This window comes from Pseudophryne corroboree, chromosome 5 (assembly GCF_028390025.1).
Source record: "Pseudophryne corroboree isolate aPseCor3 chromosome 5, aPseCor3.hap2, whole genome shotgun sequence".
Taxonomy (NCBI): domain Eukaryota; kingdom Metazoa; phylum Chordata; class Amphibia; order Anura; family Myobatrachidae; genus Pseudophryne; species Pseudophryne corroboree.
Window position 1 is genome coordinate 266,896,599 of NC_086448.1, and position 288,358 is coordinate 267,184,956.

Here is a 288,358-nt window from a genome sequence, read left to right on the forward strand (position 1 = left end):
ATATATTCCCCATTCAGAATAGCATTATCAATCCTATTCCATATTGTGAACCGTTTATTATTAATAGTATATTTTATATTTGTCTCAGATTGCAATTTGATGTGAAAGCAGAAAGTTTCATTATAGATTAATTATTTACATCCCGTATAATATATCATTCCTGCCCATCATTCTTTAAATTAACCCCTCCCACGTAAGGGAAATCCACTTTGGTTAAATCCCTTTTGTGAATATTTACATGTAACAATATTTAACAAAGAATCTAACTTATGCTGTTTTTAAGACTAATCTTGGGGGATTATGGTACATCTATGTAAACAATATGTATGTATCGAGCACTGCTATAACCAATGGAACGCAGGTGTATTTCCGGTTATACCACATGACCAGTCAAAATCCGGGAGCGGATCCACATTTTGGAACGCAGGTTCCACGCATGCGCACTACGGACTGATGCGCCAACCTTCCTCGGCGCACCATCCCGCTGCATATCACTGTGGTCCTGTAAACAACAGACCGCAATGATATATACTACTCTAAATCCCACACACAGAGAGCGGATATCCGCCATGCGTTCCACAGTCTGTGGAACGCAATACGAGATTTTTAAAAAATGCGGGAGAATATACCGGATACCCGCCGGAAATGTGCGTTCCACGGCTCGTGGAACGCAACGCTACCAAAATTAAATGTATTCTCTACATATAAAATTTAAGTAATAGAGGATATATCCAATTAGCTATTATAGTTATTTATATTAGGACCATCTATATTCATTTTAAACATATATAGTATGCAACTCATTTTTAATGAACGCCGCCCACACAGGAAGTGACCTAATAGGGTTTGGGTATTTAAACACTAGATTTCAGCCTCCTCCTCACATACCTTGAAAAAGACCAGACATACGGTCGAAACGCGTTGGTGAGGAGCTGAAAGAACACAGGGATTGACTTTTGGGACTGATACCTTGCTATCCAGTGGTGAGGAACCCGGGTATATTATTCCCTCCCACGGCCGGTAAATCCATCTGGTATCTAACCCAGAGATCTTTCCTTTTTATGTACATTTGCTTTTTAATGGAATAAAAATTTTTGGAATTGTTTTTACCACAAGGACTTCTATATAATATTAACTTTTTGGTATTACTGTGAATTTCGCCTGCTTTGGGAAAAAGAAACCGTTATGGGCTTTGAATGACCCCACTGATGTAAGCAAACAAGTGAGCATTTCGTATTAACCATTATGATGTCACTGAAATATGAGATCTGATTACCAGAGATAAAGATACCTTTATGTGTACTTCAATAGCTGCTTATATGTAAGCTTACATGTGAGCAATCCTTATAATTTTAGTTTCACGGAAAAGGTGGTCCTTTAAATTTATCTTGCTACACAATCCCATATACCTAAGGGTTGTCCCATACAGACTATCTCCACTTTGAGAATTCTCTCCAGTAACCACTTTTCTTCTACTTCATTTTCTGTGACTCCACCTCGGAAATCACGAGGAAAGATCAGAAGAAACCCAGCCCGATGAAAGATACCTTGATGGGTTTATCCACACTCTCCTTGGGGTAAGATCACACGTGAGCATCCCCTTCATTTCTGATATTTACAATAGCGACGGGAAAAGAAACCTCTATGAGTGTTTTCTCCGAGGCTTTATGTAAGAAAATTGTGAGCACACAACTGACTGCTTACCACAAGGGTGATCCCATAAGACGTGTAGGATCTGAACACCACCCATAGGGAGGAAGATTATAGACTCTCCCATCGATATTGATACATTCAATTGAACAAGAATTAGAACTGAGACCACCCTCTCCTTTTCTTTTTCTTTCTTTGGTGTTTCCCTTCCTATGATCTGAATTGACGGAGACGGCTGGTAAGCCCTGCTTCAGTAGAAGAATACATCGGGAAGACAATCCGGATATATACAAGAACTTTCTTTCCACCCTATAACCCCTTCTGTATATGTAGCGCTACTGAGTGTGTGTACCAAAAATTCCCCTTCATGTTCACTGAGAATGTTAAATTCGCCCTTCTATACCCAGCTAAATTGAGGGTCTTCACTGATGGAAGGACCCTTACTTTTGATACTCCTGACCAAGCTAGAGATCACCTAAAGATTCCGTTGCACGGTGCTTCTAAAAATCCACCTCCAAATGGATGAATTAATGGTTTACCATCTTGACTATTTACGCTTTACTCTGGTCTCCCGACAAAATAATATTTTCTTACCCCCTTTGTGAAGAAGGGGTTGATTTATTGTTAATAAGCTGTTGGAATCATTACAATACTTGCATGCTCGCTATTTTTATGATGTATTATAGTTTATCCAAGTGTTATTTTTGGTGCTTTTTACCCTTTCTCTCTTCTCTTCTTCCTTCTCCTCTTCTCCTGAATCGCCTGTGGCCCCTCTCTATTTTCTCTTTGCAGTTACCATCCTCAACCTACATTCAGAATGCCGGTCTCACTCGCTGGGATGTGACGGGCACCCTAATCAAAGATACACTATTTACATTTTCTTTTGGTAAGTGTGGAATTGGATGACAGCCCATGCTGACTTTTCTAATTTAGCCCCCCAACTATCATCGACGTCTATTCGGTTTTTATCATGGAATGTAGCGGGATTGAATTCCGTATGCAAACGACGACGGGTATTATCCCATCTCAAACGATTAGCCCCTGATATCACTTTATTACAGGAGACGCATTGGCTGCGTAGTCCCCATGCAACCCTTAAAGCAACATGGATTCAGGAATGTGTCTCGGCCTCTTTTGATAAAAAGAAACGTGGTGTGGCGATTTTATTTAGTAAACATCTTCAATATACTATAGATAATGTAGTAGCTGACAGGGAAGGGCGGTTTTTGTTGATACATCTTTCAATTCATGGTGAGAAATTTACTATTTTAAATATATACGCTCCTAACACGTCTAGTTTAACCTTTTATAAAAAAATATCAAATCTTCTCATGAAATATGATACCCCTAATCTGATAATTGGGGGTGATTTTAATTGCTTACATAACCCCCTATTGGATCACTCCGCCCATACCTCCCCCACTCTTTCAAATCATGCAAACGGGGTTGATTTTCTCTGTTCCAACCATGATGTGGTTGATCAATGGAGACTGCATAATCCTTCTTGCAAGGATTTCACGTTCCATTCTAAGGTACACGATGTATTTACCAGAATAGACTATATACTGGTAGCGGATACTCTATTCCAGCGAATCAGTAATACTATAATAGATCCTATCATTATATCGGATCATGCCCCTATACTATTCGACTTAACTAGACATACTCCCTGGCATTCCTCACGCCTTTGGCGCTTCCCCTCCTTTCTCTCCCAGAACGACGATTTTCAATTATATTTGAAAACTAAGTGGAGGGATTATGTAGACGATAACTTAGAACATTGGAATGATCCTGTTTTATTTTGGGAGGCCTCAAAGGCGGTGATGAGAGGGCATGTGATCTCATACATAGCCAAACGTAACCGAACCCACAGGGAGACATTACTTTCTTTAAAAAATAGACTGAAGGAAGCTTACCGCTACTATTTGCGATTTTCAACAACAGATAATAAATCTAATTATCTACATCATAAACAAATTTTGGAATCTTTCCTTTTAAAAGAGGCTCAAATCAAAATAGATTACTCTAAAAATACTTATTACCGCTGGGGAGGTAAATCGGGGAAAATCTTAGCTTACATGGCAAGTCGACAACGGAGGAAACAATTCATTATGAAAATCCTAGATCCAAATTCTAATGTAATGGCTGCCAAACCTGCTGACATTAACAATATATTTCATTCATACTTTACTTCTCTTTATGAGGATTCTTCAGTCGATCCCCTGTTATCAGACTCCTTTCTTAAGGAAGCCAATTTACCATATCTAACAGCTCAGCAGAAAGAATTCCTTTCTGGTGATATAACAGAGGAAGATATTAGGTTTGCCATTGATAACCTACATCTTAACAAGTCACCAGGTCCTGACGGATTTAATGGGAACTATTATAAGATACTAAAAGACGATATTATTCCTTCCCTGACCCATGTCTTTAAACAGATTCAGGAGGGAAAACTTAAATATCCTACATTTAATGATTCCTACACTATATTATTATTGAAACCTAATAAAAATCCTGACTTAGTAGCCTCATATAGACCCATTACTCTCCTAAATCAGGATTACAAAATTCTTTCTAAGATTCTGGCTTCTCACTTGCAAATAATTCTTCCTTCTCTCCTGACATCCCACCAAGCTGGATTTACTCATGGCAGGAACATGGTTCGCAATGTTCGCTTGGCAATAGCGGCTTTATATTCTTCAACAATTCAAGATCACTCCACTAATATATTGTTGAGTTTAGATGCCGAAAAGGCTTTTGATAAAGTTTTATGGCCACATTTGTATGCTATATTACAACAACGAGGGTTTGATTCCTCCTTTATTAATTTACTCAAATATCTATATAGCTCCCCCAAGACAAAATTATTAATCAATGGTCTTTTAGGTGATCCTATTCAAATGTTCAGGGGAACTCGACAGGGATGCCCCTTATCCCCCTTACTTTTCAATCTTGCGTTAGATCCTTTGTTAAGAGTTCTCCAATCCTGGCTCCTTTTCCGAGGTATGTCCTATGACAATACAGAAATCAAGATAGCCGCCTTTGCTGATGACCTTCTCCTTTTCATTTCTAATCCACACGAATGTTTAATGCCCCTTCTCTCTAAACTAGAAGAATTTGGTAAGATATCAGGTTTTACTATAAATCACTCTAAATCTACCATCATGGCCCTAAGCACTTCTTTTCGTAGAAATACATTACCAGTTGGCGATCTGAAATGGGCAGACACTTTCATCTCTTACTTAGGGATTCGCCTTCCTAGAAATATTTATGATTTATATACCATTAATATTAAAAGTACTATTGATACAGTCCTTAAAGAATTGGACGGATGGCAGCACTTACGGTTATCCTTTCTGGGAAGAGCCAACCTTATAAAAATGATTACCTTCCCGAAACTGCTGTATCCTATTCAGGTTCTACCACTTGTGTTTACCAAGATGGATCTTAAACGAATTGATGCAGCTTTTCGACAATTTATTTGGAAAAAAACAAAACCTCGCCTTAGTCTTCGATTGTTACAAAGAACTAAATTAGAAGGAGGTATTAATTTTCCAAATATGGAAATCTATAATTATGCTGCTGTATGCAGGCATATTAAGGATTGGATTTCACATTCTGAATTATATTCCAATTATTTAGTAGAAAAATCCTTTCTTACCAATATAGACTTGGTTTGTTTTTTACACCTCCATAAATCTGACATCCCAACAGGAGTATTAGACAACCCTCTCTTAATGTCAGCATGGTCAGTTTGGCATACGATCCGCAATAAATGGAGACTTAGCACCTCATACTCATTGTTTCTTCCTTGGCTTGGCAATGTGAACTTTCAACACGGTTTGGCCTCTGCTCCCTTTACTTTGTGGGCCCAACAAGGGCTTACCACAATTTATCAGCTTACTGATACAACCATACAACGTACTCTCACTTTTTCTCAGGCTCAATCTAAATTCTCCTTTTTAAAAATTCACAACTTAGCCTTTTTGCAAGCACAGCATTACGTTTCTAAGATGACCTCTTATTTTTCTCCCATGGACTGGAAGAACCAGTTGGATATCGCCTTTCGATCTATAGCTAACACTAGAGGAACTATTTCAAGGTTCTACAAAATATTGCGGACACCGTATTATGAAGGCCATTACGATACAGGCATTACTAGATGGCAGAGACACTTTCCTGATCTTAGTGAAGCAATCATTCTAAAAGCACTTTTATATTCTAACCGTACCCTTCCAACCATTATGTACCAGGAAATGTTCTTCAAAATTTTTTATAGGGGATACCTATCACCTTCTCGGTGTCAGTTGGTGGGGATGTCTTCCACTTCGGCATGTCCAAAATGTACTCGACCTGAGGCTACCCTTTTTCACTGCCTATGGGATTGTACTTACATTAAAAAATTCTGGCTTCAAATAAAACAATTCGCCACTACAGATTTGGTTAATTTTCTACCATTGTCTCCTGAATGGGCCGTTTTTGGCATATTGACGACCACCTCTAGAATATCTCCAGGTTGTCGGAAGCTGTGGCAAAAAAGTGTATTTTACAACAATGGATACATCCATCTCCTCCTTCCTTACAAATGTTTAAAGATAAACTCTTTCACGTGTTCAAAATGGATTGGATGGAGACTTCATTACATAAAGAACAACGCATAGAGAAATTTTTTGAGGTATGGGAATCTTTTATTGATACTTTGAGCATTTCAACAAAAACTCAGATTCATAATTGCTTTCGTACAACTCTATGGTATGAAACTGCAGTATGTCTATCCGAACCCCCCATCCGATTGAGTTAACATCACTCTCCATTTCCTCCTCCCCCCCCTTTTTTTCTTCTCACGGGGCTACAGGCGATCCCTTCCCTCCTCTTTTTACACCATATATCTGTTCATTCTTCGCTTCTTACTCTTCTATACTTTTTTCTTTCTTCTTTCTCTCCACTCTTTATCCTTGGAAGATTAAATTCTCTTTCACTCTTCTTTCCTAATCGATTATATAATGTTTTGATAATGTACAAACTTTATATTCTGGGCACAACAGTTTGTGTTACTATCATTTTCTATTGTATTGTTCTCTTAAGTATTATTCCACTCAATGCTCTGTTGACATTGTATTGAAGATGTTTAAAAGGAAAAAGTGAAAATAAAAACATTTTTGAAAAAAAAAATAATAATATTCAAATAAGGGAGCATGGGGGTAGTGGCACGCACCAACACAGCAGGTTGGCGGCCTAACCTTTAACAAAATGGCCGAGGCCAAAAAAGTATGCGACATGAAGACAAACCTGTGTCAGGAATGGGGGGAAGGGAGAGTGGAGAGAGAGAGAGAGAGAGAGGGGAAGAGAGAGGGACAAGAAAAAAAAAAGAAAAAAAAGGGAGGTTGAGGAGGGTGGTGGGGGGGGGGGGGTTTGAGAAGGAAGGGGAGAGGGCATCAAAGGGGGCAGTGAAGCAGCAGAATGTGGTCCGTACAATAGGCTACGTAACAATGGACCAAACCACAAAACGACCAGTCAACTTTTGACCAGGAACCTAAAGGCCACAGTTAGAAACGTAATGGGTGAAGCATCCGCAGGACCATCATACAGAGTGCCTGAGATAAACCAAGGGGTCCACGGAGCAGGGACCAAGTCAACCCGCTCCGAGGGGGCCCTCAGTGTTCAAAAAATCTGTTATCAGTGGCTATATAACATTAACAGCATTATATTAAGTCAACAAAGAGAAAAAGAGAAAAAAATAAAAAAACAAAACACATCCACAAGGAGGTCTTGAAAATAAAGGACGGACAGTCTAGTCCAAGGGGGGCTTCCAGCAGGTAGTTGTAATGGCACAATGAAAACAATGGAAGAGGAGAGGGTGGGAGATCAGGGGGGAGCATCATCTTCGTCCCCATGACGAGACACTCTCGTCCAGTCCGGCTGGGGTGGACGGGGTCGTTGTGATTTAGGAGAAGCTGATGGGTCTACAGAAGAGGACAATGATTCTGGGAGAAAGCCAAGCTTGTGAAGCAGTTCCTGCCCTTGTGGCATGGTTTTAATTGCATAATTGGTGCCTTTAAGAGAGACTGTAGTTGGAAGGGGAATCCCCAGCGATATCGGATCTAGTGCTGGCGTAGAAGCCTAGTGATCGGCTGGAGGTCCCGCAGCTTCTGGATGGTCGAGGGCGCCAGGTCTTGGTAAATCTGCAACTGCATGCGTCGGAAGACTATGTCAGAGCAGTCCCGGACGGAGGCAATTATCTTTTCTTTCGAGCGGTAATAATGGAGACGGGCTATAATGTCCCGGGCAGGTTGGGATGTTGACGGTTTGGCCCGCAAGGCCCTGTGTGCTCTATCAAAGAGGCAATCCTCATCAGACAAATCCGGGACCAAATGCTGGAAAAGGTCTTTCAAGAAGGAGGGCAACGTGGAGCTCTGAACTGATTCCGCCACATTACGTATCCGCAAATTATTGCGACCGGACCGGTTCTCTTGGTCTTCTTGGCGCTCCCTCAGGGTCTCCATTTCAGCGTGAAGCCTTGAGAGCTCGTGGTCCAGACGCAGTTGCGAGCGGCATAAATCATCGGTCTTAGTCTCCAAGGCATCTGTATGATTTCCAAGCGAGGCAATCTCTGATTTGAAGTCCAGGACCGCCTTGGACAGTTCCTGTTTGAAGGCTGTTTGCACCCCCTCCAAGAGGCCAGACATCACTGCCTGTATTTGAGGGTCAATACCCAACTCCGAAGATCGCGGGGATGAAGGAGTCTCCGGAGAGTGTGCCAGGCTCTGGGAACCCTTAGTCTTGCCGCCAAAAAATTTGTGGGTGCTTGGGGAGCCTTCTTGTTCCTTTGTGACATAATGAAAGCGGGTGGGGGAGAGGTCTATCCTCTCTGGTAAAGATGTAAAATAAAGGGGAAAGGAACAGGGAGGTAAAGAGTAGTAGTTGACACAGGAGAGCTATGAGGCGGCCAGGCCGACCATGGGGTGCTATTCATCCAGATATCATCGTGGCCATGAGGAGTACCACGGCCAGGACGTGGAGATGGCTAAGACGAGAAGAGTATATCGCTGCTGTAGCGGCTGTAATACAGAATTGCAGCTGCCGCGTCTACTTTCCGACGCACCCCTGTAGTAAAGTGTATCGGGGATCCTCAGGACTCGCCCAGTAGGGGGCAGGAGGTAGTGGGCCCCAGTCATAGACCAGCCAAAGACCGGGGTACCCCGCAGCAACCTCCGGGGACAAGGATCCTTCAATCACTGCCCCCACCGAGCGACACCCAGGTCCCCTGTGAGTCACGAAGGCGTCTGCAGTTCCGGTCTCCGAGAGGTAGGGGTCAGCAACCAGGGGGCTCTCCACTGGATGCAGGAGTGTGTAGTGGATCCAGGCACCACACCTGCAGCCACCAGGATCATGTCAGGCAGCAGACAGGCATATCCAGCATGAGTTCTGTGATTCCAAGATAGCCGCTGCAGCTTACAGGAGATGGTCCCCTCACAGATGCACTCCGCTCTGGTGTCCCCCCCTGGCAGGAGTCCCAGCTGATGGAGCCCTCAAGGGGTCAGGGAGGCTGCCAGGCGGTGGAGGGATGTCGGGGGAAGATCCACAGCCCCGCTGTGCGCGATCGAGAGGCGCCCGCCTCCCGGAGCTCAGGAAGCGGGTAAGCGCTGCACTCTAGTCCCCGGACCCTCGGCGCGCCTAGGCCGCAACCCGCAGGGACTGAACAAGCAGTCCCCCGGATCCGCGATCGTCAGCGGCCAGCACAGGGGATGTCCAGGTATAGCGGGGGAGCACGGGGGATGATATGCAGGGCTGTTAGTACCTATAGGGGGCTTTTAAACAGGGTTGGAGTCAGAGCCCTGTTCAGATGCGTCCTCTCCCTATTACCGCTAGGCCACACCCCCGACTGCGGGATTATCCTTACACATACTGTGGAGAAATATATTGATGTGGTTACACTCAGTTTAAATAGTTGCAACATAGTAAGCTGATATTGCAAGTGTATCCACCTTGTATAAATATAAGAAGTGCTACTATTGTCTTTATGATTACTGAAAGAGAGTAATAAGCAAAAGGAATATTAAGTATATGTGGTTTTAAATGTAATTTTATGGTGATCTTAATTGTTTAATAAATACTCTTTGTTACTGGACAGCGCTTTCATAATTTATTTATCCCAGGAACAGAAGCCAGCTTCATGTACGTCGAGGTCCTCAGCATGACGGTGGACCGCGTGGCCTGGAGGTAGGGCCGGTGGGAGTGAGGAGCAGACGATTCAGCCACGTCTGGGTGTCGTCTGACCTGGACCTTTGGGTACAGGATATTGTGTCCGAGGGGTACAGGCTGGAGTTTCAAGATCTCCCACCTCACCGATTCTTCAAATCAGGCTTGCCAGTTTTGCTGGCAGACAGGGCTGTCCTACAGGAAGCCATTCAAAAGTTGGAAGAGTCACAGGTCATTGTACCAGTTCCTCCTCATCTGCAAAACAAAGGTTACTATTCAAACCTTTTTGTGGTACCAAAACCGGATGGTTAGGTCAGGCCCATTCTGAACTCCCTTTCTGAGGGAGTTCAAGATCAAAATGGAGTCCCTGAGGGCGGTGATATCAGGTCTGGAGGAAGGGGAATTCCTGGTATCCCTAGATATCAAGGATGCATACCTCCACATTCCGATTTGGCCATCGCATCAGGCTTTTCTCCGATTCACACTGTTAGACAGTCGTTTTCAGTTCCAGGCACTGCCATTCGGCCTCTCCACGACACCGAGGGTGTTCACCAAGGTGATGGCGGAGATGATGGTTCTCCTCCGCAGACAGTGGGTGACTATAATCCCATATCTGGACGATCTGCTAATACAGGCATCGTCCAAGGAGAAGCTGTTGCAGTCCATTGTTCTCACGACTCGTTTGCTGAGGGAACACAGTTGGATCGTGAATCTTCCAAAGTCACATTTGGAGCCGACCAGGAGGTTGTCTTTTCTGGGAATGATCCTCGACACAGAAGTGCAGAGGTTGATTTTTCCGGAGGAGAAAGCGTTGGTGATATAAACAATGGTCCGGGATGTCCTGAAGCCGGCCCAGGTTTCGGTCCATCAGAGCATTCGCCTTCTGGGGAAGAAGGTTGCTTCTTACGATGGAAGGTTTCATGCTCGGTCCTTCCAACTGGATCTCCTGGACAAGTGGTCGGGATCTCATCTACACATGCACCAGAGAATACGTCTGTCACCGAAAGCCAGGATCTCACTCCTCTGGTGGCTGCAAATACCTTACCTTCTGGAGGGACGCAGGTTCGGGATTCAGGACTGGACCCTTCTAACCAAGGATGCAAGTCTCCGGGGCTGGGGCGCAGTCTCTCAGGGGGAAACCTTCCAAGGAAGGTGGTCATGTCTGGAATCCGGCCTGCCAATAAACATTTTGGAACTAAGAGCCGTCTACAACGGTCTTCTTCAGGAGGCCCATCTTCTGCAAGATCGAGCCATTCAAGTGCAGTCAGACAATGTAACAACAGTGGCTTACATAAACCGACAGGGCGGAACGAAGAGCAGAGCTGCAATGTCAGAGGTAACAAGAATGATCCTCTGGGCGGAAAAACACGCTTTGGCGCTGTCAGCAATCTTCATTCTGGGTGTAGACAACTGGGAAGCGGATTTCCTCAGCAGACACGATCTCCATCCAGGGGAGTGGGGACTCCATCTGGAGGTGTTCGCGGAGGTAACAGATCTTTCAAATATATCAAGGGTCTTAACAAAGTTCAGGAGGGAAACATTCTTCAAAGGAAAAGAAGTATTAGAACTCGAGGGCATACATTGAGACTGGAGGGGGGGAGGTTCAGGGGAAATTTACGGAAAAATTACTTCACAGAAAGGGTAGTGGATAAGTGGAATATCCTCCCATCAGAGGTGGTAGAGGCTAAGACTGTAGGGCAATTTAAACATGCTTGGGACAGGCATATGAATATCCTTACAAAGAATTAAGTTTAAAAAGGGTTGAGATTGCCTAAAGGATAAAATAAAAAAGGGGCAGACTAGATGGGCCAAGTGGTTCTTATCTGCCGTCAAATTCTATGTTTCTATGTTATGTTTCTATCTTTGGGGTGTACCTCAAATAGACATGATGGCCTCTTGTCTCAACAAGAAGCTTCGGCGGTATTGTTCCAGGTCGAGGGACCCACAAGCCGTGGTGGTGGATGCCCTAGTGACTCCGTGGGTGTTCCAGTCGGTGTACGCGTTTCCTCTACTTCCACTCATTCCAAGAGTTCTGAAACTCATAAGGAGAACAAAAGTTCAGGCAATCCTCATTGCTCTAGACTGGCCAAGAAGGGCTTGGTACGCGGATCTTCTGGATCTACTGCTGGCAGCAGCAGGGGCCATTCGCTTATCAAGACTTACCGCGGCTACATTTGACGGCGTGGAGGTTGAATGCCAGATATTAGCTCGGAAGGGCATTCTGAACTAGATTATTCCTACCCTGATACAGGCTAGGAAAGGAGTAACATCTAAACATTAGCATTGTATTTGGAAAAAATATGTATCTAGGTGTGAGTCCAAGAAGTTTCCTATGGTGGAGTTTCAACTGGGACGGTTTCTCCTCTTCCTGCAAGCAGGTGTGGATATGGGCCTAAGGTTGGGATCCGTAAAGGTCCAGATTTCGGCCCTATCCATTTTCTTCCAAAAATAATTGGCTTTCCTCCGTGAGGTTCAGGCTTTTCTGAAAGGGGTTCTGCACATCCAGCCTCCCTTTGTGCCACCTACGGCGCCCTGGGATCTTAACGTGGTGTTACAGTTCCTCCAATCGGATTGGTTTGAGCCTCTACCAGAGGTTGAGGTCAAGTTTCTCACATGGAAGGCTGTCACTTTGTTGGCCTTAGCTTCTGCTAGACGTGTGTCGGAGTTGGGGGCTTCGTCTTGTAAGAGCCCCTACTTGATCTTCCATGAAGATAGAGCTGAGCTCCAGACACGTCAGCAGTTCCTTCCGAAGGTTGTGCCGGCATTTCATATCAACCAACCTATTGGGGTGCCAGTTGCTACTGACTCCTCTGTTTGTCCTGTATGATCCCTAGAAAATTGGGTGTCCAGCTTCTAAGCAGACTATCTCTCGCTGGATTAGGTTCACTATCCAGCATGCGTATTCTACGGCTGGATTACCGTGTCCTACATCAGTTAAGGTCTACTCTACTCGTAAGGTGGGTTCTTCTTGGGCGGCTTCCCGGGGTGTCTCGGCTTTACAGCTTTGCCAAGCGGCTACTTGGTCGCGGTCGAACACGTTTGCAAAGTTCTACAAGTTCGATACCTTGGCCACTGAGGACCTAAAGTTTGGTCAATCAGTTCTGCAGGAGCCTCCGCGCTCTTCCTCCGGGTCTGGGAGCTTTGGTACATCCCCATGGTAGTAATGTGGACCCCAGCATCCTCTAGGATGTAAGAGAAAATAGGATTTTAATTACCTACTGGTAAATATTTTTCTCGTAGTCCGTAGAGGATGCTGGGCGCACGCCCAGCGCTTTGTGATCCTGCAGTGGTTACTTAGTTCAGTACTGCTTTGTTTTTGGTTAAGTACTGTTTTGTTACTTTGTTAAGTAATATTGTTCAGCCGTTGCTGCTGTTTCAAGCTGCTTAGCTTGATTTCCCTTGTATGTGTGAGCTGGTTTGAATCTTGCCACTATCTGTGTAAAATCCTTCTCTTGAAGTTGTCCGTCTCCTCGGGCACAGTTTATAGACTGATTCTGGTAGGAGGGGCATAGAGGGAGGAGCCAGCCCACACTCTCAAACTCTTAAAGTGCCGGTGGCTCCTAGTGGACCCGTCTATACCCCATTGTACGAATGTGGACCCCAGCATCCTCTATGGACTACGAGAAAAGGATTTAGCGGTAGGTAATTAAAATCCTATTTTCCCTATCTATACATTTCTCCATCTCTATCTTTACGTTCATCTATCTACACATTCCTTTCTATGTAAACATTTCTGTAACTATACTGTACATCTCTATCTATACATTTGCCTATCTCTCTATACATTTTTCTATCTATATATTTCTCTTTCTCTCTGCCTCTAAATGACTCTGACTATACATTTCTCTATCTCTGTCTATGTATATTTTTATCTATACATTTATCAGTATGCGGTTAAAATACCACCCGCTATGATCCCGGCTGTCTCAATACTGACGCCAGAAATCCAACAGTGGCACTATACTGCCACTGGAATACCGGCGAAATAGGTGTTTCCCCTCTATGGGTGTCCACGACACCCATAGAGGGAGAACAGTACCTGTGCAAGCGAAGCTCGCCACCAAGCCCACAATGAACCTCATTGTGCTCACACCCCAGCCGGCATTCCTGCGCACGGGATACTGATGTCGGTATACTGACATTTGGCATACCGAGCACTGGCATCCCATACCAATCCCCATTTATCTATATAGTTCTCTTAATCTCTACCTATACATTTTCTATCTATACATTTTCTACCTACACACTTTTCTATCTATCTATCTATCTATCTATCTATCTATCTATCTATCTATCTATCTATCTATTTCTTCATTTCTCTACCTGTTCCTTTCTATACTTGTCTCTATCTCTCTATCTTTACATTTCTATATCTCTTTCTACATTTGACCATTTATACATTTTTCTATGCTATGAGTGCCAACCATGATCTTGAGCTTACAGAACCCAAGAGCAGAATGCTTCACCTATAACAAGCCCCTTTCCCGGAACTACAATCGTTCACTGGTACTTGGCTGCTGTCAGGACTTGAACTCTAAGTAGTGTAAGCTCAAGATCACAGACACATATAATTAAAGAGATCAGGACACCTAAGAGACTACTAAAACTATATAGAAAACAGCATGCCAGATCTCTAGTCTCTATGTATACATTTGTATCTATATACATTTGTCTATCTTTCTAACTGTACATTTCTCTGACGACCTAGTGGATGCTGGGAACTCCATAAGGACCATGGGGAACAGACGGGCTCCGCAGGAGACTGGGCACTCTTAAAAGAAAGATTAGGTACTATATCTGGTGTGCACTGGCTCCTCCCTCTATGCCCCTCCTCCAGAACTCAGTTAGAATCTGTGCCCGGCCAGAGCTGGATGCACTTAGTGGGCTCTCCTGAGCTCACTAGAAAAGAAAGTATTTGTTAGGTTTTTTATTTTCAGTGAGATCTGCTGGCAACAGACTCACTGCTACGAGGGACTGAGGGGGGAGAAGCAAACCTACCTGCTTGCAGCTAGCTTGTGCTTCTAAGGCTACTGGACACCATTAGCTCCAGAGGGATCGAACACAGGGCCCGACCTCGATCGTCCGTTCCCGGAGCCGCGCCGCCGTCCCCCTTGCAGAGCCAGAAGACGGAAGATAAAGATGAAAAACGGCGGCTGAAGACTCCTGTCTTCATTAAGGTAGCGCACAGCACTGCAGCTGTGCGCCATTGCTCCCATAGCACACCACACACTCCGGTCACTGTTGGGTGCAGGGCGCTGGGGGGGGCGCCCTGGGCAGCAATTAATTTACCTTTTGGCACAAATAGCACATAATACAGTGTATAACACTGTATATGTGCAAAACCCCCCGCCATTAACATTATAAAAAGCGGGAGAAGCCCGCCGCTGAAGGGGCGGGGCTATCTTCCTCAGCACAGCCAGCGCCATTTTCTCTTCACAGCTCCGCTGGAAGGACGCTCCCCAGGCTCTCCCCTGCAGTATCCAGTACAACAAGGGTAAAAAAGAGAGGGGGGGCACATAAATTTAGGCGCAAATTGGTCTTAATAAGCAGCTATTGGGAAAAATCACTCAGTATAGTGAAAATCCCTGTGTTATATAGCGCTGTGGTGTGTGCTGGCATACTCTCTCTCTGTCTCCCCAAAGGACTTTGTGGGGTCCTGTCCTCAGTCAGACCATTCCCTGTGTGTGTGCGGTGTGTCGGTACGGCTGTGTCGACATGTTTGATGTGGAGGGCTACGTGGAGGCGGAGCAGGAGCCGATAAGTGTGATGTCGCCCCCTACGGGGCCGACACCGGAGTGGATGGATATGTGGAAGGTATTAACCGACAGTGTCAACTCTTTACATAAAAGGTTTGATGACGTAACAGCCTTGGGACAGCCGGCATTTCAGCCCGCGCCTGCCCAGGCGTCTCAGAGGCCATCAGGGGCTCAAAAACGCCCGCTAGCTCAGATGGCAGACACAGATGTCGACACGGAGTCTGACTCCAGTGTAGACGAGGATGAGACAAATGTACAGTCCACAAGGGCCATCCGATGCATGATTACGGCAATGAAAAATGTGTTGCACATTTCTGACATTAACCCGGTTACCACTAAAAAGGGTATTATGTTTGGGGAGAAAAAGCAGCCAGTGACTTTTCCCCCATCTGATGAATTAAATGAATTGTGTGAAGAAGCGTGGTGTTCCCCTGATAAGAAACTAGTGATTTCTAAGAGGTTACTGATGGCGTACCCTTTCCCGCCAACGGATAGGTTACGCTGGGAGACATCCCTTAGGGTGGACAAGGCGCTCACACGATTATCTAAAAGGGTGGCACTGCCGTCTCAGGATACGGCCGCCCTAAAGGAGCCTGCAGATAGAAAACAGGAGGCTATCCTGAAGTCTGTATATACACACTCAGGTACTATACTGAGACCTGCTATTGCTTCAGCATGGATGTGTAGTGCTGCAGCAGCATGGTCTGATACCCTGTCAGACAACATTGATACCCTCGACAGGGATGCTATTTTGCTAACCATAGAGCATATAAAGGACGTTGTCTTGTATATGAGGGATGCACAGAGGGACATTTGCCGGCTGGCATCTAGAATTAATGCAATGTCCATTTCTGCCAGGAGAGTATTATGGACTCGGCAGTGGACAGGTGATGCTGATTCTAAAAGGCACATGGAGGTTTTGCCTTATAAGGGTGAGGAATTGTTTGGGGACGGTCTCTCGGACCTCGTATCCACAGCAACAGCTGGGAAGTTGACTTTTTTACCTCAGGTTTCCTCACAGCCTAAGAAAGCACCGTATTATCAAGTACAGTCCTTTCAGCCTCAGAAAGGCAAGCGGGTCAGAGGCGCATCCTTTCTGCCCAGAGGCAGGGGTAGAGGGAAAAAGCTGCACCAGACAGCCAGTTCCCAGGAACAAAAATCCTCCCCTGCTTCCACTAAGTCCACCGCATGACGCTGGGGCTCCACAGGTGGAGCCAGGTGCGGTGGGGGCGCGTCTCCGGAACTTCAGCGACCAGTGGGTTCACTCACAGGTGGATCTCTGGGTTCTACAAGTGGTATCTCAGGGATACATGCTGGAGTTCGAGGCGACTCCCCCTCGCCGTTACCTCAAATCAGCCTTGCCAGCGGCTCCCAGGGAAAGGGAGGTAGTGCTGGCGGCTATTCACAAGCTGTACCTTCAGCAGGTGATAATCAAGGTTCCCCTCCTTCAACAGGGACAGGGTTACTATTCCACAATGTTTGTGGTACCGAAACCAGACGGTTCGGTGAGACCCATTCTAAATTTGAAATCCTTGAACACTTATGTAAGGAAGTTCAAGTTCAAAATGGAATCGCTCAGGGCGGTTATTGCAAGCCTGGAAGAGGGGGATTTTATGGTGTCGCTGGACATCAAGGATGCTTATCTGCATGTCCCCATTTACCCACCTCACCAGGAGTACCTCAGGTTTGTGGTACAGGACTGTCATTACCAATTCCAGACGTTGCCGTTTGGTCTGTCACGGCACCGAGGGTATTTACCAAGGTAATGGCTGAAATGATGATACTCCTTCGGAAGAAGGGAGTTATAATTATCCCGTACTTGGACGATCTCCTTATAAATGCGAGGTCCAAGGAGCAGTTGTTAGTCAACGTAGCACTATCTCGGGAAGTGCTGCGACAGCACGGCTGGATTCTGAATATCCCAAAGTCGCAGCTGATTCCTGCGACGCGTCTGCTCTTCCTGGGCATGATTCTGGACACAGAACAGAAGAAGTTGTTTCTCCCGGTGGAGAAGGCCCAGGAATTGTCATCTCTGGTCAGGGACCTCCTGAAACCAAAACAGGTGTCGGTGCATCACTGCACGCGAGTCCTGGGAAAGATGGTAGCTTCTTACGAAGCAATTCCCTTCGGCAGGTTCCATGCAAGGATCTTTCAGTGGGATCTGTTAGACAAGTGGTCCGGATCGCATCTTCAGATGCATCGGCTGATCACCCTGTCCCCGAGGGCCAGGGTGTCTCTGCTGTGGTGGCTGCAGAAGGCTCATCTTCTCGAGGGCCGCAGATTCGGCATACAGGACTGGGTCCTGGTGACCACGGATGCAAGCCTCCGAGGTTGGGGGGCAGTCACTCAGGGAAGGAACTTCCAAGGACTGTGGTCAAGTCAGGAGACTTCCCTTCACATAAATATTCTGGAACTAAGGGCCATTTACAACGCCCTGAGTCAAGCAGAACCCCTGCTTCAAAACCAACCGGTGCGGATTCAGTCAGACAACATCACGGCGGTCGCCCATGTAAACCGACAGGGCGGCACAAGAAGCAGGATGGCGATGGCAGAAGCCACAAGGATTCTCCGATGGGCGGAGAATCACGTGCTAGCACTGTCAGCAGTGTTAATTCCGGGAGTGGACAACTGGGAAGCAGACTTCCTCAGCAGGCACGACCTCCACCCGGGAGAGTGGGGACTTCATCCAGAAGTCTTCACGCTGATTGTAAATCGTTGGGAACGGCCACAGGTAGACATGATGGCGTCCCGTCTCAACAAAAAGCTAAAAAAATATTGCGCCAGGTCAAGGGACCCTCAGGCGATAGCTGTGGACGCACTAGTGACACTGTGGGTGTACCAGTCGGTTTATGTGTTCCCTCCTCTTCCTCTCATACCCAAGGTACTGAGGATTGTAAGAAAGAGAGGAGTAAGAACTATACTCATCGTTCCGGATTGGCCAAGAAGAACTTGGTACCCAGAACTACAAGAAATTATCTCAGAGGACCCATGGCCTCTGCCTCTCAGACAGGACCTGTTACAGCAGGGGCCCTGTCTGTTCCAAGACTTACCGCGGCTACGTTTGACGGCATGGCGGTTGAACGCCGGATCCTAACGGAAAAGGGCATTCCGGATGAAGTGATTCCTACGCTGATAAAGGCTAGGAAAGACGTGACAGCACAACATTATCACCGTATATGGCGAAAATATGTTGCTTGGTTTGAGGCCTGGAAGGACCCTACAGAAGAATTCCAGCTGGGTCGATTCCTGCACTTCCTACAGTCAGGAGTGACTATGGGCCTAAAATTAGGATCCATAAAGGTCCAGATTTCGGCCCTATCTATTTTCTTTCAAAAAGAACTGGCTTCACTGCCTGAAGTTCAGACATTTGTTAAGGGAGTGCTGCATATTCAGCCCCCTTTTGTGCCTCCAGTGGCACCTTGGGATCTTAACGTTGTGTTGGATTTCCTGAAATCCCACTGGTTTGAGCCACTTAAGACCGTGGAGCTAAAATATCTCACGTGGAAAGTGGTCATGCTATTGGCCTTAGCTTCGGCTAGGCGTGTGTCAGAATTGGCGGCTTTGTCGTGTAAAAGCCCTTATCTGATCTTCCATATGGACAGGGCAGAATTGAGGACTCGTCCCCAATTTCTCCCTAAGGTGGTATCAGCGTTTCATTTGAACCAACCTATTGTGGTGCCTGCGGCTACTAGGGACTTGGAGGACTCCAAGTTACTAGATGTAGTCAGGGCTTTGAAAATATATATAGCCAGGACGGCTGGAGTCAGGAAAACTGACTCGCTGTTTATCCTGCATGCGCCCAACAAGCTGGGTGCTCCTGCTTCAAAGCAAACTATTGCGCGCTGGATCTGTAGCACGATTCAGCAAGCTCATTCTGCGGCAGGATTGCCGCATCCTAAATCAGTAAAAGCCCATTCCACAAGGAAGGTGGGCTCTTCTTGGTCTCGGCTTTACAGCTTTGCCGAGCTGCTACTTGGTTGGGTTCAAACACATTTGCTAAGTTCTACAAGTTTGATACCCTGGCTGAGGAGGACCTTGCCTTTGCTCATTCGGTGCTGCAGAGTCATTCGCACTCTCCCGCCCGTTTGGGAGCTTTGGTATAATCCCCATGGTCCTTACGGAGTTCCCAGCATCCACTAGGACGTCAGAGAGAATAAGAATTTACTCACCGGTAATTCTATTTCTCGTAGTCCGTAGTGGATGCTGGGCGCCCGTCCCAAGTGCGGACTCTCTGCAATACATGTATATAGTTATTGCTTAACTAAAGGGTTATTGTTATGAGCCATCTGTTACTGAGGCTCAGTTGTTGTTCATACTGTTAACTGGGTATGGTTATCACGAGTTGTACAGTGTGATTGGTGTGGCTGGTATGAGTCTTACCCTGGATTCCAAATCCTTTCCTGGTAATGTCAGCTCTTCCGGGCACAGTTTCCCTAACTGAGGTCTGGAGGAGGGGCATAGAGGGAGGAGCCAGTGCACACCAGATATAGTACCTAATCTTTCTTTTAAGAGTGCCCAGTCTCCTGCGGAGCCTGTCTGTTCCCCATGGTCCTTATGGAGTTCCCAGCATCCACTACGGACTACGAGAAATAGAATTACCGGTGAGTAAATTCTTATTTTCTCCTCTGTGCTCATCTGGCTGCGTATTTCATCTCCTCCTTACTTTGCTGTCTGCATATCTCATCTACTCTGTGTTCTCTAGGACAGAGGTTCCCAAATGCGGTCCTCAACGCACCCCAACAGTCCATGATTTAGGTATATCTATGGCTCAGCACAGATGGTTAAATCAAATTGACTTAGGTGCTAATTAAGTCACCTGTGGCCAAGCATGGATACATTTAAAACCTGGAACGTTGGGGTGCCTTGAGGACCGCGTTTGGGAACCTCTGCTCTAGGATGTCTACATATCTCATCTCCTCATCTCCTCTGTTAATTTCTGTCATTCATCTCTGTGCTCTACTTTCATGCCTATCTTATCTTCTCTGTTCTCGGGTGTCTACATATCTCATCTACTGTGTGCTCTCCTTTCTGTGTATTTCATCTCCTCTGTTTATGGCAGTGCCATGTAGACATATAGACCCCATACACTCTCAGCCCCAATGTCTCCCTAAATATGTAAAAGTACAAAAATAGCATCAATTTGTGTAGAAAAAAAAAATACAATTTAATGCTTATTATTTATCGCCAACTGTGTGACCAGCTACGCAGCTGGTGACTGGTCATCGTCATGCTGTCATGATGATGGGCCTATTTTTATGTGGAGGCCTGGAGCTGTAGCTACATCCACCCCTTTGTTAATCTGGCCCTGGCTGTAGGGTAAGAGAGGAGGGCATTGTGTACAGAGCCTCGGCTCACTCACCACACTCAGCAGCTTCTGCAGCAAGCCATATTGACAGGAGCCCACTGTGATAAATGAAGAAGCTAGTAGTGCACCCATCCCAGCTGTTCCCAGCTGCCTTCTCATTCTGTCCATGGTGTGCTAAAGCAGCACCTGAATAAGAAACCTGTTATCCTGGAGGAACCCCCCAGCCACAGCCAGCCAAGTAAAAGCATGTAGCAGCATAAAATTAAAAAAGTGAGAATGGGCATAAATTCTATAAGGAGCAGGGATGGGGGTGATGTGCTTGAAGTATATAAGTGGTGGGCATTAGCTATATAAGGGCTGGAGGATGGTGTTGATGGGCCTCTTCAGATGGCGTTAGTTGCCAGGGACAAACTTTGGAATGCTTTGCAAGAGCAATTCCAACAATTAAACAGCTCACATAGAAACCTACTGTATGTGGCTGCTGCTGCGGTTGGACATGGTGGGACTGTGGAAGATATTAAGCGATAGCTGCTGTAGCCCCTCCTTCTTACATCCTGGGATCCTCAGGGTCGGATTTAGGGCCACATGCGGCTGAAAATGTTCAATGGCTTTTGAGAAGAGGAGGAGCTGTGGCCAGTGTTGTTTGGATGTGGCCATTGTCATGTGGGTGCATACACCCCTTTATTGATCAGCCTGCTGCAGCCTGGGACAATATGCTTCCGGCTGCAGTGTCTTTGTATTTACACTCCCAACGGTTAACCTACTGAATGCTGCAGCAGCCAAAGTTAGTCCAGGGCTGGGGCTCACTCATACACTTATAAAATACATTTACATGGCACCTAGCGCTGATAGTTAATTTTAAAATGGTGCAGCTCAATGGATTTTCTCTGACGTCCTAGTGGATGCTGGGAACTCCGTAAGGACCATGGGGAATAGCGGCTCCGCAGGAGACTGGGCACAACTAAAGAAAGCTTTAGGTCACCTGGTGTGCACTGGCTCCTCCCACTATGACCCTCCTCCAAGCCTCAGTTATATTTTGTGCCCGGCCGAGGTTGGATGCACACTACGGGCTCTCATGAGCTTCTAGAAAGAAAGTATAGAATTAGGTTTTTTATTTTCAGTGAGACCTGCTGGCAACAGGCTCACTGCAGCGAGGGACTAAGGGGAGAAGAAGCGAACCTGCCTGCTTGCAGCCAGCTTGGGCTTCTTAGGCTACTGGACACCATTAGCTCCAGAGGGATCGACCGCAGGCCCAGCCTTGGTGTTCGGTCCCGGAGCCGCGCCGCCGTCCCCCTTACAGAGCAAGAAGCAAGAAGAGGTCCGGAAAATCGGCGGCAGAAGACATCAGTCTTCACCAAGGTAGCGCACAGCACTGCAGCTGTGCGCCATTGCTCCTCATACACACTTCACACTCCGGTCACTGAGGGTGCAGGGCGCTTGGGGGGGGGGGGCGCCCTGAGCAGCAATAAAAACACCTTGGCTGGCAAAAATACCACAATATATAGCCCCAGAGGCTATATATGTGGTAAATACCCCTGCCAGAATCCAGAAAAAAGCGGGAGAAAAGTCCGCGAAAAAGGGGCGGAGCTATCTCCCTCAGACACACTGGCGCCATTTTCTCTTCACAGTGCAGCTGGAAGAAAGCTCCCCAGGCTCTCCCCTGTAGTTTTGAGGCTCAAAGGGTTAAAAAGAGAGGGGGGGGCACTAAATTTAGGCGCAATATTATATATACAAGCAGCTATTGGGGAAATTTCACTCAGTTATAGTGTTAATCCCCAGATTATATAGCGCTCTGGTGTGTGCTGGCATACTCTCTCTCTGTCTCCCCAAAGGGCTTTGTGGGGTCCTTTCCTCAGTCAGAGCATTCCCTGTGTGTGTGCGGTGTGTCGGTACAGCTGTGTCGACATGTTTAATGAGGAGGCTTATATGGTGACGGAGCAGATGCCGATAAATGTGATGTCGCCCCCTGTGGGGCCGACACCAGAGTGGATGGTTAGGTGAAAGGTATTAACCGACAGTGTCAACTCCTTACATAAAAGGGTGGATGACGTAACAGCTGTGGAACAGCCGGCTTCTCAGTCCGCGCCTGCCCAGGCGTCTCAAAGGCCATCAGGGGCTCAAAAACGCCCGCTCACTCAGATGGCAGACACAGATGTCGACACGGAGTCTGACTCCAGTGTCGACAAGGTTGAGACATATACACAATCCACTAGGAACATCCGTGACTTGATCCCGGCAATAAAAAAAAAAAAAAATGTGTTACACATTTCTGACATTAACCCTCTAAAAATGGGTTTTTATGTTGGGGAGAAAAAGCAGGCAGTGTTTTGTTCCCCCATCAGATGAATGAATGAAGTGTGTGAAAAGCGTGGGTTCCCCCCGATAAGAAACTGGTAATTTCTAAAAAGTTACTGATGGCGTACCCTTTCCCGCCGGAGGATAAGTAACGCTGGGAGATATCCCCTAGGGTGGATAAGGCGCTCACACGGTTGTCAAAAAAGGTGGCACTGCCGTTTTAGGAACGGCCACTTTGAAGGTACCTGTTGATAAAAAGCAGGAGGCTATCCTGAAGTCTGTATTTACACACTCAGGTACTAGACTGAGACCTGCAGATCGTGCTGCTGCAGCGTGGTCGGTGACCCTGTCAAACATGAGAACATATTAAAGACGTCGTCTTATATATGAGGGATGCACAGAGGGATATTTTGCCGGCTGGCATCCAAAATGAATGTAATGTCCATTCTGTCAGGAGGGTATTAGAGACCTGTCACTGGACAGGTGATGCTGACTTTAAAAGGCGCATAGAGATTCTGCCTTATAAGGGTGAGGAATTATTTGGGGATGGTCTCTGGGACCTCGTATCCACAGCAACAGCTGGGAAGAAATATTTTTACCTCAGGTTTCCTCACAGACTAGGAAAGCACTGTATTATCATCAGGTACAGTCCTTTCGGCTTCAGAAAAGCAAGCGGATCAAAGGCGCTTCCTTTCTGTACAGAGACATGGGAAGAGGGAAAAAGCTGCACCAGTCAGCCTGTTCCCAGAATCAAAATTCTTCTCTCGCTTCCTCTGAGTCCACAGCATGACGCGGGGGCTCCACAGGTGTAGCCAGGTACGGTGGGGGGCCGTCTCAAAAATGTCAGCGATCAGTGGGCTCGCTCACAGGTGGATCCCTGTTTCATTCAAGTAGTATTTCAGGGGTACAAGCTGGAATTCGAGATGTCTCCCCCCCGCCGTTTCCTCAAATATGCCTTGCCGACAACTCCCTCAGGCAGGGAGGCTGCGCTAGAGGCAATTAATAAGCTGTATTCCCAGCAGGTAATACTCAAGGTGCCCCTACTTCAACAAGGACGGGGTTACTATTCCACACGGTTTGGGGTACCGAAACCGCATGGTTCGGTGTGACCCATTTTATATTTAAAATCCTTGAACACATACATAAAAAAAAAAAAAAAATCAAGTTCAAGATGGAATCGCTCAGGGCGGTTATTGCAAGCCTGGACGAGGGGGATTACATGGGATCCCGGGACATCAAGGATGCTTACCTGCATGTCCCCATTTACCATCCTCGCCAGGAGTACCTCAGATTTGTGGTACAGGATTACCATTACCAAGTCCAGACACTGCCGTTTGGACTGTACATGGCACCGAGGGTGTTTACCAAGGTAATGGCCGAAATGATGATACTCCTTCAAAAAAAGGGAGTTTTAATTATCCCGTACTTGGACAATCTCCTTATAAGGGCAAGGTCCAAGGAGCAGTTGCTAGTCGGGGTAGCACTATTCTGGAAAGTGCTACAACAGCACGGTTGGATTCTAAACAGTCCAAAGTCACAGCTGGTTCCTACGACACGTCTACTGTTCCTGGGGATGGTTCTGGACACAGAACAGAAATAAGTGTTTCTCCCGGAGGAGAAAGCCAAGGAGCTGTCATCTCTAGTCAGAGACCTCCTGAAGCCAAAACAGGTATCGGTGCATCATTGCACGCGAGTCTTGGGAAAAATGGTAGCTTCCTACGAAGCAATCCCATTCGGCAGGTTCCATGCAAGAACTTTTCAGTGGGACCTGCTGGACAAGTGGTCCGGATCACATCTTCAGATGCATCGGCTGATAACCCTGTCTTCAAGGACCAGGGTATCTCTACTGTGGTGGCTGCAGAGTGCCCATCTTCAAGAGGGCCGCAGGTTCGACATACAGGACTAGGTCCTAGTGACCATGGATGCCAGCCTTTGAGGCTGGGGGGCAGTCACACAGGGAAGAAACTTCCAGGGACTTTGGTCAAGTCAGGTGACTTCCCTACACATAAATATTCTGGAACTGAGGGCCATTTACAATGCCCTGAGTCAGGCAAGGCCTCTGCTTCAAAACCAGCCGGTACTGATCCAAATCAGACAACATCACGGCAGTCGCCCATGTAAACCAACGGGGCGGCACAAGAAGCAGGATGGCGATGGCAGAAGCCACAAGGATTCTCCGATGGGCGGAAAATCATGTGTTAGCACTGTCAGCAGTGTTCATTCCCGGAGTGGACGACTGGGAAGCAGATCTTCTCAGCAGCCACGACCTCCACCCGGGAGAGTGGGGATTTCATCCAGAAGTCTTCCAAAGGATTGTACACCATTGGGAAAGGCCACAGGTGGACATGATGGCGTCCCGCCTCAACAAAAAGCTATAAAAGATATTGCGCCAGGTCAAGGGACCCTCAGGCGATAGCTGTGGACGCTCTGGTAACACCGTGGGTGTACCAGTCGGTTTTATGTGTTCCCCCCCTCTGCCTCTCATACAAAAGGTACTGAGAATAATAGGAAGGCGAGGAGTAAGAACGATACTCGTGGTTCCGGATTGGCCAAGAAGAGCTTGGTACCCAGAACTTCAAGAAATTAGATCAGAGGACCCATGGCCTCTGCCGCTCAGACAGGACCTGCGGCAGCAGGGGCCCTGTCTGTTCCAAGACTTACCGCGGCTACGTTTTGACGGCATGGCGGTTGAACGCCGGATCCTAAAGGAAAAGGGCATTCCGGAGGAAGTCATTCCTACGCTGATTCAAGCCAGGAAAGATGTAACTGCAAAACATTATCACCGCATATGGCGGAAATATGTTGCTTGGTGTGAGGCCAAAAAAGGCCCCAACAGAGGAATTTCAACTAGGTCGATTTCTGCATTTCCTACAAGCAGGAGTGTCTATGGGCCTAAAATTAGGCTCCATTAAGATACAGATCTCGGCTCTGTCAATTTTCTTCCAGAAAGAACTAGCTTCAGTACCTGAAGTTCAGACATTGTAAAAGGAGTGCTGCATATTCAGCCCCCGGTTGTGCCTCCAGTGGCACCTTGGGTTCTCAACGTGGTGTTGAGTTTCTTAAAATCACATTGGTGTGAGCCACTAAAAACCGTGGATCTAAAATATCTCACGCGGAAAGTGGTCATGTTATTGGCCTTGGCTTCGGCCAGGCGTGTATCAGAATTGGCGGCTTTGTCATATAAAAGTCCTTATCTGATTTTCCATATGGATAGGGCAGAATTGAGGACTCGTCCCCAGTTTCTCCCTAAGGTGGTATCAGCTTTTCACTTGAACCAACCTATTGTAGTGCCTACGGCTACTAGGGACTTGGAGGATTCCAAGTTACTGGACGTAGTCAGGGCCTTGAAAAATTATGTTTCCAGGACGGCTAGAGTCAGGAGAACTGACTCGCTGTTTATCCTGTATGCACCCAACAAACTGGGTGCTCCTGCTTCTAAGCAGACTATTGCTCGCTGGATTTGTAGCAAAATTCAGCTGGCGCATTCTGCGGCTGAACTACCGCAGCCAAAATCTGTAAAAGCCCATTCCACAAGAAAGGTGGGCTCATCTTGGGCAGCTGCCCGAGGGGTCTCGGCTTTCCAACTTTGCCGAGCTGCAACTTGGTCAGGGGCAAACACGTTTGCTAAATTCTACAAAATTGATACCCTGGCTGAGGAGGACCTGGAGTTCTCTCATTCGGTGCTGCAGAGTCATCCGCACTCTCCCGCCCGTTTGGGAGCTTTGGTATAATCCCCATGGTCCTTACGGAGTTCCCAGCATCCACTAGGACGTCAGAGAAAATGAGATTTTATTCACCGGTAAATCTATTTCTCGTAGTCCGTAGTGGATGCTGGGCGCCCATCCCAAGTGCGGATTGTCTGCAATACTTGTATATAGTTATTGCCTAACTAAAGGGTTATTGTTGAGCCATCTGTTGAGAGGCTCAGTTATATTCATACTGTTAACTGGGTATAGTATCACGAGTTATACGGTGTGATTGGTGTGGCTGGTATGAGTCTTACCCGGGATTCAAAATCCTTCCTTATTATGTCAGCTCGTCCGGGCACAGTGTCCTAACTGAGGCTTGGAGGAGGGTCATAGTGGGAGGAGCCAGTGCACACCAGGTGACCTAAAGCTTTCTTTAGTTGTGCCCAGTCTCCTGCGGAGCCGCTATTCCCCATGGTCCTTACGGAGTTCCCAGCATCCACTACGGACTACGAGAAATAGATTTACCGGTGAGTAAAATCTTATTTACTCCCTCAGTAACATGGCTGCCACCTTGGCCACATAGGCCTGATCCCTAGACACAGGCCCAAAAAGTGTTATTCAGGAAATCTTTTTTCTGCTATTCAGTTAATTATTCAGATGCCGCATACCCGGAAAGACAGGCAGATACTGCTATTCCCAGGGCTGCAGCAACCAGTCAGCATATGGCAGGATCCAGAAACAGTGCAAGAGCTAACATCAAGGTCCAGGAACTACAAAGGCCAGGTCAAGCAATGAATGCCACCAACCATCTGCCCTTATAGGAGCCCGGCTGCATCCACATTTCAGAGCAGAAGAACAGACTGTGAATGCACTTACCGGTAAGTGGAGGGTGTTTTAGTGGGACACTACCACTCACATTTGCATACTCCTAGATTCTTAATCACATTACATCAGCAAGGTCATCGGCACTCGCTCAAGGGGAACATAGAATTAGGGGTCTATGGAGAACGGGGTCCCTAAGAAATATCCTGATACCCATACCTCCCAACTGTCCCGATTTTTGCAGGACAGTCCCTTTTTTTTGGGGCAGTCCCGCTGTCCCACTCGCACGCCACAGTGTCTCGTTGTGGGGGGAGGCAGTTGGGAGGCTCTGTCACTCGCTGCCCTGCTTAGCAGAGCAGCGGTGAATAGATGTTGTGCACATAGGCACAGAGTCTATTCACGGAGACAAGAGGGAGTGAGGGCATGCCAGCAGCTGACAGAGCACTGGGCATGCCCCTATAGTCACGAGGAATGGGGACGTGACTCGCGATCACGGCTTTGCTGCGATGCCACACCCATTTTCTGAGGTCACGCCCCCTTTTTCTGGTCATGCTCGGCTACGCCGTGCAGGAGTCCCTCTTTCTGACGATGAAAAGTTGGGTGGTATGTGATACCTGCATCAGTGTAGGTCCCCTTAGAGTGACACTGCTTTAACTCTGGACATTCATGCTCATTTGAACAGACTGAATAGCATTGTGCCTGATCCGATAGTTTGTTCCTTTTAGTGAAAATTATCATAATTTTTATTCATTTCTTCATCTAGATTCATTTACACACATGCATATCTTATTTACATAGACACATCTCATATTTTTCCTCCCTGCCCCATCCCAATCCCATCTCTGCCGACAACCACACCATAACATACATACTTTAAGTTACCAGCTATATACACCACATAACAGATCAAGGTGAGCGCTAGACACTTCATATTCTATTACTCTATTCTGAAAAAGCAACACTTCCAGAAAGAATACATATGTTTGACCTGCAGATGGGATGCTGGCTTTTACTATACCGACAGCAGCATCCCATCTGTTGGAATCCCGGCAACGAGGCCGCGAGTCCCAACTCACCACGCTTTGGGTGCGGTGGCTCGCTTTGCTCACCACAGGTTACAGTCCCACTTGGTTGATGGCGTGGACCCACCAACCGAGTGGGAATACCGGACGGCTGGCAGTATTCCAGCCATCAGCATTTCACCGTCTGTCGGGATTCCGGCATTGGTTTTCTGACTGCCAGGATCCAGACAGCCGGTATATTAACTGCATCCCCTTCCAGACATTGAGAAAAGACTCTCTATAGAAACCCTAGAAAAAGATGCAAAATCTATAGAACGGTTTTTAAATAAACACATAGGAAAAAATCCATAGAGACGAACGCTAGAACCCAGTGAAGAGTTTTGTAAAAATATCTAGAAATGTACGATTGAAACATTCTGTCACAAACAAGCATGAGGTCTCATGCCCAATATAACGCCCCGCCACCCACATTCTTTCTATAGAAATATAAATATATATATATATATATATATATAGTCCCAGTCAAAAGTTTGGACACACTATCAAAAATAGTAGTACAGGGTGCTAGTCCCAGAATACAAGAATCATGGTTATTTAAAATAGTCACTGTGCATTAGAAGAGAACTTCTGAAAGTATCATCCAGGCTGGTGCATACTTATATTGGAACTATCCAGGGGCGTAGCCAGAACTTTGTGGGCCCCATAGCAACATTTTGAAGGGGCCCCATCTCAATGCTTCTAGAGAGACACTTCTCTGCAGCAGTTTGTTAATTTGATGCCCTATAATAGTGCGCTAGTTTATTTTCTGAACCATAGTAGAGCCTTATATAATGTTATGCCCCATAGTAGTGCACTAGTTTCTTTTATGAATCGCAGTAATGCTTAAGCTCACTCAATGTCACATTTCAGAGCTGCCAGTACACATTATGCCGCACAGTACCCCCAATTCACATTATGATATGTAGCACTCCCTGTTCATATTGTGCCTCATTACAGTGCCCCGGTTCATATTATATAACATTAAAATGCCCTCCGGTTCATTTTATACCACACTACAATGAGCAGGTCCAGGGGCATAACGCAGGCCCCAAGGAATAAGTTTGAAAGGACCCCTGCGTACCACCAAATGGCGAAAAAAATAGGATTTTAATTACCTACCGGTAAATCCTTTTCTCGTAGTCCATAGAGGATGCTGGGGTCCATATTAGTACCATGGGGTATAGACGGGTCCACTAGGAGCCACTGGCACTTTAAGAGTTTAAGAGTGTGGGCTGGCTCCTCCCTCTACGCCCCTTCTACCAGACTCAGTCTATAAACTGTGCCCGAGGAGATGGACATCTTCGAAAGAAGGATTTTACACAGATAGTGGCAAGATTCACACCAGCTCACACAACAAGGCAAACCAAGCTAACTAGCTTGAAACTCAGCAGCAGCTGAAACATTACTACACCAAGTAACAAGGCAGTAATTAACTAAGAACAAAGTTGTACTGAACTATATAACCCCTGCAGGATAACAAAGCGCTGGGCGGGCGCCCAGCATCCTCTACGGACTACGAGAAAAGGATTTACCGGTAGGTAATTAAATATCCTATTTTCTCTTATGTCCTAGAGGATGCTGGGGTCCATATTAGTACCATGGGGATGTACCAAAGCTCCCAGAACAGGAGGGAGAGCGCGGAGGCTCCTGCAGAACTGATTGACCAAACTTTAGGTCCTCAGCGGCCAAAGTATTGAACTTGTAGAACTTAGCAAACGTGTTCGACCCAGACCAAATAGCCGCTCGGCAAAGTTGTAAAGCCGAGACACCCCAGGCCGCCGCCCAGGAAGAACCCACCTTACGAGTAGAGTGAGCCTTAACAGATCTTGGACACAGCAAGCCTGAATACACATGCTGGATAGTGAACCTGATTCAGCGAGAGATAGTCTGCTTAGAAGCACGACACCCAATTTTCTTGGGATCATACAGGACAAACAGAGAGTCAGATTTTCTGTGACGAGCAGTCCTCTTCACATAGATCTTCAGAGCCCTTACAACATCAAAGGACTTTGATGAAATTGAGGAGTCAGTGGCAACTTTCACCACAATAGGGCGCCATAGGCGGCACAAAGGGTGGCTGGATGTGCAGAACCCCTTTCAAGAAAGTCTGAACCTCAGAAGGGAAGCCAGTTGTTTCTGGAAGAAAATGGATAGGGCCGAAATCTGGACCTTTACGGATCCCAACCTCAGGACCATATCCACACCTGCTTGCAGGAAGAGGAGAAACCGTCCTAGTTGAAACTCCACCGTAGGAAACTTCTTGGACTCACACCAAGATACATACTTTTTCCATATGCGATGGTAATGTTTAGACGTTACTCCTTTCCTAGCCTGTATCAGGGTAGGAATAACTTTGTTTGGAATGTCCTTCCAAGTTAATATCTGGCGTTCAACTTCCATGCCGTCAAACGTAGCCGCGGTAAGGCCTGATAAGCGAACGGCCCCTGCCGCAGTAGGTCCTCCCGAACAGGAAGAGGCCTCGGATCTTCCAGCAGAAGACCCAGAAGATCCGCGTACCAAGCCCATCTTGGCCAGTCTGGAGCAATGAGGATTGCCTGAATTCTTGATCTCTTTATGAGTTTTAGAACTCTTGGAATGAGTGGAAGTGGAGGAAACCACTTACACCGACTGGAACACCCACGGAGACACCAAGGCGTCCACTGCCACGTCTTGCGGGTCCCTTGACCTGGAGCAATACCTCCGAAGCTTCTTGTTGAGATGGGAGGCCATCATGTCTATTTGAGGTACTCCCCAAAGATCTGTCACCTCCTTGAACACCTCCGGATGGAGGCCCCAATCTCCTGGATGGAGATCGTGTCTGCTGAGGAAGTCCGCTTTCCAGTTGTCTACTCCCGGAATGAAGATTGCTGACAGCGCAAACGCGTGTTTTTCTGCCCAGAGGTGATTCTTGTTACCTCTGACATCGCAGCTCTGCTCTTCGTTCTGCCCTGTCGGTTTATGTAAGCCACCGTTGTTACATTTTCTGACTGCACTTGAATGGCTCTATTTCACAGAAGATGAGCCACTTGGAGAAGACCGCTGTAGATGGCTTAGTTCCAGAATGTTTATTGGAAGACTGGATTCCAGGCTTGACCACCTTTCTTGGAAGGTTTCCCCCTGAGTGACTGCGCCTTAGCCCCGGAGACTTGCATCCGTGGTTAGAAGGGTCCAGTCCTGAATCCCGAACCTGCGGCCCTCCAGAAGGTGAGGTATTTGCAGCCACCAGAGGAGTGAGATCCTGGCTTTCAGTGACAGACGTATTCTCTGGTGCATGTGTAGATGAGATCCTGACCACTTGTCCAGGAGATCCAATTGGAAGGACCGAGCATGAAACCTTCCGTACTGTAGAGCCTCATAAGAAGCAACCATCTTCCCCAGAAGGCGAATGCACTGATGAACCTATACCCAGGCTGGCTTCAGGAAGTCCCAGACCATTGTTTGAATCACCAACGCTTTCTCCTCTGGCAGAAACACCCTCTGCACTTCCATGTCTAGGATCATTCCCAGAAAAGACAATCTCCTTGTCGGTTCCAAATGTAATTTTGGAAGGTTCAGGATCCAACCATGTTCCCTGAGCAGATGAGTCGTGAGAACAATGGACTGCAACAGCGTCTCTCTGGACAATGCCTTTATAGGCAGATCATCCAGATATGGAACTATGTTCACCCCCTGTCTGCGGAGGAGAACCATCATCTCTGCCATCACCTTGGTGAACACCCTCGGTGCTATGGAGAGGCCGAATGGCAGTGCCTGAAATTGATAGTGACTGTCTAACAGTGCAAATCTGAGATAAGCTTGGTGCGGCAGCCAAATCGGGATGTGAAGGTACGTATCCTTGATATCCAGAGATACCAGAAACTCTCCCTCCTCCAGACCTGAGATCACTGCCCTGAGAGACTCCATTTTGAATTTGAAGACCTTCAGGTAAGGGTTCAGCGATTTCAAGTTCAAATTCGGTCTGACCGAACCATCCGGTTTCGGTACCACAAAAAGGTTTGAATAATAACCCTTGTTATGTATATGAGGTGGAAATGGAATAATGACCTGTGACTTTTCCAATTTTAGGATGGCTTCCTGTAGGATAGCCCTGTCTGTCAGCAAGGCTGGCAAGCCTGATTTGAAGAAACGGTGAGGCGGGAGATCTTGAAACTCCAGTCTGGGACACAATATCCTGTACCCAGGTATCCAGGCCGGACGACACTCAGACGCGTCTGAAGCGTCTGAGTCTCGCACCCACCAAACCGTCCTCCAGGCTGTGCGGTCCACCGTCATGTTGAGGATTTTGAGGAACCAGAAGCAGGTTTCTGGTCCCGGGAGCCTGCGGGAGCAGGCTTTTTGGATTTTGCACGACCCCCTCTAAAGAAGGTGGTAGAAGTCTTGGACTTTTTTGCCCTAGCGGTCCGAAAGGACTGCGATGCAGCTGAAGAAAAAGGTTTCTGCATAGTAGGCATAGCAGAGGGAAGGAAAGGTGACTTACCTGCGGTTGCCGTGGAAATCCACGCATCCAATGCTTCCCCAAATAGAGCCTGACCTGTGTAGGGTAGGCTCTCAACACTTCTCCTGGATTCCACGTCTGCAGACTGTTGGCATAGCCAGAGTCCCCTGTGAGCTGATACCGACATGGAAGATATCCGCGCAGTCAGCGTACCCAGGTTCTTCATGGATTCCAACAAGAACCCCACAGAATCCTGTATGTTACGTAGAAACAATTCAATGTCACTTCTATCCATTGTATCCAAATTCTCTAGTAATGTGCCTGACCACTTTACTATGGCTTTAGAAATCCATGCATAGGCAATAGTGGGCCTTAACGCCACTCTTGGAGCAGTGTAAATGGATTTGACCGTAGGGTCAATCTTACGATCAGCCGGTTCTTTTAATGCGATAGATGCAGGGACAGGTAAAACCACTGGAGACAGATGCGTCAACAATGGGTGGGTTTTTTCACATTTTTTCCTATCCTTCTTAGGGAAGGGAAAAGCAACCAGAACCCTCTCTTGGGGATCTGGAATTTTTTCTCCGGGTTTTCACAGGATTTTTCAAATATAGCGTTTAATTCTTTACACGCAGGGAAGGTGAGCGAGGCTTTCTTATTGTCAGTGAAGTAAGCCTCCTCAACCTGCTCAGGTGGCGTGTCAGTAATGTTTAACACATTTCTAATGGCCTCAATCATGAGCTGCACCCCCTTTGCAGGGGATGCTGCCCCCCTCAGCACATCCACATCACCGTCTGCAGTATCAGAATTGGTATCTGTGTCATCTTGCATAATTTGGGCAAGAGCACGTTTCTGTGGGAACATGCTAGGGGATTTTGAAGGAATAGGAACAGAACCTGACCAAACTGCCATAGATTTCTTTAACACCTGAGTTTCAGTCTCAGTATTTGCTACCCTAGTAGAGATCTGAGAGATCATCCCTTTAATAGAGGTTAACCACCCAGGCTCAATAACAGGGATCTGAGACAAGGCATTACATTCCTGTGTACATGGAATGGACTCCTCCTGAGAGGAAACATCCTCTGCAGCATATGACACAGAGTCCCTAGACATGGCTATGGAAGATAACAAACACCCCCACACACAGGGAAATGTCAGACACAGTTTCCTTCCAAGTATGCCACAGAGAAACACAGAGATTGAAGCCAACCCACACACAGTGCTATTTGAGGTAGAAATAACACAACTACCAGCGCTATCTGTGTACCTTAATAGACTACACAGACTTTACACAGCCTCCCCACCTTCTACAACACCCTGGTACCGCACAAGATAGCTGGAGTTGCTTGGAGGGACAGCTCTCCCTGTCAGCATCTCTGTATCAGGATCTGCAGGCAGGAAAATAGCGCTGAACGCTGCTGGGTTTGCTCTGAGGAGAAACTCCGCCCCCTGAACATGTTTCCACCATCTTCACACCGGCTCCCCGCTTGTCAGAGGGGCCGGTGACTCACTTGCCACCAGAATCTTCTGGCACTGTAAGGGGGTGGCGGCATGCTGCGGGAGTGAGCGGTCGCCTGGGGCGGCTAGCGATCATCACCCTCAGGAGCTAATGTCCTGTTAGCGGAGATAATGGCTCAGACCCCTCTTGGCGGACACTACTCCCTCCTTAGTCCCTCGAAGCAGGGAGGCTTTTGCCAGCAGCCTCCCTGTGCCTAAACTAACTCTTAGAAAATAATAAAACTAAAGATGCTCTAGGAGCTCCCCTAGCTGTGATCGGCTCCTCCGGGCACATTTTTTAAACTGAGTCTGGTAGGAGGGGCATTAAGGGAGGAGCCAGTGAGTACCTGCTTTCATCTGTGAAGAGCACAGGGTGCCAGTGGCGAATTTGCCAATCTTGGTGTTCTCTGGCAAATGCCAAACGTCCTGCACGGTGTTGGGCTGTAAGCACAACCCCCACCTGTGGACGTCGAGCCCTCATACCACCCTCATGGAGTCTGTTTCTGATCGTTTGAGTAGGCACATCCACAACAGCTAGAGGGCCACATGGTGAAGACACCTGCCCTGAGGTAACAGTATAAAAGAGTAAAGTGCAAACAGGGCACTCTGTAAAAAAAAACCCTAATGTTTGGTTTGGCAGGTATCTGGGTACCCCCAATATTTGGATCACACTGCCGCACATTTTCTGAGGTAACAATATAAAATATTTAAGTGCAAACATGACACTGTAAAATTCCACATAACGCAAAGGGTCTTCAACATGTGTCCCTCCAGCTGTTGTGGAACAACATTTACCAGCATGTGTTGCTATGTGTTTCCACAACAGCAAGAGGGCCACATGGTGAAGACACCTGCCCTGAGGTAACAGTATAAAAGAGTAAACTGCAAACAGGGCACTCTGTAAAAAAAAAAACTAATGTTTGGTTTGGCAGGTATCGGGGTACCCCCAATATTTGGATCACACTGCCGCACATTTTCTGAGGTAACAATATAAAAGGTAGCCCCAATATCTGGATCCCACTGCCCATTTTCTGAGGTAACAATATAAAAGTTTAAAGTGCCAACAGGGCACTCTGTAAAATCAAAATAATGTTTGGATTTGTAGGTATCAGGGTTGAGGATACAGTGCAAACAGAACCTTAAAACACAAACATTGTTTTATCACCCGCTGCTCTAAGGCAGTTGTCTATATACCCGATATTCTGAGGATTGCGGGATTTGTGTTGGGGGATTTGAGGGAGGCTCATAGTTGTATGGACCATATGGGTGCTGTGGGTAGGCTGTGTCTTGCTGTTGTGCTTGTGTGGTATTCCCTATGGTACGTGCAAACGTGCGTTCAAAAAATGTCATCTGCCTATCATGCATGGTCATTAACTGCCTCATAAAAGTTTGATGCATTTCTTTTTCTGACGCAAGAAATCTCTCAAGCCGTGCATCTTCCTGGGCATTGAGCTCACTATCCGCCTCACGCAGGTGATCCACGATAATGGACTTCATTGCTCTGACCGTTTGTTCTGTTTTGTTCAGTTTCTTTTTCCGCTGTGGAACGTTGTAGACTGTGAAGGGGATGAAACAGAATGTAAGCAAAAATATAAAAATAGCAGTGGTAGCATATACGTGTTTGTGGACTTCTCCCACCTGCACACTAGCTATACTCTGCAACATTACCATGATTCTATTAACAAATAGCAGTGGTAGCATATACGTGTTTGTGGCCTTCTCCCACCTGCACACTAGCTATACTCTGCAACATTACCATGCCTTTACATAGATTTTGTATAGGGACTGCTGCAACTGTATTTGTAATGGTAATACTTACTATTGGAGCGCAAAGTCGTGGTCTTGGGGGGTTGCGACGTCTCTGCCTGAGACTGTGGTACATCCTCAATAGTGGCACTGATGAAATCATCATTGACGGTCAAGTCTTCGAAACTGCTGTCCGATATAAGCAGCGGGGATGATGGGCTGCATTGTGAGCTGGGAAGGCTGTGCTGTGTTTCGTCACAGTCCTCGTCGACTGACATCTGGCGACTGGCAGAGCTGGAGGACGATAGTGCTATGGGATTTGTTATCGCAGTTTTGCCGAAGACACTATAGCATAGGTCATAATATGCCCATTCCATACGCCCAGCACCACTTTTCTTGCGGTTATGGTCATGTACTTTGGTGAATTGTCTGCGTAGTGCCTTCAATTTGTTAACGACTTGTTGCTGGGTTTTTTGGATGCCCCTTTCTGCCAGCATAAGGGATATGTTCTTGTAGACAATAGCATCCTTTACTGTTACAGTCACCTGCCTTCTAATTTCTTCCTCTCCCCGAATATTAAGCAGCTCTTTGATCTCTGTGTCTGACCAGGTATGGCTAGCCATGTTGATGTGCTGGAGCTTCTGCTGCTGTATAGTGTCTGTTTGTTTGGAAGCTGCTGCAATAAAAATATCTGTATGTACCCAGCGTGACTTCAGAGTGTTTTGTTTGCAAGCTGCCTCAATGCCAGCATGTGCCCAGCGTAGTGTTGTAGCTGCTGCAATAGATGTGCATCCGCGTTTGTTTGCTGCTGCGGTGCCTGCATGTGCCCAGCGTGTCTCCCAGGGATGACATCATCTTCCAGTGCCCCAGAAGCACCAATCAGCGTCTCAGAGCGTTACTCAGGTCTGAAAACACGTGTAATGACCGTTTCCACTGCACCGTTATCCGTGTCATTACCGTGTTCTACCCAGGTAAATAGCCGGGTAGGATTCCCGGGTCACTCAACCCGTGTTGACCCGTTTCCACCTACTAAAAACTAGAGATGAGCGGGTTCGGTTCCTCGGAATCCGAACCCGCCCGAACTTCAGGTTTTTTTACACGGGTCCGAGCGACTCGGATCTTCCCGCCTTGCTCGGTTAACCCGAGCGCGCCCGAACGTCATCATCACGCTGTCGGATTCTCGCGAGGCTCGGATTCTATCGCGAGACTCGGATTCTATATAAGGAGCCGCGCGTCGCCGCCATTTTCACACGTGCATTGAGATTGATAGGGAGAGGACGTGGCTGGCGTCCTCTCCGTTTAGAAATAGATAGGAGAGTGAGAGTGAGACACTTCATTTACTGGAGCTTAGGAGGAGTACTCAGAGAGTGCAGAATTTTGCTGATAGTAGTTAGTTAGTTATACTAGTGACTGACCAGTGAGACCACCAGTGCAGTTTTATTATTATTTAATATAATCCGTTCTCTGCCTGAAAAAAACGATACACAGTGACTCAGTCACATACCATATCTGTGCTCAGCCCAGTGTGCTGCATCATCTATGTATAATATCTGACTGTGCTCACACAGCTTAATTGTGGGGGAGACTGGGGAGCAGTTATAGGTTATAGCAGGAGCCAGGAGTACATATTAAACAGTGCACACTTTTGCTGCCAGAGTGCCACTGCCAGTGTGACTGACCAGTGACCTGACCACACTGACCACCAGTATATTGTGATTGTCTGCCTGAAAAAGTTAAACACTCGTCGTGTGACTTGTGTGGTGTTTTTTTATTCTATAAAAAACTCATTCTGCTGACAGACAGTGTCCAGCAGGTCCGTCATTATATAATATATACCTGTCCGGCTGCAGTAGTGATATATATATATTTTTTATATCATTATTTATCATCCAGTCTATACTAGCAGCAGACACAGTACGGTAGTTCACGGCTGTAGCTACCTCTGTGTCGGCACTCGGCAGTCCATCCATAATTGTATACCACCTACCCGTGGTTTTTTTTATTCTTTCTTCTTTATACATACTACATCTCATTATCATCCAGTCTATATTAACAGCAGACACAGTACAGAACGGTAGTCCACGGCTGTAGCTATCTCTGTGTCGGCACTCGGCAGTCCATCCATAATTGTATACCACCTACCCGTGGTTTTTTTTTTCTTTCTTCTTTATACATACTACATCTCATTATCAACCAGTCTATATTAGCAGCAGACACAGTACGGTAGTCCACGGCTGTAGCTACCTCTGTGTCGGCACTCGGCAGTCCATCCATAATTGTATACCACCTACCCGTGGTTTTTTTTTTCTTTCTTCTTTATACATACTACATCTCATTATCAACCAGTCTATATTAGCAGCAGACACAGTACGGTAGTCCACGGCTGTAGCTACCTCTGTGTCGGCACTCGGCAGTCCATCCATAATTGTATACCACCTACCCGTGGTTTTTTTTTTCTTTCTTCTTTATACATACTACATCTCATTATCAACCAGTCTATATTAGCAGCAGACACAGTACAGTACGGTAGTCCACGGCTGTAGCTACCTCTGTGTCGGCACTCGGCAGTCCATCCATAATTGTATACCACCTACCCGTGGTTTTTTTTTTCTTTCTTCTTTATACATACTACATCTCATTATCATCCAGTCTATATTAGCAGCAGACACAGTACAGTACGGTAGTCCACGGCTGTAGCTATCTCTGTGTCGGCACTCGGCAGTCCATCCATAATTGTATACCACCTACCCGTGTTTTTTTTTTCTTTCTTCTTTATACATACTACATCTCATTATCAACCAGTCTATATTAGCAGCAGACACAGTACAGTACGGTAGTCCACGGCTGTAGCTACCTCTGTGTCGGCACTCGGCAGTCCATCCATAATTGTATACCACCTACCCGTGGTTTTTTTTTTCTTTCTTCTTTATACATACTACATCTCATTATCAACCAGTCTATATTAGCAGCAGACACAGTACAGTACGGTAGTCCACGGCTGTAGCTACCTCTGTGTCGGCACTCGGCAGTCCATCCATAATTGTATACCACCTACCCGTGGTTTTTTTTTCTTTCTTCTTTATACATACTACATCTCATTATCATCCAGTCTATATTAGCAGCAGACACAGTACAGTACGGTAGTCCACGGCTGTAGCTATCTCTGTGTCGGCACTCGGCAGTCCATCCATAATTGTATACCACCTACCCGTGGTTTTTTTTTCTTTCTTTATACATACTACATCTCATTATCAACCAGTCTATATTAGCAGCAGACACAGTACGGTAGTCCACGGCTGTAGCTACCTCTGTGTCGGCACTCGGCAGTCCATCCATAATTGTATACCACCTACCCGTGGTTTTTTTTTTCTTTCTTCTTTATACATACTACATCTCATTATCAACCAGTCTATATTAGCAGCAGACACAGTACGGTAGTCCACGGCTGTAGCTACCTCTGTGTCGGCACTCGGCAGTCCATCCATAATTGTATACCACCTACCCGTGGTTTTTTTTTCTTTCTTCTTTATACATACTACATCTCATTATCAACCAGTCTATATTAGCAGCAGACACAGTACAGTACGGTAGTCCACGGCTGTAGCTACCACTGTGTCGGCACTCGGCAGTCCATCCATAATTGTATACCACCTACCCGTGGTTTTTTTTTCTTTCTTCTTTATACATACTACATCTCATTATCAACCAGTCTATATTAGCAGCAGACACAGTACAGTACGGTAGTCCACGGCTGTAGCTACCTCTGTGTCGGCACTCGGCAGTCCATCCATAATTGTATACCACCTACCCGTGGTTTTTTTTTTCTTTCTTCTTTATACATACTACATCTCATTATCATCCAGTCTATATTAGCAGCAGACACAGTACAGTACGGTAGTCCACGGCTGTAGCTATCTCTGTGTCGGCACTCGGCAGTCCATCCATAATTGTATACCACCTACCCGTGGTTTTTTTTTCTTTCTTCTTTATACATACTACATCTCATTATCATCCAGTCTATATTAGCAGCAGACACAGTACAGTACGGTAGTCCACGGCTGTAGCTATCTCTGTGTCGGCACTCGGCAGTCCATCCATAATTGTATACCACCTACCCGTGGTTTTTTTTTTCTTTCTTCTTTATACATACTACATCTCATTATCAACCAGTCTATATTAGCAGCAGACACAGTACAGTACGGTAGTCCACGGCTGTAGCTACCTCTGTGTCGGCACTCGGCAGTCCATCCATAATTGTATACCACCTAACCGTGGTTTTTTTTTTTTTTTCTTCTTTATACATACTACATCTCATTATCAACCAGTCTATATTAGCAGCAGACACAGTACGGTAGTTCACGGCTGTAGCTACCTCTGTGTCGGCACTCGGCAGTCCATCCATAATTGTATACTAGTATCCATCCATCTCCATTGTTTACCTGAGGTGCCTTTTAGTTGTGCCTATTAAAATATGGAGAACAAAAATGTTGAGGTTCCAAAATTAGGGAAAGATCAAGATCCACTTCCACCTCGTGCTGAAGCTGCTGCCACTAGTCATGGCCGAGACGATGAAATGCCAGCAACGTCATCTGCCAAGGCCGATGCCCAATGTCATAGTACAGAGCATGTCAAATCCAAAACACCAAATATCAGTAAAAAAAGGACTCCAAAACCTAAAATAAAATTGTCGGAGGAGAAGCGTAAACTTGCCAATATGCCATTTACCACACGGAGTGGCAAGGAACGGCTGAGGCCCTGGCCTATGTTCATGGCTAGTGGTTCAGCTTCACATGAGGATGGAAGCACTCAGCCTCTCGCTAGAAAACTGAAAAGACTCAAGCTGGCAATAGCACCGCAAAGAACTGTGCGTTCTTCGAAATCCCAAATCCACAAGGAGAGTCCAATTGTGTCGGTTGCGATGCCTGACCTTCCCAACACTGGACGTGAAGAGCATGCGCCTTCCACCATTTGCACGCCCCCTGCAAGTGCTGGAAGGAGCACCCGCAGTCCAGTTCCTGATAGTCAGATTGAAGATGTCAGTGTTGAAGTACACCAGGATGAGGAGGATATGGGTGTTGCTGGCGCTGGGGAGGAAATTGACCAGGAGGATTCTGATGGTGAGGTGGTTTGTTTAAGTCAGGCACCCGGGGAGACACCTGTTGTCCGTGGGAGGAATATGGCCACTGACATGCCTGGTGAAAATACCAAAAAAATCAGCTCTTCGGTGTGGAAGTATTTCAACAGAAATGCGGACAACAGGTGTCAAGCCGTGTGTTGCCTTTGTCAAGCTGTAATAAGTAGGGGTAAGGACGTTAACCACCTCGGAACATCCTCCCTTATACGTCACCTGCAGCGCATTCATAATAAGTCAGTGACAAGTTCAAAAACTTTGGGCGACAGCGGAAGCAGTCCACTGACCAGTAAATCCCTTCCTCTTGTAACCAAGCTCACGCAAACCACCCCACCAACTCCCTCAGTGTCAATTTCCTCCTTCCCCAGGAATGCCAATAGTCCTGCAGGCCATGTCACTGGCAATTCTGACGAGTCCTCTCCTGCCTGGGATTCCTCCGATGCATCCTTGCGTGTAACGCCTACTGCTGCTGGCGCTGCTGTTGTTGCTGCTGGGAGTCGATGGTCATCCCAGAGGGGAAGTCGTAAGCCCACTTGTACTGCTTCCAGTAAGCAATTGACTGTTCAACAGTCCTTTGCGAGGAAGATGAAATATCACAGCAGTCATCCTGCTGCAAAGCGGATAACTGAGGCCTTGACAACTATGTTGGTGTTAGACGTGCATCCGGTATCCGCCGTTAGTTCACAGGGAACTAGACAATTTATTGAGGCAGTGTGCCCCCGTTACCAAATACCATCTAGGTTCCACTTCTCTAGGCAGGCGATACCGAGAATGTACACGGACGTCAAAAAAAGACTCACCAGTGTCCTAAAAAATGCAGTTGTACCCAATGTCCACTTAACCACGGACATGTGGACAAGTGGAGCAGGGCAGGGTCAGGACTATATGACTGTGACAGCCCACTGGGTAGATGTATGGACTCCCGCCGCAAGATCAGTAGCGGCGGCACCAGTAGCAGCATCTCGCAAACGCCAACTCTTTCCTAGGCAGGCTACGCTTTGTATCACCGCTTTCCAGAATACGCACACAGCTGAAAACCTCTTACGGCAACTGAGGAAGATCATCGCGGAATGGCTTACCCCAATTGGACTCTCCTGTGGATTTGTGGCATCGGACAACGCCAGCAATATTGTGTGTGCATTAAATATGGGCAAATTCCAGCACGTCCCATGTTTTGCACATACCTTGAATTTGGTGGTGCAGAATTTTTTAAAAAACGACAGGGGCGTGCAAGAGATGCTGTCGGTGGCCAGAAGAATTGCGGGACACTTTCGGCGTACAGGCACCACGTACAGAAGACTGGAGCACCACCAAAAACTACTGAACCTGCCCTGCCATCATCTGAAGCAAGAAGTGGTAACGAGGTGGAATTCAACCCTCTATATGCTTCAGAGGTTGGAGGAGCAGCAAAAGGCCATTCAAGCCTATACAATTGAGCACGATATAGGAGGTGGAATGCACCTGTCTCAAGCGCAGTGGAGAATGATTTCAACGTTGTGCAAGGTTCTGATGCCCTTTGAACTTGCCACACGTGAAGTCAGTTCAGACACTGCCAGCCTGAGTCAGGTCATTCCCCTCATCAGGCTTTTGCAGAAGAAGCTGGAGACATTGAAGGAGGAGCTAACACGGAGCGATTCCGCTAGGCATGTGGGACTTGTGGATGGAGCCCTTAATTCGCTTAACAAGGATTCACGGGTGGTCAATCTGTTGAAATCAGAGCACTACATTTTGGCCACCGTGCTCGATCCTAGATTTAAAGCCTACCTTGGATCTCTCTTTCCGGCAGACACAAGTCTGCTGGGGTTGAAAGACCTGCTGGTGAGAAAATTGTCAAGTCAAGCGGAACGCGACCTGTCAACATCTCCTCCTTCACATTCTCCCGCAACTGGGGGTGCGAGGAAAAGGCTCAGAATTCCGAGCCCACCCGCTGGCGGTGATGCAGGGCAGTCTGGAGCGACTGCTGATGCTGACATCTGGTCCGGACTGAAGGACCTGACAACGATTACGGACATGTCGTCTACTGTCACTGCATATGATTCTCTCAACATTGAAAGAATGGTGGAGGATTATATGAGTGACCGCATCCAAGTAGGCACGTCACACAGTCCGTACTTATACTGGCAGGAAAAAGAGGCAATTTGGAGGCCCTTGCACAAACTGGCTTTATTCTACCTAAGTTGCCCTCCCACAAGTGTGTACTCCGAAAGAGTGTTTAGTGCCGCCGCTCACCTTGTCAGCAATCGGCGTACGAGGTTACATCCAGAAAATGTGGAGAAGATGATGTTCATTAAAATGAATTATAATCAATTCCTCCGCGGAGACATTGACCAGCAGCAATTGCCTCCACAAAGTACACAGGGAGCTGAGATGGTGGATTCCAGTGGGGACGAATTGATAATCTGTGAGGAGGGGGATGTACACAGTGATATATCGGAGGATGATGATGAGGTGGACATCTTGCCTCTGTAGAGCCAGTTTGTGCAAGGAGAGATTAATTGCTTCTTTTTTGGTGGGGGTCCAAACCAACCCGTCATATCAGTCACAGTCGTGTGGCAGACCCTGTCACTGAAATGATGGGTTGGTTAAAGTGTGCATGTCCTGTTTATACAACATAAGGGTGGGTGGGAGGGCCCAAGGACAATTCCATCTTGCACCTCTTTTTTCTTTAATTTTTCTTTGCGTCATGTGCTGTTTGGGGAGTGTTTTTTGGAAGGGCCATCCTGCGTGACACTGCAGTGCCACTCCTAGATGGGCCCGGTGTTTGTGTCGGCCACTAGGGTCGCTTATCTTACTCACACAGCTACCTCATTGCGCCTCTTTTTTTCTTTGCGTCATGTGCTGTTTGGGGAGTGTTTTTTGGAAGGGCCATCCTGCGTGACACTGCAGTGCCACTCCTAGATGGGCCCGGTGTTTGTGTCGGCCACTAGGGTCGCTTATCTTACTCACACAGCTACCTCATTGCGCCTCTTTTTTTCTTTGTGTCATGTGCTGTTTGGGGAGGGTTTTTTGGAAGGGACATCCTGCGTGACACTGCAGTGCCACTCCTAGATGGGCCCGGTGTTTGTGTCGGCCACTAGGGTCGCTTATCTTACTCACACAGCTACCTCATTGCGCCTCTTTTTTTCTTTGCGTCATGTGCTGTTTGGGGAGGGTTTTTTGGAAGGGCCATCCTGCGTGACACTGCAGTGCCACTCCTAGATGGGCCCGGTGTTTGTGTCGGCCACTAGGGTCGCTTATCTTACTCACACAGCTACCTCATTGCGCCTCTTTTTTTCTTTGTGTCATGTGCTGTTTGGGGAGGGTTTTTTGGAAGGGACATCCTGCGTGACACTGCAGTGCCACTCCTAGATGGGCCCGGTGTTTGTGTCGGCCACTAGGGTCGCTTATCTTACTCACACAGCTACCTCATTGCGCCTCTTTTTTTCTTTGCGTCATGTGCTGTTTGGGGAGGGTTTTTTGGAAGGGCCATCCTGCGTGACACTGCAGTGCCACTCCTAGATGGGCCCGGTGTTTGTGTCGGCCACTAGGGTCGCTTATCTTACTCACACAGCTACCTCATTGCGCCTCTTTTTTTCTTTGCGTCATGTGCTGTTTGGGGAGTGTTTTTTGGAAGGGCCATCCTGCGTGACACTGCAGTGCCACTCCTAGATGGGCCCGGTGTTTGTGTCGGCCACTAGGGTCGCTTATCTTACTCACACAGCTACCTCATTGCGCCTCTTTTTTTCTTTGCGTCATGTGCTGTTTGGGGAGGGTTTTTTGGAAGGGACATCCTGCGTGACACTGCAGTGCCACTCCTAGATGGGCCCGGTGTTTGTGTCGGCCACTAGGGTCGCTTATCTTACTCACACAGCTACCTCATTGCGCCTCTTTTTTTCTTTGCGTCATGTGCTGTTTGGGGAGGGTTTTTTGGAAGGGACATCCTGCGTGACACTGCAGTGCCACTCCTAGATGGGCCCGGTGTTTGTGTCGGCCACTAGGGTCGCTTATCTTACTCACACAGCTACCTCATTGCGCCTCTTTTTTTCTTTGCGTCATGTGCTGTTTGGGGAGGGTTTTTTGGAAGGGACATCCTGCGTGACACTGCAGTGCCACTCCTAGATGGGCCCGGTGTTTGTGTCGGCCACTAGGGTCGCTTATCTTACTCACACAGCTACCTCATTGCGCCTCTTTTTTTCTTTGCGTCATGTGCTGTTTGGGGAGGGTTTTTTGGAAGGGACATCCTGCGTGACACTGCAGTGCCACTCCTAGATGGGCCCGGTGTTTGTGTCGGCCACTAGGGTCGCTTATCTTACTCACACAGCTACCTCATTGCGCCTCTTTTTTTCTTTGCGTCATGTGCTGTTTGGGGAGGGTTTTTTGGAAGGGACATCCTGCGTGACACTGCAGTGCCACTCCTAGATGGGCCCGGTGTTTGTGTCGGCCACTAGGGTCGCTTATCTTACTCACACAGCTACCTCATTGCGCCTCTTTTTTTCTTTGCGTCATGTGCTGTTTGGGGAGGGTTTTTTGGAAGGGACATCCTGCGTGACACTGCAGTGCCACTCCTAGATGGGCCCGGTGTTTGTGTCGGCCACTAGGGTCGCTTATCTTACTCACACAGCTACCTCATTGCGCCTCTTTTTTTCTTTGCGTCATGTGCTGTTTGGGGAGGGTTTTTTGGAAGGGACATCCTGCGTGACACTGCAGTGCCACTCCTAGATGGGCCAGGTGTTTGTGTCGGCCACTAGGGTCGCTTAGCTTAGTCATCCAGCGACCTCGGTGCAAATTTTAGGACTAAAAATAATATTGTGAGGTGTGAGGTATTCAGAATAGACTGAAAATGAGTGGAAATGATGGTTTTTGAGGTTAATAATACTTTGGGATCAAAATGACCCCCAAATTCTATGATTTAAGCTGTTTTTTAGGTTTTTTGGAAAAAAACACCCGAATCCAAAACACACCCGAATCCGACAAAAAAAATTCGGTTAGGTTTTGCCAAAACGCGGTCGAACCCAAAACACGGCCGCGGAACCAAACCCAAAACCAAAACACAAAACCCGAAAAATTTCCGGCGCTCATCTCTACTAAAAACCCGTGTCGATGCGCGCCCCCGTGCAAAAACACGGGTAAAAACAGCTAGTGGAAAAGGGGTAATAGTAAACAAATCAGGATCTAGTGCCATCCACTGTCACTCCAATGTAGTTAAAAAAAATACAGATTTTCCAACATACAGTATCACTGTTTTAGTAGGAATTAGGTGAGTTTACACTGGTGGATGGCACATGTATCCCACTGAATTATGAACAGATATTACACATACATATTTACAGTACATTCTGTATACAGTATGTTAATTATATTTATTAATGTGGGTTCAATAGCTCTCTTTTCCTCCCAGGGAGTTTTTATCAATGAAGTAAAAGAACAATAATGTACGGCAGAGGTTCTCAAACTCGGTCCTCAATGTATACCTCCCAACTTTGTCGTATTTGGAGGAGGGACCCGAAAAGGGGCGTGGCTTCACGGAGGACCCACGATCATGAGCCACCCCCCCGTTTTCATCACTGAGGGGGCATGCCCAGCACTCTGTGAGCCGCTGGTATGCCCCCTCTCCCTCTGACTCCAGTGAATAGACGCTGTGTGCGCTGCTCTGCTAAGCAGGGCAGCGAGAGACAGTGCCTCTCAACTGCCCCCCCCCCCCACCACAGGACACTGCGGCCCACGGGTGGGACAGTCCCCAAAAAACGGGACTGTCCCGCAAAAATCGGGACAGTTGGGAGGAATGCTCAATGCACCCTTATAGTCCAGGTTTTAAGGATAATCATGCTTGGGCACAGGTGACCTACTGTAATTAGGACTTTAGTCCATTTGATTTAGCCAGTGGCGTCAAGAGGGGGGTGACACCAAAATGAGCCGCACACCCGCACCCCTAGTGGCGGAACTTGCGCTGGTCAATTGCAATACGATTCATTATGCTGCGGCTGCTGCTCTGTCAGCCAGCCGCCCGTGAGAGGAGTGGACCCTGGGTTAGGAGGACGGAGTCACAGAGGTCAGGAGGAGAGGCAATAGGGACCTCCCCTGTTACCACTCCCCGGCTCCTCCTCTCTGCCTCCTGAGTGCCAGCCGGGGACTAGATGTGCGCTGAGGCGGAGGCGGTGGTACGATCGCGGCTAAGTGAAGAACTGCCCTGCCTGCCTGCACAAATTAATCCAGCACATTGAGACGCTCTGTTGGTGGCTCACCAGCACTGTGAAAGTGATGAAGTGATGAAACTGAAGTGATGAGGACCTGGATGCACAAGTAAGTATCACTAGTATTGTAAATCTCCTCTTCTGCATCTGCTCTACCAGTGTAGCCACTGGAGGGAGTCCAGCTCTGTCCCGAGCCACAGCAGCAGATTGTGTTCCTGCTCACACTCACACACACATCCTGCAGCCCCCTGAGAGCCCAATAATATTTGTGAAGGTAAACATGGCCCCAGGGACCCCTGAAACCTGATGCCACCACAGACATCAGGTCTACCCCTCCCCACCCTGCTCCCCTTCCCACCTATTGTACTTCATAATGCCGCCAGATTCAAACATATTCTGGTGAGAACACTGTCATTATCACCCACAGCCTCTCCCCAGTCACCCACTACCTTTCCCCAGTTGCCCGCTGCCTCTCCCTATCATCCTTTGCCTCTCACCGTCACCACTCCGCTGTCACTGTCTGCCTTCCCCGTCACCCTATGCCTCTCGCTGTCTACCACTGTCAACCTATGTCACTGCCTGTCACCCTCTGCTTCCTAATTTCGCCTTCCCCTTGTCACCCACTGCCTCTTCCTTTCATCTCTACCTGTCACTACCTGCCTCTTCAGCACACACAGACTCTCTTGCTGTTACCCTCTGCCTCCCCATCTTCCTCTTCCTCTCAGCCACTAACTACCCAGTTGTAAGAGGGTGACGGTGCGGTGTAGGGCCTGCTGCTGTGCAGGTGTAGATTCACCACTTACCAGGCGTCGCACTCTCTCACCTTCAGGTACCAGAACCTTCGAACGGACCTGGAAATCTTCAGTTGGACCCGGACACAGCGATCCCCTCTCGGAGCTGACGACGGACGAACCGGGGAGAAAGTAACTAACTTAAGAGGGGTATCAACCCTTCTTCCACCGGAAAAGGGGATACCGCAGGGGATGGCGGAGACCTTCACCGATTGGGTGTAAGGTCATCACCGGCACAAAGCTTCAGCCACCCAAATTTCACACACTCGCACTCTCGCGCGTAGTGTGATAAAGGGGTTCTCACGCCCTTGTCTTTCCCGCTCGGGGAAAGACAAGGGACAGACGGACACAGATGTTACTCACCGTTGGTTCCACACTGCGGACTTCTTCTCCACTTACAGGTCCCTGTAAGGAGGCAAACAAACAACAGCTGTGCAGGGCCTAACTCTAACCTAGTGTAACACCACTACACTAACTATAACAGCAGAGCCCTCAAACTAGCTCCGTGTGTGTGCTGCAACAAACTAGACACAAACTTAACAAACTTGGCCCTGCACGGAAACAACACACATATCAAATCACAATCACAGTGCAAGCAACTACCACAGTGCTGTCCTTTTGATCACTTATATACCTTCTCTCTGGGGAGTGGGTGCCGTACAGCTCACCCACCTCCCAAACACTGGCTTACGTGGGGCTCAGGCCAAGCGGGCCTGCCTACATGTATCCACCGGGATGGCCTGGGCCTAGTGCCCAGCACCACACATATTCACCTGGGGGAACCACTTATTTACTGGGCCTAACGCTCCCTGACTGCACACAGGTCGGAGGCCTGACTTTATCCCACGGGCCTAGCACCGCCTAACTTGGTTCCATTGGATGACCTGGGCCTAATGCCCAGGGTCACCTTATAACCTTAAACTGCCAAAATGCACTAGGGCCTAATGCCTTCTAATGCCCCACAGGCCTATTGCCTGAACTGCCCCTCGGGCCTAATGCCCGTCTACTGTGCTAATAATGTGGCTTGGGCCTAACGCCCAAACCACCAAGTCAGGGGAGAGGGGGGTGACACTCCTACCTGCGCCACAGGCCTAGTGCCTGAACTGTGCCCCTGGGCCTAATGCCCGTCCCTGGTGGTCTAGGGAGGAAGGGGTGAGAGTAGCCTCACTGAAGCCTCACCTGCTCAGGGGGTCTCCGGCGCCCTCTTCTGCCGCTGACCCATTCTGGCCAGTGGCGTTGCCTCCTCTCTTCCGCGTTCAGCCGCCGCTGGACATCTTCTTCCAGAAGCCTGGCATCTTCCGGCCTCTTCAGCGGCCACCGGAGCTCTTCTCCCCGCGTCCGACGTCTTCTCCCTCCGTCCGGCTCTTCGCCGCTCTTCCACGCGGCCTCCTTCCTCTGCGCGGTCCTGGTGGTGACGTCCTCCTCTTCTGTGCTCCTTGTGATTGGCCGGCGCCCCGTGAGCCGTGATTGGCTCGCGGACGGCGCCGGGTTTGAAAAGACGCAAGCGGTGCTTCTCATTGGCGGCCAAAGTGGCGCCAAATTTGAAACGCCGCCGCGCCGCTGCCCGTCGATGCTTCTCGTCCGGTGCAGGGAACCGATACACTGTCCCTGCACCGGCCACCCGCCGCTGCTGCACACTGACAGGCGCTGGGGACAGACAAGCTGCCCCAGCGCTGCCCACAGCCAGAATCTGCACCTCTGATGTGCCCTGGGACACAGGGCACATCTCTACACAGTCACCCACTGCCTCTACCTGTCTGCAACTCCCATCATCCACTGACTCTCTGTCACCTTCTCCCTGTCACCCTCTACCTCTCTGTCACCTATTGACTCCTCAGTCACCACCTGCCACCTTCGGTACTATTGTGCAGCATAGCATGTATAAGGGGTACTACTGTGTGATGTAACGTGTATAAGTGACACCATGTGCAGTGTAATGTGAATAAGATAGTGCTCCTGCGTACTGTAATTTGAATTGGAAGTACAATTGTGTGGTCATGCCCCTTGCTTGGGAAACCAAGGATATAAAGGTACTGTATAATGTTAATTTTGTTAGCTGTTTTATGTCACTGTTATTTCCATTGCATTCAGTGATATACAGGAATTATGGGGATCAGTATGAGATCCCCGCGATTAAGAGGCCGACGCCAAGAACTCAACCGTGGGATCCCAGCGTCGAGCGCAGCATGTCCCCTCGCGAGCTCGCTGTGCTCACTGCGCTTCGGGACTTCCCCCTCAGGTGGTTACGTGGACCACCACCCAAGTGGGGAAACCAGCCGGTATTGCAGCGGGTGACGGGATTCTGCCATCGGTATATTGACAGCTGGAAACCTGTCTGACGGTCAATTGACTGCCTCCTGAATTATGACATTAATAAGGATTCCATGTGGTGTGGAGGAGGTCCATGGGGGGTTGACACCATGGGGTTTATTTACTAATATTCATGTTTTTGCCGTTTTGAAGGGTGTTTGATCTCGAATGGTATCGGGTGCATTTTACTGCAACTTTTTGTATCCTGATACGGTCATTCACTAAGCTGCCGAGTTTTGCACATTCATTTTTTCCGATGTCGATGTGATTCGTAATATCAGGCAGTGTTTTACGGGAGTGATGAGTAAAACACTGCCTGACAAAACACAAGGAATCCCGGCCGGATCTGTGAGATCCGTGCAGGGCTTCATTGTGTACCTTAAAAAGTTCATTAAAGTCTTAAAAAAGTTAGAAAAAATTGCGTGGGGTCCCCCCTCCTTAGCCGGTCCTGGTTGAAAAAATATGGGGGGAAAAATGACAGGGGTTCCCCCATATTTAATCAACCAGCACCGGGCTCTGCGCCTGGTCCTGGTTCCAAAAATACGGGGGACAAAAAGCGTAGGGGTTCCTCGTATTTTTGAAACCAGCACCGGGCTCCACTAGCTGGGGAGATAATGCCACAGCCGGGGGACACTTTGATATCGGTCCCTGCGGCCGTGCCATTAAAACCCCAACTAGTCACCCCTGGCCGGGGTACCCTGGAGGAGTGGGGACCCCTTCAATCAAGGGGTGTCCCCCCCCTCCAGCCACCCAAGGGCCAGGGGTGAAGCCCGGGGCTGTCCCCCCCATCCAAGGGCGGCGGATGGGGGGCTGATAGCCTTGTTTACAAAATGTGAATATTGTTTTTAGTAGCAGTACTACAAGTCCCAGCAAGCCTCCCGAAAGTAACCTCACCGCTGACCGCAAAGTTCCTACCATTGGCTACAATGGAGCGCATAGGCGCTACATTGTATCTGTGCCGTGTGCTGCCTGACAGACACTACAGGAGCACACAGCCAATCAGGAGAGTGCCACGACGTGGCACTCCCTGATTGGCTGAAGGGACCCTCTTTGACAGGAGTCAGGGGGGGTCCTGGCAGTCGGGGAAAGGGGTCCCATGTGTAAACATGGGGCCCCTTTCAGTGCGTGGTCGGGTTTCCGTTTTATTATTTTGCCAAGTACGTGGATTATACAAAGAACAGAAGGTACACTGGATTACGTGAGTATAATTTTTTTCACAGGTACCCCTAGGATTCTACATGGAGAAGAGGACCGAGCCTCGTGGGAACATAGGTAAGTATGTGTGTATGTTGGTGTGCATGTATGTAATAAAGTTGTACTGTCACGGTGTGTGTCCTGTTTTTATTGGGGTATTTTTTTAGTAGTAGTACTACAGGTACCAGCGGGCCCGGTTTTCCACCGCATGCTGGTACTTTTGGTTCTCCAAGTACCAGCTTGCGGGGAGGCTTGCTAGGACTTGTAGTACTGCTACTAAAAACAATATTCACATTTTGTAAACAAGGCTATCAGCCCCCCATCCGCCGCCCTTGGATGGGGGGGACAGCCTCGGGCTTCTCCCCTGGCCCTTGGGTGGCTGGAGGGGGGGGACCCCTTGATTGAAGGGGTCCCCACTCCTCCAGGGTACCCCGGCCAGGGATGACTAGTTGGGGTTTTAATGGCACGGCCGCAGGGACCGATATCAAAGTGTCCCCCGGCTGTGGCATTATCTCCCCAGCTAGTGGAGCCCGGTGCTGGTTTCAAAAATACGGGGGACCCCTACGCTTTTTGTCCCCCGTATTTTTGGAACCAGGACCAGGCGCAGAGCCCGGTGCTGGTTGATTAAATATGGGGGAACCCCTGTCATTTCCCCCCCCCCCATATTTTTTCAACCAGGACCGGCTCAAATAGCCCGAGGCTGGTTATGCTTAGGAGGGGGGACCCCACGCAATTTTTTATTCAGATTTTACACTAAACAGACCCTTTCCCATAGATAACCATGCACAGATATCACTGATCCGTGCATGGTTATCCAAACTCGACTGGAAAAAGCAGGTCTATTTTATTGCTGCTTTTTTTAACGAATCGAAAAAAAACAGACCCGCACTTGAGCACTCAGAAACTAACACCCAAATACGAATGAATAGTGAATGCCCGTATTCTATGAAATAACAGCCGCGTTTGACCGATGGTCTATTCATTCGTATTTCTGAACGTTGTCATTCAAACCATTACGAATAGTCCAAACACTGCCGAGATTGGTGCTTAGTGAATTCCCGGATTGGGACTTAGAAAAAAAAACACAAATCGGATTTTTAGTAAATACTGGCCCATGAGTTACCGCACCGGGTGACACCAACCCTAGTGACGCCTCTGGATTTAGCCACCTGTGCTCAGCCATGGATAGTCTTAAAACCTGGACCGTTAGGGTGCCTTGAGGACCGAGTTGGGAACCACTAATGTACGGTTTACAAATCACCACAATTTATCATCCTGCTGTTTAAAAAGTGAAATCTCAAACCACAAACGAAATGTGGTGGCATGCAAACCCTTACATCAGGGTTATTCAACATGCCAACCTCCAACTGCTATGGGACTACACATCCCAGCATGCCCTGCCAGTTTTAGCATGCCCTAATAGTAAAACTGTGACTGAACATGCTGGGATGTGTAGATTCACAGCAGCAGCTTGAGGGCTGCTTGTTGAATAGCATTACCCTATTTATCAATGTGCCCCCCATGAAGTGTTATTTTTCAATATCACTCACCGTGGTATTTTGAATGTGAGCTCATCTATTTAAGAGTATAAAACAGTGCGGGGATATGGGGTTGATAAATAACAAAAAGCCCTATTTAACCCTGTGGACGAAAATTTAAAGCAAAAAGCTTTTGACAAATAACACCATTAATATACCAGATATGAAACAGCCAATCACATTCACGATTGATTGATTGATTGATTGATTGATTGGTTGGTTGGTAGATAGATAGATAGATAGATTTAAAGATTTTAGAGGGAGTTGAGTGGGATAACGGGAGGCAAAAGTGCGTGCCTGAAATTATGGGGCGTGGCCTTTTGACTAGTGAATGTATCTTTGTGGGAAATGCTACACCCGCAAGCCACACACCAAACACCCCATTTTAGTCATAGTGGGGGTATGACCAGCACTCCGTGAGCTGCAGGTCATGCCCCCAGCCCCTCTCTTGTAAAATGAAGGTGCTTGCATGTGCACATGTATGAGAAGGGGCCCCCCAACCTCCCCCTGCAGTACAGCAAGACAGTGTCTGAAGAAATGGACTCTCCTGCCAAAATCATGAATGGTGGTAGGTATGCTTACAGAGCAAGTATGCACTTGCACTAATCAGAATGCTGGTGCTTGCAGTGTCTGTTAGTGTACTGTATGCTCAGGGCCGTCTTTTCATATGGGCTCAATGGGCACTTGCCCAAGGGCCCCAGGAGTTTTAGGGCCCTAGGCTTATAGCTGAGTGTCCCCTCTTTCCAGGGGTACCAGATTTTTGAAAATTGGCCCTGGGGAACCGGAGATATCCGATGTCAATGCAGTGGTCCCCATCCAAGCCTGTTAATTGCTCTTCCCAGCCAGATTTCTCGGGCTCTGTCTGACTTTTAAGAGTTTATCTGAGGGTATACACCAAAAGATGGGACTCTCCCCTTTTGGTGGATACTGGCAGCTTGTCTATACTGTGCCCAGAACCAGAGATATCAGCCTTCCAGCAGCTGGTCCCTGATTCAGCTCCACACGCCTGGTATGCAGTTTTATATTTTTGTTGGTGGATAGCTCTGACTTTTGAACTCTCATCCCCAGGTCCCCAGTACCTACTGAATGTTGGGACTCTATTTTTTTTTTTTTAATCCCATTCAAATCTAAGATATTTCTTTCCAGAAACTTGAGATATCTGCAGTCAAGCAAACTGCCCTCCCACCAGAAAATGATGAATATTAAGCCCACTCCACTATCCACACTTTTCCACGTATTAAACACCCCTTACCACCCTGGAAGTCATGTACCCGGGCCCCTTCCTTCAGCCCAATGCCCCCATCTACAGTTTAGTGTTCTCTCTCCCGCCCCATCTCCCACCATCTGTGCAGTAAAGGAGTAATTAGCAGAAATGACTGCTCCAGGTCCAAGATAGAGCACCCCCTACCGCCTGCGGGATGTCAAAGCTGCCGCTGATAGCACCCCCAACCCCTACCACTGCAGGATGGGTAGTGGCCTCAGTGCATTGCTGTGCCCAGGGGCCTATACTATACTGTCAACGGGAACAGGGATGCCGGCGGACGCTCTCCTCACCACTTCACAGCAGCAGGAAACCACCTTTAACAGGAGACATGGCGGCGCTATCCAGGACCGGGATACAGGCAATCAATGTGTAACTATTGCACAGCTCTCCCCCCTCTCTCCCTTTCTTATAGGAACAGGCTCACTCATTGCAGCAGCCGAGACGCCCTGCACTGCCCCAACTGTACAGAATGGCATTAGGGGGGTGGTCTTCAGTATGCCAAATGTCGGGATCCCGACACCCGGTATACCAACAGCTATTCTCCCTCGTGGGGGTCCACGACCCCCCTGGAGGGAGAATAAAATAGCGTGGTGTGCGTAGCGTGCCACCGTGCCCGCAGCGAGCCCGCAAGGGGCTCATTTGCGCTCACCACACTGTCGGTATGCCGGCGGTCGGGCTACCAGCGCCAGTATGCTGGTCGCCGGGAGCCCGGCCGCCGGCATACCATACTACACCTGCATTAGGGCTCTCTGTGCAGCACCAAGCAAAAGCAGTAGCAAGCTCCTCTCTATGCTTTTCAACGAGAGTGCAGCTCAGGTGTCTCTCTCATCCTGTATTCAATGTTAATACAGATACAGGACAGCAGAAGACCCTTTACTCCCACATACTCTGGTTCTTATTATTCTTTTATCCAGTCTCTCACAAGGTGCACTTTCAATATAAAGTGCAATACATATTACTGAGCATATATATATTTTCCCTATCATTTGTTGTACTATACCCTATTAGGAACTATGTTTAAGTGCAGTATATATCACTGAGCATACAAGTACTTTCCTTCTCATTTGTTATACCATATCTGATTAGGAATTACATTACTAAGAGTTTTTCCAGCAAAACATAAGGTATACTAACAATTATATGGAGGAATATATTTTTGACTAACAAATCTTATTTACAGGGATTATTATGCTCAGTCAAATTGGTACAATTACACTCTCCAGGTGCGATATTGATATGGGAATGGTTTGCTAATGAGGAGGGGATATAACTGAATCTCTTTTTGTCTGTTATATGCTTGTTCTCTTATGGTATGCACCCTATATATACTGTACATGTTTGTTTCTGCCAAGCAATGTGCTTTGTTGATATTTCAATCTCAGGTCTAATTTATCTATCTATAGTACAATTTGGTGCAGACATAAGTGAGATCATTATTTGAGAGAGGTAAACTTGTTACCATCTCTATCAGGGAATTGCCTCAATGAGGGGGCCTAATTCTGATAATAACATTCCATCACAGTGCAAATCAGATATGCAACATATCATTTTCTTGAAGTCTTGGATCATTTGCTGAGCTTGTCACCTAAAGGGGTACCTACGTCACCCACACGCCTGATTGGTGGAGGGTCACAGATACCTTACTTGAAACATTTATTGTAAAGAATTTAACATATCATTTTGTTAAAATTTTGGCTTATCTGCTGAGCTTGTCTCCTAAAGGGGTACCTGCATCACCCACACATTTGATTGGTGGTATGTCATAGATATCTTACCTGAAACATTTATTGTTTAGAATTTAACAACAAAGGGAGCACATACAAACTCCTACATTTGAAAACTTTTTTGTTTTTTTGAGAAAACTGTTTGAGGTGTTGAACAGAGCGTCCATTTTTCCCAACATATCCTATTGGTAGATCAATTGATGGGAATAATCTTCAGGTTAACCCTATTTTTTATATTTTCACTACTTTATCAGCAAAATTTTTGAATGAACACATATCCATTATACATCATATATAGTAGAGTCACATTAAGCCTAGTATTTTTTAATTAATTGTTAATAAAAGTTAATTTTTGACAAAATATATATACAAGTGTGCCCCAGAAAAGGCATATGTAGTCTCTTTCCCTTTTTTACGTCTCTGTAAAACAACCTTCTTTTGAATACTTGTCAGAACCACAGCTGTTTAATTTTTATCAATTCGGCCCTGGTTTGCCATGTGAAAAATGGGACAGTTTATGTCCAAAAAAAGGTCTCTAAACCGCAAACACTGTTGGAGGCCTTTTTTATTTTGATCTCTGATACTTTGTCTTTAGTAAATTGCATATATTACGTTCTACACAAAAAAATAGCAAAAAATACAGCAAAGTTACCATTCTCAATGGACTGGGCTCAACCATATATACACACACATATTTTAACTTGCCTAATATTAACTTTGAGTTACATTTTTCTTTTCTTTTTTTCTTTCTAATATTAGAGATGAGCGCCTGAAATTTTTCGGGTTTTGTGTTTTGGTTTTGGGTTCGGTTCCGCGGCCGTGTTTTGGGTTCGACCGCGTTTTGGCAAAACCTCACCGAATTTTTTTTGTCGGATTCGGGTGTGTTTTGGATTCGGGTGTTTTTTTCAAAAAACCCTAAAAAACAGCTTAAATCATAGAATTTGGGGGTCATTTTGATCCCATATTATTATTAACCTCAAAAACCATAATTTCCACTCATTTTCAGTCTATTCTGAATACCTCACACCTCACAATATTATTTTTAGTCCTAAAATTTGCACCGAGGTCGCTGGATGACTAAGCTAAGCGACCCTAGTGGCCGACACAAACACCTGGCCCATCTAGGAGTGGCACTGCAGTGTCACGCAGGATGTCCCTTCCAAAAAACCCTCCCCAAACAGCACATGACGCAAAGAAAAAAAGAGGCGCAATGAGGTAGCTGACTGTGTGAGTAAGATAAGCGACCCTAGTGGCCGACACAAACACCGGGCCCATTTAGGAGTGGCACTGCAGTGTCACGCAGGATGTCCCTTCCAAAAAACCCTCCCCAAACAGCACATGACGCAAAGAAAAAAAGAGGCGCAATGAGGTAGCTGACTGTGTGAGTAAGATAAGCGACCCTAGTGGCCGACACAAACACCGGGCCCATTTAGGAGTGGCACTGCAGTGTCACGCAGGATGTCCCTTCCAAAAAACCCTCCCCAAACAGCACATGACGCAAAGAAAAAAAGAGGCGCAATGAGGTAGCTGACTGTGTGAGTAAGATAAGCGACCCTAGTGGCCGACACAAACACCGGGCCCATTTAGGAGTGGCACTGCAGTGTCACGCAGGATGTCCCTTCCAAAAAACCCTCCCCAAACAGCACATGACGCAAAGAAAAAAAGAGGCGCAATGAGGTAGCTGACTGTGTGAGTAAGATAAGCGACCCTAGTGGCCGACACAAACACCGGGCCCATTTAGGAGTGGCACTGCAGTGTCACGCAGGATGTCCCTTCCAAAAAACCCTCCCCAATCAGCACATGACGCAAAGAAAAAAAGAGGCGCAATGAGGTAGCTGTGTGAGTAAGATTAGCGACCCTAGTGGCCGACACAAACACCGGGCCCATTTAGGAGTGGCACTGCAGTGTCACGCAGGATGTCCCTTCCAAAAAACCCTCCCCAATCAGCACATGACGCAAAGAAAAAAAGAGGCGCAATGAGGTAGCTGTGTGAGTAAGATTAGCGACCCTAGTGGCCGACACAAACACCGGGCCCATTTAGGAGTGGCACTGCAGTGTCACGCAGGATGTCCCTTCCAAAAAACCCTCCCCAATCAGCACATGACGCAAAGAAAAAAAGAGGCGCAATGAGGTAGCTGTGTGAGTAAGATTAGCGACCCTAGTGGCCGACACAAACACCGGGCCCATTTAGGAGTGGCACTGCAGTGTCACGCAGGATGTCCCTTCCAAAAAACCCTCCCCAATCAGCACATGACGCAAAGAAAAAAAGAGGCGCAATGAGGTAGCTGTGTGAGTAAGATTAGCGACCCTAGTGGCCGACACAAACACCGGGCCCATTTAGGAGTGGCACTGCAGTGTCACGCAGGATGGCCCTTCCAAAAAACCCTCCCCAAACAGCACATGACGCAAAGAAAAATAAAAGAAAAAAGAGGTGCAAGATGGAATTGTCCTTGGGCCCTCCCACCCACCCTTATGTTGTATAAACAGGACATGCACACTTTAACCAACCCATCATTTCAGTGACAGGGTCTGCCACACGACTGTGACTGAAATGACGGGATGGTTTGGACCCCCACCAAAAAAGAAGCAATTAATCTCTCCTTGCACAAACTGGCTCTACAGAGGCAAGATGTCCACCTCATCATCATCCTCCGATATATCACCGTGTACATCCCCCTCCTCACAGATTATCAATTCGTCCCCACTGGAATCCACCATCTCAGCTCCCTGTGTACTTTGTGGAGGCAATTGCTGCTGGTCAATGTCTCCGCGGAGGAATTGATTATAATTCATTTTAATGAACATCATCTTCTCCACATTTTCTGGATGTAACCTCGTACGCCGATTGCTGACAAGGTGAGCGGCGGCACTAAACACTCTTTCGGAGTACACACTTGTGGGAGGGCAACTTAGGTAGAATAAAGCCAGTTTGTGCAAGGGCCTCCAAATTGCCTCTTTTTCCTGCCAGTATAAGTACGGACTGTGTGACGTGCCTACTTGGATGCGGTCACTCATATAATCCTCCACCATTCTTTCAATGGGGAGAGAATCATATGCAGTGCCAGTAGACGACATGTCCGTATCCGTAATCGTTGTCAGGTCCTTCAGTCCGGACCAGATGTCAGCATCAGCAGTCGCTCCAGACTGCCCTGCATCACCGCCAGCGGGTGGGCTCGGAATTCTGAGCCTTTTCCTCGCACCCCCAGTTGCGGGAGAATGTGAAGGAGGAGATGTTGACAGGTCGCGTTCCGCTTGACTTGACAATTTTCTCACCAGCAGGTCTTTCAACCCCAGCAGACTTGTGTCTGCCGGAAAGAGAGATCCAAGGTAGGCTTTAAATCTAGGATCGAGCACGGTGGCCAAAATGTAGTGCTCTGATTTCAACAGATTGACCACCCGTGAATCCTTGTTAAGCGAATTAAGGGCTCCATCCACAAGTCCCACATGCCTAGCGGAATCGCTCCGTGTTAGCTCCTCCTTCAATGTCTCCAGCTTCTTCTGCAAAAGCCTGATGAGGGGAATGACCTGACTCAGGCTGGCAGTGTCTGAACTGACTTCACGTGTGGCAAGTTCAAAGGGCATCAGAACCTTGCACAACGTTGAAATCATTCTCCACTGCGCTTGAGACAGGTGCATTCCACCTCCTATATCGTGCTCAATTGTATAGGCTTGAATGGCCTTTTGCTGCTCCTCCAACCTCTGAAGCATATAGAGGGTTGAATTCCACCTCGTTACCACTTCTTGCTTCAGATGATGGCAGGGCAGGTTCAGTAGTTTTTGGTGGTGCTCCAGTCTTCTGTACGTGGTGCCTGTACGCCGAAAGTGTCCCGCAATTCTTCTGGCCACCGACAGCATCTCTTGCACGCCCCTGTCGTTTTTTAAATAATTCTGCACCACCAAATTCAAGGTATGTGCAAAACATGGGACGTGCTGGAATTTGCCCATATTTAATGCACACACAATATTGCTGGCGTTGTCCGATGCCACAAATCCACAGGAGAGTCCAATTGGGGTAAGCCATTCCGCGATGATCTTCCTCAGTTGCCGTAAGAGGTTTTCAGCTGTGTGCGTATTCTGGAAACCGGTGATACAAAGCGTAGCCTGCCTAGGAAAGAGTTGGCGTTTGCGAGATGCTGCTACTGGTGCCGCCGCTGCTGTTCTTGCGGCGGGAGTCCATACATCTACCCAGTGGGCTGTCACAGTCATATAGTCCTGACCCTGCCCTGCTCCACTTGTCCACATGTCCGTGGTTAAGTGGACATTGGGTACAGCTGCATTTTTTAGGACACTGGTGACTCTTTTTCTGAGGTCTGTGTAAATTTTCGGTATCGCCTGCCTAGAGAAATGGAACCTAGATGGTATTTGGTACCGGGGACACAGTACCTCCAACAAGTCTCTAGTTGGCTCTGCAGTAATGATGGATACCGGAACCACGGTTCTCACCACCCAGGATGCCAAGGCCTCAGTTATCCGCTTTGCAGTAGGATGACTGCTGTGATATTTCATCTTCCTCGCAAAGGACTGTTGGACAGTCAATTGCTTGGTGGAAGTAGTAAAAGTGGTCTTACGACTTCCCCTCTGGGATGACCATCGACTCCCAGCAGCAACAACAGCAGCGCCAGCAGCAGTAGGCGTTACACGCAAGGATGCATCGGAGGAATCCCAGGCAGGAGAGGAATCGTCAGAATTGCCAGTGACATGGCCTGCAGGACTATTGGCATTCCTGGGGAAGGAGGAAATTGACACTGAGGGAGTTGGTGGGGTGGTTTGCGTGAGCTTGGTTACAAGAGGAAGGGATTTACTGGTCAGTGGACTGCTTCCGCTGTCACCCAAAGTTTTTGAACTTGTCACTGACTTATTATGAATGCGCTGCAGGTGACGTATAAGGGAGGATGTTCCGAGGTGGTTAACGTCCTTACCCCTACTTATTACAGCTTGACAAAGGGAACACACGGCTTGACACCTGTTGTCCGCATTTCTGTTGAAATACCTCCACACCGAAGAGCTGATTTTTTTGGTATTTTCATCTGGTATGTCAACGGCCATATTCCTCCCACGGACAACAGGTGTCTCCCCGGGTGCCTGACTTAAACAAACCACCTCACCATCAGAATCCTCCTGGTCAATTTCCTCCCCAGCGCCAGCAACACCCATATCCTCCTCATCCTGGTGTACTTCAACACTGACATCTTCAATCTGACTATCAGGAACTGGACTGCGGGTGCTCCTTCCAGCACTTGCAGGGGGCGTGCAAATGGTGGAAGGCGCATGCTCTTCACGTCCAGTGTTGGGAAGGTCAGGCATCGCAACCGACACAATTGGACTCTCCTTGTGGATTTGGGATTTCGAAGAATGCACAGTTCTTTGCTGTGCTTTTGCCAGCTTGAGTCTTTTCATTTTTCTAGCGAGAGGCTGATTGCTTCCATCCTCATGTGAAGCTGAACCACTAGCCATGATCATAGGCCAGGGCCTCAGCCGTTCCTTGCCACTCCGTGTGGTAAATGGCATATTGGCAAGTTTACGCTTCTCCTCCGACAATTTTATTTTAGGTTTTGGAGTCCTTTTTTTACTGATATTTGGTGTTTTGGATTTGACATGCTCTGTACTATGACATTGGGCATCGGCCTTGGCAGACGACGTTGCTGGCATTTCATCGTCTCGGCCATGACTAGTGGCAGCAGCTTCAGCACGAGGTGGAAGTGGATCTTGATCTTTCCCTAATTTTGGAACCTCAACATTTTTGTTCTCCATATTTTAATAGGCACAACTAAAAGGCACCTCAGGTAAACAATGGAGATGGATGGATACTAGTATACAATTATGGACGGACTGCCGAGTGCCGACACAGAGGTAGCCACAGCCGTGAACTACCGTACTGTACTGTGTCTGCTGCTAATATAGACTGGTTGATAAAGAGATGTCGTAGTATGTATGTATAAAGAAGAAAGAAAAAAAAACCACGGTTAGGTGGTATACAATTATGGACGGACTGCCGAGTGCCGACACAGAGGTAGCCACAGCCGTGAACTACCGTACTGTACTGTGTCTGCTGCTAATATAGACTGGTTGATAAAGAGATGTCGTAGTATGTATGTATAAAGAAGAAAGAAAAAAAAACCACGGGTAGGTGGTATACAATTATGGACGGACTGCCGAGTGCCGACACAGAGGTAGCCACAGCCGTGAACTACCGTACTGTACTGTGTCTGCTGCTAATATAGACTGGTTGATAAAGAGATGTCGTAGTATGTATGTATAAAGAAGAAAGAAAAAAAAACCACGGTTAGGTGGTATACAATTATGGACGGACTGCCGAGTGCCGACACAGAGGTAGCCACAGCCGTGAACTACCGTACTGTACTGTGTCTGCTGCTAATATAGACTGGTTGATAAAGAGATGTCGTAGTATGTATGTATAAAGAAGAAAGAAAAAAAAACCACGGGTAGGTGGTATACAATTATGGACGGACTGCCGAGTGCCGACACAGAGGTAGCCACAGCCGTGAACTACCGTACTGTACTGTGTCTGCTGCTAATATAGACTGGTTGATAAAGAGATGTCGTAGTATGTATGTATAAAGAAGAAAGAAAAAAAAACCACGGTTAGGTGGTATACAATTATGGACGGACTGCCGAGTGCCGACACAGAGGTAGCCACAGCCGTGAACTACCGTACTGTACTGTGTCTGCTGCTAATATAGACTGGTTGATAAAGAGATGTCGTAGTATGTACGTATAAAGAAGAAAGAAAAAAAAAACCACGGTTAGGTGGTATACAATTATGGACGGACTGCCGAGTGCCGACACAGAGGTAGCCACAGCTGTGAACTACCGTACTGTACTGTGTCTGCTGCTAATATAGACTGGTTGATAAAGAGATGTCGTAGTATGTATGTATAAAGAAGAAAGAAAAAAAAACCACGGTTAGGTGGTATACAATTATGGACGGACTGCCGAGTGCCGACACAGAGGTAGCCACAGCCGTGAACTACCGTACTGTACTGTGTCTGCTGCTAATATAGACTGGTTGATAAAGAGATGTCGTAGTATGTATGTATAAAGAAGAAAGAAAAAAAAACCACGGTTAGGTGGTATACAATTATGGACGGACTGCCGAGTGCCGACACAGAGGTAGCTACAGCCGTGAACTACCGTACTGTGTCTGCTGCGACTGGATGATAAATAATGATATAAAAAAAATATATATATATCACTACTGCAGCCGGACAGGTATATATATTATATAATGACGGACCTGCTGGACACTGTCTGTCAGCAGAATGAGTTTTTTATAGAATAAAAAAAAAAACACCACACAAGTGAAGTCACACGACGAGTGTTTAACTTTTTCAGGCAATCACAATATAGTATACTACTAACTATACTGGTGGTCAGTGTGGTCAGGTCACTGGTCAGTCACACTGGCAGTGGCACTCCTGCAGCAAAAGTGTGCACTGTTTAATTTTAATATAATATGTACTCCTGGCTCCTGCTATAACCTATAACTGGCACTGCAGTGCTCCCCAGTCTCCCCCACAATTATAAGCTGTGTGAGCTGAGCACAGTCAGATATATAATATATACATAGATGATGCAGCACACTGGGCTGAGCAGTGCACACAGATATGGTATGTGACTGTCTTGTACTCCTGGCTCCTGCTATAACCTATAACTGGCACTGCAGTGCTCCCCAGTCTCCCCCACAATTATAAGCTGTGTGAGCTGAGCACAGTCAGATATATAATATATACATAGATGATGCAGCACACTGGGCTGAGCAGTGCACACAGATATGGTATGTGACTGAGTCACTGTGTGTATCGTTTTTTTCAGGCAGAGAACGGATATATTAAATAAAACTGCACTGTCTGGTGGTCACTGTGGTCAGTCACTAGTAAACTCTGCACTCTCTTCTACAGTACTCCTAAGCTCCAGTAAATCAGGTCAATCTCTCTCTCTCTCTCTCTCTCTCTCCTAATCTAAATCACTGTACTCCCTAACAGCTGCTCCCCGTCCCCAATCCTCCCCACAATTATAACTAAGTCACTCAGTCTTTACTCTTTTCTACTATAACGGAGAGGACGCCAGCCACGTCCTCTCCCTATCAATCTCAATGCACGTGTGAAAATGGCGGCGACGCGCGGCTCCTTATATAGAATCCGAGTCTCGCGAGAATCCGACAGCGTCATGATGACGTTCGGGCGCGCTCGGGTTAACCGAGCAAGGCGGGAAGATCCGAGTCGCTCGGACCCGTGAAAAAAAACATGAAGTTCGTGCGGGTTCGGATTCAGAGAAACCGAACCCGCTCATCTCTACTTTCTATATTGTATACCGTACATGTAAAAATGCTTTTCATGTTTTACCTGGCTACAGTTGTAGTTCCAGGGAAAACGGTATGACAGGACTGCTGCAGCATACTGTGTAACTAATAAATAATGACTACCAACAATTCCTATTCCCTACACAACAGCGCTTTTGGGCCTAACGACAATTATGAAGATATTTGTGTAAAAGCTTACAAAAAGACACAAATTAGTAAAAAAAAAAAAGGAAATGTGTGTGTGTGTGTGTGTGTGTGTGTGTGTGTGGTGGTGGTGGGGGGGGGGGGGGCTGAGGGGCGGAGGCTTTACTCAGTCTTTACTTACCTTGCTGGACATAATCTGTATCTCTGGGGCAGGCAGTGGTTGCTTGTAGTAACTGCAGCAGACTGGGGCAGAGCAGAGAACGCTGGGCTATGTGTCCATGGCGAATGGCGAATGGCTCTGTGATGTCATTCTGCATCATAAATAAGTCATGTGACCAGCCTAGTAGCTGAGCATCTCAACTGCCAAAGTTATTAAATGGTCTGGCTTGCCTTCATTTTAGTTGAGGCCCACTACCATAAGTAATTCACAACGTGAGAAAAAAGTTAAATGTCCGACAGGGTGCGAAATATTAAGGAGGGTATCAAATTAGTCCCGAATATGTTTAATTCTTTTTGTTTTTACGTTTTGCTCCAGCATTAGGGCTAATTGGATACCCCAGGGGCGGTAATTAGCTTTGGTAAATAAAATGCCCTACACATTTAAAAAAAGACATAAGCCAAAGTTTATTTACAGGTGCTTTGTATTACATAAGGTACAATTACAATGAAATTTATATACCCTGTTATGATATCAGCAAAGGAGTCAAAATAGCAGGTGATATGGCCAGACGAGTAACTTCTTATCATTCATGAATACAGCATTGATTTAACACCTAAAGCTGCCACACACATCTAGTTGGCTGGTTGGAATGAAAATCTAATAATGTATGAACACAATCTGCTCCTAAACACCTGAAAATTGATAAATTCGGCAGTTCAGACAAATCAAATGGATCTAATCAACTTGTCTGAATGACCGTTTTCTGGCGTTTGGGAGCGAATGAATGATTGTCTTTTAGATATTTGGGCAGCTTTACTCTACGTTTCTGCCTAAAGTGATTTCCCAATTCAATGTCATTCTGGCCTCAGATGATATTTTGCAGGAAGTTGTAAAACGTGCAATACTGTGTTTATAATTATATCATTTGATAGAGAAAAACGGAAGAACCCGCGCTGCTGTGTCTTGCTGAGACAATAAACTCAATAGAATAGATCTGTATATTTAAAATGTATGCATACATCAAAATTATATAAAACCACGTCACACATATCATTACTATAACTAAAGCTGGGTACACACTATGCGATATTTTAAACAATATCGCTCATTTTCAGCAATACTTGTTTGTAATATCGCCCAGTGTGTACACACTATGGGGGTAATTCAGACCTGATCGCTAAGGAGTGTTGTTTGCATCACTGCGATCAGGTAGTCGCTGCCTACGGGGGAGGGTATTTGCTGTGTGCAGGGGTGCGGTCGTATTTGTAGCAGAGCTGCACAAACATCAGTTTGTGCAGTCTCTGCTCAGCCCAGGACTTACTCCGCCGCTGTGATGATCGGGGCCGAAGCTGACGTCAGAAACCCTCCCTCCAAACGCCTGGTCCCTCCTGCGTTTTTCCAGACACTCCTCTAAAACAGTCAGTTGCCACCCACAAGCAGCCTCTTCCTGTCAATCACCTTGTGATCGCCTGTGCGATTGTTTTTTTCGCACCATCCCGTCACTATGCACTGATGCCCGGTGCAGTCTTCCGACGCGCCGGTTCATACGCGGTACAGACCTGATCGCCTGCTGTGCGAAAACGACTACCTATATTGTTAACGAGGTGCGCTCCAGTGGGTCTTTAATGATATTGTTGTCGTCTGTGAATGCAGGTCAGTTTTGGCTATGTTGGCCAAAACAGCATGTTAGGGCTGGTGGCAGGGTGACGTCACTGAACTATATCATTAGCGATATCGTTTAATGTGTACGCACTTTATCGACCGTAGGGATTGTAGGGAAAACACCAGGTGATATTGCTCATGGAGCATATCGCTTAGTGTGTACCCAGCTTTAGAGTTAGATTTTCTCTGAAGGAACTCATGTTAGAAATTTTTAGCTAAATTGGACACATTAGCCTAGAAGTTTCATATTATCCCAGCTACCAAACACTGGGCCTAATTCACACCTGATCACTGTTGTGCAAAATCACACAGCGGGCGATTATCGAATGACTGCGCATGCATATGGATCGTAATGTGCACGCGCGAGTCCAAACTGCGAAAAAACCTGCGTCTTTTTTGATCGCTAGGCGAACGCAGGCTGATTAACAGGAAGTGGATGTGGGGGAGGGAACTGGCCGTTTTCTGGGAGAGTCAGGAAAAACGCAGGGGTTCCCAAGCGTTTTCAGGGAGTGTTTGTGACGTCAGCTCCAGCCCAATCAGCCTGTTTTTATCGCACTGTAGGAGTAAGTCCTGGTATACGCACAGACTGGAAAACTCATTTGATGGTGAGTGAGTTTCGAATGGATTTGCAGCTGACCGGCGTTTGCAAAGCTTTTTGCACGGCGTACACAGACTTGCATGGGGCGGTTTTTCACTCTGTCTGGGCGGCGACTATCTGATCGTAAACCTCTGCAAATTCGCAGAGGAGCGATCAGGTCTGAATTAGGCCCACAGTCATCAGGATAGAAAACATAATATCAGTGATCAACCAACCAACCAACCAACCAACCAACCAACCAACCAACCAACCAACCAACCATCACCTATGGTCAACTTAAAAAAAACAAAAGGATTACAGACCAATGCATTTTATTTCCAATGTTTAACCTCTAAGTGGGATGATGATTATCTTATAAAAATACAAGATATCTGGAAGGGAAAATAACTTAATAAGTACAATTATCTCAAATGTACAAAGGGGGTAATTCAGACCTGATCGCTCGCTAGCAGTTTTTTGCAGCGCTGCGATCAGATAGTCGCCGCCTACAGGGGAGTGTATTTTAACTGTGCAAGCGTGCGAACGCATGTGCAGCCGAGTGGTACAACTAAACTTTGTGCAGTTTCTGAGTTGCCCAGAACTTACTCAGTCGCTGCGATCACATCAGCCTGTCTGGGGCCGGAATTGACGTCAGACACCCGCCCTGCAAACGCTTGGACACGCCTGTGTTTTTCCAAACACTCCCAGAAAACGGTCAGTTGCCACCCAGAAATGTCTTCTTCCTGTCAATCCCTTTGCGATCGGCTGTGCGAATGGATTCTTCGTAAAACCCATCGCACAGCAACGATCTGCTTTGTACCCATCCGACGTGCCTGCGCATTATGGTGCATACCCATGCGCAGTTCTGCCCTGATCGCAGCGTTGCAAAAAACATTAGCGAGCGATCAGGTCTGAATTACCCCCAAAGTCCAAAAGCTGCAGGGTCAATAAATTCTCTATTAAGAAAAAAAGCAGCCCTTGACAACATTTTATCTATCAATCTAACTATGGGGGTAATTCCAAGTTGATCGCAGCAGGAAATTTTATATATATATATCTCAAAGTAAAACTGTAATGTGGAATTATCATTTGTTCAAGGTGTATCTAGTTCAGGCCTGGCCAACCTGTGGCTCTAGATACAGCTGTTGTGAAACTACAAGTCCCAGCATGCCCTGCCACAGTTTTGCTATTAGGAAATGCTAAAACTGTGGAAGGACATGCTGAGATTTGTAGTTTCACAACAGCTGGAGAGCCACAGGTTGGCCAGGCCTGGTCTAGATGATCAGTGTATGTATCAGATACTAAGGAATGACAGGATTAGATGTTTTAGGGTTGACTAAATAGGATAAAGAAATGTAGTTACAGAGGCCCTCTGAGCAATCGGGCAATTAGAATTGTGCACAGCCATCCTATGATTAGTATTAAAGTGCTTTTGTACACATGACTGACACCTTACATGACTGATACATTACTAGCTTGGCCACACACCAACTGGACTTATCTACGCATATCTGGCCATTCAGTGGTTTGTCCGGATATCTGGGTCAGTGGGTCTTGGTCAGGGCAGTTGGTCAGTTACCATACACGTATGCCAAGCAGATTTCCAAATAGGTCTACAAACAATCCAACAAATTGTAATTGTTTTTATCCCATACCCTGAGCTATGGTTTACCAGTGTGGTATCAAAGTTCAGAGAGAGATAAAGTGGAGAGAACCAATTAGCTCGTAACTGCCATGTTACATGCTGTGTATGAAAAATGACAGGAGCTGATTGGTTGGCACTTTATCTCTGTCCAAGCTTTGATAGATATGCCCCAAAATCAGTATATGCATGTTCAAGATTACTATACAGCTATAAATCACCACAATTCATCAATATACAGCTTGGATGGTATGGCTGCCACAGTAAATTGAAATGGAGATATTTATTATTAATTCAGTTGAACACCTTTAAATGTCAGTACCTTTTATTTTTCATCACTTGTCTATAATGTTTGAAAACGAAAGGTGTGCGGGCGGCTTTACCAGAAACAGTGATGTTAGTTGGATTTAGAGTCTATGAATAAAAATGTTAACTTTGGTATTTACAAAAAATAATAATAATCAATAAATAAAATAAAAAATGCAACTTATAAGTAAAAGTTTAAGTATACATTTCTCTGGCTGGGTCCACAGGATAACATTGGGATATTGTCGAGCGACAGCGAAAATGGCACCAACACGGTCACAAGCTTTCTGGCCTCCCAGGATGCATTGGGGCCTCCACTATATAGTCCCGCCCACTGACTCAGTCAGATCAGTTTTTTGCTTGGTGCGGCAGGAAGCCGCATGGTCACAGGGCTGCTGTGAAAGCAGCCTCAAGTTTTCATTACTTTATTTTTTATAGACTTGCTATAATGTTTTTTAGAGCGACTTCTCTTAACAGCGTCTTAAACGCATATTAGAAAGAGTCGCTCCAACAACTCCCCACTGGGTCGCAACAACGCTTACCTCCGCGGTACAGTGCTGTCTCGACGGGCGTCTGTGTCGGATGTTCTAGCAGGTCCAGCAGACGTAACCAGGCTGTGGCCGGAGCATGGGGAGACGGTGAGTCTATGGACTTCCTCTTACTAGAGGGGTCAGGACACAGCTACACTGATTTGGTGGAGACTACAAACAGTGTGTTGATGCGCCCGCTACGCTCCGGGGATCATAGGCGCCAGGACTAGGTAGAGGCCGCGATCCTGGGAGTTTAAGTCAACAGGGGGTTTCAGACGCTCTCCTGGCCGCCCCTCCTCCGAGTTCATGGCCAGTTCCCGCGTGTCTCTCGTTTCATGAACTGAATGACCTCACTTCCGGCTCAGACGCTACCATGAGGGTACTCGGTCGCAGCTTAGACGCTGCGGTTGTGTACACTGGATATAAACCCGCCCAGACCGAGTCGCAGGCCTTTAGTGGCTGCATACACGTGGAGTCGCTCAGCGTCCGTGTCCGTTGGTGAGCGTCCGTGTCCGTTATCAGTTACCAAGAGCGGCAGTGTACACCAGTAGCGTCTGAATCCACTCAGCGTCTTACGAGCGTCTTTGCTTGGATATGGAAGTGTGGTGAGTCTCCCTGTATCCCGCTCTCTGGAGGCAGGGTATACAGTACTAAAAATTCCTTCTACTTTTTAGTATGCATTGTTAATTTTTAGTACCTATTGCATATGAGACCTGTATATTACTGTGTTTTCTGCATGTTACGTTGAAACTAGAACCAGTTAAAACAGAAGTACAATTTTCCTACTTATGTTTAAGTTATTATGGAGGTTGTATTCTCATATGACAATGTCTAATGCTTTAACATGTGACTGACTGCTAGTATGTGTGCTGACTTTTCTGTGTAATGTCAGTCCTGTTCTGACCCTCAAATCAGGTGCACTGTGGTCAGATTGATCTCACCTCTATATACTGACATATAGGTTGTGTTTCAGTCACAAAGTGTTGTCAAAGTCGAAAAATATCGTGATTCACAATGCCTTGTACTAACCCCAATGCACATGCCCGCTGCTCGTGCACGCACTCCCCCGTGCGTACGCATCCCCTCAGGTTGCGTAAGGGACGCTCCGACGTCGCCTGCGCATGGAGATGTGTATTTACGGCGGAGTTTGTGAGCGTCTAGCGAGCGACTCGATCGCAACATATTTAACCTAAATAGTGTGTTTTATAGATAGTATTCCCCTTAATAATGTCAGCAAGTATGTTTAGTGTAAATGGTTCGTGGACATGGGGATTCCTCTTTGCATGATATGAAGGGTCAGACAAAGGTTGAACGGTGGTGTTTAGTATCTAACTGAAGAGTATTTTAATAGTAACATTTCAGTGTTGGTTAGGAAGAGATTGTTCGCTCCTGCGTATAGTTATGTTTAAAAGTAGTTTCTAGACATTTACTATATTTGCGGTTCATTATCCATGCGGTGGGAATCCTGAGGATACCTCCCACCTGAGCAGTTGGAAGTAGACACAGCCCACCTGTTCGAATCCACCTATGACCTTTTGTTATAATGCAGAGACACATTCCTGTGTCCAATGAACAATGAGATTGTAGGGACCATTGTATCGTACTGTATGCTGTGTATATAAAGGCCACCATTGCTGGACCAGCACTCACTCCCTCTACAAAGGTTTTCACACTGAAGGCTGAGGGCTGGTCCAGGACGCGCTTGCGAATCACTCCCACGTGTGTAGCCATTTTGTTATTCTTTGTGTATGCCATTCGTTCTCATTGTGTTTGCTTTGTGTTTGCGATCGCTTCGCTATATTGTTCACATTTATTTCTTGTTATTCTGTTTAGATATTGATGTTAGGTCTGTAGTGTATAAGCTGTAACTGTTTTCCCCTTTTAAATACTAAAAGAATCTTCTACGAAGGTGTTGGAACCTTACCAGGTCTTGTGTGTTTCACCAGTTATTGTAAAGGGTTTCTGAGCGTCTCAATCGCTCAAACAGCTTTCATATTATCAAGGTCAATAAGCATTACATTGTGGTAATATTACAGTACTAAGGTTTACAGTATAAGCATACCCTTACAGTGTGTTGTTAACAAGGTTTACTGTGTGTCATTCAGTTAGCGTCAGCGCCGCTCGTGTCTCACTCTCACGGCACAGCGTCCGCTACGCCAACAGCGTAGCAGTACGGTACTCGGGCCGCCTATAGCGTGCTCGATACTAAGCGTAAGCCCGTGAGCGTACGTTCCGCTCGTGCGTAAGCCCACGGCTTAGCATCTGCTACGCTAAGTGCGTACCCTTACGGTACTCCGTGCGCCAATTGCGTACTAGTCCATAATAAGTATATAGCTTATGTTCAAAGGTAACTTTTGACTTTATCAATTGGGGGCATCGTCCGGGCCTCCTCATATCCGCAGTCAAGCGGAACCAGGCAGAATTTATCCATCAGCAAAGGGCGGGAAGGTAGTATCCCCTGTATCCGTGTTTATGGTTGGGGATACGGTAGTGCTGATCAGATAAGCATCTGCTCCGCTTGGTTTGTAGGGATGCTGGTGGGATCCGGAACCGAAAGGTAAGAACGTTAAGCTATTGTCTTTTAAAACTGTTTTAATTTCTGTTTTGCGCACATTACACACGCAACGCACCTGTATTTTCATTTGTGTACTTTCACATATCTACCTTTCCTGTTTGCCATTTGCATTGATAACGTGCTGAGAAAATTTGTTGCTATTTTAGTTAAAAGTAAAGAGTAATACTTAAGGGAGTAATTGTAAAGCACGCACACAGCCTGGCCTAGTTGTAAAGGTTGATACAGAGGAAACTGTGTGTAGTGTTTGGTAAGCGATTATAGTTAAACATCGTTTACATTTATAGAAGCGTGTTATTTGTATTACTGTGGAGTATCCGGCCTGTGTACACGTGTCTCTGACCGAGTGCGAGACAGTGTACGCAACGCAAAGGTCTACACACGTGGCGTAAATTACGCAACGTGCGTACAGATACGCCCACTAGATACAAATCACACGATAGCATTGTTTTAGTAATGCGAGACAGAAGCCACGAGATAATAGCACAAATTTGTTCAGTTTCCAAAATTTAGTTTAAAAAGATCCTCCTCCCGTTGCATTACCTCTGGGATTAGCCTGTGTTACCTGAATGAAAGAAATTTTCTGTACAGAAAAAAATCAAAGTATATATGAAGTGAAAGAGCGTGTGTATGCAAGTAAAGTTTTTTTGGTGTGAACCCTGAGAAAAATCGAGATCTCGTAGAAGGATACCCGTGAAGTGAACACGTGGTGGCGTGGGAGAAGGCCATCTCATGTTAACAGTGATTTAAGGTAAAAGGAGCAATTAGTGTTACAGCAGACCAGGAGGTCCGCGAAAGTCAGAAATCTGAAGACCCTGACTTAAGAAAGGTCAGAGGTAGTGAGCGCAACCCAGAGGAGTTGGCGCAGTACCCATATAGGCCCGTTTTGAGAATACGCTCCGGCTGAAGGTTTCGCAGCCTAAACAACCGATTCCGCTGGTCGTTCTGCGGATAAGTAATAGTTACTTATACGCATTGCGACTGTACTGCATGTAATTGTGTGCATTAGTTGGTTACCTTGATACCCATTACGCAATTTGCATACGCTTTGCGGGATCATAAACACTATGTGTACATTCTAACGTGATTTGTGTAGGGTTTTTTTATTTTAAGGGAGGTTCGCTGTTCACTCAGGAATTCTCCAGCAACTGATACTTACTGGGGAGGGTAGCATACTCCCACACGCCCCAGTACATAGAAGTTACATAGGGGCCCTGGGTTGAGTACGCCAGCGCTAAAGCAGTGTTTGGGTGTATTGGTCAACGTGGGCGAGAGTGAGTGAAGGCACTCGTTGAACTTTCACCGTCGCCTTACCTCGGGGAACTTGGTTTAATAAGGGCCAGTTGCTCAAGTAAGGGACGATCAACCAAGGTTCAGGTTGATTTAGTACCACGACCAGTTGGGTCGGCCAGGTATATAATGTGTGAAAAATATGGATCACACGCAGAGGTTTTATGCAATGAGTGGGAACGTATGACTGTGAACGATGGGGAGAAGTTTCCCAGGGTAGGCAGTTTTAATCCTGAGGTTTTGCAAAATTTAAGGAGAAGGATATGTCTGATAAAATCTCAAAAACAGAGGATCAGACACACAATCTGTTTACATTTATGACAACAGGAAAGTGAGATACAAAGGGAATTAGCTTACACAGCTTGTTCCCACCTTAGCAGGAACACATGGCAACTGGAGAAACAATGGCTACAGAGAATGGCATACTGGGAGATGATGATAATACTGCACTTAGTAACTGTATTAATAAGGATAGTAGTAAATGTAATAAGTGTAATAATGATAGAAGGAAAACTGATAAATGTACAAATTCTAACCCGTGCAAGTTGCACTCCATGTTAAACTCCCCTCAGGATTACAAGCAAGAAAGTGAGCCCAGCACGATGTCGGCACTTTTTCCAGCAGCCATCATACGAGACACCCAGGTGGGCACGACCCAATCGGTAAAGGCAGTAGTCAAGCCCCCTTACGGAGGGTCAGGTGAGGTCGTGTCCACAGGTAAGTACGGTATTGTATATTATACACAGACAAATGCACCTCATATTGTAGAGTCAACACAAGATGATGTAGCTGAACTTAATCCTGTCAGGGTGATTGCAGTCTCAAATGGACAGACTGACGCTCTGGGAATCACTCCCGCCAGGAACATTGCAATGCATTGCCCCTGGTCCCGGACAGAATTAAGGACAATTATGTCTGAATTTCCCGATCCCAGGAAAGATCTAGCCCCATGCCAAAGGTTCATTAGAGAACTAGGTAACGCCACTGAACCCACAAACAAGGATTGGCAGACCGTACTGCGGGCATGTTTGCCCTCCACTATTGACCCTTTGAAATTCATTTCTGATTGTAAGTTAGACGAAGAGAGACCTCTCACTGATGCATACAATCAGGAAAATGTTAAGCAGATCAACATGCAATTAGGAGTATACTTCCCAACTGTTGTCAAGTGGAACAAAATCTTCTCCATAAGACAAAAAGAAGGTGAAACTGCTTCTAATTATTTCAATCGAGCACTGCAAGTAATGGCTAGACACACTGGGATCGCAGACATTGAGGAAAATGTACATCATAGAGGAATAGCGGTTTATGTATTAATGGAAGGTTTAACAAAAGTGTGGAGAACAAGGGTACAGACCGCTCAACCTAACTGGAGAAGTATCTCGGTGGCTGCATTAAGAAAGTCCGCTGTTGGGCACGATCGGAACATCAGCAAATACAGGGAGTCACAGGGGGGTAAGCTGATGACAATAAGTAAGCTACCTCAGTCTAAGCCCCAGACCCCTGTTGGTAAGTCGAATATGATAAGATGTTATAGTTGCCAGAGGGACGGTCATTCTGCACGAGAGTGTAGGTTTAAAGACACATACAAGGTATATAAACCCCCTAGACAAAAACACAAGCAAAGTTATGACACACGTAATTATAATCAGGGATCACATATGAAGAATTTTGGGACGCACCTGTAATTTGCAGCCAGTAAAGTTGATCATTAGCCTTGATAGTAAGCCTGAGGTTACAGTCAATGTAATTGGGAGGTCAGTTCCTTGTAGACACAGGGACAGCCGGGTAAACTTTTGAAATTTATCTTTAAATGTTTCCTTCTCATCTATAACGTTCACCAGACAGCTCAAACGTCACATGACTACTTGGTCTTTTCAGAGGTCTACCCAACCCCAGTATATCTTACCAGCATCGTTGTGTCTGGCCAAACACAAAGGGTGGAGAGTGGAAATACTGGTGGGGGAGACTGCGCAGAGATACCAATGGACATGTTGGTGTAATAAGCCTAATGGTGAACGGAAATCCGACAATGTTTTTCTTTTCTAATTGTTCTCTCTCTTTTTGTTCTTTCATGTTTTACGGATGGTATGTCACACAAAAGTTAGACAAATGGTAATACCAGATTTATGCTCCTTACAGAAAGATCGCTGATTCGGAAAGAATATTGTATCACCGGAGTGTTCGTTCTGGGAAGACTGCGAGACAGCACCTTTTGAGATGACAACTGAGCAAGAAGAACAACAAAACTAGAGGACAAATTATCGTAACAAGTTTTTTTTTCTTTTTTCAATTGTTTTCTGTACCCCCATTACAACTTTCTCTTTCTCCTCCTGTAAGATGGACTCGCCCCAAGAGACTGCAGTCCGTGTTTTCCTGTTGACCCTGTTGTTGACCAGAGCAGTCTGTTTCGGTGAGAGTACCAGTGAGGTCGAGAAAGGATCTGGAATGGGTTCTGATGATCAGGATGGAGTCGTAGAAATCCAAGAGCAACACAATCACAGAGTAAAGGCGAGTATCAGAAAACGATCTGGTAGCCATGACATTAATAGACATTGTGAAGGATTGTTAGCTGAAGAGAATTGTATCTGTAGGAATTGTGAAAATATAGTTGAGGACGGGTGCATCCAGAGATGTCAGTCCAGTATTAATATCGATATGAACCGTCATCCATTGAGTGACTATCACTCATTAGTGGGTAAGGTTTTAAACCAAACGGAATGCTGGGTGTGCTCACAAGTACCTCAAGGTCATAGAAAGTCAGGACTAGTGCCATACTCTTTAACGATAGATGAGGTACTTGAATTAAGGGGTGGGAGACCGGTGGACAAGAAATTTAATATTTCTTTCCCTCCTAGTTTGAAGCTCCACCAATACCATGTAGATAGGTCCCTAATATGTTTTAACATTTCCAATTCCCGAAAGCCGGGAAATTGGGAAGTGACATGGAACAACCGAACCATGACATTCTCACACAGAGCCGATAGAATGCCCATCGACTCAGAGCTTATACGCCAAATAGCCAACAGTGGAAGATATTATACAGGTACACTCTAGGAAATAGGCCCATGCGAGTTGGAGAAGTATCACCAGGATACTGTGCGCATATCACACAACCTGATACGTGTACTAGACAGATGAGAGAGTTAGGGATAGGATTTTTCACCTGGAAGGTTTGTAATATGGTGATGTCATATTCTGTCCCATATGTCCTCCCTGATGATGCATATTTCATATGTGGGAGGAAGGCGTATAAGTGGTTTGCCCCAAACTCAGAGGGATTGTGTTACATTGGAAGAGTATTGCCAGAAGTAATGACCATTACCCATGAAAAGATGAAAGATGTTCACCACAATGCTCAAGCTCCTTACACTCACACCCATTACGAACACATTGTAAAAAGACACCTTATAGATAGGACAGAGCATGCAGCATGCATGGATATCACCCGTACCGCCAGAGGAGTTATAAATTTTAGGTATATTACCGCGCTAGCGAACCTGATAGACAATATCACCGAGATGTATGATGACACCTTTAGATATACTGGGAGAGAATTGCAAGCTTACAAAACGGAACTGATCCAGCACAGGATGGTTCTAAATTACCTCACAGCAGTGACAGGAGGGTATTGTGTCACCCTAGCAACTCAGTATGGAGTGAAGTGTTGTACGTACATCACAAACAGCACTGAGGACCCAACCGAGGTCATAGATCAAAAGATGGACGATATCTTGCAATTGAAGTGCAAATTCCGAAGGAGGCACAACCTTACCCTTGCCTCTGTGGGTAATGAACTAACCGGCTGGGTATCATGGTTGAACCCACGCAATTGGTTCTCAGGTTTAGGAGAATGGGCTCAAAATGTTATCGTTGCTGTAGGGAACTTCCTCTTATGTATCCTAGGAGTTGTCATAATGATTGGACTGATATTCAAATGTGTTAAAATTTTAATGAATTGCAAGCGTAGTACCAAATTGATGAGTTTGAGGAGCGAAGGCATTGTAACAACAACTAGTTTGTATTTATGACCCGTCAATCGAGACAATGTTGTGATAAAATGTGATTCCACGGTCCGTTTCTTTCACCCGTTTCTCCTTTGTTTTTCTCCAAGGTACAAAGACATCCACCTGGAAGAAGAATTTGATGACCCCTTATACAGACCACTGATGAACTGTGTCACAGACACCTAATGAGCTTTTAGAGACTGTAATTTTTTTATGGACACTTGTAGAGCTTTTCTTGCCACTTACAGCAAAGATACAGTAAAGAGACAAAACATCAGACAAGACATCAGACAAGATGTCAAGACACCCAAAGACGACCACATACATAATCATACGACTGCATTTATAATGCATGTTTCTTATCTTCATCTCTACTATCTTCAGGTAGTGACACACATAGTCGACAGGTAATATAGGCACATATATTAGCAATCACATATTCTCCCCCTTCATGTATCATCAACTAATGTGCACCCCCATTTGTTGGAACTAAAAGCCGAAAAGAGCTCGGTAGAGTTTGTTAGCCCATTTACAGACCCTTAATACGGGATGAGAAGGATTCAATGTATACTTCGCAATACCTCGAAGCTTGGTTTAGAACACGTACGGCACGATGATACATGACCCCTCAGACATGGATTTCATACACACATGCTTTTACTATCCCACTAGGTCATACATTTCCCACCTCCTCCTCTCCTCCCTACTCCCAATCATAATAAGGTATTTCATGATAACATATATATTTTTCTGCTTGAATTATTTAGAAAGTGGCAGTTATTGGTGACTGTCACAGTCGAAAAATATCATGATTCACAATGCCTTGTACTAACCCCAATGCACATGCCCGCTGCTCGTGCACCCACTCCCCCGTGCGTACACATCCCCTCAGGTTGCGTAAGGGACGCTCCGACGTCGCCTGCGCATGGAGATGTGTATTTACAGCGGTTTGTGAGCGTCTAGCGAGCGACTCGATCGCAACATATTTAACCTAAATAGTGTGTTTTATAGATAGTATTCCCCTTAATAATGTCAGCAAGTATGTTTAGTGTAAATGGTTCGTGGACATGGGGATTCCTCTTTGCATGATATGAAGGGTCAGACAAAGGTTGAACGGTGGTGTTTAGTATCTAACTGAAGAGTATTTTAATAGTAACATTTCAGTGTTGGTTAGGAAGAGATTGTTCGCTCCTGCGAATAGTTATGTTTAAAAGTAGTTTCTAGACATTTACTATATTTGCAGTTCATTATCCATGCGGCGGGAATCCTGAGGATACCTCCCACCTGAGCAGTTGGAAGTAGACACAGCCCACCTGTTCGAATTCACCTATGACCTTTTGTTATAATGCAGAGACACATTCCTGTGTCCAATGAACAATGAGATTGTAGGGACCATTGTATCGTACTGTATGCTGTGTATATAAAGGCCACCATTGCTGGACCAGCACTCACTCTCTCTACAAAGGTTTTCACACTGAAGGTTGAGGGCTGGTCCAGGACGCGCTTGCGAATCATTCCCACGTGTGTAAGTTTCTCTGAAGCCATTTTGTTATTCTTTGTGTATGCCATTCGTTCTCATTGTGTTTGCTTTGTGTTTGCGATCGCTTCGCTATATTGTTCACATTTATTTCTTGTTATTCTGTTTAGATATTGATGTTAGGTCTGTAGTGTATAAGCTGTAACTGTTTTCCCCTTTTTATACTAAAAGAATCTTCTACGAAGGTGTTGGAACCTTACCAGGTCTTGTGTGTTTCACCAGTTATTGTAAAGGGTTTCTGAGCGTCTCAATCGCTCAAACAGCTTTCATATTATCAAGGTCAATAAGCATTACATTGTGGTAATATTACAGTACTAAGGTTTACAGTATAAGCATACCCTTACAGTGTGTTGTTAACAAGGTTTACTGTGTGTCATTCAGTGAGCGTCAGCGCCGCTCGTGTCTCACTTATTGAAGTGTGGAATCTTATATAATATATATTTATTATATCATATATTGATTTATGCTTTATGTATCTTACATCTGCAAATATATTATAATAGGCTTACAAATTAGGTTGGCTCATAGCTAAAGGGGCAGAGATTAGCACTAGTCCAATCACACAGCAATGTACATTATATGAACATTCCTATACATATGCATGTGATTGGCTCATTTGGGTTTAGGAATTATATATCTACTTGTCCAAGAGATATGTCAAGGTAAAGTGTAATTATACTTTACAGAGATATATAATCCTGGCTCATTGACTATGTGGGTATGAATATAGCTACTGAAAACAATTACTGTCCAAGCAATACATCTGTGCACATGGTAAATATACTTTATGCAGGGATGTATCCTTCTGGCTCATTTGATATATCAATGCTCTATACCTTAGGGGTATAAATATATTGTCCAACTTTGCAGAGCCTTATATAATATATGCAGATTTGTATGATTTAGAGATTCCAAAAAATGAGTTTGAACCATGGAATAATAGCTCTATTTCAATAACACTTTATTCTAGGTATACAAAATACAAGATATGAAAAACACAATGATAATAAATCCTATAATTATTATTAACTGCAGTACATATTAAACAAACACAAACAATATTACAAACTTAAACAATTAACACACATACTGTACACTTGCAAGAATTATTGAGGGTTAAATGCATAGCTACCTTCTTCTGATGTTTTAGGATCCTTTCCTTGTCTCTTTCCCTCTGCACTAACTAAAGACTGCTCCAAACCCTGTCTTATATCCCAACTTTAACAATCCCAATTTACATATTCAAAGGTGTTGTAAAACATATCAGATAATTTGTTCAACAGTGACGAGCAGGGGGTGAATTCTGGAGTCATAGCGTCTGATATTTGTTTGTCTATCAAGGTTTTCCTTTGGTTATTTTGGAGTGTAAATACTGCTAGTGTTCATCAACATTTGAGACTTCGTTAATTCAATTGATCCTAGGAGTCATTGTCTCAAAGCAGAAGGCCGAATAACATACATTGCTCAGGATATGCAGATTCCTGATTGTAGTCTTAGGCACTTCCTTGCGCATGCCATTACCTGTGTGCCTTTGAAGTGACTAAATTGTCTAAACATTCAACTGATATATACTAGCCTATTTTATCTATTCCCTTACTACAAAATATATCCAGTATACTGTTCATTATGGTTACATCGCCTATTTATAATGAATTATATTTTGATTCAGACAACACCCATTGCCCTAATATTATATTGAGTGCGGACAATTACCTATATGTCAACAGTCGCCCCCTTGTGGCCATGAGAAATTATTTTGATTGGCCACACATTAAACTAGCGTAATTGCTTCCAAATACATTTCAAAATTTCTTCAAAACATAACTTTTGTTGTAACCATAATATATACCATAAGTGTAATAATAATAACCATTATGATTTTAAAAATCTCAAAAATTCTTAGCTTACCTAACCTTATTCTACTTTTACTTTTAACTAAAGCAGACAAGACTGAGGTTTTTATTCAGTATTCATGAGGAAAACTAATTTCTACAGACATTTGGAATACCATAGCCCAATTGTAGACCTTTTTTTCTGTATCTGGATCAGTACGTTTGGACATTTTTGCTGTTCTTGGCTGTAGCAATTTACTGGGAGAGTAATGTCATCTGCGTGGTTTGCTTGCCATTGGAGACGTATTACGTTTGCATCATGAAGGCAGTTGAAGTAGAATTCTTCATAGCAGCTGCTCCTTTGCTTGCCATTTCGCTGTTTGAGGCAGAGGGCTGTGTACGTCGAGTGCTGTGTCTTGAACATTCAGTACTTGTGACGACCCTCAGTAATGGTCTTTAGCCTTGTGCGTCCTTTAAATGTTTTTCCAATGCCGCAGTTGTGACAAGTGTCCATATTGCTTTTGCACAAACAGGTTGTGATTTTGAATAGAACAGGCATATATGAAACAGTTTTTTTTTTTTCTCTTTCTTTCTTTCTTTCTTTCTTTCTTTCTTTCTTTCTTTCTTTCTTTCTTTCTTTCCTTGTTAATAGTAGGTCTTAATTGTCTTCGGGCAATAGTACCACAAATGGCTGTGAGTAGTACACCTACTCTGTTCTGTATTTCCTCACTGAATAAATTACCATGCAGTCTTAAGTCTCCTTATTCTACCTTGAACCTATTTATACATCTCAATCTTAAATAACCCTATACCAGTTTAACCCATATAAAGGCGTTTTCTATCCTACCTATATTTGAACTAATAATTATTTAAAATGCTTTTGATGTGTATATAGTAACATCCTATCAATACAATAAATGAATACAATTTTGCTTCAAACAGATATTAAAGATCATTTAGGAATGGCTTTGACTAAATCTAATTCCATCCAGTATTAGATATTTAATTACTTTTGAAGCTTTTACGAAGGAAGCATAGGTAGTATCTACTGTATAAAAAAAAAACATAAAATATTTACAAGGTATATAATACAATGATATAATATATATATATATATATATATATATATCAGACAAATGTTTACATATATTTGATTAAGGTATATGAAGGGATGAGACAGTTCTGTATAATCACAGTGATGAGATGTGCTGTACACTGTTGTGGGAGTGTACATGTAGTAAGTAATGATTACTTGTGATGAAAGGGTTAATGAAAACCTTCCCCTTTCTTGTGAAACTGGAAAACTCCTTGAGGATTTGTCCATATATCAGTCTTTAGGGATGCTATGTAGATTTTGCTGGATAGCAGCGATGAAAGGGTTAATGAAGACCTTTTCCCTTGTAAATTGGAGTCTTTTTGGAGTCTTGCACCATTCTGTATACAGGTTGCCAGGATTACTATGAATCAAACAAAAATACATACAATGAATATCACAGATATAGCTTGCTATGCATTCTGTCCTATCTGCTGCATGTTATCAGGTACAGAATTTACAAATGTGTCTTTAAAGATTGAAGAACAAACAAACAAACAATTGTTTCTGGCCTGTGCCAATCTTTCCTGTCACATTGTGTGTCAATGACAGCACAATTGTCGCTGCAGATATGATGCTGGTTTAATTTGGAAACTGTGGCTGTTTGAACATCAAAGCAAACAATGGCTACATTGGATCTAACAAGTAAAGGAATGATACTACCGTATTCACTTGTGACCATACTCCCTTGTGACGTAGCCTGGGCCCAGACTGTCTTCAACCATAGCGTTTGCTGCTTGGCATGGCTCCTTAGTCTGGAAGAATCTTGGAGCTTCTGAAAAAACCTACTTTTGTGGGGAGAGAAACTTGTTAGACTTTGCCAAATATGTATTGCAGGTCCCAGGGCTTTCTGTCTTTCCACACCTGTAATAAAATGGTTATGGCACCAGGGCATAAAAACATTTTCATCCTGGTGATCCTTTTTGTCATTGTTAATTGGTGTGTGGTTTGCAGAATGACACTCTGCATGTGGTCTCTCTGAGAGCATGCAAACATTTGCACCATCACTAGATGTCTCTGAGTGTTGTGTGGGGGTTACAAAAGTTTGGGAACCTTGTTTGTAAACATGCATTCCTGAATTAATTTCATGGATTTCCCCTTTAAACATGTTTCCAGGTAAATACATTTCAAGGTTTGCAACTCTGGTTGCCATGGGAGTTTTCACCATGGTGAACTTCTCCACCCCTGTGTGCACTGTACTGCTGCTATCAGTGTTTAAATCTGCTGACAATTCACCTTTGCCTAAGGGCATAACAAATTCTTCATTTACATTGGGAACTCTGAGAGTGTATTCAGCAGAATACTCATAATCTGAGTTACAATAATCTTCCCCTTTAGTAGAAACAGTATAGGGGACATCTCCTATTGCTGCTACCTCCTTTACATTAATGTGCTGTCTGATGATAGACACATCCTGCACATTGCTACTTTCTTCCTTTACCAAAGAGGCTGTTCTGCTTGTGGTCTGTGTGACCATAGCAGACTCTGTGTGCTGCACATAGACAATGCTGTCCTGAGTCTCACCTACATCTACAATGTTCTCCCTTGTACTTTCTTTTATCTCCTCCTGAGAGGTCATGACAGTTTGCTTACAATCTGCCAGGCTTTTTGCTTCTGCCCCAAACTTTTTCTGTTTATTTTTCTGTTTAAGGGACTTAAATAATGAATGCATTTTTGCATTAATGGTCAGGCACGCCTTACGAAGACGTGAACCTGATTCTTCTTTACATTTCTGTTTGGCTTCTAAAGCCGCAGTTTTGCGCATTTTTCTTAATGCTACAGAAACCTTTTGCATTTTTAACATTGCAATCATTCACAATGCTAAATTTTTATATTCTTTGTTTTTAGTACCCACGGTATCCTCTCCTTAAGATTGACCGGTGTCTTAAGGTTAAACTCTAATACCTGGTACATTTATTTGGAAATACTCATTTCCACTGTGCACATTTTCTATTCTAGGCCTTTAAATTCTTTATTCTCATTTGTAACCTATTCCACTGTGATCTTGTACTTTGCCAGCAGGCTTATAGCCATTGGTGCTGCTTCCTAATAAATATTGTATTTAGTTTAAAATAGATACCAAATTATTCCATGGTCCCATCTGGGGTGCCAATTATTGAAGTGTGGAATCTTATATAATATATATTTATTATATCATATATTGATTTATGCTTTATGTATCTTACATCTGCAAATATATTATAATAGGCTTACAAATTAGGTTGGCTCATAGCTAAAGGGGCAGAGATTAGCACTAGTCCAATCACACAGCAATGTACATTATATGAACATTCCTATACATATGCATGTGATTGGCTCATTTGGGTTTAGGAATTATATATCTACTTGTCCAAGAGATATGTCAAGGTAAAGTGTAATTATACTTTACAGAGATATATAATCCTGGCTCATTGACTATGTGGGTATGAATATAGCTACTGAAAACAATTACTGTCCAAGCAATACATCTGTGCACATGGTAAATATACTTTATGCAGGGATGTATCCTTCTGGCTCATTTGATATATCAATGCTCTATACCTTAGGGGTATAAATATATTGTCCAACTTTGCAGAGCCTTATATAATATATGCAGATTTGTATGATTTAGAGATTCCAAAAAATGAGTTTGAACCATGGAATAATAGCTCTATTTCAATAACACTTTATTCTAGGTATACAAAATACAAGATATGAAAAACACAATGATAATAAATCCTATAATTATTATTAACTGCAGTACATATTAAACAAACACAAACAATATTACAAACTTAAACAATTAACACACATACTGTACACTTGCAAGAATTATTGAGGGTTAAATGCATAGCTACCTTCTTCTGATGTTTTAGGATCCTTTCCTTGTCTCTTTCCCTCTGCACTAACTAAAGACTGCTCCAAACCCTGTCTTATATCCCAACTTTAACAATCCCAATTTACATATTCAAAGGTGTTGTAAAACATATCAGATAATTTGTTCAACAGTGACGAGCAGGGGGTGAATTCTGGAGTCATAGCGTCTGATATTTGTTTGTCTATCAAGGTTTTCCTTTGGTTATTTTGGAGTGTAAATACTGCTAGTGTTCATCAACATTTGAGACTTCGTTAATTCAATTGATCCTAGGAGTCATTGTCTCAAAGCAGAAGGCCGAATAACATACATTGCTCAGGATATGCAGATTCCTGATTGTAGTCTTAGGCACTTCCTTGCGCATGCCATTACCTGTGTGCCTTTGAAGTGACTAAATTGTCTAAACATTCAACTGAATGCCTATTTTATCTATTCCCTTACTACAAAATATATCCAGTATACTGTTCATTATGGTTACATCGCCTATTTATAATGAATTATATTTTGATTCAGACAACACCCATTGCCCTAATATTATATTGAGTGCGGACAATTACCTATATGTCAACACACTCTCACGGCACAGCGTCCGCTACGCCAACAGCGTAGCAGTACGGTACTCGGGCCGCCTATAGCGTGCTCGATACTAAGCGTAAGCCCGTGAGCGTACGTGCGTCGCGCCCACGGCTTAGCGTCTGCCTCGCTAAGTGCGTACCCTTACGGTACTCCGTGCGCCGATTGCGTACTAGTCCATAATAAGTATATAGCTTATGTTCAAAGGTAACTTTTGACTTTATCAATGTGTAGTCGATAACAGGTTAATACCATGTCTATGAGCGGAAAAGTGATGAGGAGAATTTACCAAGCACTCCTATAACCCTAACATGCTTATCTTGTAAGTCAGGGGTAATTGATATGAATCAATTGGTCACTTATGAGGGTTTGTGTGCAAACTGTTTCGCTTTTCAGCGAAGTAAAAAACAGGAGTTAGTTCAACCTCCAGTAGAGCCACCATGGAATATGTTCGCAAAGACTCTGTCTTCAATAGCGGACAGGTTAGCTCCGGTAGCACCACCTCAAGGGTTAGGTTACACTATGAACCCATACATGCAGCTCCCTTCCTATGGTTTGGTTCCAGTAGCCTCTACAAGCAACCAAGGGGCAGGTAAGACTAAGACAGATACGTCTGTATGGCAGACTACACAAGATGATACATCGGATGATGATGCAGAAACAATAGATTCAACTCCGTATGATGATCAGTCGCAGAGCTTTAGTTCAGAAGATGTAGCTGAACTCATTAATGCAGTGAAGGCTGTGCTTTCTTTGGAAGAACCAGCCAAGACAGCGTTAAAAGCAAAAGTCAGTGAAAGCTGAATTTCCAGCGTCAGATGAGTTGACGGAAATGATGGATGAGTCTTGGGCAGCGCCCAGTAAAAAGTATAAGATTTCTAAGAGATGGGATTCTTATTATTTCCATTTCCTGCTGGGGATTGTTCGAAGAGAGAAGTTCCTCCAAAAGTAGATACACATGTTCTGCGACTCGTGCATAAATCTGCTTTACCACTGTCCTCTACCTCTTTGAATGATGTCACAGACAGAAGGGTAGAGAGCCTATTGAAAAATATTTTTTCTCTTGTAGGTGCAGTGGTAAGACCTGCTATGGCTTCGGCTTGGGTAGCAAAGGCAATGGGTGAATGGATAGAGGAACTAGAGAATGACATCCCCTGTCCTACTAGGGAGCAAGAGGATCGTTTTTGCCGTTTAAGACAATCTGCCAAGTATTTAGAAGAAGCAGCTATTGATGTAGGCACTGTTGCTTCTAAAGCTTCAGCCCTGGCAGTAGTCGCTCGCAGAGCAGTTTGGCTACGGACCTGGAAGGCAGATGCGGAGTCCAAGAAAGAATTGGAAGCATTGCCTTTTGTGGGTAATATATTATTTGGAAAACCTTTATCGGATATCCTAGAATCAGAGACTGAATCGAAAAAGGTCAGATTTCTGGCTGCCTATAACCCTAAGTCCAAGGGTTTAAAATTTTGCTCTTTTCGTTGGCAAAGTAAAGCGAAAGCTAAAGAGGAGCCTAAGCAACCCCAGTTTAAATCCAGGGGTAGGAAGCAGTGGGCTAGCAAGAAGCCAGCTTCCAAACCTGAACAGAAACCCTCGGCCTGAAGAGACGGGCCTCCGCCTGGAGGATTCCAGGGTTGGGGGCCGACTCCTGCAATTTGCACACATATGGCAACAGATGCCTGGGTGCAGAAGGTAGTATCTCAGGGGTATGGGTTCCCATTCAGGAGGCAGCCTCCTCAAAGATTTTTTTGCACCAGCCCGTCTCGTATAGAGTCGAAGGCCAATGCCCTGCAAGAAGCAGTCCAAAAATTACTGCAGTCAGGTGTGATTGTCCCAGTACCTCCATCACAAAAGGGACAGGGGTATTACTCCAATCTATTTCTAATCCAGAAACCAAATGGGTCATATCGACCAATTCTAAATCTAAAAATGTTGAACTACATATGGATCCCGAAGTTCCACATGGAGACGTTACGCTCCATAATGTTGGCTATGGAACTGGGAGACTACATGGTATCTCTGGATGTACGGGATGCTTACCTACATGTGCCTATAGCACTGTCACATCAGTGTTACCTCAGGTTTGCCATCCTCAAGGAACATTTCGAGTTCCAGGCTCTGCCTTTCGGGCTAGCTACAGCACCCAGGGTGTTTACCAAGATCATGGTGGTTATGGCAGCTTGTCTGCGCAAACAAGGGATAAGAATATTCCCATACCTAGACGACCTGTTAATCTTAGCACAGTCGCAAGATTTACTGTTGAGCCATCTCCAACAGACGATAGTTTGTTTAGAGACACGGGTGGCTCATAAATTGGGAGAAGTCGTCCCTGAATCCGTCACAGCGGATGGTTCATTTGGGGGCCATATTGGATTCAGACCTACAGAAAGTTCTCTTACCAGAGAAAAAAAATAGTCAAGGTGCAGGTCATGGCTTAGGAAGCGTTGCAAGCCCAGACAATGTCAGTCCATGCAGCAATGCGACTGTTGGGTCTGATGGTATCAACGTTCGACATGGTGGAATATGCGCAATTCCACTCCAGACCATTGCAGCATCTCATTTTGACCAAATGGAACGGAAATCATCAAACGATAAAGAAACAGATGATAAAGATTCCAGTAAATGTAAAAAGGTCTCTAGCGTGGTGGCTACAGACAGACCATTTAAACAAGGGGAGACCCTTTTGGATAAAAGAGTGGCAAGTCCTGACGACAGATGCCAGCCTGCAAGGCTGGGGGGCGGTACTCGGAAGCCTATGGTTCCAGGGAAAATGGACCGCAAGGGAAAGTCGCCTGCCGATAAATCTGTTAGAAATAAGAGCCATTTACTTGGCCCTAGTTCAGGCAACGGACAATCTACAAAGAAGACCAGTCCAGATCCGCTCAGACAATGCGACGGCAGTAGCATACCTCAATCATCAAGGAGGAACTCACAGCAGGAGTCTGATGGAGGAAGTAACTCCCATTCTAAAATGGGCGGAACTCCATCTCCCGGCATTGTCAGCAGTATTTGTCCCGGGTGTACTAAATTGGGAAGCGGATTTTCTCAGTCGGCACACCATTCAGGAAACCGAATGGGCACTACACCCAGAAGTGTTTCAGACACTGGTGAACAGATGGGGTCTACCAGAGATAGACCTTATGGCGTCTCGTCTAAACAACAAAGTTCCGAGGTACGGATCAAGAACAAGGGACCCAGGAGCGGTCCTGGTAGACGCACTGTCAGTAGAATGGAGGTTTCAGCTGGCATATCTGTTCCCTCCAATATCTCGGTTACCCAGAGTAGTGAGAAAGATAAAACAGGCAAAAGGAGCAATCATTCTAATAGCTCCAGCTTGGCCAAGAAGGCCTTGGTACACAGATCTGTTGAGAATGTCCGTGGAAGCACCGATACTGCTCCCTCAACGTCCAGATCTGTTAATGCAGGGTCCTTGTTGTCACAGTCATCTGGACCGTCTATCTTTGACGGCGTGGCTGCTGAAACCTCTATCTTAGAGGCTAAAGGATTTTCGAAACAAGTAATCCAAACCATGCTTAGAGCAAGAAAGCCTTCTTCGGCTTGTGTGCATCATAGAATATGGCAAGCCTATATTCATTGGTGTACTGGAAAAAATTACAATCCGAGATCTTTTAAAGTGGCTATGATTTTGGATTTCCTGCAGGCAGGATTGGATAAAGGGTTGAAAGTTGCTTCCTTGAGGGTGCAAGTCTCAGCGTTGACTGTATGGTTCCAGCAGAAGATTGCTGACCTACAGGATGTACGTACATTTTTCCAAGGAGTAGTACATATTCAACCTCCATTTGTTCCTCCTGCAGCTCCCTGGGATTTGAATTTGGTTCTTAAATTTCTCCAGGGTCCTCTGTTTGAACCACTTGAGAGAACAGATCTTAAGTGGTTAACGGTTAAAGTTCTTTTTTTACTGGCAATGGCGTCAGCCAGAAGAGTGTCAGATTTAGGAGCATTATCTTGTAAGTCTCCTTTCCTAAGTTTTTTTTCCAGACAGAGCAGTTCTCAGAACGAGATCAGGTTATCTTCCAAAGGTGGTATCAAAGTTTCACCTGAATGAAGAGATTGTAGTCCCAGCCTTTCAGGTATCTGGACTATCTGCGGGAGAAGCGTTGCTGGACGTGGTCCGGGCTTTAAAAATCTACATAGATCGTACTAATGCCATCAGGAAAACAGATTCTCTCTTCATCCTCTACGGATTCCATAGGAGAGGTTGGCCTGCTAGTAAACAGACGCTGGCGAGATGGCTCCGAATGGTAATATCAGAAGCTTATTCTCATGCAGATCTCCCTATTCCGGCTAATGTCTCTGCACACTCTACACGTAAGGTAGGTCCTTCTTGGGCAGCACAACAGGGTGCTTCAGCAGAACAGATATGTAGGGCAGCCACATGGTCTTCCATAAACACATTCATCAGACATTATGCCTTGGATACTTTTGCCTCTCATGACGCAGATTTCGGGCGAAAGGTCCTCCTGTGCAATCAGGAGCGTCCCCACCACTAAAATGGCTTTGGGAATCCCAATGTTATCCTGTGGATAATCCTGTGGACCCAGCCAGAGAAATGAACGTTATGGTAAGAACTTACCGTTGATAACGTGATTTCTCTTATGTCCACAGGTATCCACAGGGATCCCACCCTGACGCATCTGATTTAAGGATCTAGACAATCACTAAACCTCTTCCTTCTTGTATAGAAGGGTGTGCATGTGTGTTCTTATCGCCTGTACAGGTCTCTACCTAATGTTCCTGCCTAAAATCGCTGTGGAAAGAACTGATCTGACTGAGTCAGTGGGCGGGACTATATAGTGGAGGCCCCAATGCATCCTGGGAGGCCAGAAAGCTCGTGACCGTGTTGGTGCCATTTTCGCTGTCGCTTGACAATATCCCAATGTTATCCTGTGGATACCTGTGGACATAAGAGAAATCACGTTATCAACGGTAAGTTCTTACCATAACGTTCATTTTTAGCTTCTCTGTAATTTATAGTTGGAGAACCTCTTGATGAGGACAAAAGGAGATGTTCTCCATAGCAATCATTTATAAAATGTACTTAATAATGGTAGCTAGAAGCTGATTAATTGCTATGAGCGCTTGTCCTCTTAACAAGATTTGATACATTTCCCCCTTAGAGTAATGTTATCACCTATGGCTCTATAGGGGACCAATATCAAGACACAGAAATACATATCAGTGTCACTATGTACCAGCAAGAATCTGCCCAACTGCACAGTCATAATATGTCACTGACTGTCACGGATCATGATTAGCAGCATGCTCGGAGAGCCCCGCACTGCTTTAAAATCTATGGCTGCAGCCCTAGGGAAAGGGAGGGGTACTTATGTAAAACACTCATAGCATTACATTTACCATGTCCATACACCCCACATAGAGATGCTATGCTACAAAATACAAGCTGTAAATAGGAATTCTGCCTTGAGTTGTGTGTAATGCAGAGAAGAACTAGAGTACTTCTAAGAATGGGTTGGGGCTAAAATACCGGCGGCCAGAATACAGACCTCGGCATGCTGATATTCATAATCCCGACATAAGAAGGTAAGTATACATACCTTACCCCAATGGCCCCCTTACCAGGAGCCTAACGCTAACCCTTCCCTGTGGAGCTTAAACCTAACTCCCCCTCCCTGTAGCCTAAACTTAACCCTCCACCCCCCCCCCACCCACAGCCTAACCCTAACCTTCCCCAGGTGTGCCTAAACCTAATCCCCTCCCCGCAGGCTAAATCTTACCCTAGCCTCGCCCCCGGTTTACCTGTCAGAGTGCCCGGCGGTCGCTTGTTTAGGATCCCAGCAGTTGGGATTCCGGCGCTTGGCTTGTGACCCTGATCAGGATGCCGGTGTCGGCATTCCATATAGTGTCGGGATTCCGACTGCCGAGATCCTGACCACTAGGATCTTGACCGGACCTCCGAAGAATAGCTGGCTGAAAAATAATATAATCTAGGTAAATTGTTTTTCAACCAAAAAATATCTTCACGCAAAAATAATGAAATGTTTTTAAAGGTTCATTTAATTAAAACAATTTGGAAATTAGTGATCGTAGAATAAAACATATATACAAAAAAAAAAAGAAAGTCCCAACAAAAAACAACAACAAGATAACATTGTTCAATTTTATTTAAATAATTTCACATACAATATATAATTTACATAAGTAACCTCTGGGTTGGCATATTTGTAACGTCACTGTTCCTGTGTCCTGTGAAGCAACCATTTTACAAAATAGAACACTATTTCAGGGATAAGCTACAAAATGAGGTAGTAAATCATAGATATAATATAGTTAAAGGGTGTAATAGTAACTATGAACACAAATCAGAACAAGTAGGAATAGAAATAATTGTCTGCATATATGATAAATCCAAAACAAAAAAGGTAGGTAACAACCACTACCTATTATTTTTTGCCAATGGACATACAGTATCCCAATATCTCAGTCTTGACAAGATGTACACTAAAAAAAAAAAAAAATCATCTGGCATGTTTGATGTATAAATTCGCCATTTATTCCTAGTCCCTGGTTTTATTAATATTTAATGAGAAGCATTTAAAATGTAAAGAACGACATCATGATCACATGTAATGCTTACATGCACTCACTCAGCAGAAAAGGTCCATGGAAGCTCTACTGTATTAAACTGTAGCCAACTACAGTATGTATAATACAAATCCATTATGCTGTCATTTCTGACCAGCTATCTAGTTAGTAAACAAGGGATCTATGGGGGGTCATTCCGACCCGTTCGCACGCAGCGGTTCTTCGCTGCGGTGCGAACGGGTTGGAACTGCGCATGCGCGGCATGCACATTGCGCATGCACGTCGTTGCGCGCCGGGCAACGACGTGCACAGCGAAAAAAGAATACGCAGTGCCGATCGCAAGAAGATTGACAGCGGAGAGGTGTTCCGAGGCGGATACTCACCGTTGGATGCCGTTTTCGAGGCGTGGTTGTCCGAACGCAGGCGTGTCCAGGCAAACGGAGGGCGGATGTCTGATGTCAAAGCCGGGAGGAACGTTGCTGGATCCGTCGCACAGGGTAAGTAGCTCCAGGGTTACTCTTCCACTGCACAAAACTTTTTTAGCTAAGCAGGGCTGTACAAGCGATCGCAGCCCTGCTAAGCTAAAATACACTCCCCCATAGATTAGTTGATCGCACCAGCAGCAAAAAGTTGTTGGCTGCACTCAACTCTGAATGACCCCCTATGTTCAGTGGGTGGCTGCAGAGTTAAATTCAACGCCTAAAAAAACAATTCAGGATTTTAGCAAGTTTGGGATTTGTATAACAGATTACTGTACGAATTCTGATTTTCTTGTAAAAATTGAGAGCACAAGCTATTGTTTTCAGTATTTGGCATTGCAGTTAAAGTCTTTTCATACATGTTCATCATATATAGGGTTTAGATTTTGTGTTGTGCCTGGATATAGCAGGGTTCAGCAATCTTTTACAATTTTGTTGTGGTTAAAAATCAGTGTACCACTTCTATGTTTATATCATACTTACCTACTCTCCAGGATTCTGTGGGAGACCCCCGGTTTCCCGGGTAGTCCCCCGCAGCCCCAGAAGAGTGGGCACCCCTCTCGCATTCTGTCCACTTCCTAGGGAAGTCGGCAGAATGGGGAGCTAAATAGGGCGAAATAGCGGAACCTGCGGAGGGGACGGGGCTTAATGCTAATCGTGTCATTGAAGCTCTGCACCTATGCAAATATCGCCCAATAGCGGTATTTATTCTCCCAGTAGGCGGGGCCTAATGATGCCATTGGCTTGGCCCCACCCCCATTGTCGCCCACCTGCTTCTCTTCTCTGGGTATCTCCCGGAGAGGAGAAAAGAAATGTAGGTATGGTTTATATTATATATGTATGTTTATTAATAAGGAGACCAACAAATAAACATAGTGCAAGGTTTCTCATTGCCGAGCAGAAAGAAAATGTGAATTTGTACATACATTTTGGAACAAATTCAAGCAGATTCACATTTGTTAGATAAAGTTATTCTCTGTGATGAAACATGGATCTTCCAGTACAATCCTAAGACAACACGCCAGCCCATGCACTGGAAAACACCATCCTCACCAAGAATGAAGAACATGTGTCAAAGAAAATCCAAATTCAAAGCCATATTAATTGTTTTCTTTGATATCAAGGGTGTTATTTTGGCTGACTGGGTACCAGAAGGAGCAACAGTGAATCAACATCACTACAAAAATGTTCTAGCAACATTGCAGGAAATAATCAGAAGAAAGAGGTCAGAGTTGTGGGAAAATGGTGTCATCCTCCATTAGGACAATGTGCCAGCTCCCACAGCTCTGACTGTGAAGCATTTTTTGGCCTAGAAACAGATTGCAGTGCTAGAACACCCTCCATACTCGCCAGACCTAGCACTGTGTGACTTCTTTCTTTTCCGTAAAGTCAAATCTGTACTCAATGAAACCCGTTTAGCATCAGTTATTTAGGTATAGAAGAAAAGGACTACATCTTTAGGAGAGACTATGGGGCAGATGTATTAAGTCTGGAGAAGTGATAAAGCAGTGATAAGTGCAAGGTGATAACATACCAGCCAATCAGCTTGTAACTTTTAATTTACATATTGGAGCTGATTGGCTGGTACGTTATCACCATGCACTTATCACTGCTTTATCACTTCTCCAGGCTTAACACATCTGCCCCTATATTTATAATTTCATACCTCCCAACTTTCTTGTAGTGTAGAGTTCTTTGCATGCAGGTGTGTGTCCTGAAAAGGCGAGGCCTCACATAAAATGCCCTGTCCCCTGTTTTTGTCACACTGGAGGCATGACCAGTGCTTCGGGAGCTGCTGGGCATGCCCACAAGGGCATGGGACTCAGGGTCGACAGTGTCTAGGTCGACATCTATTGGTCGACAGTGGCTAGGTCGACACGGCCATTAGGTCGACATGAACAAGGTTGACATGAGTTTTTCATGTTTTTTGGTGTCGTTTTCTTCAGAAAATGACCGGGAACCCCAATTAATGCACCGTGTCCCCTTGCATGCCTTCCTTTGCTCGCCATGCTTCGGGCATGGTGCCTCGCTGCGCTCTGCACAGGTTACCGTTCCCAATCGTAGTCCACGTGGATCGTAAAGCATGAAAAAGTTCAAAGAAAGAAAAAAAATTACCTAATAGTCATGCCGACCTATTTCTAGTGTCGACCTAGTCACTGTCAACCAATAGGTGTTGACCTAATGGGTGTCGACCTAAGTGGTGTCGACCCAGAGTCCGGATACCATCTGAAATAACAATGACCGAAAAAAAAAGTTTGCAAGGGGTCTATTTTCTTTGGATAGCTATTAGTGTGGCTGAATGGCTAAGCAATTCCATCTACCTCTCCCTATTGTTACTGGCTCATTGACAAGCGTCACTAGATACACTTCTCATTCTTCAGTCCTTGAAAATAGATTTTACTAACAATATTTGCAATCATCTCATCTTTGACAAAGAGTTTCCTTGAAGCAGTATTTAAATTGATAAAACTGCTTGTTGACTACTGTGCCATGCGTACCTGTGTGCAGTATTATATTACTATAACGTATTCTACAAGAATTGTTAGAACATTCTGTGGACTGGACTTGGAAGCCTTGTACTCAGGTTCTGCATAGGAAGAACACATGATAGCGAGCATGAGGGGTATCACTTGTGCTCTGTAGTTAAGGGGTGCCTGAGTGGGATCAGCATGAAATACCTACAATCAAAAGCCTAACAGTCAAAATCCCGACAACAATTGATCAACGGTCAAAATTCCGACAAGGTCAAAATATCGACATGGACAAAATACCAACATTTAATATGTCGACAGGTCAAAAAGTTGACAAGCGGTTTTCATTGTTTTTATGGTATGTCGACATAGGTCAACACGGACACCGTATAAGTGTGCCGCGTCCCCTCGCATGGCTCGCTGCACTTGTCATGCTTCGGGCACGCTGCCTCTCTGTACTCGGCACACTATTATATTCCCCCTCCAGGTCCACTGGGATGGTATAGTATGAACAAGTCGGTTTCAATTACAAAATCATGACAAAATAGTGTCGACTTTTTGACCTGTCGACATTTTAAATGTCGGTATTATGACCTTGTCTGTATTTTGACCATGTTGGGATTTTGACCATCGGCCAATGGTTTCGGGATTTTGATTGTAGGTAAATTGACTGCATCCCGCCTGAGTCATATCATACTAAATTTATGTGGACACTGAGAATGTGGCATCACTGGGGATTGCGGTAATGTCTTCCATGCCCACACATCCCTAGTTACGCCCCAGAAAAATAAGATTTTACTCACCGGTAAATCTATTTCTCGTAGTCCGTAGTGGATGCTGGGACTCCGTAAGGACCATGGGGAATAGCGGCTCCGCAGGAGACTGGGCACAACTAAAGAAAGCTTTAGGACCACCTGGTGTGCACTGGCTCCTCCCTCTATGACCCTCCTCCAGACCTCAGTTAGGATACTGTGCCCGGAAGAGCTGACACAATAAGGAAGGATTTTGAATCCCGGGTAAGACTCATACCAGCCACACCAATCACACCGTATAACTCGTGATACTATACCCAGTTAACAGTATGAAATATAACTGAGCCTCTCAACGGATGGCTCAACAATAACCCCTTAGTTAACAATAACTATATACAAGTATTGCAGACAATCCGCACTTGGGATGGGCGCCCAGCATCCACTACGGACTACGAGAAATAGATTTACCGGTGAGTTAAATCTTATTTTCTCTGACGTCCTAAGTGGATGCTGGGACTCCGTAAGGACCATGGGGATTATACCAAAGCTCCCAAACGGGCGGGAGAGTGCGGATGACTCTGCAGCACCGAATGAGCAAACTCTAGGTCCTCCTCAGCCAGGGTATCAAACTTGTAAAATGTAGCAAATGTGTTTGACCCTGACCAAGTAGCTGCTCGGCAAAGTTGTAAATCCGAGACCCCTCGGGCAGCCGCCCAAGAAGAGCCCACATTCCTCGTGGAATGGGCTTTCCCTGATCTAGGATGCGGCAGTCCAGTTGCAAAATGTGCAAGCCGAATCGTACTACAAATCCAGCGAGCAATAGTCTGCTTTGAAGCAGGAGCACCCAGCTTGTTGGGTGCATACAGGATAAATAGCGAGTCAGTTTTTCTGACACTAGCTGTCCTGGAAACATAAATTTTCAGGGCCCTGACTACGTCCAACAACTTGGAATCCTCCAAGTCCTTAGTAGCCGCAGGCACTACAATAGGTTGGTTCAAATGAAAAGCTGATACCACCTTAGGGAGAAACTGGGGACGAGTCCTCAATTCTGCCCTATCCATTTGGAAAATCAGATAAGGGCTTTTATATGACAAAGCCGCCAATTCTGACACACGCCTGGCTGAAGCCAAGGCCAACAGCATGACCACTTTCCACGTGAGATATTTCAAATCCACGGTTTTTAGTAGCTCAAACCAATGTGACTTTAGGAAATCCAACACCACGTTGTGATCCCAAGGTGCCACTGGAGGCAGAAAAGGGGGCTGAATATGCAGCACTCCCTTAACAAATGTCTGAACATCAGGCAGTGAAGCCAGTTCTTTCTGGAAGAAAATCGACAGAGCCGAAATCTGGACCTTAATGGAACCCAATTTTAGGCCCATAGTCACCCCTGACTGTAGGAAGTGCAGAAAACGGCCCAACTGAAATTCCTCCGTTGGGCCTTCCTGGCCTCACACCACGCAACATATTTTCGCCATATGCGGTGATAATGGATTGCCTTCACTTCTTTCCTAGCTTTAATCAGCGTAGGGATGACTTCCTCCGGAATGCCCTTTTCCTTCAGGATCCGGCGTTCAACCGCCATGCCGTCAAACGCAACCGCGGTAAGTCTTGGAACAGACAGGGCCCCTGCTGCAGCAGGTCCTGTCTGAGCGGCAGAGGCCATGGGTCCTCTGATCATTTTTTTGAAGTTCTGGGTACCAAGCTCTTCTTGGCCAATCCGGAACCACGAGTATAGTTCTTACTCCTCTCCTTCTTATTATTCTCAGCACCTTTGGTATGAGAGGCAGAGGAGGGAACACATACACCGACTGGTACCCCCACGGTGTTACCAGAGCGTCCACAGCTATCGCCTGAGGGTCCCTTGACCTGGCGCAATATCTTTTTAGCTTTTTGTTGAGGCGGGACGCCATCATGTCCACCTGTGGCCTTTCCCAATGGTGTACAATCATTTTGAAGACTTCTGGATGAAGTCCCCACTCTCCCGGATGGAGGTCGTGCCTGCTGAGAAAGTCTGCTTCCCAGTTGTCCACTCCGGGAATGAACACTGCTGACAGTGCTAACACATGATTTTCCGCCCATCGGAAAATCCTTGTGGCTTCTACCATCGCCATCCTGCTTCTTGTGCTGCCCTGTTGGTTTACATGGGCGACCGCCGTGATGTTGTCTGACTGGATCAGCACCGGCTGGTGTTGAAGCAGGGGTCTAGCCTGACTTAGGGCATTGTGAATGGCCCTTAGTTCCAGAATATTTATGTGTAGGGAAGTCTCCTGACTCGACCATAGTCCTTGGAAGTTTCTTCCCTGTGTGACTGCCCCCCAGCCTCGAAGGCTGGCATCCGTGGTCACCAGGACCCAGTCCTGTATGCCGAATCTGCGGCCCTCTAGAAGATGAGCACTCTGCAGCCACCACAACAGCGACACCCTGGCCCTTGGAGACAGGGTTATCAGCCGATGCATCTGAAGATGCGACCCGGACCACTTGTCCAACAGATCCCACTGGAAGATCCTTGCATGGAACCTGCCGAATGGAATTTCTTCGTAAGAAGCTACCATCTTTCCCAGGACTCGCGTGCATTGATGCACCGACACCTGTATTTGTTTTAGGAGGTCTCTGACTAGAGATGACAACTCCTTGGCCTTCTCCTCCGGGAGAAACACTTTTTTCTGTTCTGTGTCCAGAATCATACCCAGGAACAGTAGACGCGTCGTAGGAACCAGCTGCGACTTTGGAATATTCAGAATCCAGCCGTGCTGTTGTAGCACTTCACGAGATAGTGCTACTCCGACCAACAACTACTCCCTGGACCTCGCCTTTATAAGGAGATCGTCCAAGTACGGGATAATTATAACTCCCTTTTTTCGAAGGAGTATCATCATTTCGGCCATTACCTTGGTAAATACCCTCGGTGTCGGGGACAGACCAACGGCAACGTCTGGAATTGGTAAGGACAGTCCTGTACCACAATTTTGAGGTACTCCTGGTGAGGAGGGTAAATGGGGACATGCAGGTAAGCATCCTTGATGTCTAGTGATACCATGTAATCCCCTTCGTCCAGGCTTGTAATAACCGCCCTGAGCGATTCCATTTTGAACTTGAACCTTCGTATATAAGTGTTCAAGGATTTCAATTTTAGAATGGGTCTCACCGAACCGTCTGGTTTCTGTACCACAACCATTGTGGAGTAGTAACCCCGGCCTTGTTGAAGGAGGGGTACCTTGATTATCACCTGCTGGAGTACAGCTTGTGAATTGCCGCCAGTACTACCTCCCCTCGAGGGCAGCAGGCAAGGCTGATTTGAGGTAACGGCGAGGGGGAGTCGCCTCGAACTCCAGCTTGTATCCCGGTGATACTACTTGCAGAACCCAGGGATCCACCTGTGAGCGAGCCCACTGGTCGCTGAAGTTCCCGAGATGCGCCCCCACCGCACCTGGCTCCACCTGTGGAGCCCCAGCATCATGCGGTGGACTCAGAGGAAGCAGGGGAAGATTTTTGATCCTGGGAACTGGCTGTCTGGTGCAGCTTTTTCCCTCTTCCCTTGTCTCTGTGCAGAAAGGAAGCGCCTTTGACCCGCTTGCTTTTCTGAAGCCGAAAGGACTGTACCTGATAATACGGTGCTTTCTTAGGTTGTGAGGAAACCTGAGGTAAAAAATTTTTCTTTCCCAGCTATTGCTGTGGATACGAGGTCCCAGAGACCATCCCCAAACAATTCCTCACCCTTATAAAGGCAGAATCTTCATGTGCCTTCTAAAGTCAGCATCGCCTGTCCACTGCCGGGTCCCTAATACCCTCCTGGCAGAATGGACATTGCATTAATGCTGGATGCCAGCCGACAAATATCCCTCTGTGCATCCCTCATATATAAGACGACGTCTTTAATATGCTCTATGGTTAGCAAAATAGCATCCCTGTCCTGACAAGGTAATAGACCACGCTGTAGCAGCACTATCCATGCTGAGGCAATTGCAGGTCTCAATATAGTACCTGAGTGTGTATATACAGACTTCAGGATAGCCTCCTGCTTTTTATCAGCAGGCTCCTTCAAAGTGGCTGTATCCTAAGACGGCAGTGCCACCTTTTTTGACAAACGTGTGAGCGCCTTATCCACCCTAGGGGATATCTCCCAATGTGACCTATCCTCTGGCGGGAAAGGGTACGCCATCAGTAACTTTTTAGAAATTACCAGTTTCTTATCGGGGGAACCCACGCTTCTTCACACACTTCATTCACTCCTCTGATGGGGGAACAAAACACTGGCTGCTTTTTCTCCCCAAACATAAAACCCCTTTTTTGTGGTACTTGGGTTAATGTCAGAAATGTGTAACACATTTTTCATTGCCGAGATCATGCAACGGATGTACCTAGTGGATTGTGTATGTGTCTCAACCTCGTCGACACTGGAGTCAGACTCCGTGTCAACATCTGTGTCTGCCATCTGAGGTAGCGGGTGTTTTTGAGCCCCTGATGGCCTTTGAGACGCCTGGGCAGGCGCGGGCTGAGAAGCCGGCTGTCCCACAGCTGTTACGTCATCCAGCCTTTTATGTAAGGAGTTGACACTGTCGGTTAATACCTTCCACCTATCCATCCACTCAGGTGTCGGCCCCGCAGGGGGTGACATCACATTTTCGGCATCTGCTCCGCCTCCACATAAGCCTCCTCATCAAACATGTCGACACAGCCGTACCGACACACCGCACACAGGGAATGCTCTGACTGAGGACAGGACCCCACAAAGCCCTTTGGGGAGACAGAGAGAGAGTATGCCAGCACACACCAGAGCGCTATATATACACAGGGATTAACACTGTAACTGAGTGATTTTCCCAATAGCTGCTTGTATACACAATTTTGCGCCTAAATTTAGTACCCCCCCTCTCTTTTTTACCCTATGTAGTCTGGAAACTGCAGGGGAGAGCCTGGGAGCGATCCATCCAGCGGAGCTGTGAGGGAAAATGGCGCCAGTGTGCTGAGGGAGATAGCCCCGCCCCTTTTTCGGCGGACTTCTCCCGCTTTTTTATGGATCTCTGGCAGGGGTATTTTTCACATATATAGCCTCTAGGACTATATATTGTGATTTTTTTTGCCAGCCAAGGTGTTAATATTGCTGCTCAGGGCGCCCCCCCCCAGCGCCCTGCACCCATCAGTGACCGGAGTGTGAGGTGTGCATGAGGAGCAATGGCGCACAGCTGCAGTGCTGTGCGCTACCTTGTTGAAGACCGAAGTCTTCTGCCGCCGATTTTCAGGACCATCTTCTTGCTTCTGGCTTTGTAAGGGGGACGGCGGTGCGGCTCCGGGACCGGACGATCGAGGTCGGGCCCTGTGTTCGATCCCTCTGGAGCTAATGGTGTCCAGTAGCCTAAGAAGCCCAAGCTAGCTGCAAGCAGGTAGGTTCGCTTCTTCTCCCCTTAGTCCCTCGTAGCAGTGAGTCTGTTGCCAGCAGATCTCACTGAAAATAAAAAACCTAAATTAAACTTTTTTCTAGGAGCTCAGGAGAGCCCCTAGTGTGCATCCAGCTCAGCCGGGCACAAGATTCTAACAGAGGTCTGGAGGAGGGTCATAGAGGGAGGAGCCAGTGCACACCAGGTGGTCCTAAAGCTTTCTTTAGTTGTGCCCAGTCTCCTGCGGAGCCGCTATTCCCCATGGTCCTTACGGAGTCCCAGCATCCACTTAGGACGTCAGAGAAATAAGTGTGTAATCTGCACCCCATAAACACTCTTTGCGCCCTTGCTCCTTCTATGAAGAGAAACCTAGTTTTTCCATATAAAATGTTGCTGACTTGTAAGTCATCACTAGTGTCTGAATGAGGGACATAGCCAGAAAAATTCACAGTGCTTTGAAGAATATGAATAACTTATGCCAGCATTCAGTGCAGCTTCTGTAACTTCCGCTGCAATGCTATTAGAGGTTCAGTCGATGTCCTTGAAGTATGCCTTAGGCTGGCTGTAGGTGCAGGCAGCAGATCTCACGCCCGATGTTCCAATGACAGTTACTTCCAGTGTACTTAGATTTATTGTTTATGTTAAGTGCTCTGATTGACTTTCTAGAATGATAATCTTGAGGTCTGGATAATCCAGATCTGTACAGTTTGGCTGATTGTCGATTGCTGTAGTTAGGGATATAATACATTGTGAATCAGCTCTTCCAGTTCCAGGGGATACACAAATCTCCATCCTGCAACACAGAGTAGTAATGAGAGACGCACACATGCATGCCATCCATGTACGGCAATGGCGCTTCAATCAGTCGTCGGCAGCAGTTAATCATCTGGTTGCTTGATACACTGGGCTCCTTATATAACCTGCTCAGGGATGCTCTGTCCTTGCATGCTTTGATCAGCTCTTGTTCTACTACTTTTAACCTGATAACAGTGGAGATAAAACGTTTCAGTTTTGGTTTCAACTATTCAGCTCATCTCTAAAAGTTCATTTAACAGCAAATGTGTGATATATACTCTTTTTAACTATTTCTAGTTGGCTGCAGTCATCTAAGAGCACCCTGATTATTCTCCAGCAAGACAAAAGCTATAAATGGCTCTCAGTCATTTGGGATGGTGGCACTCTGTACATAGCAGTATGTGAGCTGGCATATTCCAGCCAGTAAATGAGCAGTGATCACATAGCTGATCAGGATGAGGAGCCAAATGTTTATAGTGCCTGCTGGGTCTGATGTAGGTTTGGCCTTATTATATTGTGTAAAACTGCGTTTCTGTATGCACAAAGACTAATGAATCCTTGCATATGCAGATTCTTATGTCTATGAAGCCTTAGGCTTAGAGAGGAGTACCGGGGGAGAAGAGGAGCGTGCATGTATAGGCCAAGTACAGTAATGAGGTGTTCACGAGGTAGACCTAGCACAGACACATGTGCCCCTCTCAGGAAAAGAATCTCTTGGGGGTGCTTGAATCCTAGTGCAAAATAAGCACTTATTATGAGAATGAGTGGCAGCCACTTGTGATCAGCTGATTGCATCTGGACCCCTCCCACTTATAGTATATAATAATTAGTGTGGCTGCTATATTATATAAAGGTGCGACCATCTATTTGCATCACTTCATTGATATTTGCATTTGGACAGTTACAAACATTTCCAATTAATATTTTTAAAAGGGGAAAACAATAAATATTTGTACTTTTATTTTGTCATGTGACTATATTTAATTGCATTTTACCTGGTAAATCACACTTTCCAGATACTTCATTACAGTACTGTGTACAAATTGGGTAACGTGACCTTAGCAATTATTAATTGCACTGTTCAAGCCACAGCTCTACACTTTTGTTACTCCTGGAGTCACCCAAGCATATGCTACTGCTTTCTTGGGATGGGTATGGGTCCCTGACAGGATGCTGGTGGTCAGAATACCGATAGCAGCTTTCCAACAATCACAATTGCTAAACTTTTTGGAAGGTAAGCCAACCCTACTCCTTACCCTCCACCTAACCCTCCCCGCAGCCTAACTCTCCCCTCCCGCAGCCTAACCCTAACACTTCCTCCCTGCAGCCTAACCCTAACCCACCCTCCCCACAGTCTAACCCAAACCATCCCCTCCCCGCAGTCTAACCCAAACCATCCACTCCCCGCAGTCTAACCCAAACCATCCCCTCCCCGCAGTCTAACCAAACCATCCCCTCCCCGCAGTCTAACCCAAACCATCCTCTTCCCGCAGTCTAACTCTAACCCTCCCCGCAACCCAACCCTAACCCTCCTGCCCTGAAGCCTAATCCTAACCCACCCCCAAGTGCCTAATCACCCCTCCCCACAGTCTATAACCCTAACCCTCCCTGGCATACTTACAATTCTGGCTGTTGGGATACTCAGCAGTGTCGGGATTCCGGCACCAGTGTTCTGACTGCCAGCATCCTGAACTTTGGGATGCCAACTACATCTCGCTTTCTCCTGGCATAAACCTACTTCATATGTGTATATTCTATTTGCATACACATGGAATTGCCTTTAACTAAAATACATCCAACTCTACATTAGTTCCGTCGTGTTCAAGCAACAGGAACAGATAACACTGGGTTCCTGTAGCTGACACACACAGGAGCAGGAAGCTTGGAAACAGGTACTGAACCTCAGTAAAATAAGCAGCGGCGTAACAGGGCAGCAATGCGCCCTGTGCCGGCCCTGCCCCACTGAGTGCATGATGTTGCACAGAGGGTGTGGTACAGCCAGCAGCTCTAGAGGATGCTCCAAGTGGCTGCAGGTTGCGTGGCTGGAGCATTCAACACCCTGCTTGGTAAAGGAAGGGTTGCGGGTCAGCAACATTGCTGTCCCCAGGGACCTGTGCTAGTTATGCCCATGAAAATAAGTGTATTTTCTAATTAACTCATGCAAATACCACCCATTCAAAAATGAGTTGAACAATTCAAGTTTTCCGAGTGACCGCTAAACACCACTTACTCAGCTTTTCTTTTCAATTTCTCTCTTGCTTTTTGTGCATGAGTCAGAAGAAACCATTGCAGGGATGCAGGATCACTTACAGCCGAAATGCTGAAATGTCCCATTTCATGCAATCGTGGCACAAAATGATCACTGTATTCAGAGGCAACAAGGAAACAAGAGTATATTACAACACCAGACACAATACAGTTTCTTTTGTTAATTATATCTAGCAAAGGGAAGACTTCAATTCTTTTATGTGATTTTTTGCCCAATGTTTTGTCTGGCCAATTCAATTAATGCCCATTATTTTGTGGAACAATTTACCCCTTTCCGTGCGAAAAACACATGTATCCGGGATAAGTTCCCAATAACTGAATTACCCACAGTAATTTACCGCTGCTAATTGAATTTTCCACATAGTATGACAAAAGATTTGGGTATACATGGAATTACTTAATATCTAAGTGAAAATAAGTTAACACAACTTCCGGAGCATACAAACTTAAACATGACATATCTTTGCACATTCTAATGCACAGTTACTATTTTTGTGTTGCATTTAACAGAATAAATATAGATAAACATTAAGCTCTGCATGTGCATGAGTTTGGCACCCTTGCACAGATTTAATAAACAGTTTCCCCCCCCCCTTTTTTAAAGGCATTTAAACTTGACTGTCTCAATAGGCCAGGTGAAGAGAGTTACATAAACACTCTATCAGGATGTTATGCCTATATTGGTGTAGTGGTTAGTATTACTGCCTCAAAGCACTGAAATCATGAGTTCAATCCCTGATCAAGACCCTATTTGTGTGGCATTTGTATGTTATCCCTGTGTTTGCATGAGCTTCCTCCCGGTGCTCCAGTTTCCAGGCACACCCCAAAATACACAAATAAATATATATTCCAGGTGGCGCTTAAAAGTACAGAAAACAATTAGACATGTTAAAATTTAAAAAAAAAAGATTTTTGTTTATTATTGATAAAAAAAGAGATAATATAGCCCATTCATCGCCTCCGCTGCCAGACCGGATAAATTACTTGGGCGGTTGATATCACATTCATTCAACTACTCCGTATATATACGGTACGCCTCAGTCCCGCTATTTAGCGAGGTTCCAGACACCCTGTTACACATAAGTGTCTGCTCCAAATTATGACAGTCTAAGGTGCCTTATACGGAGTGCTGTTATCATTGTTTGGCACCTAAGGATTCTCCATGTACATGTGAGTGACTTTCATATAACTTTTATTTTACATAACAGCTAGCGCTGGAGTGCACATCTGTGTGATTAGATCATATCAATATATATTATACAGCAGAGTATGGCCATCAGTGTATAATGTTACAACCATTTATCTTATATCAGTATAGCCAGTATATGATCTAGTGAGCATCTATCAGGCTCCTAACTGTGGTGTGGATTTTATATTTGTTTTATTTTATATTGTTTACTCCCGGGAGTTTGTGTTATCAGTGTATACTACACTATATTATCTCTTTTTTATCAATAATAAACAAAAAAAAAATTATTTTATTTTTTATTTTAATTTAACATGTCTAATTGTTTTCTGTACTTTTAAGCGCCACCTGGAATATTTATTTGTGTTGTGTCTGTTTGTCTGGATTTGGCATCTCCAGCTCCGGGTGGCTGCTGATTTACAGAATTTTACACTTATTAATTATACACCACTCACCTTAGCGCCATAGACCATTTCCTTGCTTTTCACACCCCAAAATACACACTGTTAGGCTACCTGGCATCTGACACAAAATGATCTCTAGTTGTGTGTGCCCATGTTATAGGGGAAATATACTGCAAGCTCTATTGGGACAGGAACTGATGTGGAGGACTAAAAAGCATTGCATAGTACAGTAGGTGTGCACTATATAAATAAATGTTAATAAATTCTCCTACATACCTCCCAACTATCCCAAATTTTGCAGGACAGTCCCGTTTTTCTGGGATTGTCCCGCTGTTCCATCCGCAGGCCGCATTGTCTCGCGGTGGGGGAGCAGTTGGGAGGGTCTCTATCACTCGCTGCTAAGCTGTAGAGCAGCGGTGAATAGATGCTGTGCACACGAGCACAGCGTTTACTCACGGCAGTCAGAGGGACTTGGGGGCATGCGAGTAGCTCACAGAGTGCTGGGCATGCCCCCACAGTAACAGACACAGGGAGGCGTGGCTCACAATCGCGGAAATCCTGGAAGGCTATGCCCCTTTACTGAGGCCACCCCCCCTTTTCAGGCACGAGGGAGAGAGGAGCCAGCAGAACCCAAAGTGAGGGGGAGGATGAGAGACCCAGAATGAAGGGGAGGCTGTGAGACACAAAGTGAGGGAGAGTATGAGGGACACTAGGGAGGGGGTTCTGGAGTGACTGTAGGTTGGAGTGATGGGTCAGAAGGCTGGAAAGACAGAAGGCTGGAGAGACACAAGGGGCAGGAGGCTGGAGTGGATACATGAGACAGTAAGTGACACAGGGGTCATGAGTCTGGTTGAACCTTTGTTGTATGATGATGACACTGGTTTTAGTACCAGTGTGTGCGAGGGAGCACACACATACTGTCTCGCGGAATTTCCCTTCACAATCCCACAAGACTGCCTGTGCACGTAGGAGGTTCTCGGCGCCCGATGTTAATGAACAACTGAGCCGCCGGAGGGAGACTCTACCGATTCCAAACACACTGTGTGTGGGGGCCCCTGGACAGCCATGCCTGTAGCCCCTCCCTTAATCCAGACATGAGTAGAAGATAATTGTGGATATGCAGAGGAAAGCTTCAGATGAGAAGGTCAGTATTGAGAAGAACAATGCACTTCTGCACAGTTTGAAAAAGATATGTCAAAGGAGGTATATTCTAGTACTGACTGGTAAATTGCATAAACATTTGCATCTCCTATTTACAGTGTTCACATTTCAATTTATTAACTGTTAAATTCAGCAAGTAAAAGTGCAGGAATATGTAACATTTAAGGGGCAGATACAAAACCGAAAGCATGCCTGTTTTCAGAGCATATATCACATTTTTTATAGGACTATCTTTCACACCAAGTGTGCCCTGTTGATGATGATGCTTATCAAACTATAGGCATTGGGCAGTCCACCTGCAAAGATACATATGGCCAAAGATACGCAGTTAGTAATGCATCATGTATGTAATGCAAGGAGCACCTCTGACTTGTTGGAGCGCTTTACTCTGTCTCCCTTCTGTTTACATGTCGGGCACTGCTGATGTCGTACCACACACTGCAACCTCTGACCCAGATCACAAGTGTGCTACTACCAATGTGCAGCATCTCTGTGCATCTTCTCTGCCTGTACCCATAAAGAAGAGCTCCTAGGCATCTTGCTATATTGGTTAGTGTGCCACATATACCGAAGACTGTGCAACACAGTGCAGGCACCACAAACCCCACTATGTCACCGCCAATTCCAGGTAAAGAGTCCCTGCCACCACATACAAGTGTTTTACTCCATCTACGCACGCCACCGGCATTAACCCTGAAACTCCTGACTTGCTGTTATATGCGCATACCTACAGTGCATCCAGAAAGTATTCACAGCGCTTCACATTTTTTACATTTTGTTATGTTACATCCTTATTCCAAAATCGAATAAAATTCATTTTCCCCTCAAAATTCTACACACAATACCCCATAATGACAACGTAAAAAAAGTTTTTTTAGAATTTTGCAAATTTATTAAAAATAAAAAAACTGAGAAATCACATGTACATGAGTATTCACAGCTTTTGCCATGAAGCTCAAAATTGATCTCAGGTGCATCCTGTTTCCACTGATCATCCTTGAGACGTTCCTAAAGCCTAATTGGAGTCCACCTGTGGTAAATTCAGTTGATTGGACATGATTTGGAAAGGCACACACCTGTTTATATACAGTAGGTCCCACACTTTACAGTGCATGTCTGAGCGCAAACCAAGCATGGGGGTGTATTCAATATCTGTCGGAAACTGGCGTCTTGTCAGAAACCACGTGGATTATCGGATTAGCCGCGAGTTCCGTGGCCAAATCCGACAGCTTTTGGCCCCAGTTCCGACCATGTCAATCTGATGATGGGAGATGAGATGGGGTAGTTTCCTGTGTGCGGCCGGGGGCACCCCCCACTCCGATCGCTCACTGACTTTTGGAGGCAGCTTGCGGAGGCTGATGCTGGCCTAGGGAGGCCCTGCATTACGGTGATCAGTGCCGGTGCGCGGGTGGAAAGGGCACGGGGAATGAATAGGGGGATGGGGAGCACGTATTTACCAGCCCGGGGACTGATGTTCTGCCTCGCTGCTCTCCGTAGTCCGCTCCCTCCTGACAGTCCGCGACCTCGCCTGCATTTCTTCCGCCTGTTCCCCGCTGTCCCCATCTGTGCTTGGCATCCGGGTTACCTGCGATGCCTCGGTCTGTGGGAGCTTCTGGAGGTGTCCTCTTTGTGCGCTTCTTGGCTCCCGAGTAGCGATCTCCTCGCTCACGGATGTGGGAGTAACCAAATCCGACAGTCTGATTTGGCCGCTCATTGAATACTGAGGATCCGACAGGTACTGAATATACCCCATGAAGTCAAAGGAATCATCTATAGACCTCCCAGACAGGATTGTCTCGAGGCACAAATCTGGGGCAGGGTACAGAAAAATATCTGCTGCTTTAAAGGTCCTAATGAGTACAGTGGCCTCCATCATCTGTAAATGGAAGAAGTTCGGAACCACCAGGACTCTTCCTAGAGCTGGCCGGCCGTCTAAACTGAGTGATCGGGGAAGAAGGGCCCTAGTCAGTGATGTGACCAAGAACCCGATGGTCACTCTGTCAGAGCTACAGCATTCTTCTGTAGAGAGAGGAGAACCTTCCAGAAGGACAATCATCTCTGCAGCAATCCACCAATCAGGCCTGTATGGTAGAGTAGCCAGACGGAAGCCACTCCTTAATAAAAAACACATGGCAGCCCGCCTGAAGTTTGCCAAAATGCACCAGAAGGACTCTCCGACCATGACAAACAAAATTCTCTGGTCTGATAAGACAAAGATTGAACTCTTTGGCGTGAATGCCAGGCGTCATGTTTGGAGGAAACCAGGCACTGCTCATCACCAGGCCAATACCATCCCTACAGTGAAGCATGGTGGTGGCAGCATCATGCTGTGGGGATGTTTTTCAGCAACAGGAACTGGGAGACTAGTCAGGATAGAGGGAAAGATGAATGAAGCAACGTACAGAGACATCCTAGATGAAAACCTGCTCCAGAGCACTCTTGACGTCAGACTGGAGCGACAATTCATCTTTCAGCAGGACAACGACCCTATGCACACAGCCAAGATATCAAAGGAGTGGCTTCAGGACAACTCTGTGAATGTCCTTGAGTGGCCCAGACAGATCCCAGACTTGAATACGATTGAACATCTCTGGAGAGATCTGAAAATGGCTATGCACAGACGCTTCCCATCCAACATGATGGAGCTTGAGAGGTGCTGCAAAGAGGAATGGGTGAAACTGCCCAAAGATAGGTGTGCCAAGCTTGTGGCATCGTATTCAAAAAGACTTGAGGCTGTAATTGCTGCCAAAGGTGCATCAACAAAGTACTGAGCAAAGGCTGTGAATACTTATGTACATGTGATTTTTTTGTTTTTTATTTTTAAAAATTAGCAAAAAAAAAAAAAAAAACTTTTTTCACATTGTCATTATGGGGTATTGTGTGTAGAATTTTGAGGGGAAAAAAATAATTTATTCCAGTTTGGAATAAGGCTGTAACATAACAAAATGTGGAAAAAGTGAAGCGCTGTGAATACTTTCCAGATGCACTGTATGTTAACCCTGTGTTACCCTGCATCCTGTTATCTGCTGGTTAATAAACTAATAAGCCTGGTTAAGTTAAGTATTCTGCCATGTGGTCTTACCTCCATAACACACTGCTGACGCCTACCAATACCGTAGGTTCTGCCGATATGACTTGCTTGCAATTCTGCATCAGCCCCATAAGTCTGTATCCTGCGTTAATTTCTGTTGCTTTAGAGATTCAGTGAAACACGTAATATAAAGCTATACAAACCCCAGTGATGTCTGCGAAAAAACAAAAATTATGTGTATATAAAATCGATTGTCCATCACTCACCTTTCTAGAATCATCTGCAGGCCACGCAGGCTGCGCGGATGGATGGGCACTCTCCGGTTTACTACCTTAGTGCAGAAGGTGTCCAGAAGAGAGTAGTGCTCCTCCATAGTCAACATCGGCTGCAACTCCTCAATGTGCACTATTTCTAGGCCACCAAGAAGATGGCTGACCCGCTCCTGAAGCTGCAATAACTTTCTTTGAAGGTGGTAATAATGGGGCAATCTTTCAAAAAGCTTGTTCAAAAATAGAAGGAGACAAAAGAGGAATTTAAAGAATATGCTACATATATGACACATATATAAAGTATTCAGAGACAGCAAGAGGGGGCCAACTATTAACTGCTGTACAATTGCTGTACACAAATGGTGTGTAAAATGTACTATTGTTTTTTATGTTAATCGTCAGTGGGTTTACCTTACCAACTGAAGATTTGGGGTGTGTATACCTCCCAACATGACCCATTCCAGGTGGGACAAAATGCTCTCTTCCTGGACTTCCCTCTTAATCAGAGGCGTAGCCAGAACTTTGTGGGCCCCATAGCAACATTTTGAAGGGGCCCCCGTCCCAATGCTTCTAGAGAGACACTTCTCTGCAGCAGGTGGTAATTTTATGCCCTATAATAGTGCCCTAGTTTATTTTCTGAACCATAGTAGAGCCTTAATGTTATGCCCCATAGTAGTGCCCTAGTTTCTTTTATGAATCGCAGTAGTGCTTAAGTTCACCCTATGTCACATCTCAGAGCTGCCAGTACACATTATGTCACACAGTACCCACAATTCACATTATGATATATAGTGCTCCGAGTTCATATTGTGCCTCATTACAGTGCCCTGGTTCATATTATATAAAATTAAAATGCCCTCCAGTTCATTTTATGCCACACTACAATAAGCAGGTCCACGGACATACCTAGATATATTGCAGGCCCCAAGGAAAAACGTTTGAAAGGACCCCTACGTACCACCCAATGGTGAAAAATTTATATAACACATGTAACTTTGACAGGGAAGCTGGGCCCTCTCAGCTCTGGGCCTCATAGCAGCTGCACTGCCTGCACCTATGGTAGCTATGCCCTTGCTCTTAATACACAGGTAATTGCAATCATAAATTAAAAGGGAAGTCCAGGTTTTGTCCCTTCTGGAATGGGTTATGTTGGGAGATATGGATTGGGAATATTAAATTAAAACCAATGGTGTATATTAGATTTAAACTAATAAATACCTAATACATTAATAATGCCTGGGTACTTTTTCTAATTCCACCTAATTAAGAGACAACTATTTTATAAAAAGTTTCTTGTAGTGGAACAAAGACAACTTAACCTTAAAATACACATAGAAATATAAAACCTAATAAGCTAGTCACATGCAAGAATAGCAGCAGCCTCTGTACTGCTAACACACTGGGACAGGACTCAGGAGGACTATCTGTGTGTCTCTTTCTCTGGTCCCGAATGCCTAGATAACAGGTTACAAAGGACCTAGACACACAGGTGGGGAGGAGGAGAAGCTGGTATCCCTGGGTCATTTAGAGCTATCTTCCCCTCCTATCTATCCTCTGGTCGGGAAGCTCTGTTGCTAGCTCCTGAAACTTGATAAACCTGTGTGAGAGTTAGTGATGTCAGTGTGCTCTAACCGGGGAAGAAGGGGTGGGGGCTAGCGGCAGAGAGGGCCCCTGGTATCCCCTGCACTCCCCTCTTAATCTAGCTATGACTGTCTCCCCAGGTCATCCAGAATCCAATTCATATCACTTACCCTTACCTACAAAGCCCAGAGCACCAACCCATTGCTTATCTCAGCTCAAAATACTCTTCTTATTCTCTCTTAATTATACCTCTGACTGGTGCATCAGCTCCTCTCTAGTAACTTCCTCTTGCCCCTGCTACATGGCTTAACCTGTGCCACTACCCACCTATTGACTGTCCACTACACACCCAAACAGACTCACCCAGAGCCTTTAAAGGTCATAACACTTTCAGAAAAACCATCCCTTTCTTAGAGCTTATGCTACTCTAGTCTATACTACCCACACTAATGAGCATGCACAAATATCCCAATCTCCACCCTGCTCCACACTCGCTCCTCGTTTCAGCTGTATCCTCTACCAATTACAAAGTAAGCTCTCTCATAAGCAGACCCTCCCTACCTTTTGCTTCAGCTTTGTCTGCCTTATTTTATGCATGTCCTGATTCCCCACTGTCCAGCGCTGTGGATCACTGTGGTGCCTTACAAATCAATAATAATAATAAAAACTTTTATACTTCAATGAATATCTGTGCAGTCAATCTATAGAAGGGAATAGGCAATGAGCGGACAGTGTAGTAATACGGACACCAAGAACAAAGGATAGATAGATAGATAGATAGATAGATAGGTAGATAGGTAGATAGGTAGATAGATAGATAGATAGAAAAATAATAAAAAATATATTTTTTACAGGCTTATCTGTGTAATTAAAAAATGCCACTTCTATACAGTATGTCTGTGTAAGACTGGACCATGCTTCTTCTACAATATGGATATAAAATCACCCATTGTGTAGTATGCACAAAGTTAACTACTTTATGTAAACAATAATAAACTTATTACAAAAAAAAATATTTAAGGCCTATGTGGAAGAAATTTGCTATGCTTCAGAATAAAAACTGCTCCATTTGTGCCACTTGGACCCAAAACCAGAAATGAATCAATGGCCAGCTGAGTGACCCATGAGGTTACGCAGGCCGGCTGCCACAGCTCCTTCCAAGAGGCCAGGAAACCTCAGTCAGAAGACAGACATCCTGGCCTTGGAAGTCCCTCCGTTTTGTGAAACAGCTGGTGTCACCGCCCTCTTTTTGTCCAAACAGGTGCAGACTGTCAATCACTTGAAGTCTGCAGCTGTAGTGCGTCCGACGATGCAGGACCCGTACTGCACATGCACAAAGTACTGAACATCGGTACTTTGCATCTGGAGCAGGTCCCATGTGTAGCACTTCCACCCATGAAATAGGTTAGTCCCCCCAGAGGAGAACACTTTGATTGTCATCCCCACAGTTGGCAAAGGCTTTTATGTGAACATTACACTTAGTCTCAGAGCTGCTTCCTCTGGAGCAGGACGACGCTTTTAGTAGATACGAACTATCAGCACTCCCCCCTCTTTAATTACAGTGCACCCGGAAAGTATTCACAGCGCTTCACTCTTTCCACATTTTGTTATGTTAATAAATTTATTTTTTACCTTAAGTTTCTACATACAATACCCCATAATACCAATGTGAAAAAGTTTTTTGAGATTTTTGCTAATTTATAAAAAATAAAAAACTAAGACATCACATGTACATAAGTATTCACATTGTTGATACACCTTTGGCAGCAATTACAGCCTCAAGTCTCTTTGAATATGATGCCACAAGCTTGGCACACCTATCTTTGGGCAGTTTCACCCATTTCTCTTTGCAGCACCTCTGAAGCTCCATCATGTTGGATGGGAAGCGTCGGTGTACAGCCATTTTCAGATCTCTCCAGAGATGTTCAATCGTATTCAAGTCTGGGATCTGGCTGGGCCACTCAATGACATTCACAGAGTTGTCCTGAAGCCACTCCTTTGATATCTTGGCTGTGTGCCTAAGGTCGTTGTCCTGCTGAAAGATGAACCGTCGTCCCAGTCTGAGGTAAAGAGCGCTTTGGAGCAGGTTTTCATCCAGGATGTCTCTGTACACTGCTGCATTCATCTTTCCCTCTATCCTGACTAGTCTCCCAGTTCCTGTCGCTGAAAAACATCCCCACAGCATGATGCTGCCACCACCATGCTTCAATGTAGGGATGGTATTGGCCTGGTGATAAGCGGTGCCTGGTTTCCTCCAAACATAACGCCTGGCATTCACGCCAAAGAGTTCAATCTTTGTCTTATCAGACCACAGAATTTTGTTTCTCATGGTTTGAGAGTCCTTCAGGTGCATTTTGGCAAACTCCAGGCGGGCTGCCATGTGTTTTTTTCCGAAGGAGTGGCTTCCATCTGGCCACTCTACCATACAGGCCTTATTGGTGGATTGCTGCGGAGATGGTTGTCCTTCTGGAAGATTCTCCTATCTCCACAGAGGAATGCTGTAGCTCTGACAGAGTGACCATCGAGTACTTGGTCACCTCCCTGACTAGGGCCCTTCTTCCCTGATCACTCAGTTTAGACGGCCAGCCAGCTCTAGGAAGAGTCCTGGTGGTTTCAAACTTCTTCCATTTCCGGATGATGGAGGCCACTGTGCTCATTGCGACCTTCAAAGCAGCAGATATTTTTCTGTATCCATCCCCAGATTTGTTCCTCGAGACAATCCTGTCTCAAGGGCCCTACACATTTGCCGATCCGCCGCCGAGCTGCCCGACGGCGGATACGGCAGACAGGCGACCCGGCAAGGGGGGGGCAGTGACAGGGGGGAGTGAAGTTTCTTCACTGCCCCCGTCACCCGGCTCCGTAGAAGTGCAGGCAAATATGGACGAGATCGTCCATATTGGCCTGCATGCACAGCCGACAGGGCACCAGCGATTAACGAGCGCGGGGCCGCGCATCGTTCATCGCTGGTGCCTCCACACTCAGAGATATGAACGGTATCTCGTTCATTAATGAACGAGATCGTTCATATCTTTGAGTGATGTCGGCCAGTGTGTAGGGCCTATTAGAGGTCTACAGACAATTCCTTTGATTTCATTCCTGGTTTATGCTCAGACATGCACTGTCAAGTGTATGACCTTATATAGACAGGTGTGTGTCTTTCCAAATCATGTCCAATCAACTGAGTTAACCACAGGTGGACTCCAATTAAGCTGTAGGAACATCACTGATCAGGGGAAACAGGATGCACCTGAGCTCAATTTGGAGCTTCATGGCAAAGGCTGTGAATACTTATGTACATGAGATTTCTTAGTTTTTTATGTTTAATGAATTTGCAAAAATGTAAAAAAAAAAAACGTTTTTCATGTTGTCATTATGGGGTATTGTGTGCAGAATTTTAGGGAAAAATGAATTTATTCCATTTTGGAATAAGGCTGTAACATAACAAAATGTGGAAAAAGTGAAGTGCTGTGAATACTTTCCGGATGCACTGTATATTTATGTTTACAGTCAGATCTTTTGTTGCTTGAAAATTCAAGAAATGATGTACGGTATAGTTTATATATATATATATATATATATACATACATACACACACATACATACTGGGCATGATTCTGAGTCGTGCGCATCGCTGATCGCAATGTAGTTGAGTGATTATTTGCAACTATGTGTGCACACCTGCCTAATAAACCCTACAGTACATGGGTTACACTGAGTGTACACACAAAGGTGCTGTTTGGTTCGGATCAGACAGTATCAGAAAGTGATAAAGTAGCAGAAAAGTGATGGTCGTTTCTGGGTGGTGTCTAGTCGCGCATGGAAATGTGGTCTGTTCAATGGGTGTGTGTGTTACAACTGAAGGATCCTCTTCTTTGAATAGTCTGTATTCTCCAGGTTAAAACTTGTAGAACTCTCCAGCAGGTCTTCTAGCCTATAACAGCCATTTTTCCCTTAAGGCGCTATATGCCTACCGGTACTGGGATGCCACCAGGACTTACACCACTGGAGTAGTACAAGCTTAACTCAGAGTGACCTGAATCAATGCCGGTATAGAATAGGACACTAAAACTAAACTAAAAGATGAAGACTAGGAAATACAAGTCAAGAGAAAAAGACAACACTGCAGAGAGGAAGGAGATCAAAAGCATGAGAAGTATGTCTGGCGTGTTTAGAGTATGAATAAGGAAGAGGATTTTACTGAAGAGAAGGAGGATAAGCAATAGACACTTAAACACAGAACTCTCCCAAACTCTGGGCAGCTTTCGAGGGAGGGGAGTACATAAAGTACACAAACAGACAAAACACTAGAGAAAAAAGTTAGGCCAAACAACAAAGAGATAGAGCCACTGACAGAGGGGGTACTGAAAGTATACAGAAGAACTAGATAGCAGAGGTAATACAAGACTGTATAGCAAGAAGACGAGGAGTAATATTAGCAGAAATAACAAAAGCAACTAGACAGATTATGCAACGAACACAGAGTTGGATGGTGATAATTATTAGAGATGAGCAGGTTCAGATTTACCCGGATCTCATAACAGCATCTTATGGGCTCTCGGATGTCACGTGTTTTTGTTAGCCAATATGAAAAAATAAGATTTTACTTACCGATAAATCTATTTCTCGGAGTCCGTAGTGGATGCTGGGGTTCCTGAAAGGACCATGGGGAATAGCGGCTCCGCAGGAGACAGGGCACAAAAAGTAAAGCTTTTTCCGATCAGGTGGTGTGCACTGGCTCCTCCCCCTATGACCCTCCTCCAGACTCCAGTTAGGTACTGTGCCCGGACGAGCGTACACAATAAGGGAGGATTTTGAATCCCGGGTAAGACTCATACCAGCCACACCAATCACACCGTACAACTTGTGATCTAAACCCAGTTAACAGTATGATAACAGCGGAGCCTCTGAAAGATGGCTTCCTTCAACAATAACCCGAATTAGTTAACAATAACTATGTACAATTTATGCAGATAATCCGCACTTGGGATGGGCGCCCAGCATCCACTACGGACTCCGAGAAATAGATTTATCGGTAAGTAAAATCTTATTTTCTCTATCGTCCTAGTGGATGCTGGGGTTCCTGAAAGGACCATGGGGATTATACCAAAGCTCCCAAACGGGCGGGAGAGTGCGGATGACTCTGCAGCACCGAATGAGAGAACTCCAGGTCCTCCTTAGCCAGAGTATCAAATTTGTAAAATTTTACAAACGTGTTCTCCCCTGACCACGTAGCTGCTCGGCAAAGTTGTAATGCCGAGACCCCTCGGGCAGCCGCCCAAGATGAGCCCACCTTCCTTGTGGAGTGGGCCTTTACAGATTTAGGCTGTGGCAGGCCTGCCACAGAATGTGCAAGCTGGATTGTGCTACAGATCCAACGAGCAATCGTCTGCTTAGACGCCGGAGCACCCATCTTGTTGGGTGCATACAATATAAACAACGAGTCAGATTTTCTGACTCCAGCTGTCCTTGCAATATACATTTTTAATGCTCTGACAACGTCCAGTAACTTGGAGTCCTCCAAGTCACTTGTAGCCGCAGGCACTACAATAGGCTGGTTCAGATGAAATGCTGACACCACCTTAGGGAGAAAATGCGGACGAGTCCGCAGTTCTGCCCTGTCCGAATGGAAAATCAGATATGGGCTTTTGTAAGATAAAGCTGCCAATTCTGACACTCTCCTGGCAGAAGCCAGGGCTATAAGCATGGTCACTTTCCATGTGAGATATTTCAAATCTACCTTTTTTTAGTGGTTCAAACCAATGAGATTTTAGGAAATCCAAAACCACATTGAGATCCCACGGTGCCACTGGAGGCACCACAGGAGGCTGTATATGCAGCACTCCCTTAACAAAGGTCTGGACTTCAGGGACTGAAGCCAATTCTTTTTGAAAGAAAATCGACAGGGCCGAAATTTGAACCTTAAGAGATCCCAATTTGAGACCCATTGACAATCCTGATTGCAGGAAATGTAGGAATCGACCCAGTTGAAATTCCTCCGTCGGAGCACTCCGATCTTCGCACCACGCAACATATTTTCGCCAAATTCGGTGATAATGTTGCACGGTTACTTCCTTCCTTGCTTTAATCAAAGTAGGAATGACTTCTTCCGGCATGCCTTTTTCCTTTAGGATCCGGCGTTCAACCGCCATGCCGTCAAACGCAGCCGCGGTAAGTCTTGAAACAGACAGGGACCCTGCTGAAGCAAGTCCCTCCTTAGAGGTAGAGGCCACGGATCTTCCGTGATCATCTCTTGAAGTTCCGGGTACCAAGTCCTTCTTGGCCAATCCGGAACCACTAGTATCGTTCTTACGCCTCTTTGCCGTATAATTCTCAATACTTTTGGTATGAGAGGCAGAGGAGGAAACACATACACCGACTGGTACACCCAAGGCGTTACCAGCGCGTCCACAGCTATTGCCTGCGGATCTCTTGACCTGGCGCAATACCTGTCCAGTTTTTTGTTGAGGCGAGACGCCATCATGTCCACCATTGGTCTTTCCCAACGGGTTACCAGCATGTGGAAGACTTCTGGATGAAGTCCCCACTCTCCCGGGTGAAGATCGTGTCTGCTGAGGAAGTCTGCTTCCCAGTTGTCCACTCCCGGGATGAACACTGCTGACAGTGCTATCACATGATTCTCTGCCCAGCGAAGAATCCTTGCAGCTTCTGCCATTGCACTCCTGCTTCTTGTGCCGCCCTGTCTGTTCACATGGGCGACTGCCGTGATGTTGTCCGACTGGATCAACACCGGTTTTCCCTGAAGCAGAGGTTCTGCCTGGCTTAGAGCATTGTATATTGCTCTTAGTTCCAGAATGTTTATGTGAAGAGACGTTTCCAGGCTCGTCCATACTCCCTGGAAGTTTCTTCCTTGTGTGACTGCTCCCCAGCCTCTCAGGCTGGCGTCCGTGGTCACCAGGATCCAATCCTGTATGCCGAATCTGCGGCCCTCCAATAGATGAGCACTCTGCAACCACCACAGAAGAGACACCCTTGTCCTTGGAGACAGGGTTATCCGCAGGTGCATCTGAAGATGCGACCCTGACCATTTGTTCAACAGATCCCTTTGGAAAATTCTTGCGTGGAATCTGCCGAATGGAATTGCTTCGTAAGAAGCCACCATTTTTCCCAGGACTCTTGTGCATTGATGTACAGACACCTTTCCTGGTTTTAGGAGGTTCCTGACAAGCTCGGATAACTCCTTGGCTTTTTCCTCCGGGAGAAAAACCTTTTTCTGAACCGTGTCCAGAATCATCCCTAGGAACAGCAGACGAGTTGTCGGCATTAACTGGGATTTTGGAATATTCAGAATCCACCCGTGCTGTTTTAGCACTTCCTGAGACAGTGCTAATCCCATCTCTAGCTGTTCTCTGGACCTCGCCCTTATTAGGAGATCGTCCAAGTATGGGATAATTAATACGCCTTTTCTTCGAAGAAGAATCATCATCTCGGCCATTACCTTTGTAAAGATCCGAGGTGCCGTGGACAATCCGAACGGCAGCGTCTGAAACTGATAGTGACAGTTTTGTACAACGAACCTGAGGTACCCCTGGTGTGAGGGGTAAATTGGAACGTGGAGATACGCATCCTTGATGTCCAAGGATACCATAAAGTCCCCCTCTTCCAGGTTCGCTATCACTGCTCTGAGTGACTCCATTTTGAACTTGAACTTCTTTATGTACAGGTTCAAGGACTTCAGATTTAGAATAGGCCTTACCGAGCCATCCGGCTTCGGTACCACAAAAAGAGTGGAATAATACCCCTTCCCTTGTTGCAGAAGAGGTACCTTGACTATCACCTGCTGAGAGTACAGCTTGTGAATGGCTTCCAACACCGTCTCCCTTTCGGAGGGGGACGTTGGTAAAGCAGACTTCAGGAAACGGCGAGGTGGATCTGTCTCTAATTCCAACCTGTATCCCTGAGATATTATCTGCAGGATCCAGGGATCTACTTGCGAGTGAGCCCACTGCGCGCTGTAATTTTTGAGACGACCCCCCACGGTCCCCGAGTCCGCTTGAGAAGCCCCAGCGTCATGCTGAGGCTTTTGTAGAAGCCGGGGAGGGCTTCTGATCCTGGGAAGGAGCTGCGTGTTGCTGTCTCTTCCCTCGACCTTTGCCTCGTGGCAGATATGAATAGCCCTTTGCTCTCTTATTTTTAAAGGAACGAAAGGGCTGCGGTTGAAAAGTCGGTGCCTTTTTCTGTTGGGGAGTGACTTGAGGTAGAAAGGTGGATTTCCCGGCTGTAGCCGTGGCCACCAAATCTGATAGACCGACTCCAAATAACTCCTCCCCTTTATACGGCAAAACTTCCATATGCCGTTTTGAATCCGCATCGCCTGTCCACTGTCGCGTCCATAAAGCTCTTCTGGCCGAAATGGACATAGCACTTACCCGTGATGCCAGTGTGCATATATCCCTCTGTGCATCACGCATATAAAGAAATGCATCCTTTATTTGTTCTAACGACAGTAAAATATTGTCCCTGTCCAGGGTATCAATATTTTCAATCAGGGATTCTGACCAAACTACCCCCGCACTGCCCATCCAGGCAGTCGCTACAGCTGGTCGTAGTATAACACCTGCATGTGTGTATATACTTTTTTGGATATTTTCCATCCTCCTATCTGATGGATCTTTAAGTGCGGCCGTCTCAGGAGAGGGTAACGCCACTTGTTTAGATAAGCGTGTTAGCGCCTTGTCCACCCTAGGAGGTGTTTCCCAGCGCTCCCTAACCTCTGGCGGGAAAGGGTATAATGCCAATAATTTCTTTGAAATTATCAGCTTTTTATCAGGGGCAACCCACGCTTCATTACACACGTCATTTAGTTCTTCTGATTCAGGAAAAACTATAGGTAGTTTTTTCATACCCCACATAATACCCTGTTTAGTGGTACCTGTAGTATCAGCTAAATGTAACGCCTCCTTCATTGCCAAAATCATATAACGTGTGGCCCTACTGGAAAATACGGTTGATTCGTCACCGTCACCACTGGAGTCATCGCCTGTGTCTGGGTCTGTGTCGACCGACTGAGGCAAAGGGCGTTTCACAGCCCCTGACGGTGTTTGAGTCGCCTGGACAGGCACTAATTGATTGTCCGGCCGTCTCATGTCGTCAAACGACTGCTTTAGCGTGTTGACACTATCCCGTAGTTCCATAAATAAAGGCATCCATTCTGGTGTCGACTCCCTAGGGGGTGACATCCTCATATTTGGCAATTGCTCCGCCTCCACACCAATATCGTCCTCATACATGTCGACACACACGTACCGACACACAGCAGACACACAGGGAATGCTCCTAACGAAGACAGGACCCACTAGCCCTTTGGGGAGACAGAGGGAGAGTTTGCCAGCACACACCAAAAGCGCTATATATATATCAGGGATAGCCTTATAATAAGTGCTCCCTTATAGCTGCTTTGTTATATCAAAATATCGCCATAAATGTGCCCCCCCCTCTCTGTTTTACCCTGTTTCTGTAGTGCAGTGCAGGGGAGAGACTTGGGAGCCGTCCTGACCAGCGGAGCTGTGAGAGGAAATGGCGCCGTGTGCTGAGGAGATAGGCCCCGCCCCTTTTCCGGCGGGCTCGTCTCCCGCTATTTAGAAAAATTAGGCAGGGGTTAAATATCTCCATATAGCCTCTAGGGCTATATGTGAGGTATTTTTAGCCTTTATAGGTACTCATTTGCCTCCCAGGGCGCCCCCCTCCCAGCGCCCTGCACCCTCAGTGACTGCCGTGTGAAGTGTGCTGAGAGGAAAATGGCGCACAGCTGCAGTGCTGTGCGCTACCTTTAGAAGACTGCAGGAGTCTTCAGCCGCCGATTCTGGACCTCTTCTGATTTCAGCATCTGCAAGGGGGCCGGCGGCGTGGCTCCGGTGACCATCCAGGCTGTACCTGTGATCGTCCCTCTGGAGCTTGATGTCCAGTAGCCAAGAAACCAATCCATCCTGCACGCAGGTGAGTTGACTCCTTCTCCCCTCAGTCCCTCGCTGCAGTGATCCTGTTGCCAGCAGGAATCACTGTAAAATAAAAAACCTAGCTAAACTTTCTCTAAGCAGCTCTTTAGGAGAGCCACCTAGATTGCACCCTTCTCGGCCGGGCACAAAAATCTAACTGGAGTCTGGAGGAGGGTCATAGGGGGAGGAGCCAGTGCACACCACCTGATCGGAAAAAGCTTTACTTTTTGTGCCCTGTCTCCTGCGGAGCCGCTATTCCCCATGGTCCTTTCAGGAACCCCAGCATCCACTAGGACGATAGAGAAATCTGGATAAATACGAACTTACGTTAATTCTGGTGTTAAGAACCAAGTAAATCCGAACCTGCACATCTCTAATAATTATGTAACTGGCACGGAGTTGGACACAGGATTACTGCTGAGTTGGATGCTGATAATTATGCAAATGACACTCTCCTAATTACCAACTCTCTGCAGCTGTGCTGCTACATGTCCATCAGCCTCCTGACTTTCACAAGAGACAAAGGCTGGAGTTAGGTAATAAAGCATTCCAAACCGGAGTGCTGCTACACATAGTAGCCAGCTTCCAGATTACTAGGAAACGGACAGAAACACAAACAGAAATGAGCCACAGCAGCGACTCATAACAGTGTGTTATTGCAAGCGACTGCATTCCCAAATGCACAGCTGCGAGCATTGGAGATCGTGGCCAGATGCAGAAACTGCACCTGCCATAGGCCTGTGTAATGGTGCCTATACACTTGTGAGATAATCGTTACTAACCTTCGATTTCGACCGCCTCTGTGAGAGAAATCGGGGGATTGTATGCACATTCTAGGTACCTTTCGACGTGATGCGCAGTCACGCCGGTCGAATCTCGCGTCTCAAGATAGTATGTGCTGCACTTAATTTTTATCGAGTCGCAGTGCGATCATGTGTCTTTAAAACCACATGCTATATATCGCACTGCAATGTGCGATGGGCACCCGCTGGGAGCGGCCAGAAGCCGCTCCCACTCGGCGGTGACGTGCCCATCACGTGATTACCATGCGATCTATCGCATGATCGCATGGTAATCACTTTGGCAGTTCAGGTGCGATTTCATCGCACCTAAACCAGCGGTGCGATGCCCCCCGATGTCGCGTTGCGGGGCATCGCACAAGTGTACTATAAGTTTTGATGCGGTGACCAATGGTGACTTATAAGGATACACCAATCGTTATTACAATGTGCACGTGCACTAAAAGTGGGTGTCTCAGTCCTTGCACATTCAGCAAAACAGATGTACATGAAAGAAGGAGTCTGTAGCAGCATTTGCATAAACTCGCTGACAGGCGACCCCCCAATACACACTGTTGCATGCGACTCAGAATCAGGCCCACTGTGGGTTAAGAATTTTGATGTACTGTAGAAGCACTCAATAAGAACCCAAAATGGTAACATATCTTTAAATATAGATATATTTTTGATGTTCTCAACAAACTTATGCTTTACAGCACAGCACAGTAGAAGATCATAAACCCTTATACACAAATATTCTAGGTCTGGCATTTACTGCATATGTACTGTGTGTCATCCACATGGAACCTGAAGCCCGTCCAGAGAAGACATTGTATGTGGTCAATCCAATTAACCGTAATGATATCGTAGGAGCAAATCATTGCAGCAGACGCACTTTAGCACGGATCGAACTCGCTCAAAAGTGCTTGCTGCCCCATATAGAGTAGCGAGCAATTTTGTGCGAATTTAGACAGAATCCAGGCTGTGAAGGAAGAGAGATCAGGTGCTGTTACTGACGTTTAAACGAAGCAGCAACAGCACTTCGCACCCTTGACAGCTAATTGGATTGACCCCAATGCCTGAGTTCCTAGTACATTAGTGCTGATACAATTTCCGAAATGCTAGCCTTGATTGTATAGTGCATCTCCACTTGCGTATCAGAGACTTTGGGGCTGATGCAAAGTTGACGTATTCCTGTTTGTGGAGTGTAGCACAAGATCCAAAACAACTACAGTAGATGCATAGAATCATATATATTCCAATCACATCTGCACTGACTGGAGAAGCATAACTGGTTTGTTTCAGGAGAAGGTGTAGTCAACATTGTCAAATGCCGCAATGATATCTCATTCTTTACATCTTCTCTTGTTGAGCTTTCTCTGGGTACCACCTCTATGCTATCTAAATGTACCGCTCTTCTCAGTCCTCCCTTATTTCACCTGTCAGTCATCTCCTCCTGGATGGCACATTGCTTCCTGAAGCTCAATATTTCTAAAACTGCTCTCAACATCTTTCCCCAGTCAAGATCCCTCCTCTGCTGTCCTCTCCCTCTCAATTGGCAAAGTCTTTCTTCATTCCCTAAATCCGATGTCAAAGTATTACCCATGACTGTGCCCTCCCCCCTCCCCATACAGTCCCTTTTTACAAACCTGTCATTTCCACCTTCATAATATTTCCAGAATAAAACTCTTATTCATTCACTTGTTTCTCACCTCGATTACTGTAATCTGCTCCTCCCTGACCTTACTAAATTCCACTTCACACCTCAAGTCTAACTTTAACTCTACTGCCTGCCTCATTTTCCTCCCATTTCTCTACCTAGTCTCACTCTTCCTTTTCTCCTTAACCTCACCTCTCCTATTCCCCCAGCTAATGATTTCCTTACACACTCTCTCCAGCAGTCTTCACTCTGCTAATGATTACTGTCTCACCTCTTCCCTTATAACCACTTACCACTCCTGTATTCAGGATATCTCCCAGGCTACTCCTAACTCCTGGAATGCCCTCCTTGCAACATTGGACTTTCATTCAGCCTCCCAATCTTCAAGCATGCCCTTATTACTCATCATTTTTAATTCTAGTTTACCAACCTTCCGCCTAAATTTGTAGTCTCTGCCCTGTGTCCATAAATAGCTCCTGCCATCATGTTAGGGCACTACAAAGGGATAGATAGTAACAATATTCTATGTGATAAGATCACATACAAATATTAATATATAAGATATCTGTTAGAGACCACTGACCAAGAGAAGGTCCTCAGCTTGATTTAGCAATATGTTTAGCTTTTGCCCTATTTGTAAACATTAACTTGCAGGTTAATATACAGACTTCTCTATAAAACAACAAAAGGAAACAATTCAATAATGTGGATGACTCAGAGATAATGTATTCTCATGGACAAATAGATATATTTTTTAGAGCATCCGGTGAAATTAAAGCATAATGAATGCACTTTGAAGAGAAACACGTCAGTATTAAATATACCAGCACAGACTGAACGTTATTGCTAAAGTCTCCTGTATGTAATAAAACTAAGCTCTTTCCCACAATACGCTTATAAATCAAACACTAAAACATTTCAGCACCACATCACAGGCATCCGTTTTCTACTCTGTTAGCTACAGTATTTGAAGCAGTTTTCCTTTCATCCTGTACAGGAAGGCATTAAACGGATTATTCAGGGACTATCAGAACACACAGAAGGTATGCTGCTGCACTGAATCATGGGTGGTAAATGGGAAGGCTGGGCAGGCAAGCAGTAAACAGCATTGTTTGAAGCAGCTATTAGAGTTTATTCATGTGCACCATGAACATAGGAAAACACATATACACACACACACACACACACACACACACAAGATATTGGTGCTCTGGGTAACAGGTCATTCTTACAGCTTGGCTGATATTGAGATATGGACTTGACAATAATTTACCCTTAACGTCACTGAGGCAGGATTATAGTCATTTGTATGGCTTTTTGGGGGGTGATTGTAGATGTGTTCGATGTTGGTGCCAGAGCCATCTTGCCAATAAATTGACTTCTTGTGCATTTTCCTGCTACAGAGATTTATTAGGACATATTTAACAGCAACTTGCTGACTATCATATGGGCCTTTAAATAATGGCGGTATTGGTTGTAGAGTTCTAAGCACGGTGTCTTAGTCTACTTTTTACGGAGGAACTCCCTCAGGTACACAATTATTTTCTTTCCTCTGCAATCTCGCTGCTATTTATTCTACTCATTTCAGACATTGTCATTGCATATATTATTTATTGACACCTCTAAAAGCAGTTGCTGAATATATATATTTTTCTCCTGTTATGTAATTATGATACAATACTGAGTTTCTTCTCACTTATATCAATTCGATTACTGCATGACCAGGAGACACACATATACAACTACCATTTTTGGGGTGTAGTTGGGATTCCTGGGCTCAGTATACCAATATCCAGGATCCTGAACGCAAATATCCTGGGGTGGTTAGGGTTAAGCTGCGGGAGGGAGGGTTATGTTTAGGCTGCGAGAAGGGAGAGTAAGAGTCAGGCTGTGGGCAAGGGAGGTTAAGGTTAGGCTGCGGGGAGGGAGGGTTAGGTTTAGGGCTGCAGGAAGGGAGGGTTAGGGGAGGGAGAGGATTATGGTTAGCTGCCTCCTGCGCCCATTGGGATTTTGAACAGTCAGAATGCCAGTGTCAGTATTCTGACCGCCGGCATCCAGACTGCTGGTATACCATACTCAACCCCCATTTATACCGGTGATCGCTCAATTAAAAATCAGTATTCTTGCTGACTATGAGGGGCTAGTTATATACTGTAAATGTGAATCATACACGATTATTCCATTATCCATGAATTTATCATCACCTTAGGACATATGAATTACAGTTGATATTTGTCTGATATTACAACAAAATCTGCTACTTGTATTCTTATACTGGGATTATTTATTAGGAACAACCAATTTCCTGCCTTTTAAACACCATTTATTCTAGGTTTTGATCACTATATTGGGGAAATCCAGTATAATCATTACTGTATTTAAACAGTGATGCTGGATTACTGCTCTAAATAAATCTGTTTGGTGTTGATTATTTTCCCGATATACCATGATAATTAATATCCACATATTGTGATCTTATTTTATCATAGCACTGAAATACTGTTGTTAGATTACTACCTAAATAACTTTGTTTAGTGTTGATTACCTTCTAACAATACTGTAATACCATACTTCCCAATATTGGTGGTTCAAGGAGCAGTACCCTATGCAACCATGACTGGAAAGGGGGTGGAGCCTCAGGGAAAGAGGCGGAGCTTTGTGGCACCACTGTTCCTGTCGTTGTGGGGGCATGTTCAGTACTCTCAGAGATGCTGGGCTGCCCCAAAGCTCTCCCGGCACTGTAAATGGATGCGTGACTTCTATTCACATGCGCCTTACCCGCTACAGCAGTGGTGTGTGTGCCCTCCCCCAAAGTAATTGGCACTATCAGAGCAATTCATTTGTTGCTCTGATTGGGCGCCCTTTGATTTATACGTGACACATACAGTGTCTAATCCCGTCTAAAATCCTGGTTGGGGTACCAAAACCACAGACTTTACACACATAAATGTCACCACCCGCTGCTAACTGGCGTCTAAACGGAGCAACAATTGAATTGTGCCGGTTTGCACCCCCTAGTGGTAGCCATGGATGAAAACAACTGCATCGCCCCTTTAAGAGTACATGGTATCCAAATCGTATGCCATCATATATTGTGAAAAATGTAAATGGTAAATGTGCCCTCAAGGTTAAGTTACTCATGCTTCAAAATTTTCACTTGATTAAAAGTACTAGTTTATTCCAAAGTGAGTATTTCAGGCAGTGTATCACTTTCTTCAAGGCCCTATAACTAGAAAAGTGGAAGAAAATCAGAGAAAAAGATTCTAATATCTCAACAAGTGTTAGAATAAATTAGAATGCTTAATAGCTATTCAAAAGGTGGCGCCTCATTCCAGTTTGGCTCTGCACAATCTATCTGCATATATCCAGCACCTTCTGGAGGGAATGGAATGAACTCCAGAGTACACCCTGCCCAATGTAGTGGGGTTGCCGAAAGATTAGAGGCTTTTGTAAAGAGGTCTACAACCTCATTAGCTCTATCATGGGGATTAAAATGTCACTCGGTCTCTATTACTCACTACTCCCACCAACAAACTCAGCATACAGCCAAACTACTAAGGTATATACACAATGCACTTTGATCTTATTGTTAGGGCTACCATTTAGAATAAAGTACTAACATTATATATCATTACCCCAATAAATTCCACAGCACCTGTTCTAATTGGATCACCTATGTGGTAGCCTTTAGATCTAGATTTTGCAGTTTTGGGTCCACTTCTTCCGCGTTTTAACTAGCCCTACTACCCAATTCCTGACACACTGACTGGTATCATAATTTATAAAACAGGGGTCTAACAAATAACATTAAGAAAATAATATTGAACAGTTTTCTATAAAACCTATACAAATTATATAGCTATGCAGCATGTCATTTTCTGCTTGCACTTATTTATGCACATTCTTTCCCATCGCTCAACCCAATACTTAGCTGAAAAAACTGATAAACGTTATAATAACAAAACAAATTCTACGAGTAGATTTCATTTGGCTCTGTCATAAACCTTCTTGATAGTACTTGATGGGTTCCTATCTGCTATGCCTTTAAACAATGCACAGACAAGGGTGCTCTAATTGTATATGGTTGATAGATCTACATTAAAAAGGTCTACAGTCAATAGGTCGACCCCAAATGTTCAACATGCATTAGGTCGACAGGTTCAAAATTGCTGACACGCATATGGTCAACACAAGTTTTTGTTTTTTAAATCACTTTTTTCAACTATTTCATCCTTTACCATCCACGTTGACTACAATTGGGAATAGTAACCTGTGCCAAGCGCAGCGGTAGCAAAGCGAGGCACCTTGCCTGAAGCGTGGCGAGTGAAGCGGAATACTAATGGGGTTTTCTTGTTGGGTAAAAAGTAGGAGGGGAAAAACACCCCCAAAAATATATAATGTCGACATTTTGACACTGTTGACCTTTGTCATGTTGACCATTTGGGATTGACTTATTGACTGTAGACCTTTTTAACGTAGCTCTTTTGAACCATACCTGCTCTAATCTCATTCAGAAGTAAAATCGCTGTATCCTATATACAGTATGTGTGAGACGGCAGGAATATTCTGCAAATTTGCCTAAGCTGGGCAGCTCAACAGAATTTGCAACACTAAACATTACTTGAGGCTGACATTAATTGCGGTGGCCATTTTCCTGGCAGTTTGCACAGTAGGGGAAATCACTAAGGAAATTGCTGCAGCAACATTTTCCCAGAGACCTGCACCTCTTCTTGTAGACTCTAGCACTGCAGTAGAGTCTACTAGCGCTTACACACTGCGGCCAGCAAGAGAGGGGGGGGCCTGACGGAGACTGCACACGAGCATCCTCCTCTATTATTCCGCCCCTGCTAGTATGTGTGTGATTTTCTAAGATATTATACACTTCTTTTATTCATGTCTGAATAAGCAAGTTCCTAGAACCATAAACAAGCACTTTCAATTGTGCTTGTTTATGTGGGATCTCCTGTGCCATCTCATTACTGTTTATTTATAAAGTGCAGACATGAGACAGGGTGCGTAGGGCCATGCTAATGCGATCTAATAATCTAGAGGTGCTGTGTGTTGTTATTCCCTTAATTATTTACTTAATTTCTAAGCAATCTGACTATTTTAGAAATTAAGCAAACATCGCTCCATGTGTAGTTGTGCCAGCAACAGCGATGCGCTGCCCTGCGCGTTTCTTTCGCCGGGTATAGATTGGGCATACATGTATGCCCAATCTAGTGAGATCGCTCACTTCGCCAGGTGAAGTGAGCTTTGTTTGTTTGTTTTGTTTTCCTCCATCGCTCAGCACACAGCGCACACATTGCGCTGTGTGCCGAGCTTGAGAGATGTGTGCTGAGCATTCTATGCTAGATGACTCAGCACACATCTCCGGGACAAATCTGCCCGTGTGTACGGGGCTTTACGGTGCACTAGATCATTGATATGCAGCAGGACTGAGACGTAGAGGTCAGTAAATCAATGCAATTGTGAGTGTTGAAATGACTTCACATGCATTCCTCTATTGTGATGAGCTCCTGCATCCACAAACAAACACAGTGCATTTTAGGGCACAGTCTTTGTGGGGGAGCGACAAACAGCTCAAAGCAAAAGCTTCTATAATAAAATTAATGGGCATATATGTAAATTTTCTGTGGGTTGGTTACTGCTACAGCAGTCCAGTTAGGAGAAAGAGCCGCACAAGCAGGCAGTCAGCAATGACATGACACGTCACAAACTGAATCACCATTCTCAGCTACTAGAAAAATAGAGCACAGTTCTCGTTGCCATTTTACTTCTTCATTGTGACTGTGTATATCTTTATCCCTTAATAGGAAAACATTTCAAGCAGGAATGTAATAAAATTATCATTATATTACATAGCACTTTACAGAAAATATTGAATCAATTACATCAGTCCAGGCCCCACTGGAATTTTAAGTCAGAGGGGTACATTTACTAAAGCTTTCTTTACCACACTGTGTCCATTTTGCCAGCAGCCAATTTGCCTACTAGTATGTATTTTGAATCAGGGAGAAAAAGGTAACCCATAAAAAAACACAGGGAGAATAAATGTGTGACAGTGTCTGTATATATGAAAGACTGTTTCTAAAAATGAAAATAATAAAATGACTATAATAATATCATATCTGAATAAGATCACCTTCTTGGGCCAACATATCATTGGGGTTACTACATATCACTGTGGCATTCTGGTTCCTTAAAAAAAGCGGTTTGTAATAGATTGCGTTTGATCTAAAAAAATTTTTTCAAATTGATGGATACCAAATAACCACGTGATGCCCTAATACCACTTCTGCTCTATGGAATCCTGGAAAGCATCCTGGAAAGTCCAAACTATTTTTCTTAGAATCAGTGGATTTTATCTATAGTTGGCCAATGGATGTAAATTGAAATAAAAAAAATAATAAAAATAGTAATAACAAAATTATTTATTTCAGATTTTTTTTAAATGTATTTTTGTTGTATTTGGTTTATTGTAGGAAAAATGTAAAAGTATTGGTATTCTCACAAGTTATAAATACTTTTACAAATACTAGGCAAACGAATGTCAAACTTTCTGCTTTAAAACAGACATTTTAGCCAAAAGGCTCTCATGTTGTGTATCTTACCTAATGGAAATAATAAAGAATCATATAAATTGGCATATCTCTCCCAGGGTTGCTTTGACAAGTTTGAGAAGGTGCGGGTCCATGAAAAATAAGAATTTACTTACCGATAATTCTATTTCTCGGAGTCCGTAGTGGATGCTGGGGTTCCTGAAAGGACCATGGGGAATAGCGGCTCCGCAGGAGACAGGGCACAAAAAGTAAAGCTTTAGGATCAGGTGGTGTGCACTGGCTCCTCCCCCTATGACCCTCCTCCAAGCCAGTTAGGTACTGTGCCCGGACGAGCGTACACAATAAGGGAGGAATTTTGAATCCCGGGTAAGACTCATACTAGCCACACCAATCACACCGTACAACTTGTGATCTAAACCCAGTTAACAGTATGATAACAGCGGAGCCTCTGAAAAGATGGCTCACAACAATAATAACCCGATTTTTGTAACTATGTACAAGTATTGCAGATAATCCGCACTTGGGATGGGCGCCCAGCATCCACTACGGACTCCGAGAAATAGAATTATCGGTAAGTAAATTCTTATTTTCTCTATCGTCCTAGTGGATGCTGGGGTTCCTGAAAGGACCATGGGGATTATACCAAAGCTCCCAAACGGGCGGGAGAGTGCGGATGACTCTGCAGCACCGAATGAGAGAACTCCAGGTCCTCTTTTGCCAGGATATCAAATTTGTAGAATTTTACAAACGTGTTCTCCCCTGACCACGTAGCTGCTCGGCAGCGTTGTAATGCCGAGACCTCTCGGGCAGCCGCCCAAGATGAGCCCACCTTCCTTGTGGAATGGGCCTTAACCGATTTAGACTGTGGCAGGCCTGCCTCAGAATGTGCAAGTTGAATTGTGGTACAAATCCAACGAGCAATCGACTGCTTAGAAGCAGGCGCACCCAACTTGTTGGGTGCATACAGTATAAACAGCGAGTCAGATTTTCTGACTCCAGCTGTCCTGGAATATATTTTCAGGGCCCTGACAACTTCTAGCAACTTGGAGTCCTCCAAGTCCCTAGTAGGTGCAAGGCACCACAATAAGCTGGTTCAGGTGAAACACTGACACCACCTTAGGGAGAGAACTGGGGACGAGTCCGCAGCTCTGCCCTGTCCGAATGGACAAACAGATATGGGCTTTTTTGAGAAAAAACCACCAATTTGACACTCGCCTGGTCCAGGCCAGGGCCAAGAGCATGATCACTTTTTATGTGAGATGCTGCAAATCCACATATTTGACTGGTTTTAAACCAATGTGATTTGAGAAATCCCAGAACTACGTTGAGATCCCACAGTGCCACTGGAGGCACAAAAAAGGGGTTTGTATATGCAATACTCCCTTGACAAACTTCTGGACTTCAGGAACTGAAGCCAATTTTTTCTGGAAGAAAATTTACAGGGCCGAATTTGAACCTTAATGGACCCCAATTTGAGGCCCATAGACACTCCTGTTTGCAGGAAATGCAGGAAACGACCGAGTTGAAATTTCTTTGTGGGGCCTTCCTGGCCTCACACCACGCAACAAATTTTCGCCACACGTGGTGATAATGTTGTGCGGTCACCTCCTTTCTGGCTTTGACCAGGGTAGGAATGACCTCTTCCGGAATGCCTTTTTTCCCTTAGGATCCGGCTTTCCATCGCCATGCCGACAAACGCAGCTGCGGTAAGTCTTGGAACAGACATGGTACTTGCTGAAGCAAGTCCCTTCTTAGCGGCAGAGGCCATAAGACCTCTGTAAGCATCTCTTGAAGTTCCGGGTACCAAGTCCTTCTTGGCCAATCCGGAGCCATGAGTATAGTTCTTACTCCTCTACGTCTTATAATTCTCAGCACCTTAGGTATGAGAAGCAGAGGAGGGAACACATACACCGACTGGTACACCCACGGTGTTACCAGAACGTCCACATCTATTGCCTGAGGGTCTCTTGACCTGGCGCAATACCTGTCCCGTTTTTTGTTCAGACGGGACGCCATCATGTCCACCTTTGGTATTTCCCAACGGTTTACAATCATGTGGAAAAAACTTCTCAATGAAGTTTCCACTCTCCCGGGTGGAGGTCGTGCTGAGGAAGTCTGCTTCCCAGTTTCCATTCCCGGGATGAAAAACTGCTGACAGTGTTATCACATGATTTTCCGCCCAGCGAAAAGTCCTTGCAGTTTCTGCCATTGCCCTCCTGCTTCTTGTGTCGCCCTGTCTGTTTACGTGGGCGACTGCCGTGATGTTTTTCCCACTGGATCAATACCGGCTGACCTTGAAGCAGAGGTCTTGCTAAGCTTAGAGCATTATAAATTTACCCTTAGCTCCAGTATATTTATGTGGAGAAAAGTCTCCATACTTGATCACACTCCCTGGAAATTTTTCCCTTGTGTGACTGCTCCCCAGCCTCTCAGGCTGGGCTCCGTGGTTACCAGCATCCAATCCTGAATGCCGAATCTGCGGCCCTCTAGAAGATGAGCACTCTATAACCACCACAGGAGAGACACCCTTGTCCTTGGATATTGGGTTATCCGCTGATGCATCTGAAGATGCGATCCGGACCATTTGTCCAGCAGATCCCACTGAAAAGTTCTTACGTGAAATCTGCCGAATGGAATTGCTTCGTAGGAAGCCACCATTTTTACCAGGACCCTTGTGCAATGATGCACTGTTTTTAGGAGGTTCCTGACTTGCTCGGATAACTCCCTGGCTTTCTCTTCCGGGAGAAACACCTTTTTCTGGACTGTGTCCAGAATCATCCCTAGGCACAGCAGACGTGTCGTCGGGATCAGCTGCGATTTTGGAATATTTAGAATCCACCCGTGCTGATTGTAGCAGTATCCGAGATAGTGCTACTCCGACCTCCAACTGTTCCCTGGACTATGCCCCTATCAGGAGATCGTCCAAGTAAGGGATAATTAAGACGCCTTTTCTTCGAAGAAGAATCATCAATTCGGCCATTACCTTGGTAAAGACCCCGGGGTGCCGTGGACAATCCAAACGGCAGCGTCTGAAACTGATAGTGACAGTTCTGCACCACGAACCTGAGGTACCCTTAGTGAGAAGGGCAAATTTGGGACATAGAGGTAAGCATCCCTGATGTCCCGGGACACTATATAGTCCCCTTCTTCCTGGTTCGTTATCACTGCTCTGAGTGACTTCATCTTAATTTGAACCTTTGTAAGTGTTCAAAAAAAAAAATTTTTTAGAATAAGTCTCACCTAGCCTTCTGGCTTCAGTACCACAATATAGTGTGGAATAATACCCCTTTTCTGTAGTAGGAGGGGTAATTTAATTGTCACCTGCTGGGAACACAGCTTGTGAATTTTTTTCCCATACTACCTCCTTGTCGGAGGGAGACTTGGTAAAGCAGACTTCAGGAGCCTGCGAAGGGGAAACGTCTCGACATTCCCATCTGTACCCCCGGGATACTACTTGTAGGATCCAGGGGTCCTGTACGGTCTCAGCGCCATGCTGAGAACTTGTCAGACGCGGTGGAACGCTTCTGTTCCTGGGAATAGGCTGCCTGTTGCAGTCTTCTTCCTTTTCCTCTATCCCTGGGCAGATATGATCTTATAGGGACAAGAGGACTGAGGCTGAAAAGACGGTGTCTTTTTCTGCAGAGATGTGACTTAGGGTAAAAAACGGTGGATTTTCCAGCAGTTGCCGTGACCACCAGGTCCGATGGACCGACCCCAAACAAGTCCTCTTCCTTTATACGGCCATACTGTGCCGTTTGGAATCTGCATCACCTGACCACTGTCGTGTCCATAACATCTTCTGGCAGTTATGGACATCGCGTTTATTCATGATGCCAGAGTGCAAATATCCCTCTGTGCATCTCGCATATATAGAAATGCTCTATAGTCAATAAAATACTGTCCCTGTCAAGGGTATCAATATTTTTAGTCAGGGAATCCGACCAAGCCACCCCAGCTCTGCACATCCAGGCTGAGGCGATCGCTGGCCGCAGTATAACACCAGTATGTGTGTATATACTTTTTATTATATTTTCCAGCCTTGTCAGCTGGTCCTTGAGGACGGCCCTATCTATAGACGGTACCGCCACTTGTTTTGATAAGCGTGTGAGCGCCTTATCCACCTTAAGGGGTGTTTCCCAACGCGCCCTAACTTCTGGCGGGAAAGGGTATACCGCCCATAATTTTCTATCGGGGGGAACCCACGCATCATCACACACTTTATTTAATTTATCTGATTCAGGAAAAACTATGGTAGTTTTTTCACATCCCACATAATACCCTCTTTTGTGGTACTTGTAGTATCAGAAATACGTAACACCTCCTTCATTGCCTTTAACGTGTGGCCCTAATAAGGAATACGTTTGTTTATTCACCGTCGACACTGGATTCAGTGTCCCTGTCTGTGTCTGTGTCGACCGACTAAAGTAAACGGGCGTTTTAAAACCCTTGACGGTGTTTTTGAGACGTCTGGACCGTACTAATTGTTTGTCGGCCGTCTCATGTCGTCAACCGACCTTGCAGCGTGTTGACATTATCACGTAATTTCCTAAATAAGCCATCCATTCCGGTGTCGACTCCCTAGAGAGTGACATCACCATTACAGGCAATTGCTCCGCCTCCTCACCAACATCGTCCTCCTACCTGTCGACACACACGTACCGACACACAGCACACACACAGGGAATGCTCTGATAGAGGACAGGACCCACTAGCCCTTTGGAGAGACAGAGGGAGAGTTTGCCAGCACACACCAAAAACGCTATAATTATATAGGGACAACCTTATATAAGTGTTTTCCCTTATAGCATCTTAATATATATATATAAGCATATCGCCAAATTAGTGCCCCCCCTCTCTGTTTTAACCCTGTTTCTGTAGTGCAGTGCAGGGGAGAGCCTGGGAGCCTTCCCTCCAGCCTTTCTGTGAGGGAAAATGGCGCTGTGTGCTGAGGAGATAGGCCCCGCCCCTTTTTCGGCGGCCTCGTCTCCCGCTCTTAACGGATTCTGGCAGGGGTTAAATATCTCCATATAGCCTCCGGAGGCTATATGTGAGGTATTTTTAGCCAAAATAGGTATTCATTTGCCTCCCAGGGCGCCCCCCTCCCAGCGCCCTGCACCCTCAGTGACTGCCGTGTGAAGTGTGCTGAGAGGAAAATGGCGCACAGCTGCAGTGCTGTGCGCTACCTTTAGAAGACTGAGGAGTCTTCTGCCGCCGATTCTGGACCTCTTCTTACTTCAGCATCTGCAAGGGGGCCGGCGGCAAGGCTCCGGTGACCATCCAGGCTGTACCTGTGATCGTCCCTCTGGAGCTGATGTCCAGTAGCCAAGAAGCCAATCCATCCTGCACGCAGGTGAGTTCACTTCTTCTCCCCTAAGTCCCTCGTTGCAGTGATCCTGTTGCCAGCAGGACTCACTGTAAAATAAAAAACCTAAGCTAAACTTTCCTAAGCAGCTCTTTAGGAGAGCCACCTAGATTGCACCCTTCTCGGCCGGGCACAAAATCTAACTGGCTTGGAGGAGGGTCATAGGGGGAGGAGCCAGTGCACACCACCTGATCCTAAAGCTTTACTTTTTGTGCCCTGTCTCCTGCGGAGCCGCTATTCCCCATGGTCCTTTCAGGAACCCCAGCATCCACTAGGACGATAGAGAAAGAAGCATTACCGCAGTTACTGTAAGTGGTCAATACCTTAGTACCCCAACATACTGTATAGTACTTATTTTAGTTGTGTGGTCTCACCATTGTTTTCACATCTCTTGCATTTCCTACCCATTTTACCTTTCCTCTTGTTGAGTCTTATGTGTGATGACACAATTAAGAACCGCCTCCTCTCCTTCCTGTATATATCTGTTACTCCAGGCTGAACGGTGTGATCTTTGTCTGGATTTTACATTAGCAGGAGGCACAAAGGAAAGTGACTTAAGTTGCTTTCAAACATATAATTCCAGCTTCAAACTCGCTTAGACCTGGGACACAGAGCATGGGCTGAAGACAGGGCTACCCTTTTCACACATGAGTGATGTCCCAAGATATTCCTGGGTTGTCACCCTTCACACTGGACCCAAATCTACCATATTTTGGCATTCAATAGACACTTGGAGATTAGTCATCTCCAAGCACTACTGTCCCCGGCCAATCAATGTCTTTTAGGGGTGACATGGGTCATTAAGACCCAGGTCGCACCTTCACACCTAAGCTGGGTTGTCGACCCTGATTGTAAGTCCGGAGAAAAACCCTGACAGCAAGCAGAGTCATGGACCCAGGACTGCCAACCCGGGTAGACCCTTTCAGACATTTTGGCTCAAAATGACATATTGGAGATATTCAATTGTTTGAAAAGTCGGTTGGGTGTCTGTTTTTTCCTGTCTATTAGATAGGAAAAAACAGACACCCAACTGACTTTTCAAACAATTGAATACCGCCCATTGTCCGACTTAACGTCTAATAAGTACCCAGCTTTAGGCTTTTAGGGCTCATGAGCAGGACCCTCCACCCTGTTGTTCTCTCCACCAGCACCTCCTATGTGTATAATCCTTTCTGTTACCCCACCACAAAGCATTGGGGAACACGGTTTTAATGTCACTCACTTTGTCATCTCATAATTTCATTGTTTAATTTATCCCATTGTACAGTCTGTTTGTACTTTTATATATTAAAATGGTTGTGCTTCAATGTAATTTTTTACCATGCAAATAAAATAAAGCAATCATAAACACACTTCAGTTTTTTGTATATGTAAATCACGTGAAAAAAAATATCTTGTGAGGTATGCCAATGCCATTCTATACCACCTACACTATTCAGCCTATGTAGCTGTATTGATGTAATCACAGTGTTACTCTTTGAACTACTGTACAGCATAGATTTTCTATATTATATTATATATATATATATATATATACACATACACACACACACACAAATATTATATATATATATATATATATATTAAACTATATTCTAGATTAAAAGGTGGTATTTTATTTATTACCATTATCATAATGATTTCCCGACATACTGTGAGTTACCACCTGATAGCCAAACCTCTTTACTCCATAATCCTATTCCTACAAAGGATTACCATGGTTAAGACTGTTGTCGAGGCATTCCATGGCAATCCATCATTTTACTATATTTATCATGATGGGGAGGGGCTTGTATTCATGGCCATTGCAGATCACCTTGGTCCAGTGGTGATGAACATCCATGGTCCCAAGCATTACGTGTCCAGCTGCACTCACGCCTGTGTGATCTGTAAATATCACTGTGTGTCCTAGGCAATAAAAAATGGTAAATATGTAACTGGAGTTAATAAGTAAAAATAAAATACTACAAAAAAGTTACATACATTATAATATATATTATGTCAAATACAAAAATAAAAAATAAACAAAAATACCTAGCAATCTTTTCCTTTCCAGTGCTAGAAAATACATTCTGGGAATTGTAGCTCCAAAAAATATAGATAACTATAAACTTTGCTTAGCTCTCTTCTAAAATATAGGACAGCCGAATGAGATAAATGATCCTAATGGGAGAATACCATTAGATTATTATATCTGGATTACATAGAATGAAACTTGACAGATATTTTATGCACATATACTCATAAGATAAATACTGAGAAAGGATAAGTTTAACTAAGAATCGCAAGATTTACTCAAAATGTTACGGGCACAAAATTGCTCTCACAGCAAAAATATTTTTGACCGCATAATTGGAAATTTTATTATTTACACACACACACACACACACACTGTTGTTCACAAAACTAAAATCTTTAAATTATAATTACTCATCAATATTTGAATTATTTTTTGGGCCCTTTAATGGAGTATTAATTAGTGATAACGTAACATATACGTTCAATGTGGCTCTTTATTACTGTATGTTCTGCCTGGTCAGATAGTTCACAATACATGTATTGTGAGACAGCAAGGAGTTTATTTGCAAGAGCGCAAAAACAAAAAAAACATACCTCTTTTTGGATGCACACTCAGTGAATTTAAATAAAAAAATTTACTTTTATTCGATCTATATTAAAATATAAAAGGGAAGACAGGAGTGTAGGAGTAAAAGAGAAATTTCTCCCCATAGTAAAATATAAAAGTTACTACAGGTTGAGTATCCCATATCCAAATATTCCGAAATACGGAATATTCCGAAATACAGACTTTTTTGAGTGAGAGTGAGATAGTGAAACCTTTGTTTTTTGATGGCTCAATGTACACAAACTTTGTTTAATACACAAAGTTATTAAAAATATTGTATTAAATTACCTTCAGGCTGTGTGTATAAGGTGTATATGAAACATAAATGAATTGTGTGAATGTACACACACTTTGTTTAACGCACAAAGTTATAAAAAAATATTGGCTAAAATTATCTTCAGGCTGTGTGTATAAGGGGGGTAATTCCAAGTTGATCGCAGCAGGATTTTTGATAGCACTTGGGCAAAACCATGTGCACTGCAGGGGAGGCAGATATAACATGTGCAGAGAGATATAGATTTGGGAGTGGTGAGTTCAATCTGCAATCTAAATTACAGTGTAAAAATAAAGCAGCCAGTATTTACCCTACACAGAAACAATATAACCCACCCAAATCTTACTCTCTCTGCACATGTTATATCTGCCCCCCTGCAGTGCACATGGGCCCTCATTCCGAGTCGTTCGCTCGTTCTTTTTTTTCGCATCGCAGTGAAAATCAGCTTAGAGCGCATGCGCAATGTTCGCACTGCGACTGCGCTAAGTAATTCTGCTATGAAGAAAGGATTTTTACTCACGGCTTTTTGTTCGCACCGGCGAACGTAGTGTGATTGACAGGAAATGGGTGTTACTGGGCGGAAACACGGCGTTTTATGGGCGTGTGGCTGAAAACGCTACCGTTTCCGGAAAAAACGCAGGAGTGGCCGGAGAAACGGGGGAGTGTCTGGGCGAACGCTGGGAGTGTTTGTGACGTCAAACCAGGAACGACAAGCACTGAACTGATCGCACAGGCAGAGTAAGTCTGGAGCTACTCTAAAACTGCTAAGTTTTTTTTGTTCGCAATATTGCGTAAACTTCGTTCGCACTTTTAAGATGCTAAGATACACTCACAGTAGGCGTAGACTAAGCGTGTGTAACTCTGCTAAATTCGCCTTGCGACCGATCAACTCGGAATGAGGGCCATGGTTTTGGCCAACTGCTAAAAAATTTCCTGCTGCGATCAACTTGGAATTACCCCCCAGGTGTATATGTAACATAAATGCATTCTGTGCTTAGACTTAGGTCCCATCACCATGATATCTCATTGTGGTATGCAATTATTCCAAAATACGGAAAAATCCCATATCCAAAATACCTCTGGTCCCAAGCATTTTGGATAAGGGATACTCAACCTGTATTACTATACCTCCTATGTTGCAGCTAAAGAAAGCCTCTAGATCTGAAATACACAGCGATAATGGTAGGGCTGGCAGATCATAATAGATTATGCCAGCCAGGCGATATTATGAAAAGATGACTTCTAAGACATAGGCCCTCATTCCGAGTTGTTCGCTCGTTAATTTTTTCGCATCGCAGAGATTTTCCGCTAACTGCGCATGCGCAATGTTCGCACTGCGGCTGCGCCAAGTAAATTTGCTAAGAAGTTTGGTATTTTACTCACGGTATTACGAGTTTTTTTCTTCGTTCTGGTGATCGTAGTGTGATTGACAGGAAGTGGGTGTTTCTGGCCGTTTTATGGGTGTGTGTGAAGAAACGCTGCCGTTTCTGGGAAAAACGCGGGAGTGGCTGGAGAAACGGGGGAGTGTCTGGGCGAACGCTGGGTGTGTTTGTGACGTCAAACTAGGAACGACAAGCACTGAACTGATCGCACTGGAAGAGTAAGTCTCGAGCTACTCAGAAACTGCACAGAAAAATCTTTTCGCAATATTGCGAATCTTTCGTTCGCAAATCTGCTAAGCTAAGATTCACTCCCAGAGGGCGGCGGCTTAGCGTGTGCACTGCTGCGAAAAGCGGCTTGCGAGCGAACAACTCGGAATGAGGGCCATAGAGTATTGGATATAGTTAAGTCGTCTACAGAAGTATCAGGCACCAACGCCAGAAGTTATTATAGAGTTTTTATATTAGTGCTACAATTTTAAATAGCAAAACTGTAACTATTAAATCATTTGTGGTGAGAAAGTTCACAGGCAGGGGTGTAGCGAGGGTGGTTCCGGTGGAGCGCGAGCTCCGGAAAAGTTAGAGGGTGCACTGCAGCCTGACCCTTTCCTCCCTCCCCTCACTAGACCACCGGCCGCTGTACAGGAAGCCGCAGAGTAAGAGGAGGAGAAGCAGAGGGGCACACACTGACTCGCAGACTAGGTAGGGAACAGGGCAGGCCAGAGACTACAGCAGGATACACCGACTGCCAGAGCTCTGCCACCCTCTTTAGATGTCTCACTGTCTGTGCAGCAGGATTTCTTCTGTCCTGCAGCACCACTCTCTGCCCCTGCTGCTGCAGCACCTCTTTCTGTCCTGGCTGCTGCAGCACCTTGCTCTGCCTCAGCTGCTGCAGCACCCCTCTAAGCCTCAGATGCTGCAGCACCTCTCTTTGCCCTGGCTGCTGCAGCACCTCTCTATGTCCCAGATGTTTCAGTACCTCTCTTTGGCTCTCATTCCGAGTTGTTCGCTCGCAAGCTGCTTTTAGCAGCATTGCACACGCTTAGCCGCCGCCTACTGGGAGTGAATCTTAGCATAGCAGATTTGCGAACGAAAGATTAGCAGATTTGCGAATAGACATTTCTGTGCAGTTTCTGAGTAGCTGGAGACTTACTCTGCCATTGCGATCAGTTCAGTCAGTTTCGTTCCTGGTTTGACGTCACAAACACACCCTGCGTTCACCCAGACACACCCCCGTTTCTCCAGCCACTCCCGCGTTTTTCCCAGAAACGGCAGCGTTTTTTCGCACACACCTATAAAACGGCCAGTTTCCGCCCAGAAACACCCACTTCCTGTCAATCACACTACGATCACCAGAACGAAGAAAAAACCTCGTAATGCCGTGAGTAAAATACCTAACTTAATAGCAAATTTACTTGGCGCAGTCGCACTGCGGACATTGCGCATGCGCATTAGCGACTAATCGCTCCGTTGCAAAAAATATATAACGAGCGATCAACTCGGAATGACCACCTTTGTCCCATCTTCTGCAACACCCTATCTGCCCCAGCTTCTGCAACACCTCTCTCTGCCCCAGCTGCTGCAGCACCTCTTTTTGCCCTTGCTGATGCTGCACCTCTTTCTGCATTAGAAGATGCAGCGTAACATATACAAGTGGCTCTCCAGTGATGTAACGTGTATAAACAGCTCTACTGTGGCATAATGTGCATAAGCGGCTCTACTGTGATGTAACGTGTATAAGTAGCGCTGGCTCTACTGTGGTGGTGTATGTATAAGCGGCTCTACTGTGGTGTTACGTGTATAAGGGGCTCCACAATGTGGTGGAATGTGAATAACAGACACTAATGTGCGGTGTAATTTGAATTGGTACTATTCTGAGGCCACATTCCATCCCCATGAAGCCATGCCCCTATATTTTAGTTGCATGCCTTCGGCACACACTGTCCCTGTTTTTAGCTTGGGGGCACCCAAAGGAAACTTTTGCCCTGAGCTCCACAAGGTCTAGAACTGGCCCTGTCACCAATTTAGGATTTTTAAATATTTTTTTCCTTTTCAAATGTAACATGCCCCCAATTCAGTACAGAGGAGGGTTTCCAAAACATACCCTTGCTCCGGGTGCCATGGCACCTAGCTACACCTCTGTTCACAGGTCATCAACTTCCAACAATGATGGTTTTAACAAGAAAACCATGAGCAAAGGATAGAGCAATCTCTGTCTCGGAAAAAAATGGTATACACTGTGTAGTAACAATGTGACAACACGTACACCTAATTAGCACTGAGCATCAAATAGTGCTTGGTATGTAATGTAGTACCAAGTCCTATAGAGGGCATATATATAATATTACAATGCAGTTCCTATGAAAAAGATGGCACAGACAAAAACAATATAATGCAGTTCCTGTGGATAAGATGACACAGACATAAAGTAATAGATACTAATTGTACTCTTTTCTATAGTTCATACAGCAAGACATATCACAGAGGCATGCAGGTAAATTAATTCCACTATGTATAAAGGTAATTCAAGGGGGAGATAACTGCACGTCTTGTGTAAACTGTGTAATTGCTCTTTGATGGACACTTCCCATCAGCTATACTTATTAAACACAGGAGCTGTATAATTGTTCAGTGATATCCAAGTTCTATGCACATGGGTAGTAAAACACATTGCAAGAGGTATGAAATGACACGACCATTGTCATGGTGTATAGTAATTGCAAGGTAATAGTGTAATGTGTTAAAGTCTAAACCAGCTGTCCAGTAGCTTCTACTGCCTGTCCATGTGTATAATACAGTGAATATACGGTGAGAGAGCAGACTGGCTGGTTTAAGAATAAAGGAAGAAGATGCATTTCTGCTGTTGGGGGCAGCCCTGTTGTCATTTAGGACATTGCAGGGCAGTGTCATTAGTGTCCCCCAATTAAAGAACAAGGAGGTAGATACCTTTGAGTAGATGTGCGGTGTGCAAGAGTGTAGTCAGAGTTTTTTTGTTTTTTCCTGGTGCCTGGCACCCATGTGTGCTCCATGGGATACTGGAAAAGGGGTGTGTTGCGTGTTTCGCCCAACCTGTGCGCTTTTTTCTTTTTACCTACCAAAAATCACTGAAAAACATAGTAGATATTCATACTTAGAGGCAGCTGTACAGAGTCTTGGAGAGTGATAAAGTGGAGAGAGATAAACTACCAACCAATTAGCTCCTGTCATTTTTCAAACACAGTCTGTCACATGTCTGTTAGGAGCGGATTGGCTAGTACTTTCTCTCTCTCCAAGGCACAAAGTCGTCTTATTACACCTTATGACCTTGAGGCCAAAGTTTACAGAATCTCTCCATATATAAAGATATAGGGGGTAATTCAGACCGGATTGTTCGCTAGCTGTTTTTTGCAGTCCTGCGTTCACCGGGGAGTGCATTTTAGCTGAGCAAGTGTGCGATCGCATGTGCAGCCGAGCGGTACAAAAACATTTTGTACAGTTTCTGAGTAGCCCAGGACTTACTCAGCCACTGTGATCACTTCAGCCTGTCCGGGACCGGAAGTGACGTCAGACACCCACCCTGCAAACGCTTGGGAACGCCTGCGTTTTTCCAACCACTCCCAGAAAACGGTCAGTTGACACCCACAAACGCCTTCTTCCTATCAATCACCTTGCGATCGCCCGTGCGAATGGATACTTCGCACAAACCCATTGCAGAGCAACAAACCGCTTTGTACCTGTGCAACGCTCCTGTGCATTGCGGTGCATACGCATGTGCAGTTCCGACCTGATCGCAGCTCTGCAAAAAACGCTAGCGAGCGATCAGGTCTGAATTACCCCCTTAAAGATACACAAGAAATACAAGCAATACCCCAAAACACATTTTTCTCTTATTTTCACATCTAATTGCATGCTTTACTAAAATAACCTAAACTATTTCTTAAACCTAGAGACAGATATTTTTAAAAGTGTCTAAATAAATCCTATATTTTACAATCTATGAATATAAAGAAGTACACGGCAATCTGCTTTTCTTTCCTTTTGTGCTCATCTACTGTATAACAACCTCTATGACTACAGCAGGAGAATATGCAATCTAACTATATCCTGAGAAAAACAAAGTGGCAGAACATAAAAAGGAGACTGTACTATGAAGAGACCATCTACTGTAGTTGGGATAGTTACCTTTCGCCATCTTCAGTGAGTCACAACTTTGCTGCGTTAGTCGACTTAAGCTGTGCAATTGCCCACAACGATGAGCAATACCCCAACTTCTCTGCCACCTGGGTAAAGAGAATAATACAGTTTCTGACTCTAATGTATAGTCACTGTCCCGTTTTATCTGTTCATGTAATGTTAATACATTAAAATGGGATCAAAGCCACAATTGCAGTAAAAGGATAGCTTCACTGTGAAGCTAAGGTCATAGCAGGCGGGAATATCTTGATATATATCATACATCAATAGTATTCTGATTATTCTCAATGAAGATTTGCCCTGATATATCAGTGTGTATATATCTGCGAAAAAGGCCTGTGTTATTATGTGTGTTTACCCTTTGATCAGAGAACCCTTTTGCAGTAGAAAACAAAGATACAGAATGAAGTTAAGAAATGAAGGGTGCTAGTCTTCTCAACTGACAAGATGTTACTTAACTGTGCGGGAGATGTACTAAGCAGTAAAAAGAGTGGAGAAGTTAGACAGTGGAAAAGTTGCCCATGGCACCCAATCAGCAGCTCAGTATACATTTATAGTATGCCAATTATAAATGTAACTTCAATGCTGATTGGTTGCCATGGGCAACTTCTCCACTGGCACACTTCTCTACTCTTTTCACTGCTCAGTACATCTCCTCCTTAGTCCTGTTCTTGAAGAGCTCTTTGTTCACCTTTAGGAGACACTGGCAGACTCCAAGCAGTGGGCTGGTCAATCTGAGAACAAAGAGATGGAGACTGCCTCCTTCTTCTATAACCACTTGGGCTAGTATTGAATGTTCAACTTCATAAAAATCTATGCTTTGATGTGTTTTATATTAACCACATCAATATTTATAAGTAGGGAAGGGAACCCCACATCACGTGCTAAACAGACACATTTACCATGTACAGAAACCATATAAAGACGTATTTATCATACTGTCATGAGAGAGCAGTGTTATATCTATCCAATGGTAAACAGATGTTTGATCCATCAATATATTTATTATTATGTTTCCATGAGACTTATTTTCAGAGATATGTAATAAATAAGAATTATGGGGTGCATTTACTAAGCCTTGGAAGGAAATAAAGTGGAGAGAGATAAAGTACCAGCTCCTAACTGCCATGTTACAGTCTGTGTTTGAAAAATGGCAGTTAGGAGCTGGGTGTCTGGCACTTTATCTCCATCCACTGTATTTCTCTCCAAGGCTTAGTAAATAGACCCCTATGTTTTAAAAGTAACTTTGGAGTTGGAGCTACTAGACCTTGACCGAAATACAGCCATCACTAGAGTGCTGTGAGTTACTCCAATGGGAGTGTTAAGGAGGTCTTAATCACTTGCCTGACATAGTCGCATCAGATGCAACCGTACCAGGCTGGGCTTTCTCTCCCAGTCCCTTTGCATCCTTAATCCTCCACTAATGCCTGCCATAAAGCCGATCACTGCTAATCGGGCAGCCCAGCGGAAGCCCACATGCGGCAGCTGCAGAGAGGAGCAGCCGCCATGGAAATGCAAAGCCACGATCATTGATAGTCTGATGTATAGGGACAGCAATATAAAAAAAAAAAATGGGGGCGTAGCCTAGCTGCTGAGGAGTACGGACTTGCCTGAGGGGAGCTCCTGCGGCTTGGGCTTTTAAAATCTGCCTGTTCTCTCATCCTCATACTTTGACTGCTGCTGGGTGTTCCCCTATTCCCCTCTGAGGTGGCCAGGTGAGCGCTGCGGAGTCGGGGAGCAAAATCGGAGCTCCTGCGGACTGTGGCCTACCTGAGCTCTCCAGCCCGGGGCCTCGATTTCCACGCCGACCCGCCGCTGACCTCCAGAGACTCTGACCCGCCCGGCGGCTGCTCGATCCCCCTGCTGGAGCTTCTACCACCGCTGAACGCTGCCCGAGGGTCCCTACTACCTTCCCGGCCTGCTTTCCCCCCAGGAGAGTGACGGACTGCGGCGCGGCCTGCCCGCTGGGTGAGACGCGCGGCGGCCATCTTAGTGAATCCTCCTGCAAACTCTCTCCCTCCCCTCCACCCTCCGTCTGCCGGACCGGGCCCTGGATTCCTTCCTGCCCTGCGGGAGTCCTCCCGAGCGGCCCGCTGCCTGCCGCGGGACCCGGGGACTACATAATCTATCCCCGCAAGCTGCGGCATGGTCGGGCCGGTGATCCTGGGCCCCGGGTTTAGTACAGCCACACCTCCAGAGCTCCGTGACGCGGAGTACTCGGGCTTCCGCACTTGGGGCTGCGGGCCTCCTTCTGGCTTCTCCTGCCGGCCTCCTGCATCCATAGAAGCTCCACTACCCCACACATAACGGAGGGTGGAAACCCAGTACTGCTCTGCACAGCGCAAGCGGAGGGAGGCCGATCCTGCTAGGCTGTGGTTGCTCTCTCTCCTCTCTCTGTCCCAGCCTGGCTTGGTGTGGAAGTGCCTGTCAACTGTCCGCAGGCATCCGTTAACATTCTGGATCTCCTATCTGGATTCTCGCGGACTCCTGAGACAAGGGGGTATATTTACTAAGCTCCCGATTTTGACCGAGATGCCGTTTTTTCTTCAAAGTGTCATCTCGGTTAATCTCGGTCATTTACTAAACACTAATCACGGCAGTGATGAGGGCATTCGTAATTTTTTGCAAGTTCAGGTAAAAAATTACGAATGAATACACCATCGGTCAAAACGCGGCTGTTTAAGTATGAATCTCGGTCATTTACTAAGAAGTGCAAAGCAAAAAAAGAACAAACACTGCCGTGAAAAATTACAACTCGTAAAAAAGTGCTAAAAAAAAACAGAACTTTTTTTTTTATTCGTGTTTGGATAGGCATGCACGGATCCATGAGATCCGTGCATGTATATCAGTGGGAAGGGGTGGGAAAGTGTTTATTTTTTAAAAAAAAATTGCGTGGGGTCCCCCCTCCTAAGCATAACCAGCCTCGGGCTCTTTGAGCCGATCCTGGTTGCAGAAATATGGTGAAAAAAATGACAGGGGTTCCCCCATATTTAAGCAACCAGCATCGGGCTCTGCGCCTGGTCCTGGTCCCAAAAATACGGGGGACAAAAAGAGTAGGGGTCCCCCGTATTTTTAAAACCAGCACCGGGCTCCACTAGCTGGACAGATAATGCCACAGCCGGGGGTCACTTTTATACAGCGCCCTGCGGCCGTGGCATCAAAAATCCAACTAGTCACCCCTGGCCGGGGTACCCTGGGGGAGTGGGAACCCCTTCAATCAAGGGGTCCCCCCCCCCAGCCACCCAAGGGCCAGGGGTGAAGCCCGAGGCTGTCCCCCCCCATCCAATGGGCTGCGGATGGGAGGGCTGATAGCCTTTGTTGTAAAATAAAAGATATTGTTTTTAGTAGCAGTACTACAAGTCCCAGCAAGCCTCCCCCGCATGCTGGTACTTGGAGAACCACAAGTACCAGCATGCGGCGGAAAAACGGGCCCGCTGGTACCTGTAGTACTACCACTAAAAAAATACCCAAAAAAACACAAGACACACACACCGTGAAAGTATAATTTTATTACATACATACACACATACATACATACATACTTACCTTATGTTCCCACGCAGGTCGGTCCTCTTCTCCAGTAGAATCCAAGGGGTACCTGTTGAATAAATTCTACTCACGAGATCCAGGGGTCCAGGCTCCTCGGCAAATCCAGGGATAATCCACGTACTTGAATAAAACAAAAAAACGGTTGCCCGACCACGAACTGAAAGGTGACCCATGTTTGCACATGGGTCACCTTCCCACGAATGCCAGAAACCCACTTTGCCTTCTGGCTAAGTGGGTTTCTTCAGCCAATCAGGGAGTGCCACGTTGTAGCACTCTCCTGATCAGCTGTGTGCTCCTGTCTTCACTGACAGGCGGCACACGGCAGTGTTACAATGTAGCGCCTATGCGCTACATTGTAACCAATGATGGGAACTTTCTGCTCAGCGGTGACGTCACTTTAGGTCAACCGCAGGGCAGAAAGTTCCCATCATTGGTTACAATGTAGCGCATAGGCGCTACATTGTAACACTGCCGTGTGCCGCCTGTCAGTGAGGACAGGAGCACACAGCTGATCAGGAGAGTGCTACAACGTGGCACTCCCTGATTGGCTGAAGAAACCCACTTAGCCAGAAGGCAAAGTGGGTTTCTGGCATTCGTGGAAAGGTGACCCATGTGCAAACATGGGTCACCTTTCAGTTCGTGGTCGGGCAACCGTTTTTTTGTTTTATTCAAGTACGTGGATTATCCCTGGATTTGCCGAGGAGCCTGGACCCCTGGATCTCGTGAGTAGAATTTATTCAACAGGTACCCCTTGGATTCTACTGGAGAAGAGGACCGACCTGCGTGGGAACATAAGGTAAGTATGTATGTATGTATGTATGTGTGTATGTATGTAATAAAATTATACTTTCACGGTGTGTGTGTCTTGTGTTTTTTTGGGTATTTTTTTAGTGGTAGTACTACAGGTACCAGCGGGCCCGTTTTTCCGCCGCATGCTGGTACTTGTGGTTCTCCAAGTACCAGCATGCGGGGGAGGCTTGCTGGGACTTGTAGTACTGCTACTAAAAACAATATCTTTTATTTTACAACAAAGGCTATCAGCCCTCCCATCCGCAGCCCATTGGATGGGGGGGGACAGCCTCGGGCTTCACCCCTGGCCCTTGGGTGGCTGGGGGGGGGGACCCCTTGATTGAAGGGGTTCCCACTCCCCCAGGGTACCCCGGCCAGGGGTGACTAGTTGGATTTTTGATGCCACGGCCGCAGGGCGCTGTATAAAAGTGACCCCCGGCTGTGGCATGATCTGTCCAGCTAGTGGAGCCCGGTGCTGGTTTTAAAAATACGGGGGACCCCTACTCTTTTTGTCCCCCGTATTTTTGGGACCAGGACCAGGCGCAGAGCCCGATGCTGGTTGCTTAAATATGGGGGAACCCCTGTCATTTTTTCCCACATATTTCTGCAACCAGGATCGGCTCAAAGAGCCCGAGGCTGGTTATGCTTAGGAGGGGGGACCCCACGCATTTTTTTGGGGGATTTTACATTGTTTAATTAAAAATAAAAATAAAAAAGAACCCCAGCACGGATCACACAGATCCGGCCGAGATTGATTGTTAAAAAAAAAAGGCAGTGTTTTGCTAATCACTGCCGTAAAATTAGGTAAAAAAAAACGAATGACATCGACATCGGAAGAAAAGAAAAACACGAATACGACAGCTTAGTAAATCCATCGTAATAAATTCAAAAAGTTGCAGTTTTACACTGTCGATGTCATTCGTGATTGAACTTTGACCTATTTTCGGGAATTACGAATGTTAGTAAATGTACCCCAAGGTGAGAGTCCGTCCTCTTTTACGTGCCCCTGGCTGCCCTTTCCACCTGCTGTATTATCCACTTCTCGGGAATTCATACTCGTTCCTTGGCTGGCCCAGGACTGGTGGACAATTACCGTGATAACTGTGGGTTGCGTTACTGGCATACAGGCCGCTGGAGTCTCCTACTCCTCTTGCCGTGGTGATCCCCATGCTGTTTCTAGGCTTCTCTAAACACTTAGTGAACCACATGGGGTTCATGTCTCCCTAATCATAGCGACTGTTTAGTAACGGGGGGCACTGTCACATATATTGCATTACCCTACTATATTGATCCGAGACTCTGTGTTAATAATGTCTCAAAAAAAATCGCAAGAATTCCCAGATGCCTAAACCTAGTATTCTGCATGCCTGGGAGAAAGCCGTCACTTCCGCCCGGAATTCACCATCAGCCGACCAATCCCTTGATTCTGCTGACGCCGCCACCTCCATTGCTCCACTTTCTACTCAAGATATTGTGGCTATTGTTACGAAAATGATCCAATCTGAAATGAGGGCGGTCTTAACTGAGTTCAGATCTGAGCTGGCTGACCTGGGTTCCCGCACAGACTCCTTGGAACGCAAGGTCGATGAAGTTTGCCACTTTCAAACTGTAGTTGAACAGGAACTCTTGGACATCCGGGCTGATATGGAAGCGTACAGAGACCACTTAGAGGATATTGACAATCGCAATCGCCGGAACAATATCCGTGTTCGAAACATCCCTGAGAGTGTATCCTCTGAGTCTCTCCCCGAGTACTTTGAGAACCTTTTTCTACAGCTGGTTTCGGATGTCCCTGTGGCCCTTCTTCATTTGGACCGTGCCCATAGGGCCATCCGACCTAAACCACCTCCTAACCAACCACCATGTGATGTTATTATACGTTTTCATTACTACGCTACCAAGGAGAGAATCATGCTGGCGGCTAGAGGGACGCCGTTGGTTTTTTATGCCGGCTCCCAGCTGCAACTTTTCCAGGATCTTGCTCCCTCTACTCTCCAAAAGCGCAGAGACCTCATCAACGTAACCAAGACACTCCGTGCCCATTCCATTAAGTACAAGTGGGGCTTCCCTTTTCAATTGCAAGTCACCCGGAATGGAACTATGTTTGCAATCAAAACCCCGACGCAGGGAGCTGATTTACTTAAGACTCTTGGCATTTACGAAGATCTACCTGAGTCGATCCGGGTCCAGCTGTCACCCCCTGCCTCGGGCCCTAGGGCTCCGGCTTCGGAATGGTCTTCTACTTGAACACTTTCTGGGCTCCAGCCCCGGAAATGGTCTACCTTTTGAACATTATATGGTATATAGTAATACAGCCTTCATTAATGTGATTTCTACCTTTTTGTTCTGTTTTATATTGCTGTTTATCTCGTTTTAACACCTGAACACCCGGCCCTGGATGGCTGCCACCTCACCAGGCCCAGCTCATTATTGTTGTTTTTCTCTTAGTATGTAACTGGGGGTCTCTTGCTGGTGGGCTGTTCGTTCGGGTAGTTATCACCTTTATTCAGCTCCTGATATTGTTGCGGTTTATATACCCTATCCTATTACTGGGACCTCCCCATCACTGGGCTGTCCCTATCCTACTGTTTGGTTCTGTGTTTTCCCGTTTATGTTTGTATTGGTCCGGTAATATTTCTCCCTGATTAATCTCCGATATCATTGAATGTTTTATTCCATTCTCTTCCTATGCTTAGGTTGCTCGCACTTGCCTTTATGATGCAATTCTATCAACCTCCAATATCCCCCTGTCACTTGGTCGCTTTCCCTGTACCCTCCTTTATATGCTTCTCCTCTTTATGTGCTCTTTTGCTACGAGCCCACCCCCCCCACCGAAGGATGCGCCCAGACGGCGCTTATCCTTTGTTTGTTGAACCCAGCCCTTCTATAGGAAAGGGTTTCTCCCTTCTGTACACTTCTACAGATTCTTCTCCCTTTTCTCTCTTTCCTTTCTCTTCTTCTCCTCATTTACTTCTTCATAGCCGATCCGGTCCCTTTGTGCCTTCCACTCTGCATCACCCGCATACTTTTCCGCCATGACTTTGAACGTTTTATCGGTTAATGCTAACGGTCTTAATTCTCCCACCAAGCATGCCATGGCTATCCAATTATTTAATAGACGGAAGTCCGATATTGTTTTGATCCAGGAGACCCACTTTAAACCGCCCCATCCCTCTCTGTCCTGTAAACAATTTCCCCACGTTTACTACTCTAATATGTCTGCTAAGCGTAGAGGCACTGCTATCATGATACGTCGTGGCCTGCCCATAGTTGTTCATGATACTGTATCGGATCCTCAGGGCCGCTACATTATTCTCTCTTATTCCTATAATCAGGTCCCTCTTATTCTGGCTTCCGTTTATGCTCCTAATGTGCAGCAGGGTTCCCTCTTCACTACCTTTTTTAACAACCTCTCCCAGCTCCCTATGGGTATGACTATCATTGGTGGTGACTGTAATGTTACTATGAATCCCCTTATGGATAGGTCCCACCCCGGTGCTACTCCTGCTACTCCCACCAAACTGGCTAAACACCTGCAATATCAATCACTTCATGATCTCTACGATGGTTGGAGAACTTTGTATCCCTACGCACTATTCCCCACCTCATCATCTCTATACGCGTATTGACTATGTATTTGTCGACCACGACACAACCCGCAAACTCCTCGGTGCTCAGACGCTCCCCATCTCCCGGTCAGACCATTCTGCTGTGTTATTTGAGATATCGGCTCCCACCCCCCCACCCCCCCATCCGTTCCTGGCGCTTGAATGAATCCCTTCTCCTCAAGAAATGCACCGTTGCTGATATTACTACCGCACTGACAAATTACTACGCTAATAATGCGTCTCCGGACATCTCTCCCTTCGTGTTATGGGAGGCACACAAGGCCTCCATACGCGGCTACCTCAGAAGCCTTTCAGCTGCTCAATAAAAGACCAAGTTACAACGTATCCGAGACCTGGAGTCAGAACTTATCGCCCTGACTCACCTACATCAACATCGCCCCAGGAAGAAAACATACTCCAAACTTCTAGCAGTTAAGGGCCAATTGTCTCAGATTCTGACCAAAAAGTTTTACGAGAAGTCCGATAAGGCTGACACCTTACTTGCCCAGAAGCTGCGAGCGAAGCGCACCCAAAACCGCAATGTCTCTCTACGATGCGCTGAGGGTTCCACTACATTTGACCCGGCACGTATGGCCTCTCAATTTCGGGACTATTATACATCTTTATACAATCTTCCGCCTACTGCTGACCCTGACTCCCACCATGTCCCCGGGCTTCAAGACTATCTATCCTCTTGTAGCCTCCCTAAGTTCTCCGAGTCGGACGTCTCGAAGCTTAATGCCCCCATCTCTATAGAGGAAATTACGGAGGCCATTAAACAGCTACGCCGCTCTGCAGCCCCTGATGGCTTTACCGCCTTGTATTATAAAAAGTTTACAACCCCTTTGCTCCCCATGATTCAATCTCTATTTAATTCAGTTCTAGAAGGGGGTTCATTTGATGAGGCCACCACCAGGGCCAACCTTATTCTCATTCCCAAGCCGGATAGGGACCCCTTAGAGACGAGAAACTATAGACCTATCTCACTCCTGAATGTCGAAAAATCCTGGCTAACAGACTTCCTCCCTTCTTACCTTCCCTCATTCATCCCGACCAAGTCGGCTTTGTCCCATGTAGACAGGCTGCGGATAACACCAGGCGCCTCATTGATCTTATCCACCTAGCACAAGACAAATTTCTTTCGACCCTGGTGGTGGCTCTTGATGCAGAAAAGGCCTTTGATAGGGTGGCCTGGCCATTTATACAGCAGACTCTTATCAATATGGGCTTGCATGGGGCCTTTTATAAAGGCGTCACTTCGCTTTATCATAATCCCTCGTCCTCCATCTTAGTCAATGGTTTATCCCCTGATCCCCTTCCTATAAGAAACGGCACCCGGCAGGGCTGTCCCCTTTCCCCCCTGCTATGTGCCCTCATTATGGAGCCGCTGGCAGCTAGAATTAGACTGAATCGTAACATATCTGCTATTGTAGTGGGAAATCAGAACCATAAAATTGCACTGTATTCCGATGACGTTATTCTTACCCTTACGGATCCTCACGTCTCCCTCCCACACTTGATGGAGGAGATAACTGCGTGTGAGGACCCCGGGTTCATGTGTGCATTATTCTCGCCTTTTGCTATCTCTGCCTTGAGAAAGGCAGCGTTTAAAGCTCTGCACTGCGCCCCGAGGTCGCTACAGAGTTCCCAAGATCACACAGTAAGAACGCAATAGCAAGGTACAACGGTACCTTTATTTTCATACACACTAATTATACAGGAAAATCCGTAACACACTTTGTACAATATATACAGGTAGCATTAATAATGATTACGATTAAGATTATATCACAGAAAGAACCACACAAAGCAACAACTCCTGCCCCTACACAGTCACTAGCCACCTCAGGGAATACTTGCGTTTGGCGACTCCTTGCGGATACTGGTTTGCTGATCCCGGCCGCATGACCTGATGGTCCTCTACCATGCAGAGGTAGGGTGTGCTGACCAGTCACCCGGCTCCAGCCGGCACACCAGTCACACACCTGGGACAGCTCCCGATGGAGCTAACGCTTAACTGTGTAGACTGGACCCTCTCCACAAAGCCAGGTCTCCAGACAAACGGGCTGACAGGGTCTCTCGACTCCTGGCAACAGCCTGCGTTTCCTTAGTCAGAATCCCCTTCCAATCTCTCTGCGGGCCCTTTTGAAACCTCCTAAACTCTCATGATGCTTTGCTCACCTGGTGATGCGGCAGGGTGCCCTGATTGGAGGGATTTTCAATCCTAATATTTAAAAGTGTCCAGGGACACCAGGTGGCCCCCTGTGGCTTTGGAGTCACTAAGTCTACTGGAAGGCCATCCAGAACAATGGGCACTAATTATGGAGATAGGAAGGTTGGCTGCCCTCTGGCCATAACCTGAGTGGAAGTTAACCCCGTATAGTCATTTGTGATGTCACAGCCTCCCCAGCTAAGTACAATCACACATATATATTTCATAGGCATTGTGTAGGGAGCAAATCAGGGCTAGAAAGATATTCACTGAGAGTCACAACCATATAAAGAAAAGGGACAATTAACTAAATACATATGTCCACTGCATACAGTAGTATGGGGTATACAGCTCAGATACGAATAACAGCTGTGTGTTATACAGGATAAAATACAGTTATATCTGGCATTCTGCCATCACTACTGAAGCGCAGGACCAGGCTGGCCAAAAAATATGCGACGTGACGTGGGCATGGCCACATTCCGTCACACACCTCCCCATTTTTTTCCAGCCACTGTGATTCAGTGACCACAGCCACCCAGTGGCCCTGGGTAAGGTTTACACCTGGAACTCCTACGTTCAGCAACCGTGGGCTCAAAGTGTCCTCTGGGTCTGGGGCTCCGCAGTTCACAGTTCTTAGCACAACCTCCAGCATCCCAGGTACTGGGTTTGTCTCCCTCCTGGGGAAATTGTCTTTCCTTTATGGGTGATCGCCCTCCATTCACCTCTGGCGCCACTGGGAGGGGCCCAATCTGCGCATGCAGACCAGCATCAGGGAACCTGGCCGGGGACTCTCCTTCTGCTCTTAACGACAGTGCAGACGTCGGCTGCAGGGGAGCAGTGGGTATTAACAATGCGTCTCCCCATGCTCCTCCCTCAAAAGCCTCTACTCCCTTCCAGGGGCTTACAACATTTTCTAACCCCTTAAACAATACTCGCTGGGTCTCACCTGAGCAACTCTCCATCTCTTCCTGCTCACCCACCTCCCAGGGTCTGAGCATAATCCGCAACCCCCTGCCACCCGTCATAGGCAGTGGGGGGTGGGCTCCTCCCACACTGGGCAGCAAGGGGGACAATGGCTGCAGAGGAGCAGGGAATATCAGCATTTCTCCATGTGCTCCCCCCTCAAAAGCCTCCCCAAATCCCTCACTTGGGCCTAGCACCTCCCCTACCCCCTTAAACAACAACTGTAGGGTCTCACCAGGGGGACCTTCTATCTTCTCCAGCTCACCCGGTTTCCCCAGCCTGACTGGCATAGGGACTGGTGGGACGACACGGTACATCGGTACTACTGACACCTTCCGGCCGCCTCCAGGTGCATCCTCCCCTTCTCTCGCTGGTGCAGTGCTGGGTAGTGAGGAGTCCTCCTCTGAGGGGCAGGGGGATTGTGCGCTGTGCCTCTTACCATCCACTTCCGGCTCCAATCTTGTATTAGCCACCTCTGGTACCCATGTCTCTTGTAGCTCCCCGGGTACATACCATATCTCTGATTTCAGCTCCTCATTGTCTGACTCGCTAAATGGGAACAATACTTCAGAATCCTCCTGGGGTGTTAGGGGGGCAGAGTACACACAGGGCACCTCCATCTCCTTCTCTCCCAGCCTAGTACCTGGGGCGACAGCTTGTGACAGCTGCAGGCAGAAGCTCTCTGCCTCTTCTGTTTCTGGCGCTGGAGTCTCTGCAATAACAGGCACATTCTCTGGGCTCTGGTCTGCTATGGGGATATATTCTGGTGCAGCACTCACCCTGGACCCTGGCGCTGCTTCATCCATTGCATGCTCTGGGTGCATCGGTCCGTCCTGCAGGGTCACAGCGTCCAGCTCCACCATACTCTCCGGCACCATGTAGGGCGAATAAATATCCTCTCCCAGACTTTTATCTGCCCCAGCCCCAGTCTCTGATGTTAGGGCTCCTTCCGAGTCACGGAGCCCTGGTGTCACACGGCAGGGACACTCCACAGCTAGCTCATTTTCCAATTCACTAAATGGGAACAGTTCTGCTATTTCTCCTTGCATCAGTGGGGGGTCTAGTTCTGCCGCTTTCTTATTGTGCATAAACTGTAGCAGACGGCGCTCCTCAGATTGCCCTCTGCGGCACTGGTCCAGCCACTCTGGGGAATTCAACTGTCCCTGTGCCGCTGCGACCTCCTCCGCATCCTCAAAGCATTGCAGGAGTCACTGCAGCTGCTCCCAGACACTTCTCAGTTCTCCTGGACACAGGTCCCATTTCCTGTACACACTGAATGCATGTAGTGGGTCATCCTGTTGCTCATACACTCATCGGATAAGGGTGCGGTGTGAGCGGCCTTCGGTGGGGGTGCTGCATCGTAGCTTCCATTCTGCACTTAGGTCCTCTAGACTCATTCGTGTTAATGGATCTCCCGATTCTGCACGCCACATTTCCTCTGCGGTGGACCCCTCGGTCGTCCACCCAGATGGCACCATCAACTCCTCCTCCCTCTGGGTTCTCTTCGCTGGCTCCTTCCCAGGAGCCAGATCACCCGGTGCTGGCACGCTGGCCTCAGCGATCCGGCTTCTCTGCATTATCTGCGACATTACGAGTTACTCACTTCTGTAACTAATGCTCTCCACTCCAGAGTTCCTAGCAGATTGTCCACAGCAGCATCACTTTCATACTACAGAAATTCCTCTGTCAGGTAGGCAACTTTCTCCTCTGTGGTAGCTCCGGTCCACAAGCTAGTCCACAGGCATGCTGCCTCCCAGTGATCCCAGAAGGGCTGCATCTTTGTGGATGGACTCCTCAGGTCCCATTCCTCAGCCAGCCGACTCCATGATGATCCCTCATCCACGAGTTCTCCTGCTCTGGGAGACTTTGTGCACTTCTTGCCTCTCCGAAGGAGCTTCTTTCCCGGCGCCATTCTTCCAACGGGCTGCACTAGTAGGGCTCGGTCAGCCTCACTTGTTGGACCCCCTCACTTTAGCCTCCGTTTCTGGGCTACAGCACACTCTGCTGCTCCCTCGCTTGCAGGGAATGTCCCCCTGGACAAGCGGACACTTAAGCGGAATTTTGCCCTCGCTTAATGCCCTCACACATGATCCATTTACTTCTCCCTGGCATCCCTGCTAGGTTTACAAGAGCTCTCCTGTGTGTGGTTCTATACTACTGGGTTACGGGCTATTGTGCCTTCAGAGCTTGGCCATATATACCGATACGGACCCCTGGCTCTGCCTGTACGTCAGGACTGTGTGATCCCACCGCTTGCCACCATTGTGAGGACCCCGTGTTCATGTGTGCATTATTCTCGCCTTTTGCTATCTCTGCCTTGAGAAAGGCAGCGTTTAAAGCTCTGCACTACCCCCCGAGGTCGCTACCGAGTTCCCAAGATCACACAGTAAGAACGCAATAGCAAGGTACAACGGTACCTTTATTTTCATACACACTAATTATACAGGAAAATCCGTAACACACTTTGTACAATATATACAGGTAGCATTAATAATGATTACGATTAAGATTATATTTTCAATCCTAATATTTAAAAGTTCCAGGGACACCAGGTGTCCCCCTGTGGCTTTGGAGTCACTTAGTCTACTGGAAGGCCATCCAGAACAATGGGCACTAATTATGGAGATAGGAAGGTTGGCTGCCCTCTGGCCATAACCTGAGTGGAAGTTAACCCCGTATAGTCATGTGATGTCACAGCCTCCCCAGCTAAGTACAATCACACATATACATTTCATAGGCATTGTGTAGGGAGCAAATCAGGGCTAGAAAGATATTCACTGAGAGTCACAACCATATAAAGAAAAGGGACAATTACCTAAATACATATGTCCACTGCATACAGTAGTATGGGGTATACAGCTCAGATACGAATAACAGCTGTGTGTTATACAGGATAAAATACAGTTATCTCTAGCATTCTGCCATCACTACTGAAGCGCAGGACCAGGCTGGCCAAAAAATACGCGACGTGACGTGGGCATGGCCACATTCCGTCACACTGCGTATAGCCGTTTTTCGAATTATAACATTAATTCGGACAAAACCGAAATCTTGGCCCTGCACATCGCGGACCCAGACCTCCGGCTTCTCCAGGCTTCTTTCCGTGTACCTGGCAAGCTGATAAGCTGAAATATCTGGGTATCTACTTAACTAAATCCTATTCTGGTCTCTATGCTGCCAACTTTCCCAGATTACTATCTTCTATTAAACAGGACATGACCACCTGGACTAAATATATTCTGTCCTGGTTTGGGCGAATGTCAGCTGTTAAGATGACCTTACTACCGTGTCTGCTTTACCTGTGGCAAACTCTTCCCATTCATGTTCCCACTAAAGTTCTTAAAGACCTTCAAGCTGATATCACTAAATTTATCTGGGCGGGGAGGAAACCCAGGGTGAAGATGCGGATCCTACAGAAGCACCGCCTGGCGGGTGGCCTGGGAGTTCCCGATCTCCTTAAATATTATAGAGCTACTCATCTAACTGCATGTGTCCTTTGGCACGCTACCCCTGGCCATAGAGTCTGGACTCACCTGGAGGCTACTTTACTTCAAAAGTACTCTTCTTATAGCCTTCTATGGTGTCAACCGAAACACCGCCCCCCTGCCTCCTCTCTATTGCCCACTGTTCGATTTACTCTATCCATTTGGGATCTCGGTTATCGGCTCTACCGGTTATGTTCCTTCCATCCCCTTCTCACCCGTCTATGGAATAACCCTGGCTTCCCGCCAGGCGAGAACCACTCAGCATTTGATCCTTGGACTGACAATAACATACTGTTCCTATTGGACGTTGTTCCCCTTCATTCGTTCAACATTTGCCGATCTACAATCGCGCTTATCCCTCCCACACTCAGCTTTTTATCAATTCTTACAGATACGCCACTTTTTTACCTCTATTCCCAGATTATCCTCCATGGGAGATAAATCGAGCTTTGAATCTTTGTGCTACACTTGCCGATCAACCAAGGGATTGCTTTCAGCCATCTACCAGATTTTGCTTGCTCATAACTTACCCCAAAAAGAACCACATGAGCTGGCTTGGGAAGGAGAGGTGGGTGAGATTCTGACTACTGAGGACTGGTCTGTTATCAAAAAGGAGATCTCTACGAGCTCAATCTCAGTTCGAATTAAAGAAAACTCTTACAAACTAAACTATCGCTGGTACCTGATACCTACGCGTCTTCATTCTATCTACTCCTCCTGCTCGGATAGGTGTTGGCGGCTATGTGGCCAACGTGGAGCCCTGTTGCACATTTGGTGGAGTTGCCCGCGGATCAGAGGATATTGGATTAAAATCCATAAACTAATTTTTAACATTCTTGGTTTATCAGTCCCGGCGTCGCCTTTCTACAACCTGCTTTCTCGTCCACTGCCCCACATTCCCCGCCAACAACAGAAATTAGTTAAGCATATTCTGAATACGGCTAAATGCCTAATTGCAGCTAACTGGAAATCTGTATCGCCCCCTACTATGCCTGCCACCATAAACGCTCTCTGGCAAACCTATAGGCTAGAACGTATCACAGCGGTGCTTCATGACACTCCTGCCCACTTTATTACGACGTGGACCCCGTGGACGACATTTGTTGGTGCTGAACCACCGTTAGCTACCATATAATATACTATAACCGGTGTTCATGTGTATGGGATCCGCTACCCCTACTCGTGGTCTATCAGTATTACCCTGATGCATAGCTCCGGCGCTTAGGACCAACCGGCTATCCCCCCCCCCCCTCCCCGTCTCTCCCTCTCTCCTTCTCTATTTTTCTCTCTGTTACCTTGACTCTCTTTTCTATCTTGTATCTTATGTCGTTGTTTCAATGAGAGGTATTCCTCTGCCCTTCGATGGTCTACTTTTTTACCCATGGCCACTTTATCGTGGTTCCACCCGCTCAGGCATAGCTCCTTGATTGCTCTGTTTCACCATCTCTATCATCTTCGTGCAGATACACTGTTGTTGCTGTATTGTAATTAAGCATGGTCTATGCCGTTATTTGTCGAATGTATCTGCTGTCTTGCAAATATCTTGTTACACGCTAAAAATGAATAATAAAATTTCTCAAAAAAAAAAAGAAGGAATTAAAAAAAAGAATATTTAAAAAAAAAAAACATTTTCATTTTTTTCAATATATAAAATTATGTTGGATAAGTGTTAAATAGATGTTTTTAATTTAATTCAATCTTTATAAAAAGACAAGCAATGAAAGCCCATTTTATCCTGGCTCTCTTTACAAGGGCACTTTTGAGGTGAACTTGTCTGAAATTATAAGTGGGATACTTTTGCAGCTTCTAGGTGTATTTATTAGGTAGCAGTTTGGCACTCAGGCCTCATGACTTCTTTCTTTACAGAGGTATGTGTGTTGGTCATCACAGAAAAATAACAAATTTCACTAAATTTGGGGCCACTTTACTAATAGTATACCTGTTGCTCACTCTAAATACTGTTTTTAGGGTCTATTCAATTCCTGTTGGATCCTCTCCGACGGAGAGGATCAGACAATTCAGTATTCAATTTGCGGGCATTTCCAAAAGGTTTGCCCATTTTCAACTTTTTTTGAAGTTGAATCAGCATTGTTTAAAACGGGCCAAACACCTGTCGGAAATGCCGCAAATTTGACAAAATACATGTATCCGCGGCTAATCCGCCGATTCACACGTTTTCCAACAAGTCAGAAAAACGGCAACGAGTTGAATAGGTCGAATCCTGATTCAACCTAAAAAAGTCAGAAAGTGCTGTCTTTCCGACTTGACGGCAATTCTGACTTCAACTGAATAGACCTCATAATCTCCAATCTCCATTGCGGTACCCAACAAATTACATTGGATATTTGATGAAAATAACAATACAGTATGAAATTAATTAATGATGTAAAGTTTGCTAACTAAACTTAAAATGCACATTAAATAATAATAGCTGCACACATTAGTGTTTTGAACAGACAAACATAAGAAGAACCAGTTTTTATTTAAAAACAAACAACTTTTTAAACTTGTATATAAATATATTTTTCTGGAAAAGATGAACAGAAAGAAAACAACTAGACTTTGATAAGATGCCCATACTTACACAAATAACTGTATAATACTGTATAACAAAAATATGCTCTTATTCATACCATTCTTCTCATCAATCATATATATTTTGAGGGGATGTGATCAAATTCCTGGCAGTCGGGATCCCGACAGTCAGAAGATAGACAGCAGCATCCCAACATATCCCGCCGGTAAGTAGTGGGGTTAGGGTTAGGCACTATGGGGAGGTTTAGGCTGAGGGGGTGGGGGGATGTTAGGGTTAGGCTGCGGGTGGGGGGGAGGTTAGGTGTAGGGTTAAAATACTTACCCAGATGCATCAGAATTCCGCTGTCGGTGTTCTGACTTTCGGGATCCGACTGCCTGGATTTTGTAGCCAACCCATTTGGAGACATGTATAAAAAAACAACATAAAGGAAAAGCAACAATTTAATAGTACATTAATAGATCATTTTAGAAAAATTAGCCTCCTACTGAGACATTATAGTGTTATTTTTATATATATTATTTATATGTTTACAATGAGAATTCACCTTCAATATAAAACTGGTCAAAGCTAATTTTAGCCCATTTTAAAAGGTAGGCATAAGACCGATATATGGACTGTTATAGAATGTCCACTTACAGTATATAGGGCAAATTTCTTGGCTATTCCATAAGGTGTGTGATTTAATTTACATATAAAAAGGCAAAGTATACTAATAATACCACAATAAGGACAAAGCTAAAATAATGACTTTATTAGACTAGTTACTTTCCTTCCACTTCACCTTCATGATCTCTACTCCTTGCCCCTAAATCAACACAGAGACACAATCCACTTCTCATCTTCAGTAAAACTACTAGGGATATATATTTAATAAAGGTCGATTTCCAAATCGACCTTTAGTAAATATACCCCTTAATCCTTCCTATAAGTACCCTGTTATTGCCTTGATCTGGCTGCCGCTGTCTACACCATGGGGGTCATTCCGAGTTGTTCGCTCGCAAGCGGATTTTAGCAGATTTGCACATGCTAAGCCGCCGCCTACTGGGAGTGAATCTTAGCATCTAAAAATTGCGAACAATGTATTCGCAATAATAAGAATTTACTTACCGATAATTCTATTTCTCGGAGTCCGTAGTGGATGCTGGGGTTCCTGAAAGGACCATGGGGAATAGCGGCTCCGCAGGAGACAGGGCACAAAAAGTAAAGCTTTAGGATCAGGTGGTGTGCACTGGCTCCTCCCCCTATGACCCTCCTCCAAGCCTCAGTTAGGATACTGTGCCCGGACGAGCGTACACAATAAGGAAGGATTTTGAATCCCGGGTAAGACTCATACCAGCCACACCAATCACACTGTACAACCTGTGATCTGAACCCAGTTAACAGTATGATAACAGCGGAGCCTCTGAAAAGATGGCTCACAACAATAATAACCCGATTTTTGTAACTATGTACAAGTATTGCAGATAATCCGCACTTGGGATGGGCGCCCAGCATCCACTACGGACTCCGAGAAATAGAATTATCGGTAAGTAAATTCTTATTTTCTCTATCGTCCTAGTGGATGCTGGGGTTCCTGAAAGGACCATGGGGATAATACCAAAGCTCCCAAACGGGCGGGAGAGTGCGGATGACTCTGCAGCACCGAATGAGAGAACTCCAGGTCCTCCTTAGCCAGGGTATCAAATTTGTAGGATTTTACCAACGTGTTTGCCCCTGACTAAATAGCCGCTCGGCAAAGTTGGAAAGCCGAGACCCCTCGGGCAGCCGCCCAAGATAAGCCCACCTTCCTTGTGGAATGGGCATTTACATATTTTGGCTGTGGCAGGCCTGCCACAGAATGTGCAAGCTGAATTGTATTACACATCCAACTAGCAAAAGTCTGCTTAGAAGCAAGAGCACCCAGTTTGTTGGGTGCATACAGGATAACAGCAAGTCAGTTTTCCTGACTCCAGCCGTCCTGGAACCTACATTTACAGGGCCCTGACAACATCTAGCAACCTGGAGTCCTCCAAGTCCCTAGTAGGCGCAAGGCACCAAAATAAGCTGGTTCAGGTGAAACACTGACACCACCTTAGGGAGAGAACTGGGGACGAGTCCGCAGCTCTGCCCTGTCCAAATGGACAACCAGATATGGGCTTTTTTGAGAAAAAAACCACCAATTTGACACTCGCCTGGTCCAGGCCAGGACCAAGAGCATGGTCACTTTTCATGTGAGATGCTTCAAATCCACAGATTTGACTGGTTTTAAACCAATGTGATTTGAGGAATCCCAGAACTACGTTGAGATCCCACAGTGCCACTGGAGGCACAAAAGGGGGTTGTATATGCAATACTCCCTTGACAAACTTCTGGACTTCAGGAACTGAAGCCACTTCTTTCTGGAAGAAAATCGACAGGGCCGAAATTTGAACCTTAATGGACCCCAATTTGAGGCCCATAGACACTCCTGTTTGCAGGAAATGCAGGAATCGACCGAGTTGAAATTTCTTCGTGGGGCCTTTCTGGCCTCACACCACGCAACATATTTTTGCCACATGTGGTGATAATGTTGTGCGGTCACCTCCTTTCTGGCTTTGACCAGGGTAGGAATGACCTCTTCCGGAATGCCTTTTTCCCTTAGGATCCGGCGTTCCACCGCCATGCCGTCAAACGCAGCTGCGGTAAGTCTTGGAACAGACATGGTACTTGCTGAAACAAGTCCCTTCTTAGCGACAGAGGCCATAAGTCCTCTGTGAGCATCTCTTGAAGTTCCGGGTACCAAGTCCTTCTTGGCCAATCCGGAGCCATGAGTATAGGTCTTACTCCTCTACGTCTTATAAGTCTCAGTACCTTAGGTATGAGAAGCAGAGGATGGAACACATACACCGACTGGTACATCCATGGTGTTACCAGAACGTCCACAGCTATTGCCTGAGGGTCTCTTAACCTGGCGCAATACCTGTCCCGTTTTTTGTTCAGACGGGACGCCATCATGTCCACCTTTGGTATTTCCCAACGGTTTACAATCATGTGGAAAACTTCCCGATGAAGTTTCCACTCTGCCGGGTGGAGGTCGTGCCTGCTGAGGAAGTCTGCTTCCCAGTTTCCATTTCCGGAATGAAACACTGCTGACAGTGCTATCACATGATTTTCCGCCCAGCGAAAAGTCCTTGCAGTTTTTGCCATTGCCCTCCTGCTTCTTGTGCCGCCCTGTCTATTTACGTGGGCGACTGCCGTGATGTTTTTCTCACTGGATCAATACCGGCTGACCTTGAAGCAGAGGTCTTGCTAAGCTTAGAGTATTATAAATTTACCCTTAGCTCCAGTATATTTATGTGGAGAAAAGTCTCCAGACTTGATCACACTCCCTGGAAATTTTTTCCTTGTGCGACTGCTCCCCAGCCTCTCGGGCTGGCCTCCGTGGTCACCAGCATCCAATCCTGAATGCCGAATCTGCGGCCCTCTAGAAGATGAGCACTCTGTAACCACCACAGGAGAGACACCCTTGTCCTTGGATATAGGGTTATCCGCTGATGCATCTGAAGATGCGATCCGGACCATTTGTCCAGCAGATCCCACTGAAAAATTCTTGCGTGAAATCTGCCGAATGGAATTGCTTCGTAGGAAGTCACCATCTTTACCAGGACCCTTGTGCAATGATGCACTGATTTTAGGAGGTTCCTGACTAGCTCGGATAACTCCCTGGCTTTCTCTTCCGGGAGAAACACCTTTTTCTGGACTGTGTCCAGAATCTTTCCTAGGCACAGCAGACTTGTCGTCGGGATCAGCTGCGATTTTGGAATATTTAGAATCCACCCGTGCTGTTGTAGCAGTATCCGAGATAGTGCTACTCCGACCTCCAACTGTTCCCTGGACTTTGCCCTTATCAGGAGATCGTCCAAGTAAGGGATAATTAAGACGCCTTTTCTTCGAAGAAGAATCATCATTTCGGCCATTACCTTGGTAAAGACCCGGGGTGCCGTGGACAATCCAAACGGCAGCGTCTGAAACTGATAGTGACAGTTCTGTACCACGAACCTGAGGTACCCTTAGTGAGAAGGGCAAATTTTGGACATGGAGGTAAGCATCCCTGATGTCTCGGGACACTATATAGTCCCCTTCTTCCTGGTTCGTTATCACTGCTCTGAGTGACTCCATCTTGATTTGAACCTTTGTAAGTGTTCAAATTTTTTTAGATTTAGAATAGGTCTCACCTAGCCTTCTGGCTTCAGTACCACAATATAATGTGGAATAATACCCCTTTTCTTGTTGTAGGAGGGGTAATTTGATTATCACCTGCTGGGAATACAGCTTGTGAATTGTTTCCCATACTGCCTCCTTGTCGGAGGGAGACCTTGGTAAACCAGACTTCAGGAGCCTGCGAAGGGGAAACGTCTCGACATTCCAATCTGTACCCCTGGGATACTACATGTAGGATCCAGGGGTCCTGTACGGTCCCAGCGTCATGCTGAGAGCTTGGCAGAAGCGGTGGAACGCTTCTGTTCCTGGGAATGGGCTGCCTGCTGCAGTCTTCTTCCCTTTCCTCTATCCCTGGGCAGATATGACTCTTATAGGGACGAAAGGACTGAGGCTGAAAAGACGGTGTCTTTTTCTGCAGAGATGTGACTTAGGGTAAAAACGGTGGATTTTCCAGCAGTTGCCGTGGCCACCAGGTCCGATGGACCGACCCCAAATAACTCCTCTTCCTTTATACGGCAATACACCTTTGTGCCGTTTGGAATCTGCATCACCTGACCACTGTCGTGTCCATAAACATCTTCTGGCAGATATGGACATCGCACTTACTCTTGATGCCAGAGTGCAAATATCCCTCTGTGCATCTCGCATATATAGAAAATGCATCCTTTAAATGCTCTATAGTCAATAAAATACTGTCCCTGTCAAGGGTATCAATATTTTTAGTCAGGGAATCCGACCAAGCCACCCCAGCTCTGCACATCCAGGCTGAGGCGATCGCTGGTCGCAGTATAACACCAGTATGTGTGTATATACTTTTTATGATATTTTCCAGCCTCCTGTCAGCTGGCTCCTTGAGGACGGCCCTATCTATAGACGGTACCGCCACTTGTTTTGATAAGCGTGTGAGCGCCTTATCCACCCTAAGGGGTGTTTCCCAACGCGCCCTAACTTCTGGCGGGAAAGGGTATACCGCCCATAATTTTCTATCGGGGGGAACCCACGCATCATCACACACTTCATTTAATTTATCTGATTCAGGAAAAACTACGGTAGTTTTTTCACATCCCACATAATACCCTCTTTTGTGGTACTTGTAGTATCAGAAATATGTAACACCTCCTTCATTGCCCTTAACGTGTGGCCCTAATAAGGAATACGTTTGTTTATTCACCGTCGACACTGGATTCAGTGTCCGTGTCTGTGTCTGTGTCGACCGACTAAAGTAAACGGGCGTTTTAAAACCCCTGACGGTGTTTCTGAGACGTCTGGACCGGTACTAATTGTTTGTCGGCCGTCTCATGTCGTCAACCGACCTTGCAGCGTGTTTACATTATCACGTAATTCCCTAAATAAGCCATCCATTCCGGTGTCGACTCCCTAGAGAGTGACATCACCATTACAGGCAATTGCTCCGCCTCCTCACCAACATCGTCCTCATACATGTCGACACACACGTACCGACACACAGCACACACACAGGGAATGCTCTGATAGAGGACAGGACCCACTAGCCCTTTGGAGAGACAGAGGGAGAGTTTGCCAGCACACACCAAAAACGCTATAATTATATAGGGACAACCTTATATAAGTGTTTTCCCTTATAGCATCTTTTATATATTTCTAACGCCAAATTAGTGCCACCCCTCTCTGTTTTAACCCTGTTTCTGTAGTGCAGTGCAGGGGAGAGCCTGGGAGCCTTCCCTCCAGCCTTTCTGTGAGGGAAAATGGCGCTGTGTGCTGAGGAGATAGGCCCCGCCCCTTTTTCGGCGGGCTCGTCTCCCGCTCTTTAATGGATTCTGGCAGGGGTTAAATATCTCCATATAGCCCCCGGAGGCTATATGTGAGGTATTTTTAGCCAAAAAAGGTTTTCATTTGCCTCCCAGGGCGCCCCCCTCCCAGCGCCCTGCACCCTCAGTGACTGCCGTGTGAAGTGTGCTGAGAGGAAATGGCGCACAGCTGCAGTGCTGTGCGCTACCTTAAGAAGACTGAGGAGTCTTCTGCCGCCGATTCTGGACCTCTTCTCGTTTCAGCATCTGCAAGGGGGCCGGCGGCGAGGCTCCGGTGACCATCCAGGCTGTACCTGTGATCGTCCCTCTGGAGCTAATGTCCAGTAGCCAAAGGAGCCAATCCATCCTGCACGCAGGCGAGTTCACTTCTTCTCCCCTAAGTCCCTCGTTGCAGTGATCCTGTTGCCAGCAGGACTCACTGTAAAATAAAAAACCTAAGCTAAACTTTTCTAAGCAGCTCTTTAGGAGAGCCACCTAGATTGCACCCTTCTCGGCCGGGCACAAAAATCTAACTGAGGCTTGGAGGAGGGTCATAGGGGGAGGAGCCAGTGCACACCACCTGATCCTAAAGCTTTACTTTTTGTGCCCTTTCTCCTGCGGAGCCGCTATTCCCCATGGTCCTTTCAGGAACCCCAGCATCCACTAGGACGATAGAGAAATTGCGATTACACACCTCGTAGCAGTTTCTGAGTAGCTCCAGATTTACTCGGCATCTGCGATCATTTCAGTGCTCGTCGTTCCTGGTTTGACGTCACAAACACACCCAGCGTTCGCCCAGACACTCCCCCGTTTCTCCGGCCACTCCTGCGTTTTTTCCGGAAACGGTAGCGTTTTTTCCCACACGCCCATAAAACGGCCTGTTTCCGCCCAGTAACACCCATTTCCTGTCAATCGCATTACGATCGCCAGAACGAAGAAAAAGCCGTCAGTAAAAATCCTAACTGCATAGCAAATTTACTTGGCGCAGTCGCAGTGCGGACATTGCGCATGCGCATTAAGCGGAAAATCGCTGCGATGCGAAGATTTTTACCGAGCGAACAACTCGGAATGACCCCCCATATCTGAATACATAAACTGTTTTGTCTGCTTTCTTTAATTCTGTGTATCCAAAGAATCCAGTTCCACCGTGAACAATAGTACAGATATTTACAGGATACTGTTACATGATTATTATGTTGTTTCTTACCGGATATCAGACAGCTGAAGCTTCTTGGACAAGTCAGTCTTCAAACGTTCTAGTTCTTTCCTCAGTGGAATACTATCGTGAAGCTTCTTCTGAGCAACCTCTTGATTACTCTCAATCCATGGACTACAGGACATATAAAAAAAACCCACAATGAAGTAACCAATTTTACTGACAATTTGTATTTCAAAACCATTAAACATTTTTGTTTTTTTAGGATTTATTTAGGTCAATATGTTTCTAACAGACTAATGTTACTCTACCTCCCACTTCATCACTGGCAATAGATCCACCAGTAGTATAACACCCCCCTCCTAGTGTCCATGTGCCCCCAATGTAGTCGTTCCCCTTCACACACCCCGCCCCCTCATGAAAAGCTGGTCTCAGGGTGAACTGATGACCAGTCTTCTTGCTGCAACTGCTCTTTGGACTTGTAATAAAACTTCATGGGACTATTAACGGTCAGTAAATTAAAAACAGATACTAATCTTCTGTGCAGCATAAAGCATGTATTATAATAGTCTTTTATTTATATGGATAAACAAGGGTTCCATAGCCCGAACATATGGGTAAGAGCAAACAACAAATTACAGTGTACAAACAAGTATACAGTTTTACATATACACATAATTATAGAAGAAGGCCCTGCTCATGAGAACTTACACTCTAAAGGGAATGTGGGATGAAACAAGGGTTCCATAGCACCGAACATATGGGTAAGAGCAAACAACAAATTACAGCGTACAAACAAGTATACAGTTTTACATATACACATAATTATAGAAGAAGGCCCTGCTCATGAGAACTTACACTCTAAAGGGAATGTGGGATGGACACAAAGGGGGGGAATTCAAATGTTCGAAAAGTCAGTTGGGTGTCTGTTTATTCCTATCTAATTGACAGGGAAAAAACAGACACCCAAATTACTTTTCAAACATTTGAATTCCCCCCAAAGACTGAGATGGGGCAGAACTGTGTGATGCAGGGACTGGAGATGAAGGCGGTGGGAGTGGTAGGGTTGAAAGAAGGGGTGAGTTTTAAGGGCACGTTCACAATTTGGGAAGCTTAGTGACAGTCTTACAGAACTTAGGAGAACATTACAAAGTTTGTGAGAAATCCAAAAAGGATGAGAGAGAAGTTAGGAAATGTAGGGAGGAAAGAATGCTTGAGAGCTTTGTATGTCGGTGAAAGGAGTTTGAATTGGATTCTGTAGCAGACAGGGAGCCTTTAGGGAGACAGGCAGCGGGGTGGGGGTATGGGGAGAATTAGAGCAGTAAGAAATAGAGATGGACAGTGGAGTTGAGGAAAAGCTTGCAGAAAGGTGAGAGGTGAATTTGGCAGGGCGCACGTAAGCAGGTTACAGTGGCTGAGGCGAGAGATAATAAGGGCATGGATGAGAGACTAGTGGCTTCCATGGTGAGAAAGGGTCTGATTCTGGTCTCACACAGCTGAAGCTCTGACATTAACTAAAAACATTTACATATATTAGCATTAGAAATTGAATGTACATTATATAAAAGTATAATGGCCCTCATTCCGAGTTGTTCGCTCGTTCTTTTTCATCGCATCGCAGTGAAAATCCGCTTAGTACGCATGCGCAAAGTTCGCACTGCGACTGCGCCAAGTAACTTTACTATGAAGAAAGTATTTTTACTCACGGCTTTTTCTTCGCTCCGGCGATCGTAATGTGATTGACAGGAAATGGGTGTTACTGGGCGGAAACACGGCGTTTCAGGGGCGTGTGGCTGAAAACGCTACCGTTTCCGGAAAAAACGCAGGAGTGGCCGGAGAAACGGTGGGAGTGCCTGGGCGAACGCTGGGTGTGTTTGTGACGTCAACCAGGAACGACAAGCACTGAAATGATCGCACAGGCAGAGTAAGTCTGGAGCTACTCTGAAACTGCTAAGTAGTTAGTAATCGCAATATTGCGAATACATCGGTCGCAATTTTAAGAAGCTAAGATACACTCCCAGTAGGCGGCGGCTTAGCGTGTGTAACTCTGCTAAATTCGCCTTGCGACCGATCAACTCGGAATGAGGGCCAATGTCAGCTATTGATTCCAATAATAATGCAATTGTTATGATTGATTGCTATCTCTTTATTTGTAAAGGTTATATATTGCAGTTTCACATTATACTCCTTAAAGTACATTTTATAGGTTTCTTTTTTCATACAACTGCTACGCATTGTGGTTTTTGGATGAAACTTACATAATGGTTATTTCCATTTTCTGTGCTTGTTCCAGCTCCTCTTCTGGGTCTTTGAAGCCAGTGAAGGAGTAATAAGTCTTGTCCCACTTTATGGGCCTGTAAAACGATGAAGTTGTTGTCTTTGAAGAGTCCATAACTTCTGCTAAACTTTGGACATGGTCAGTCGATAAACTGCAGGAATTGAGAATGCCCAAGACTGTGCTCAGAAGGTCCCTGGTATTTAAAGTAAAGCTGACTGATCGAAATCCTGTAAAATGCAATAAATGAGACAGCTGTGTCATAGAATGCAGTGATCCACCTATTCTCCAAAGCCATCACTGGTCACACAATGGTGTCATTAATACTAGAGTTGCCGACTTCAGACAGGCACTGGGTATATAGGAAAGAGATGTCAATGCTACCTTGTTTGAACCAAGCATGCTGTAGTACTTAGATAACTGTAAGATTTAAAGGACTTGGCTGATCCTGCAAAAAGGGGTATCAGAGATCAGTATTACTATGCTACAAATACAGACTTTTTCTTAAACAGGATGATTTCTATGGGACAATATGAGAGATGTATGTGTATTATGCCCTGACATAAGTAATTGTATGTAAGCATCTACCTGATTCCTTGGCGGATTCTTGCTCTTTCTCAGGGATCGGCTCAGTTTCTCGGACGTAAAACGTGAGTTTAGCAGGTTTGTGAGATCTTAGTCCGGGCTTTTGAAGATTTTCTAGGTATCCATTTAATCTTTTGAGAGAGTTTTCATTAATCTCCTGAAAACAGAAAGTATAATAGTGAACATAAGATGCATACCTGTCCCTGGGATTTTGCAAACATCCACCACCTTTTTGTTTTCTGGTTTGCTAGTCCTCTCTTCAGACATCTAGGACAGGCCTGGCCAACCTGTAGCTCCCCAGCTGTTGTGAAACTACACATCCCAGCATTCCCTGCCACAGTTCTAGCAATCCCTAATAACAAAACTGGGGCAAGGCATGATGGTGCTTGGAGTTTCACAACAGCTGGAGAGCCACAGGTTGGCCAGGCCTGGTCTAGAAAAACATACCCAAGTACTCTGATCTCATGTATCTGTTGACTATTAGCAATAGCTTCCTACGAATGTAGTCTAATTTTCCACATCAAAAAATAATAAAATATGAAATTTTATTTTAGCCTTTTCAATCTACATCAATGGTTTTCAAATCATGCCCTTTTATGAAGTGGGTAATATTTTGGGAGTCTTCAGCATACATTGTAATTTAATATTTAATGAATATGCAGGCCTCACAGAAAGTGTTTTGTCTATTTAATATAGAGGAGATTATTTAATATTACCATTTACTGTTTATTAACACTTGCTTATATAGGGGTCTATTCAATGAATTTCGGATTCTCTCCGACAGTTCAGTATTCAATGCTGGCCAAACATACAAACTTCATACAGGGAGCATAGGGGGTCATTCCGACCCAAATCGCTCGCTGCAGTTTATCGCAGCGCAGCAATTGGGTTGGAACTGCGCATGCGCCGGCGCATGCCGGACAGCCGTAGGCCGTCGTTCCCTAGCGATTGCCTCTGATGATTGACAGGCAGAGGCAGTCACTGGGCGGGAGGGTGCGGCACGGCTGCGTTTGGCCGCCGTTTTGGGGGCACGGTCTGGCCAAAGCAGGCGTGGTCGGACCGTGCGTGAGGTGGGCCGCAGCAGCTATGTGACGTCACACGCAGCCGCTGCGACCAGGGGCAGCGACGAGCAACTCCCGGTCAGCCGCAGGATCTGCGCTGGCCGGGAGTTACTCAACAAGTACAAAAGCTGTGCGATGCTTTTGTAGTTGTGCAGGGGGGATGGGGGAGCCGGACAGACATGCGGGCGGGCTAGCCCTGTGCTGGGCGTCCCCCCGCATGTCTGGGAACATGATCGTAGCTGTGCTAAATTTAGCACAGCTACGATCAACTCGGAATGACCCCCCATAGTATCTTCTGAAGCACACAGAAGCTATAGAAATTTCTCTGGAGCTTTTTGTATTTATGTCTAGAGAAATCAGTCTCTGCACTGCCTGCATATGCTACATAAAACACTCATTACATGTTTTATTGGGTTGGGTACAGGATCCAGACATTTAGGATGCCAGTGGTCAGAATACGGGGTTGAGTATGAAGTGCCGGTGGTTGGGATGCCGGCAGTCAGAACACCGACCGCGGCATCCCAATGTTCAGAATCCCGACATGGGAAGGCAAGTATACTTACCCTCCCCCCCGCCTTCCCTCAGTCTAAACCTACCCACCTCAAGCCTAACCCTCCCTGGTGGTGCCTAAACCTAACCCCCCACAGGACGCAGCCTAACCCGAACCCTTCTCCCAAAGCCTAAACCTAACCTCCCCCCTCGGCTTACCTCTCTGGCTCAGCGGTGTTTGGACATTCGGGATCCAGCTGTCGGGATTCTGGCACCAGGCTGGAGATCCTATTCGGGATGCCAGTGTCAGCATTCTGAATAGTGTCAGAATTCCAGCATCGGTATTCCGACTGCCAGGATCCTGACCGAAACGCAGAATACATGCAGTGGAATCCCAACGGTTAGAATCCCAACACATTTAGGTAAGTATGCTTACCCTACCCTCCCTACTTGCAGCTTCAATTTAGCACTCCCCTCAAGCAGCCTAACCATCCCTTCCTGCAGACTCACCATCCACTCCCCTCCCACAGCCTAACACTAACCCCCTCCCTAGTGCCTAACACCCCCCACCCTAACTACATCCCGTTTTTTTTTCGTGATTATTTCCAAGAGAACTAACAAATAATCCACTTTGTTAAACTTGGTCTACATAAATTCTTGCCATTGCCTGGCACTTATCTTTGGGCCTCAATCAGTAGAATATAGGTACCCAGACAGTGTATGGGCCAGGGATGTCTAGTCAACGTTGAATTATTATGACAGTGATGTTTAGGCCTGATGACAATAGCATCATTTTCCACTTATTACTTTTACTGTGTGTGTTTGCACAGTTATATAATATTGCCCTTTACATTTGTCAAACTTAGTACTTCGGGGGAGAAAAAAAAAAAAGTTACTTACTCTCTCTCTTGGGTGTTGACCAAAGAAATCTGGGTGCACAGCAAAATAGAAAGGCCTTAAAGCATTCACAGCATCTGCCCCTGACAGCGCCCTGGCTTGGAGCAGATGTCTATAAAGCACTTCTCCCCAGCACAGCCTAGAGAAGATAAACAAGCACTGAGTATATCAATCATTATCACTAGATTTCAGTAGGAGATTATGCCGATTACCAATTAGAAATCTGCAGGTTCTCATGCTGAATGTCCTAACATTACTGTACATGTATATAATATATTATTTTTAGAACTCTTCTTGGGGAGCAAAACAAATTCTTAGAACATGATTTAAACAAATGTTTATACAGAAAATTAGGGAGGTCAAACCCGGGATCATCAGGATCCCGGGATTTAGGCCCAAAAACGTCCGGGATTCAATCCCGAGATTGGAAGCGCCAATCCCGGGGACTGAGGGATCAGGGTTGAGCGTCCTCAGGACACTCAGACTCTGCCCGGTTCCCTCCTCCTGGCTCTCCCGCGCAGCGTGACGTGCAGTCACAGGTCATTCTGCGCCGTCAGCCGCCGCTGCCGGGAGAGAGAAGAGGATGTTGTTTTCTACCCGCCCCTGATGTATGGTGAGTTATGTGGGGCGGGCGGGTCGAGGGGGGCGGCCACATAGGGAAAAGCCAATCCCGGGATTGACCATTTTTCAATCCTGATACCCGGGATTGAAAAAAATGGCCTGGGATTGGCCTCCCTACAGATAATGAAATTCATCCTGCTTCATGGATATTTCATTATATGACTGTGATATGGCAACTTCTGTTTGATGAAATAACTGCTAATATTCAGGCAGTAAGCTGCTTTGCACATTATTTAGCAACATAGGTCTTACCAAATACCCCAAAAATGGTGAAGGTAAATGTACTCGGGATACAGTTAAGATCCCAGCTGTCGGAATCCTGGCAGTTGAAATGCTGACGCCAGAATTCCGACACCGGTCAAAGTCCTGACATCGGATTCCCGACAGGGTTAGAATACTGACGCTGGAACGCAGACAGCCAGGTCCCGACCGTTGTAAGTATAGCTGACGAGCTTGGGTTACTGTCGTGGGGGTAGTGGGTGTTAGGTTTAGCCGACACCAGGGGTGGGGGATTAGGCTGCAGGGGGTGTAGGTTAGCGTTAGTCTGCGGACATTAGGAGGTTAGGAACCATCGTGGGGAGGTTAGGTTTAGGAACTAAGGGGGAAGGGTTAGGGTTAGGCTAAAGGGCGGGGGGGGGGGGTCAGGGTTAGGCATCACTGGGGGGAGGTTAGGGTTAGGCATCACTGGGGGGTGGTTAGGGTTAGGCACAGAGAGGGGAGGTTAGGGTTAGGCTACGAGAAGGGAGGGTTAGTGTTAGGGGGTAGGGGACAGGGGTTAGTATAGTAAACGCACCCGTCAGGATCTCATACTTCTGTGAGCCGGTGTCTGTATTTTGACCGCTGGCATCCTGCCCGGCGGTCATTGATACTGAACCCACGTACTCTACCTAACTTATGAAGAGAGCACATTTGCTTTTTAAAATTACAAATCCCAATTCTGTACCCCTTTCTGTGATAAAGTAACATTTCCACAAGGTTCTTTTTTACCACCTGCACTCACCACCCCCCAGGTATTGAGGTGAGTGAGCTTACTAAGGTGAGTGCTGGGCTCTTGGTATAATATTATTTAAGCAATGTGGTCACAGGCCACTGCACCCCGGCTTGGGGGAGGGGGGGGGGGGCGAGTGCAGGTGTGCTCCTCATATTCCTGGGTATGGTGAGTGCGGTGGTTTCCTTTATATGTACATATTTGGTTAATTTTTAAATAACCTTTCTGTGATCATAGCTTACTCATGCACCCCTTCTAAGCTAATTTACTTTAAATCCGTAGCTTTTGCTTCCTTGGTGGTAATTTAGAAACTGTGTTGGTGTCACCTTTAAAAGCCTTAAGTTAGTTGGCAGGTGAGTTTTAAACCTGGAAGTGTATTTTCAATTTGACTATGATGTGATAGCAGTAACCAGGTTGTTAAAAGTCTAGGCAACAGAGTAGGACTTGCAGTGAGATGGGGTCCCTATTCCAGTGGGAGAGACCCACTATTGGAACACTCTCCCGCAATCCCTCCCGTGGCCCGCAGTATCCTGCTGGCAGGAGAGGTTTGGGGAGCCTTAGCACCTCCCCAAAATGACAAAAGAAATTGGATGCAAAGGTTCCCAGTGCTGATAAGTTGGGAGGTGTTTATCAGAATAGATTTTTCACGGCACCTCTAGGCCAAAAGTTTCTTGTTGAGAAATTCTTAAAATAATTAAATGTGTTTATATGTCCTGAAGTTCAGTTATGTGGTGCAGAACAGGATTAATTTCGGTTTGCCACATAGAAACATAAAATTTGGCAGCAGATAAGAATCACTTGGACCATCTAGTCTGCTCATGTACACACACACACACACACACACACACACACACACACACACACTAGGGTTAATTTTTTATTGGGAGCCAATTAACCTACCAGTATTTTTTGAAATTGTGGGAGGAAACCCATACAAATATGGGGAGAGTATACAAACTCCACATAGTTAGGGCCGTTGTGGGAATCAAACCCATGACCTCAGTGCTGCGAGGCAGTAATGCTAACTATTACAGTCATGATCCATCATGGATCTGATCCCCCCAAAAAATTATATTATTCAAACTGTATTTTGCAGCAAGGCATATTCTATATTGAAAATTAAATTTGTAAAACTGTATGCCAAAGTGCCATTCTTAAATGGGGTGGTGTGATGTACACCCAGGTAAACCTTCTTAGGTATATTCTGTGTAGGAAGGATGCCTGTGTCATACTATACGACAGATGTCCAGCCTGTAATTAACTGGCATAGATGTTTGTGAGGAGGTCTGTTTACTATAAACGTCAGGGGGTCATGCCTGCAGGCCAAAAGACAGTCTTAAAGGGGGGTACACACGGAGAGATGTTCAGCTAACTTTTAAGCAATCTGACTAGATTTCTTAGAAATTAGCTGAACATCGCTCCATGTGTAGTGGTGCCGGCGACAGCTGTGCAGGCACAATCTAGCAGGTTGCTCATTTCTCCGGTGGGTGAAATGAGCAGCCCCCCGTGTCCATCCCCCCCTCGTTCAGCACATCGCACTGTGCTGAGCGGGGGAAGAGATGTGTGCTGAGTGGTCTGTGCTAGACTGCTCAGCACACATCTCTAGGGAAATCTCCCCATCAGTACGGTCCTTAAGAAAGTGCTGAATCTCTTTCCTGGCCAACGCCATAACATTCCAGACCCTTAGGCTTCAAACAGACTGAATTAGATAATTAAATACCCCTGCTCAGTCGACCAAGAAGCCCCTCAAATCCCTAAGTACAACCAATTAATTCTGGTTTTGGAAGGAGTTGCTGCACAGACACATAAATATGCCTGTTTCATTGAATTCAGTGTGCACTCTTTGTGGACAACCAAGCATACCTCCTATCTCTGTGAAGCCCTCACAACTCCTAAAATCTTTATAGCATAGAATTTCTTATACAGGTTGAGTATCCCATATCCAAATATTCCGAAATACGGAATATTCAGAAATACAGATTTTTTTTTTAGTAAGACTGAGATAGTGAAACCTTTCTGATGGCTCAATGTACACAAACTTTGTTTAATACACAAAGTTATTAATCATATTGTGTTAAATGACCTTCAGGCCGTGTATATGAAACTTAAATGAATTGTGTTTACAGTATGTACACAAACTTTGTTTAATGCACAAAGTTATTAAAAATATTGAGTAAAATGACCTACAGGCTGTGTGTATAAGGTGTATATGAAACATAAATGCATTCTGTGCTTAGTTGGATCACATCCCAAAGATATCTCATTATGGTATGCGATTATTCCAAAATATGGAAAAATCCGATATCTAAAATACTTCTGATCTTAAGCATTTTGGATATGGGATACTCAACCTGTACTTTATGCCTTTTATTTCTCTCTGAAATCATAATCTGTGTGTATTTTTAAATATAAAAATGATATTTTTATTATATATATATATATATATATATATATATATATATATATATATATATATATATATATATATATATATATATATATATATACATACATACACACACACACACATATACACACATACATACATACATTGCTCAAAAAAAATAAAGGGAACACTAAAATAACACATCCTAGATCTGAATGAATGAAATATTCTTCTTTTTTCTTCAAAGTGTCATCTCGGGAATTTACTAAACTCAAATCTCGGCAGTGATGAGGGCATTCGTATTTTTTTGGAAATCAAAGAAAAAAAATACGAATGAATACACCATCGGTCAAATACGACTGTTTTTTGATACAACTCGGTAATTTACTAAAAAGTGTATTTCACGAACACTGCCGGCAATAGCCAAACACTGCCGTGAAAAAATACAAATCGTAATAAAAAGCAAATTTAAAACAGACCTGCTTTTTTTTACCGTGTTCTGATAGGCATGCACGGATCCATGAGATCCGTGCATGTTTATCAGTGGGAAGGGGTGGGAAAGTGTTACGTTTTCTGGAAAAAAATGCGTGGGGTCCCCCCTCCTAAGCAAAACCAGCCTCGGGCTCTTTGCGCCGGACCTGGTTGAAAAAATATGGGGGGGAAAAAAATGTCAGGGGTTCCCCCATATTTAATCAACCAGCACCGGGCTCTGCGCCTGGTCCTGGTTCCAAAAATACGGGGGACAAAAAGCGTAGGGGTCCCCCGTATGTTTGAAACCAGCACCGGGCTCCACTAGCCAGGTACATAATGCCACAGCCGGGGGACACTTTTATCTATGTCCTTGCGGCCCTGGCATTACATACCCAACTAGTCACTCCTGGCCGGGGTACCCTGGAGGAGTGGGAACCCCGGTTCGGGAGCCTCCCGGCCATTCCGGGAGAGTAGGCAAGTATGAAGTGCATAGACGTCAGAACAAGGGTATTATACCATATGACAGGAGCCTGAGGTATCACCGTAGGGGTAAGTTTTCACTTCCCAGCTCCAGCATGTTAATACATCTTGTTGCTGCCTTTTCCTGCTTCGCCTTGGTAAAGAGGCAAAGCTGTAAGCGTTATACCCTCACGATATGTGCGAGTATAATACATCTACCCTTATGTGCCTAAAATGTGTTATTAGAGAGAGCTAGGTCTTCTCGTCAGACTTAGTATGGACATATTCTTGTTATATACATGATTTGAGGTGGTGTACTTTAGGGTCTTATTTTTTTCCCCACTGTAGAAGGTTGTAGTAGATGTTGGACATAGTATACAGAGCTCTGTTAACCCATAGGGCTGCATCCATTTGTCTGGATTCTAAATGTGACGCACTGCGTAGACCTGCTGCTATTACTCAAAAATTACGATTCTAGTGAGATTAACTGCTTGGGGATACATGAAGAAATTTGGTAGTTGTGGCCGCCAGAAAGTTTTTGCAATTGCCAACTTTAAAGATCTGAACATATCTCAGCTAATTTAGTCTACGTTTTTTCTAACAGGTGCACCTTGGCATGAAAACATCTTGAATAGCACAGCTATAGCTATATGACCAATAATTCTATTCTAGTTTGTACAATACATTTTCCATATTAAAAAAAAATTAAAAAAAAAATTATCTGTTAAACAAAACATAGTAGGTTAAAAATGATAAAGAATGAAAAAGAAAACACTGATATTTACAGATCTCTGCCCATATATTTATTCATTTATTTATTTCTAGAGTCACCTTTATATCAGCAATATGTCACTCAATGTGATTTTCAAGACAAGGCTGCATGACACATGCAACGATTGAGGTCAGCTTCAAGATCTTACCTTTTTGTGACTCTGCAGCAGGCAAACATATCCGCATCCAGAAATTAGAGGAAAACCTTACAGAAATCAAATAAATATTATAAGTCAAATACAGTCTAAACATAAAAATGCTTCCAATACTAAGAATACTATATTCCAGTGCATAATATTAATCTTTCAGATTTCAGATTTAGCATAGCTTGTCCCACTCTGTTCAGTATAAATTCTCTTAACTTATTAGCCGCTGCCACCTCTGTTGGGAGGCTTTTCCTATTATCCAATACTCTTTCAATAAAGTAATTTTACATCCTATTTCCCCTAAATCTACTAATCCAACACTACTAATCTAAAACACTAATAGTTTTAGTGTGCAATTCCTATAAAATGTACCACAACCTCTAGGCTAGTGGACTTCACATATGGCAGCTGCAACCAGAATTTATTTTCTTAGTTAATGAGTACCAGCAGTAGTGTGGTATGCAAGGCACGGGCATGCTGACAGAATACAGAGGGTATATTGCTCTAGCTGTCCTGGTGGTAGCTATTGGTAGGTAGTGATGAGCGGGTTCGGTTTTACTCGGTTCTCAAAACGGCATCTTATTGGCTCACGGATGTCACGTGTTTTGGATAGCCAATAAGGTTCTGTTTTGAGAACCGAGTAAAACCGAGTAAAACCGAATCCGCTCATCACTATTGGTAGGTGGCAAAAAGACCTAAAAGTTAGTGATTCTCATGGTTTAATCACTTGACATTTAAATATTTTTTCCAAACGCCGCTCAGAAATTGTTGTTTTATGATTGAATTAGGCCAAGAATCTATTTTAAATGTATCCAACAGCATTTTGTTTTTTTAAATACAGTAAAACTAAAAAATAGCAATTATGGTATACTGTGCACAAACTTTATCTCAATATTCTTGATCGATAGGAATTGGCGTTTCTATAATAGGTTCAATATGTACAGTGCACACGGGTCCTTGGGTCCAGGGAGGCCCACACTACACCCATGTTTTATTACTTATCTGTCCAGAGTCCCGCATCGGCCGCTGCAGCAGCAGCAAAACTCACAGCCAAAATTGATGCCGAGCATGTGCAGTAGTGCAATTAGTCTCCGGAACATGGTGGGCACCATGTTTCCGGAGACCTGCACGTGCGCAGTAGACTCCAGCACAATGTCAGAGCCTACTGCACTGTGGAGAGCAGGGGGCCAACCCGGAATCTGCACACGAGCCCTCTCCTCTGTTAAAATACCCCTGTCGATACGGGATCACTCCGATATTGGTGTCTGTTGAAATAATATTTTACAGCAGACGCACAGTGGGCATTTCTGACTAGTCGCATCTGATGTGACAATGCCAGGCAAGTGGTTAATATACACATATACTGTATACACAGGTGAAACTCAGAAAATTAGAAAATCGTGCAAAAGTTCATTTATTTCAGTAATTCAACTTAAACGGTGAAACTAATATATTATATAGACTAATTATATGCAAAGTGAGATATTTCAAGCCTTTACTTGTTATAATTTTGATGATTGTGGCTTACAGCTTAAGAAAAACTCCAAATCTAAACTCTCAGAAAATTAGAATATTGTGAAAAGGTTCAATATTGTAGGCTCAAGGTGTCACACACTAATCAGCTAATTAATTCAAACCACTTGCATAGGGTTCCTGAGCCAAATGGTCTCTCAGTCTGGTTCAGTACAATTCACAATCATGGGGAAGACTGCTGACCTGACAGTTGTGCAGAAAACTATCATGGACACCCTCCACAAGGAGGGATAGCCTGCAAAAGAAGTTGGGTGTTCTCAAAGTGTTGTATCAAAGCACATTAATAGAAGTTAGTAGAAGGGAAAAGTGTGGAAGAAAAAAGGCGCACAAGCAGCAGGGATGACTGCAGCCTAGAGAGGATTGATAGGAAAAGGCCATTCAAAAGTGTAGAGGAGCTTCACAAGGAGTGGACTGAGACTGGAGTTAGTGCATCAAGAGCCACCAGACAAAGACGGATCCTGGACATGAGCTTCAAATGTCGTAATCCTCTTGTCAAGCTACTCCTGAACAACAAACAATGTCAGAAGCGTCCTACCTGGGCTAAAGAAAAAAAACAACTGGTCTGTTGCTCGGTGGTCCAAAGTCCTCTTTTCTGATGTGTTTGCATCTCATTTGGAAACCAAGGTCCCAGAGTATGGAGGAAGAATGGAGAGGCACACAATTCAAGATGCTTGGAGTCCAGTGTGAAGTTTCCACAATCTGTGTTGATTTGGGGAGCCATGTCATCTGCTGGTGTTGGTCGACTGTGCTTTATTAAGTCCAGAGTAAACACAGCCGTCTACCAGGACATTTTAGAGCACTTCATGCTTCCTTCAGCAGACAAGCTTTATGGAGATGCTGACTTCCCTTCCCAGCAGGACTTGGCAACTGCCCACACTGCCAAAAGTACCAAAACCTGGGACTACTGTGCTGGATTGGCCAGCAAACTCGCCTGACCTGAACCCCATAGAGAATCTATGGGGCACTGCCAAGAGAAAGATTAGAGACACATAACGGAGAGAGATAAAAGCTCCTCCCTAAGTTCCTGGATGCCAAATCACCATCCTTAGCATCTCTGTACAGTATGTTCTATTAGTGTACTAATTAGCACGAATAGCTTGTAACGTACAACACAGATTCTCTAACACCGACGATGTACAGTACTGTGTTGCTCGAACAGTTAGTTGCGTCAGAATACCCTAATTTATATTTACTAGTATGTCTACAGGTGCTAATTACCACTGCGTATTTTAGATGGCGAATGAGTCGCTCCTGCAGATTTACCCCGATTTGTGTGAAACCTGTGTGCACCCTTCCATTGAATGTTTTACAATGGATTACACAGAAAAATAATAATAATAATAATAATAATAATAATAACGTGAAAGTCACAGGAACACGCACAAAAAAATTTGGCATTTTGGGAATTGAACCCAGGACTCTCATGCTGCTTTCACATTGCAAAACCTGCTTTTGAAATGATATTTGAAACGGTTCTTAAAACGGGTCTGAGCAGTTAAACCCCTTTCACATCTCATGTTGTAACCAGTAAATTACCATTTCATTACCGTTTTGGTACCTTTCACACTGAACCCGTTTCACCCATAGAAAACAGTGGTTGTCATTATAAATGGACTTTTCTGGCCCACACATATTACGTTTTTACACAATAAAGGAGGGGGAGGGGGTGGGGAGTGCTTTGATCAGTGCAGCAATCATGGCAGACAGAGCACATGTCTCCAGCGAGTTTGTCATTGTTTCTGCAGTACTACTTATGGATTCTGCTTATGAGAGTATATTTGCTATTCTCTCATTATGTAGCTTGGTTATCGAGTGTTTTAGGAGGAGTAGTAGAAGACTGCAGTGTTTGTCTGAGTATGGGAGGAGTATGCGCAATGTCTTGCGTGAGAGAGCCATTTTAAGGCGACAATACCTGCGCAGGAGGAGGTCTTTCATATCTTCTTCCATGAATACCATTCTAGGCTTAAATCTGTCGACACAGCGAAGATTGTGGGCTAGAGATCGTCCGAGTGGTGATGTATTCATGCAGAGTGTCCTTAACTTTCAGGACGTGCAGTGGATGGCTCACTTTAGAATGTCACGTGAGACATTCCACTACCTTTTAGATCTATTAACCCCAGCACTCAGTAGACAAGTTACAAACTTCCGTCGACCATTAGAGCCAAGCAGGAGGCTTGCCATTGCTTTGTGGTGGTACGCCACTCCTGGCGAATATCGCACTATCGCTTGTCTATTTGGAGTCGGGATATCTACTGTTTGCAACACTGTTCATGAAGTGACCCGAGCTTTGGTGGACAATCTATACCATAGATTTATTTGTCTTCCGCAAGGCCCACGTTTAGACGAGACCATTCAGGGGTTTGCTTCCAAAGGATATCCGCAGTGCGCTGGCGCAATAGATGGGACACACATCCCTATAATTGCTCCTGAGGACAATCCAGCGGATTACCATAACCGAAAAGGATGGCATTCAATTATTTTGCAAGCTGTGGTCGATCATAAGTATTGGTAAGAATGTTCTGTCCATTATGTTTTGTTTAATGAAGTGTTTTTTTGGAACCTGCTAAGACAAGTAAATATATATATATATATATATATATATATATATATATATATATATATATTTAGCTTCACAGATGTTTTTATTGGATGGCCTGGTCATTCACATGATGCACGTGTGCTTGCTAATTCCGATCTCTACCGTGTAGCAGAGAACAATGAAGGTGGACGGCTTTTTCCAAGAGAGGTATGTCCAAATATATAATAATTTCAATTTTTGACTGCAGGGCCTGGTGTACATGTACTTTATTATAAATTGCCATACTGTCAATATTACACCATGACGTGCATATACCAATTGCGCTCTGCTAATTTGACTCTTTCTCTATTTTTAAACTAGAAATCTCTATTTGTGGATGGAGTTGAAATTCAAGCCCACATAAATCGGTGACGCAGCCTACCCCTTACGAAGATGGCTGATGAAAGGGTACACCCAACATGTTACGCTGACATCTACTCAAGTTGCCTTCACGCACACCCTGAGCTCTGCAAGAATGGTTGTGGAAGATGCATTTGGACGCTTAAAGGGACGTTGGCGCTGCCTTATGAAGCGCAATGATGTGGACCTTACAAACATGCCCAACATTGTTGCGGCTTGCTGTATACTTCACAACCTTTGTGAATTTCAGAGGGAAGAATTTCTGCCAGAGTGGGCCGTTAAGGACTCAGCTGATCACCCTGCACCTGAATGCACTACGTATATGGGTGATAATTCTGGAAGTGCAGAACAGATGAGGGCTGCTCTAATGGGCAACCTTTCCTCATTATTGTCTTAAATTTTTCCCCTTTTATTGTTTATTCATGGCATTTTTGTGTTCAGTTCAAATAAACATGTTTAATGTTTGTGTGTTGTTCCAATTTGAAATTAGACCTTCTAAATTTTTATAATATAAAACCTTGGTTTATAAAACATTTGCAACAAGATTGTTTGCAATACACTTGCATTATCAAATATTAAATGAAAAACAATATAAACAATAACCTCTCAATGTAACATCCTGTAAACAGGAGAGTCAGGAGTTGTCTCCATATCAGGAGGTGGTTGTGTATGTGGGTGATGGTCAGATTCCGGTGGGGTGTGTTGAGGGTGGGTTTGTGGAGGCTGGGTATATTGAGGGTGGGTTTGTGGAGGCTGGGTCTGTTGATGATGGGTTTGTGGAGGCTGATTATATTGAGGGTAGGTTTGTGGAGGATGGGTAAATTGAGGGTGGGTGTGTTGATGTTGGGTTTGGTCATAGTAGGATGAAGGGCCATAGTGTGGATAGTGTGGAGGGATGTTTGTATGTGGTTGCTGAGGTGGCATTGGGTGTGGACGTTCCCTCATGGTGAAATATTTTTCAAACAATGATGTTTGAAATTACTGCATTTCCCTTGTTTCCATAGACATGTGGGTCATCAGGGTATTATTCAAGTCCTGCTGAGCCTGCAGGAAGCGCTCAAGGCGGGCATCCTCTCGAGCTGCCATGGCTGCATCCATCTGCTCTAGTTTCTCGGCTAAGACAGTGGTCATTATTCGAGCTGCTTGTTCCGTTTTGTTGGGACGACGTCTCCTTGCGGGCACATTATATACTGTGGATAAAAAAATAAGAATTTACTTACCGATAATTCTATTTCTCATAGTAGCCGCAGGCACCACCAATAGGTTGGTTCAGGTGAGACGCTGAAACCACCTTGGGGAGAAACTGAGGACGAGTCCTCAATTCCGCCCTGTCCGAATGGAAAATCAGATAAGGGCTTTTTCAGGATAAAGCCGCCAATTCTGACACGCGCATGGCCCAGGCCAGGGCCAACAGCATGACCACTTTCCATGTGAGATATTTTAACTCCACAGATTTAAGTGGTTCAAACCAATGTGACTTTTGGAACCCAAAACTACATTGAGATCCCAAAGTGCCACTGGAGGCACAAGAGGCGGCTGTATATGCAGTACCCCTTTTACAAACGTCTGAGCTTCAGGGACTGAAGCTAGTTCTTTTTGGAAGAAAATTGACAGGGCCGCAAATTTGAACCTTAATGGACCCCAATTTCAGGCCCATAGACACTTCTGTTTGCAGGAAATGTAGGAATCGACCCAGTTGAATTTCCTCCGTCGGGCCTTACTGGCCTCGCACCACGCAACATATTTTCGCCAATTGCGGTGATAATGTTTTTGCGGTTACATCCTTCCTGGCTTTGATCAGGATAGGGATGACTTCATCCGGAAAGCCTTTTTTCCTTCAGGATCCGGCGTTCAACCGCCATGCCGTCAAACGCAGCCGCGGTAAGTCTTGGAACAGACAGGGTCCTTGCTGGAGCAGGTCCCTTCTTAGAGGTAGAGGCCACGGATCCTCCGTGAGCATCTCTTGAAGTTCCGGTTACCAAGTCCTTCTTGGCCAATCCGGAGCCACGAATCTAGTGCTTTCTCCTCTCCATCTTATCAATCTCAGTACCTTGGGTACGAGAGGCAGAGGAGGGAACACATACACTGACTGGTACACCCATGGTGTTACCAGAGCGTCTACAACTATTGCCTGAGGGTCTCTTGACCTGGCGCAATACCTGTCGAGTTTTTTAATCATGTGGACGACTTCTGGGTGAAGTCCCCACTCTCCCGGGTGGAGGTCGTGCTGAGGAAGTCTGCTTCCCAGTTGTCCACTCCCGGAATGAATACTGTTGACAGTGCTATCACATGATTTTCCGCCCAGCGAAGAATCCCTGCAGCTTCTGCCATTGCCCTCCTGCTTCTTGTGCCACCCTGTCTGTTTACGTGGGTGACTGCCATGATGTTGTCCGACTGGATCAACACCGGCTGACCTTGAAGCAGAGGTCTTGCTAAGCTTAGAGCATTGTAAATGGCCCTTAGCTTCAGGATATTTATGTGAAGTGATGTATCCAGGCTTGACCCTAAGCACTGGATATTCCTTCCCTGTGTGACTGCTCCCCAGCCTCGCAGGCTGGCATCCGTGGTCACCAGGACCCAGTCCTGAATGCCGAATCTGCGGCCCTCTAGAAGATGAGCACTCTGCAACCACCACATGATGGATACCCTTGTCCTTGGTGACAGGGTTATCCGCTGATGCATCTGAAAATGCGACCCGGACCATTTGTCCAGTAGGTTCCACTGGAAAGTTCTTGCGTGGAATCTAACGAATGGGATTGCTTCGTAGGAAGCCACCATTTTTACCCAGAACCCTTGTGCATTGATGCACTGAGACTTGGTTCGGTTTTAGGAGGTTCCTGACTAGCTCGGATAACTCCCTGGTTTTCTCTTCCGGGAGAAACACCTTTTTTCTGGACTGTGTCCAGGAACATCCCTAGGAAACAGAAGACAAGTCGTCGGAACCAGCTGCGATTTTGGAATATTGAGAATCCAATCGTGCTGCCGCAACACTACCTGAGATAGTGCTACACCGACTTCCAACTGTTCCCTGGATCTTACCCTTATCAGGGAATCGTCCAAGTAAGGGATAACTAAAATTCCCTTCTTTCGAAGGGATATCATTTCGGCCATTACCTTGGTAAAGACCCGGGGTGCCGTGGACCATCCCTACGGCAGCGTCTGAACTGATAGTGACAGTTCTGTACCATAACCTGAGGTACCCTTGGTGAGAAGGGTAAACTTTGACATGAAGGTAAGCATCCTTGATGTCCCAAGACATCATGTAGTCCCCTTCTTCCAGGTTCGCAATCACTGCTCTGAGTGACTCAATCTTGAATTTGAACCTCTGTATGTAAGTGTTCAAAGATTTTAGATTTTAGATTTAGAATCGGTTTCACCGGGCCGTCTGGCTTCGGTACCACAATAGTGTGGAATAATACCCCGTTCCCTGTTGCAGGAGGGGTACCTTGATTATCACCTGCTGGGTGAATGGCTTCCAAAACTGCCTCCCTGTCAGAGGGAGACGTCGGTAAAGCCGACTTTTGGAAACGGCGAGGGGGAGACGTCTCGAATTTCAATATGTACCCTTGAGATATTACCTGAAGGATCCAGGGGTCTACTTGCGAGTGAGCCCACTGCGCACTGAAATTCATTGAGAACGGGCCCCCACCGTGCCTGAGTTTGTAAGGCCCTAGCGTCATACTGAGGGCTTTTGCAGAGGCGGGAAAGGATTTCTGTTCCTGGGAACTGGGTAATCTCTTCAGCCTTTTTCCTCTCCCTCTGTCACGAGCAGAAAAGAGGAACCTTTTGTCCGCTTGCCAACAAAGGACTGCGCCTGATAATACGGCGTCTTATTTTGAGAGGCGACCTGGGGTACAAACGTGGATTTCCCAGGTGTTGCCGTGGCCACCAGGTCTAAAAGACCGACCCCAAATGTCCCCTTTTAAAGGCAATACTTCCAAATGCCGTTTGGAATCCGCATCACCTGACCATTTTACTGGTAGAATTGGACAACGCACTTATACTTGATGCCAGTCGGCAAATATTCCGCTGTGCATCATGCATATATAGAAATGCATCTTTTAAATGCTCTATAGGCAATAATATACTATCCTTATCTAGGATATCAATATTTCCAGTCAGGGAATCCGACCATGCCAACCCAGCACTGCACCTCCAGGCTGAGGCGATTGCTGGTCGCAGTATAACACCAGTATGTGTGTGAATACATTTTTGGATACCCTCCTGCTTTCTATCAGCAGGATCCTTAAGGGCGGCCATCTCATGAGAAGGTAGAGCCCTTGTTCTTACAAGCGTGTGAGCGCCTTATCCCCCCCTAGGGGGTGTTTCCCAACGCACCCTAACCTCTGGCGGGAAAGGGTATACAGCCAATACTTTTTAAGAAATTATCAATTGTTATCGGGGGGAAACCCACGTATCATCACACACCTCATTTTATTTTTCAGATTCAGGAAAACTACAGGTAGTTTTTCCCTCACCGAACATAATACCCCTTTTTGGTGGTACTCGTATTATCAGAAATGTATAAAACATTTTCCATTGTCTCAATCATGTAACGTGTGGCCCTACTGGAAATCACGGTTGTCTCTTCACCGTCGACACAGGAGTCAGTATCCGTGTCGGCGTCTGTATCTGCCATCTGAGGTAACGGGCGCTTTAGAGCCCCTGACGGCCTATGAGACGTCTGGACAGGCACAAGCTGAGTAGCCGGCTGTCTCATGTCAACCACTGTTTTTTTTTTTTTTTTTATACAGAGCTGACACTGTCACGTAATTTTCAACAGTACATCCACTCAGGTGTCGACCCCCTAGGTGGTGACATCACTGTTACAGACACTCTGCTCCGTCTCCACATCATTTTTCTCCTCATACATGTCGACACAAACGTACCGACACACAGCACACACACAGGGAATGCTCTGATAGAGGACAGGACCCCACTAGCCCTTTGGGGAGACAGAGGGAGAGTATGCCAGCACACACCAGAGCGCTATATATATATATATATATATATATATATATATATATATATATATATATATATATATATATATATATATATATATATATATATATATATATATATATATATATATATACACACACAGGGATAACCTTATATAAGTGTTTTTCCCCTTATAGCTGCTGTATGTTTTAATACTGCGCCTAATTAGTGCCCCCCTCTCTTTTTTTAACCCTTTCTGTAGTGCAGGGAAGAGCCAGGGAGCTTCCCTCCAACTGAGCTGTGAGGGAAAATGGCGCCAGTGTGCTGAGGAGATAAGGCCGCCGAAAAGGGGGCGGAGCCTATCACCCATTTTTCTGTATATTCTGGCAGGGGTTAAATGCATCCATATAGCCCAGGAGCTATATGTGATGCATTTTTTGCCATGTAAGGTATTTTTATCGTGTTTTATTGTGTCTCAGGGCGCCCCCCCCAGCGCCCTGCACCCTCAGTGACCGGAGTATGAAGTGTGCTGAGAGCAATGGCGCACAGCTGCAGTGCTGTGCGCTACCTTATTGAAGACAGGAACGTCTTCTGCCGCCGATTTTTCCGGACCTCTTCGCTCTTCTGGCTCTGTAAGGGGGCCGGCGGCGCGGCTCCGGGACCCATCCAGGCTGAACCTGTGATCGTCCCTCTGGAGCTAATGTCCAGTAGCCAAGAAGCCCAATCCACTCTGCACGCAGGTGAGTTCGCTTCTTCTCCCCTTAGTCCCTCGATGCAGTGAGCCTGTTGCCAGCAGGTCTCACTGAAAATAACAAACCTAAACTAAAACTTTCACTAAGAAGCTCAGGAGAGCCCCTAGTGTGCACCCTTCTCGTCGGGCACAGAAATCTAACTGAGGCTTGGAGGAGGGTCATAGGGGGAGGAGCCAGTGCACACCAGTTAGTCCTAAAGCTTTCTTTAGATGTGCCCAGTCTCCTGCGGAGCCGCTATTCCCCATGGTCCTTACGGAGTCCCCAGCATCCACTTAGGACGTTAGAGAAATAAAAATAAATAACCTTATTGTTTAAGAATACACTACAAAAGCAGCTGAGTTTGAAAACGTGTTTGTGCACTCCTCCCACCTACACACTGCATACAGTCTGCCCGATTTAACATTTAATGTGGTATATTGAAAAACTGTCGGAAGCTGCCGTCTTGTTGGAAAGATGGCAGCTTCCAACATTTTTAGGTTGGAAGGGGTTGCGACCTATTCATTACGGCCCTATTTTTTCCGACAAGTCGGGAAACCCAACTTATCGGAATGCACCTTGATCAGTGGCTTCAGCCGCCAATCAGCGTTTATTTCCGCAAACTGGGCCAAACCCGACAGGTTAATACCCCATTTCCAACAAGATCAATCCGGCTTAAAAAAAAAACGGATTAAGATATGTGATAGGAGAGAAGGAGACAGGGGAGCAGCGGGGAGAGCAGGGACCCAGCTGCAGCGTCCACCCGCCTCCAGCACTGCAGACGTCCTGCTTGCTGGAGCCGGGTGTATGCTGCCGTGAGCCTCCACTGCTGCAGACGCTGCTCCCCAGTCTCCTCCACTCTTACCCCCCCCACCTCCCGGTGCCGCAGATATCACCTCACCTCCGGCCGCACAACACGCTTCCCCCTCAGCTCCCGCGTCAGAGCCCCCTCACCCCTAGCTCCATTCACACTCCCCTCTGCCCCCGGCGCCGCTGACAGCTCCCTCTCCCGCTGCTGTCAGCGCACCCGCAGCGCTGACAGCAGCAGCAGGACATGGGAGATGCCAAATTCGACAGTGGGATTTGGACGCTCTTTTGAAGAGGGGGTGTCGGGTCCATTCCGACAACTGCATGTCGGAATGGAGCCTGACTTTTATTGAATATACATTAGTTGTTTTTCGTTAGTAGGTTCTGTTAATTATTTATGTAGTTTGGAGTGTTGTACTTACTGTTTCCACGTAAGGGCGTAGTTTCTGGAATCCTGCGCTGACTGGGCCCAGCCTGCGTTTCTTCCACAGCCACATTGCCTTCAGTTCTTGTATCAGGCACGATGTTTGCCTCAGTGACAACAGCTTCCGTCTGTTGTGTGTCCTCAACATCATCAATTAACAGCAAGGACGATGGTACGGACTGAGATAGTGGCACAGGATCTGGAATGGATTCCGCAGCACAGGACTGGCTTGTTTGCGCCACTGGTACCTGCCTTGTTTCAGCAGCTGCGATGCTTGAAGACAAGCTCACCGGAGTGGCAAGTGCTGTGTGGCCAAATATACTGCAACACTGCTCATAGTACTGCCACTCAATGCGGCCAGCTCCACTCCTGTTCCTGTTATTATCATGTATTTTATGAAAGTTATGCTTAAGGGTCTTCAATTTATTAATAATTTGCCCTGTTGTACGCTGGAAGCCAGCAGCTTGAAGCATTTTTGCTATGTTTTTATATATGAGGGCATCCTTGACTGTCCCAGTAATTTGGCAGCAGATTTCCTCATCCCCTCTGATCCTTAGCAGGTCCCTCACCTCTTCATCACTCCAATTAGACATTTTATAATGGCTTTGCAGTCTAAACGTTTATAAAGCCACTCTCATATGTGTCTCCTGTGTTTTCCAAGCTGTTTCCTGGTTGTGGCTGGTGACATTACACATGGAGACAGCCTATGACCTGCTGGGGCTAGCAAATACCGTTTCAGACCCTTTCACACTGCACAATGAAATGGGACTGAAACGGGTAGGACCCTTCTTTTTTACAGTTTCAAAATACCGGTATTTTGTAAACGGTAAATTGAAGGGGACCCTTTCACATCGCAGATTGACCCGTTTAGGAAGCCAGTTAAAACGGCAAAATACCGGGTACAAGCTGCGGTGTGAAAGGGGTATCAGCGTGGCAGGTGGGAGCATTCATCGCTAGCCCACGACACTGCATGGAAGATTCAGAAGTTCATGTGTAAAAGTACTGCAAAGAGCGATTCCTTCCCATTGGTGTTGGTTTATGCCTTAGGGGACTCGGACGCTCATACTGTATTTCAAAAGCACTGTATTTTTCACTGGCTCCCCCTACCCTCATCGCCCTTCCCCCCCTGGGAGCCTGCACAGTTCATGCAGTAGACAGGTCGGGTTACAAGACATGTGCAACAGTATACTGTGTATGAAAATCAAATAGAGAACTGCAGTCGCGTTGATACTGTAGATGTGTAAATGCTACAGTAGCAGTGATCCCTTCTCACTAAGTACAACACAGATTCTCTAACGCCGATGATCTGCAGTACTGTGCTGCTCAAACAGTTCGTTGCGTCAGAATACACCAATTTATATTTACTGATATGTCTACAAATGCACATTACCGCTGTGTATTTTAGATAGCGAATGAGTCACTCCTGCAGATTTACCCCGATTTGTGTGAAACCTGTGTGCACCCTTCCATTGAATGTCTTACAATGGATTACACAGAAAAAAATAAAATAAAGTGAATGTCACGGGAACACAAAAATAAAAATAAAAGATTTTAAACCTACCGGTAAATCTTTTTCTCCTAGTCCGTAGAGGATGCTGGGGACTCCGTAAGGACCATGGGGTATAGACGGGCTCCGCAGGAGACATGGGTACTATAAAGAACTTTAGAATGGGTGTGCACTGGCTCCTCCCTCTATGCCCCTCCTCCAGACCTCAGTTAGAAACTGTGCCCAGAGGAGATGGACAATACGAGGAAAGGATTTTGTAAATCTAAGGGCAAGATTCATACCAGCCCACACCATCCACACCGTACAACCTGGAACATACGCAACCAGTTAACAGTATGAATAAAACAGTATCAGCTAAAGACTGATCTCAACTGTAATATAACCCTTATGTAAGCAATAACTATATACAAGCCATGCAGATTTTGTCCGCACCGGGACGGGCGCCCAGCATCCTCTACGGACTAGGAGAAAAAGATTTACCGGTAGGTTTAAAATCTTATTTTCTCTTACGTCCTAGAGGATGCTGGGGACTCCTTAAGGACCATGGGGTTTATACCAAAGCTCCAGACCGGGCGGGAGAGTGCGGAAGACTCTGCAGCACCGACTGAGCAAACGCAAGGTCCTCATCAGCCAGGGTATCAAACTTATAGAACTTTGCAAAAGTGTTTGAACCTGACCAGGTAGCAGCTCGGTAAAGCTGTAAAGCCGAGACGCCTCGGGCAGCCGCCCAAGAAGAGGCCACCTTCCTAGTGGAATGGGTCTTTACTGAATTTGTTAACGGTAATCCTGCCGTAGAATGAGCCTGCTGAATCGTGTTACAGATCCAGCGAGCAATAGTCTGCTTCGAAGCAGGGGCGCCAACTTTGTTGGCTGCATACAGGACAAATAGTGCTTCCGTTTTCCTAACTCGAGCCGTCCTGGCTACATAGATTTTTAAGGCCCTGACTACATCCAAGGACTTGGAATCCTCCAAGTCACTCGTAGCCACAGGCACCACAATAGGTTGGTTCATATGAAAAGAAGAAACCACCTTAGGCAAAAATTGAGGACTAGTCCTCAACTCTGCTCTATCCACATGGAAGGTCAAATAGGGACTCTTGCAGATGCCAAGGCCAACAACATGACCACCTTCCAAGTGAGATATTTCAAATCAACCGTTTGAAGAGGTTCAAACCAGTGAGACTTCAGGAACCGTAACACCACGTTAAGGTCCCAAGGTGCCACTGGGGGCACAAAAGGAGGCTGGATGTGCAGCACTCCCTTTACAAAAGTCTGGACTTCTGGGAGAGAAGCCAATTCCTTCTGAAAGAAAATAGACAGGGCTGAAATCTGTACCTTAATGGAGCCTAATTTTAGGCCCATATCCACTCCTGTTTGTAGAAAGTGGAGAAAACGACCCACATGGAAATCTTCCGTAGGAGCATTCTTGGCTTCACACCAAGCCACATACTTCCTCCACATACGGTGATAATGTTTTGCCGTCACGTCCTTCCTAGCCTTTATCAGAGTAGGGATGACTTTCTCCGGAATACCTTTCCCAGCTAGGATTCGGCGTTCAACCGCCATGCCGTCAAACGTAACCGCGGTAAGTCTTGGAACACGCAGGGCCCCTGTTGTAACAGGTCCTCCCTGAGAGGAAGAGGCCATGGATCTTCTGTGAGCATTTCCTGAAGATCTGAATACCAGGCCCTTCGAGGCCAATCTGGAACAATGAGTATTGTTTTTACTCTTTTTTGTCGTATGATTCTCAATATTTTTGAGATGAAAGGAAGAGGGGGAAACACATAGACCGACTGAAACACCCAAGGTGTTACCAGGGCGTCCACCGCTACTGCCTGAGGGTCCCTTGACCTGGCACAATACCTCCGAAGCTTCTTGTTGAGGCGTGACGCCATCATGTCTATGTGAGGAATTCCCCAAAGACTTGTTATCTCTGTAAAAACTTCTTGATGAAGTCCCCACTCTCCTGGATGGAGATCGTGTCTGCTGAGGAAGTCTGCTTCCCAGTTGTCCACTCCCGGAATGAAGACCGCTGACAGAGCGCTTACGTGATTTTCCGCCCAGCGAAGAATCCTGGTGGCTTCCGCCATTGTCACTCTGCTCCTTGTCCCGCCTTGGCGGTTTACATGAGCCAGGCTGTGACGTTGTCTGATTGAATCAGAACTGGTAGGTCGCGAAGAAGATCCTCCGCTTGTCGTAGGCCGTTGTATATGGCCCTCAATTCCAGTACGTTGATGTGTAAACAAGCCTCCTGGCTCGACCATGGTCCCTGAAAATTTCTTCCTTGTGTGACTGCTCCCCATCCTCGGAGGCTCGCATCCGTGGTCACCAGAACCCAGTCCTGAATGCCGAACCTGCGACCCTCTAGAACAGGGGTGGGCAATTATTTCAGCTGGGGGGCCGCTTAACACTTCCAGCGAATATTCGAGGGCCACACACAAAATACTCAAAAAGAGTCCCCTTTTTACACATTACGGCAGATAGCGTCCCCTTTTTACACATTACAGCAGACATCGTCCCCCTTTTTACACATTACAGCAGACAGCGCCCCCGTTTTTACACATTACGGCAGACATTGTCCCCCTTTTTACACATTACGGCAGACTGCGTCCCCTTTTTACACATTACGGCAGACATCGTCCCCCTTTTTACACATTACAGCAGACAGTGCCCCCGTTTTTACACATTACGGCAGACATCGTCCCCCTTTTTACACATTACGGCAGACAGCATCACCCTTTTTTACACATTACGGCAGACAGTCCCTACCCCCCTATTCCCTCCCTCCCTCCCCTAAACCCATATTGTAGTTTTTAACTCAGCTGCCTCCCCACCCCTAAACCTATATGGCAGCTTAAGCAGTGATCCAGGGGCTGGCAGGACAGGGGGTTTACCTGTTCGTCACAGTGGCAGATGATCCCCGCTGTCCGATGATGCCGCCTGGAGTCACTGCTGATGTGGCCTCTCTTGCTCCCGCTCGCTGGCTGCTGCTTCTTCTCCTCACTCAGCCGCCGCTCCTGCTTACTGCAGTGCCCGCCCCCCGTGCCGCCCAGCCAGAGCTGGATTAAGGCTATGGGGGACCCGGGGCACTTCAAACAGCATGGCCCCTAACAAGGAAGCAGGTGAATTATTTATGGTGGGATGGCGGCACTTCCGTAATAAATCCACAAACTGCAGAATACTGCAACGTGTCTGACGACAATGTAATTAAACTTCAAAACGTTGCAGCATTCTGCAGTTTGTGGATTTTTTACCGACGCGCCACCGTCCATGGGTGGTGTATATGGGCTCGTCAGTGTGAGGACCTTCGGAGGGCATCGGGACTTTACTTCTGCCAGCGATGAAAGGAATATCTGCTTTGTATGTACTGTGGAAGCAAAAGTCACTGCTCCCTCCGCTGGTCAGAAAGGAGTGAAGCTCAACATCTTGAGGTTCAGGCAGAAAAGTTGCCTCAAGTTATCGTCTCAGACTCCCTAACTTCTAACAAGGGTACTAATGGTTCCCTGAAGGAGGTCTATTATTGGGATCCCGGTGCCCTCCGGAGGGGACTTTACTTCTAGTCAACGGTTGTGCTGCCCGTGTCCAGTGTAATATATATATATATATATATATATATATATATATATATATATATATATATATATATATATATATATATATATATATATATATATATATATACATATACACACACACTGTACATATATACACACACACACATATATATACACAGCATATGTTTACAAATACTCACACACATTTATATATATATTATATTATATATATATATATATATATATATATATATATATATATATATATATATATATATATATATAGATATATATAGATATAGTACACACAAACACACATTACGTATACACACCAAGCCAACACGATACAGAGCCAAATATTCCAATTTAATAAATAGCAGCATTATAAAAAAAAACTAAGAAAAAAAAATACAGCCAGCTTACTTTTGTCTCTGTTGCTGGCAGGCTACAAGTGACACTAGGGATTGCCATCCGTAAGTGACAGGAGAGCGAGAGTGAGAGCTCGTCCCTCCACTCATGCACCCTCCGCTGGCTCCACGTTCCACGCTTCTTTTTGCACTGCAGCCTGCATGCCCAGTAAATGACTGAGCCGTTGGCTGCACGTTTACTCTCCATTGGACAGCTGAGCCGTCGCAGCTGTCCTTCACTTCTATGCGGTGCCGCGGCTGTAATTAGGTTGTCAGGGCAACCCATGGGGAGCGCAGCGCCGCAGATCGGAGGTCTGATCTGTGTGCGGGCGCAGGGGGCCCTTTTAGGAAGGGGGGGCCTGGGGTACTTACACCCCCCCCCCCCCGGGCTCCCCCCTTAATCCGGCTCTGCGCCCAGCGCGCTTGGTAACAGAGGAAATCCCGGTCAGCTGAACCTGTGACGTGACCGGGATTTCCTCAGCGGTGCCTCGTCTGAGAGCAGTGCAATGACAAGCGGCCTGTCGGGCCGCTTGTCATTGCACTCTAATGGGGCACAGCGGGCCAGGCACGATCGGTCCGCGGGCCGCATCCGGCCCGCGGGCCGCCTGTTGCCCACCCCTACTCTAGAAGGTGAACCTCGCTTCATCGTAGTCGACACAGGAGTCAGAGTCCGTGTCGGTATCAGTGTCTGCTATCTAGGATAGGGGACATTTATGAGACCCAGAAGGGCCCGGTGACCCAGCCGAAGCCGTGGATTGACTCCCTGCTCTTTCCCTGGACTCTGCTTTGTCCAATCTCTTATGTAATAAGGTCACATTTGCATTTAGAACATTCCACATGTCCATCCAATCATGAGTCGGCGTTGCCGACGGCGACACCACAATCATCTGCTCCACCTCCTCCTTAGCTGAGCCGTCCGCATCAGACATGCCGACACACTCATACAGACACCCCCACACACACAGGGATATAGATATAAGGAGACAGCTCCCCAATAAGGCCCTCTGGAGAGACAGAGAGAGAGTATGCCAGCACACACCCAACGCCAACTGACACTGGAAAATAAATGTCCCAGATAATAGCGCTTTTATATTAAAATTACTGTGTAATACACTCACTGCCCCTTACAAGTGCCCCTCCTCCTCTTTTCAGCCCTGTGTCACCGTGTTCAGCAGGGGAGATACCGGGGAGCCAGCTTCTCTGCAGATCTCTGTGGAGAAAATGGCGCTGGTTAGTGCTCCAGCGGCGGGCTTCGGTCCCGCTCAAACTTAAAAGTGGTGGGGGATTTAAAAATTTACTGCCCCCGCAGTGCCTATAATGATGCCAGATATAGAGGTTATTATTGCTGCCCAGGGTGCCCCCCCCCCCCGCACCCTGCACCAATCAGTGCCCACTAGTGTGTGTAGTGTGCGGGAGCAATGGCGCGCAGCGTTACCGCTGCGCGCTTACCTCAGTGAAGATCAGAAGTCTTCTGCCGCCTTGAAGTCTTCTTTTCTTCTTATACTCACCCGGCTTCAATCTTCCGGCTCTGTGAGGACGGCAGCGCGGCTCTGGGACGAACGGCGGGGGGAGACCTGCGTTCCGACTCCCTCTGGAGCTAATGGTGTCCAGTAGCCCAAGAAGCAGAGCCTATCACTTAAGTAGGTCTGATTCTCTCTCCTCAGTCCCACGATGCAGGGAGCCTGTTGCCAGCAGTGCTCCCTGAAAATAAAAAACCTAACAAAATTATTTTTCAGAGAAACTCAGGAGAGCTCCCCTGTAGTGCACCCAATCTCCTCTGGGCACAGGATCTAACTGGGGTCTGGAGGAGGGGCATAGAGGAAGGAGCCAGTGCACACCCATTCTAAAGTTCTTTATAGTGCCCATGTCTCCTGCGGAGCCAGTCTATACTCCATGGTCCTTACGGAGTCCCCAGCATCCTCTAGGACGTAAGAGAAAAGAGACTGGCACTTTGGGAATCGAACCCGGGACTCTCAGCGTGGCAGTCGGGAGCCTTCATCGCTAGCCCACGACACTGCACGGAAGATTCACAATTTCATGTGTAAAAGTACTGCAAAGAGCAATTCCTTCCCATTGGTGTTCGTTTATGCCGTTAGGGGACTCAGACGCTCATTTAGTGCACTGTACATACTGTAAAGTCAATGAGCTACATTATTCCTTTCACACATTTGGTGCGTCTGCATACACAAGTGTTTTAACATGTTCATTTGTGTCTGTATAAACTATACACACAGTGATTTGGCATCCAGGAACTTAGGGAGGAGCTTTTATCTCTCCCCATTATACTTAATACGATGGGATTTGGACGCTCACATATCCCTAACATGAATAGGCCATACTGTATCTGTAACACGTTCGTTTGCATCTGTATATGCTGTACGATTTGCATCTGTACTGTATATATTGTAATATACTACATGACATACTGTAGCATAATGTAGCATAATGAAATGCACCAGTAAAGTAGTTCAGTATTGTATTTTAATGGAGACCACACGCATGCGCATTGGTGATTTTAAAAAGTGACATCTGGTGGATGATCTTAGGTATTACACTCAAAGGTAACGCCAAACGCTCTGTGCGCCTCCCATCGACTATGCGCGCCTTCTTGCGCCCAGGCACGCTGCGTATGCTTGATCGCAACTAGCGCCTCAGTCAGCCAAGATAACGGAGGACCCATCTGTATTTTCTGAACCAGGGCCAGTTCAGCGAGCCCGGGGCTAGTTATGCTTTTGGCGGAATGCCATGTCATTTTTTTCTGATTTTCAACTATTTAATTACTTTTACATTCAAACGCCTGCACGCATGGATCTCACTGATCTGTGCTATATTCTGTCAAACTCACCAGCCAGAAGCAGGTCTATTATTTTGCTTTGTTTTTTTCTCTTTTCAACTATTTCAGTGCAAGCTTACAACTTGCACCCTATGGCATTGTGCAAGTTGTAGGCTTTTAATGGGAAAACTTCTGGATGTGAGTTTGGGCCATGCAAGAACTGTAAATGCGAGTTTAGTGTGTACACAGACAAAGGGAGTGCAGATGCACTATACGATCATTACATTTCAATATAATAAAATATAATCTATCATAAAAGAGGTTGTTAGTATATCGTTGGCCAATGATATCGGCCTGCCCACCACTCATCCAGGTCACCTCTTGCCGAGCAGGTCCTTAACATTATGGGACCAACATCCGGGACGCAGGGAACCCCAAAACATGATCCAAAGGACCCCCCCGGGGCATCGCACTAAAGGATAGTGATAGTGAAGGTATAGGTGTGTGAAGGTCACTACTAAGACCTATATAAGGTATAGGTGTGTGAAGGTCACTACTAAGTGCTCAAAGGTGAAGAGTATGTGAAAAAAAATGTGCATACATGAATAATAGACAAACATGATAAAAAAGAGACTGTGTATTTAAATGGCAATGCCCTGAGACAGCCCAGCCAGAAGAGCCTGGGGGGCCCCATGTCCAAATGCCAACCCCAAATTTTCTGACGCTATACACAAATAAATAGGACTTACTTAGAATTATGCCTATGTCACAGTGCATCCATGCTGGTTCCCTGCTTAAAAACATAGAGGAGGGGTGCCAATCTAGACAGAGGCATTCTCAAACCTCAGGTGTGTATTTCTATGCGCAAATCACGGGAAGTACCTCACTTAACTGTGAACAAGCCCCCCACACGGCAAAACGTACGTCAGGAAGCCTGTGGGTATGCCCATGATTTGCACATAGCGGGATACCCCGGTATTCAGGTCCAGTATGCCACCCTCCATTACATTCATTATTTTTAGTACCAGCTAGTCCCACTGTATCTCCGTGTGGGCAAACACGTACATGCTGTTATAGGGCTGAATACAGCCTTCATTATATGAATTGTGTTTGACAATTTAGCTCAATACCATTTTTGTTGGTGCATCTAGTGGATTAATATTGAAACAATAGGTTAGCCTCATCTTAGAGACAATTTGTCCATGATTTTAAGGTGCCGACTATTTGTACACAAGAGATTTATAATACTTAACTGTATCTGCTGAATTGTATGTTTCTCACTATACTGATAGCTACGATGCTGTGAGATGTAACCTTTGCTCTTCATTTTTATAACCATCAGCCAAAAGTAGAAAGGAACAGTTACCTTAATCTCACACACCTAATACATTTCTAAGGACTGGAATTAGTAATAACCTCTCATCCCCCATCCAACATTCAGATGAAATAAGGTTACCTTACCCTGCAATATGTCATATTAGCAGAAACAGCTTATAACGGAAAGATCTATACTGTATCAAGCAGTAACTTTTATACTAAAGCAGAGAGACATTACAAAAGCCTGTTAATGATGTTATCAATCAAATGAACAGCTTACAGTGGCTATATATCTATAAACTTCCCTACAAAGTTATTGAGATGTGTAACATTGTTAGTGATCCAATTAACATTGCAGGGAAAAGTTGTTACAACATACTGTCTCACATGAGCAAAAATTGCAGTTGATATATGTAACACCACAGAGAGAAACTGTTACTATCACAACATACTGGGTTCAAACATGTAAAGTCATGAAAATAGACTGACTATAGTCTTTACAAAATAAAATAAAAATGTCCATAACAACACTAATGAACACACACCCACTAGTGCATGGGGGTCTGAGTACCCAGAACACTTCCCCACCCCCACCATCCACCCCCCTTGACAGACCAAATGGCTTTATCCCTTTTTCCCACTTTCCGTGATTTGCGGGTTAGTGGTGAGGGGTGGCGCCAATGACATGCTTCCCTCTTTCCCCAAACCGCGAATCTTGGCATTCTGCTGTGGGGGCAAGACCTAATGATGAATAGTCCCCCCCGCTCAGCACCAGACGCACAGCAATGACCTCCTGCAGCATCCTAAGGGCAGGGTCCAGATGCCAGTGTGTGTTCTATATGTGTGTATGTTGTACAGTATATATATTCTACCGTATTGTATTGAATGTGTATATGTGCTCTATGGCCCTCATTCCGAGTTGATTGCTAGCTGCCGTTGTTCGCAGCGCAGCGATCAGGCTAAAAATTGGAACTTCTGTGCATGCGTATGCGGCTCAATGCGCACGCGCAATGTACTTTCACAAAAGCCGATGCAGTTTTACACAAGCTCTAGCGACGCTTTTCAGTCGCACTGCTGGCCGCAGAGTGATTGACAGAAAGTGGGTGTTTCTAGGAGGTAACGGACCGTTTTCGGGGAGTGTGTGTAAAAACGTAGGCATGTCAGTGGCTGAGGAAACGTAGGAGTGGCTGGGAGGGGTGGTATTCATGTGACCGCCGTTCTGCTGACCGACAGTCACATGACCTCCTCCACCATCCCGCCGGCTCAGTATCCCGATGGTCGGCATGCCGACCAACAGGAACTATTTCCACTCGTGGGTGTCCACGACACCCATAGAGTGGGAATAGAACCCGTGGCGACCACAGGTCGCCACCGAGCCCGCAGCGTGGCGAGCGCAGCGAGCGCAGCGAGCCCGCAAGGGGCTTGCTGCACTCGCCCCTCCCCGCCGGGATCCCGGCGTCGGGATGCTGCCGGGATCCCGGCGACGGTAAGCTGACCGGCGGTCAGGAGACCGCCGGTCAGCCATACTACACCCGCTGGGAGAACGCAGGGCATGTTCATGACGTCAAAACAGGAACTAAATAGTCTGAAGTGATCACAAGCTAGGAGTAGGTCTCGAGCTACTCAGAAACTGCACAATCTTTTTTTGTAGCAGCGCTGCAAACCTTTTGTTCGCACTTCTGCTAAGCTAAGATACACTCCCAGAGGGCGGCGGCTTAGCGTTTGCACAGCTGCTTAAAGCAGCTAGCGAGCAAACAACTCGGAATGAGGGCCTATGTGTGTGTGTTTGTGTACATGTATGCAATCTATGTGTGTATATATGCATGTGTCTGCGAGTGGGATGTACTAAAGTACAAACGCAGTAAAAATACTGTTTCTGTGTTTTTACTGCATTCCCAAATGTACTAAAGCCCCAAAGCGGTCTAGGGCTGACGATGATACAGGGAGTGGATTCCCACAGGTAGCACACGTCTGCTAATCGCAGCCCGCTCTGGCAGTCCCAGAGAGGCTACCTGCCAGTCCTGCGGGTGACTGGCAGGTAGCACTTCCACTAGGAAGTCACGGCCAGTCACAGTGAAGCTAGTGAAGTCACGGACTGTACCTGGCTCGCTGACACTGAGCTGAGGAGGATTTTACTGATGTGCCACAGCCCGTAGGTACAATCCATCATTGGATAGGTCTCTGACATTCCCAATACTAACACATCATAAACAAAACAGACCAACAGCAGTTATTAAGTTCCATACGCGCACGCAGGGGGGGGGGGGGGGGTCCAGAGAACCTGGAACCCCCCCCCCCCCTCCCCCCATCTCTTGGATAGAATTATATATATATATATATATATATATATATATATATATATATATATATATATATATATATATATATATATAATAAGAATTTACTTACCGATAATTCTATTTCTCGGAGTCCGTAGTGGATGCTGGGGTTCCTGAAAGGACCATGGGGAATAGCGGCTCCGCAGGAGACAGGGCACAAAAAGTAAAGCTTTTCCAGATCAGGTGGTGTGCACTGGCTCCTCCCCCTATGACCCTCCTCCAGACTCCAGTTAGGTACTGTGCCCGGACGAGCGTACACAATAAGGGAGGATTTTGAATCCCGGGTAAGACTCATACCAGCCACACCAATCACACCGTACAACTTGTGATCTAAACCCAGTTAACAGTATGATAACAAAAGGAGCCTCTGAAAGACGGCTTCCTACAACAATAACCCGATTTTTGTAACAATAACTATGTACAAGTATTGCAGAATAATCCGCACTTGGGATGGGCGCCCAGCATCCACTACGGACTCCGAGAAATAGAATTATCGGTAAGTAAATTCTTATTTTCTCTATCGTCCTAGTGGATGCTGGGGTTCCTGAAAGGACCATGGGGATTATACCAAAGCTCCCAAACGGGCGGGAGAGTGCGGATGACTCTGCAGCACCGAATGAGAGAACTCCAGGTCCTCTTTTGCCAGGGTATCAAATTTGTAAAATTTTACAAACGTGTTCTCCCCCGACCACGTAGCTGCTCGGCAGAGTTGTAATGCCGAGACCCCTCGGGCAGCCGCCCAAGATGAGCCCACCTTCCTTGTGGAATGGGCATTTACATATTTTTTGCTGTGGCAAGCCTGCCACAGAATGTGCAAGCTGAATTGTACTACAAATCCAACGAGCAATAGTCTGCTTAGAAGCAGGAGCACCCAGCTTGTTGGGTGCATACAGGATAAACAGCAAGTCAGATTTCCTGACTCCAGCCGACCTGGAAACTATATTTTCAGGGCCCTGACAACATCCAGCAACTTGGAGTCCTCCAAGTCCCTAGTAGCCGCAGGCACCACAATAAGCTGGTTCAGGTGAAACGCTGACACCACCTTAGGGAGAAACTGGGGACGAGTCCACAGCTTTGCTCTGTCCGAATGGACAATCAGATATGGCTTTGTGAGATAAAGCCGCCAATTCTGACACTCGCCTGGCCGAGGCCAGGACCAACAGCATGGTCACTTTTCATGTGAGATATATCAAATCCACAGATTTGAGTTGTTTAAAACAATGTGATTTTAGGAATCCCAAACTACGTTGAGATCGCCCAGTGCCACTGGAGACATCAAAAAGGGGTTGTATATGCAGTACTCCCTTAACAACTTCTGGACTTCAGGAACTGAAGCTAATTTCTTTCTGGAAGAAAATCGACCGGTCGAAATTTGAACCTTAATGGACCCCAATTTGAGACCCATATACACTCCTGCTTGCAGGAAATGTAGGAATTAACCTAGTTGAAATTCTTCCGTGGAGCCTTCCTGGCCTCACACCATGGAACATATTTTCACCTAAGCGGTGATAATGTTGTGCGGTCACCTCCTTCCTGGCTCTGACCAGGGTAGGGATGACCTCTTCCGGAATGCCTTTTTCCCTTAGGATCCGGCGTTCACCCGCCCTGGCGTCAACGCAGCTGCGGTAAGTCATGGAACAGACATGATTCTTGCTGAATCAAGATCCTTTCTAGTATCTCTTGAAGTTCCGGGTACCAAGTTCTTCTTGGCCCAAACCGGAACCACGAGTATAGTTCTTACTCCTCTCCTTCCTATCATTCTCCATACACTGGGTATGAAAAGGCAGAGGAGGGAACACATACACCGACTGGTACACCCACGGTGTTACCAGAGCGTCCCAGCTATTGCATGAGGGTCTCTAGACCTGGCGCTTCATGTGGGACGCCATCATAACCACCTTTGGTCTTTCCCAACGGTTTACAAACATGTGGAAACTTCCAGATGAAGTTCCCACTTTTCCGGGTGGAATTCATTTATGCTGAGGAAATCTTCCTAGTTGTCCACTCCCGGAATGGACACTGCTGACAGTGTTATCACATGATCTTTCGCCCAGCGAAGAATCCTTGCTGTCATTGCCCTCCTGCTTCTTGTGCCGCCCCGTCTGTTTACGTGGGCGACTGCCATGATGATGTCCTACTGGATCAGCACCGGTTGACTTTGAAGCAGAGGTCTTCCTAGGCTCAGAGCATCGTAAATTGCCCTTAGCTCCAGTATATTCATGTGGAGAGAAATCTCCAGACTTGACCACACTTCCTTGGAAATTTCTTCCTTGTGTGACTGTTCCCCAGCCTCTCAGGCTGGCATCCGTGGTCACCAGAACACAGTCCTGAATGCTGAATGTGCTGCCCTCTAGAAGATGAGCACTCTGCAGCCCCCACAGAAGAGACACCCTTGTCCTTGGAGACAGGGTTATCCGCTGATGCATCTGAAGATGCGATCCGGACCATTCGTCCAGCAAATCCCCCTGAAAAGTTTTTGCGTGAGATCTGCCGAATGGAATCGCTTCGTAAGAAGCCACCATTTTTCCCAGGACTCCTGTGCATTGATGCACTGATACTTGGCCTGGATTTAGGAGGTTTCTGACTAGGTCGGATAACTCCCTGGCTTTCCCCTCCAGGAGAAATACCTCTTTCTGGACTATGCCCAGAATCATTCCTAGGAACAGCAGACGTATCATCGGAAAACAGCTGCGATTTTTGGAATATTTAGAATCCACTCGTGCTGTCGTAGAACTACTTTAGATAGTTCTTTTCCGACCTCCAACTGTTCTCTGGAAACTTGTCCCTTTCAGGATATCGTCCAAGTAAGGGATAATTTAGATGCCTTTCTTCTTTTAAGAATCATCTTTTCGGCCATTACCTTGGTAAAGGCCCGGGGTGCCGTGGATAATTCAACGGCAGCGTCTGAAACTGATATTGACAGTTCTGTATCACGAACCAGAGGTACCCTTGTTGAGAAGGGCAAATTTGGACATGGAGGTAATCCTTGATGTCCAGGGACACCATATAGTCCCCTTTTTTCCGGTTCTCTATCACTGCTCTGAGTGACTCCATCTTGATTTGAACCTTTTTATGTAAGTGTTCAAAGATTTCAGATTTAGACTATGTCTCACCAAGCCGTCTGGCTTCAGTACCACAATATAGTGTGGAGGACTAATACCCTTTTCCTTGTTGTAGGAGGGGTACTTTGATTATCACCTGCTGGAAATACAGCTTGTGAATTTTTTCCCAATACTGCCTCCTTGTCGGAGGGAGCCGTTGGTAAAGCAGGCTTCAGGAACCTGCGAGGAAAAAATGTCTCGACTCTCCAATCTGTACCCCTGGGATAATACTTGTATGATCTAGGGGTCAACTTGCGAGTGATCCCACTGCGCGCTGAGACTCTTGAGACTACCCCCCCACTGGTGGAGGGCTTCTTTTCCTGGGAAGGGGCTGCCTGCTGCAGTCTACTTCCCTTTCCTCTATGTCTGGGCAGATATGACTGGCCTTTTGCCCGCTTGCCCACATGGGAACGGAAGGATTGAGGCTGAAAAGACAGTGTCTTTTTCTGCTGAGATGTAACTTGGGGTAAAAAGGGTTGGATTTCCCAGCTGTGGCCGTGGCCCCCAGGTCCGACCCCAAATAACTCCTTCCCTTTATACGGCAATACTTCCATGTGCCGTATGGGATCTGTATCACCTGACCACTGTCGTGTCCATGACATCTTCTGGGAGATATGGACAACGCACTTATCTTGATGCCAGAGTGCAAATATCCCTCTGTGCATCTCGCATACATATATATAGAATGCATCCTATTAAATGCTCTATATCAATAAAATATTTTTAGTCAGGGAATTCGACCAAGCCAACCCAGCACTGCATCTCCAGGCTGATGGCGATCGCTGGTCGCAGTATAACCACCGTCTGTGTGTATATACTTTTTAGGATATTTTTCCAGCTGCCTATCAGCTGGCTCCTTGAGGGCGGCCGTATTTGGAGACGGTAACGCCACTTGATAAGCGTGTGAGCGCCTTATCCACCCTAATGGGTGTTTCCCAACGCGCCCTAACTTCTGGCGGGAAAAGGTATAACGCCAATATTTGCTATCGGGGTAAACCCACGCATCATCACACACTTCATTTTATTTTATCTGATTCAGGAAAAACTACAGGTAGTTTTTTCACTTCCACATAATACCCTTTTTTGTGGTACTTGTAGTATCAGAAATATGTAACAGCTCCTTCATTGCCCTTAACGTGTGGCCCTAATGAGGAATACGTTTGTTTATTCACCGTCGACACTGGATTCAGTGTCCGTGTCTGTGTCGACCGACTGAGGTAAATGGGCGTTTTTTATAAAAAAACCCTGACGGTGTTTCTGAGACGCCTGGACCGTTACTAATTGTTTGTCGGCCGTCTCATGTCGTCAACCGACCTTGCAGCGTGTTGACATTCTCACGTAATTCCCTAAATAAGCCATCCATTCCGGTGTCGACTCCCTAGAGAGTGACATCACCATTACAGGCAATTTCTCCGCCTCCTCCAGCATCGTCCTCATACATGTCGACACACACGTACCGACACACAGCACACACACCTGGAATGCTCTGACAGAGGACAGGACCCCACTAGCCCTTTGGAGAGACAGAGGGAGAGTTTGCCAGCACACACCAAAAAACGCTATAATTACATAGGGACAACCTTACATAAGTGTTTCTCCCTAATAGCATCTTTATATATATATATATTTATATCGCCAATTTGTGCCCCCCCTCTCTGTTTAAACCCTGTTTCTGTAGTGCAGTGCAGGGGAGAGCCTGGGAGCCTTCTCTCCAGCCTTTCTGTGAGAGAAAAAATGGCGCTGTGTGCTGAGGAGATAGGCCCCGCCCCTTTTACGGCGGGCTCGTCTCCCGCTCTTTAGTGAAGTTTGGCAGGGGTTAAATATCTCCATATAGCCTCTGGGGGCTATATGTGAGGTATTTTTAGCCAGTATATAGGTTTACATTTGCCTCCCAGGGCGCCCCCCCCAGCGCCCTGCACCCTCAGTGACAGCGTGTGAAGTGTGCTGAGAGGAAAATGGCGCACAGCTGCAGTGCTGTGCGCTACCTTTAGAAGACTGTCAGAGTCTTCAGCCGCCGATTCTGGACCTCTTCTAACTTCAGCATCTGCAAGGGGGCCGGCGGCGCGGCTCCGGTGACCATCCAGGCTGTACCTGTGATCGTCCCTCTGGAGCTAATGTCCAGTAGCCAAGAAGCCAATCCATCCTGCACGCAGGTGAGTTCACTTCTTCTCCCCTCAGTCCCTCGTTGCAGTGATCCTGTTGCCAGCAGGACTCACTGTAAAATAAAAAACCTAAGCTAAACTTTCTCTAAGCAGCTCTTTAGGAGAGCCACCTAGATTGCACCCTTCTCGGCCGGGCACAAAAATCTAACTGGAGTCTGGAGGAGGGTCATAGGGGGAGGAGCCAGTGCACACCACCTGATCTGGAAAAGCTTTACTTTTTGTGCCCTGTCTCCTGCGGAGCCGCTATTCCCCATGGTCCTTTCAGGAACCCCAGCATCCACTAGGACGATAGAGAAATATATATATATATATTTTTATTTTTTTTTTCTTTATGGAGCGGAGCGCAGGAGGAAGCTCTGTCCGTAACATGGCAGAGCTGCCTCCTTGTACATGAGATGAGAATCCGCTCGGTGAATGTAGAGGAGCAAAATCTCTCCTTGTACCACCAAAGGTAATAAAACAACAACACGGGTCTATCTATCTATCTATCTATCTATACGGCTTACCGGCGCTGGGAATCACGACGGCCAGCATACCGACCGCGGGATCCCGTCAGCAGAATGCCAGCGGGAGGGGATGGGGGGGTTGGGGGATTTGCCGAGCGCAATGAAGCGCATTGCAGGCTCGCTGCGCTCGCCACTATGTAGAGTCGGTGGCGACCAGCTGTCGCTACAGGTACTATTTCAACTCTATGGGTGTCATGCACAACCACGAGTGGGAAAAATAGGATTTTAATTACCTACCAGTAAATCCTTTTCTCGTAGTCCGTAGAGGATGCTGGGGTCCACATTAGTACCATGGAGTATAGACGTGTCCACTAGGAGCCACTTTGAGAGTGTGGGCTGGATCCTCACTCTATGCCCCTCCTACCAGTCTAGAAACTGTGCCCGAGGAGACGGACAACTTCGAGAGAAGGATTTTACACAGATAGTGGCGAGATTCACACCAGCTCACACACAAGGCAAACCAAGCTAACTAGCTTGAAACATCAGCAACGGCTGAACAAGTATTACTTGCCAAGTAACAAAACAGTACTTAACCAAGAACTAAGCAGTACTGAACTAAGTAACCACTGCAGGATCACAAAGCGCTCGGCAGGCACCCAGCATCCTCTACGGACTACGAGAAAAGATTTACCGGTAGGTAATTAAAATCCTATTTTCTCTTACGTCCTAAAGAATGCTGGGGTCCACATTAGTACCATGGGGATGTACCAAAGCTCCCAGAACGGGAGGGAGAGCACGGAGGCTCCTGCAGAACTGATTGACCAAACTTCAGGTCCTCAGAGGCCAAAGTATCAAACTCGTAGAACTTTGCAAACGTGTTCGACCCAGACCAAGTAGCCGCTCGGCAAAGCTGCAAAGCCGAGACACCCCGGGCAGCCGCCCAGGAAGAACCCACTTTACGAGTAGAGTGGGCCTTAGCAGACGTAGGACACGGCAATCCCGCCGTAGAACACGCATGCTGGATAGTGAACCTGATCCAGCGAGAGATTGTCTGCTTAGAAGCAGGACACCCAAGTTTCTTGGGATCATACAGGACAAACAGAGTTCGATTTTCTGTGACGAGCAGTCCTCCTCACATAGACTTTCAGAGCCCTTACAACATCCAAGGACTTTGATGAAAATGAGGAGTCAGCAGTGATCGCACCAAGCCAAAAAAAAAGTGAGTCCTAAGGACCCCTCATTTTCAAAAAATGGGGTCCTATCAGACTTTTCCTGGGTCCCATCAGAATGAAATGGGAGAGAAACGGAACAGAAAGAGAAAGGGGAGAGCGAGAGGGGGAGATGCAGAGCAAAAGCGAGAGGGGGAGACGCAGAGCGAGAGCGAGGAGGGAGACGGAGACATAGGGGGCCGAGACGGAGAGAGGGGGCAGAGAGAGAAGGGGGAGATGGAGAGAAGGGGGAGATGGAGAGAAGGGGGAGATGGAGAGAGAGAAGGGGGAGACGGAGAGAGAGGGGGGGAAATGGATAGCGAGGTCACAGGGACAGAGAGGGGGGAGAGACGGAGAGAGGGGGAAGACAGAGCGGAGGGGGAGTCTGTGAGATGGGGGGTGGAGTCTGAGAGAGATAGAGGGGAGACGGAGAAGGATAGAGGGGTATACATGGAGAGAGGGGGAGACAGAGAGAGGGGGGCAGAGGGAGGGAGTGACCGAGATAGAGGCTGAGCAGCACTTACCACTTGTACTACAATAGTATTGCTTTTCCTGCCTGGCATCAGTAGTGCTTACAATCAGGGGCTGCTACGGTGCATGGAGATGGCCTATGTGCATTCCTTCCATGAACTTTTGGCGCCGATGACGATCAGGACCAGGGTGTCCGTGTCAACAGCAATAGAGGGAGGGACTTGGAATAGTTAAACAAGTCGGGCACATGCAGCATTTGAGGCTGGGGGTGGAGGAGCTAAGAGGAGAGGAGAGGGGAGAGTGTCTCCTCCTCCCCCTCTGGCCGAGAGACGGGACCCGAATCACTCACTGTGCAGTGGCCGTCTTAATGCACAGTGATCTGGTGGTGGGCAGACAGGCGCAGCGCTGGTGGCGGCATTAGTTAGTCAGTGTAATACCGGCAGCTCGGGTCCCTGAACCAGCCTCCACCGCGGGAACAGTTTGCCCCCCTGCCGCCGCTGATTTTAACAGCTCAGAGCTAAATCTGCATCAACACCCGGAGCTGGCCGCGGGATCACAGAGTACCCAGCCCCACTCCCCGGCCGCGGAACACTGGCAGCACTCAGACCCCAACACCCTCCTCCAGACGCAGGTTATCCGCTCTCAGAGGCACAACTCACCAAATCGAGGAGAGCTGCGCCATCAAGTCTGGACTGGCAAGGCTCCACCTCCTATTTTTAAAGCCTGCAGCCGGGCCACAGAACCATCAATCAATCTGGGAGGCTAGTGATTGGATGCAGCAGAGCGCGTCCCACGGACCCACCCATGTTTGTAACGTGAGTCCCCAGTCATCAAAACGGAGTAAAATACGCACTACAGCGCGTTTTTGCGAACACTGGCAACTGGCACCACAATAGGTTGGTTGATATAAAATGCCGACACAACCTTCGGAAGGAACTGCGGACATGACCGGAGCACAGCTCTATCTTCATGGAAGATTAAGTAGGGGCTCTTACAAGACAAAGCCCCCAGCTCTGACACACGTCTAGCAGAAGTTAAGGCCAACAAAGTGACAGCCTTCCACGTGAGAAACTTGACCTCAACCTCCGGTAGAGGCTCACACCAATCCAATTGGAGGAACTGTAACACCACGTTAAGATCCCAGGGCGCCATAGGCGGCACAAAGGGAGGCTGGATGAACAGAACCCCTTTCAGAAAAGTCTGAACCACCAGAAGGGAAGCCAATTGTTTCTGGAAGAAAATGGATATGGCTGAAATCTGGACCTTTACGGATCCCAACCTAAGGCCCATATCCACACCTGCTTGCAGGAAGAGGAGAAACCGTCCCAGTTGAAACTCCACCATAGAAAATTTCTTGGACTCACACCAAGATACATATTTTTTCCAAATACGATGGTAATGTTTAGACGTTACTCCTTTCCTAGCCTGTTTCAGGATAGGAATAACCTTGTTGGTAATGCCCTTCCAAGCTAATATCTGGCGTTCAACCTCCATGCCGTCAAACGTAGCCATGGTAAGTCTTGATAAGCGCACGGCCCCTGCTGCAGCAGGTCCTCCCGAAGAGGAAGAGGCCTCGGCTCTTCTATCAGTAGATCCAGAAGATCCGCGTACAAAGCCCTTCTTGGCCAGTCCGGAGCAATGAGGATTGCCTAAACTCTTGTTCTCTTTATGAGTTTTAGAACTCTTGGAATGAGTGGAAGTGGAGGAAACATGTACACCGACTGGAACACCCACGGAGTCACTAGGGCATCCACCGTCATGGCTAGCAGGTCCCTCGACCTAAAACAATCCCGCCGAAGCTTCTTGTTGAGACGAGAGGCCATCATGTCTATATGAGGTACACCCCAAAGATCTGTTACCTCCGTGAAAACCTCCGGATGGAGTACCCACTTTCCTGGATGGAGATCGTGTCTGCTGAGGAAGTCCTCTTCCCTTTTGTCTACTCCCGGAATGAAGATTGCTGACATCGCCAAAGCGTGTTTTTCTGCCCAGAGGATGATTCTTGTTACCTCTGACATTGCAGCTCTGCTCTTCGTTCCGCCCTGTCGGTTTATGTAAGCCACCGTCGTTACATTGTCCGACCGCACCTGAATGGCTCGATCTCGCAGAAGATGGGCCACTTGGAGAAGACAGTTGTAGACGGCCCTTAGTTCCAGAATGTTTACGGAAGGCTGGATTCCAGGCTTGACCACCTTCCTTGGAAGGATACCCCCTTGAGTGACTGCGCCCCAGCTCCGTTGACACGCATCCGTGGTACGAAGAATCCAGTCCTGAATCCCGAACCTGTGGCCATCCAGAAGGTGAGGTAGTTGTAGCCACCAGAGGAATGAAATCCTGGCTTTCGGCGACAGACGTATTCTCTGGTGCATGTGTAGATGAGATCCCGACCACTTGTCCAAGAGATCCATTTGGAAGGGCCGAACATGAAACCTTCCATACTGTAGAGCCTCTAAAGAGGCCACCATCTTACCCAGAAGGCGAATGCACTGATGAACCGAAACCCGGGCTGCTTCAGGACATCCCGGACCATTGTTTGTATCACCAATGCTTTCTCCTCCGGGAGAAACACCCTCTGCACTTCCGTGTCGAGGATCATTCCCAGAAAAGACAACCTCCTGGTCGGCTCCAAATGTGATTTTAGGAAGGTTCAGGATCCAACAGTGTTCCCTGAGAGGAGTCGCAAGAACAATGGACTGCAACAACTTCTCCCTGGACGATGCCTTTATCAGCAGATCGTCCAGATAAGGGATTATGTTCACCTCTTGTCTGCGGAGGAGAGCCATCATCTCCGCCATCACCTTGGTGAACACCCACGGTGCTGTGGAGAGGCCGAATGCCAGTACTTGAAATCGATAGTGACTGTCCAACAGTGCAAATCTGAGATAAGCCTGGTGCATCAGCCAAATCGGAATGTGGAGGTACGCATCCTTGATATCCAGGGATACCAGAAATTCTCACTCTTCCAGACCTGAAATCACTCTCTGAGAGACTCCATTTTGAATTTGAACACCCTCAGGCAAGGGCAACAATATCAAATTCAAAATTGGTCTGACCGAACCATCCGGTTTCGGTACCACTAAAACAGAGGTTCTCAAACTCGGTCCTTGGGAACCCACACAGTGCATGTTTTGCAGGTAACCCAGCAGGTGCACAGGTGTATTAATTACTCACTGACACATTTTAAAAGGTCCACAGGTGGAGCTAATTATTTCACTTGCGATTCTGTGAGGAGACCTGCAAAACATGCACTGTGTGGGCCCCCCGAGGACCGAGTTTGAGAACCTCTGCACTAAAAGGTTTGAATAATAACCCTTGTTTCGCAAATGAGGTGGAACTGGGACAATGACCTGCAACTTCTCCAATTTTAGGATGGCTTCTTGTAGGATAGCCCTGTCTGTCAGCAAAGCTAGCAAGCCTGATTTGAAGAATCGGTGAGGCAGGAGTTCTTGAAACTCATGTCTGTATCCCTTGGACACAGTATCCTGTACCCAGGGATCCAGGCCGGACGACACCCAGACGTGTCTGAAACGTCTGAGTCTCGCGCCCACCAGCCCATCCTCCAGGCTTTAAGGTCCACCATCATGCTGAGGATTTTGAGGAACCAGAAGCAGGTCTCTGGTCCTGGGAGCCTGCGGGTGCAGGCTTTTTGGATTTTGCCCGACCACCTCTAAAGAAAGTGGTAGGAAGTTTTGACATTTTTACCATAGCGGTCCGAAAGGACTGCGGCACAGCTGAAGAAAATGGATTCTTCATCGAAGGTGTAGCAGAGGGAAGGAAAGGTGACTTACCCGCGGTTGCCGTGGAAATCCACGCATCCAACGCTTCCCCAAATAGAGCCTGACCCGTGTAAGGTAGGTTCTCCACACTTCTCCTGGATTCCGCGTCTGCAGACCATTGGCGTAGCCAGAGTCCCCTGTGGGCTGAGACCAACATGGAAGATATCCGTGCAGTCAGCGTACCCAGGTCATTCATGGATTCCACCATGAACCCCGCAGAATCCTGTATGTTACGTAAAAACAGTTCAATTGTATCCAAATCCTCTAGTAATGTGCCTGACCACTTTACTATGGCTTTAGAAATCCATGCACAGGCAATAGTGGGTCTTAACGCCACTCCTGAAGCAGTGTAAATGGAATGGAGCGTAGTGTTAATTTTACGATCAGCCGGTTCTTTTAACGCTGTAGATCCAGAGACAGGTAAAACTACCTTTTTAGACAGTCTGGAGACAGATGTGTCCACAATGGGTGGGTTAACCCTTTTTTTCCTATCTTCCTCAGGGAAGGGAAAAGCAACCGAAACCATTTTTGGGATCTGGAATTTTTTCTCCGGGTTTTCCCAGGATTTTTCAAATATAGCGTTTAATTCTTTAGACGCAGGGAAGGTTAGCGAGGCTTCTTTATTGTCAGTGAAGTAAGCCTCCTCAACCTGCTCAGGTGGCGTGTCAGTAATATTTAACACATTTCTAATGACCTCAATCATGAGCTGCAACCCCTTAGCAAGGGATGCCGCCCCCCTCAGCACCTTCCCATCACAGTCTGCAGTATCAGAATCGGTATCCGTGTCATCTAGCATGATTTGGGCAAGTGCACGTTTCTGTGGGAACATGCTAGGATATTTTGCAGGAATACGGACAGAGCCTGACCAAACTGCCATAGACTTCTTCAACACCTGAGTTTCAATCACAGTATTAGCTTCAACAATGGGAATCTGAGACAAAGCATAACAATCCTGTGTACATGGAATGGATGCCTCCTGAGAGGAAACATCTTCTGTAGCATATGACACAGAAGCCCTCATTCCGAGTTGATCGCTCGCTATCTGCTTTTAGCAGCAGTGCAAACGCTAAGCCGCCGCCCTCTGGGAATGTATCTTAGGTTAGCAGAAGTGCGAACGAAAGGTTAGCAGAACAGTGCTGACATTTTTTCTAGCAGTTTCAGAGTGGTTTCAGACCTACTCCTTCCTAGCGATCACTTCAGTCTGTTTAGTTCCTGCTTTGACGTCACAAACATGCCCTGTGTTCGGCCAGCCACTCCCCCGTTTCCCCAGGCACGCCTGCGTTTTCACCTGACACGCCTGCGTTTTTTAGCACACTCCCGGAAAACGGTCAGTTACCACCCAGAAACACCCACTTCCTGTCAATCACTCACCGATCAGCAGAGCGACGAGAAAGAGTCGCTAGACCTTGTGTAAAACTGCATAGTTTTGTGTGAAAGTAAGTCATGCGTGCGCACTGCAGCCCGTACACATGCGCAGTTTTGCAGTTTTTTTACCTGATCGCTGCGTGGGAAAATCGTCAGCGATCGATGGGGGCCAGAGTCCCTAGACATGGCTATGTGAGATAGTAAACACCTACACACACACACAGGAAAAATGTCAGACACAGTTTACCCCCCAAGCATGCCACAGAGATTGGAGCCAACCCACACACAGTGCTTTTTAAGGTAGAACTAATAACACTACCAGCGCTGTCTGTGTACCTTAATAGGCTACACAGACTTTACACAGCCCCCCCCCCCCCCCTTCTACAACCCCCAGGTACCGTACAAGGCAGCTGGAGTTGATCTGGAGGGACAGCTCTCCCTGTCAGCGCTTCTGCAGGCAGGAAAATGGCACTGAATGCTGCTGGGTCCGCTCTGAGGAGAAGCTCTGCCCCCTTTCATGGCGCTGTCTTCCCGCTCTTCTGAAGACTATACTGGCCTGAGGAATTGTGCTGGCAGCGATCCTGGGACCCCGATAGGCTTGCTGGAAAGTGTAGGGTGTAGGCGCTGGCTCAGGGCGACCCTCACAGCGCCACACTATGTACTGCTGAACCCCGGAGCGCAGTTAATACTGTGCTCCCTACCCTGTTACCGCCATCTTCACACCGGCTCCCCGCTTGCCAGGGGGGCCGGTGACTAACTCGCCACTGATCTTCTGGCTCTGAAAGGGGGTGGCGACATGCTGCTGGGGTGAGCGATCCCCTATGGCGGGGAACGTTCGATCCCCTCAGTGTTCTGTCAGCGGAGATGGTGGCTCAGACCCCGCAGGGCGGACACTAATCCCACCTGTAGTCCCTCGAAGCAGGGATGCTGTTGCCAGCAGCCTCCCTGTAAAATAATAAACTCTAAAAAAAAAAACTTTAAACTAGTGAAACTCTGGGGAGCTCCACTAGCTGTGACCGGCTCCTCCGGGCACATTTTCTAAACCGAGTCTGGTAGGAGGGGAGTAGAGGGAGGAGCCAGTCCACACTCTCAAACTCTTAAAGTGCCAAAGGCTCCTAGTGGACCCGTCTATACCCCATGGTACTAATGTGGACCCCAGCATCCTCTAGGACGTAAGAGAAAGTCCCTGCTAGTCAGCATGCCGACTGTCGGGATTTAGAGGGGGGCTCCCGACCGCCTGTCACATAACTGCATCCCATTTATCTATGTACTGTAATATATATATATATATATATATATATATATATATATATATATATATATATATATATATATATATATATATATACACACACACATATACACACACACATACATACATACACACACACATACAGAAACCCCTTCCCCGCCCCTTGAAACTCCTGCATTTGCTCCTGAGTTCTGTATCAAAAAGTACATAACTTGTCTTTGTGCATTTGTTTGCTTTCTGAGGATAACCTATAAATGTAGAAGTGATCATAAATATATTTACATCTATTATGGAAAGCATTGAATACAGCTACATCAGGTTCACCAGGTAGCTCTATTAAAGTCTCTGTTTTATATTTGGCCTGTGGTAAGGACATTTCAGCCAGGGCCGGCGCCACCACTAGGCAGCAGCGCTGGAAGGGCGGCACTGACTAACTATAAAAAAATAAATAAAAAAAAGTGACCGGGTTCCTCCTCACTCCCCCCCCAGGCCCAGCGCTACCCACTTAGCAAAGTCCTGGAAAGCAGGGAGGCGCTGACCTGGGGAGGCGGTCTCCCTGCTCTGCCACGGTACATTACTGCTGTTGCCGGCTGCCGCTGCGTCTGTGATACTGACAGTGTGATACTGGCAGCGGCGCCGGCAGCATAAATAAAACGCAGGTCCTCCTCGGCATTGACTAGGGAGGCGGGAGGGCCGCCCACTGATGTTTCCAGCCAACAGTAGCAGGGGGCAGCGGCTGTAGAAACATAGACACTGTGCAGTTTAAGCAGAGCCTACAGAGGGAACACACTGCCCAGACACCGCTCTCACAGAGACCCTGGTCCATGCTGCACCTGTGTCATTCAGGCTGTGCTCAGTCAGTGTCCCGATGTCAGTCAGTCACACTGTCTGTTTTACCGAGGCCATGCTCCTTCTCCCGCGAGACTCCGCCCCTTCTCCCGCGAGACTCCACCCCTTCCCTCCGTTAACCTATCGCTAGCCTCCTCTCCTGGAGGCTCCACTCCCTCCCTTCTATTCCATGTCACTATCACTGATCCCTCTCCTCCCCAAGTCCCTTCCTCCTCCACCCATGGGCTGCTTCCAAGTTCCATCCTTCTGGGAGTGCAGACTCAGAAACCAAAGAGCCTTCTTCTTCCTGCTGAGCAAGGGGAGGGAGAGAGAGAGAGAGAGAGAGAGAGAGAGAGAGAGAGAGAGAGAGAGAGAGAGAGAGAGAGAGAGAGAGAGAGAGAGAGAGAGAGAGAGAGAGAGAGAGAGAGAGAGAGAGAGAGAGAGAGAGAGAGAGAGAGAGAGAGAGAGAGAGAGAGTGTGTGTGTGGGGGGGGGGGGGTTGTCTATTAATACAACTTGTAGTATTTTACTATTATCACTGATGTGTACATTATATTTTGGGTTTTTAGGGTGTAGTTGGAGCCAACACTACCCACTCAGCAGAGTATACAAAGCGGGGAGGCGCATGGCTGGATATGCGCTCTACCCTCTCTGCTATGTCAAACTGTATGATTGCAGTGGCGCCAGCAGTGTGAAACAGCTCTTCTAGCGTCAGCTCCCTCCTCTCCTCCCCCTCCTTCCCACTACCTGCACCTGAATAATGGCAGCCACGCCGGCAGCATGTAGCGTCAGCTATTCCCTCCCTCCTCTCTCCTCCAACTCCTCCCCACTCCCTGCACCTGTATGATGTCAGCCGAACTAGTAGCGTGTAGCGTCAGCTCCCTCCCTCCTCTCTCCTCCGCCTCCTTACCGCTGCCTGCACCTGAATAATGGCAGCCACACCGGCAGCATGTAGCGCAGTTCCCTTCCTCCCTCCTCTCTCCTCCAACCCCTCCCCGCACCTGTATGATGGCAGCCGAACCGGTAGCGTGTAGCGTCAGCTCGCTCCCTCCCTCCTCTCTCCTCCACCTCCTTACCGCTGCCTGCACCTGAATAATGGCAGCCACGCCGGCAGCATGTAGCGTCAGCTCCCTTCCTCCCTCCTCCAACCCCTCCCTGCACCTGTATGATGGCAGCCGCACCGGAAGCGTGTAGCGTCGGCTCCCTTCCTCCCTCCTCCCCGCTGACTGCACCTGTATGATGGCAGCCGCACCGGTAGCGTGTAGCGTCAGCTCCCTCCCTCCTCTCTCCTCCCCCTCCTTACCGCTGCCTGCACCTGTATGATGTCAGCCGCACCGGAAGCGTGTAGCGTCAGCTCCCTCCCTCCTCTCTCCTCCCCCTCCTTACCGCTGCCTGCACCTGTATGATGGCAGCCGCACCGGAAGCGCGTAGCGTCGGCTCCCTTCCTCCCTCCTCCCCCTCCTTACCGCTGCCTGCACCTGTATGATGGCAGCCGCACCGGAAGCGTGTAGCGTCGGCTCCCTTCCTCCCTCCTCCCACTCCTACCCGCTGCTTGCACCTGTATGATGGCAGCCGCGTGAAGCAGCAGCTACCTCACTCCCTCCTCTCTCCTCCCACTCTTACCCGCTGCCTGCACCTGTATGATGGCAGCCGCATTGGCAGCGTGAAGCAGCTCTTCAGTCACCAGACTACCCGACACTGCTCTCCCGTGTAATGCTGGGCATACACGCTACAATTATTAGATAATTGCAACCAAAAATATTGATCGGTCAAGCATGCTGGATCATCCAGCATGTCCCTCTGATGCAATATTTCTAAGTGTCTGATCGGCCGAATTTGCAGTGTATGCCCTGCTGTGGCCGACCGACGGACATTTCCCCTGTTCCTTCACATGGGAAGGTTCTGGAAATGTATCCTTCCTGGGGGAAAGAGCACAGATATCTCATGACATCCTCTGTGAGAGATCTCACAGTGTATGTGCCAGATATCAGCAGGATCAGATAAAATGCGTGACAGTCATTTTATCTGCCCGTGTATGTCCAGCATAAGGACCACACTCCCCCCTCTCTCTCTTCCCCTCCCCTCCTGTGGACATATATGTAAGGGGCACTACTGCTGTGGACATTATGTGTGGCAATACTACTGTGGGCGTAATGTGTAAGGGACACTACTACTATGGGCATTATGTACGACACTACTACTGTGTGACTTATGTGTAAGGGGCACTACTTTTGTAGGCAATGTGTATAAGGGGCACTACTGTGTTGCGTGATATGTACAAGGGGTACTGCTAAAGGACATTACTGTGACACAACGTGAATACGGGGCACTACTGTGCGTCGTAACATGAATCAGGGACATTACTATGTGGTGTAATATGAATCAGGAGCACTATGTGCGGTGTAATGTGAATAAGATTGTCTAAATGTGTGGCGTAATTTGACTTGGGGGTTCTGTTGTGTGGCCACGTCTCCCTTCCTTGAGAGTTCACACTCCTTTTCTGCGGCGCGAGCCTTTGGCGTGCACAGTCCCTTTACTATCTATGGGTGTGTGGACTCAAATTTATTGCTTGCAGTGGGGCGCCGAACACCCTTACACCGGCCCTGCCCCTGCCCCCCCCCCCCCTCCCATCCCAATGACCACGTAAAAGACCTGCTTTCTCCAAAGGGTCCTGAAACCGTTCAAAGAGACCACGGAGCTGCTGCAGCCAGAGGAGGAGAACGGACCTTCACCCGGGGGCCGGGGCAAAGAGATATGTCACCAACTACACGCGGATCCATTGCTTAAGCTGCTTCCCGCACGGCACACCCCCTTCCATGCGTGTGTCCCCGCCTCGGATGTCAGCCCGGCGGAGAACGGTGAGTAGCAGCGCAGCCAGGGACCTGCAGGCAGTGGCGGCGGGTTACACGCTGGTATCACCGCACAATCATTCCCTGGCAGAGTCCGGCGTCTGCTCTCCCTGTTATATATATATATATATATATATATATATATTTATTCAGAAAGTGAAGAAAAGGGCGCCTACTAGTGTCTAATAAAATTATATAAAAATATGAAATATAGAGCTGGTGTGATTGAGAACAGGATGCTACTTATCTGGCATAAACAGACTTTTGCTTCAGTCATAGGACCAGTATAGGTACATGAAAAAAGAAGAACAAAATAACATAGCGCGTACTGTTTTTACGCAATTTCAATCTACAGATCAAATGAACAAATTCTGCGTTCTAAAAAACTTTCTGGGTAAAAGGTAAATCCCAAAATTTAAAATCCACAGCCAGGGATTTTTTTAAAAGTTTTTCACAATAATAAAACACATAAAACATAAAAGGTAGAAGTAATGCGGGCGTATAAGATACGCAATTTTCAATCTACAGATCAAATGAACCAATTATGTGTTATAAAAAACTTTCTGGGTAAAGGCAAATCCCAAAATTTAAAATCCACAGCCAGGGACTTTTTTGAAAGTTTTTCACAATATTTAATAAAACACATAAAACATAAAAGGTAGAAGTAATGCGAGCGTACAAGATAAAAATGAATGACAAGCTTATCTGTCCATATTAGGAATGGGATACATCAGATTTTTCATCATGGGGATCCCCATGATGAAGTCTAACTAAGGACGAAACGCGTTGGGACTGATGCACCTCAACTTCCCTTATGGGCAGATAAGCTGTTTTAATACTTATTTTTTGTACGTTTGAATTTTTAAACGGACTACGAGAAATAGAATTATCGGTAAGTAAATTCTTATTTTCTCTAACGTCCTAAGTGGATGCTGGGGACTCCGTAAGGACCATGGGGATTATACCAAAGCTCCCAAACGGGCGGGAGAGTGCGGATGACTCTGCAGCACCAAATGAGAGAACTCCAGGTCCTCCTCAGCCAGGGTATCAATTTTGTAGAATTTTACAAACGTATTTGCTCCTGACCAAGTAGCTGCTCGGCAAAGTTGTAAAGCCGAGACCCCTCGGGCAGCCGCCCAAGATGAGCCCATCTTCCTTGTGGAGTGGGCATTTACAGATTTTTGGCTGTGGCAGGCCTGCCACAGATTGTGCAAGCTGAATTGTACTACAAATCCAACGAGCAATAGTCTGCTTAGAAGCAGGAGCACCCAGCTTGTTGGGTGCATACAGGATAAACAGCGAGTCAGATTTTCTGACTCCAGCCGTCCTGGAAACATATATTTTCAGGGCCCTGACAACGTCTAGCAACTTGGAGTCCTCCAAGTCCCTAGTAGCCGCAGGCACCACAATAGGTTGGTTCAGGTGAAACGCTGAAACCACCTTAGGGAGAAACTGAGGACGAGTCCTCAATTCCGCCCTGTCCGAATGGAAAATCAGATAAGGGCTTTTACAGGATAAAGCCGCCAATTCTGACACGCGCCTGGCCCAGGCCAGGGCCAACAGCATGACCACTTTCCATGTGAGATATTTTAACTCCACAGATTTAAGTGGTTCAAACCAATGTGACTTTTGGAACCCAAAAACTACATTGAGATCCCAAGGTGCCACTGGAGGCACAAAAGGAGGCTGTATATGCAGTACCCCTTTTACAACGTCTGAACTTCAGGGACTGAAGCTAGTTCTTTTTGGAAGAAAATTGACAGGGCCAAAATTTGAACCATAATGGATCCCAATTTCAGGCCCATAGACACTCCTGTTTGCAGGAAATGTAGGAATCGACCCAGTTGAATTTCCTCCGTCGGGCCTTACTGGCCTCGCACCACGCAACATATTTTCGCCAAATGCGGTGATAATGTTTTGCGGTTACATCCTTCCTGGCTTTGATCAGGATAGGGATGACTTCATCCGGAATGCCTTTTTTCCTTCAGGATCCGGCGTTCAACCGCCATGCCGTCAAACGCAGCCGCGGTTAGTCTTGGAACAGACAGGGTCCTTGCTGGAGCAGGTCCCTTCTTAGAGGTAGAGGCCACGGATCCTCCGTGAGCATCTCTTGAAGTTCCGGTTACCAAGTCCTTCTTGGCCAATCCGGAGCCACGAATATAGTGCTTACTCCTCTCCATCTTATCAATCTCAGTACCTTGGGTATGAGAGGCAGATGAGGGAACACATACACTGACTGGTACACCCACGGTGTTACCAGAGCGTCTACAGCTATTGCCTGAGGGTCCCTTGACCTGGCGCAATACCTGTCGAGTTTTTCCCAACGGTTTATAATCATGTGGAAGATTTCTGGGTGAAGTCCCCACTCTCCCGGGTGGAGGTCGTGTCTGCTGAGGAAGTCTGCTTCCCAGTTGTCCACTCCCGGAATTGCCGTGATGTTGTCCGACTGGATCAACACCGGCTGACCTTGAAGCAGAGGTCTTGCTAAGCTTAGAGCATTGTAAATGGCCCTTAGCTTCAGGATATTTATGTGAAGTGATGTCTCCAGGCTTGACCATAAGCCCTGGAAATTCCTTCCCTGTGTGACTGCTCCCCAGCCTCGCAGGCTGGCATCCGTGGTCACCAGGACCCAGTCCTGAATGCCGAATCTGCGGCCCTCTAGAAGATGAGCACTCTGCAACCAACACAGGAGGGACACCCTTGTTCTTGGTGACAGGGTTATCCGCTGATGCATCTGAAGATGCGACCCGGACCATTTGTCCAGCAGGTCCCACTGGAAAGTTCTTGCGTGGAATCTGCCGAATGGGATTGCTTCGTAGGAAGCCACCATTTTACCCAGAACCCTTGTGCATTGATGCACTGAGACTTGGCTCGGTTTTAGGAGGTTCCTGACTAGCTCGGATATCTCCCTGGCTTTCTCCTCCGGGAGAAACACCTTTTTCTGGACTGTGTCCAGGATCATCCCTAGGAACAGAAGACGAGTCGTCGGAACCAGCTGCGATTTTGGAATATTGAGAATCCAATCATGCTGCCGCAACACTACCTGAGATAGTGCTACACGACCTCCAACTGTTCCCTGGATCTTACCCTTATCAGGGAATCGTCCAAGTAAGGGATAACTAAAATTCCCTTCCTTCGAAGGAATATCATCATTTCGGCCATTACCTTGGTAAAGACCCGGGGTGCCGTGGACCATCCATACGGCAGCGTCTGAACTGATAGTGACAGTTCTGTACCATAAACCTGAGGTACCCTTGGTGAGAAGGGTAAATTTGGACATGAAGGTAAGCATCCTTGATGTCCCGAGACATCATGTAGTCCCCTTCTTCCAGGTTCGCAATCACTGCTCCGAGTGACTCAATCTTGAATTTGAACCTCTGTATGTAAGTGTTCAAAGATTTTAGATTTAGAATCGGTCTCACCGAGCCGTCCGGCTTCGGTACCACAACAGTGTGGAATAATACCCCGTTCCCTGTTGCAGGAGGGGTACCTTGATTATCACCTGCTGGGAATACAGCTTGTGAATGGCTTCCAAAACTGTCTCCCTGTCAGAAGGAGACATCGGTAAAGCCGACTTTAGGAAACGGCGAGGGGGAGACGTCTCGAATTCCAATTTGTACCCCTGAGATATCACCTGAAGGATCCAGGGGTCTACTTGCGAGTGAGCCCACTGCGCGCTGAAATTCATTGAGACGGGCCCCCCACCGTGCCTGATTCTGCTTGTAAAGCCCCAGCGTCATACTGAGGGCTTGGCAGAGGCGGGAGAGGGTTTCTGTTCCTGGGAACTGGCTGATTTCTGCAGCCTTTTTCCTCTCCCTCTGTCACGGGGCAGAAATGAGGAACCTTTTGCCCGCTTGTCCACGAAAAGACTGCGCCTGATAATACTGCGTCTTCTCATGTTGAGATGCGACCTGGGGTACAAACGTGGATTTCCCAGCTGTTGCCGTGGCCACCAGGTCTGAAAGACCTACCCCAAATAACTCCTCCCCTTAATAAGGCAATACCTCCAAATGCCGTTTGAAATCCGCATCACCTGACCACTGTCGTGTCCATAACCCTCTACTGGTAGAAATGGACAACGCACTTAGACTTGATGCCAGTCGGCAAATATTCCGCTGTGCATCACGCATATATAGAAATGCATCTTTTAAATGCTCTATAGGCAAAAATATACTGTCCCTATCTAGGGAATCAATATTTTCAGTCAGGGAATCCGACCACGCCAACCCAGCACTGCACATCCAGGCTGAGGCGATTGCTGGTCGCAGTATAACACCAGTATGTGTGTAAAATAAGAATTTACTTACCGATAATTCTATTTCTCGGAGTCCGTAGTGGATGCTGGGGTTCCTGAAAGGACCATGGGGAATAGCGGCTCCGCAGGAGACAGGGCACAAAAAGTAAAGCTTTATGATCAGGTGGTGTGTACTGGCTCCTCCCCCTATGACCCTCCTCCAAGCCTCAGTTAGGATACTGTGCCCGGACGAGCGTACACAATAAGGAAGGATTTATGAATCCCGGGTAAGACTCATACCAGCCACACCAATCACACCGTACAACCTGTGATCTAAACCCAGTTAACAGTATGATAACAGAGGAGCCTCTGAAAGATGGCTCCCTACAACAATAACCCGATTTAGGTAACAATAACTATGTACAATTATTGCAGATAATCCGCACTTGGGATGGGCGCCCAGCATCCACTACGGACTCCGAGAAATAGAATTATCGGTAAGTAAATTCTTATTTTCTCTATCGTCCTAGTGGATGCTGGGGTTCCTGAAAGGACCATGGGGATTATACCAAAGCTCCCAAACGGGCGGGAGAGTGCGGATGACTCTGCAGCACCGAATGAGAGAACTCCAGGTCCTCCTTAGCCAGGGTATCAAATTTGTAGACTTTTACAAACGTGTTCTCCCCCGACCACGTAGCCGCTCGGCAGAGTTGTAATGCCGAGACCCCTCGGGCAGCCGCCCAAGAAGAACCCACCTTCCTTGTGGAGTGGGCTTTTACAGATTTTGGCTGTGGCAGGCCTGCCACAGAATGTGCAAGCTGAATCGTACTACAAATCCAGCGAGCAATAGTCTGCTTAGACGCAGGAGCGCCCAACTTGTTGGGAGCATATAGTATAAACAGTGAGTCAGATTTCCTGACTCCAGCTGTCCTTGAAATGTATATTTTTAAAGCTCTGACAACGTCCAACAACTTGGAGTCCTCCAAGTCGCTTGTAGCCGCAGGCACTACAATAGGCTGGTTCAGATGAAATGCTGACACCACCTTAGGGAGAAAATGCGGACGAGTCCGCAGTTCTGCCCTGTCCGAATGGAAAATCAGATATGGGCTTTTGTAAGATAAAGCTGCCAGTTCTGACACTCTCCTGGCCGAAGCCAGGGCTAGTAGCATGGTCACTTTCCATGTGAGATATTTCAAATCCACATTTTTTTGTGGTTCAAACCAATGAGATTTGAGAAAGTCCAAAACAACATTGAGATCCCACGGTGCCACTGGAGGCACCACAGGGGGCTGTATATGCAGTACTCCCTTAACAAAGGTCTGGACTTCAGGAACTGAAGCCAATTCTTTCTGGAAGAAAATCGACAGGGCCGAAATTTGAACCTTAATAGATCCCAATTTGAGACCCATAGACAATCCTGATTGCAGGAAATGTAGGAATCGACCCAGTTGAAATTCCTCCGTCGGAGCACTCCGATCCTCGCACCACGCAACATATTTTCGCCAAATGCGGTGATAATGTTGCGCGGTTACTTCCTTCCTTGCTTTAATCAAGGTAGGAATGACTTCTTCCGGAATGCCTTTTTCCTTTAGGATCCGGCGTTCAACCGCCATGCCGTCAAACGCAGCCGCGGTAAGTCTTGAAACAGACAGGGACCCTGCTGAAGCAGGTCCCTTCTCAGAGGTAGAGGCCACGGATGCTCCGTGATCATCTCTTGAAGTTCCGGGTACCAAGTCCTTCTTGGCCAATCCGGAGCCACTAGTATCGTTCTTACGCCTCTTTGCCGTATAATTCTCAATACTTTTGGTATGAGAGGCAGAGGAGGAAACACATACACCGACTGGTACACCCAAGGCGTTACCAGCGCGTCCACAGCTATTGCCTGCGGATCTCTTGACCTGGCGCAATACCTGTCCAGTTTTTTGTTGAGGCGAGACGCCATCATGTCCACCATTGGTCTTTCCCAACGGGTTACAAGCATGTGGAAAACTTCTGGATGAAGTCCCCACTCTCCCGGGTGAAAGTCGTGTCTGCTGAGGAAGTCTGCTTCCCAGTTGTCCACTCCCGGGATGAACACTGCTGACAGTGCTATCACATGATTCTCTGCCCAGCGAAGAATCCTTGCAGCTTCTGCCATTGCACTCCTGCTTCTTGTGCCGCCCTGTCTGTTTACATGGGCGACTGCCGTGATGTTGTCCGACTGGATCAACACCGGTTTTCCTTGAAGCAGAGGTTCTGCCTGGCTTAGAGCATTGTAGATTGCTCTTAGTTCCAGAATGTTTATGTGAAGAGACGTTTCCAGGCTCGACCACACGCCCTGGAAGTTTCTTCCTTGTGTGACTGCTCCCCAGCCTCTCAGGCTGGCGTCCGTGGTCACCAGGATCCAATCCTGTATGCCGAATCTGCGGCCCTCCAATAGATGAGCACTCTGCAACCACCACAGAAGAGATACCCTTGTCCTTGGAGACAGGGTTATCCGCTGGTGCATCTGAAGATGCGACCCTGACCATTTGTCCAGCAGATCCCTCTGGAAAACTCTTGCGTGGAATCTGCCGAATGGAATTGCTTCGTAAGAAGCCACCATTTTTCCCAGGACTCTTGTGCATTGATGTACAGACACCTTTCCTGGTTTTAGGAGGTTCCTGACAAGTTCGGATAACTCCTTGGCTTTTTCCTCCGGGAGAAAAACCTTTTTCTGAACCGTGTCCAGAATCATCCCTAGGAACAGCAGACGTGTTGTCGGAATTAACTGGGATTTCGGAATATTCAGAATCCACCCGTGCTGCTTTAGCACTTCTTGAGACAGTGCTAGTCCCATCTCTAGCTGTTCTCTGGACCTTGCCCTTATTAGGAGATCGTCCAAGTATGGGATAATTAATACGCCTTTTCTTCGAAGAAGAATCATCATCTCGGCCATTACCTTGGTAAAGACCCGAGGTGCCGTGGACAATCCAAACGGCAGCGTCTGAAACTGATAGTGACAGTTCTGTACGACGAACCTGAGGTACCCCTGGTGTGAGGGGTAAATTGGAACGTGGAGATACGCATCCTTGATGTCCAAGGATACCATAAAGTCCCCTTCTTCCAGGTTCGCTATCACCGCTCTGAGTGACTCCATCTTGAACTTGAACTTTTTTATGTACAGGTTCAAGGATTTCAGATTTAGAATAGGTCTTACCGAGCCATCCGGCTTCGGTACCACAAATAGAGTGGAATAATACCCCTTTCCTTGTTGTAAAAGAGGTACCTTGACTATCACCTGCTGAGAGTACAGCTTGTGAATGGCTTCCAAGACCGTCACCCTGTCGGAGGGGGACGTTGGTAAAGCAGACTTAAGGAAACGGCGAGGTGGAGACGTCTTTAGTTCCAACCTGTAACCCTGAGATATTATCTGCAGGATCCAGGGATCCACCTGCGAGTGAGCCCACTGCGCGCTGAAATTCTTGAGACGACCCCCCACCGCCCCCGAGTCCGCTTGAGAAGCCCCAGCGTCATGCTGAGGCTTTTGTAGAAGCGGGGGAGGGCTTCTGTTCCTGGGAAGGAGCTGCCTGTTGTAGTCTCTTCCCCCTTCCTCTGCCTCGTGGCAGATATGAATATCCCTTTGCTCTCTTGTTTTTAAAGGAACGAAAGGGCTGCGGTTGAAAAGTCGGTGTCTTTTTCTGTTGGGGAGTGACTTGAGGTAAAAAGGTGGATTTCCCAGCTGTAGCCGTGGCCACCAAATCCGATAGACCAACACCAAATAACTCCTCCCCTTTATACGGCAAAACTTCCATATGCCGTTTTGAGTCCGCATCACCTGACCACTGTCGCGTCCATAAACTTCTTCTGGCCGAAATGGACATAGCACTTACCCGTGATGCCAGTGTGCAAATATCCCTCTGTGCATCACGCATATAAAGAAACGCATCCTTTATTTGCTCTAAAGACAGTAAAACATTGTCCCTATCCAGGGTATCAATATTTTCAATCAGGGACTCTGACCAAGCTACCCCAGCACTGCACATCCAGGCTGTCGCTATAGCTGGTCGTAGTATAACACCTGTATGTGTGTATATACTTTTTTGGATATTTTCCATCCTTCTATCTGCTGGATCTTTAAGTGCGGCCGTCTCAGGAGAGGGTAACGCCACTTGTTTTGATAAGCGTGTGAGCGCCTTGTCCACCCTAGGAGGTGTTTCCCAGCGCGCCCTAACCTCTGGCGGGAAAGGGTATAAAGCCAATAACTTCTTTGAAATTAGCAGTTTTTTATCGGGGGCAACCCACGCTTCATCACACACCTCATTTAATTCATCTGATTCAGGAAAAACTATAGGTAGTTTTTTCACACCCCACATAATACCCTGTTTTGTGGTACCTGTAGTATCAGCAATATGTAACGCCTCCTTCATTGCCAAAATCATATAACGTGTGGCCCTACTGGAAAATACGGTTGATTTGTCACCGTCGCCACTGGAATCAGTGCCTGTGTCTGGGTCCGTGTCGACCGACTGAGGTAACGGGCGTTTTACAGCCCCTGACGGTGTTTGAGGCGCCTGGACAGGTGCTGATTGATTGTCCGGCCGTCTCATGTCGTCAAACGACTGCTTTAGCGTGTTGACACTATCCCGTAATTCCATAAATAAAGCCATCCATTCTGGTGTCGACTCCCTAGGGGGTGACATCCCCATATTTGGCAATTGCTCCGCCTCCACACCAATATCGTCCTCATACATGTCGACACACACGTACCGACACACAGCAGACACACAGGGAATGCTCTTAAAGAAGACAGGACCCCACTAGCCCTTTGGGGAGACAGAGGGAGAGTTTGCCAGCACACACCAAAAGCGCTATATATGACAGGGATAGCCTTATAATAAGTGCTCCCTATATAGCTGCTTTAATATATATAATTTTGCCACAATTTTGCCCCCCCTCTCTTGTTTTACCCTGTTTCTGTAGTGCAGTGCAGGGGAGAGCCTGGGAGCCTTCCTGACCAGCGGAGCTGTGTGAGGAAAATGGCGCTGTGTGCTGAGGAGATAGGCCCCGCCCCTTTTTCGGCGGGCTCGTCTCCCGCTCTTTAACGGATTCTGGCAGGGGTTAAATATCTCCATATAGCCCCCGGAGGCTATATGTGAGGTATTTTTTGCCAAAAAATAGGTTTACATTGCCTCCCAGGGCGCCCCCCTCCCAGCGCCCTGCACCCTCAGTGACTGCCGTGTGAAGTGTGCTGAGAGCAATGGCGCACAGCTGCTGTGCTGTGCGCTACCTTAAGAAGACTGAGGAGTCTTCTGCCGCCGATTCTGGACCTTCTTCTCTTTTCAGCATCTGCAAGGGGGCCGGCGGCGAGGCTCCGGTGACCATCAAGGCTGTACCTGTGATCGTCCCTCTGGAGCTAATGTCCAGTAGCCAAAGAAGCCAATCCATCCTGCACGCAGGTGAGTTCACTTCTTCTCCCCTAAGTCCCTCGTTGCAGTGATCCTGTTGCCAGCAGGACTCACTGTAAAATAAAAAACCTAAGCTAAACTTTTCTAAGCAGCTCTTTAGGAGAGCCACCTAGATTGCACCCTTCTCGGCCGGGCACAAAAACCTAACTGAGGCTTGGAGGAGGGTCATAGGGGGAGGAGCCAGTACACACCACCTGATCATAAAGCTTTACTTTTTGTGCCCTGTCTCCTGCGGAGCCGCTATTCCCCATGGTCCTTTCAGGAACCCCAGCATCCACTAGGACGATAGAGAAATACATTTTAGGATACCCTACTGCTTTCTATCAGCAGGATCCTTAAGGGCGGCCATCTCAGGAGAGGGTAGAGCCCTTACAAGCGTGTGAGCGCTTTATCCACCCTAGGGGGTGTTTCCCAACGCACCCAAACCTCTGGCGGGAAAGGATATAATGCCAATAACATTTTAGAAATTATCAGTTGTTATCGGGGGAAACCCACGCATCATCACACACCTCATTTAATTTCTCAGATTCAGGAAAACTACAGGTAGTTTTTCCTCACCGAACAGAATACCCCTTTTTGGTGGTACTCGTATTATCAGAAATGTGTAAAACATTTTTCATTGCCTCCATCATGTAACGTGTGGCCCTACTGGAAGTCACATTTGTCTCTTCACCGTCGACACTGGAGTCAGTATCCGTGTCGGCGTCTATATCTGCCATCTGAGGTAACGGGTGCTTTAGAGCCCCTGACGGCCTATGAGACGTCTGGACAGGCACAAGCTGAGTAGCCGGCTGTCTCATGTCAACCACTGTCTTTTATACAGAGCTGACACTGTCACGTAATTCCTTCCAACAGTTCATCCACTCAGGTGTCGACCCCCTAGGGGGGTGACATCACTATTACAGGCAATCTGCTCCGTCTCCACATCATTTTTCTCCTCATACATGTCGACACAAACGTACCGACATACAGCACACACACAGGGAATGCTCTGATAGAGGACAGGACCCCACTAGCCCTTTGGGGAGACAGAGGGAGAGTTTGCCAGCACACACCAGAGCGCTATATATATATACAGGGATAACCTTATACAAGTGTTTTTCCCCTTATAGCTGCTGTATTGTTTATACTGCGCCTAATTTGTGCCCCCCTCTCTTTTTTAACCCTTTCTGTAGTGTAGTGACTGCAGGGGAGAGCCAGGGAGCTTCCCTCCAACGGAGCTGTGAGGGAAAATGGCGCCAGTGTGCTGAGGAGATAGGCTCCGCCCCCTTATCGGCGGCCTTATCTCCCGTTTTTCTATGTATCCTGGCAGGGGTTAAATGCATCCATATAGCCCAGGAGCTATATGTGATGTATTTTTTTTGCCATATAAGGTATTTTTATTGCGTCTCAGGGCGCCCCCCCCCAGCGCCCTGCACCCTCAGTGACCGGAGTGTGAAGTGTGCTGAGAGCAATGGCGCACAGCTGCGGTGCTGTGTGCTACCTTATTGAAGACAGGACGTCTTCTGCCGCCGATTTTCCGGACCTCTTCTGCTCTTCTGGCTCTGTAAGGGGGACGGCGGCGCGGCTCTGGGACCCATCCATGGCTGGGCCTGTGATCGTCCCTCTGGAGCTAATGTCCAGTAGCCTAAGAAGCCCAATCCACTCTGCACGCAGGTGAGTTCGCTTCTTCTCCCCTTAGTCCCTCGGTGCAATGAGCCTGTTGCCAGCAGGACTCACTGAAAATAAAAAAACTAATTTAAACTTTTACTCTAAGCAGCTCAGGAGAGCCACCTAGATTGCACCCTTCTCGTTCGGGTACAAAAATCTAACTGAGGTTTGGAGGAGGGTCATAGGGGGAGGAGCCAGTGCACACCAGCTAGTCTTAAAGCTTTTACTTTTGTGCCCAGTCTCCTGCGGAGCCGCTATTCCCCATGGTCCTTTCGGAGTTCCCAGCATCCACTAGGACGTCAGAGAAAAGGGGGGGGGGGTTGAATGCAACTGGATTGTGGCCATATCCAATGTTGGTAAAATTATGGGGATGCAGTTATCTTGTCAACAGTTACAATGTGGATAAGCAGTACACCGTACCCGACATGCTGGTATACTAGTACTGCACTGTACAGCACCATGGGACAGCAGTATATTGTACCCGACATGCTGGCATACTAGTACTGCACTGTACAGCACCATGGGACAGCAGTATATTGTACCCGACATGCTGGCATACTAGTACTGCACTGTACAGCACCATGGGACAGCAGTATATTGTACCCGACATGCTGGCATATTAGTACTGCACTGTACAGCACCATGGGACAGCAGTATATTGTACCCGACATGCTGGCATACTAGTACTGCACTGTACAGCACCATGGGACAGCAGTATATTGTACCCGACATGCTGGCATACTAGTACCGCACTGTACAGCACCATGGGACAGCAGTATATTGTACCAGACATGCTGGCATATTAGTACTGCACTGTTCAGCACCGTAACATCTCTGCTTAAATTAAACATGATGCTGCTTTAGAAGGTTTTTTTTCTTCTAAAACCGAGATGGTCACAATGATGTACAGCGCTATACTGGCATGCCAGGTACACATATCAATGTCCGCTTCCTGCTTGTCAACATTTTAGGGGATATTCAAGTGTTTGAAAAGTCGGTTGGGTGACTGTTTTTTCCTATTTATTAGATAGGGGGAAAAAAAATAAAAAAGACACTCAACTGACTTTTCAAACAATTAAATCTCCCCCTTTAACTGTCAATCAACAGCCATACCGAACCCAAATTATGCATTTAGCATGTAGACGGATGTGAAATTCAAATGAATTGTTCCAAGTGTCCATAGGAGTTGGCATCAGAATCCCGGCACTTAGGATGCTGGCGGTCAAAATACAGACAGCAGCATCCTGACGTGCTGGATCGCGACACCTACTAAGTATGCTTACCCTAACCTCTTACCCCTCTAACCCTTCCTCCCCGCAGCATGACCCTAACCTCCCCCCATCTGCAGCCTAACCCTCAAATCCCTGTGTGGTGCCTAAACCTAACTTCCCTTTCCGCAGCCTAGCTCTAACCGTCCCACCACCATAGCCTAATCCCATCCCTCCCTCCCCACAACCTAACCTTCCCCCCCTCCCCGCAGCTTAAACCTAACCCCCCCCCGGGTGGTGCCTAAACCTAACCCTTATCCCACCCCCCACCCCCGCGGCCTAAACCTTCCCAGCTCCGGCATACTTAAGTTCGGGATGCAGACAGTTGGGATTTCAGCGCCAGCACCGTTATAGTTGGGATCCCGGCGTTGGTATTCTCACGAATGTTGGGATTCCGGCATCGGTACTGCAGCTGCCGGCATCCCAAACGCAGGTATGATGACTGCATCCCGTCCATAAGGGGATATCTTATTAGACCTGGTAAAACATTGGGTGAAAAACTTATGTTTTTTGCAATTTTTCACTGACATTTTTTTTACAGGCTATCCAGATTGATTGCCTGTAAAAAAAAAAAATGCAATTTCTCCTGAAAACATACAGGGTTAGTGAAACCTGTGTTTCGCATGAAAACGAGGCTGTTTCTGGGGATTTGGTTTTGCCTGCCAGAGCCAGGCGAAACAAAATCCCCAATGACCGGGACAACCTGCAGCGTCCCATGCCCTCTGCAGCAGCAGCAGCAGGCTGGGACTGCAGACATGGCGCTACGACCGCATCCCCCCCTTCTCCTCCACACCCGGCAGCGGTCACATAATGAGGAGCGGCCATGTTACTGCTGACCTGCTGTCATCAGCAGGCACCTGGTGCAGCATCAGGTAACCCCCGATAAGCCACCGCTCGTGATGGCTTATCGGGGGTAACAGGATAGCCCCCGGTGGTACAATTAGCCCCGGTAACAGGATAGCCCCCAGCAGGACAATTAGCCCAGGTAACAGGATAGCCCCCAGCGGGACAATTAGCCCCGCTAATGGATATCCCCATTGTATACTTAAACATTAGAAATAAAGAAATGCATATCAAATAACCAAATAAGCCAGTGAGTACATCACCTAGGTCACTACTGATTGCATACAAACTCACTCCTACGCTTTTTGTGTAGAATTACAAGTCACTGTTTACTAAACATACCAAAAAGTTTCTACATAAACACACAAATATAATATAATAATATAATATTACATTGGATTTAGAGACAGGACACGATTGTGAGTCATAGGAATTTATCCGGTATCTGGATGATAGATCAATGTATTGATAGTCAATAGGTCAACACCATTTGGTCAACATGCATTAGGTTGACGTCCTTTTGTACCTGTCGACAATATGGCGTCAACCTAATTACTGTCTACCTAGACACTGTCGATCTATTTATCCACACCCAGAAAGGATCTATACATCACACCCCAGCAGAGAGAGCAGTGTAAAGCAAGAGACATCTAGACGTCAGTATTATAGTACTATATAAACCATTGCTTCTATTTGCAGGTGCAAACTCTCTGTAGACTCACAGCTGTTCCTGAGCCATATGCCACAGCCCACAAATACCCTACAGCCTCTGGGCAATGGAATGAGCCACCCAAAGCCTCCACCCCGCCACCGTCTCTGTGGACTAGACTGCGTGTGTTATCGTAGCAAGCAGTTGCCACAGTAACAGTGGCTGTGACGTAGCTAAGAGAAGGGTGCTACAGAGTTATCACAGACTGCCGGCCACTGTAATGATACGTAGTTGTCACACTCCCTTACCTGTCGGCAGAGGTCGCGAACACCGAGTCATCGGTCGGACGGCTCCAGGATCAACCAATCAATCGCTGAGCTAGTCGTCTTCCTCTGAGACTAATGAGCGTGACGTCACGCTCTCGCCCACTTACCTAACCAATCAGAGGAAGGGAGGGGGAATGAGGCTTGAATCTCAGCTGTCATCGCATTATCGTGAGAGAGAGGCAACGGGACCGCAGCCGGTACGGTCCCACAGAGCACACAGCAGGCAGGGGACACTCGTGCGGCCGCTGAGCGACTGGCTATCGTTATTTACGCCTCAGTGGCAATGCATGGCTCCCAGTGCTGCCCCAGTCACCGCATGTTCATTTACAGAAATATGATGTGGAAAATATGATTGAACAAAACACCAGTTTTACTGACCAGGCTGAATACTTCAGCTTCGTGTTTAATGACTAATGATAGGAATGTAGGTAATGACTAATGATAGGAATGTGTGGTGTGCACACATGATAATACAGCCTCCCACTATCTATTATAGTAAGGACAAGGGGATTTTTTTTAACTTGTCCGCACAAGTATCCAAGATAAGAAGCATGAAATTATCGAGAAATAAGAAAAAAAAAGAAAGGTATTATATTAAAAAGCACAATTCGTATATCCAAACATTGAGAGGTGCTATCATAGACAACAACTGCAAACCATTAACAAAAGAGAGAGAAAAGGTTATCATAAACTGATGCCCTTCAATAAAATGTAACCTTTATTATATTCATTAAAATCTGAAAACTGAGTAGCATAGTGAAATATTAAAAAGTAATTAATTAAATAGTGTGTTAAAAGATAACCGTACCACACAGTGATAACACAAATTACTTTTATTATCATAGGTGTTTCTATAACGGGTGTAGTGTGTGTGGTGCACACGGGCCCCTAGGTCAGGGGAGCCTACACCGCACCCATGTAGTATACTTACCCCTCCGGAGTCCCACAGGGGATGCCGCGCAGTGCGGGCAAAAATCACTTGGAAAATAGCCGCCGTGGCCATTTAAGAGTGATTTGCGCATACGCACTGGAGATGTCCCTGGGAACAAGCCGCAGGCCTGCACATGCGCAGTAGACTCTAGCATTGGGCCTAATTCAGACCTGATCGTAGCAGCAAATTTGTTATCAGATGGGCAAAACCATGTGCACTGCAGGGGGTGGGGGGGGGGGCAGATATAACATATGCAGAGAGAATTAGATTTGGGTGAGTTATATTGTTTCTGTGCAGGGTAAATACTGGCTGCTTTATTTTTACACTGCAATTTAGATTTCAGTTTTAACACACCCCACCCAAATCTAACTCTCTCTGCACATGTTATATCTGCCCCTCCTGCAATGCACATGGGTGGTCATTCCGAGTTGTTCGCTCGCAAGCTGCTTTTAGCAGCTTTGCACATGCTAAGCCGCCGCCTACTGGGAGTGTATCTTAGCATAGTAAAATTGCGAACGAAAGATTCGCAATTTTGCGAAAAGATTTATCTGTGCAGTTTCTGAGTTGCTCGAGACTTACTCTTCCAGTGCGATCAGTTCAGTGCTTGTCGTTCCTGGTTTGACATCACAAACACACCCAGCGTTCGCCCAGACACTCCTCCGTTTCTCCAGCCACTCCCGCGTTTTTCCCAGAAACGGTAGCGTTTTTTCACACACTCCCATAAAACGTCAAGTATCCGCCCAGAAACCTCGTAATGCCGTGAGTAAAATACCTAACTGCATAGCAAATTTACTTGGCGCAGTCGCCCTGCAGATATTGCGCATGCGCATTAGCGACTAATCGCTCCGTTGCGAGAAAAAAACGAGCGATCAACTCGGAATGACCACCATGGTTTTGCCCATCTGCTAATAAATGTGCTGCTACGATCAGGTCTGAATTAGGCCCATTATGCCGGAGTCTACTAGCTGCCAGAGAGGAGGGGGCCCACAACAGAGGCTGCACACGTATCCCCTCCTCTCTTAAAACGCCCCTGTTTATTATATGTATACTCAGATGACAATGTTATTCACGGGTGTGGATCATAGGGTTGACAGTAACTAGGTCGACAGTCATTAGGTCGACCACTATTGGTCGACAGTGGCTAGGTCGACACGGTCATTAGGTCGACATGGAAAAAGGTCAACATGAGTTTTTTATATATTTTTTGTGTTGTTTTCTCATAAAGTGACCGGGAACCCCAATTAGTGCACCATATCCCCTTGCATGGCTCGATTAGTTTGCCATGCTTTGGGCAAGGTGCCTGCCTCCACTACCGCTGGGCTCGGCGCAGTTACTATTCCCAATCGTAGTCCAGGTGGATCGTAAAGTATGTAAAAGTTAAAAAATAAAAATGTGAAAAACTCATGTTGACCTTTTTCCACATAGACTTTGTCCATGTCGGCCTAGTGACCATGTTGACCTATAGACCATGCGATTTAATGCATGCCCACCAATAGTGGTCGACCTAATGAGTGTCGACCTAAGTGCAGTCACCCTAAAGACTGGATCCCGTTATTTACACAATGTAAAATGAATTATTGGATACTAGTTACCAGCCCGTCAAAATGACAGAACAACATAACAAGAAAGTCAGCATTGGCAGCCATTGGGCACCATCTAGTGGGTGCCGGCATGCAAAACACTTGAATTCCCCCTATAGTGGTGAGGATCAGCTCTAGTCTTTTATTATATAAGATACTATATACTAAAATTCTTTCAAAAATGACTTTGGATTTGTTTTCCGATAAAATGTTATGATTCTGACAGATTGTGATTATTGAGTTTTGTCTAGAGTAGACCATAAAGAAATCCATCCTATTTAATAAACCGCTAATGCTGCTCCTCACCAGTGATGTGCGGTGATGTAAGGCAGGTGAGGCAGAGTTTTGACTATATAAAGTATATGAAAAATACAAAGATTATATTATAAATATCTTCTTTATATTATTCTAATCATTTTTATAGTCAAAACTCTGGAGTAAAAAGTCTACGACGCCTACCTTTTCCGCACATCTCTGATCAAAACTCATTGCATACATTCCTGAGAAAACTACAAAAAGAATTTTAATACTTGTGATTTATGGCTGACTGTGGGGCCAGATGGGAGGTTGGTCATCATCATGCTGCCATTATGATGGGACTATATTATGTGGAGGCCTGGAGCTGTAGCTCCTTCCGCCCCATTGTTAATCTGGCCCTGAGTACATACATATCGGGACAGTTGGGAGGTATGCTCACACTGATAACGTTAAATGTTTGGGGTGGAGACATGTAATGAGTTTTAGGTGTGCATTAGGTACTTATAGGCCTGTATGGGCACACATGGTTGTGGTGGTCTTGACAAAGGTTCCTGTGAGGACCAAAACGTCAACAGCAATGTTTCTATCTGTGATGTGGTAATTAAAGTTTTGTGAATTTATACTTGAAGACTGGTGAGTGCTCTCTACTATTATATGTAGAAGGTGACTTCCATGCTACTGGATGCCTCCTGGGTTATAAGCACCTCAGCAATCAACTACATTGAATTCTGTGTGCGGCTTCAACTACATGGTATATAGGAGGTGATCTATATCAGTCTCTAAAGGGCCCCATACACTAGAACGATATGTCTGAGGCTGAAGTCGGAGGCGATTTCCCTTGAACTCTCCCGGGAGCGGTTCCATACGATTCCAAATGATTTGGTACATGTGTGACTTTTTTTGCATGCGATATATCGCCAGCAATATGTCACGCGGCGACAACGCAGGCCATTTATCGCAATGGATTCACATGTACCATAAGATATATCTGATGGGCTGGATTAGGGTGCTAGGGGGGCTGGCCCAAAGGCAAATTATAACTAGCAGCAGCCATTAGCCCTGTGGACACTGCAGCTATAGAATATGTGATTGGCTAGATTGGTGCTAGTGGGGTGGGCCAAATAGGCATATAAATAGCAGCAGCCATTTTAGCCATGTGCACATTGCTGCTCTGTGATTAGTGAGGCTGGTTTATACCTTCCGAGCGTTCCACATTGCTAGTGTGCTTTGCTTTGTTTGGTTTTTCTGAACAAAATGCTCTTTATCCTGTTCTGTGATGGATTCCTACAGGTATCAACTTCTGTTAGCCTATGGCTATCTGAAGCTGAAACGTGACAGGGATCTGAAACGGAAGAGGCAGAGATCTGTTTGGAGCACGGAGTGGCTATTGAAGAGGGGAACTCTCTCTCACATGTCGCTCCTGACCGAGATTAGGGAGAACAACCCCGAGGACTATCGGAACTACCTGCAAATGGATGACGCTACCTTCCAGGAGTTGCTGTGCCTTGTGACTCCCTACATCGAAAGGCAGGACACCAAGATGCGGAGGGCCATCACTGCTGAGGAGAGGCTGACTGCTACGCTAAGGTTTCTGGCTACAGGGCGGTCGTTGGAGGACATGAAGTTCGGGACCCTCATCTCCCCCCAGGCTTTGGGTCGGATAATCCCTGACACCTGCAAGGCCATTGTGAAGGTGCTGCAGGACCAGTATTTAAAGGTAAATAAAATACACACCACACCTGTTTAGTTACTGTACTTTTAAACTGTGTAAATTTATGCAATTATTTGCCAACATGGCACATAGAACTTTATGCAATTAGTTGCCAACATGGCACATAAAAATGTAAAAAAACTAGTGATGAGCACCGGAAATTTTTCGGGTTTTGTGTTTTGGGTTCGGTTCCGCGGCCGTGTTTTGGGTTCGAACGCGTTTTGGCAAAACCTCACCGAATTTTTTTTGTCGGATTCGGGTGTGTTTTGGATTCGGGTGTTTTTTTCAAAAATCCTAAAAAACAGCTTAAATCATAGAATTTGGGGGTCATTTTGATCCCAAAGTATTATTAACCTCAATAACCATAATTTCCACTCATTTTCAGTCTATTCTGAACACCTCACACCTCACAATATTATTTTTAGTCCTAAAATTTGCACCGAGGTCGCTGGATGACTAAGCTCAGCGACCCAAGTGGCCGACACAAACACCTGGCCCATCTAGGAGTGGCACTGCAGTGTCACGCAGGATGGCCCTTCAAAAAACTACTCCCCAAACAGCACATGACGCAAAGAAGAAAAAAAAGAGGCGCAATGAGGTAGCTGTGTGAGTAAGCTAAGCGACCCTAGTGGCCGACACAAACACCTGGCCCATCTAGGAGTGGCACTGCAGTGTCACGCAGGATGGCCCTTCCAAAAAACACCCCCCAAACAGCACATGACGCAAAGAAAAAAAGAGGCGCAATGAGGTAGCTGTGTGACTAAGCTAAGCGACCCTAGTGGCCGACACAAACACCTGGCCCATCTAGGAGTGGCACTGCAGTGTCACGCAGGATGGCCCTTCAAAAAACTACTCCCCAAACAGCACATGACGCAAAGAAGAAAAAAAAGATGCGCAATGAGGTAGCTGTGTGACTAAGATAAGCGACCCTAGTGGCCGACACAAACACCTGGCCCATCTAGGAGTGGCACTGCAGTGTCACGCAGGATGGCCCTTCCAAAGAACACCCCCCAAACAGCACATGACGCAAAGAAAAAAAGAGGCGCAATGAGGTAGCTGTGTGACTAAGCTAAGCGACCCTAGTGGCCGACACAAACACCTGGCCCATCTAGGAGTGGTACTGCAGTGTCACGCAGGATGGCCCTTCAAAAAACTATTCCCCAAACAGCACATGACGCAAAGAAGAAAAAAAAGATGCGCAATGAGGTAGCTGTGTGACTAAGATAAGCGACCCAAGTGGCCGACACAAACACCTGGCCCATCTAGGAGTGGCACTGCAGTGTCACGCAGGATGGCCCTTCCAAAAACTACTCCCCAAACAGCACATGACGCAAAGAAAAATGAAAGAAAAAAGAGGTGCAAGATGGAATTGTCCTTGGGCCCTCCCACCCACTCTTATGTTGTATAAACAGGACATGCACACTTTAACCAACCCATCATTTCAGTGACAGGGTCTGCCACACGACTGTGACTGAAATGACGGGTTGGTTTGGACCCCCACCAAAAAAGAAGCAATTAATCTCTCCTTGCACAAACTGGCTCTACAGAGGCAAGATGTCCACCTCATCATCATCCTCCGATATATCACCGTGTACATCCCCCTCCTCACAGATTATCAATTCGTCCCCACTGGAATCCACCATCTCAGCTCCCTGTGTACTTTGTGGAGGCAATTGCTGCTGGTGAATGTCTCCACGGAGGAATTGATTATAATTCATTTTAATGAACATCATCTTCTCCACATTTTCTGGATGTAACCTCGTACGCCGATTGCTGACAAGGTGAGCGGCGGCACTAAACACTCTTTCGGAGTACACACTTGTGGGAGGGCAACTTAGGTAGAATAAAGCCAGTTTGTGCAAGGGCCTCCAAATTGCCTCTTTTTCCTGCCAGTATAAGTACGGACTGTCTGACGTGCCTACTTGGATGCGGTCACTCATATAATCCTCCACCATTCTTTCAATGGGGAGAGAATCATATGCAGTGACAGTAGACGACATGTCCGTAATCGTTGTCAGGTCCTTCAGTCCGGACCAGATGTCAGCATCAGCAGTCGCTCCAGACTGCCCTGCATCACCGCCAGCGGGTGGGCTCGGAATTCTGAGCCTTTTCCTCGCACCCCCAGTTGCGGGAGAATGTGAAGGAGGAGATGTTGACAGGTCGCGTTCCGCTTGACTTGACAATTTTGTCACCAGCAGTTCTTTGAACCCCAGCAGACTTGTGTCTGCCGGAAAGAGAGATCCAAGGTAGGTTTTAAATCTAGGATCGAGCACGGTGGCCAAAATGTAGTGCTCTGATTTCAACAGATTGACCACCCGTGAATCCTTGTTAAGCAAATTAAGGGCTCCATCCACAAGTCCCACATGCCTAGCGGAATCGCTCTGTGTTAGCTCCTCCTTCAATGTTTCCAGCTTCTACTGCAAAAGCCTGATGAGGGGAATGACCTGACTCAGGCTGGCAGTGTCTGAACTGACTTCACGTGTGGCAAGTTCAAAAGGTTGCAGAACCTTGCACAACGTTGAAATCATTCTCCACTGCGCTTGAGACAGGTGCATTCCACCTCCTATATCGTGCTCAGTTGTATAGGCTTGAATGGCCTTTTGCTGCTCCTCCAACCTCTGAAGCATATAGAGGGTTGAATTCCACCTCGTTACCACTTCTTGCTTCAGATGATGGCAGGGCAGGTTCAGGCGTTTTTGGTGGTGCTCCAGTCTTCTGTACGTGGTGCCTGTACGCCGAAAGTGTCCCGCAATTCTTCTGGCCACCGACAGCATCTCTTGCACGCCCCTCTCGTTTTTTAAATAATTCTGCACCACCAAATTCAAGGTATGTGCAAAACATGGGACGTGCTGGAATTTGCCCAGATTTAATGCACACACAATATTGCTGGCGTTGTCCGATGCCACAAATCCACAGGAGAGTCCAATTGGGGTAAGCCATTCCGCGATGATCTTCCTCAGTTGCCGTAAGAGGTTTTCAGCTGTGTGCGTATTCTGGAAAGCGGTGATACAAAGCGTAGCCTGCCTAGGAAAGAGTTGGCGTTTGCGAGATGCTGCTACTGGTGCCGCCGCTGCTGTTCTTGCGGCGGGAGTCCATACATCTACCCAGTGGGCTGTCACAGTCATATAGTCCTGAGCCTGCCCTGCTCCACTTGTCCACATGTCCGTGGTTAAGTGGACATTGGGTACAACTGCATTTTTTAGGACACTGGTGAGTCTTTTTCTGAGGTCTGTGTACATTTTCGGTATCGTCTGCCTAGAGAAATGGAACCTAGATGGTATTTGGTACCAGGGACACAGTACCTCCAACAAGTCTCTAGTTGGCTCTGCAGTAATGATGGATACCGGAACCACGTTTCCCACCGCCCAGGATGCCAAGGCCTCAGTTATCCGCTTTGCAGCAGGATGACTGCTGTGATATTTCATCTTCCTCGCAAAGGACTGTTGGACAGTCAATTGCTTGGTGGAAGTAGTAAAAGTGGTCTTACGACTTCCCCTCTGGGATGACCATCGACTCCCAGCAGCAACAACAGCAGCGCCAGCAGCAGTAGGCGTTACACGCAAGGATGCATCGGAGGAATCCCAGGCAGGAGAGGACTCGTCAGAATTGCCAGTGACATGGCCTGCAGGACTATTGGCATTCCTGGGGAAGGAGGAAATTGACACTGAGGGAGTTGGTGGGGTGGTTTGCGTGAGCTTGGTTACAAGAGGAAGGGATTTACTGGTCAGTGGACTGCTTCCGCTGTCGCCCAAAGTTTTTGAACTTGTCACTGATTTATGATGAATGCGCTGCAGGTGACGTATAAGGGAGGATGTTCCGAGGTGGTTAACGTCCTTACCCCTACTTATTACAGCTTGACAAAGGCAACACACAGCTTGACAAATGTTGTCCGCATTTCTGTTGAAATACTTCCACACCGAAGAGCTGATTTTTTTGGTATTTTCACCAGGCATGTCAATGGCCCTATTCCTCCCACGGACAACAGGTGTCTCCCCGGGTGCCTGACTTAAACAAACCACCTCACCATCAGAATCCTCCTGGTCAATTTCCTCCCCAGCGCCAGCAACACCCATATCCTCCTCATCCTGGTGTACTTCAACACTGACATCTTCAATCTGACTATCAGGAACTGGACTGCGGGTGCTCCTTCCAGCACTTGCAGGGGGCGTGCAAATGGTGGAAGGCGCATGCTCTTCACGTCCAGTGTTGGGAAGGTCAGGCATCGCAAACGACACAATTGGACTCTCCTTGTGGATTTGTGATTTCGAAGAACGCACAGTTCTTTGCTGTGCTTTTGCCAGCTTGAGTCTTTTCATTTTTCTAGCGAGAGGCTGAGTGCTTCCATCCTCATGTGAAGCTGAACCACTAGCCATGAACATAGGCCAGGGCCTCAGCCGTTCCTTGCCACTCCGTGTGGTAAATGGCATATTGGCAAGTTTACGCTTCTCCTCCGACAATTTTATTTTAGATTTTTGAGTCCTTTTTTTACTGATATTTGGTGTTTTGGATTTTACATGCTCTGTACTATGACATTGGGCATCGGCCTTGGCAGACGACGTTGATGGCATTTCATCGTCTCGGCCATGACTAGTGGCAGCAGCTTCAGCACGAGGTGGAAGTCGATCTTGATCTTTCCCTATTTTTGGAACCTCAACATTTTTGTTCTCCATATTTTAATAGGCACAACTAAAAGGCACCTCAGGTAAACAATGGAGATGGATGGATACTAGTATACTTATGGATGGACGAGCGACTGCCGACACAGAGGTAGCTACAGCCGTGGACTACCGTACTGCGTCTGCTGCTAATATAGACTGGATGATAATGATATAAAAAATATATATATATCACTACTGCAGCCGGACAGGTATATATTATATAATGACGGACCTGCTGGACACTGTCAGCACTGCAGACTCCTAAAGTAAGCTACTAGTATCAAGAAGATAGAAAAAAACAACAACAGGTAGGTGGTATACAATTATGGATGGACGAGCGACTGCCGACACAGAGGTAGCTACAGCCGTGGACTACCGTACTGCGTCTGCTGCTAATATAGACTGGATGATAATGATATAAAAAATATATATATATCACTACTGCAGCCGGACAGGTATATATTATATAATGACGGACCTGCTGGACACTGTCAGCACTGCAGACTCCTAAAGTAAGCTACTAGTATCAAGAAGATAGAAAAAAAAAACACCACAGGTAGGTGGTATACAATTATGAATGGACGAGCGACTGCCGACACAGAGGTAGCTACAGCCGTGGACTACCGTACTGCGTCTGCTGCTAATATAGACTGGATGATAATGATATAAAAAATATATATATATCACTACTGCAGCCGGACAGGTATATATTATATAATGACGGACCTGCTGGACACTGTCAGCACTGCAGACTCCTAAAGTAAGCTACTAGTATCAAGAAGATAGAAAAAAAAAAACACAACAGGTAGGTGGTATACAATTATGGATGGACGAGCGACTGCCGACACAGAGGTAGCTACAGCCGTGGACTACCGTACTGCGTCTGCTGCTAATATAGACTGGATGATAATGATATAAAAAATATATATATCACTACTGCAGCCGGACAGGTATATATTATATAATGACGGACCTGCTGGACACTGTCAGCACTGCAGACTCCTAAAGTAAGCTACTAGTATCAAGAAGATAGAAGAAAAAAAAGCACCACAGGTAGGTGGTATACAATTATGGATGGACGAGCGACTGCCGACACAGAGGTAGCTACAGCCGTGGACTACCGTGCTGCATCTGCTGCTAATATAGACTGGATGATAATGATATAAAAAATATATATATATATCACTACTGCAGGACAGGTATATATTATATAATGACGGACCTGCTGGACACTGTCAGCAGAATGCGTTTATAGAATAAAAACACCACACGACGAGTGTTTAACTTTTTCAGGCAGACAATCACAATATACTGGTGGTCAGTGGTCACTGGTCAGTCACACTGGCAGTGGCACTCTGGCAGCAAAAGTGTGCACTGTTAATGTACTCCTGCTATAACTGCTCCCCAGTCTCCCCCACAATTAAGCTGTGTGAGCAGTGAGCACTCAGCACAGTCAGATATACATAGATGATGCAGCACACTGAGGCTGAGCACAGATATGGTATACTGTGTCACTGTGTATCGTTTTTTTTCAGGCAGAGAACGGATTATATTAAATAATAATAAAACTGCACTGGTGGTCACTGGTCAGTCACTAGTAAACTCTGCACTCTCTGAGTACTCCTAAGCTCCAGTAAATCAAGTGTCTCACTCTCACTCTCTATCTATTTCTATTCTAAACGGAGAGGACGCCAGCCACGTCCTCTCCCTATCAATCTCAATGCACGTGTGAAAATGGCGGCGACGCGCGGCTCCTTATATAGAATCCGAGTCTCGCAATAGAATCCGAGCCTCGCGAGAATCCGACAGCGGGATGATGACGTTCGGGCGCGCTCGGGTTAACCGAGCAAGGCGGGAAGATCCGAGTCTGCCTCGGACCCGTGTAAAAAGGCTGAAGTTCGGGGGGGTTCGGATTCCGAGGAACTGAACCCGCTCATCACTAAAAAAAACAGTATGTATGTGTGTTAAAGTGCAGAATGAATGGTCCCTACAGCATGCGTGTATTCTACCCCAAAAATCTGGGCCCAAAACACCATATAGCCTATACCGCACCATATTTATTGGGAATTAATAACAACACCCTTAACAATGTTCAAATTCCCAATAAATATGGTGCGGTACTTTAAGATGGAGGGCTATATGGTATTTTGGGCACATATTAGATTGGGAGAATACACACATGCTGTAAAGTGCAGAATGAATGGTCCCGGCCCCATTATTATGCACCTACAGCATGCGTGTATCCTACCCCAGAAATCTGGGCCCAAAACACCATATAGCCTATACCGCACCAGGGCCCTCATTCCGAGTTGATCGCTCACTATCTACTTTTTGCAGCCGTGCAAACGCATAGTCGCCGCCCACGGGGGAGTGTATTTTCACTTTGCAAGTGTGCGATTGCATGTGCAGCCAACCGGGACGAAAAAGTTTTTTGCAGTTTCTGAGTAGGTCTGAACTTACTCAGCCCTTGCGATCACTTCAGCCTGTCCGGTCCCGGAATTGACGTCAGACACCCGCCCTGCAAACGCTTGGACACGCCTGCGTTTACCCTACCACTCCCAGACAGACAGAAGTTCCACAGCTGTCAAAAAGAGACCGTCCCCTAAACAAAATATATGTAAAAAAAAAAGCACGCTTACTGACACAAGATTCCACTGACACAAACACAGTGACACAGATACACTACCACTACTTACACAGACTTCACTTATTGGCACATACATACTTACTGACAGATACCCCCTAACTGACATAGACACTAGTTACTGGCAGATAACTCTTACTGACACAGATGCCCCTTACTGACAAATACCCCTGACATAGACACCAGTTATTGGCACATACATACCCAGACATACCTTACTGACACAAATTTACTGACACAAATACTTACTGACATATACCCTTTACTGACACACACACTACTTACAGATATACAGTACACCCCTTACTGACACCACTTACTGGCATATACAAAGACACCCCTTGCTGACAAAGAAACAACTTACTGACACACACTACACAGACACCACTTACCGACAAATGCTTACTGACACACATACACACACACACACACTACTTACACACTACTTACTGACACACACACACACACACACACACACACACACACACACCACTTACTGACACAAACACACACAGACACCACTTACTGACACAAATGCACATACTACACAGACGTGGTGTCTGTGTAGTATGTGCATTTGTGTCAGTAAGTGGTGTCTGTGTGTGTTTGTGTCAGTAAGTGGTGTGTGTGTGTGTGTGTGTGTGTGTGTGTGTGTGTGTGTGTCAGTAAGTAGTGTGTAAGTAGTGTGTGTGTGTGTATGTGTGTCAGTATGCATTTGTCAGTAAGTGGTGTCTGATACACACACAAACACCACTTACTGACAAACACACCCTACATAGACACCACTTACTGACAAGATTGCAGACACCACTTACTAACATGCAGACACCACTTGATAACACACAGACACCACTTACACAAACACCATTTACTGACACAAATGCACACAGACTCCACTTACTGACACAAACAGACACCACTTACTGACACAAACACACACAGACACCACTTAGTGACACAAACACACTAAACAGACACCACTTACTGACACAAGGTGAGAGGGTAACTCCCGGGTGTGCGCTGCTTCTCGCAGATGTCAGCCCGCTTTGCCATCCACGGACCCAACTCATCTTCTGCCTCCTCCTCCATGCCCGGGTTTTGGTCCTACTGGCAGGCGGGGGCCGAGTCCTCTGGGACACCCACTGATATCGCAGCGGAGCGGGGACAGGAAGTTGCTGGTAACAAGATGCAGGAGGGAGGAGGAGGCAGCGGGTAACAATCGAGAGCGGGTGTCCAATTGCGGGGGGAGTAGCTGGTAAAAACATGCAGGAGCCAATTGCGGGATCGCGTGAAGGAGGGGGGGTGGTCAGCGGATAACAAGATGCAGGAGCCGATCGCAGGGGGTGGGAGTGGGTAACAAGATGCAGGAGGGGGGAGGCGGCTAACATTTGGGAACATAATCACAGGGGGAGCACAATTGCGGGGGAAGTGGGAGCAGGCAACATGACGTGGGAGCCAATCGCAGGGGGAGCTGCCAGCTGGTAATTTATTCAGTGTGTGGTGCCGCCCTCCAGTGGTCGCCGCCCATGGACAGCTGCCTAAAGCTGCCTAGTGGTAGCGCCGGCCCTGCTCCCAGAAAACGGTCAGTTGACACCCATAAACGCCCTCTTTCTGTCAAGCTCCTTGCGAACGGCTGTGTGAATGGAATTGTTGCTAGAAGCATTGCACAGCAACAATGCTGTTTGTACCTGTACAACACGTGTGCGCATTGCGGTGCATACGCATGCGTTGTAATAACCTGATCGCAGCGTGCAATCAACTCGGAATGACCCCCTATATTTATTGGGAATTATAAGATGCTGTGAGGATACGGGGTTCTTCTAATCACTCAGACACAAAGCAGATGAAACCAAAGTGATGGTTTAGTTCTCACTGCACACAGGAATAGATATCACACAGGACACAGCAGTAAATATAGCCCAGAAACAATATACAGGTAGCAATCCAAATAATAAGTCCCAGTAGAGGATTTAGGTCCACAGCAATTCCACACAGAAGTTACAGATAAACAGGTCCACACAGCCGAACTATCACTGAGTCCACACAGCAGTGATAGCAGATTAGTCCACAGGAGAATGTGTATAAGTCCATGCAGGAGTAAATACGCTTAAGTCCACACAGCACTGGTGATGCGTTCCACAAGGTACAATGGCAGAGAATCACACCTTAGCCAGAGTCCTGCAACTAACATGAGAAGCTGACCTGTGCAACCTCTTTTAAAACCTTCCAAATGCCCAGCATGCCGCGCTCACCTGGGGAGGACACACAGGTTCCTGATTGGTGGGATCCCACCTCAGGTATCTCCCTACTCCCTCCCACAGCTGGCCTTCTCCTGCTGACCACATGCTGGGTCAGGCTCCGAGTTGTCTGTGAGAGCCCAGGATTTAACAGAGAAAAGTAAACAGAAGGAACAGTGACAGGGAAATTGGTTTAAGTCTTGATTGTCCCCTGTGGAGGAGCATCTTCAGAGACATTACCTGGCTCTCAAATGTATTTCCTGTGTGACCATATAAGGATAATAGATGGGTTAAACAGGATTATCCATGATAACTTGCAACCTCATACACAGACTGGCATCCTCCTACAATAACATATGACAGCACTATGTGCCAGGTCACAGCCCACCTGTATTTACCTGAGTAAGATTATAGTTCAGAATATATAGGCTAACGAATGTACACACACATGTGGTAATAGTGATACAAGCCAGATAGATAATGGAACAAAAGGAATAAAAAGTACTTTAAACGCTATAAAGATTGAAACGCCATAAATACAGTTTTACCCTCTGTCTCATATCTTTACATTTGCCTACAAATCTTCAAACTGGGACATGTCCTCCTCTGCCTCCAGCATAGCAGAGCATATGGCTGAGGAGCAGGTGGGTGGGGGAGTAAGCTGTGGTTGGGTGGGCAGAATGAGATGGGGTTGGGTGGGCGGAATAGGATGGGATTGGGTGGGAGTACGGCAGTCGAATATTACGACATCATCATGGAGTTTGGATTTTCAGGCTTTGTTAAGCATCTTTAAATTGAGACGCTGAATCTGCTCCGATTTACCCGGGGGTTGGCTTTTACATTGCAGAAGCAATAAATTCCCCAAATTTGGAGTAGTGGTCGGGCGGAAGGGCTGGGCAAGTCCTGACTTTATTTCCTCGAATAGGAGGTCTGTTTTTTTTTTTTTTTTGCTTCTCTTCCGGGGGCGCGGCAGAGGAGCTGGTGCTGCAGAGGTATCAGGGGTAGCGGGTGTTTCAGGTGTAGGAACTTGGGGCTGGGATTCCTCCATATCTTGGATGATGCTGAGGTCTGGGGTGGAGGGAATCTCCACACTTCCAATCTGTAGTAGATAAAAAAAAATACACTGTTGAAATACATGTTTTAATTTTTTATTTCTATTTTTTTACAGCTCCCTGCAAGTACATCAGAATGGCAAGCCATGGCAGAGAAGTTTGCCACCACCTGGCATTTCCCGAACTGTGGGGGAGCGATAGATGGCAAGCACGTCCGCATCAACCCTCCTGCAAACAGCGGATCCCTTTATTATAATTAGAAAGGGTATTTCAGCATTGTGTTGATGGCAGTGGTGAATGCCAACTGTGAATTCATCTTCATTGACGTTGGCAAAAACGGACGTGCATCAGATGGTGGGTCGCTGAAGAATACCACCTTCTACGAGCGGCTCACCACAAAGACCCTGAACTTGCCATCTAGGAAGCAAACCCAGCACAGCCTCAATATTGTTTTCGTGGCTGATGAGGCATTTGCACTCCACGAGAACATTATGAAGCCGTACCCCCAAAGGCGCATGACAAGGGAGAAGCGCATCTACAATTATAGGCTATCCCAGGCACGATGAATTGTAGAGAACACTTTTGGGATCCTGTCTAGCCACTTCTGCACATTCCTTACGGCTATCAATTTGCAGGTGGAGAAGATTGATTGGATGGTGACTGCGTGCTATGTCCTGCATAACTATTGGCGCAGCAAAACCACCCACAATAGGACACTGCCCAGAGAAGCGCCAGGAGACCCAGATCCAGAACACCCAGAGGAGACTTCACCATTTCCCTCTGTGGAACCACCTCCACTCCATTTTAGGTCGAGTCTACAGGCAAAACAGGTAAGGGACGACTAGCTGGCCTATTTTAATGGGGTAGGTGCAGTCGATTGGCAAGAGGCTCACATTTAATTAGTGTACTGTGTTGGACTGACGGTGGAACTTGTAAAAACGTAAAGACATATAAATAAAAATATACTTACAGATGCCGACAGAGATAGGTCACCGTCTTCAGGCTCCGGTGTGGCAGTCCGAGGGAGGGAGGTGAAACCTGTCCGGGAAGCCTCCTGGTCCAGGACAAACTCCAGCATGAGGTTGTACCAGAGCGAGGTCTTGTAAATTTAGGAAGAACCTGCTCCAGACCTTTTAGACTGTTCCATTTTTTTGTGTTCTTTGAGGAACACCGTATGCAGGTTCTGGATCTTTTTCTTGACCCATTCTTTGTCAGCAACGGACACAAAGGGCCTTCAGTACTCCACTAGCTCCTCCAAGGCCACATTCCATCGCACTTTATCAGAATAGCCCTTGGCTTTGATCTTCCATAAACACTCAAATCCACAGTACATTTCTAGTCGGCCGGTGATGAAGTCAATGTCTGAATCTAGAGACTAGAGATGTGCGATTCCAGTGCTATCTTCTGTTGCTCAGTCCAGTGTAGTGTCTTATGCTGCATCAGTCCAGCCAGTCACAGTGGTGGTGTCCTCTGCTGCTATATGTGTTAGGGTCTCCTGCTCTGTGCTGCCACGTCGTCATGGCAATCGGGAGACAAGTGCTAGCGGAGTAACCTGAGCGTAGCTGATACTCCGGTTCGGGTCTTTTGCTGTGCAGTGGTTACAGGCTCTGTGCACGGCAGGGGATCCGGTGCTGGTTTTTGTGCTCACAGTCTGTGAGGTCTGAGTGGGGCGTGGACAGCACCTGCTATATAAACCCTCTTCTCAGGTTAGGCAGATGCTGCTGAATCTTTGTTGGTTAGTCAGTTCCTGAAAGCTAGCTAGTACTGTGTAAACTTTGTATTTGTTTGTTGCTTACTGCAAATAGGCCTTGGGATTTGGTATTACACTCTGCCAATCCAGACCTAGCAGTAAGACTGGAGTCAGTCGTTTAACCTGCTGGGGTTCTTTTGCTACTCTGTGACCCTAGCAAGTTTGCGGCTGTATTCTCAGACTTGCCTGCCAAAATCCTTTCTCACTGTGCAAGGTGTTCAGGTGTCAGTTTAGTGGCAGTAAGCTGAACCAGTGCACTGCAAGTGAGGACTAGGATTGTGGAGACTCTCCTTGTGTCTATTATTCCATCTCTGACCAAGGAGTTTACTGCCACACCCGTTGGTAACCCTTTAGGGTTTTGCTGTTGCCCTTAGCAACAGCATTTCGGGTTCTCTACGTATTAAATCACTACATCTCGCTTCTTTCCATCTGAGCATTTCTAATACTAGGGAGACACCCAGTTTCTTAGCCTTTGGGCTTCTCTGTTCACTTTGTGTTTATTTTGTTACCCTATCACCTTCTGTGTATGTAATGTCATATTCCCCAGTCTGTCTGTGAGTTCATTTGTTTTGCATCCCACACCGTTCAGACACCAGTACATTCCTGCTGGCACTGGTGTGCATAACATATTCAGCAGCCTAATACTCCTGTTGAAATTTTGTGGGAATATGGAGCATACCCCTCAAAATACTTTGCAACAGGTGGTCGATCAGGTGCAGGTCCTGACTCGACAATTTAATGATTTGTCCATTAAAATGCACACCTCGCAGGCCGCTGGCGGAGCTCCCGCAGCAGCAGTACCTTCAGGGGTTAAGGAGCCGAAAGTAAATCTCCCGGATCGTTTTTCTGGAGATCGCTTGCAGTTCTTTTGTTTCAAGGAGAGCTGCAAGCTATATTTCCAGCTTAGGCCTCAGTCTTCTGGGTCGGAGATTCAGCGGGTGGGCATAGTGATTTCCTTGCTACAAGGAGACCCACAGGTCTGGGCATATGGGTTGCAGACTGACTGTCCGTCGTTTAAAAGTGTTGATGCTTTTTTTACGGCACTGGGCATGTTGTATGATGACCCTGACAAGACGGCCTCAGCCGAGGCTCAGATTTCGATCCTTAAGCAAGGGCGAAGGCCAGTTGAGGTTTATTGTACGGAGTTTCGGAGGTTGGCCCATGATACCCAGTGGAATGACCCAGCCCTGAGTCACCAGTACCGAAGAGGTCTTTCTAACCAGTTAAAAGACCAACTGGTACAATATCCCTTGCCTGATAGCTTGGATCAGCTCATGCAGTTATCCATTCGGGTGGATAGACGGCTGAGAGAGCGCAGGCTTGAAAGGGAGACCGAGGTTTCTTTCTTTCCCAAAGGAACCTCAGACTCTGAGGAATTTTCCGAGGAGCCTATGCAGATTGGGGCTGCCCGCCTCTCCTCGCGTGAGAAGACGCGGAGGAGACAGCAGGGGTTATGTTTGTACTGTGGGAATAAAGGTCATGTGGTAGTATCATGCCCAGAAAAGACGGAAAACTTCAGGGCCTGAGGGTGATGGGAAATATCCTGTCAGGTCAGAAGTCAGAATTTCCCAAGAAGACTTTTATCATTCCGGTGACCTTGAAGATCCTCGGTCAAACTGTCAAGACTGAGGCCTTTGTGGACAGTGGGGCCGACGGGGTTTTTATGGACCGCCAATTCGCCCTGAAACACTCTGTTCCCTTAGTACCCTTGGCATCGGAAATTGAGATTTGTGGGTTAAACGGGGAACCATTATCCCAAGGTAAAATTACCTCTTGCACTAGCCAGATTTCTTTGTTTATTGGAGCCACACACTCTGAAAAATTGTCCTTTTATGTGACTGTCTGTACTTTTGCCCCATTGGTGTTGGGGTTACCCTGGTTAAGGGCTCACAATCCTCAATTTGACTGGGTCTCTGGGGAGATTCTTAGTTGGGGTACTGATTGTTTCAGGAGTTGCTTGAGCCTTCCAGTCAGGCTTTCGCAGCTAAGTTTGCCAGGATTGCCAGGATGTTATGCAGATTTTGCGGACGTGTTCTCCAAAAGAGTTGCAGAGGTACTACCTCCCCATCGCCCCTATGACTGTGCCATTGATTTGTTGCCGAATGCTAAGCTTCCCAAGAGCAGGTTGTACTCCCTGTCACGTCCTGAGACTCAGGCTATGGCAGAGTACATTCAGGAGAACTTGGCTAAGGGATTTATCAGACCTTCACAGTCTCCAGTTGGGTCGGGGTTCTTCTTCGTGGGTAAAAAGGACGGTTCGTTGCGACCCTGCATCGACTTCAGGGAATTGAACCGTATCACGATTAAAAACTCATACCCACTGCCTCTCATTTCGGTCTTGTTTGACCAGCTTCGTACTGCCACCATTTTTTCTAAGATTGACCTACGCAGTGCGTACAATCTAATCCGAATAAGAGAGGGGGATGAATGGAAGACTGCCTTTAATACTCACTCAGGGCATTATGAATATTTGGTGATGCCTTTTGGGCTCTGTAATGCCCCGGCAGTCTTCCAGGACTTCATGAACGATGTGCTCAGGGAATATTTGGATAGATTCTTAGTTGTATACTTAGATGACATCCTAATCTTCTCCCATTCCCTGGAGGAACATCGGAAGCATGTACGCTTAGTCCTCCAGAAACTCAGAGACCACCGGCTTGGGGCGAAGCTGGAGAAGTGCGAATTTGAAGTTCAGCAAATCGCATTTCTAGGATATATTATCTCCCCAGAAGGTTTCCAAATGGAGGGTTCCAAGGTACAGGCAGTCCTGGATTGGGTGCAGCCCACTAGTTTGAAGGCGCTTCAGCGTTTTCTGGGCTTTGCAAATTTTTATAGACGATTTATCGCTGGATTTTCGTCTATAGTGGCGCCCTTGGTGGCACTCACTAAGAAAGGGGCGGATGTTGCTCACTGGTCTTGTGAGGCCAAAGCGGCTTTTGCCCGTCTCAAAAGGGCATTTGTCTCGGCCAAGGTGCTGCGACACCCAGATCCAGAGCGTCCTTTTGTGGTGGAGGTGGATGCCTCTGAGATGGGTATTGGGGCAGTGCTCTCTCAGATGGGGGTGTCTGATAATCGCCTTCATCCCTGTGCTTACTTTTCCCGTAAATTTTCGCCTGCCGAGATTAATTATGACGTGGGTAACCGGGAATTGTTGGCTATTAAGGATGCACTCGAGGAGTGGAGACACTGGCTTGAGGGGGCTAAGTTTGTGGTCTCAATTCTCACCGACCATAAGAATTTGGCATATTTAGAGTCAGCGAAGCGCCTCAATGCCAGGCAGGCACGATGGGCTTTGTTTTTTGCTCGCTTTAATTTTTTGATAACATATCGCCCTGGGTCAAAAAACATCAAGGCTGATGCGCTCTCGCAGAGTTTTGCTCCAATCCAGGAGACCACCGAGGAGCCATTGCCCATTGTGTCCCCATCATGTATTAAAGTGGGCATTACCCAGGACCTCTTGTCATTAGTCCTTAGAGCACAGGAGCAGGCTCCTCCAGACCTTCCGGTAGGTCTTTTGTTTGTGCCTCCCTAGGTTAAGACAGCGAGTGTTTCTGGAATTCCATGCCAAGAAGTCGGCAGGTCACCCGGGTATTGCCAGAACTCGGGAGTTGCTATCTAGGGCGGTGTGGTGGCCCTCGGTGGCTAGGGATGTGGATCAGTGGGTTCGGGCATGTGACATCTGTGCCCGAAATAAGACTCCTAGAGGGGTTCCTGTTGGCCCATTACATCCACTCTCTATTCCATCTAAGCCATGTACCCACATTTCAATGGATTTTGTGGTGGACTTGCCCAAATCCTCGGGGATGACAGCCATCTGGGTTGTCGTTGACAGGTTTTCGAAGATGGCGCACTTCGTTCCATTGGTTGGGCTGCCATCGGCCAGATGCCTGTCTGAATTATTTATGCTGCATGTTGTGCGCCTCCACGGGTTGCCACTTGATGTGGTCTCTGACCGCGGATCCCAGTTTGTGGCCAAATTCTGGAGGGCATTTTGTTCCGATCTCCAGATTTCTGTCAGCTTGTCGTCAGGCTACCATCCGCAGTCTAATGGGCAGACTGAAAGGGTGAACCAGTCCTTGGAGCAGTTCCTCAGGTGTTATGTCTCCAAGTGTCAGACTGACTGGGTGGCTCATCTGTCCATGGCGGAGTTTGCCTATAACAACGCGGCTCACTCTGCTACAGGGATCTCTCCCTTCCTTTGTGTGTATGGGCATCATCCTAAGGCCAATTCTTTTGACCCCCTGGACTCCACGCCTGGTGGTTCCTCTGTGGTTTCGGTCCTTAGAGGTATTTGGAGGAAAGTGAAGAAAGCCCTTGTGTCTGTGTCATTAGTGACCAAAAGGGTTTTTGATAAGCGGAAAAGACCCTGCAGCTTCAAATTAGGAGACTTCGTCTGGTTGTCTACCAAGAATTTGAAGTTGAGACAGCCATCTCATAAGTTAGGCCCCCGGTTCATCGGTCCTTATAAGATCACTAGGGTTATCAATCCGGTGGCATTTCAGTTAGATCTACCCCGTTCTTTGGGTATCAATAAAACATTTCATTGTTCCCTTTTAAAACGGGCGATTAGTAATCCTTCTTCCAGTGGAAGACCTTCCCCTCTTCTGATACGTGGCCAGAGGGAGTTTGTTGTTGAAAGGATTCTTGACTCCAAGATGGTTCGGGGTCGGCTGTCATTTTTGGTGCACTGGAAGGGGTATGGCCCGGAGGAGCGGTCGTGGGTGCGCAGTTGTGATCTTCATGCCCCCAGACTGTTACGCTCTTTCTTCTCGCAGTTCCCCGATAAACCCGGTGGTAGGGGTTCTTTGACCCCTCGTCAGAGGGGGGGTACTGTTAGGGTCTCCTGCTCTGTGCTGCCACATCGTCATGGCAATCGGGAGACAAGTGCTAGCGGAGTAACCTGAGCGTAGCTGATACTCCGGTTCGGGTCTTTTGCTGTGCAGTGGTTACAGGCTCTGTGCACGGCAGGGGATCCGGTGCTGGTTTTTGTGCTCACAGTCTGTGAGGTCTGAGTGGGGCGTGGACAGCACCTGCTATATAAACCCTCTTCTCAGGTTAGGCAGATGCTGCTGAATCTTTGTTGGTTAGTCAGTTCCTGAAAGCTAGCTAGTACTGTGTAAACTTTGTATTTGTGTGTTGCTTACTGCAAATAGGCCTTGGGATTTGGTATTACACTCTGCCAATCCAGACCTAGCAGTAAGACTGGAGTCAGTCGTTTAACCTGCTGGGGTTCTTTTGCTACTCTGTGAACCTAGCAAGTTTGCGGCTGTATTCTCAGACTTGCCTGCCAAAATCCTTTCTCACTGTGCAAGGTGTTCAGGTGTCAGTTTAGTGGCAGTAAGCTGAACCAGTGCACTGCAAGTGAGGACTAGGATTGTGGAGACTCTCCTTGTGTCTATTATTCCATCTCTGACCAAGGAGTTTACTGCCACACCCGTTGGTAACCCTTTAGGGTTTTGCTGTTGCCCTTAGCAACAGCATTTCGGGTTCTCTACGTATTAAATCACTACATCTCGCTTCTTTCCATCTGAGCATTTCTAATACTAGGGAGACACCCAGTTTCTTAGCCTTTGGGCTTCTCTGTTCACTTTGTGTTTATTTTGTTACCCTATCACCTTCTGTGTATGTAATGTCATATTCCCCAGTCTGTCTGTGAGTTCATTTGTTTTGCATCCCTCACCGTTCAGACACCAGTACATTCCTGCTGGCACTGGTGTGCATAACAATATGTCCCCAGTGCTGCTGTATAAGTCCCTTTCAGTGGTGCTGTGTTGTCCTGCATCAGACCAGGGGTAGTGTCTTGTGCAGCATCAGTCCAGTGACCAGTCACAGTGGTGGTGTCCTCTGCGGCCATATATCCAGTGTTACTGGCGTATAATGCCTGTGATACTGGCGTGTAATTCCCGTGATACTGGTGTATAATTCCCATGATACTGCCGTATAATTCCCGTGATACTGCCGTATAATTCCCGTGATACTGCCGTATAATTCCCGTGATACTGCCGTATAATTCCTGTGATTCTGCCGTATAATTCCCGTGATACTGCCGTATAATTCCCGTGATACTGCCGTATAATTCCAGTGATACTGCCGTATAATTCCAGTGATATTACCGTATAATTGTTATGCACACCAGTGCCTGCAGGAAAGTACTAGTGTCAGAACTGTTATGCACTCCAGTGTCTGCAGGAATGTACTGGTGTTTGAACTGTTATGCAAAACAAATGGACTCACAGACAAACTGGGGAATATGACATAACGTACACAGAAGGTGATAGGGTAACAAAATACACACACAGTGAACAGAGAAGCCCAGAGGCTAAGGAACTGGGTATCTCCCTTGTATTAGAACTGCTCAGATGTAAAAAGCAAGATGTTGTGTTTTAATACGTAGAGAACCCGAAATGCTGTTGCTAAGGGCAACAGCAAAACCCTAAAGGGTTACCAACGGGTGTGGCAGTAAACTCCTTGGTCAGAGATGGAATGATAGACACAAGGAGAGCCTCCACAATCCTGATTCTCACTTGCAGTGCACAGGTTTAAGCTTACTGCCACTAAACTGACCCCTGACACCTAGCACAGTGAGACAGGATTAGACAGGCAAGTGTTAGAATACAGCCGCAAACTTGCTAAGTTCACAGAGTAATAACAGAACCCCAGCAAGCTAAACGACTGACTCCAGTCTTACTGCTAGGTCTGGATTGGCAGAGTGTAATACCAAATCCCCAGGCCTATTTGCAGTAAGCAACAAACAAATACAAAGCTACACAGTACTGGCTAACTTTCATGAACTGACTAACCAACAGAGATTCAGCAGCATCTGCTTACCCTGAAAAGAGGCCTTATAAAGCAGGTGCTGTCCACGCCCCACTCAGACCTCACAGACTGTGAGCACAAAAACCAGCACCGGATCCCCTGACGTGCACAGAGCCTATAACCACTGCACAGCAAAAGACCCGAACCGGAGTATCAGCTGCGCTCAGGTTACTCCACTAGCACTTGTCTCCCGGTTGCCATGACGACGTGGCAGCACAGGGCAGGAGACCCTAACAATAATTCCAGTGATACTGGGATATAATTCCCGTGATATTGCCATATAATTCCTGTGATATTGCTGTATAATTTCAGTGATATTGCCATATAATTCCTGTGATATTGCCGTATAATTCCAGTGATATTGCTGTATAATTCCTGTGATACTGGCGTATAATTCCAATGATACTGGCGTATAATTCCAGTGATATTGCCGTATAATTCCAGTGATACTGGCGTATAATTCCTGTGATACTGGAGTAGATAAAGACAACCTTTCTGTCAAACTTGACAGGTGGTGACACCCCCTTGCTCCTAGGCGCCACCCCCTTTAATATTAAATGATAGTGTTTTATATCGCTTTAATATTAAATTTTATATAAATTTATAGTGTTCGATATTAAACCGTATTAAAAATTGTTGCGTAACACCAGTCGCAGAGTGTCACGCAACACCAGTCGCAGAGTGTCACACAACACCAGGCGCAGAATGTTCAATAAAGATCACAAGTCAGTTTGTGATGAAAAAATTCACTATTTTGAAGTAACACAAAATGTTCTTACATTCCAACAATTTAAACATCACGCTTGGTACACATGGTGTCGTTTTAAAAGTCATAATGACTAATGACCATGTCCATTTTCTTAGATGTACGGAAACATCACACATGGCAATAATTTAAAAACATATTGCTTTTAATGACCAGGAGTGATGAATGATGATCTGACATCTTTTAATGGGCATGAGTTATGATAAATTTATAGTGTTCGATATTAAACCGTATTAAAAATTGTTGCGTAACACCAGTCGCAGAGTGTCACGCAACAACAGTCGCAGAATGTCACGCAACGCAGCGCGTCAAATCAGGCGGATGAAAGATGCATATTACACAGTGTTAAAACCAGGTAGTTTTAGCGGCATTGATAAATATTATGGGGCGGTTAAAAATAAATTTAAAAGATCCGACGTAAGAATGTGGTTACAAGAACAAGACGCATACACGCTGCACAAGCCAGCAAGAAAAAACTATAAAAGGAACATGATTTGTGTATCGGGTATAAACCAACAGTGGCAATGCGATTTGGTCTCGCTGATAGATTTGTCAAAATACAACGATGGCGTTAAATACATATTAACAATCATCGATATATTCAGTAAGAGGGTGTGGGGTGAAAGTCTGACCGCTAAGAATGCAGCAACGGTCGCTAATGCTTTTGAAAAAATATTCCAGCGCGGCGATGTGCCGATGAAGCTACAAACCGATAATGGTAAAGAGTTTCTAAACAGAAACCTAAGAAAGGTGTTAGAAAAATACGGTATAAATCATTTCACGACCAATAACGATGTGAAAGCTGCTGTTATAGAGCGCTTCAATAGGACTTTAAAAACACGCATGTGGCGCTATTTCACGGCAAAGAATACCTACAGATATATAGACGTTTTACAAGACTTCATACGCAGCTATAATAACACATACCATAGAACGATTAAATGCGCTCCAAACGATGTGAATGACTCTAACGCATTGAGTGTCTTCAAAACGACCTACGGTGATTACTTTAGAAGTAAGAAAGCCCCAGTTTGTTTAGGAATCGGTGACCACGTCCGTATTTCTAAATATAAGGACATATTTCAGAAAGGTTACGAACAGAGCTTTTCTGAGGAGATTTTTGTTGTACATAGTGTGAACACTAAAGGGATTAAACCGCTTTATAAGTTGGCAGATCTGTACGGTGAAGTTATAACAGGTAGTTTTTACCCCGAAGAGCTTCAAAGCATACCAAAAAACTATAACAGAGTTTACAAAGTGGAAAAGATTTTAAAAAATAAGACGGTCAGAGGCCGTAAATACGCGTTAGTCAAGTGGCGCGGGTACCCCGCAAAATTTAACAGTTGGGTCGCAGCATCGGTGATAAAAGACATATAAAGATCAGCAGTATCTAAACAAGACGAGCGATGGATGACAAGTCGTTCTACATAACCTTACCCAGCAACGCATCGGCTGTTACCTTCCCACAAAATAAAATTTCTAACTATACGACAAAGTTGGCTAAACCGATAGACTTAAATGGCGAATGGGAAGTGGCACTTACTGAGATACAATACCCGCATACGTGGAATACATTGGATTTACAAGATTGTAGACTGCAATTATCATGGGATGGAACGGCCGAACAGCCGGTGGCGAGAGTCGCGAGTTTGTGCATTAAACCCGGTTTTTATGAAACAATCGAAGCGTTACTGAACGTAATCAACGCTGAAATTGTACAACTGAAACTGGACGTTGGATTAAGACTAACGTATGATCCATTTGCACGCGTTGTAACATGTGACAGTAAACTGTTGTATCAAATCCACGCCGGTTCTAAGCTGACATGGATACTGGGTTTACAGCCTAAAACTAATATTTCTAAACCATGCGCCGACATCAAAGGCGGCCAATATACGATGTACGTGTACACAGACATTATCGAACACCAACGGGTCGGGGATAGTTATGTACCGCTACTTCGCACTGTTGAAATGAAGGGTTATAACAATGAGGTTGTCACAATACGATACGAGAAACCCGATTACGTACCATTGTGCAAAACACATTTTGACACGATAGCCATAGAGATAAAGAACGACCAAAACGAGAACATGGCATTTAAGTTTGGGAAAGTGATCGTGAAGCTACACTTCAGACGCCGCAAAACTGAATTTTATTAACTAAGCAGAATGGTCGCTGTTAAAAATTATGGCGATCCGGGCCTCTATGCGCAATATTATAAATCTCAAGCCGGTAATGGATTACCAGGTTTTCACGGCAGCGCATACATGTACGGCTGCGGTTTAGGCGGTATTTTTCGAAGTCTTTTCAGAAAAGCTGTTCCTCTTTTCCGGAGAGGTTTAGAGTTGGCTAAACCGCATATGAAGACAGCGGTTCGTAATATAGCGAAAGATGTTATCGGGCAAGCCACAACGGCCGTTGTGAATAAGATACACGAGGCGAACCAAGCAAAGCAAGACGGTTCAGGACTAATATATACAAGAAAAGGCGTGTCTAAAAGAAAACGGGACATACCCTTTTTAAATAAAAAACAGAGACGACGCAACTCAAAGAAGAAGAGAAAGCCGAAGAGTGCCGTTGGTGATATTTTTTAAACATGTCTTTCATACACCACGAATCCGTTGAATGTGCAAAAACAGAGCTGGATCTTTTTGACGTGCCCCCGACACAAACTAGCATAGAGAAAAGTCTATACGTCGAAGTTCAACCTTTAGCGGCGTTATCCGACACAGCTCCGCTTGAATTTTATATAGCAGCCAGCGGTGAACACTACTACGATCTGAACAATACGCTGTTGTACGTGACATGTAAGATCGTACGAACCGATAACACGCCGATACCGCAAGGTGCGCGGGTCGCACTTATTAATTACCCAATAGCGACTTTATTCAACCAAGTGGATGTAACTTTGGGCGACAGGCTCATATCACAATCCAACAATCTTTACGCATACCGCGCGTACATTGAGACTATATTAAATTACAGCTCGGATGCATTGTCAACAAAACACACAACAGGATTATTTTACAAAGATGCGGATGGTGAATTTAACAACACGGCGCTGGACGGACCGAATACGGGATTCAAAAAACGAGCAGGCGCAACAGCGCAGAGTCGCACTGTTGAACTGCTAGGCCCGCTTCACTGCGACCTTTTCCATCAACATAAACTAATTTTAAACGCCGTTGATCTGAAGATTAAACTAACCAGAAACAAAGACGCATTCTGCTTAATGTCGTCTGAGGCGGATGCCTTTAAAATACAGATCACAGCTGCATCCCTGTTCGTGAAAAGAGTTCAGGTCTCACCGTCCGTGCGGATTGGGCACGCGCAGGCTCTGTTAAACGGTAACGCGAAATACGCGATTGACCGCGTTGGGATGAAAATCTACAGCGTACCAACAGGCAGTAGAGTATTTAATCTAGAAAATTTATTTTTAGGACAAGTGCCGAAAACAGTTATAGCCGGTTTCGTGGATAACGAATCATTTTCAGGAATCCATAACCGGAACCCCCTGTGCTTTGAACATAAAAATGTAAGTTTTGCGTCCCTTTATCTGGATGGAACGCCGCACCCCGCCAAGCCATTTCAACCCGACTTTGAAAGCGGTAATGCTGTAAGAGAGTATATGTCACTCATACAGATCACAAATAAGCAGAAATCTGACAATGGTATACTGATTGACCGCGAAGAGTACCTCAGGGGCTACACGCTATTTGCTTTTGACCTTTCACCAGAACAGGAGTGTGGAGAACACCTTTCCCTGATAAGAACAGGCAATCTACGTGCTGAATTCCGCTTTGCAGAAGCGTTGGACCGGACAGTCAATGTGATAATATACGCTCTATTTGATAACATCATCGAGATTAATCAAAGGCGCGATGTGCTGTACGATTATCTATAAATGAAATAAACTAACACTACGCTGCTGAAAAAATGAACACATTACAGATAAACTGTATTCTGTACGCCGTGCAAAGCACACGGCATATTTTTAAAGGAACATATCCGTGCGATATGTTGCCGGTCAGTAAACTGTCGCAATATCCCTGCGCGTTTGTAATCAATACGCATAGCAGCGGGCAGCCGGGTGAGCACTGGTTGGCCGCTTATTTTAACGAAAAGCGTGAATGTTACTTTTTTGATTCTTACGGGTTAGCCCCTGACAGCCCCCTATTCCCAAAAGCAATAATACATTTTTTAAACTTGAATTCAAAAAGTGTTTATCACCAAAATAAGCAGTTGCAAAATTTTAACAGTACCGTTTGCGGTCAATATTGCATATACTTTATATTTTACATGTGTAAAAAATACAAATATGTGGATGTACTGGCCCGTTTTAGTGATGACACAAAACGTAATGATTGTTTTGTTTCAAATTTTGTAAGACGACTCCCAAGAAGCCATTGTCTGAGTCATTATGCATATAGATATATACAGAATTGTGTAACTTGTAACCAACGCTGTGCGTGAAGCGTTTTATGTACAACGTGTCATAGTTATGACACGTTGTACATAAAACGCTTCACGCACAACGCTGTGTGTGAAGCGTGTTACGCACAACGTTGTATTGTTTGTGTAACTTGTAATCAACATTCTGTTTGATACGTTTTATGTACAACGCATCATATCTATGATGTTTTTCTAATAAACAACGTTGTTTATTAAACTTTATATCGCGTGCTTGAAATTTCTTCCGTTTACAGCAATAGAAACAAAGAACAAAACGTTGTTTTATAAAGCATAAGCATATTTTATTGATATATGTATATATATATATATATATATATATATATAACACGGTAAAGAAGCATTTAAAACATTACATAAAATATTATTGACATAAGTTAAACATTGTGGCGCAAAATACCAACACAAAATACAGTGTATAAAAATATTATAAATTAGTTATATGTTATAGTTTCAGCCACTGTGAATCCTGAAATAGATTTACGGATCTTTTCCTAGGCAGTAAGTAACCGTGCGGTGTTGTTAAACCTGGGGGACTTAAAACATTTATTCGACCTTTGTTAAGGGTTTGTAACGACATGGGCGATGTCACAGCGCCATCAGAGTCATCCTGCTTCTCAGCTTTTAATCGTTCTAAACACATTCTATTCCCCGCATTGGCTATGACGGTTGAGGGAATATTCAATTCAGACATTGCCCGCATAAATTCAGGCCAACCATTCGGTATATTACGGATCGACACACCGTTACTTTGCGTGATGCTTCTTATTAAATCTAACATGTTGGAACCAGGCACAGTGACACCTTTGTACAGAAACTCCCCTTTACTGTTCCAGTCTGTGATGTGTTTAGAGCGTGTCATTTTACTCAATAGTATTTCACAGTTTTTCTTATACCGGTCATTAACACCGCGCAAAAGCTCATGATAAACAGCATCGGGTGCAATAGGCTGTGTCGTATTATTTGATTCATCAACAGATTTTGCAACGGGTGATAAAAGAGCTAAAGTTGACATTTCACTATCAGCCTGTTTACTCAACACCAGGTATCTCTGCAACAACATTGTATATTGCTTTGCTTTTTCATATTCTGATAAATCATTATTCTGTAGTATTTTCACGATCTCTACATCTAGACCATGCGTTGCTGTTTTACGTATGTTGTCGCTGTTCGGTTTATTATGTAAACGGTCTATCTGATTCTGAGGTACCAGATACATTTTCTCAGCGTACTCCATCAGCGATTAGACAATAGTCCTGTAATTAGTGGTATAGCAAAACCAAGCAGCGAACCGATAAAACCACCCGACTGTTTAACCAACCTCTTCTTTTTTCCAATGGCACATTTCTTATTACAAAGTGATTTTATAAGCGCTCGCTTCTTTTTAAGGTAGTTCAACTGGCGTTGAGACAGCGGTATTTTACCTTTAAGCGTGTTGAGCGCTATCTCACAAATAGCCGTGACTAAATCGTTTGAAGCGTTGGATAAAATAGCATTTCTTTGGAATGGTGTTGCTTTAATTAACGTTTTTAAAAGCACCCAATTACGTCTTATCCGCCCCGACATGTTCACCGTTGTTAGAATGACAACAAATGACTAAAGGTTGTACGGTTATAGCTTTATAGAACCGCGCTTCTTAATGACAAAAGCGACAGGCGTGTCTGGTGGGAATAAGTCGCTTCGTAAACGATAATCGTCAAGAGCGTTGTTTCTTAAATCAACCAGTAAATAACCATAAGGGGCAGCCGTCGCGGATTCATAGGCTTCGAGAAAAAAACGATGTTTCGATGGGTACATTTGTCTAGCCAGAATGCCCACCTGCATTTTATCCCTGGGGTTTTTGAACAGGACCATATATTTTGTGTTTAAATGTATAGTTCTGCTCTTTTTACCTTGACAAAATATGTTTTGGACAAGGTACAGGATACTGAGATTACGATGGTGTACATACTTTGTGAAAGCTTTCTCAACCTCAGAATTATTACTTGCCGCGTCCATCAAATCATCAATCACTGTTAAATTAATCTTCTCAGGGGGAAAAAGTTGATCATCGCTAAAAGACTCTGGTAAGCCCTCTATAAAACGCGTACCGGGGTAATCACGCAGAAGTTGGTCGTATATAGGCTGCCAACAGGTGTAAAACCAAACAACATTATCAGGTACATGAGTCATATGTGTTGCAGCGTGTTGCAACAGCGTTTTCACAAAATAACTTTTACCCGAATTGGACGGACCCGCTAAAATACATGAGAAAGGGTGCTGAAATCTGGTGTCCATCTTAATAGCCGAACGGCAGTGTTGTGAAGTTGTCCGTAAGAGACCGTTTAGTATAAACACACCTTTGCGTCTTCTGCAATGTACGCGTCTCTATCTGCCAGCACTTTTTCACACGTACTATACCGGGTTGACGGATCACAACCTTTTTCTGGTCATCGCCTTCGTGATTTAAAGGATAATCTAAGACCAGTTCTTTCAGGCTGTCAAAGTTAACGTGCTGCGCATTATCAACATTGAGCGTTATACCTTTAACTTTTAAACAGGTCTTTCCGTTGTTTAGTCGATAGCCGTATGACTTGGGACCGGCTGAGACAAATTCTGTTATATGGGTGCCTGTGGGTAGTTCGCTGGTCAACTCGCCTAAATAATCACCCAATGGCGGACACCAGTCACCGGGTCTACTGACAAAAATCACAGAATCTGTGTCGTGATAAAGACATCTATCTTGTAATCTATACAGTAGTTTGTACAGTTCAACACGTGCATAAGCCGTTGTAAAGATGGCTATAGTTACATTTGAAATTGCGCCCCTGGTGTAATGATCTTTGGCATACTTCCAATTTACCATAACTGTATCATCATCAACAAAGTCCAAAGCGGACACGTCATAGTACGGTAAGAACGCGTATTCAAAAAGTTTGTCGGGATCGGTCACTAGACACGTATTGGGCATGTTGCTACGTTGACCAAATTTACCCCATAAGGAATTTAAAAACAATTTTGAAATTTGTCTTTTAGCGGGATTGATTTCTATGTGATCGGGGCGTAAAGACACGCCTTCATTTTTTTGATAGGCGTCTATATACTCTTGGCGTTTCTCGGCGTCTGTACACCATTCGGGATAACCAGAGGCCTCTTGTTTATCCCTGAGGTGCATTTTAATGTAGCCTGAAAACAATTTGTCAGAGCTCTCATCAAAATGCCACACCTCATAGATTTTACACACCATGTACCCCATTTCTACAGCCAAGTTTAGTTCCACGGTACACCATGTACCGATGAGTGCACGTTTTTCTGAATCATGAACGCACGGCTCAGTCTGTCCAGACTCAGCGCATGTGCGACATAATGGAAACATTAACTTGCCACCCATTTTAACCGGCAGAACCGGAAAAAATAGGCCACGAGGCGGGTAAACTTTAACCCTGGCAAAACCAAAATACTTTGTGACATCACCAAAGTCCTTATAAATAATGCGTGGGTGCTGTATAGGATACGTTTTGGTTTTGTTAACATATGGATATAAACTGGTGAAGTCAAAATATTGAATTTTTTCATCACAGCCTGTTTTGTGATACAGCTTTATGGCGTTTGTGCGCCCGCCATAAAGAGCATCACGCGGCTCCAAGGGTTCGGGTAATTCTTTGCCCTTCAGAAAAGCCTGTAGATCCGCATCAGAATCTAGCATAGACTTCCATTCACAACCCCAGATTTCACGTATCTGAAATCCACAACGTTTAAGGTAGTGCAACTTTACCTGCGTCTTGTGGTGTAATTGACCGTAGGTCGTTTTAGTCAGTTTGTTTTTATCATCGGCGTTGTAACAAGCACCACAACCGTGATAAAAACAACCTTGAAATTCAAATGCAGTGGGTGTTCCGTTAATCACGGCGTAACCATCCAGGCTGTATTTACCAACTTTCTTCTCGCCCCCTTGTAAAGCGTGTCTTATACTCACACCTTCTTTGTGTTCTATGTACATTAACCACTGTATGGCTGGCGTTGAGTAACGCTTCTGAGTCTTGTGATAGTTATCACCCGGTACAAGGGCCAGTGTCTTTTCCTGTAAAAATTTACAACGGTACATGGCCATGCATACGGAAGCCAACGTGACTAATTGAAAAGCTTCGATGTGACGTTTAACCACAACCTTTTTTTTTTTCTTTGTTATTAGAAATTCCTGTTCTGTCATGGCTATAACAGCCGATCTGAAAGCATCACAAGCTTTTTGTAATATTTTCACATCTTCTTTACAATATCGTACGAGCTCTTTTTGAAAGTTAAACGGTTTGTGTACATGCTGTTTATACCAGGCTGTAAACTCAGATAATTCATCAGGCATCGTGTATTGTGGACCAAAATACTCTATTGATGGCATAGCGCCTATGTAATTTTGGTTATCAGCTGTGTTAAAAAAATGTGGGAAATAACCTTTGGTACCGTCAAACCCCATCGCCTTTGGTAACTTGCTAAGCCGCATGGGTAAAAAATTTAAAGAGTCGATAAATCTTATCTTCAAATCTTTTACCGTGATGCACATTATGTTGCCGCCTCTAGATAATAATTCCATCTTTAATTTCTCCTTAATCAGCTGGCGCAGCACAAAATATGCATCATAGCGACCTGCATTATGGGCTATGAATGTGTAATGCTCAAATTTTGGTTTCATGAACGTCTTTACAAAGTCTTCGATACATGCAACACCCTTAAACTCCCAGTCTTTCTCCCCCGTTAATGTTAAAGCGTAACAGTAGTTTGGTATGTGCACACCTGTCTCCTGCATACACTCAAAATCATAAAAGATGTATTTCTTTGTGGGCTCTTCCGGCTTGATGGTTTGTATATAGCAAAAATGGTTCGAAAACCCATCAACGAACACCTTACAAATAGGGCACTTTAGGCCTCGGCAGTTATGATCTGTTCGCCTGTAGAGACAACACTTGTCACAATATACATGTTCAAGACAGGATATTTTGTGATCAAGAGCTAAAGCTTTGTGTAGCTCTAAACACTCATTTGATCGACAAAATACCCTACACACCGAACACCTTAAAGCCGTCACACCATCGTCAATACAATCCGGCCTGTGACAAGCCTTACAAAAGAAAAGACAATCGTGATTATTTCTATGATGGTAAGCGCTATGACAACGGATGCAATAATATCGGGCTCCAAGAAACGCTTTGATATCGAGTATCCCATAAAAGTGACAATCGTGATATAGCACAAACAGCGTGTCTTTGTAACGACTGTCCGTACTGTAGTATTTCCAATCACTTTGACTATAATAGAGGAGATTGATTGAAACGTTTAAATAATTTTCAAAAATTGCAACATCGCTAAAGCTGACCGCTTTATCAAGCGGCAGATTCAAAGCTTTATGTAGTTGGATCGCTCTCTCCTGTATTACATGATCATTGGCATTGTTACCTTTATCCAGAAGTTTACAGACGCTAGCGGCCAAACACAGGTTATTACCTATGCGCCTGAAGTCATAGAGATATCTCTTTCTTTTATTTATTATTAAACTTTGGGGCAGGCGTTGTAAACTCCTCCCAGTCAAACCAGACCCTGATCTGTTCATAAAAATACTGATCACAAATCTTAAGCCTGTGGATAATAAGAATTCAGCGTTACTTTGAAGCGTGTTTGTAATCTGATTCAAAAAACTGGCAGCGTCTAATGTTTCTTGCGGCTTACGATGCGAATAGATGGCGTTGTGTAACCCACCCCCCTCCAATCTAAGCTGAACGCGGTCGGCAGGATCCACGCCCGCAAGGACACCATCGAGCATGGCCTGTATAGCAGTATGAATGGCTCGAACCCCCTCTACAAATGATGTAACCCTGTCCAAATTAACAAACCGATAGTGATTGTGGTACTCAACGGCTCTGAAATACGGTCGTTGTCGTTCATAACAGTTAATCGCCTCCAAGTATACATGTTGCCGACCTTCGTCATTACCGGGTGACTCAACACTGCCTGCATCATCATATATGGGGCTTGCATTGCGCTCAATATTGTCAGCCTGTGATTCGTCATTCGGTAATGCTTGGGGTGGCGATTGATCTAAATCTACATACATCGCACTCTGCTTCCCGCCTACCACATGTTCCCTGTGCCGCTTGCGCTTTCTCAATCTGGTTAATGTTGTCACAGCCTGTTTCACCTTTGCACGTCGGAATAACTGTGAGATCTTGTATGTTAAACAAGGTTTAATTCGTGGTTTTTTTTTACAGGCATTTAAATTTAAAACACGTTTCAAACCATTGCCTAGCATGCCTAGTCACGGATCAGTTTCATTTATTTCTGCAAAATGATGTTTGTTGGCTTTAATAAATTCAGTTGTCTTAACCGACCGATCTATGTATGTTGACATGACATTCATATACGTCTCAACAACTTCTTTAACAATGTCTTGTTTACATTTACAACCGTGGCTCACACCTTTAATGTGTTTTAACAAATATCCGGCTTTTACACCCATGTTCTCAACATCTTCCCGTATCTTACCCAACAACGCGTAAAATTGTATTTCAGCGTCTTGGCCTAATTGTTCTGAATTTTGACATTCATCAACTATGTCGGGCTCTATCCCTCGCGCCGGTGCACAAGCATCAGCCGATGCGTGTACCATGGCTGTCGTTGTAAAAATATTGGGGATTGATGTTACACAATCAACCGTTGTAGTATTATCAGGTATTCCTGCAACGGCTGATAATACTTCATCAGAACTATTCTGCGGTTCTTGTGTCGTTGACTCTACACAGTTTGTAATAAGCTCTTGCCCATTTATGTCATCAATATCTGATATCACAGAATTACCAGCTATGTGTCTTGCTTCAGAGCAATCCTGTGTATCGGTAATAGTGATGACATCGGATTGCGACAATTGCTTAACATTACTTCTTGAGTCAATATTTGATAACAAACCAATGCCTGCTATGTGCCTTGTTTCTGTTTCAGAACAAACCTGTGTATCTGGAATTGTGATTACAGCTGATTGCGACAATTGCTTAACATTACTTCTTGAGAGACGCGATGCCCTCTTAACCTTTACAGTCTTTGTATTACCAGCGACATCCCGGTCTGCAGTGTTAAACGCTGTGTGTTTTGATGTTACAGCAACATCATTACTTACGCATGATACAGTTTGTAACGCGATCCTTCTCCGTTGCGGCTTATCATTTTCGGAATATGACAATTTTCTTTTCAGATCTGTAAATGCTGAATTATGACTTCTCTCATTCGTTCTTGGTCGAGCAGGCCTTCGTTTGTTCGGGTTGATACAACCGTTATGCACCGCCATAACTGATGACCTAGCAACGTCCTTATGTACAATTGCCGGCGTTACGAATTGATGGTTCTCCGCTTCAGCGGCGGTTGTGCGTTTTGATATTTTCCCGCTTGTACTAGGCCTGTGTATTTGCGCGACTGTATCACGGCCTGTTGGTATCAAAGGAGCATATCGCCTTGCTACAGCGTCATCTGTAATACATATATTATAAAATAAATATAAACGCCTCTGCATGTAAATCAGCATTTAAATCACTGCATAACAATATGCCATATAACAGTGTTTGATTACACACCTGCTGCTGCGAATTGATGGCTCTCCGTTTCAGCGGCGGTTGTGCGTTTTGATATTTTCCCGCTTGTACTAAGCCTGTGTATTTGCGCGACTGTATCACGGCCTGTTGGTATCGTAGGATCATATCGCCTTGCTACAGCGTCATCTGTAATACATATATTATAAAATAAATATAAACGCCTCTGCATGTAAATCGGCATTTAAATCACAGCATAACAATATGCCATATAACAGTGTTTGATTACACACCTGCTGCTGCGAATTGATGGCTCTCCGTTTCAGCTGCGGTTGTGCGTTTTGATATTTTCCCGCTTGTACTAAGCCTGTGTATTTGCGCGACTGTATCACGGCCTGTTGGTATCGTAGGATCATATCGCCTTGCTACAGCGTCATCTGTAATACATATATTATAAAATAAATATAAACGCTGCTGCCTGTAAATCAGGATTTAAATCACCGCATAACAATATACCATATAACAGTGTTTGATTACACACCTGCTTTATATTCGAATGTTTTAGCCCGACCCCCTGTCGCGTGTGGGAAAAACGGTCGCTCATCAACAACATTGCTGTTCTGTATAGCGGCGTTGTGACAATAATCAGGTTTGTTCAATATATCCCGTAGAATACCGTCAGCCGTCGCATCATCCATTTTTGTGGCATCTTTAGCCGGTGAAAAAATGAAAAAATAAATATTACATACGGTATAAAATTAGAATAACATGAAAAAGCGATCCATTATTGAGAATATAAAGTGTGTACAGTTGACAACAAATCAGCACAACTGTACAAGGTTTATTTTTAATTCTTTAGCCGTGGAAAAATAAATAAATAAATAAAACTAATAATAAAAAATAAATAAATAAAAAATAAATAAAGATATCATGTTACTCACAGTCTCGCGCCAATTCCAAAATATTAGTAAAATCGGGTATAATGCTGAAATCTAAACCAAATGGGCTATCTTCAACCGAATCGAAATTCTCTGTATTTGTGATTACTGTCAAATCGGGGGAAATAAAAATGAGAAAATAATAATTATTTAATAATTACTATTTAATAATTACTTATCAATGTATCCAGACTGTTGTACGTTCATACTATTTAAACTTTTAAAAATGAACAAATTGTAGACCTTGACTATAATTTCATACTATTTAAACTTGAAATATAAATAAAAACGTGTCAATGGCATTTATAGACATAGCTTACCATGCGCCGTTTGATAACTTGGCAAAGCATCATCATCATCATCATCAGATCTGGTTCTAACCATGAAAGCGTCTTTGCTGTTGATGTTCTGCATTGTCTGTCTCTGAACCAATAATGAAAATGAGACACGATTAATATCTGTCAAACGAATTAGATGAAATACTGTGTCGGTGCATTCCCAAAATGAACCACTAGATGTCGCTATTACCACATATTTAAATAACCTTCAGACAGTCACATTAATTAAAATCCAAAACAAATACCTGGTACTCGACACATTTTAAACAACATTCAGGCAATCATATTAAAAACCAAAATAAATGACTGTTGTTTGTGTGATCAACTAGCCTGTGCATTTTATCTTACACAATATTAATTAATTTAATCAATACTAAGCGGTTCCCAATGGTACTTACTAAATACCAATTGTAGATTAAAGTGCAGAAATTATATTTGAAATGTTAGGAAGCGCTTCCTAACATTTCATATATAATCTCTGCACTTTAATCTACAATTGGTATTTAGTAAGTACCATTGGGAACCGCTTAGTATTGATTAAATTAATTAATATTTGTAAAATAAAAAAAATAAAAAAAATGTCGGTGCATTCCTAAAATGACCACATATTTAAACAACCTTCAGTGGGGTGACAATTATACATAAAAATAAAATATAACATGCTAGATCCATAATGATAATAATAATAAATAATAATAATAACAACACTTACCATAATGTCTTCACGTGTGTATAGCGATGCAAACTCGTTTGAATTTTCTTCTCAGTGATCTGTCTCAATACTGCTCGGTTTCCTATTCTTATAGCCATTGCTGTGAGCCATATGGCCCCCACCAACCTGTGGTATGCCGTCCCACATTTCCAAGATGCTGGGGCGGGGTTTTTAAACATATAATCTTTGGTTTATACATTAGTAAATGTAATCATGCTTTTCAGTTACAATAAAGATATAATCTGATAGCGGTACCATACATGTCATACTCAGCTCTTCAAGCACATACCAAATTGGCTGTCCTTCCAAATTTAGAATAAATTTATTTAATAACAAAAATAATTCATAAAAAGCATTATACAGAAGTACTTATGAACTAATGTACATGAATACAAATTATTTTATGATTCCATAAATATCCATGTGTGTATAATGTGTACATGTACCATAAATGCATTCTGTGCTTAGTTTTAGGACTCATCACCATGATATCTCATTATGATATTTAATTAATCCAAAATACGGAAAATCCGATTTGAGTCAACACATAAACCTGTAGGTGGCGCTAATGTTCTTCTACAGAGATAACAAACTGCTTTTTTTTTTTTTTTTAAGAATGTGCTGTCATCATTCATCATCCCTGGCCGTTAAAAGCAATATGTTTTTAAATTAGTGCCATGTGTGATGGTTCCGTACATCTAAGAAAATGGCCATGGTCAGATCATCATTCATAACTCATGCCCATTAAAAGATGTCAGATCATCATTCATCATTAAAAGCAATATGTTTTTAAATTATTGCCATGTGTGATGTTTCCGTACATCTAAGAAAATGGACATGGTCATTAGTCATTATGACTTTTAAAACAACACCATGTGTACCAAGCGTGATGTTTAAATTGTTGGAATGTAAGAACATTTTGTGTTACTTCAAAATAGTGAATTTTTTCATCACAAACTGACTTGTGATCTTTATTGAACATTCTGCGCCTGGTGTTGTGTGACACTCTGCGACTGGTGTTGCGTGACACTCTGCGACTGGTGTTACGCAACAATTTTTAATACGGTTTAATATCGAACACTATAAATTTATATAAAATTTAATATTAAAGCGATATAAAACACTATCATTTAATATTAAAGGGGGTGGCGCCTAGGAGCAAGGGGGTGTCACCACCTGTCAAGTTTGACAGAAAGGTTGTCTTTATCTACTTACTGGCGTATAATTCCTGTGATATTGCCGTATAATTCCCGTGATATTGGCGTATAATTCCTGTGATACTGGCGTATAATTCCTGTGATATTACCATATAATTCCAGTGATATTGCCGTATAATTCCAGTGATATTGCCGTATAATTCCCGTGATATTGCTGTATAATTCCCGTGATACTGGCGTATAATTCCCGTGATACTGACGTATAATTCCTGTGATATTGGCGTATAATTCCCGTGATATTAGCGTATAATTCTCGTGATACTGGCGTATAATTCCTGTGATATTACCATATAATTCCAGTGATATTGCCGTATAATTCCAGTGATATTGCCGTATAATTCCCGTGATATTGCTGTATAATTCCCGTGATACTGGCGTATAATTCCCATGATACTGGCGTATAAGCTGCTTCCAAATTCATCGACAACTTTGCTTCCTCACTTCCTCTCCTCTGACATTCCCTCCATTATCCTAGGCGATTTCAACATCCCTATTGACATCCCCACACAATCCCCTGCCTCTAAACTCCTTAACCTCACCTCTTCACTTGGTCTCTCCCAGTGGACCTCCTCACCCTCCCATGTGAATGGGAGCTCACTGGATCTGGTCTTCATTCACCGCTGTGATATTTCTGATTTTTTCAATTCCCCATTTCCCCTCTCTGACCACCACCTGCTTTCCTTTAACCTATCTCTCTCGACTTCACCATCTCTACCTCCCAAGGCTACCATCACTAAGCGTAACATTGAGGCTAATGACACCACATTCCTTTCCTCCCTGTTTGACTCACTTCTCTCTCCTATTCTCTCTCTCATGCCCTGAACAAGCCACTTCCGTATACAATGCATCCCTAATTTCTGCTCTTGACTCTGTTGCTCCACCAACCACTATTCACCCTCGCAAATTAACACCTCAACCCTGGCACACCAAATGCACCAGATATCTGCAAAAATGCTCACGTACTGCTGAGTGTCACTGGAGGAAATCACGCTCTAAGGCAGACTTCCTCCATTTCAAACTTATGCTCTCATCCTTCAGTGCTGCCCTTTCCCTTGCTAAACAGTCATACTTCAAGAACCTCATCTCCTCCCAGGCTTCCAACCCCCGGCGCCTCTTTGCCACTCTCAACTCACTCCTCTGCCCACCTCCACCGCGTCTCCCCTCCTCACTCTCTGCTCTTGACTTTGCCACTTACTTCACATCCAAAATTGACTCCATACGTCAGGACATCACATCACACCAGACCATCAGCAACCAGCCTCCTCCCACAACTTACCACCCCTCCCCATCCCCATCCCTTTCACCAACTCTTACATCTTTCTCCCGTGCATCTGGTGAGGAAGTCATGGCCCTCATTCGTTCCTCTCCCCTTACCACCTCCCCTCTTGACCCTATATCCTCCTGTGGCATACTGGAATGTTAGGAGACACGAGATATTGGAAAGTTCCAAAAGCCATTTCATTCTTATCAGTGAGTGGGGAAGTTTTATGGCCCCAAACCAGTTCTGGCAGACCCTGCCACATCTAGGGGGTTAGGACAGGAAGTGCAGGGGGATTTTAGCAAAAGGAACAAAGCACAGGACAGTTCAGTGTGAGCTGAGGACTGAGATGGAGGGCACAGGCTAGTGTCCAGGAGAAACGCAGTCTGGGGACTGTGGAACAAGCATCTATAACTCCACAGTCCCTGGCATTATGGAACAGCATGTAGGTGCTGCTAGGAAGAGCAAGAGATATCCAGATTTGCAGTGTGAGAGAAGTTACAGCATGAACAATCAGTGGAAGAAATAAAGGGGATCTTCACCTTCAGGGGTACCCCAGAAGCAGGATGGGAGGTGTGAGTCTGCGGGACAGGACGAGCTGGGTGAGTGATAGGAAATCACGTGTGGTGGAAGGCCCCCAGTAACGTGTCCATGAGAGATCCCGTTTAGATAGAGCCCCTAGCGAATGGGGGAGAGCACACTGAAATGAATCTCAGTTTGCGGAAGCCGCACTACTGATTCCCAGAGACTGCGCTGCTATGTACTGTACTGTAATGCTGCCACATCACTGTAAATGCTGTTATTGCCAGTGAAGCAAATGAAAGGAGATGTAACCTGATGTAACCCATATGAATATTGTGCTGGAGTGAAGAAAAAGAAGTTAAATGTTACTGTCGTGATAACCCTGTCTGAACTGTGAATAAACTGCTTGCTTATGTTATGAAACGGCCTGGTGGTCAATGCTTTTTAATATGACTGATGGACCGGCCGCTGCCCGGCTATCACACTCCCGCCTCATCCGCTACCTCTCTCCTGCCTGTTCCCATCTTTCCCACCTTCTCAATCTCTCCCTCTCATCAGGCACTGTCCCCTCTGCCTTCAAGCATGTACTCATCTCTCCTAATCTTTAAAAACCTACCCTTGATCCAAACACTCTCTCCAACTACCGACCCATCTCTCTTCTAACTTTTGCCTCCAAACTCCTTGAGCGTATTGTCTACAACCGCCTGACTGCCTTTCTTTCCTCACACTCACTGCTTGACCCATTCCAGTCTGGCTTCTGTTCTCTCCACTCCACTGAAACTGCCCTTACAAAAGTCTGCAATGACCTCCATGCTGCTAAATCTAAGGGCCACTACTCTCTACTTATTCTTCTTGGTCTCTCTGCTGCTTTTGACACTGTGGACCATCCTCTCCTACTGCAAATCCTTCCCTCCATTGGTCTGCGTGACACTGCTCTCTCTTGGCTGTCTTCCTACCTCTCTGACCGTTCATTCTCTGTCTCCTCTCATGACTCCACCTCCCCCTCACTTCCACTAACTGTAGGTGTACCCCAAGGCTCTGTCCTTGGTCCTCTTCTTTTCTCTCTCTATACATGCTCACTAGGTAAGCTCATTAGCTCTTTTGATTTCCAATATCATCTCTATGCTGATGACACTCAAATCTATCTTTCCTCTCCGGACCTCTCCCTTGCTCTCCTCCCTCAAATCTCCAACTGTCTCTCTGCAATCTTTTTTGATGTCCCAGCGCTTTCTTAAACTTAACATGTCTAAAACTGAGCTGATCATCCTCCCTCCCGCATAACCTCACCTCCCACAATCACTACTATCTCCTCTAGCTCCCAAGTGCGCTGTCTTGGAGTAATCCCTGACTCCTCCCTCCTTCAAACCACACATTCAGCACCTCTCACAAACCTGCCGTTTTCATCTAAAAAATATTTCCAGAATCATGCTACTAAGACCCTTATCCACTCACTGGTCATCTCCAGACTGGACTACTGTAATCTCCTCCTGACTGGCATTCCTGACAAATACCTCTCTCCACTCCAATCTATCCTCAATGCTGCTGCCCGGCTCATTTTCCTCACCAAACGCACTACGTCCACCTCTCCTCTCCTACAAGACCTTCACTGGCTTCCCTTCCCTTTCAGAATCCATTTCAAGCTTCTCACACTCACAAAGCCCTCACCCACTCCTCTCCCATTTTACATCTCTGACCTTATCTCCCCTTACACTCCCACCCGTCCTCTTCGCTCTGCTAATGCACACCGACTCTCCTGTCTACGGATTACTTCCTCCCACTCCTACCTCCAAGATTTTTCGCGTGCTGCATCAATTCTCTGGAATTCCCTACCTCTCCCCCTCAGACTCTCCACCTCTCTACAAAACTTCAAACAGGTTCTCAAGACCCACTTCTTCACCAAACCTAGCCAAATTTCATCCTAACCCTCTGTTCCACGCTCTCTATGTACCCCGTCTGTGTCACCCGTATGTCTACCCCTCACCTTTAGAATGTAAGCTCTCATGAGTAGGGACCTCTTCCCTCATGTGCTTATCCTTTCTCTTACTTGAATAATCTTCAACTGCATCAACTCCAGCAGTCCTCTGCCACCTGATACTTATTTCAGTGTTATCTGCTGATGTAGCTATGTTTACTTACCCTGTACTTGTCCTATATTGTCTTCAACTGTAAAGGTGGGTACACACTAATAGATATATCTGCAGATCAACTGATCTGCAGATATATCTATGGACGGATCGGGCAGTGTGTTGAGCATACACACTGTCCGATCCGTCGGGGACTGACGTCATGAACTGGGCGGGCGTGTACACATGCCCGCCCAGTTCAGCTGTCAATCACCGCCAGCCGCCGCAGCATGTGTACCGCCCCGTACACACACAGCGACGCGCCAATATATCGGTAGATATATTGGCCGTCGGCTGTGCTGCGTGGCCGACGCGATACACACTGGCCGACGGTCCCGCGATATATCGGCCGTTCAAGAGCACGGCCGATATATCGACCAGTGTGTACGGGCCTTAAGTTGCTGTTTTCCTGTTTTGATTATTTGTTTATGTACGCTGCGGAACCCTTGTGGCGCCATATAAATAAAGGATAATAATAATAATAAGCGGCTCTACTGTGTTGTGTAACGTGTATAAGCGGCTCTACTGTGGTGTAACGTGTATAAGCGGCTCTACTGTGTTGTATAACAACGATAAGCGGCTCTACTGTGGTGTAACGTGTACATAAGCGGCTGTACTGTGGTGTAACGTGTACATAAGCGGCTCTACTGTGTTGTGTAACATGTATAAGCGGCTCTACTGTGGTGTAATGTGTATAAGCAGCTCTACTGTGTTGTGTAACATGTAAAGGAAACTTTTGCCCTGAGCTCCACAAGGTCTAGAACCGACCCTGTCACCAATTTAGGATTTTTCAATATTTTTTCTTTTCAAATGTAACATGCCCCCAATTCAGTACAGGGGAGGGGGTACCAAAACATACCCTTGCTCCGGGCACCATGGTACCTAGATAAACCTCCTGAAGTACCTATGTCCTGTGCATACGTTTATCAAGCTATTAACACTTGACATGTCATGCTACTCTTTGGTCACTAGATGGAGCAGTATACTATAGATCAGCGGTTCACAAACTTTTCTGAATCATGGTGCCCTAGAGTTTCAGAATTTTTTTCACGACACCTCTTACTGAGAAATTTTAGGAAGAAATATGAAATTAAGTGAATTGTGTTTATATGTCATCTTTATGGTAAATTGTGTGGTGAGGAACAGGATTTGCTTCTGTTTGGCCACATATTTAATTTCTTTTGTTTTCATAAAAGTTTTATTAATTGAAGCATGAACATTAATCATAATATTAACCACATATTTTATAATTGGCAACCTCCAGCACTGGTTTTGGGAAGCAGTTACTTCAACGACGGCCAGGATACTGGCGATCGCTATACATACGTCGGCATCCTGAACAAGGACACCACCCTGGCGCCAACATATCCACCCGAACGGGATGCCAGCACCACAATACCAAACGTCTTGACAGCAGGACACACTGGCGTCCTGCTGTGTGTGTGTGGGAAGCACAGGGAAGGTTAGAGACCGGGGACGGAGGGAAGGTTAGGCACACAGAAGGAGAGGTTAGGGTTGGGCATCAAGCAGAGAGGGTTAGGTTTTAGGCAGTGGGGAAGGGAGGGTTAGGGTTAGGCACCAAGCAGGGAGGGTTAGGGTTAGGCATCACTGGGGAGGGTTAGAGTTAGGCACCCACAAGGAATGGTTAGAGTTAGGGTAGGGAATAGGTGAGGGTTACAGGCCTTACTGGGGGACTGTCTGCATTATAATGGACGTGATGACAGTGTCGGTATACTGACCACCGGCATCCTGTCCATTGGTCATTCATACTGATCCCCTGGTTTAACCTATTACATTGATCATAAATATTGTAATTTGAATTGGGCCTGGACCACCAATCCAAGGCGCCCTTGCAAGTGTCCAAAGGCACCCAGGGGTGCCACGGCACACAGTTTGAGAACCACTGCAATATATACATCTGACGGCCAGTTCAGGCATAAACGTGCAATGCAATTTCTGGGCGATAGACACTGCATGCTCCAGTTTCCTCCCACAATTCAAAAATATACTGATAGGTTAATTGGCTCCCAACAAAACTAATCCTAGCATGAATGCGTATATGTGATAGGGAATATAGCGGGTCATTCCGAGTTGTTTGCTCGCTAGCTGCTTTTAGCAGCATTGCAAACGCTAGGCAGCCGCCCTCTGGGAGTGTATCTTAGCTTAACAGAATAGCGAACAAAAGATTAGCAGAACTGCTACTAAATAATTCCTTGCAGTTTCTGAGTAGCTCCAGACCTACTCACAGATTGCGATCACCTCAGTCCGTTTAGTTCCTGGTTTGACGTCACAAACACACCCTGCGTTCGTCCAGCCACTCCCCCGTTTCTCCAGCCACTCCTGCGTTTTTACCTGGCACGCCTGCGTTTTTTAGCACACTCCCTGAAAACGGCCAGTTTCCGCCCAGAAACACCCACTTCCTGTCAATCACACTACGATCACTCGAGCGATGAAAAAAAGGTTGCTCGAGCTTGTGTAAATCTACGTTTTGTGATAAATAACTTAGCGCATGCACGCTGCGTACCATGCGCATGCGCATTTTCCACCTAATCGCTGCAGTGCGAAAAATGGCAACGAGCGAACAACTCGGAATGACCACCATAGATTGTAAAGCACTGCGCTGGTAATAAATAATAATCAATACACTAGTCATAGTAACATAGTAACATAGTAACTAAGGTTGAATAAAGAGAATTGTCCATCAAGTTCAACCTATTTGTGGTCTCCTATGCAGTCCTATTATAGGACTAGTTATTTTTTTGTTAGAACAAGTTATATTAACTATAATGCGTACCTGCAACTATCATCTGCCTGCTATAATCACCATGGGCAGATTGGGGAGCATACATTGACTAGGGGGCGGCATAATGAGTGGGGACCTGTCTGCTACAATTGATGGGGGGCGGAGGCACATTGAGGATTGTTTGAGAAAGGGGGGCCCCAAATTGGTGTCTTGCTTAGGGCCCTGTTTTGTTCATATGTTTGTAAATCCAGTCATAAGGACACAGAGACATGTGAGTTCACTGCTGTGCTGTTTTATTCTATCTCCAACTCCAGGCACACTGCACACTGGACCACCCACTTCCCAGCATCCCCCTGGTCCTAGGGACCATCACTGAAGATTCAGGCTTACACATATTAGTAAGGGAGTGTCTACAAATATTAAGCATTCTAATACACTAACATCACATCCTCTTTTCTTTAAAGATAAGCTCTGTACGCTTCAATGCAACAATTAACAACGTCATATTAAGAACATCATCTAACACGTTTCAATGAGTCTCTCAGGTCTGCGTATTTCCCTTTTGGGTCTTTCATACACAGTCTGTGTTTCATCGACCATGTTGGACCTTTCTAGAATCGTGGTTTGTTCACCATTATCAGGATCATCATACATGTCAGATAAAGGGTATTCTTCAGTCATGTTGTCTTCATTATGGTTAGGTTGAGATTTTAAATCCACCCGATTTCTTCTTACTTCCGTTCCACGCTCTGTACGTATAGTATAAGATCTTGGTGCTACTTGTGCTTGCACAATACCTTTCTGCACCCAAATACCTTTCTCCTGATCTCTGAGATGGACTTGGTCACCCTATTTTAGATCAGATAAGCTTTTTGCTCGCCTGTCACGGAACACTTTCTGTTTCGCCTGTTGACGTTCCTTACTCAGTCTGACCAACGCTGAGTTATGTGTATTAAGCAGTTCATCGTGTATCGGGAGATTTGCTCTAATCCTCCTTCTCATCAGCATTTGTGCAGGAGAAAGTCCATTCTCTCAAGGTGTACTGCGGTAGATTAAAAGACTTTTGTAGAAATCTTCTTTACCTTCTTGAGCTTTTTTCATGAGACTCTTTACAGTTTTTACTGAACTTTCCACCAACCCATTTGAGCGTGGATAGTGGGGACTTGACGTAGTATGGACAAATTCACACTCATCAGCAAATTGTCTAAATTCAGCACTGGAAAACTGAGGACCATTGTCAGTGAACACTTCCATAGGAACACCATGCCTTGCAAAGTTTGATTCATGCAATTGATTACGGCTTTACTAGTAGTTGTATGTAGTGTCTTCACCTCAGGGTAGTTAGAGTAATAATCAGTCACGACAATGGACGTTTTCCCATTACAATCAAACAAATCTGCGCCAACTTTCTGGTACGGTCTCTCTGGCACTGCGTGAGGACTCAGTGGCTCGACTTGTTGTTTCGGTCTATACGTAAGACATAATTCACATGTAGCTGTAGTCTGTGCTATGTCTTGGTTCATTCTTGGCCAGTACATAACTTCATGCGCTCTCCGCTTACATTTTTCTTCTCCTAAGTGGCCTTCATGTATTTTACACAGCATAGTTTTTCTTAGTCGTGCAGGTATCACAAACCTATTGCCTTTGTAAATAATACCATCGACAACTGTAAGGTCACTGCGGTACATCCAATAATCATGGATAGACAGCGGGCACGCATGTTTTTCTGCTGGCCAACCTGTCAGAATGATATCTTTCAACTCTTTCATTGTGTCATCTGTCTTAGTTTCTTTCCTAATCTGTTCTTGTCTTGCAAGAGACACTGGTAGAGAAGCTACGATCAAATTAACATAGGCTTCTATCTCTTCATCCATCAGACTTTTGGAACCTTCACTTTTGTCCACAGTGTATCAGCAATGTACATGTATTTGCCGGAACAGTACAGCAAGTGTACATCATATTTCTGTAGTCTGATAAGCATTCGTTGAATTCTCATGGGACAGTCATGTAATGATTTAGTCATGATAGCTACCAATGGCTTGTCAGTTTCCAATGTAAATGTTTGACCATACACAAACTGATGAAATTGCTCACATGCATATGTGATCGCTAGAAGTTCTTTTTCTATCTGAGCATACCTTGTTTCAGCACTTGTCAGTGCTCTTGATGCATAGATTACTGGTTGCCATGTATCCTCATGTTCTTGTAACAGCACTGAGCCTAGGCCAAATTGCGAAGCATCTGCTGAAATTCTTATTCTTTTCGCAGGATCAAAGAATTTTAGCACTGGTTGCTCTGTAATGATCTGTTTCAAGTTTTGCCAACTTTCTTCTTGTTCATGTGACCACATCCACTCGTTATCTTTGTACAACAACCATCTAAGAGAGGCTGTTCGTTCAGAGAGTTGAGAAATAAACTTTCCTAAGTAAGTAATCATTCCTAGGAATCTTCTGACGTCGTCTTTGTTGTTAGGACGTTCCATGTTCACTATGGCTGATATTTTCCTTGGGTCTGGTTTTACACCTTGATCCGAGACCACGTCGCCCATAAAGGTAAGTGTATTCACGCCAAATTCACATTTGTCCTTGTTTAGCTTTAGATTCACTTTCTTGACAAGTTCCATTACTTGTCTCAATCTAGAATCATGTTCTTCCTTTGTAGATCCCCAGACAATAATGTCATCCATCATTGTTTCAACACCTGGAATATGTTCAAAAATCATGTGTATCTTTTTGTGATATACTTCTGGAGCAGACAATATTCCATATGGTAGTCGAAGAAATCTGTATCGACCTTCTGGTGTATTAAATGTACAAAGCTTTGAGCTGGCCTCATCTAGCTTCATTTGCCAGAATCCTGAAGATGCGTCCAATTTACTGAACCATTTTGCTCCCGCAAATTGCGACATGATTTTAGCTCTGGTTGGTAGTTTGAAATTTTATTGTTTAATAGCTTTGTTTAAATCTCTGGGGTCTAGACATATTCTGAGTTGTCAATTTTTCTTTTCAACAATTACTAAAGGAGCTTACCCATTCAGTAGGCTCATCAACTTTCTGTATCACACCCAAGGTTTCCATGCGATTTAACTCTTGTTTCAGTTTTTCTCTCAGCGCAAACGGCACTTTTCTACAGGGGTGTATCACTGAAGAAACTTGCGTGTCTATATTTATTTTATGCTCTCCAGGCAAACAACCTAGACCTTCAAACAAGTCTCTGTATTCTGTAAACATCGATTTGCAGTCATCTTCTACTTGTGATGTCACCATAAAAACTTTCTTTAGCAAGCTTAGTTTCTCACAGGAACTTAATCCTAGAATTGGTTGCACATTTTTATCCACAATCAGTAGAGATGTTTTAAACTGTTGTCCCTTATATTTCAGTCTCACTAAGCATGTACCTTTCACAGGAATTTCCTCCCCAGTGTACCCTGTAACTTTCACTTTGGCTGGATGAATTTTAGGTTTTACTGTAAAAGTCTTATAGTCTTGAAACAATATTGAATTCACCTGTGCGCCAGTATCAAGCTTAAAGGGAATGACAATCTCGTTCACAGTTAAAGGGACAATCCATTTTTTCTTATCTGCACTGCAAAGTTCAATGCAATCCACAAAGAATTCATCTGTTTGTTTAACAGCATGCACATTGGTTGTTTCCCTTTTCATTTTACAGCATTTGACAAAGTGATTAAGTCTACCACATTTCATGCAGGTTTTACCATAAGCAGGGCACATTTTAGGATTGTGAGAATTTCCACATCTACTACACATTCCTTATTAGACTGTGGCTTAGACTGCTTCATTCTTGAGAATGGAGGTTTGCTTGGCTCTGTTTTCTGCACTACATGGACAGCAGCATCAACTTCCTTGTGTAACTTTTTGGCTTGAAATCTAGTTATTTCTGCAAATCTGCACATAGCCACTGCCTTTTCTAATGTTAGGTCTCGCTCTCTGAGTCCATTATCAGGTATTCCACAGACAATACGATCTCTAATCAGTGAATCCTTTAAATCACCAAACTCACAGGTTTTACTGAGTGATTGCAGCTCTGTAACATACTGATCAAATCCATCTACAGACTTCTGATCACATGTGAAAAACATATCTTTCATATGCCACATTTTTTCTTGGCACAAAGTAATCTTCAAACTTTTGCATTATAGAAGATAGCACCATATTCTGCCCCTCATCAAACTGAAAACTATTATAAATGTCCAGCACATCCTCTCCTATCGCATGAGGAAAATGGATGCCTTCATTTTGTCAGCCTCTGTATCAGCTCCACATGCAGCAAGATATATATTAAACCTTTGCTTAAATCTTTTCCAGTTTTCAGACAAGTTACCAGACATCAGCATGCCGGTTGGAGGAGCCAGTTTATCCATGGTTACTTACTGTTTGAAGAGAGGAGCACACGGCAGGCTTTGCAGACACTGAGTATCACAGCCTTACAGAATTCTGCAAGATTCTTTCACACTCTGAGAGCACTAGCAGTCCAAGTTAAAATTCTTCTGACACCATGTTTTGTTCATTTGTGTTTAAATCCAGTCATAAGGACACAGAGACATGTGAGTTCACTGCTGTGCTGTTTTATTCTATCTCCAACTCCAGGCACACTGCACACTGGACCACCCACTTCCCAGCATCCCCCTGGTCCCAGGGACCATCACCGAAGATTCAGGCTTACACATATTAGTAAGGAAGTGTCTACAAATATTAAGCATTCTAATACACTAACATCACAGGCCCCATGAGGTCTAAATACGCCTCTGCCCATAGGCAAACGCCAGGGGGGGGTTCCAGTTGCCCGGAAACCCCCCTCCTCTTGACCAGTGGCTCAAATTATGACAATAACAATAGTATATAAAACAATTACTATAGCTGCCATCACATTATGCAGTTTAATGGAAAAGCAGAGCAGTTGCAAATGCACATACCCGGTGGTAGCAGCATCTTCTACCAAGTTTGCTGTGTGTGTGGATCTGCGTCCTCAATCAGTACACTGGATCAGAGAGTAGCTACCAGGAAGAAGAGACAGGAGCCTTACCACGAGGTGGGAGAATGTGTGCTTAGAAAGTGCAGTTCTGGTTCTTTTTTGTTTGTGTCTTTATTTAAATGTTTGATACAGCCTATACTATAAATCATCTATATTGTGTTAAATATTAACATTGTGTTCCATACAGTATCTAGCGTATAAAAAGACCAATATTTACATTAATATTCAGGGTTGTTACGAAGTTCTTTTACCACTCTCCCAGACCCGCACTTGCTCCAATGTTCTGCAGAATGGGAGATTGCGGATTGCATTTGGAAACCCCCCTCTAGAAATCCTGCGTTTGCCACTGCTACCATAGTCTCAGTGATGCAGGTGTCAAGTGCAGTGTACTAATATTTTCTCACAAGCCAGCTACCTCCTCCTTAGTCTGCGGAAACTACGCCCCTCATTGGTGGCCAGCGGGAGCTCCCAGCCAATCTACTGGGTCACAGCTTTACTACCGGTCAACAGAGCCTCTGGCCGGAATGGTAAGTCATTGTGAACACACCTAGATGCTGCAATGAGGAGACAGAACCCAGTTTGGACTGCAGTCGGACCAGTGTGGGCTTGGAAGCCACTGGTGTCTAGGAAGCCAGGTTCTTGGCTGTATGTGACAGGGAGAACCCTAAACCTCTGAACTGCAACTGTGAAGCTGTGGCAGACAGCCAAGCTAGGCTGGAGACTGTTTCTCTGCAGGAAGCAGTGTGAGACTGACTTCATGAGAGAGACTTTTTGGTTGTAGACTAGTTGCCCATGTAGAGAGGGGGCAAGCAGGGAGATAGTGCCCTAAATGTGGGTTAGGCTGTTTTTTGTTTTGTTTAATTTTGTGCTGAAAGTAAAGCAATATGTCATTTATTCACTGGAAAAGTTGTGTATGGACTCATTTATCAACAAGTGATAAAACTCATTGAGGTTGATAAAAATCATTGTGTATGATAAATGGTGCTCCAACCAGTTAGCTCCTAACTATTATGTTTGAAAAATGACAGTTGGGAGCTGATTGGTTGAAGCACCATTTATCATATGCAGCGAGTTTTATCATTCCCAATGAGTTTTATCACTCGTTGATAAATGGGCCCCTAAGCACCTAGACACTGCACCAATACACCCCTCTACCAAGCTAATCACCCCATGGGGAAATGTAATAGGGTCCAAGTTTGCTGAGACCCTATTACAGAGGGTACATAGGGTACAAGTTTGCTGAGACCCTATCAGAGATATTGGTCATATTTATCGCAGTCCATCCATTTATCACAGCAGCTGAAGCACCCATGGGGGTTTAAAATCTATCAGATTTACCAAGCTTGGCCCCAGTAGCTAATGCACTCTCCCAGCAATGGCCACCACATATGCGTGGTCAGTAGATCGCACATGAACAGTAGTGCTTGGGGGTCCCGATAGAAGAGTGAATTGGCCGCTGATGCAGTTACTTCACTCCAAACACATTGCAGGCACAGGCTCCTTTTGAATTCCCTGTCATTGCATGTGACTTGATACATTAGGGTGGTATTTAATTTCTTTTCTGCAGCGGGGTACACTGATATTCCACAGGGAATAACATTGGGGTGTAGAGTTGGATCTTGATCCGAGGCACCAACAGGCTAAAGCTTTGACTGTTCCCAGGATGAACTGCACCGCCTCCTCTATAGCCCCGCCTCCAGGCATTGGAGCTCAGTTTGTGAGTTGGTGCCTGCAGTGCAGGCAGCTAACATGATGGGCTGCTCTAAGCAGCCCTAAAAATAGCTTTTCTGAGAAGAAG

General features: G+C 45.9%; 1 protein-coding gene across 2 annotated transcripts; it reads right to left on the reverse strand.

The window, feature by feature from the left end:
• Positions 1 to 96,167: 96,167 nt before the first annotated feature.
• TCAIM (T cell activation inhibitor, mitochondrial) lies at positions 96,168 to 235,511 on the reverse strand. Of its 2 annotated transcripts, none has more exons than XM_063922306.1 (11): positions 235,280 to 235,511; positions 180,177 to 180,232; positions 174,335 to 174,470; positions 171,888 to 172,041; positions 171,283 to 171,529; positions 169,076 to 169,198; positions 144,767 to 144,864; positions 138,143 to 138,234; positions 110,426 to 110,658; positions 104,340 to 104,471; positions 96,168 to 102,294 (listed from the first exon to the last, which is right to left on the reverse strand). In XM_063922306.1, the coding sequence occupies exons 2-11, from the start codon at positions 180,203 to 180,205 to the stop codon at positions 102,069 to 102,071; spliced, it is 1,470 nt and encodes a 489-aa protein (XP_063778376.1). In that variant the 5' UTR covers positions 180,206 to 180,232; positions 235,280 to 235,511; the 3' UTR covers positions 96,168 to 102,068. The 2 variants fall into 2 exon arrangements, with proteins under 2 accessions (XP_063778376.1, XP_063778377.1); XM_063922307.1 differs by lacking the exon at positions 235,280 to 235,511 and adding an exon at positions 235,045 to 235,195.
• Between the last annotated feature and the right edge of the window lie 52,847 nt (positions 235,512 to 288,358).

Bases quoted from the DNA above. Each gene is read 5' to 3' on its own strand.
- TCAIM (XM_063922306.1), bottom strand. From the start codon at position 180,205: ATGTTTGCCTGCTGCAGAGTCACAAAAAG. The intron at 169,199-171,282 runs GTAAGTTTCATC...TATGTCCTGTAG, and splicing joins AAAATGGAAATAACCATTAT to TCCATGGATTGAGAGTAATC. The intron at 110,659-138,142 runs GTGATCTGCAAT...TTTTTGAACAAG, and splicing joins TTCATCACCACTGGACCAAG to CTTTTTGAAAGATTGCCCCA.